Source organism: Tyto alba, unplaced genomic scaffold (assembly GCF_018691265.1).
Source record: "Tyto alba isolate M040663 unplaced genomic scaffold, T.alba_DEE_v4.0 Super-Scaffold_46, whole genome shotgun sequence".
Classification (NCBI taxonomy): domain Eukaryota; kingdom Metazoa; phylum Chordata; class Aves; order Strigiformes; family Tytonidae; genus Tyto; species Tyto alba.
Genome location: NW_024881322.1, coordinates 8,678,997 through 8,914,814, shown reverse-complemented (window position 1 = coordinate 8,914,814; position 235,818 = coordinate 8,678,997). Strand labels below are relative to the sequence as shown.

Below are 235,818 nucleotides of genomic sequence, written 5' to 3'. Positions count from 1 at the left end.
TCACTCTGGCCAGCACAGCACACCTTCTCCCCAGCTGCTGGAGCAGAGGGTCTCCACAATGTGCCCACAGCATCCGTGCCCACGGTCCAGGTGGGGCTGTGCCCACCCCCGCCTATGTGAGCAGCAAGAGAGGGGTGGCTGCAGGGCCCTCCGGCTCCCGGGGCCGGTAATAACAGGGGATGGGAGCACCAGCAGTGAAAATCGGGTCTAGGCTTTGACTCTGAACCCTCCCCAAGTTGGGACATGTCTGGATCTGGGGCTTTGGACCAGGCTGTTCTAGGGACTGGAGTGTCGGAGCGATATTCAGACGTCTCCAGGAGATGCTAGAGTCATTCAGAGGAGGGAATTGGTCCAGGCCCATACAAATAATTAGCACCAATCAGGATGAGCTAGGATCAGCACTGATCCATATGCACCAATGATCAATATTAATGATGCATAGGTTGGAATGTGATCAGATAAAAAAAAAGTGTTCCACAATGACTATGTTTTGTTGAAAACCATTGGGAACATTCTTATTAACATATTATCCAAAAGAGAGGAGGAAACCTTTTTGAAGTTTTCTGTCTGATTGTACAAATTGACTCTGAACATCTGCTATGATGTATTTAGGTAGCATCCAAGCTTCTTGAAAGCATCCTACCACTTTTTTTGCTCATATTCCTTCGTAACTTGCTTTCTTGTATTTACAGAATTCTCAGAGTTAAAACTTATTACATTGAATGGGGGGGGGGGGGGGGGCGGATTTTTGCGCCCTCACTCCTACAGAGCTGTTATGCTCGAGCATATTACAGGCACTAAGAGGCTTTTCAGTCGTTACATCGTACCCCAGATTGTGCACAGCTCTCAGGACTTACTGAGTGACTTGTGTGGCTTTGCCAGCTACTTGCTCTAAGTAGTGCTTACGGTGCTATAAAAGGCTATACTGTGACCCGCTCCAGCACTTTCCAGTCTACACAGGGGTAATTCAGGTCTTCCATTACTATTAGCTTTTCCGTCTTTGAGTATTTCTCAGTCACTGTCGCTGCCCTGGTTTGTTGATGGCTGGTTTTACTGAAATGCTGTTTTCTTTTCATTTAGTCACAGAATTTGAAGCCATAGGCTGTCTATGGTACCACATCTAGAGTTAACCTAATTCTCTAGGATGCAACACTTTGTTTTTAATATTCTACAGAGTCATGCCAGCTCTCCAAAATTTGGTGTTTGGGGTTTGTTCCACCCCACTCCCCACTCTGAGATTAGGCAAACTGAATACCTGTGAAACGAATGGCAAAATAAAAGACTTTAATGATTGAATCTCAAAAGCCTATAAAAGGCAAGATCAAATCCTAGCAATTCCTGTGTGGAGAAGGAATAGCTGATTGATTCCTACAACTGACTTTGTTGTTTACCTCAGCCAGGATGTGGAAAAGTCTCTGAGAACTTTCAGTGGTTGACGAAATTAAGACAGTTTTGCAGAGAGATAAATGGAGTCTTCCCTCTGCTTCAATATAAAATGCTCTAAAATTATTATACTAAGACTTTTTTTTTTCTGATGTACAATAAAATGGGATGCTGCTTGCTTAACATTTTTGAACAGCTTTTTATTGTCACACCTCAGTATTACACCACAGCATAAGTGTGCTTAGTAAATAGGAAAGATTAAGCAATTTTGAAAATAATCTTTAAGCCAAAAGAATGGATTATTTGCAAGAAAAATAGAGAAGACTCGTTTGAGAGGCCACTCCATTGCCACTCCCTTTAAGTTGGTCTAAAAAGCTACACAAATTATTTTACTTAAATAAAGCCTGGAACCAAAGGACCAGAAAACCTAAGAGCATAAAGGGCTCCGGTGAAAGATGAAGAGAATACTCTGCGGTTGCAGTGTGTAACAAAACTGATATTCTCTATGTGCAGACACATGGTGGGGAGAACTGCAATGAGTATCTTGTATCTCCCCACAGTGGCATGATTTTCCTGAGTGGGGAGAAGAGGAAACCTTGTACAACTGCAGAAGGTAAGTGAAACCAGGAGACTATACAATGAGATAGATGAAGGTAGGTACCTCTGAAAAAAGAAAGCAATGAGTCAAAGTTTTTAAAGGCCAGGTAGAAAATAGTGATTTTGATTATTCAAGCCAGAAATTCCTCATTTAGAGACTCTGGCCTTTCCTGCACAGCAGCTGTGAAACAGAATAGATGGAGATGGGTCATTTTGTACACCAGACCATGGACATTCCATGGCAGGCAGAGATGCCATCACAGCCACGATGGACTTTGCGCTCCAAGACCCAGCAGCAGTAGGAGGAGACACTCTGCGGGAATATGTAATTCCTCCTATGCTATGCATTTCCCTATTTTGTCTTCCCTGATAGAAACTGTTGTGTGACAGTATTTGTTGTGCATGATGTTGGTAATTTGCCAAAAATCAACCAATCTAAACATTCCGATGTGTCTAATTGTTTAAGAGATTAGGCACATCTCAAATGGACAGAAAGAAGATCTGCTCAAGTTCGTATTACTTTTTACAGAGAATTTACAGTAGATTTCTCTTTGCTGCATTCAGGCAGCATTGGGAGTAAATTGAAAAACTATTTGGATTTTTGCTCTTTGGAGTTTCCTGTGCTCTAAAGTAATTGGGCATAATCATATTAAAGGCAAAGAAGAAATAACACTATCAGACTGCAGGAAGAAAGAGAATGAGATGTTTCCTGCTCCTAAAAGAACAGCAAGTTAATTGCTTTTCTGTAAAAAAACATGCTCAGCCAAATCCCTGTATGCTGGCTTTGGAAGAGGAAGGTCGGTCTGGTCCCCCGAGCTGGGACCCCCCCAGGCTGCGAGGAGCCCCAGAGCCTGGGCTGTGCCTGCGGAGGGACACCCCTGTTTCTGGGCTCTTGGAGGTCACTGCTGTGTGCGAAGCACCGGGCTCCATACGTGCCTCAGCCAGGATGTAACTATTCCCCTATTACATCTGCACTCACATTTTCACTTTTTTTTTTTTTTTTTTTGTACCCCCTCCAGGTGGGGACAACATCGAGTTTCTAAATCATCAACAACTTGAAATAGCAATGATCTTTTAAGAGCTAAATATACAGTTACTAGGTTTTCTTGACACAAACCTCTAATTCCCGTTCTCCACCTTTCTGAACGAAGTGGCTGCAATTTAGGATTTGAAAATTCAGAGGACACCGCAAGATTTCAGAAGCTGGTTTCCACCTCACCCCCAAACATTTCATTTCAGGATCTGCATCCCAAAGGAGGACCGAGAGGTGCTGCCTGGGAGGCTGGCAGCAGCGTGCTGACACTGCCAATCTCTGCAAGCCTGTGAATCTCGGCTACGCGCCTCGGAGACTCCCGGGTTGTGACTCTGTCCCAGCTGCGCCACGTGGGTCACCTCGGGCCACGGGGCCGCCAGCCCGCTGCCGTCTCCGGTTCCCTGATTTTCTGAGTTCTGGAGTTGGAGGCTGGCAGCTGGAGCTGAAGAGCCTTTCCCTTCCATGGAAAAAAATTTGCCTTTGGTTTTCATCCAGAATCAGAACAAACTCAATTTTGAAATATTAAAAGCATCACTGAATGAGATGGCTGCTCTCTGCTGGGCTCCAGACTGATCCCTGACCTGTCAGTGTCTATCCAGCGTTGGATCAGATCCCCAGACGGCCAGCAAGTGGATTCTTCCTATTAATTTAAGTTTTGGATCAGAGCTTTTGCAAAAATACAGGTTTTACCCACACTAAAGCACTGGAGTTGTAGAAATCACAGAACACTTTTATAATAGTAATGATAAAATATGAGCATGTTGGCTCTCTTCCACAGATAAACAAATTCAAACAGATTTTTTCACAGCTTCATTACCGTTCATAGTCTTAATTCAGCTTGGTCCATTTTACAAAAAGGATACATAGCTATTTATCTGTTTTTGCTGAGAAACTCTTGCAGAAGAATAAGCAATCCTTAAGGAATTATCTTTGAAAAGAAGCAAGCAGATGAAGAAAACACATAGAAGAATGCCATTAAATATGAATATTGTGTTAGTGGAACTGTCAGACACCCTGAAACTTCAAATTTCTTCGCTCTGTTCCCCTCAATATAACGATCAAGAAAATCATATATTTTGCAAGGGCCTGATTCTCCATTCATCCAGTCTGTTGCAGAGCAGGATTGCTTCCTTCTCAGTGACTGGAATTGCAAGCAGCTTTAGCAAAAAAAGAGCCAAGCCCCATGAACTGAAACAGACGCCTGATAAATGTGCACTCCTATAAAATATTGAAGCAGTCAACATAGTCACTTGGAGTACTCCTACTTTTAAAAAGCTGAGCAGATAGCCAACATGTATGGCATCCATCAGGCCCTGGCAAGTAGTTATGCGTATGGATGCCAGTAGGTAGGTAGAATAAATTCACAACTCGCATCATCACCAGATTTTTCCCTTCAAAATCTCCTGCTTCCAATTGCCAAGGCACTGTCTGCCCTTCTCAAAGCGCTGCAGCTGGAAAGGGAAAACAGCTCGGAAACAAAGCCCCGCTGCCAAGAGGGCAAGGTGGCTGCAGGTGAGCCCTGGCCGGCTCCCAGCCTGCCTCGCCCAGCAGACCCCATGCTCATTAACGGGGCAACCGCCGAGAACAAAACACCAGCCATGTGCGTGCCCCGTCCCTCTCCTCCCCCCACGCAAGGTCCCAGGTAATTATGGTGAGTGCTAACGCAGGTGCAGAGCAGGGCAGAGAGGCCGTGCGGACACAGGTCCTAGTTTTGACCACAACTGGCGTCAGCACTTTGCTGTCCAGTTCTACAGTGTCCTGAGCTACAAGCCGGAGCCCCAGCAGGGCCACCACTCTGGTTTGCGCAGTACAGGAAGGCCGCTGGAGGAAAACTGGGTACAAGGTTTCCACAAGCCAACTTCTTGCAGCGTTTTAAACAGCCACCACCGACACGCGTCGCCTTTAACATATATAAATAGGAATTCTTTTCAATGCAGTTTTCATACTGTTGCTTAAAAGCAGTTTTCTTCCCTTTACCCACGTTTAATTGAGCTAAAACCATTTTAACATGCAGTTGGACTACATGATCATTGCAGGTCCCTTTCAGTTGAAAATATTCTAGCCTAGACTAGTCTAGTCTAGTCTAATCGGTTCTTAGTCCATTTTAGACTACAGTGCATAGGTATCACATCATATCTGCTTTGGGAGAGAAATACTTCTCTCCTCCCATTCCTTACCTCCCTGTCTGCTACCTCTGGTGGTCACACACAAGATGTCATTTCCATTATTTCCATTCAAGCCTACACTCATTTAGGAGTTGCTCCCCTGTTACAGTGAAGAGGATGCCTGGAGCCAACAACCCCTCTCTTCCTCTGAGGAGGATGAAGGATAATCCAATGGCTAAGACACAGGCTTGGAGTTCAGGGACGACACTAAGTTTCTTGCTCCTTTGCACATTCCCATTCTGACACTGGGCAAGTAATCTCCTCCCCCATAGGGAAGAGCTTTGTAAAGTGAAGGTGTGGCACAAACTCACACCTTCCTGGCTGCCATTCCCTGTCCACCTGGACTCTGCTGCCTGCATAGTTATCCCCGACTCTGGGCACACAGAGCACTTGGGAGTATCCAGCCAAGCATTCAAGTACAATTTCTGACAGAGCCTCTATAAACAGGGCCCTAATCCTCTGTTTAAAGAAGGGCATGCCCTTGCAACACCACTGTCCCTGAGTGCCAAATCTGAACCGATGAAATCAGCAGTGAGCTAAAACTGTACTGAGCCTCCTCTGCAAAGTAGGGGTAGACAAACCCACGCAACGAGCTGTTCGTTTCACAGCAAACTGAATTTTTGCTACGAATTTCTGTTGGGCAGAATATTTTTTTAAATACAATTCTAAGTAAAGTTTAAAATTAAAGTTCAAAGCACAACAGAAACCAATAATTAATACATTAGAACATGTTTTAAGACTGTATCACCAGGATTTGTTTCCGATCAAATGGTTCTGCAGATGCTAAAGAGAGAAAAGAGGGCGATCTAGAGAAATTAGTCTAATCCATCAACACTAAAAGCTTGGGAAAAGACCAGCACAAACCACAATGTAGGTCAAAAAAATGGAGGAACTCTGTGCCCACAGGGAGGTAGAAGAATAAAAGAAAGTGTGGGAAGAAAGAATTTAAAAAGCCTGCATCCCAGTTCTCTTTTCTATGGAAGAAGTTGTATCTGAAGTAATGAATACACTCCATCTTTTGGCGATGAGCAGCAGAGTGGAAGTGCAGATTTACAACGGAGGTGGAAAGCCGTTAGATGAATTGCAGGACTTTTTATTGCCAATTACAATTTCATGGCAGGGTTATTATTTATTAAATATAGAAGCAGTCAGTTGAATTCTAACTGCTCTGAGGCTTAATTCCACTTATAAAAAGGCTGAAGAAATACAGGGCTAGAGGAAAAATCCTTTGCAGTAGCAGGCGTGCTTCCGAATGCCTGCACATGGACACACACGGACACATACACACACACGCATACGGAGAAATAAAAAAGCCACTGGGTGGAAGAGGAACAAGTTATACCCAATTTCCCCTTAATAAAGCCTAAGGTAGAGTAAAATAAATGTACTACACTGCTACCACTAACAGGCACCTGAAGAACAGTTCGAACAGTGTAACTTCCTCAATTATTGAAACTCAGGTTTTTAGTATCTCCAGAAAAAGATACACTTCACCCACTGCTTTCCCCTCCAAAAGCAGTGTGCGGACAGAAGAAAAAAAAAAAAAACAACCCTGTTAGCAGGTGAACTGTGTCCCAGATCAGAACTGGGGGTGGGAAGGGGGTGGGGGCTCAGATGATAATATTGGCCATAATATGCAATTGTCTCCCAGGTCATTTCCCTAAAGGAGGATGATGTACATTTTCAGGCAGCAAGAGGGATGAGTCAAATTCCAGCAGCTTTATACCAGCACTTACTTTGAATTCACCGGATTGCAGAGCGGAGGAAAGGGAGAGGGACCAGAGAGAACTGAAAAAATACTCACCGAAGAAACTGTCCGCTTCATCAGAGAGCTCGTGTGGATAAAGTCTTTATTCCCTCGTTCATGCTGATACATGTCACTGCATATCGTCATCAGCAGTGTGTTTAATAACATACATTGGCCAGAACAGCAATCTGGGTCTGCTGCACTATGACACAACTTTTTTTAGTGTTAGACAGATAATACAGAAAAAATAGTCTTCTGCAAGCCAGCTCTTCATAGACTAGCATATAGAGGTAAATTACTTAAGCTGGTGTGATTCAAAACTTCATTTCCAAAATACCATAGTCTTTTGCTAATAAATTTTTCAGGCATACTTCACTGGATATTATCTGGAATTCTTTAGAGCATCAAAGGCAGAGCATTATTGCTCTTGATCACATTATGAAGCATATTTTCATCTAAAAAATGGGGAAATGGACTGCTATCATTTCAGTTTCTGAACAAATAAAACCATTTGATTACGGTTCTGATCCAGTGAAGAAAGAGGCATAAAACAGGTCTGCTCCACACGCTGATTTGGAAGCAGAAAGGGCAGTTCAAAGAAACAATGCTGTCACAAAAATAATTGCAACCGACATCGGGTTTTGGATACACTTGATGTAGGTAATTCACATCCCCTAGTGACCAAACATGCAGCAAATTGTAACTAGGCAAATCAACTCAGTCCAGTATTTTTATGTCCCCACATCTTAATAGACATTTGTGGCTTTTAGACCACCAGCATTTCAGTAAGATGTGCACAATGACTTGGATCTCTTATGCTAACGATTCTTTGCTCACCACTGTAAATGTATTACGATACAAATGCTCAGAGAAATGTGAAACAGTTTGCTGTTTTCAGAATGGGTACAACTACCCAACTGATCGCATTACACCTCGGCAGCCTTTGCTAGCTAGCCGGGGACAACTGCTCCAACTGCAGTGAGTTACGGACAGGTGGTGCCAGATCCTCATGGAAATAAATGGGCTCCACTCTCTTCAGCCCACAGGTTGTGCCCAAACACGTGAGCTGATCATCTGGCGTGCTGACTCCGCTTGGGAGTAGGTCATTGATTTCTTCACATTAGTGATTATGGGCTTGTATGTATAAGCAAAGCTGATTTGCTGTTTATACAGACAAAACAACACCTCCATTAGTTAGGCAAGAAATTTCCAATCCTTGTCCAAACATATGTCTGAAACGGCTCACACTGTTCTTGTAATAAAGCTATACAGGATAAAATAATAAGTATCAGCTAGGAAACAGGCATGCAAAAAGCTTCCAGTGCATAACAATGGTGTGGGCAGAATACATAACCTAGCAAATACAATACCTAATTTGTTAAAGTCATTAGAAACCAATCTGAAACCAGTGTGGGAGATAACTGTTGCTCCTGCTGCCCAGAGCCAAGTTTTCAGAACTTTAAAAAGATCAAAATTGTTGAAGGGTATCTTAGTTTTTCTCTTTGGAATAGAAAGAAAATTTGAAGAAAAAAAAAATATTTACGCATCCACATGTGTATCAAATCAGGGAGCAATTAAATGAAGGAAAACCAAAACATCTTTACACTTCAAGCATTCATAGTTTTTGTAGCACAATTTGCTTTAGAAGAAAATAACATTTTCTGTGGTTATGAACATGCAAACTGATTCTAGACTTTATATGAACTGCTACTTGGGGATTAGATGAGGATTTAGTATCTTTCTCAGAAAAAGGATTAATTAAAGTCTCTCTTTGGGAAGGTGATGAGCAAAACAATTTCATATGTATAGAGAGCTCTTTATTTATTTCTCTACAGAAATAAAATGAGCATGATGATTGCTCCTTTCATATCTTTTTTTTTTTTTTTTAAATTAATCATTTTAGAATTTTTTTCACAGGAGTTGCTGATGAGATTTTTAACATGCTTTTGAAATGTCAGAAGAATTTGAATCATGGAAGTCTCCTTTAGAAAACTTTGCTACAAAAAAATCCAATGCTACATCAAAAATATTTTCAGTAGGTTTTTTCTTTTGCCCATCTTTACTTGTTAATTCTAGGAATCTTCTGCTGGATTCTTTACAACTCAAGTGCAATTTAGATTTCTTCATCGTTAATGCACAGCTGTTACTACCAGATCAGATTATCTGCTGAACCTAGAAAGAATTATGACATAAGAACAATGTGATGTTTTTGGACATGGCTGTGATTTCATTTCACCTGTAATAATGTGTGAGATTAACAGTGTCCTATATTTAATACACTCTGAAACAAGATTAGCACCTAACTTAACTCATTTATGTGCCCCTGCGCCTTTACTGTCTCTTCAGCAAACTGAAGACAACAGAAGCTCCTGATATTTGGACTGTAACATTTGTCAAAAAAAAAAAAAAGAAACTTTTATCCGAAAGCAAGTACATTATTGGTGTCTGCTTTAAAGCATGGCTCATGGGTGAACTGGTATCTGCCTTGTTTGACAGTTCAAGTTTTTGTGCTTACTTTTTCAGCAAACACCCTGGAAGGATCATGCAAGGTCAGGTATTCTAGACAGACAGAGCTCATTTTCCGATGCTCAGATTTGGTCCACATATTGACATTCAACTGTGATGACAATGTATTTACCATCAGTCAAAGCCCTGAGCAATTACAAGAAGCATTTCCACCTCTCATTTTCACAGTAGGATTTGTCTTAGCAAAGTACTGTTTACACACTCTATCTAGCTGAATTATATCCCCATTTGTAGGTTAAGTGGAACACTTTTATATGAATTGTTGTGGCTGCTCTGAATGCACAGCTGCAATGTGCAAGTGTCCAATACGTTCCAGTTAACTGAAGGCATACTTGCTATTTAAGGGAATGCAAAAAGTAGGGATAGACACTGATGGGCTGCTGACAGGAGGTGTTTACTAATTTTCACTGATTTCTAGCATTTGGTAACTGTTCTTGTGGCACCCATGCAAGAAAAAAGCAAGAATTTATTTCTGTGTTTACTCGTTGCCCCTCTGTGCAGAGTTTCAGCTGTCTACACTGCTGCTTTTTAAATGACTGACTGAATGAAAAGAATGAAAGAAAATGGGTCTTTTTAATAATAATAGGGAACAAATATGGAAAATCTTATTCCCTTAATCTGCATTTTCCATTCTGAAGATCTTAATAAATGGTTTTCTAAGATGCATTTCCTGCTATCAGTCATCTTGCTATCAACCATCTGTCACCACAGCTAGCAGTAGGCACTACAAATAGCATCTGAACTTTGGTGAAATCTGTTCAGGTAAAATGCCTTTCACCAACTTCTGTTTAATTTACACGAAGATGTGACTCTGAAAATCTACGCTAAGTCACGGAAGAATATGAAATTATATTCGCAGACCTTAGCAGCTGGTGTTTTAGAGAACTCGGATGAAAATCCAACTAACCTGGCCCTGCCTCAGGGTCTGAAAGTCTGGAAATGGTTTTCACCACATTGTGTCAGGAATGACACAAATTAGAGCATCTCATAGGAAACCTGCTGGTGCCTGGCCCCCTCCATTCTCTCTCTCCAAAAAGCAGCAACCCATGACAGTTGCTGGGAGGAATAAAAAAAAAAAAAAAAAAAAAAAAAAAAAAGAATTACAAATCATCCATTATTTGTTTCATTAAAGAAACACCAGAAGACATATCTGAATTCCACCCAGCACTGATATGAATGTCTAAAAGAAAGGTATTTTCCCAAACAAATGACATTTTTTAAAAAAACTAAAAATATCTGGTTTAAACCATCCAGACAAAAAATTCCAAGTCTTAACTTTTTTGGCAAATTTAATTGACCCCAAACTAATTAATTTTACTCCAAACAAGCAATTTTGTGAAAGCTATTTTACATTAATATTTTTTTATTATGCTCGTAAATATTATACTCTTGTAACACCTTCCCTTTTATGAGGAAGCATAAAGCTTTTTTTTAAGCAATCCTTAAACTGTATCCTTTTTTTTATGAAATATCTGTCAAATTTTATACATATATTTTTATTATACATACATATATATATATATATAAGTATATATAAATAATGAGTAGATATTTAAATAGCTCGGGCCAAATGTCAGAGCTTCCTGCATATTCATGACACACAAGAAATGGATATGGGAAAGCAGAGTTAGTTTGCAAAAAAATTATAAAGTCTATGCAATTGATGCATATTGCATACCATAAGAGTAAGAAGTGATGAATGGCAAACTGAGAGTAAGATCTAAAGAAGCCGTCAAGAATGAAGACTAATGAAGAACTTTACGAACTTTCCTGTACAGCTTCTCCCTGTAAAAGCCCGGGACTTCAACTGGAGTTTCACGTCTTGCATCTGGCTCATTTCCTCAATCCCAAAATGCAAGATGTCTAAGGCAAAGGCTTGTCAACTTCTGCTACCCTTTTTGATGAGCATCTCTGCCCCTTGCTCAGGTGGCCGAGATCTCTGTCATGTAGCACAGCACTGATAAGAACAAAAAAAAATAGGCAATATTCCTACTGATAAGTACACCTGAGGAATTGCCAAATAGTTAGCATACCAGGGACCAGCGTCTCTTGGACAGAATGGAGCACAGTATTGGACAGTCTGGTCCACTGATTTAAGCACCACTCAACTTCAAGGAGTATTTGCCTGAACTGTGTAAGGCAATCTTAGCCCATAATTTTATTATAGATCTTTTCCAAGGAGTTCAAGAAAGGATCGATGGCCTGCAGTTTTACAGTCACTGCCATGGTCCTCTAAGAGAAATATGGATTAACTGTCCTGGATTAAATATTTAATGTAATAAAACACTTTTTTAAAGGTATGGAAGTGTGACTTGGTCATGCATTTTAATTATACTTAAAAAAAGTCATGTCAGCATCTGATTTGTTCTGTTCAAATCCTAACATGCTCCAAAGATAAATCTCTTCTGTTTGAAGAAGGTTAAAGTAGTCAAGGGAGCAGATCAAATAATTAGGAACAGGTGAATTTAAAATCACTGTTTCTGGCTGTCAAATAGATTAGAGTTCAAAGATTGAACAGTAAATTATACATACATATTATATATATGTACAATTTCTCATTCCATTTCTGTAATTGGAAAAAAAAAAAAGAAGAATGTATGTTTTATTAATTCATCCCAGACTCTCTAGATACTTAGTCTTAGGTCAGCAATTACATTAAATAAGTCATAGTGAAATCTTTGGGGTACTTGTACAAAATTAACATGAGACTGTACCACATCATAGCATACCCATAGTTTAGTCTAGCTGAGAATGGGTACATATATCAACTTTTATACCTCTTCTAAACTGTTTTTTGGACCTGTGCTAATAAATGATGAGGAGAGGAGGTGGGAGCTCACCAATATAGTGAAATTTCAGCTTTGTTGCTTCAGGTCAGGTAACTGGTTTTTTTAGTTTAAATAAGTGTAGATGAAGCTATAAGATTTCAAGACTTGCAGGATGAAGAAAACTAAATATTCCAAGGGCAAAGTGCTGAAGTTTTAATTTCTCTGACCTTCTATTTTAGCTGAAACTCTTTGCTAAGTTGAACACTACTTGTGAAAGCAAAAAGCCATAAGGCTTTAACACACTGGTCTCTTACTGGTTCTTAGTGGTTTGCCTGCAGTCAAACACAGAGCTTAGCTGCACAGCATCGTTTAGGAGCACCACCCTTCAGCTCAGAAGAGAGGCAGACTATTTTTCCTCCTCCTCTCTGTTCCTGGTAGCAGCCAAGCTGGTAGGTAAGAAGAGCAGGATAATGGAGAGGGGAGCATCCTCCCACCTTCCTCACTTGGGCTTGGCTCCTTTGCTCATGGTGTAAAAGGGCTCATCTCCAGTCCTGGGTGTCCCCTGGCAAGTTCACATTTTGCAGCTGAGAACACAGTCGTGTAGGGTTTGGGGCATACTCTGAGTGGCAGGTGGGTTAAGGCTTTGACCACCAGCTGTGACATAAACATAGCGTCTGGGGTTTTAAATGCTTTTTTTTTTTTTTTACAGCACAGACCATTAAACCACGTTGGACAGTCCCTCCTGAATGCTATAAAGTGGATAAATAATGTGTTCAGCTCTCTGTGGTTTCTGCGCCTTTACTGCTGCCTTTCAAATGGAAGTTAACCTGACAGTTTAACACCAACAAGGAAAATGGAAAAGGTGAGCAACAGTTAGTTTCACAGCATGGAGCACCCCAAAGACCACCCAAGGGAACAGGTGCTAGAGCAGTCACCCTATGAAGTGACTGCAATGCCCGAGCGGCCACGTCCTGATGATGTGCTTACCTCTGTAACGATTCCTCATTAATGAACATGTTGCACTTGATTGATACCGAAAGGGTTTCAGCTGCAGCAGGGCAGACACTTTTGGGACAGGGAACTTGCTTGCAGTTCCAAGCAAACCAAATCCATTCACGGAGGTGAATTGCCAGGCTTGCCCTGGTGTACCCTGTGTATCTGTGCAGTGGGGAAAAGGCAGCACTGTGTGACTTTAAAATGAAGCATCGCATCCCTTGACACCTAAATTCCTTCTGGAGACCAACCCAAACATGATTTTTTTCCCCAGCTTACAGTGATCCCAGCCTGAAGAGACAAAATTTAATTTGTATGCAACTGTTGTCCCATAACTATATGAAACAAAAAATCAATAGCACAGCTGTTCTGTGGCATGCCTTTTTCATAAGGAAAACCAGTGACTTTCCCCGAAGCACACTGCCACAATCAGGTATAAGAAACCTTGAATACAGCAGCTTGCAAGTGGCTGATCATATTCTAGCATTTTGCAGTATTGTGACACTTTTTTTCCCCCAAATAGCTTTTCAAATACCACTTTAACTCCATGCATTCTCTGAAAATAAAGCACACAGTACAGGGCCTAGACTTTAAAAGGCCTATGCATGAGACATCATGCTTGTTTCCAAACTCAGGTGGAAGTCTGAGGACAAAGCCAGCATTTAAAACCCAGCTGAACTCTTATGGGTTGCCATGCAGAGTTAATAGGGGCTCGACAGAGCATCAGTGACAGGAGGAAGGATCCTGAGGAAGAGCTGGTATTCCATGACTTTTGCCACAAGAACCTGTGAAAAAGAGAAATTAAAAGTAACTATGCTGATGTTTAAAAATCAGCAAAAGCATTCATCTAGCCAGACCGCAGCATCCCCAGCAGGAACCCCACATGCTGTCCGCTGGAACAAGCAGAAAATTCCCTACAGGTGCAGGAGGCAGCAGGATGGGTTTCTCAAGGTGATTACAGGTGGCTGACACACCAGTCCTGCCCACACAGTTCCAGCAAGAAGTTGGAGGAAGGACACAACTGACAAATTAGATACAGCTCACCACAGTATTAGTCACACTACTGCAAAGTTCTCCCATATAATTGAATTTTCCACTGTCTCATATCCATGAGCATACCTACACCTTCAACTATTCCCAGCTGCTGCACAGACACATTTCATTATCCTACCTTGAAATGGGGGAAGTTAAAAAGCTGATGGAAACTTTCTCCCTTTCACTCACACAATCCCTATTCTTCTACTTCGTCTTTCCAAACTTTTGTACAAATTGACAATCCAAAGGTCTGAAAGGTCTCTTCTCTGAGCAGCTGTATGTTGAGAGCCAAAAATTCATGAGCTTTTCGTTTCCTAAACTCAATCAGAGACTCTGCAAGCTCTGGTGTAGTTCTGCAGTAACTGTCTGGGATTCAGAAAAAAACAGACTAAGCTTGATGTGTGTGAGATCCACTACTTCAAATAAATCACTGCCTTTTGATAAAAGACAATTCTGCCTCCTACTTTACCAGCAGCTGTTTTTTCAAGTTCTGCCTCTCAGTCAGTAATGATCCTTTTTACAATCCATAACATGTCAATGCCATAAAAGGCAGTGTCTCCTAAATCAGGGGTTTACTGGTAACAACTGCTCTTCTATAGATCCTACTCAGTGCAGTGATAAACCAGCTTTGTCGGTGCAATTATGAATTCACAAGAGGACTTAGGCTTTGCACCTCTATTCTCCACCACTGTGTACAACACCTAGACAGGCAGGCTTCATGTAGAGCCAGAAGAGTTAGGTGCTTAGAGCAAAGATCCTAAAAGTTGACAAGTAGAATGAGGGGACATTTGAGGTAAGAGGAGATGCAGTGTTGCTTAAACCCCAGCTATATTTACAAATTCAGTATTCTCAGCTGCAAGAAACTTAAAATTTACTTAAAAGCCCCTCCTTTAGCTGTAGGTAGGCATTACAGCATTTCCACACAGCAAGACGAGTTCTCCATCCAGAGAAGCTATGTAATACACAGGAGCAAAGCAAGACATGCCCATCATGTCTTCAGTGAAAGGTCCAAACTTTAAAAGTCTGAAGCATTTCCAGCTATAAAGCAGCTGCCCTCTTCAGTGTTTTCAAATAGCTATTGCATCCATTCTTACTCAATAACAACTCCTTCCTTAGCAAAAGAGGAAAAAATAATGTCAGTGAATATAAAATATATGATATGCAATGTGAACAATATTAAGTACCTTATTTAAGCATTAATTTTTAACCTTCATAAACACAGCGACAACATACAATGATATTTTCTGGAGGCAACTGTTCTTTCACACTCACACCACAGCATTATTTATAGCAGCAGTTCACATCTGAACAATAAAGGAGCATGAAAGGTAGTGATGAAAGATTCATTGTAACAAGCAATAAATCAGACAGCACAGAATTGTTGAATGCTAAAGAAAAGGAAGCCACCTGAAAATAACATTGTGTTTTAGCAAAAACCCTTTAAAATGTGCTTAATGCTAAGCACATGTTTGTTTCTTACTGAAGTAGTGAAATTGAAGTTTTTATTCAGAATTAAGTATGTTCTTAACTGCTCTGCTGAGTCAGGATCTAAAGGAAGATGACCTTTATGATGATTTCCATCCACGTCTACAGGACAAGCAATGTTTTCAGGGAAATTGATAAAGCCATCAAACACATAGGCGCATCTCAGTCGATAACAACAAATATCACTGACAGAATAAACTCTATTAGCATTCATTTCAGATTGAATTAGTGGCATTCCTGTAAGCGCTCATTTTTCACCTTCCACTAAAGTGCTTTTGCTCATGAAAAACTGCTTTAGGAGGCTTAAATACATCTAGGAGCTGTTACAGGTAAACCCTTCTTCTTTACCCATCATTTTCATGTAGTACTAGGGCAACAATTCAAGAAACTCAGGAATTAAACACTGAATTAATATTTTTGGTCTCCATCTTTGTAGATTGCCTATAATTTTCATATATGTGGGATTCTTTAATATGTGTATATATATGTGTGTGTGTGCGCGCATATGTATTACCTTAAATAACAATTTAAACATTTATCTAAATCCATATTTTCTAACGTTTTATAATTCCATCAAAAAAGCGCTATTCATCAAGCCATTAGGATTCGGTCTTTCCAATATTTAGCATAATTATTTTGTTCAAATAATTACTTTTTCACTGATTTAAAATAAAAACCTGTTAGAGTAAAAATGATCAAAATCTTAGGGTTATGTGGCCTTTGCAAAGACAAGAAAGAGCTGTTTAATCAGGAGAGGAAATGAGTAAAGAAAGACATGGAACAAGGCTTCAAATCCATCAACATGGGATGGGACAAGACATGATAGACATAAACTGCAGCAAGGATTTTAAAGTGGACATTAGGAACAAAAAATTCTCTAACTGTAAGGCATGGGAAATCTCTGAGACAGTTTGCCTGGGGATGCAATAGAAGCCCATCCCAGGGGCTTTTCTAGTTTGGTTAATGAAACATCCATCAAGAAGGATTTAGGAATAAATCTGCCCTGCCATGAGTGTAGGAGATAGATCTCTTGACATGCCATTCACTGATATTTTTTCTGATTCTAGGATAAGAACTAAATAGGGAGTATTAGGGAAAAGGAGAACGGAGGAGGAATCATTCTAGCTTCTCTATGCCAGACTGAAGAGTCAGATGCCGTGTTGTTCTTGTACAGTCGTGGCTCCCCACAGAACCCCTCTATGATGCATGCATTTTTATCACCTCAGCAGTAGGAATCAGCTGCCTAGATGCCCTAATATCTACAAAACACCCCACAGGGCTGGTACAGACTAAGATACTTCCCACAGATAACTTAACAGACGTCTACAGACACTAGGTGATTTCCACTTATTAAGATAAATGCAAATGCACCTGCTCTCTCTTAGTGGAATTTTGCTCTTTGCTCAAGAGGGACCATAGATTTCATTCCCATTTTCACAGATGTACATGCTAGCAAAGCTAGCTCCTGCTATTGGTCTTTGGTGATGGAAGGTAATGTATCTGACCATGGGAAGCAATCTTTGATACAAACAGAGAGCATCCTCATTCACCAAATTACTTTCAGCCTGAGTCTATAATAACGTGACAGTGTCTTTGCAATGAAAGCCATTTGACTCCTACTCTCTCTTTAAATACTGAGAATCTGAGCAGCTGCAGAGGTCAGCATTGAAGTGTTAGTCATAAAATGAATTTCAAACTCAGTTATGTAATGAATCTGTGCATATAGCCTCCTTTGCACAGAAATAAAGCAGAACTTTATGAATCAAGGGAGAAATGGCCAGAAGGAGAAAACTGTTTTTTAGTCTTTGATGTAAGTTGCTGGTCTTTTTCAGTTTGAAGACCCCATAAAAGTTTTCCAGTGAAGCTGTGTATTGTCTTCAGTGAATTTAAGCCTCTGCTGATGGTTTTGCTTTCCTTAGTACTCCCACTGATCCCTTAGAAGTTGAAAAACACAGGCATATGTGAATTCCCTGAATCCAGTGAAGTTTAAAAGGGAATAAAAATGATGTTCTTCATAAGCCTGCCTGAAAACATTTGTAATTACCTAGCTGTTCTGGTTGCAATTAAGGAAAGTGCATCCTGCTTCATGTAAAGAATCTAAAATGAACAATCTTTTCCCCTAAAAGACATGACACCAAAGGATGTAAGAAGATGAGTATTTCAGAGCAGGAATAGGCTCCAAGTAAGATTTCTGTTGATGGCTTTTCTAATGTCTTCACATTAAATTAATTTCATAAGGTTTTTAGACTATCGCTCCAATATCAACTCAGTGATATTGATATTAACAAGGAATAAAGACCAACTAGTTGCAGTCCTAGCATGTTTCAGTTTTCTGTGAACAAAAAGCTAAAGACCAATAAACACTGGCCAATTTTGCACATCTGCTCTATACTAGTTACTTCTCTAGTTCACTCATTAACAATTCCAACTAGCTCAATTTTAAAATAATTTCAGCAAAGTTTACTTAATTCAGTGTGCGAATCTGTAGGATTTCGGCCACCGATGCCTGGAACCTTGTCTGTAACTCTGGAAATAATCCAACATAGCCTTCAGAAGGGCTTTTGCAACAAACAGAAAAGTCCACAGTTCAAGTATCAGACATTATCTCTCCACCAGTTGGTGCTTTGATCAGTCCATTACACCGAAGCTACAGAAGTGATGTAAAACACAGCCAGGACAGCATGGTAGCTATTTTTACATGCTCTGAACAGCTGCACAAAACAACACACTGCAAAGAGAAGACAATGAGATTTGCTGTATCCCCATCTGGGGCTTTTAATCACCCATTTATTATTTATGCCAAGCTGTAAAAATTATCTGTGCTTGGCAGTCCTAACAGGATTGAAAGTATCTAGGTGAAGGGACACTGGTCTCTGCAGTTGACCTTCCTGCAAGTAGGGCATACCTGATGCATCCTGATTTAAATTTAATAAATAGTGGTTTATGTTCCAGTAGGAAAAACGTTATAATAATTCTCTCCAGCTGTATCTCAGGATACAGTTTATATGTGGTGCCATTTTATTTAAATGTCACAACCTATGTACATATTTGACATTTTTCACCCAGAAACAGCACAGAAATATTAGAGATCCTTATAGAAGTATTTCATTTTCAGAGGGAGTGTTATTGATAGAAAAATTATGATGGGCTACTAATCCTTATTCATTGAATTTTTCTGTTTTGCACTGAAGAGGACGTGCTTTCCTAATCCCTCTTCACTCTTTAGGGATTCACTTCAGATTTACTCAGTTTAGAGCTTTTCCACTCACATATTGGGTTGGAATCTAATTGGAAAAAACCTCCAGGTTCATGTCCAAGTCCTAAATTCTCCATCTTCCAATCTGTGTTTTATGCTACAGCAAATCACCTTCATAACCCCCCACCTTTCCTACTTTGCAAAAAAAAAAAAAAAAAAATGCTATTTTAATCCACACCACCATCTAGGTCTTTTCTGCTTCAGTAAACTGCCTTGTTCTTCTTCTGGATCTTTTAATGGGTAAGGTTTGGGGACTTTTTTTAGCTTTTCCTTATCTATGGGGAATAGATAAGGAGCTCATGGGAGATCTAGAATAAAAACTTGAATTATATTCTAACAACAACAAAATTTAAAGGGCCTGCTGAAATCTATGGAAAATCTCCCACCAAATTCAGTAGGGTGACATTTTCGTCCTACAAAATCCAGGAGTTTTTCTAGTACTCGTTCATATCTGTTAACAGTCACAGATTTTAGACATACATATCCTTCTTCACGTCTCCAGGTACATAGTATTTTAACTTAAAACAGTAACAGGCACTGAACAGAGTAATTTTCCATGCCTGAAACCAAACAAAATCTAAGATTAAAATATTTGGAAGCACCATTTAGTACTAGTTCATGCACTGTTTACAGCAACGACTGTACATGTCATAGCTTCCCTCTTTTACCTCCACCTGGTGCAGTCACATCATGCCTGCACTGATGATACAGGAGTCCCTTCCTCCTTACTTGAACAGCTGTAAAAGGCATCCTTATTGACTGAGCTGCCACTTCACTTCCTTTCTTGTAAGGGTGGTCTCTGGAGCCCCTTAAAGACCTTTATGTACCACTGCATTAGCATCCATTACCCTTATTGTGGGCACATCCCACACTGAAACATCTTGGCATGGATATCAAAGTTCTAACTTCTAACTCTTGCCCTGCCATAATGTCATTATCATACAGTTGGTAGTGGCAAAAGACAGTTTTCCACAAAGCAGTACAAGTAGGTGGGTACAGGTTTTGACTGGGGAAAGACAACTTTGTTAGCAATTTGTTTTCCCCAGAAACCACATCAATTGTATAAGCTGCAGAGATCTTCATCAAAGACTCTTCATTTGATATGAAACCAAATAACACCACTGTTACATCACCAGTATATTGTGTAGTCTTCTGTCAGTGTGCAATTGCTATCACAATAAACAATCACCCAATTACAAAATATCACCTAACAGAAATAAAAAAAATATTTTTATAGCTTTTATTAAGTTGTTTTTATTTTGCAATAGATTTTTGCACATCCCTGACCATTTTCCTCTGCCTGTCTTTGTAGCTAGTGTAAAACTTTTCACACTTACCTTTCTCAAAGAACAAGATGTACTGTAACTCAGCTTCCATTTTCCTTTTTTGTTCTCCTTTCCTTTCTGAAAAGGCAGTGAGAAAGTAAGAAAGAGCCCAATGAAAACAGTGTTGACAGAAAAAGGCACTCTATTTTTAAAATAGCACTGCATTTCTGCCATTAATTTAAGTTACCTAGTCATAATTTTAAAATTTAATCTAAATCTAACATCATGAAGCACCATCTTTTTAGTAGTCTTCCTGATCAGTTCCTTTTAATGAGTTTCTTCAGAAGCTTATAACTGGAAAGCAGTTTTAAGGTAAACCTTTAGAGGAATACCCTCCTACAGCAAAGAAACAAAAAATACCCACATGGATTCTGTTTAATCACATTATCTTTTCAGTATTTTTTCAACCAAAGACTTGTTCCACCAGCTGTGTTGTGTTAAGAACATATTCAAAAAGTATCTTTTACTTTCAGGTTTTTACTGTTACATTAGTTTTGGAGGCATTTTATTTTCCCATTCTTTTCTCTTTCCCACTCTATTCCTGGTTTACTGGTTCACTTAGGGGGAAACCCACATTTTTTTAACTAGTGTTTCACAGCAATTGTCCCGTTTCTATTATTTTATTTACTGACCATCTTCAGAAAGTTAAGCACCCAGAAGTCAACAATTTTTTTTTTGTAAAAAAAAAAAAAATAATAATAAAAAAAGTCTATTTTCTAAGTTAAACTGACATACCCAACTTCCTTTGGGGTAAACCAAGTAAAACTCAGGCTATTCTGAGACTGAGACTTCAGTCCCTCAGCTTGAATCATCAGATTTCTGGTTTCTTAAGTGCTTTTCTCAGTCCTGCTTCTAATGAAAGGCAATGCTTTTTAATGAATGATTAATAGGAATGATATTCAGAAAACTTCAACTGATCAGCTTTGGCATTGTGACTTTGGCTTGGTGTAGCTGTAAAGCTTTAGTTGCTTAAAAGCTGATCTTCTCATGAAATGTTTAAGGTATATGCAGAGCATTCAAGTCACACTGTATTGTCATGCAACTTTAGCTTCATTAATTACAACTGAAACAATGTTTTAATGAACTGTTACATAGTTTTCCCATTTTGTAAACCAAAGGCAAAATAAATGTTCTGTCATTATTCTCTCCTTTTCCATTGCCTCCAAATTCACTGATATAAGCTAATCAGTCAGTAGGTACTTTATTTATATGTTAATGTGATGGCACAAGAGAGAGAAATGTTAACGCTCTGCGCTCCTTGCTACATTTCAATTTCAGTTCTCCTCTTTTAGCTCACAACTCTTACTAAATAGTTTTCAAATGAGGACTGCTTGAGAGAGAAGGTACCCCTTCTCTTCCTCTCATGGAAGCTTTTTGGGTATTTATTTCCTCTGCTCACTCATTTTACATTTCTGACGTGGACACCCTCAGCTGCTGAAACTGTCACTGCTTGAAGTTCCTGAGTTTTTATCTCCTCTTTTGCTCAAGGGGACATGTTTTTAATACAGCTCTGAATGCCACACTGATCCAATCTGAAGTGACAGATGTAACTCATTTGTCCTTTCAAGCAGCACATTCCCATCAATGGCAGAGAGACAGAAGGGCGCACCGTTCCAACAGCCTTCCCAGGGCTGTTTCTAGATACTCTGCTTGGAGACTATTGTGACAGGACTTGTGGCCCATGGGGGACCCACTACGCCAGAGCAGTCCAATCCTGAAGGACTGGACGTTGTGGGAAGGATCCACGCTGGAGCAGTTCTTGAAAAACTGCAGCCTGTGGGAAGGACTCGCGTTGGAGCAGCTCATGAAGGACCGTCTCCTGTATGTGGGACCCCACACCAGAGCAGGGGAAATATGCGAGGAGGAAGGAGAAGCAGAGAGAAGGGTTATCAGCAGACCACAACCCCCATTTCCCAATCCCGTGTGTCATTTGGGGAGTGGGGGGAGGCGGGAGAGTCAGGGGTGAAGATGAACCTGGGAAGAATGGGGTCAGGAGTAAGGGGAAGGTGGTTGTAGTTTATTTCTCATTATCCTCCTCTGTTATTAATTGGCAATAAATCAAATTACTACTCCCCAAGTCAAGTCTGTTTTACCAGTGACAGTGGTTGGTAAGTGATCTTCTTGTCCTTATCTTGCCCATGAGCATTTTCATCGTATTTTCTCCTCCTGTTCTGCTCAGGATGGAGAATAAGTGAGCGGCTTGGTGGGCAACTGGCAGCCAGCCATGGCCAACCCACCACAGGTAGAGAGAGGAGTGGAGAGATCCTGCTTTACCTGGAGAGTCATCTAGAGATGCATGGGGCTCCTTTTCCCCTTTTTTGCTATGAGCAGTCCCTGCCAAAGCTGCAAATGTCCTGGTGGGTCTTTTAAAACTTAGCTTGCTTGACGTTTATTTCTTTAGACAGCAAATTTAAGAAGATGTAATCTAAGCAACTTGGTCGGAAATAAAAATGGGCAAATTCATTGAACAAACCTTTTGAAAAAACTGGTAAAGATCAGCTATTCCTAGTTAGCATTCTTTATTTTTCTTTTTAGTGACTTTCTTTATATATATGTACAAGGGTCCCTTAACACCAAGAGAAATATTTGTCTCTCCACCTGTGATGGAAAGGACAAATTCCTGGAAGGCAGCAAAAGCACATCGAACTCCAGCTCCATCATGACACAATTTGTGTAACGCAGTGCCTAGTGCCCTGCAGAGAGGCATAATAAACCCAGATGTACTAAGCATTTTATGGCCCTGAAAGAGAAGCAAGGGTCCTTCCTGCATTATGACAAGTATTTTTGGAAAAGAAATACAGTTAAAATAACCTTTAATTTTGTGAGAAGCAGATGCATTTAAATTTTACAAGGAATTTGGTAGAGGCCACAGATACGATCTCTGTCTCACACATTGGTCTGCATGATTGAAGGGATGCAGGCTGGACCAGCCGGGAGGTGTGCTGCACTCTTACTTAATGTGTGTTACTGTTGCCAAGCAACATAAATTCAGTGCAATAGTCAAATACTGATATAAGTCAACAGCTCCCCTCCAGCTAGCCATCAATCTTGAAATAAGTTGCTGAGATGCAAACACCTTTTCATCATTTCTCTACAATGGAATATTGCTATATTCCTCCTATTTTCCTCTATTTCTTTCTCCTCAAACCCTACTATGAGCAAAAGAGTGTGACAAAAATGTTTGCTGGTCTGTCACCACTTCTTTAACACTAAGTGTTCTGTCATCTTTTCTTGAACATTAAGTTGACAGCTACTACTCTCAGTCCATTGTTTTGGCATGTTGCTCCCTAATCAGCTGGGAGAACCAGGAGTCAGGCCTTCCAAGAATTTCCTTCCTTCTCTTGCCACAGTCTATCAAACCATTTGTGCTTACATGATCCAGGACTGTGCAAGCTTTGAGTCACTTATCTCAGGTGTTTGGAGGGAAAACATCTCTATACTCCCCAACGTACAATGAAGCTGGAGGGAAGAGGACAGGATGTCCTCCTGGACTGCAGAGCTCTGCAGCCTTCCAACAAAAGGGCCATAAGCAAGATTTAAAAAAAAATAAAAATTGGAAAAATTGGAAAACCAAAACCCTTTCACACACAAGGGATTGGATATGAACGAGCAAAGAACTTACATGTATGAAATCTCAAAATACACAAAGTACCATTGGCTTCAATGAAAATACAAAGACATGTTTATGCACCCTGACAGGGCAAGGGCTTTGTGAAAGTTATGCAGGGTTTGCCAAGTGCTCAGACAGCTTTGTATGGTAGCAAAACATACACTTCAGGCCACGGAAGACACCTTACCTCTACTGAAGCCAATGACGCAAACAGTTTCCACTGGACAGCAATAGATGTCAGGATGTCCTGAGCCAGGATATCCAGAGGCTGGGCTTATAAAACAGGGCTTAACCTCTCAGAAGGGAGGAAAGAGTTCAATCATTATTTATTTAGGTTCATCTCAGGCTTTAGTTCATTCATATTTAATGGATTCAGGCTCAGTCCCCATTCAACCTACCAACAAAGAGAGATGAAACTTAAAATGGAAATATTAGAGGTCTTTTGACTATTTAAAAATTGCATGAATTACAAGATTTCTGCCGCTAAAAATGTATTTGAGAAATTAATTAATTAAGTAGCCTGATACAACTTTTTTTTTTTTTTTTTTTAATTTGCTCAGTTGTTTGACATCTCAGAAAGACTGGTAACACTAGATGCCAGCAACATGTACTTACGTAGCTGGACTAGACAGAAAAAATTTTGCTAGTTGACACAGTTGAGTCATGTTGTTTCAGTGACTGCCCCATGGAGTTAGTGTGGTTTCTTGTTTATTGAGACTTGGTCCATCTGCAATGCATTGGTCAGATTCTTCTTCAGAGCATTCCTCCACCCAGATCTCTGTAGATTTCATGAAATCTTTAAATTGGAAGAAAGAAATTCCAGTTCTTCATCTGTACTTTCAACGTCAGGTATGTTTAGCACTGATTCATTATTTTTGTTTTCTGAGCAAAGGATGTCTCTCTTCATTTATGTGTATGTTAGACAAAACTTTATGCTACCTTTGCCCACATTTGAGAGTAGGACTATTACCTGTGTCCACTGCACACATCTGATGAAATGCCTATGTTCATACAGTGTTTGCTCTTCATCTTTTTTTCAATGACATTTATAAAGATTCAGGAGAATAAACAACCCAATGGTTATAGCTGACCTTTTAATAAAAAATACCATGAGGTTCCCCATAGCACTGTTCACATTGAAGAGTCTTTGTTGTTGTCTTAGCAGAATTCAGTACTATCATCATTCCTTCAGTGGTACCCCATGCTCATTTCTCTTTCAGCATAAGTACTACAGGTCATTTTATGTGGCAGTCAGGTGTTCTATATAGTGGCAGAAATCCAGGTGCTCAAAGAGTTTCTTAAACGTACTTTAATTTCAATGTCATTTGGTAGGACAAACTAAGAGAGCTTTTAGACTACTTTTCTAAAAAAACAAAACCTACGTAATCACATTATCTTTCCAATTCTGCTTAAATTTTGAGTCCACTGGCAACTTGCAGTCACATGTGGCAGAGTGATGAATGTGTCCAAGACATTAAGATCCCACAACTTCACAAACACAGCTGCAGAAAGCACTGGCATCACCACAGAGAACCCGCAAAGGAGAATGCTTCTTTTCTGCTGGAATGATTTTCCATTTTCTTGGGCAACACCAGGCCACCCAATATATACACACAGGCATGCACACACAGATGACACCAAAATGCATGGTACAGCCATCAAAATGCATGAACAACCTATTGCACATGGTTGCTTCTGCCCAGCCAAACGTGGACAAAGACAGAAGGGAACATAGAACACTGTAGCAAATACAGTATGGTATTTCACAAGTATTTCTTTAAGGAGACATACATATCATACCTTAAGAATTATGGGAGGGATCGCACTAATTTTAACTTTGAAAAATAAAGGAAAAACACCCCCCTCTTATTTTAAATGCATAATTTTTAATGGCCACAGAACATTCTGTCCTCCAACAACATATTTATTCCTTCTGCTCTTGAGGTAAAATGCTCAGTCAGTAAAATTTGTCCTCCCTTAATTTTTGTGGATGGTAATGACTGTTGTCACTATTCTTATAGATCTCAAGTCTTAGCAATTTCAGCATTTAGTCAAATTTTAAAGTCCTAACATAACAGGATCAATTATCCTGCAGGATACTGATTTGTAAACACTTAGAGTAAGCAAATCTAGAAGAAGATATAGGAGGTCATTCGTTTCACTTTTTATAGTAGTGACTATGAAATACAAAGAAGTGACCATGAAATAGAAAGCCTGTAGTAGCCCTCTTGGATATGGATTTAACCAAGAACGTGTTGTTGCAGGAATAAGTTACTTAGGATTTGAAAGAAAGACAAGTGCAGCAGATTTATCAGGTTAATGTATTAGAGCAAGCCTTCACACTGGCAGACTGATGCTCTGGTTCCCTCACTTAACCATTGAATTTGTTTCTTTACTTTAGCACTGTCATATCTCAAAAAACTTTACTGGGGAACATTTTTTTCCATTCTCTCCCGGACTGCAGCTCAACTGTAACATACACTGCAAGTATTATTTTATTAATTAAATGGAGGCAGGAGAGATGTCTCCTTACATTTCCACAGAATTGAATTAAGGATAGCAATGTGGGTTTTGAAAAATAACAGTAAGAGGTCTGAGATACTGCACAGTGGTCTCAATCTGTGCATGGTCCTTCCACTTCAAAACCCAGTACTGTACCCTTGCATGGCCAAGGAATTGAACTGAGCTAAAAATGCTCTCCCCTTTGCCCACCAAATTGCAAAGGGTGGCCATGTGCTTCTCTGCATCACCCCCATTCCATTTGTCACTCCTAGAGTAGTTGTATAAAGCACTCTTTACTAGATGTTATTAAAGGAAAAACAAAAAAACAAACAAAACCAACAAAACCTCCACTAAAACTACTTTCAAACATAAAATAGTTTTGAGTTGTTTTTTTTTTTAATGTATCTGTAAGGTTCTTCCCTACACACACAAACACACACACACTATTTCTTTCTGGTTTGGATTTGGTAGATCTGCTGTGGTTTAAACAAAAGTTCCTACCGGTCTTCTGCTTTAACCCCTTGCTGGATAGTAAGTTCAGGAGAATTTGTTAGCAACTTCTAATGCCATGACTCACTAAGCCCTGGATAAAGGGTTGGTCTTTAATTTCAGCAGCCTTACCCAGGTTATCTCAGGTGAGCAGCCACCTCCTCCCCAGGCACGTGGGAGCCCTGCAGGCAGCTTGCTCAGGGCCACATTAAACTGTGGCACTCCAAACTCACACCTTACTACTAAGCCATGCAGCATCCTACCTGCTATGCTGGCAGTTTATATCCAGGTTTGCTGCCTGAACAGCCCTCATTTTCACCTTCCTCAAAGGACAGCCTAGACTCACTCCAGCAGCCTGCTCACTGAGGTGTCTGTAGCTCTACAGCCCAGCAACACCTCAAGGGGACCAGGGGTCCCATGAACACACAGGATGGAAAGAGAGAGAGCACGCCTTGTCTGACCTGCTGAGGACCCCAAAACACTCGCCCTCCTCTGTCCCCTTGTCCTTGGCAAGCCTGCAGGCCCTTTGCTGGTGGGGCAGCTCGCAGAAGCCTCTCCAGGCAATGCACTTGACAGCTCTGCTGTAATATTTCTGCTGGCCCAGAGGCGCCTGGCACAGCCCCACTTGGTCTCAGCTGGATTTTTCTCCAGATGTTCTCTCCTTTCTCTGGCTCCTCCAGCAACCTTCTGGAAATACAATCCCTTAGGGGACTTGTGCCCCCCTGCCTCAGGGAATGTCCTCCAGACACAAGACCACTGCAATATAATACTAATACTGGCAAAGTCCAACACCTGCATTGGCCTTACTGGGACAACCACCACATTCAAACTTACACCTGCTGAGGTCCTGCACTATACTCATCTGAACCAATACTGGCAAAAAGCTTTGTATCTTTTTGTTTGCTTTTTACAAGCCTTACTGTCCATTAATATCTCCACATGATCACTTTACTGAGCGAACTGAATCAAAGGAGTGCTTTCATTAACAAGTTTACTGAGTTGGTTTGTGTTGTGCTTAAATTATTCAATTCTTATCTGTGAGCAATGTAACATGCTAGACTGCATTTCATCTAGTGTCAGAGGTGAAGGCTATTACACTGCTTCAAACAGTTATTTTTTAACTCTTTCCATGGTACTGATCATGGAAAGACTCCTCCAATATAGATTAATACTGCACAACCTTCTCTGCACTGTACATGTGTTTTGAGTTACTCTTCCCTTAAGACACTAAGAGTGCAAGATACTGCAAATATCTTCCAGGGCAAGGAAAGCCATCTTTTACAGTGATCTACACTTATTAAACCCAATGTGTATGAAGTTCTCCTTTTCAATGTGTATGTCTCTTCCAGTGTCTCTTGGTGCTCTGGAGTCCTCGGAGCCATGGAAGCTGCATAACAGAGGCTGTTCCACAAGTGCTTACCCACTAGGTACAATCAGTAGACTAATTATCTGTCTCTCACAGACAAGGGATCCTACATCTTCAGTCCCCTTTAACCACAGTCTTCCCTCAAGACCATCTTCACCTGTAAGACCTTTTCTGGACAACAGCTAGTATGTTTGGTTGATCAAACAGCATCTAGGAAGGTCCTGCTGTAGCTACCCAAGAGAGAAGCCAGATCATAGCTCCTGTATGCATATATTTAATCAAATCTTCAAACACTGCATCCTGTATTTTCCCATTAGTTAAAATGCTTCGTTTCATTAAGCACACTGTTGAGCCTCAGTCATTAACAGCAGCATGTGTTCAACTTAAACCATGTGTCTTCAATTGCTGTATTTGGCCATTTCCAGCCTTCACATCCCCAGTGCACAATATTGCGGGCATCTCACATAGAACTCTTGCTTTTCTGACAGGCTACAAAATCTCGGTCGTTAGTCTGTTATCTGCCTGTTCACCAGTTGCACTCCTGACAGTCATGCTCCATTACCTCATCCGTATTGCTATAATAATTAGCCTTCCTGTTTACAGGCATGTGTAACATTGCTACAGCATGTACATATCTCAAGCAAAATTCCAGGCAAGTAAAAATGGGTGTAATATATCCAAACAATGTACAGACAAGAACATAATTATAATTTGACCTCCATATTGGATAATGCATTTCTATCAGTAAAGAATACAGCACTGCCTTTACTTCATTGGTGTTTGACATTGACATGATCCTAAGGAATAACCCAAATTTATTTACTTATTTATTTATGAAATTATCTGCTTTTACATGAGTTGAATTTTCCCTTTGTTTTCTTTAAGTGTGTTCCAACAGCTCTGTATCAGAACATCAAACTTGAAGGGACATCCTGAAGGGTCATTGTATCCTGTCCCCTCCTCTTGCAGGCACATCATCATACCACTCCTTTCATCCAGCTCTGTCTAAGACATGGGGGTTTTGCCCCCACTACTGTCAGAAAGCCAGTCCAGAACCTCACACTTCTGACAGTTGGAAATCTGATTTGCATGTTAAGTTTATTCATGGATTTTAAATATCCATTTGTTCATGTGCCACTTCACTTGTTGTCACTTCACTTAGATTTGTCATTCTGACTGGGAAGTTAGCACTCTCAAGTATTTCAGACATCATGTTCCACCAAGTTTTTATTTCATTTGCCTAACCAAACCATGCTCTTTATTGTTCTCTATGTGGACATTAGGCTCCCTGTTCTCCTCATCACTCCTCTGTGACTGCTCCTGTCTGACTTTGTCTTTCAAGAGGAAAAACTGGAAGTTTACATAGTTATCCAGAGAAGATCTTACATCATCTCATCCCATGACCCAAGCTACTTCCCTGTCTTTGTTGAAAAGCCATCCCTGAAATTAAAGTCATTATTTCAGTCGCTTTTTTCCCCAGCTAACCTAACCTTTTTGAATCACCATAGGGTGACTGAACCATCAAAATGTACCACATGAGATCCTCGCTTTAAAGATGTCATTAGCAAATCCCTGCTGAATTTACAGTAGGGAAATTATTTCAAGTTCTCAATCCCAAACGGTGGCTTCAGCTTCCTCCCACCTCCCGGATCGTGACACACACAGAACACAACTTCTGTATTCATGCACAAAACTCCAGAAAGCTCAGTACAAAAACATTCATTCACCCTTGCAAACCATTCACCTCCCTCAGCTCTTACACGTTTGAAAGACTGTTCTTCACATCTATTCACCTTCAGCTGGGGAAAAAAAAACCACAGTATAAAAGAGATGAAAGCTTCAGTCAAGAAACGCTGGTGTTTGAACTTGTGCTTACGCTCCACAGGAAAACACAATTAAAGATGATCCATTTGCTTCTGGATCATAGTTCCATAAGACCCCCTTGGCAATTTCATTGCAGAAACAGCACCATTGAAAACATAAGCCATAATTTTCTTCCTCTGACAAATTTCATTAAAGGCAGACTCTCTTCCCCATGTGTCTTAAGAAATTCCTTCAGTTTTCACATGTCCTTAATGATACTTCAATAAAAACAGTAAGTTTGCTTTCAAGTGACCTGTCTGTGTGGGCTGCTAGACTGCAGAAAATTGGCCTTTTTAGAAACTCCAACACACACAATAGGTTTTATCACCAGTTAAATAAACTACTTGAGCCATAAATGGACATTCAGCTTGGGAAAAATATTACCTTTGCCACCACTATGATAAGAAATAAAAGTGAGCCCTCTTCAGAGCTTACAGATTTGTGGAGCAGCTTCCTAAACCACTTACTAGAAATCCAGGACAGACTGGGGAAGATTACAGGTGTGTCTATGTTAGCCTTTTAGTTCAGATCAAGAAGTGAACCTCCCAATTGTCCCCACTTACTTGTTTTGGTTCACATGGCTGAGCAACTCCTGAAGAACACAAACTAGACATCTTTCAAATGAAATTTATCTGTAAGAAGCTTTCCATGACTCCATTTGCTGATGGACGTGGACTCCACAGGACCAGACTAGACTAATCCAAAGTCAATCCCCCTGAAATGTGTGTATCTCGGGTGTCGGGTCTGCAGCGCCAGCTGCTTTGCTCTACAGATCCACTCCTACTGGTCCACTGTACTTACTGATGCAGGCTGACAGCCCAGGTCAACCAAGATGTCTTGCTTCTCAGGCACTTCCTTCTACTGCTTAGTTTAATTGCTGTGAACTTTCAGAAGTTTCAGGACTTGAATTCAGCTATGCCTCAAAACATTTGGATATTTCTTCAAACACATCGGTGCCTCTTAAGGCAGCATAACAGGGCTAAAAAATATCGTATGTATTTACTCACTTGCCAGAAATCTGGTGTTTCTGCTAGAGTAACATAATGCAGACTCTTCTGCAGTTTGAGCAATTCTTCTTCCACACCTGGCTGGAAACTAGTGAGGAAAAGCACTAAAACAAAGCAATAGACTAGAAACAACTAACATCCCTCAATCAGCTAAAACATGACTCTGGCTAGAATGAATCATAATACCCAGTGAAGTTAAGAGATGCATAAGCCTAGTCATGTTCTGCCCCCCAGCTGAAAAATATGTGGCCATGAACGGTTAAGGATCAGCCTGAAGTCCTCAAATAGACACAGTCTTCTCAGCCTCTAAGTCAGCCAATTCACTCATGCACAACTCTAAGCATCCTTTTGGGTTGTGCTGTGTCACTTTTTGGACTGCAAGGCTCAGAGGGATGAATGTATGGTCTGGTGGGTATAACACCATGGCAGGGACACTTTTATCAGAGACCGATGAGCAGCAGTTTCTGGGGTGAAGCAGTACAGCAGCTTAGTAGTGTACAGCAAAAAGCCACAGCTGGGAGCAAGCAGTGCAGCCTGATAATCCTTAGAAGAAAGACTCAGAAAGGCAACGCTATAAGGCACTTTTAATACCACCAATGTGCCAAATCCAAAGCAGAAGTAAGGGCTTATTCATTTAAGCAAGGGAATACAAATATAACCACATATAAGCATCTCACCAGTATTATTTCATTCTGTCCTTTCGCACACATGCAGACAGACTATGGCTACATGCATCTATCCCCTGCCAAGAATGGTCTCCAAGGAGAGATTACCATGTGCTATCATCCTGAAATGCATTAATTTGATCAAGGGAAGTTATTAATAGTGGCCAACTTCTTTAGCAAATTTCAACCTCCTTTACTGCCAATATGTTACCCACAAACATCCATAAATCCCAGACTATTGATGGCTCTGTGAGTCTTGCTAACATCAAAGCTGCTGCCAGGGCCTTGAGGTCCTTTCATGAACAGCCCTTTATGTCCCTGCCTGACCTCTCCTGGGGACATCCCTACCCCTACCTATGGCCCTGGACCCCATTTTACCCCATGCCCCCCAGTGTACAGCAGTGCCAGCCTCCAGCTCCCCACAGCCCTGCCCTGCCTGGCCATGGGACCCGCTGATCCTGTCGCCCACCCATGGGCTGATGTCCCAGCCTGACCCCAGCCCATCCCCAGCCCCATGGAGGTGGCTGATGCCCCAGGCTGAAGCCCCTGTGATGCCCCAGCCCCAGTGAGCAGCTGCCCTGGTAGCACACTGGGACCACCACTGTATCCCGCACTCATCACTCACAGTCAGGGACTCGCTCCAGATGGTTTGCACGGATGACTTCTGCTCCCTCTCAGGGTCCTCCATGAATACCGCTGCTATAAATGCATTTTCTAGTACATCTTTTCAAGATTACTTGCACAGCAGGGCCATGTGTCCCTTTGTGCAGCATGTGATGAACTTTCTTAAAATAGCTGCGCTAAAAATAAATGCATGGATTTACAAAACATTGAAAACACAAAAACGTAACAAGTCAAATTCAAGTCACTGGGTTCAACCAAATATCATCCAGCTGAAAATAAGTATCCAAAAGACTGAAAAAATAAAAATGTCTCCTTCACATCTCAGAAGCCACTATATAAGGACAAGGAAGAGAGGAAAGCTTTCCACAAATGAAATTTGGATGCCAGTCTGAGAAACCTGTAGGAAACTGGATACTTCTGTTTTCCCTGTGTAGCCTGAGCTACCTGGGAACAGTCTAATTCTCCAAGAAGCGCTGCCAAATGTTGAGAATTAGGTCCTTTTAAAATGTCATCCTAAATGCAACCCACATCATTCAAAAAGCACTCATCAGTTCTGAAAATCCTGGGTTTTATCTGTGAATGTATCAACAGTAACACACTGGGGACACAAGCAAAGTTTCCCTCTGGATGGCACAACCATTAATTTAGTGAATTTCTTTATGGATGCCTAATCTTTTTTCAAGTAATAACATAAGAGTGGCCATGAATAGTTCCAGGACTTGGTGAGACACACGTAGAGTCACTGAGTAACACTATTAAAACGGTGGCTTAATAAAGGTTGTCCATTTGTATTTATTTTGCATAAAAGGAAGGACATCTGCCAGGATGCTGCACACAAGCTTTTCCACAAAGTAAAGCTTTCTACAAAATCTGCAGTAGGACACACACCAAAAAAGCATATAGCTTAGGATCAAATTATCAGGTAAGTGGTGAAACAGATGAACACTCTAAAAGACTTTTCGGGACTCAAAGCCCAGCTAGCCTGTATTTAATTCTCTCTCAAAATTTATACTTAGCCAGTACTCTTCCCAGTTCAGCTGACATAATTAGTGTATGTAGTCAGGAAAAAGATTATAGGTAGGTCTTTATGAGAAGACATTTCTAAACTGCTGAGTATCAAAGCAACAGTGGTTGGGTGAAAGAAACAAGGGGATTTTCCCCATGCCAAGTCTGCAACCTCAGCACAAAGGTAGCCGAATGTCCATGGGCAGCTAGGATCTGTTGGAGTCACCACCTTTGATGTGTCACTTGGCTTTCTCCTCCACCCCTGCCCCACCGCCCCCCTTCTTCTCAGGTTGTTCCTAGCAGTATCTCCAAAGGATATTATCCATCAGCCTGTTCTGAAAGTAAGAAAATAAGCTGTCCTTTGAACTGCCAGTATCTGGCAGGATTATAGCAGCTGAAAAGCAGTCTTTAACCAGAAAGAGAAGAAATATTTCATGAAAGTTGTCTCCAAATTAATAATGTCTGCACTAAAAAGCATTCAAGAAAGAGAGAAAGTTAGCTTAAACCAGAACTGTATCCTGGGGAAAGCGTGCCAGTCTCTGCTTTAACAACCCTGTGCAGCTCCTGTGAAGCCATTCCCAACTGGATAAGGACCAGGCACAGGCAACTGTAACAAAATTTCTTTTCCCACATCCCTCCTCATCCCTGTGCAACCGCCAAGCAAACCCACGGGAGTGCGGAGAGACCAGCACAGCACCCACCAGCCTGGCCCCCTCCTGCCCTGGGGATGAGGAGGGAACAGGGTTGTACCAGTGCCCTCTGCCTTTGCCCTCACTTCGGCAGCGAGCAGCGATGCTCTGGTGCTCCGGCGGCGCAGGAGGCGGGAGGCTGCCAAGGCGCAGGGCCAGCCAGCGCTACCCATCCTGCGGGCTCGGGGTGCTGGCAGGGTGTGCAAACCGCTGCCCGGGGAGGAGTACATCAGTCAAGCAAGAATACTGTCCCTATGGCATTCAGTGCACTCACATTCACATCATTTTACAAATAACTCAGGCTTTACAGAAGGTGAAACCACTCACCCAAGGCAGCATACCACAGACTCTACATACCTAAGCTGTGGATCAAATAGTGGAAAGAAACAGTTTCTTAGGGATTACCAATCAGACTCTATCTGTGTTTGATTCATTATTTTTTAAACCCATATGGAGGAGAGCTCTTAAAAATATATATCTCAGTCTTTGTCACAAGCCCCTGTGATGAACATGACAAGAGAGTATTTCCTCCTCCTATACAAAGTGTCATTAACATTGAAGTAAAACCTACAAAGATTTAGTGTGCCAATCACAACACACTCTGTCCAAGAATGGAGTTCTATAAGAGTCTAAAAATTAACTGTGATGTTACTTTAGGCAATAATCATAACTAAGATACTTTATAGAGAGCCATACGATCATCCAGCTTAAGTTCTCTGCATGCAAAGATGAATTACATTTGCAGAAGTTACATGAACAGGGGTATACATGGAGGTATACAACTTCTTTGTTCATATTCTCCATAATCACTCATTCCCCTCTCATAACCAAGTCCATAAACTTAATAAACTGAAAGAAAGAAGGACTGGATTTAGCATTATACAATTTTGCAGTCAAGCAACAATGTACTGCACGTGGGATTCATTTTCATTGGAAGTGGCGGTCATCCCACAATGAAGCTAGATTAAGGAAAATATAAAATGTTATTGCTTCAGGCTTGTCTTCACTGTGGTATTAACACCAGGAACAATCCTGCCATTACTGCTACAGGAACTGCAACTGCTGCTTACACAATGAGATCTCAAATCCCCATTTAAACTCTGCCTTGCAAATCTTTTAGACAGGTAGAGGAAAAGCAAGCTGATAAATTTGCAAGACTAGATGCACAGGCCATGGCTTGTGTTAGACTAATTGATCAGCTGCTAATTCAAGCACTCTGTCTTTCAAATACTCCTTCAAAATGTAGCCCTTCTTTCTCAAGTCAGAGCACCTCAAGTACAGTAAGTGCAGGATCAGGTCCTGAGCACCGCAGTCAGACGAGCCCTGTTCTGCACCTCTCCAAATGTAGGGACTGCAAGCAAAACTCACCTTGAAGGAGATGAATGAACATTAAAAAGGTTACTTGTTCCTACTCCAAGCTCTGGTAAATGTACCCGACTAGAAGACAGATAACCAATTTGTATGTTACTCTTTCTGTTAAAAGACAGCGTTTTTAAGCTAATGAGCAATATCTAAAGACAAATATTTAGGCTTACAGCACCAAAGAAAGAAAAGTCAGTATATGCAAATGCAGGGTTTAAATCTGCTATACTAACTCAAGCCTTTAAATATTAATCTACCTATCTCAGTGTAGGCTTTACTAGTACAATACTCTTCTTCATCCCCAAATTGGTATTTATGAGTCAGGAGGTAACCAAGGGATACCATCCAAAGGAATCTGTTTCAAGGAGGTAGATGCATTGTTGGTTCCTAATCTTGATTACGAGTGATACGCTTCTGCAAGACTGCATTCAGACACGGGAGGAGCAGCTGGCTTGCTCTCCTCTGGGTAGTTTCGTCTGTTCACCTAAAGGTAGGATGAACACTGTAGAAGATTAAAAGTGATACAGATGAATGCAAAGATATTATAAGGGCAAAGGAAAACTTAATGCAGGTGTGATCCACCTAAACCAAACCCTCAGACAGCCAGGAAACAGGGGCAGGAAGCTAAACCTCTGTTTGCAATAGCAAATATTGTGAACCATGTAGAGTAAACACTTGGTGTTGAGAACCTAATTTCCAGACTGCACTGTGCTTGTTTTTATTTTCAGACTATTTCTAGTCTGGCCTCTGGTCTGGATGCCCATTTGTGGCTGAAGTGCTGCACTCCAGCACAGCCTCCACCTTAATTTCCTCTTAAAACAATGCAACTCGTGACCTTTGAGACCACTCCACGGTATGAAGTGAAGCACAGTAAGTGTGAGCAACCAGGAGGTTCACTTCAAACCCACACTCTGATCCAAATGAAAACATTAATCTAAGTGCACCCTCCATGTTTAATTGATGCTACCAACATGCAGCTTTAATCCATGATACACAGTGTGACGAGGAAGAAAGGGTAGAGGAGAGAGAGGATGGAAGAGAGGAATCCACTTAGAAGTCTGGCCAACTTGAAAATCTTTCTGCCAAGAACTGAAGAACTAATCAAACAGGTCGTAACGGTACCATATATCTTTTCTTCCACTGAGCTGTCCAACATTTTTTTCTTGTCATTTATTACACTGACTATTGGTTGTGCTTTATATAGAAAAATCACACCTGATTTCAAACATCTGAAGACTGTCAGGGCATAGCTGTGAGGGAATAAGATTACTTTCAGTAATCACACTGGAGGAAAGGGGCATCTAATTCTCAAACAGAAAGAAGACCTTTTAAAGTACAAGATGACATGGAAACTAGAGCAAAAGGACACAAAATGGCAGCAAGTAAACAGAGTGTGGAAAAAGAGGATATTTATAAGCATTGGGGAATTGGGAATGTGGAACTAGTTTCCAGCAGAACCCAGGAGACAGATTTTCAGGTGAAATTCAATCATTTTTTAGAGGAAATTGCTAGCTGTTGCTGCCTACAATGCTGGACTGCCACCAGAAAGTCCCTCCCAGTTCCATAAGGACCACATCAAATCCCAAAGTCGGTAAAGGCCCCAAGGGACAATTTACCCCCATGCAGGAGGAAGCAAACTTTCTGCTCTCACAGCAGAGGGGTGGTGGGTTTGCATCCTGTCTGGATGAGCATTAAGAATACTTAAAGCAGCACCATTAGACAGAAGGAACGTTCCACATCTCAAAAGTCTACACCCGTCTTTGGCATATATAGATGATCATGGGCTTAACTCTAATTTTGGATATACATCTCTTACTACCGAGTTTATTGCTCCAGCTTGCCAAGCAGCAGATATTACTACTGTCTTTTGGAATGATGCTATTATCCTGTGAACATGCAAATGCCTTTCCTTATAAAGTGTAAACTACCTGTTAAATTTTAGACCAGCTTCCTCATAATGTGAGTACATACCAGCTCTGTAATCTGCACTATCTCACAATCTATTCAAACAAAACTGCCTGAAGATTAACTCATCTCTGGTGTCCTACTTGTTTTCAAATGCGCAGATTCTCAGGTTTTAACTATATGGAAATCTACTAACGACTGCATGTGTATATATATAAAACCAACCTTTTATTAATGATTTGTTGCAGTGTTGCTTTGGGAATGGAAAGTGAAGTGCCCTTGTGCTTGGAATTAAGGAGATGCACCAGACTGTTGTTATGGAAATGTGTTGCACTTCTTGTAAATGCCAATTATATGAAAACAAAAAGCAAAATGAAAAAGTAGAAGATTATTTTCTGCATTATAGTATTTCAAAGGGATATATTGACAGTCCCTGTGAGATAACAGACAAAAAGAGCAAACCAGGAATAGCTAATTGCTACGTTTGGTCTGTAGTAAATGTCATAAAGGAATCAAAACACAAAAGGCATCAACTAAACCATCAAACTAAGAGCTTCTACTCTTGCTACCTTCCTTTTCAAAACTGCTTCATTGTATTATCTTGGTTTAATTCAGCTACTGCATACACACACATACTGTCACACAGACTCTGGATTTCTGTGCTTTCATCAAGACAAAGAACTGTAAAAAATATATTAATATTACTCATATTTTGTTTTGTACTATTTTTCAAGTGCACACTAGGACAGGCTTTGAAGAAGAACGTGAATTTGAAACAAAGTATTGCAATGCTTTGATTTTAAAAGATCCACAGTTATTCTGCTTCCGTTTTTCTTTTTGCTTACAGCTAAAAGTATTCATTGACTTTTGCACAAATTCTTTCTGCCAGACTGAAAGTACAGTTCTTTTAAAATGGAAAGGCTCTTTGTCCCAAAATTTTCACCAAACTCCATACAGATATATCCAGTGCTAAACACACTAACACAACAAACCTTGCCACCCCTTGGGCAGCACATCCTGCACCCATGACAACCTAGCCACTAAGTAATTAGCTACAGTGATAACACTATTTTGGTCCCTCTCCTCCCTATTTTAGGGAAAAGGAGGTTTTTGAGGTCAAAACCTGGTACGTGGCTTCAGGTTCACATCATAACAACAAAAATAATCAAAGAAATCATTACCATCGTGGTTATGATCTCATTAATTACCATTATCAACATGGTGTTGGTAACCACTTGCGTTATTATTCAGCTGTACGTTGATGTTTGTCTCAGTTTTGGATTTCAGTACTTTCTTTTTCTACATCACCTTCTTCCAAAAGAATTAAAACCAAACTAATGCACATCATTTCCTATGTATGCTCATGCTTTAATCTTTCAGTACAGTTTGCTTTTAACTACCTTTCCTCTCCACTTCCATAACTGCTTATCATTTATCATTTGAAAAAACACTTATGCTTTTAAGAAGCTATAGCGTTTACTGGCATCATTATCAGCACAGCTTTTTGTCTAGCATTAAAATTCATATTTACAGCCCAACATTTGTTTTACTGCCTGCAGTAGCGGAAATACCATATGCAAGGGAGCTCCCTGGGGAGAAAAAAGGACGCGTGCCTGTCTCTGTGTGTGTGAGCGTAAAATGAACCATGAATACGGGTGAGCACAGGCAAACTTCTCACAGCCTCCTGTTACGGGGATATCCAGTCCTTTGTACCCGCTTCAGCTGACGATGTGTCTCTTTCCACTGACTACTTAATTCTTGCTCCTGACCCATACACAGCTACACCCATAGACTTGTGGCACAGAGCTCACCACGCAAAGGTGGCTCTTTGCTAGCAGCTTTATGCACTGGGAGATCTCAAAATACCTTCCAAGGGAGGAGATGTTGGACCAGCAAAGAGGGGTAAGGTACCTGCAGTCTCGTACCAGCTCAGGTGCTTGGGCAGAACACTGGTTCTCCTGGTGCCAAGTCCCATGCCCCATGTACTGGGCCACATTACCCAGTGTTACCTTCAGGTCACTGAGAGGAGACTCGTCAAACGTGAGGTCCACTTCTCCCCTGACAGCAGCACGAAAGCTCGGGTGCTCCCCACAGCGGTCTTGGAACGAACTCTGGTGTTTGCTGCTAAATGCTACAACATGCACTTCCCTTCCTCCTTCCTCACACGCAGTTGCATAACTCCAGCCCATATCTGTAACATAATTATTCTTCTGATGAACTAGAAAATCCTAATTTTTTCCACACTGGATACTCAATGGGAATGACTTAAGCCCGCTAAAAGGTCAAAGGCATCAATACAATCTACAGATCATTTTAATGTCAAATCAGTCTTGTAATGCTTAAATAATGAAGTTTCATTTTCAATAGTGACATTGTGGCAGATTTGTAAAGGCCCTCCTGTGCTTTGGGCCTCACATATGTTCCTATCAGGTGTCTTTGAAATAAGGAGGCACAAAAGACTCATTAAAAATAATTGGAGTTGAGCATATAGCTACTTTGGAATAGACTTTCAAGTACCTACCTGTATCTTTAAGCACCTAAATACCTTTAAAATCTGGGCTGAAGTGAACACAAGTCATTCACATTTATTGCCAAGCACCATTTTTATTTTTAATTAAAGTGATGCTATTTCTGTTGATCCCATCGGTCTTTTCAGTGACCAAATGCCAGGAACAGCAAGTTCTAAAATAGTGCTGTGAAGGTGGGCTGGAGCAGCACCAAAAACTCACCTAATGAAACCTTGCCCCAGCCCAATGCCCTCGGGGCATGCTGCAAGCAGCAAAGAAGGTAGAGAGATCAGACCTTCTCCCCCTGCTTCATTATCCTGCCCGCAGCAGCCCTGCAATACTCTGGCACGTCGTCTGAACCCAAAGCCACAGCCCCCTGTCTTATAAACTTCTGGTTGTCTACTTCTAATGTCTGAAGTGGGGCAGATTGCCTGGACTCCACTGATAATCTTATTGTGCCTATGTATCTAAATTATCAGCACTGGCACACACCTTCAGGGTTTTGGATCAAATTACAGAAGGATGATTTGAGAAAGGTAGTTTACTTCCAATTTGCCTGTGCTCAATTACACCTGCATATAGCCTTGACAAAGGAAGAGGAAAATCTTTTTCAAGAGGCAGATTTGCATTTATTTCTAATGAACAAAAAACACCTTGCTGCAACAAGTTTTCAATGGAGTTGCTTGTAACACCTAAGTGTTGGTAACACACCTTGTCCCCAGGGCTATTCTAATTTCTAAAGGCCCAACTTTTAGGTTGACCCAGAAGTATGCAAATAGTGCATAACGCCCATATTACCTCATTTGAAAAGACCCTGAATACAAATTAATTAAGGGAAAGAAATACTAATAGGTTGGTTGATACTAGTAGCCCAATCACACTGTTTAGAAAGAGAGAAAAGCTTTAATCTTTCTTTAAGAAGGAGCTGAGAGCTCAGCTTGCAGATGTCTGCTGCCCATGGCAGCTATTGCTCTGAGAGTGTGCAGTACTCCTTCTGCATGGCAGCTCCAGCTATGCCATTATGACCTACAGGCACTGTATTTTAGGCAGTCCGTCTTGGAAAACATCAACTCACCTTCCTGAGCTGTTGCCAAAAAGTCATCGCTCTCCTCCCCGCACCTGACCAAGAGAATACTACCATTTTTCATAAGCAAAGAGTTCAGCACCGAACAATTCCATGTGGCTCAAATACCTGGCAAATACAAAAACAGCTGCACACAAATGGCCACAATATTCTTACTTCAGAACAGTTACCAGCAATACACTGCTGTGGTGGTTAGATACACATACGCAGGTTAAAGCTTAGCTTTCTCATTGAAGAACTGTAGAGGATAGTCTATCTGGGAAAGGATCAGCCCAGTGAGTCCTGTTTAAAAGCATTAAGTGTCTCCAATATTTGAGCAGCTCTAGCTCTAGCAAGAAGCTTTGAGACTGGACTCTTAAAAAAATCATTTATCTTAGCCTTTGGAAGTGGATTTGCTAACAGGTAGGTTCAGATTTGCTCTCTGAACTTCCCAGTCAACTTAATCTTCTTGCAGTGACATAAATTTAAAACTAACCTAGTATCTATCCCTTCATCTTAGTTTCCTTACCTTTGCTGAGAATATCCTTCCCCTGTTAGGTAATGAATTTTGCAGGCTCAATGTCCTGTAATCAGTAAAGCATATGCCACAGTGTAAGCTGCAATGAAAAACAAAGCATGAATTCACCATATTTAGAAAAACAAATACCTAAAACGAACATATGTTTCCCTTCAGAGACTTAGCAGCTTACTGGACTACCTCTGCATTTACCTTGGCTTTTAAAAATCATCCATCCAAGACATTCCAGTGTACATAGCTCACAGCCTTTAGCGAGTCCAAATTCACACTTCTTGGAGAGATGTATAAACTATCTCCCTTTCACAAGTGGGAGACCAACATGCAGACAGATTAAGTATTCTTGTGCTCCACAACAGAAATGTGCAGCATGTCAGGGAACCAAATGAAAACCTTCACTGTGTCATGCAACTACACTATGGCACAGCTGCACTTCTGTTTGTACTGATCTACTGCTTGTTCGGATCTATGCTTAAAAACTCTTAGTCTCTTCTTTTATCCCACTGGCCTCGAGACTTCTCCTCTTCCACTGCTAACACTCCTGCTTTACACTAGTGCCAGCTATGTCCACAGCTCTCCTGCCATAAGTAAATTATTCCCAAACCAACTTCTCCTATAATTGTTTAGTTTGAAATTTGTGGCTTTGAGCGTGAAAGAAGGGCTTGCATGCCTGACAGTCCTTCCACTTTCTCTTTACCTGTTCATATAAACCTTTCTCAGGGCCTTCATGACTGCAATACAACTGTGTCTGCTACTGGGAGAAAACGTTTGACCTGAAACCAAATGCGGAGATCCAAAAAGTGAACTGCAGAAAGCAAGCTAAGCCTAGAGCTGAATTCTCTGTTTGTTCCTTCACTTCTGAGGGGGCCTGGACCCAAATCTCCACCATGAAAGCACACAGACAGCATACCATTTAGCTGCCAGAGACATGAGGGCTGCATAAGCTCTCTTTCCATGTCAGTTCTGTATTTTAAATCTATCCTTGTTTTCCTGTCTTATAGCCCTGCATCATCATGTGGATGTCTACTGATTTAACTGAAATTCTTAGTGTGTCAGGATGACATTATCTCCAGAGTTCTGTAAAGCAGCCTATCAGATTTACTGTTTTCAACTCTTACATATTGTTGTTTAATACCTTCTCAGCCTTAAACCATCGATCTGCTTTCTTCAGGTATCCCAATCAGGAAATCCAATCCTTACTCTGTATTAAAGTAGCACTTTAACATATCAATAGTACCTTAAAATGGTTTTTATTGTACAGTAAGAAAACTTCTGGAAAAAAAGAAAATTTTACCTAGAGGATTTCTCATCTCTAATAGTCGATGTTTAAAAGTACAAGCTTTGTTGAATTGTATTAGCCCCCCAAAACTGTGGTAATAATTGAATACTAGTACCTCCATTTAGGTAAGGAGAGGGCAAGGCTAAGAGCACTGAGCTGCAGGGATTTTTGTGATGCTGTTGCTGATGAGTTTATACAAACCCCTATTTTGATTGCATTGACGAAAGTAGTGGTGCAAGTTCAAGAGAAACCTGAATGGAAAATCATAAACATTCCTTTGTTCTACCACTCTTTCACGTAATGCTTATTTTTCCACTAATGAGGTAAATTAAGTAGTCTTGTTTCTCTTCCCGTTTCAGCTAGGACAGATCTAGCCTAACAAAGCTTCACTTGAAGGAACCAAACAGGGCTGCATTTCCATTTCCAGAAAATGCTGGCTCCTGAGCAGAACAAACATTCATCCTGCTTAATTCCAGTGTAAGAAATGAAACCTCTAGACTAAGAAAACCAGTCATTCAGCTGGTTTTCAGTAAAAAGAAAGAAAGTTTTATAGAAATTTTTCCTCGCTCTTTTAGGATGTATTGGACAACCCTTGAAATTGCCTTTCTCTGCTTAGCCAAAGGAGAGAGTCTAGATGACAACTCCAACTGGACACCTAGCTTTTAAATGCTAAGCTGAATAAAATCAGTATGTTCCTTGGATTCAGAGCAACCCATTCCTGCCAGGAAAGCAAAAGAAAGGAAAAGCTACTGGGCATATCTCTCAGCTGCAGTGCTGGAAAAAACAGAAGTGAAACTACCTACCTAGAAGGAAGGCCACTTGACAGCTTGGCTACTTTCTTGTTTCATGACAATACTGATAGAGGGAGAGAAAAGAAAAATGCTGTGGTCTGTTAAGCCAGGGAAAGAGCAGATATTTCACTGTTGTCAAAAAGAGGTCATGAGATAGAGAGTGCTGAAATAAAGAGAAGAATCTGATGACAGACAACATGCAAGCAGGGTTCATAAAAAATATACATTTAAAAAACTTTAAGATTAATTCTAAACACTAAATATGCACACATTTATGTTAATTTTTTCCTTTGCATGCAATGATACAGCTGTTCGGCTGAAGCAAATCAACTGCCAAAGGAAACTGGCTGTGAAAACCCTCTCCCAGAAGGTAGGTTTGCATCCAGAAAAAAAGAGCTGATGTCCAGCTGAAGTCGCTGACTAGGGGTCTGCTTCCCTAGTCTGACGCAGCCATGGAGATCCAAGTGCTAAGCCCAGACACTACGGGTGCCACGAGGGCTGTCAGCATCCCTTAACTGCTCTGGCAGCACGGCTCCTTTCCCCCCATTGCGTACAGCAAGAACAACTGCCACCAGAGAAGAGCTCCACCAAAAAAGTGCCGGGTTGACTCGTTTGCTTACCTCCTCCTGTGAGTTTAATCTCACATTTTTGCAAATTAAGCAGAATCCTCTTGATTTCAGCAGGGACCAGATGAACCCCATTCGAGAGAACAGTATCTGAGTGTTAAACATCTGCCTTTCCCAAGTTAGCCTGATAAAATATAAAAGAGCGTATGGGCCATTTATTCAAGTAAAGAGTGTTTCTCTGGTTATAGATGTTGCAGCTGCCTCGAGACTACCTAGAAATTAACTGTTCAGAATTTGGATGACATTAATTAGCCCTCCAGAAAGAAAATGTGTAATCTACTACCATGACCATGAATGGGAGACTTCAAGAAACAGCAATTTACAAAGGGCTGCAGCTGCAAACATAAAAGCATGAGCTTATGTACAACACATGTGTTTCCCTACAACAAACAAACATTTGGGTTTTATATTTTAAGCCTTTGAACCTCATGAAGACACATGAGAAGCGGAGACGTCAAAACACCTTAGCTCAAATTGTTGCAGCTACTTAAATTGATTACAAGCACCTGTTAAATTTGTTCTGAAATTACCTAACAGTACATTGCATACTTAAAAATCACAGCTGAAGATGGGTCATCTTCTTCTCCTGGTATACATGGAGCCACTCAGGGGCACTGAGCTATTTTTAAAAGTCCCTGTGGACTTTCAGAAGAGACTTGTGGCAGGCAGAGACAGGGAAGAGCAGAACAAGAGTTCCCAGGGACCATGACACAGGTGGGCCATGGACAGGCTTGTGGCACAGCTTTGTTTCCTTTTGGGTGTTCAATGTTTCTGAGCTTTTTGGCAGCTGGACGTTTTAGTGAAATTCTCTTTGTACCATAATAAACAAGGCAGGGGTGGGGACCATAACCCTACATATGTTTGGCTACCAGAATTCTGCCTAATGTGATTTGGGTGAGATAATATCAGTAGTACTGCTAAACTCTCATTATTTTTCAAGACTTATCATGATTTTTTTTTAACACAGAGCTCTGGAAAATGGGAACATTTGGAAATGGTAAAATCTAGGAAAGGAGTGCAGTTGTTAGTCTCTGGTTCAGGTAATGATTTGAGGTCCTGGCCTCATTTTCAGACTTCAAATTTTAGCATAATTTTAAAAATTGGCATTTTACTTCATCTGTAATTGTGATTTTCATGTAATACCATGAATCTAGCTGCTAGAAATTTAAAAATAACATCAAGAAATACTGCAAGAAATACCACAAGACTGAAGATTTTAAAAAAGAGACCCAAGTCAGTTCGCCATGGGCTACATCAGTTGGGCTCCTGACGCAGCACTGTACCCAGCACTGCTACTGTATGAGTAGTCTTCCCCACCCTTCAGTCCCCAGTCCTAGCCAAGTGGAGAAGTTCCTTGGCAAGGCTGTGCCAGATGACTCTGCCAGATGAAATTTTCTCTTCAAATGAGATGTCTTTGCTGGATATTAGCAACTTCTTCATGACCAATCCAATGGGAAAGCCTGTTTAATTAAGTTCCTGTGCCAAACTCTGAATTGTTATCTAGTCCAGGAAGGACATTAAGATTGCATTATCATAAGCTGTCACAAAATCCTTTTTGCTGAACTCAGAAACTCCTGGCATTTCTAGATCTTAAATCTAGTTTTACAAAAGAGTTTCAGAACATCTATATTTGAGTTAGACTGTTCAATACACAAAATCCCCACCAGCAGCATTTCAAATAAATGGAATGTAAAAATTAATGAAATCTGGCACCTTTATCTTGTTCATATAGAAGCCAGGCCAAGGAAGGTATTTAAACCAGCATGAATAGAAGTCAGTTTAGGACTGATCCTTCCCATTATGTTATTATTGCACCTATGCAAACTGTTGGGCTTCAGCAGACTTAAATTAGTCTATGACTGATAATGCAAATTCCTTTCCAGAAGCTTCTAATACAAACAGTCTGGCATCTGCTTTCCTATTCTCTACAGGTCTGGGTCACTCCTTGTCAGGGATGGCTACCCTGAATTGCTTCACTGCAAGGATTCAAGGGCCAAGCGATAATGCTGAGCACAGGCAGATATTTAAAACATGTAAAATCCACCCGGGAGCAGAGCGTTTGACTCCTATTAGTTCATTTGCCTCCTCAAACATTGAGGGCTGCATTTCCTTCTTTTCAGAGTTCAAGGCAGAAGTGAATTCAGTAAGAAATCAAGGCATTACATTACCTACCTGCTACAAGCCAGAGCTGTCCCCGGCTGCTCTGACTTGCACCAGAAGCAAGCGCCGCTGGCCAGCCCCAGCAGCAGGGAGCTTGTCAAAGGTGCCGATAGTCGCTTCTGCGTCCCTGCCCATACGTGCAACACGTGTGTGCTGGCGGGTCTCCGTCACACTCCCCTGGGTGATCCCCCAGTGATTCTTGCTCACTCAGATGCTGAAGGTCCTCGTACCACGCTTTCAGTCGAAGGTGATTCAAGAGGAGGGGGCCTCACTCCTGCAACATATTTCCCTGCAAGGGAGCAAAGGCTGTTTGCACTTTCATGCCATCTGGAAAAGGCTTCTGGAGACTGAGCATGACCTTGTACATTAATGATGGTTTGTAAGAACACTGAGCTGTGAAGTGTAAAAAGCACACACACACATGCATTCAAAACCAGGCCTGCGCTTCAGGCTTCAAAAAGATGGAGAGCATTTAATGATTAATGGAGGAAATTTCTAAGATTAAACTGCATTTCTTTAAAGAATTACCAAAAGAAGGAAATAACAGATAGTCAGTAGTGAAATCTTTCCAACTGCTCAACTGGCTTCCAGTATTCTCTCCTTGCATGACACTGTGCGACCCAATATTTGCAAGCACTTCCAAAACCCTGGAGACACAGCCTTTGAGGCAGCAAACCTGGAAATACTAACAAGCACTGTTAACTTCCCACTTTCCCCCTTGTTCCTTCTGCTCAATTTTCTGATTACCGAAACCATATTTGGGGTTTGATGCATTTTGCATGCACAGAAAGTCTCGCTGGAGCTGGAAGCATGTTCGCTTAATTGAATCTGCCTGACAGATGTGATGCAGTGAGATAATGAATACACAGTTGACAGATGTCTATGCTATGTACATACACATATTAGGAACCAGGGACACAGATTTCCTGCTATGGAAAACAGAAAGCACTGCTCATTGGAGTTGAGCTCAGAGTTGCTGCAGATCTGTTTTATCTAAGATAATGACATAGTCTGAGCCTATGGAGAATTTGGGGGGAAGTTCCAGACCACTGGCTGGACAAATTAACACCGTTACTTACTCACCACTGCTGGGAAGAGCCTTTGCTTCCCTCTTTGGCCACGCAGCCCTCCTACCTCCCTTGCACTGGCTCAGGGGCTCACTGCACCACTCCTGGCCAGGGCTCAGCAGGCAGCAGAGCCAGGGCAGCGGCTCCCTACTGCCAAAAGGGAATGATGTTGCATCCCCTTTATCATGCTCCAGCTCATCACCTCCTTTGCCTGCCCATATGGTCCCGCCTCCTCCCCAGCCTCAGCTCTGCCGCTCCTCGGGCCCTTCCAGGAGCAAATTCAGCTCTTTACAACTGTATGGTACATGGAATATGCCAGTCTGGATGCAAACGGCAGCAATCATTCTATCGCGCTCATTCTGTTCCACTGAGCACTGGTGGGGTGTTCTGCAATTAACACCAGAGACAACAGAACAGCACAAAAAGGGACGGACGGGAGGTGTCATTACAGGTGATGGTGGCAATGGGATTTTGACTGGCAAGTATTGCAAATCCAGTGTTCCAATCCCATATATCATTGTGCAAACTCAAATGCCATAGGAACTAGGCTCAGGCAAGAACTGCAGGTGAAGGTAGTATTTTAAACATCACCAACAAGGCTGTAGTGTCCCCACCGATTTCATACATACTTAAAAGCTTTGATGAAAACTACCAGAGGGAATATGATTATCACAGAACCTGGTAATGGCTTCCCCACCCAATTTCTGAACAGTGGTGTTTTGATTCTTGCTGTACAAAAATCATGTTCACAGACTGGCAGTCCACACATCCTTTGGCTGTGTAGCAGCCTGGGACCCTTCACAGGATTCAGAGCCTACGCCAGTTAATTGTGGCAATGTCAAAGGCATGAGAAACCTGGAACTTCTCCTGAAGCACTGATTTTCAATTGAAATTGGAAACTAGTAAGAAATTCAAAGTGGCAAAAAACATTTAGGTCTGCATCTGCAGCAATCAAAGCTGAAGATTATGTGAACAGAGGCTGTGATGCGCTGGTCTCCTCCCCCTATGCTTCATGAAGCAGATCTGACGTGATGCCATCTATGTCTCAGTACTCCCAAGTGCTCACAGAGCCCATCAGTCTCATGAGGACCAGAACGTGCTCGGCACCTTGCAGGACTGGACAGCCTCTGTTTGGGAAGACAGTGAAGAAAACGGGTGGCATGTTGCCTTTCATCCCAGATCAGATGCTTGCCATGTGCCTTGCAGAAGCCACACAGAAAGAAGCATGGGAGATTCTGGGGTTATTTGACACGTGGTTTCAAGTCCCCCAGCGGCGAGGGCAGAGTGGTGATATGCAGCCACAGTACAGCAAACTGGGTCTTCAGGAACTTGAGTCATATAGCCAACTCTATCATGTGTAGGGAGGCAGCTGTGAGTTTCTCAAAAACCAGGCACATCATTCATAAATCCCCCTAAACCAAGCAATAAAATAAAAGAACAAAAGGAAGAGAAGAACACAGCCTCCTTTTTTTTTCAGATGGAAAACTGCAGCAGAAAGGTATTAGACCTGTACCAGACCTTTCTGAGTTCAAAACTAAATCCTTATCTCAGCCTCCTTCACAATGCAATCCTTCCTCACACCTGTCTGGTTTGGAAGCCATGAATCCCAAGGAAAATCAACACTAACCAAAGGAGAGAGCTGTCAGTGGGTGAATGAGAGGTAGAGCAGGAGTCCATGGATTTTACTGCTTTCCCCATCTGGAGCACAAATGGACGTTGCTGTTACATGGCCCCATGAGAGGCAGGTGAGAAATGCAGTCTGTTCTTGATAACCCTGCTTCTCCCTGGTGTCCGTGTCTTTTTGTCCTTTTGCATCTGTGGGGTTAGAGGGAGACATTGCTTTGTGGGTTTATGGTCTTAGAAGATCCCACTCTGTGGAACATTCCTGTGGGACATCACGTTATCTGAAGGACCCACACTATCTAGGCATGGACAAGCGTAGACTTATTTCAGAGATTTACAGTGTTACAAATGTCTGACATGCCAAACAGATTTTGGGGGATGGATATCATATTTAATGATAGCATCACAGAGCAATTTCATGATGTTAACTCTTGTGTCCTTACCATAATGCTGTTTAATGTTCATCTGTCCCCCAAAATCTCAGTTTGGCATGTCAGGCATTTTAACACTGTAAATACAAGGAAGGCAATAATGACAGTAAAATGCACAGGCCCTGACTGTAGTAGTTAATCAACATTTGCATACATAACTTCCATCTAAAATGTTTTTGTATGTGTTCTGAGATTAGCAGAATGAAAGGATATAAACTTGAACGTCATATAATTGTTTTCAAAGCTTGGTAGCATCGGGAATTAACATTCTGCAAAACTGCACGCTATTAACAGTTTTTCAAGTTAAAATTTGATGGTAAAACAACATTCTGTGTTAAAATATAGATACCACAATAAAATATACATGGGCTTTCTCTGTTGCATGTCTAGAAGGGACTTCAATCCCGTTGCCATATTTGCAATATGTAATAGGTTTCTTTTAATTTGCCAAGCATCATTAGCATTCTTTCTATAAGCAAAGGATCTGCATTAAAACAGTTCTAATTAAATGTTTGGTGAATGTGTGCACTGTTAGAATAGTCACTGAGTATTAAAAGCCTTATAATTAGGATTTTACAGATGATAAGCAGACATGCCTTGGGGCTTTCTGGAAAAGTCAAACGATAGCAAAGCATATATAGATGACATTTTCTCTCTCAGAACTGTCCCATTCTGACAAGAACCTGACTCCTAAAAAGGGTTAGCCTAATTCATCTGCTGTTGAATTTGACAGGCAAGAGGCAATCAAGATGCCATCACAGAGAAGAAAACAGGTAAACTGGTAGTAGTCAGCCTTGCAAACAGCGAGATGCCACCCAGAAGTTGCCTGTAGTGGCTAGCAGTAAATAACAAGTGGGCTCGGAGACAGTAATTTCTAAAACCCATCTGGTTTTGCACATGCAGCACTGTAACAGCAGGTACCTTCCAGCTGTATTTCTTGGCAACCATTCAACCTGTCAACTGGAGGCTGTGGACCTCGTGCTAGAAGATCAACTAAAAATGCCAAGCATGCTGTCAACTGCCAAATTTCTGTTGTCAGTTGTGAAAAATCCACTCAACATAACTGTTTTTTATATTTAAAATTTCTATATTTGTTTTTTTTTTTTTAAAAAAAAACACAGTAGCAGTGAGGAAGGAAATATAGTTCAACTGCTACAGCATCCTTCCTTACCCAATGCCTGCCTCTCCAATAGGAACAGACTTTCTACAGTTTAGGGTTTCTTATATTTCAGATGAAATATCCAATTACAGAAATCACAGATCTATGAAAGCAATAATTATCGTTACAGTTTTGCTACTCAGAGTACACGTTTATACGCGCTGATCACCCACTTCATAGATAATAATATAAAACACTCAAGTAGCTGATTGAAGGATACTACTTCTATATGAGCCAGATGCTGCTGGGCTTGCTGCTCCCACAGCCTAGGAGATGCATTGAGGAAGCTGCCTATTTCATCTATGCCAAATGGCCTCATGTATTTGTGGACACACAGGGAAATGATCTTGCTAATCACCCTTAGCATGGTACCCTTTCAGTACCCTGTGTAAGACCTTTGACATGTAACACCATAGGTATGACAGATATCTCATTTTGATGTCCCAGAACCAACAGAGGAAGGAATATATGCATTTTTGGTGATGACATAAGAGTTTAGCTGAGATTATGAATGAGAGGAATAGTCAGAAAAAGGAATTGTATACGAAGATCTCACAATAAGGAGAGCAGTAGGTAGAAATACTCTTGCTGTAAAAATGCTACAGCTCTGATAAGCATTATTTTCTCACCTAAAAAGATGCATTCAATGCATACATCCTTTTTGCCTGGATATTATTACTGTTTCTTTCTGTATCTCAGGTAACTATCATGTTGCACAAAACTAAAGGGAGATGGAAACTATATAGACAAACTTTCACATCATACATTGCTCCAAAGAACATCAGTCAGGCATACTAGTCTAGTCAGGCAAACTAGAAGTTATGACCCCATTAACTGCCAATTAATAATCATCTGCATGATATTTTCATCATGAAGGCACCTACAATCTATTTAATTCTCACAAATACCAGACAAAAATAAAAAAAAAAAAAAAAAAAACAAAAAAAAAAGATTGCTTGAAGAGTAAGGAAATTGCAGGAAGAATAAAAAATTCACTTAAAAGTCAGAAAGAAATCCACATAGAGTTTCTTGTAAGTACCCTCTATTAAATTGATTTCTGGATATGAAAAGTTGGTACATTACAGAGTTTGCCTACTGAAAGTTTAGCAAAATACACAGAAAGTTTTAACAGCTGGAAAGCCAAGAGATGCTTAAAGTGATCAGTATTTCAGAACATTCAGACTTCCTCTTTCAACAAATCTCTTTTAGCTGGTGAATGAAAACCAGAAAAAAAAAGTATATGCTATAATGATTCACAAGGGTACAGGAAGGGCACCTGATTTACATCTCTTGTCTGCAAAAGTACCGAATGAAGCCTTGGCACCAGAGTCAAGAACAAAAATAGTGAAAAAGGTCACAGGCAAAAGCAGCCAAAATCTTCACTTTTCTTCAGAACTTCTATGCGTCAAATCATGTCAAATCATGTGCACAATCTCTATTAACAAAAAAAAAAAAAAAAAAAAAAAATTAACATCTGTTCATCCAGAGAAATGTTAATGCTTAACCCTGTGAAACCAGCTGTCAGTGAATGGCACAACAGACCCCTGCAACTCACTGGTAGCAAAAATATTTCCTGATAAGATATATTTTTTACCCAAATACTGCAATATTTTGAAAGCCACAACACAGCATTTCAATAAGCTGCTTGAGGGGAGGAAGCAATTCCCTAAAGATTGCAGTGCAGGTGTAATACCAGAACAAAGAAATGAGCAAAAGAACACAGACTGGTTTGTGGTTAGAAACAGCATTTCTTGAAGCACTTCTTATGTGTAAGAAAAAACAATGAGTTGTAATGTCATGAAAATTTATGCTATGGTTTTTTCATATTGCTTAATAATAATAATAATTGTTATGAATATTATTACTATTATACAAGATGAAAGTGAATATATATTTGGCTCCAGAATCTTGTCAGAAGAGAAGCTTGTCTCCTCCCAGAAGGTGTGCAAAATCCAGTGAAGCCTGTGGTGTCACACAAGGAAAACTGGCAGAGAGTCAGCTGTTTTCAAATATTATTAGATTAAATGTGCACAGGAGCACCGTCTGGCAATAAGGTCAATTAACACAGAGCAGTCTGCATTTATATTCTTGATCTCTCCTACCCTGAAAAGCAAGGTAGCCTCATCCAAGCTGCCTACTGAGAGCTGGCCTCTGGCCCTTGCTCAGGGAGGGCAAGATTGGGAGAGGCAATTGCTTGGGAGAGCACTACTTGCCACCAATAGCTGTCAAGGACCTTCCTAAGAATTTGAGTACCACAATCTACAGTGCCCAGGACTAATCCCTGTCACTATGCACTGGCAACCATCCTCCTTCCTGTGTAATTAGTGTCTGATTATGAAATAAATCTGCAACTTCTGGGTTAGATGGTATTTATCTTAGAAGAGATGACCAGAAGTTTCAGAAATATTAGTATAGACTCTGCCACAACTTTCACTAAAGGTCTCTTGCTGTTAATTTATGTCTCCAAAAATCATGTTAATGATGCCTTTGAATACAGGATAAAAAAAGTCTTCTGTGGGCATTTTATCAGTGTTTTATAAAAGAGACTTTACCTTATTTTCTCAATAAGATTTGATAATACAGATGAAGTTTCAGCCCCTCTCTTTAAAGCAAGTCTTCCAAATCTACCTTGTTAATAAGGAATCAGCTAAATTGATGGGAAATTCATACCTTGCTATGGAGAGTGCTTCTCCCATGGTTTGATGGCTAAGTTGAACTAACTGTTCAGCTGGTGAAGGGGGCTATCCAACCTGTCAACACCTTTAGAAGTCCCCATCACAATACCATTTACTCCTTCCTAACATAAATCTCAGATGTTAGCAGCTACAACACCCTTAGGTAGTAGATGGCTTTCACACTGAGAACTCTACTTCCGTATCCAGGTCTTATTCTCTGTGATCTCCAACCAATTTCCTACATAGGGAACAAACAGCTGTGCTCCCATACAGCAGGACACAGCGCCTCTTCTATAGGATATTTAACAGATATGTAATGGAAACCCCAACTTCAGCTCACAGGAGAGAGGGGAGTAAGTCTGGGGCATGTCTTCACCTTCTATGAAAGGAATTATGTCACTCCTTTAATTGCCAAAGGCCCATATTAAAATAAATCACCCTCCTATCTACCTGTTAACATCTTTCCTTCTTCAAACATGTCTAACAGAAAACAGGAGATGTAGTACTGTAATCTACTTTTTTCCTCCTTTAAGAGTTATTTCTTTTATTCAAGACACTATTAGAGGAAGATGACAATAATGGATTACTTTAGTGAACACCAACAAGATTTTTATGTTTCCAATCAATACATGGCAGAACACCAGTTTAACTGTACATTGCCTATTAAGTCTCTGGTAAGCCATTTAGTGTTCTGGACAGAGTCCAGAATTCCTCTGCACTTAACATCTAAAACTACACAAATCAAAAATCTTCATTTTCCATCCCCTCTTAGTCTGAGCTCGTTATCAACCTTGTAGGACCAAGCTGTCCCTGCTCCAGTGATAAGCCAGTGCAGTCCTAACAGAACTATAAACTACACACCCTCCACATCTGGCATAAGCTGATCTATCCCCGAGTAATTCCAGCAAACTCCTCCCAGGTAACTGAATTTGGTTTTGCAGCCAAGTTATCCATCATAAACTAAGCGTATGAGCTGGGGGCAGTGTTGTGCAGCACAATTCAATTGTGTTTGTTTCCGCCCTCAGTGCTAATTGTACCATGAGTCCTCGCAAGCGGTGAGCTTGAGCCAGACATGCTGGTGCTATGGACAAACCCCTTTCCAAGTGCAATGCAGAAAGCCAGACAGTCTGCTTCCACTTACTTCTATCTGCATACAAGTTTATATTACTAGCTCACAGAAACACTTGAGCAAGAACTATTATTAGGTATCCTCTAATTAACACTTGCACATGTCAAGAGCAGCCACCAAAACAGAAGTTGCACATGCACAAACTTTGCGTTAGGGAAAAGGTAGGTGTTCTTGTTCAGCTTTAGAAATTGTATGGAGACGTCAAGTTGTGGAACATGTGGCCTGAAAAATCTTATTTGTATATGTAAAAAAGTCAGTGACCTTTTTTCCTTTCAGCATGGTTATTTATACCACCTTTTAGGTGCTTTGCTGGCCTATTTCTCTCCCCCCCAAAAAATAAAACAATAAACATCTAGACCTGGTCAGATACACATCCATTTTATAAGGCACTTCCTTTATCCTGGTAAATGTGCTACAAAGCAGCAGGGTCTGAGCTATAGCCAGTAAACACAGAGGAAAGCTGCATGTCTCCCCTGTGTTATGTATTATTACTCATTGCAAAAGGATCAGGCAGTTAAGAAAGACTGTAGTACACCTAATCCTCATCTTGGTGTTAAATCTATATGAATAAAGAAAAAAAAATTGCAATTACAAATGACATTATAATTTCTTTACGTCTTGAGACTGGGAATTTGAGAATACAAATGCATAATCATTAAAGCCTTTCTGGTATAAAATCCATTCTTCTGCGTAAACATTTTCTTTGTATTAGGGCTGAGAAATTAGACAGGTTTTTTTCTTTCATTGTGCAAGAATACTCTTCCCAGTGTTCCTCAGAACATGTCAGTCACCTGTGAAAGCTGCAGTACTGTGCAAGACCTACAAACCCATCACACAAAACCCTGCCATCACCCTCTTCCTCCACCAGAAACAAGGGAAAACAACCTGAAACTCCTTGAAAAGCAGCATGAATGTGTGCTTGATGAACACGCTCCTTCAGTATACCTGTTCATATCATTCAGGGTTATCTTCTTAGGGACAAAGTCAGACAAGAAATGTTATTCAGAAGCAACATAAATTGGGAGTCTTAAGCCTGAGATTTCTTCTTTCAGTACAAAAAGCAATGGTGATTTGACAGATCTGTAGATTTTTTTAGTGCTCCTCTGGGAAAATTCATTTTTGTCACTTCGTCACCATTATTTAAAGTATTGTTGGATACCAAAGGAAGTAGAGAAAAAGATCTAACGTGTATCTAAGATATATCTGCTGCCCCATCTCATCACCACAGACAGCACAGTTTATGCCTTTCACTACTATCTATGGGGTATTTTACTATGCCTTAAATTCTTATGTAAGACAGCTGATAAATGTCAATTGGAATTTGGCAGAATTTTACTATTGTATTCTATAAACTCAAAACTCCAGTCTCACGGCGTAACAGATGGATATCAGTGGCCTCAAAAGGTGTACTTTAAACATATTAGCTTGTATGAGGTGAGAAGCAGGCCTCTGAGGTTCCCCTACAAAGCAACTGCAGTGTTAGGGAGGACGTATTTTTGTGACAGAGACAAACCTGTTACGCAAGTTTCCAAGCGGAGATGCCACCGTGCGTCTGTGCCACACAGGACCTCTGGCAGGGCAGGAGGCTGCTCTGGCAGGAAGGCTTTGGAAAGTCTTCACAAAGATCCAGCCAATGTAGAGAAGCATTATGAAGGGCTGCAAAGAAATCTGGGTGAGGAAAAAGAGCAGTCACTTGTGGGCCTATGAGGATGAATGGAGAAAATGTTGCACATTGCTGGACTATTCAAGCATTTACCAATACACACAATAATTCAGACTGCATTTTTTCTTCATCAAAATCATTACATTTAGCATGAGTTTTTCAACCCATACCAGCTTCAAATCCATTTTTATACAAAAGCATCCAAAACTTCAAGGAGACCATGACTAACAAATTATCGTTAGAACAGCAAGCCTCTTAAAGAACCAAAAACCTTTAAAGCATTCCTCCAGAAGGAGAAGTGGAAAACAGCAATGAAATCTGCTGGGAAAGAAGCAAGCAACAACAGCAGGAATTTTTACTTTAAGCACAAAGCATCAGCGTTAAACATTTGATAAGTCTCATGGTTTTGTTCTGAAAATAGATGAGAGGGAGTGTATTTGTGCATGACTAGTCCCACAGCAAATAAATTCATGCTTAAAAATATAGCTTATGCACAGATGGCTACAGAACAATTACTACATATTAGTGTTTCTCATTCTGTATTAAAATTCTGACGTACTAGGAACTCCCTTGTCTCCTAGTCTGAAGATTTCTCAGGTTTTATTACAACATTAGTTCAATAATTATGGCATCGTTGTATTGCATTTAACCTTGTTTTATTTTTCCAAATACATAATAATTCTCTTTCTTTTTAACCAGTTTCTTTCATCTAACAAAGTTAGTCTTCTTGTACTGATAAGAAACTAGCGAGTCAGATGCCATCTGGCAATACAACAGCCTGCTTGCTGTCCACACACATCATCCAGACTGAAAAAAAAAAATAAAAATTGAGAATAGCCAGGCTATCTATGTGAAATTTAAATGACAGATATTTCAAGATGCCATACATTAACAGCAGCCTGTGTTTTTGGTATATGTACCGTTCATTCAGCTTGACAAGATATGCTCAGCCTGTAATGAGGACACAGCAGATACACTCCAAAAAGGATTCCACTTCTGAAAGCAGATACAGTAATTCTGACAAAACACAGAGCTGACACTCAGGTTACAGTCCCTTCAGTTCAGACTGGGTTTACAATCAGGGAACAATTACTGACACAAGCAGGTCTGAATCTATAGACTGATTTTCTCTTGCTCCCTTCTAGAGCTGTGTGAAAAGTAACACTTTTAATGCTATTATGTCATTTAGTTCTAGAACGCTTTTTGTGTCAAAATTTAGATTTAGTTGCAAAAACATATGTTCAGTTATGGGATCCTTTTTTAAATTCAGTTTTCGCTTATCAGGACTGTTCTGGGCACACAATCAATTCATGTCACTGACTTTTTTTCCATGTCTTCAAATTATAACCATGCCTAAGTGCTGCTTTCCCCACCTATCATGTTCTCTCCTTTTATGATTAGAAGCCTTTGACAGAAGAATGATGTTACATACATTTACAAAGGCACCTGGGAAACAGCATCCATTTGTACTTTTTTTTGAAAGCTACAGTAATACAGTTTATTCTCCAATACAGCATTATCAAATAGTTCTGGCTTTGTAAAATTGAGTCATTTTAGATCAGATTTGAAAATACAATATCTATTTGGCTCCTTATACTTCCATCTTCCTTCTTCCATTTCTCATGGAAGTTGAGCATTAAACTCACACTTGAGTACCACCTGGTACAGCTGTTGTCTACCCCAACTGGGTATTGCCTTTTCACTGAACCTTTACCTGTGAGCAACCCAGACAGCCTCCTGCCAGGGTATATATTCATATACCAGACTACGACATGTTCCTTGTACATTGAAAAGTGCACAAATGACACCACACTGGCAGAGGAGGCAGATCTACCAGAGTAAAGAGCCACCTTATAGAGAAAACCTCGACAGCCTGCAAGAGCAGGCTGACAAGACCTGCATGAGGTTTAGCAAAGATAAACGTTAAATCCTGCACCTGGGATGCAGTAATTGCACACAGCAGCAGAGGGGATGCCTGGCTGCCCAGGGAGCAGCTTGGGAGCTCCTGATGGATGGCATCCTGAATGCGTTCCAGCAGTGTGCCCTTGCAGCAATGAAAGCAAACCTTGTCATGGGCTGCACCAACAAGACTACAGGCAGCTAATCAAGGGCTGTGATTACGCCAGTCCATTTAGCACTTGTTAGGGCATACCTCTAATACCGGGTCTAGGTTTTGTCTCCCCAGTTCAAGGGAGACACTAAAAAATTGGAGAAGGTTCACTGAAAGGCCACCAAGATGATGACAGGGTTGGAGAACTTAGGTGAAGAAAGTGAAGATGAGCCTAGCAAAGGCTCAGGGGGATCTAATCACACTTTTCCAATACCTGAAATGTAATTACAGAGGAGAGGCATAACTCCCTTCATAAGGATGCACAGTGACAGAAAAGAAGAAATGGGTGCAAACACCTTTATAAAAATTCCATATGGATAAGGAAAAAATTTGCACCATGAGAAAAAGTAAACATTGGAATAGGTTGCCCTAGGGGATCTCCTTTGCTGGAAATATTAAGACTTGACAGGGACCTGAATAACTCAATTCACAGCCCTGCTTTCAACAAAAGGCTGGACCATACAATCTCCAGAGGTCTCTGCCAATCTGGACTTTTATGTATTTCTGCGATGCTGTGCAGATCTGCTGACTGGTTGATGTTCGACCCTGACAGAAGTAAACTTGAGGGATTAAAGTTCTGCAAAGAAACAAGTGTCAAAAGCAAGAAAATGCTGCTCCCATCTCTAACCGGGAAGGCGAAGCTCCTTGGTATGAAGAAATACTTGTTGTTGCTATCTACAGCATTCAGTACCAGTAACTTGTGATACAGGGTTAGAAATGGACCAGTAACTACATAAAAGTTGTCCCATATGTCAGAATAAAACATTTTATGACTTTAAGTACAAAAAAAATGTTAGGATGAGCACTTTCCCTCTTTCACTGCCCATGAAAATCTGTGTCATGTCTACTGCTTTCATGACTTCCACCTTCAAATTTCAGGGGTTTGGGATTATTCCCAAACCAGTGTGGGGTATGGTGTCTGGGGCCCCATCTCCAGCTGTGACAGAATGGCCACCGTGTCTGCTGGGCAGAGCATTGCACGAGTAGCACCACATCCCCTGCACCTTGCCTGCATACCGCCAGAGACAGAAATCCTAAGGGAGAAAGAAAAGCTGGGAAGAAGAAAAGGGAAGTAATTTAAACAGGTTAAAATGATAGGTCCATACTGGTAAATCACTACTTACACAGCTTCCCCTGTCTCCTAGCTGTACGATAGTGGCCAAAAAAAGTATAGAAGTCTGTCCTGTAAAATCATTTATTGCTATTACTCACACTCAGCATTCTACTAATAAAACTGTACTTCAGAGGGTAGGGATTATAAAAAGAGAGAAAAAAGATCAGAAAACACTCAAATTGGCATTATAGCTGTGGGTATGTAAGATTCACACTTCACACAAGTACCAAAAGATGGAGGGAGGGGAAAGAAGTGAAGGAGTGAAATAGAAATTGGTTCACAAAAATAACTCTTCCCAAAGAGGTGTACTATGAGGTTTTTGACTAAGTGAAAAAAGAAGTATTGTGACAGCTCATGTACCTTCTCACCAGCACTGCCCAGATGACTGGTTCCTATTCAGTGCCTGAAGATCCAAACAGATCCTGTTTGGATGCATCACTTCTTCCCCTAACTGCATATAGAGGTTAAGTACCCCACACCGGATTGTCAGTTTTACCATAAGGCTGGATGCACTCATAACCATCATAAATACTCGGGCATTGCAACGCCTAAGTCCCTTCACCAGTCTAGGCACTCTTCAGAAGCTGCCTAGCTTTTTCATCAACAGCATAGTAATATTCAGCTGTTCACTAAAAAAAAAAAAAAAAATCCAAAAGAAAATAAATATTACACCTGAGATATATTTTCTCCCTTCCAACTACAAGTTATTTCAGCCCCTGAGAGAAAAAACCCAAATATCTAACTGCCAACATAATTGTTAATTCTAAATTCAGCTTAAAAAAACTACTTCTGAAGATCAGGAGGACACCACTTTTACACATGAATCTTACCCATGAAGAAAAAAAAAAACCCTTAAATTTCATCCCTAAGTCATTCTTGAGGGCAACTAAAGCTCATTTTATCATTGAAAATGCTCTTCAGTACAGCCTTTCAACAATGCAGTTATGTAAGTCAGAAAGGAAACATCAGCCTTTCTTCAAAACCATTTTATCCAGAGTGTTTCCAGAGCACTGAGAAACCCCCTGATTCCTGATTTAGTACATAATAGGGCTTTCAGGAGAGGCAGGAACCTAAATCTTTTCTTAGTGCCCCAAATTTACATGAATGCTACTAATGCAATTTGTTTAGCATCTTCAGCGTTAAAACATTATCAGTACTCCCTCTAGTGGGTGTCATAAATGAAGCAAATATTCCCTGCCGACTTCGAAGAAAATATCTGATTATTGATAAAGTTACTCTGAAATTAAGCATGTAAGCATTTGCAGCTATCAGAACACAGGGCACTACTGAGCATCTCAGGACTTTTCATCTCCTTACAAGTTGCAGAGGGCAAGCAACAAATCAATACTAGACTTTTCCTGGAACTGGTAGGAGCACGCCAGATTCAAAAAAAACACTTTCTACAAGGAGCAGAACTTGCCGGTGCTGGTTTCCTTTGGATGTGCATCCTGCACCCCTCCAGAGCCCTCCACAAAGCTATCAGTGTACACACACACACACACACACATACTCTCTCTTGCTCTCTCACTCTCCTCCCTGCCTTGGTCCCTCCCCAAAACTGGAGGCTGGGTCAGATGAAGCATGTGCTTTGGCTTACCCTTTGGGTTTATTTTCTATTTTACTGGCGTAACATGAAAACCAAAGAGAAGGATGGAAAATTTAGAAGACTGCCAGTGCCAAAACCTGAAGGTGGGAGATTTTAGGGAAAAAAAAATAAAAAATCGCCTTCTCCCACCCCACCGGGTAAGTAGCAAGCACTATTCTTTGACCAGATTTACTATCCACTGATGAAATTCTGACTAGTTTAACCAACCAAAGTAAATAACAAAACTCTTGCTGAAACCTTTGCTTTCTCATTAAGAGCAAAAGATGAGAAAAATGATGCAAAACCAGAACCACTAATTGGAAGCACATTATTGATTTGTGTGATCATTTTACACACCGAGTCAAAATGTAGCTTCTTTTTCCTCCTCTAACAGGAAGAGAATTAGAAAAGCGCACCATGAACTGAGAGGGGCCTTCTGCATGTAAATCACTACCAGATGAAGCAATGGCAGCAGTTATTTATGAATACATTGCATTGTTCCCATGTTTTGTAAAACTATGGCTTAGACCAGAGTTCTGTTGAAAACATCTTTCCAGCTGACTGAATAGTCTGAAATGTCATCTCTAAAAGATGCTCAGTTTAAAAGGGTTTAATACATGGTTTTAGAACAGGAAGAATTATAGGCTACTTTTTAAAAATAGCTGTATCAAGAACATACTCATGTTTTTCTGCATTTCAGGGCTAGCACAGCATTATTTCATCATAGAAAAGTCACTTAAAACTAAAGCAGCGTGTTCAGGAAGCTTACATGCTTGTGTGATCTTAGTATTTTTAGATCCCTTTCAAAATTTTGAGGAAAAAAAAAAATCTCTAAATATATCGATCAGGAAACAATTTTGTTTTCTCTGGGCTGCTACTAGTCTCTTTTTGTTTACCTTGCACTCATCTGCTCACCTTTAAGGACTCTATTTAATAGTATTGTTTGCACAGCCATAGGCCCATTACAGATAAGACCCTAGGAGGGCACAGGTAATGGAACCTCCCTCATACTGTCTTCTTCTAAAAATGAGATGACAAAACTCCAAATATAGAGATTATCTTCATTCCAGGTGAGCTGCTAACATGGCTGCCTCAGCCACAATTGCAAATATAAATGTAATCTCTTCCAACGATCTCTAAGGAAAAAAACAGCACAGTTTATCTGTCCATATAAAATGGGAGGACACCAAAATTAAAATGTAAACCCAAACAACTGTGCTGTAGAAAGCTGATGAGCCTACACAGCAAACAGTCAGCATACAAGAGGGAGGGGAGATCTAAAATGAATTGTTGAAGAAAAATGCTATGTTTGTTTATATTATATATAAACTGTAGGTTAAATGGCAAAACAGGAGATTAAAGGCTTTAAGAGAGAAACTGAGTAAGTAAACAGAAGAAAAAAAATCATAGGAATGAATTTGAATGTGACTGATTTCTAAAATCAAATCCAAATCCAGTCTTTCACTCTTTAATTATCCTAATTATCTAAGCATTTACCTTTCATTAGTCTTCAGACCATTACTGTAATATCTAGATCTTATTTTTATTACAAGAACTACAATTTGATGCTGAAAGACATGAAAACTATTACCCTTTTGTACTACTGCTTCTCAAATTCTGTTATACAAGTATACCTGCATATGTTGAGCCAGGAACAAGAAAATCGATGGTTTTGAAAACTGGACTTTTTAGTGCTGGTGTGGTCCTCCCTCCCCAGAAGCTACAGGGCCTGCTGCACCTCTCACCTGCCAGGGGAAGGCCTTGCTGCACCCATGTCCGAAACTGGAGAGAAGACTTGGTCTGATCATCCTCATGGAGTTCCAGCGACTGCGCCACCAGAAGAGGGATATATTTAAACTTCCAATCAAGGTGACTAAAAAAGCCCCAGTAATCTAACAACAAAGAAAATGGGATAGACCACTGAGAATCTTTTTCTAACCCGCATTTGTCCAAGCTATGAAAAGGTATTTGCCATTTAGCCTGCACAGTTGAGATGCTAAGTTAGTGAAATGTTGTAAAACACACGTCAGCATGCTAACAAGTCTGAATGTCAAGAATCAAGTAAAAATAGAACTGTTTCACGAGCAAAGTGGTGACATTTATAGCATATCTCATTAATTACAGGCCATGGGGCTCTTTCCTGAAGCTAAGTGTGGGAAATGCTGAGATGAATTTGAGGCCTTCAGTCACAGAAAACAAACTAAACAATCAGAAAGAGCTAAAGAAAAGTGATACAGCCTTAAATATAGCTTTTAACCTTTCCAACTGAACATTCTTTTGGCCTTTAAGACACCTATGCAGTTAAGAGATTTGAGACTGAAAAAAATTAAACCAACAAAACAGAAGCAGGGGACAGCCTCCATCATGTCTTTGAATTATTTTAATTCTTCTTCATGATCCAGGAATTCACAGTGAAGTACAATCAAACTATATGACAACATCCGGAAAAAGATGACCTGGAAAGGCTTCCCATCAAACAAGACAAAAAGGCTGCTGGATATCAACAAATGTGAGACAGTGTGCAGGTATCCAGGTCTCTGAAGCCCACAAGAAACAAATCACAGTCGCTCAGAATTAACTCTGAACCAAAACATGAAGACACCAGTCATTTCCTCATCAGACTCTGAGCAAAACTCTCTGTGAAATCAGTAGGAAATTGTCCTAAATAAAAGGGCTGAGTCGTATCAGGACTGAAAACCTGATTCACTAAAGGAAAGAGTATCATGACCTGCCACTTATATAAAATAGGTACAAAATACCTACGTATACATACACATACACACACACACATATATATACACTTACTTATACTTTTAGTACTGGATGGAGACAATCCAATGTAACCAGCATACATACGTGTATTGTGAAGGAATCAGCCAGTGTAATAACATGCAAAATTAAACCCTGTAAACTGGTATTTCTAAATGCTTTGTGCATTTTGCTGTAAAAACTAGACTACTGTGGGTTAAAAAAAAAAAAAAAGTTTTATGGTTAGGGATTTTTTAAAAAAAAAAGAGAATTCCCTTTATCAAAAAGCCGCATTTAATTTTGAAGAGATCTGCTTTTGGAAAGAGTATGCTGTTACAATGCTTTGCATATATTAATGCAAATCCCAGATGCTAGAGAAAATTAAAAAACCTATTCCCAGAGAGACTAATCTAAAGTGAAAATTTATTCTGCACTAAATTAAATAGGCCATACTGGGCTGATTGCAAATAAAATAAAATGTAATTCTAGTTTGTGAATTTCTTGTAACAGTGATGAGTAGTTTAATATTCAGGTGCTCTAGTATTTCTAGGGAACATTTGTTATGTTTTTCTATGTACTACATATGTACACGCCAACTATACATATTCCAACAGCTTTATATCAAACAGGAACAATTTACAAGGAATGGGTTTTTTTACAATGGTGAGCAGGTCAGCCAAGACTCGAAAGACCAAGCTAACTAACTACAGGAAAGTTTAGCTAGCTACCAGCAAGGAGTTCTTTTAGTTATTCTTCGTGAGCTTAGTTGCCACTTAAGACTGTAGTTTCTGTGATACCACTTTTCTCCATTGGTGGTGGGTCATCGTGCTGCTAAACTAGAGAAAACCAAAGCTAGCTTTGTAGAGGACTTTGCTGCAAGCACCATTACAGCTGAAGGAAACACTGTGTAGCAAGGTGGTAAGAAGTCATTACTGGAACATGGTTTAGAGTAGTCATCCCTAACACTATCATCAGCCCCCTGACACCATCTTTATCCACACCTATTTGGCAAAGTAAGTAAATACATAAAAATCAATGCATACACGGTAACCCTTTAATTCTGGAAGCCATTTTTTTTCTTCTACTTCAGCCATTTTGTTGTTCATAGCAGCCCGCCCCGCTGGAGGTTTTTTGACTGAAAATCAGATCAGTCACACTGAAATGCTGTAACATCCCTCCACCTCTGCGGAAGCACTTATGTAAAAGCCGTGTATCTGTAAACACAACCTTTTATTTTCCCCCTTAAGGACAAGAACATTCAGCAACTCAGATTGTGATATATATTCACAGTGACCCTGAGCTGAAAGAAAATGAACCTGTGCTGTAGCTGTTTGATTTACAACTGCTGGTCAAAACACTCCAAAACTAAAAATGCAAGTATACTGTCTAGAAAGAGGCTCAGTCTTCTCCCCTGTGCAGTGTCCACCCAAACTCCAAATTTCAAACCCTACCAGCAGCAGAAACCCTGAGAGACAACTGGAAAAGCAGACAGCAAGGCTTCTGAATACACGGGGAAATAAAATCTTACCAAGAGAGAAGACTGAGTTTTATCTGACATAATCAGAATTTTTTGAATATTCAGTCCAGCTGAAAATTTGGATAAAGGAAGCTCTATCAATGTCTTGCCAGAGCCTTTTGATAAAAACAGTTGAGCTCCACACGACAGTGGAATCCTAAGCAAGCTGGGAGAAACCACTTGTATTTTCAGACCAGCAGGTGAAGATGAGCCCAGTAATTATTTTGCACGCCCTGACAGAGATTGCAGCAAAGCAAATCGCAATAATCAAGAGAAAAGATGATGCGTTTTAGCTCAACGGACAGGTGGGGAGGAAGGGAAAACGAAGACCATTATCACAGCAGGAAGAAGCAGCTCTGTACGAAGAGAGGGTGGGAACGCAAAGCTTTTTGCTTGGAGATGCCGGCAGACCCAGCTGCCGCTGTTCCTCCGGGTCGATGTTGCTGCTGACCCCGGAGCCCGCAGCCCCCCACACACCCTGCCCACGCCGCCGCCCGCTGAGGCGGAGGGAGGGGAAGCCGCCGCCACCGCCGCCTCGCCGGGGTGACCAGCCGCCCCGCCATGGGCCCCGGCCCCGCGGGAGGGCTCGTTGCCCGGCTCCCCGCGGCGGGAAGATGCCCCGTCCCGCGCCGCGGCCGGCGGGCGCCATGGCGGACGGTTACACCAGCTGTGGGCGCCCCGCTCGCCCCTCGACGAGTCGCTGTGGTGGCTGCGGGGCGCGGCGCCGCCGCCTCTGCCCACCTTTGCCGCGGGCGCTCGGCGGGTTGCGGGAGGCGCAGGCCCGCCTGGCCGCCGGCACGTGCTGCGCGCCATCTTGGTGCTCTACGCCATCTTGGTGCTCTACGCCGTCTTGGTGCTCTACGCCATCTTGGTGCTCTACGCCATCTTGGTGCTCTACGCCATCTACCGCAAGTGCGCCCATTGCCCTCCGGCGCTCCCGCTGAGGCAGGCCCGGGCCTCGCACCTCCGTGGGGTTAACGCCGGGACCCCCTCGCACCCGGCGGGGCAGTCCTGCGTGGCTCGTCCGGGATGGTGGAGGTGCAAACGCCCCAGCTCGCCACAGGCATCCCCCCCGCTGGCAACCCTTGCCTTCAGCACATGGATGAGGAGGGTGCTCCTGGCTTACCGGGCTGCATGTGGCACCCGTCATCCCTTCGGCAGGCCCGCCGCGCGGCGGGTGGCATTCCTTCATCTGCTGGAGGAAGACCGTGACGTGAAATGCTCACCGAGCTGGGAGCTGCCGCTTCTTGGGATGCGGCCATCTGTGCCCCACAGTCCTCAATGAAAACGGACTTCCGTGCTTGATCTACAGCTGGGGATACAAACTTCAGAATAGATTCCCTTAGCTTACTGTCTTCAAAACAAAATCCTTTTACCTACTCATCTCTTCTGAATGGAGACATTTTCCAAAAAACCCCACAAGAGCTCAGCCTTCCCCCCCTGGCTGTTACCACTTGTTGAGAACTAATTGGTTTACGAAGAAATTAAATTGTCTTTCAGTATTCAGAGCAAAATCTCTGATAGTTTACAGCTAATAAAAGCAGTTTGCATAGACACGGTGTTCAAAGTTACCTATCTCAAATATTATTTCTGCTAGGTTTTCTGTCTAATGAGTAGAGGAATCCTTAGAGCCAAATTCACGGAGGAACTGTGTTCTGCAAATGCACTTTTACCCTACTCTAGTCAAACTCTCTGTATGGTTAAATGCATGGGTATGAAAGTCTGTGTGAGTTGTTTACAGCTAATGAAAACAACTTGCAAAGAGTAATTTGCAAAGTTGTTACTTGTCTTCAAAAGAAGCAAAACAATGTTATTTTTTGTTTTAAATGATATAAACAATGTATATCGGTTTTTAGAAACACACTATTGGTGTCTCATGGTCCAACTAAAAATTGTTCTGGTTTATTTCCTGCTAGTGTATGTAATTTATTAAAAGTTATGTAGAGTATGGTTACAAATTCTTACAAAAAATATAGCTGCTATGTAGAGTTACAGTTAAATTTACCCATCCCATTACAGGAGGAAATATAAGGTGTTTCTAGTCGATACTTCACTCTGATAACATAATCATTATTCATTCCACTATGGAGATGAACATTCAGCGTTGTCTTAGTTTTCAGTTATTGCTTGTAATAAACTTCAGAAATCTCTTCTCGTGGATTTACACCAAATTGTGAAAAGCCTTTTGTCCCTTCTTTGAGTGGGGGGCTGATTTTTTTATGCCATCTAGAACTAGACTTTCTAGACTATCTGGAACAGGCTCAAGAGTTAAAATAGCTGAATGTGGCTGCTGGAAAGTACTGCAATACAAGAATGAACAAACTTGCTGTAGAATATATATTTTTTTATGGCTAATAAGTTAATATCGTTAATAAAGAGCTCAGCTTTAAGAATAATCTGAGGTATGTGTTTTGCTTGTCCATGGTGTAGCAGCAGGGTATTGAAAAGCAAATGGACATGTTAAGAGAGTGACTTCGGAGCTGGATCTAAACTTCCCGATTCAGAGCTGCCTGTAGAAGCTGCATGGAGTCAGTCCCACAGCAGTATAAGCTGGATATTTCCATTAAATTCTCATCACACCAGTGCCCAGATATGGCTCACTTGGGCTACTCTAAAGAAAAATTCATATCTGCTTTCCATCCAAATGGAGTGCCGCTCCTTAAACTTGGAAATGTCAGGAGTAGTCAATACTGCTTTACAGAAGTAATACTGGTTTATGCAAATAGGGTATTTGACTAATAACTCTGTTTTTTCCCAAAGCTGGAGGCCTTTTCTTTTTGAAAAGTAATTTTAAAGATTTTTGTTTCTACCCTGTTGATTGCCCTATTGATAGATAATCACAAAGGAAAGGTCTGGAAAAGTTTCTTCATAGTCTTTTCAGAAAGTATTGATGCAAAGCTGTCGTGTCAGCCTCGCAGCGGACACTACCGTAGCGTTGGTCTGAAGCAGAACCGTGAGTGAGCTAGCTAGTCTTTCATCTTCCTCCTCTCAAACTGAGTCACAGCCAGTAAACCCAAAACACAGGGTCACAGCAGTGGGAGTTGGTGAGAGACCATGCGAAAGAAGGTGACAGGTTAGGTCCTGTGAAAGGAAACCCCGTGCTTGGGAGGGTTGCAGGAGACACATGTGGAACATCAGAGCTCTGAAAATATTTTTCTTCTAATGATTCCTGATCATAATGTGCCCCTTGCAGGGAGAAAGATAGTTAGTTTGACAGGTCAGGTGCATTTATGAGATGTAGACAGGGCCCTGCGTGGTTTGCTGGTCAATGATGAATGGACCTGAAAGGCTCTGTCAGCTGATAGGGGCTGGTAGGGTTTCCAGTATTGCACTGGAGCCATGCTAGAAATAGATTATGTGAATTTATGCTACTAAGTATCTAGTCGAAACACCTGCTTTTTTTATTTTAAGTATTGCTCCTTAAGCAGTTAGTCACAACAGAAGCTTTGCTTTTAGCTAAAGCAGAAGCTTTGCTTCTTGGAAATTGGTTGTGTAGGTCACGTTTGGCTGGCTGGAGTAAGGAGTAACTTTTTTCAATACTGTAGTCCTGCTTACACACAAAGACGGCAGAAAGCAGTTTTTTTTAAACACAATTCAGCATGGATAAAATCTTCCAAGAAGTCCTTGAGCACCACAAGCGTTTCTTACCCCTCTTCAGTCTCTCTCTCTCACACTGCCTTCGCTTGCTGTTCATTCACTTTCAGATTCCTGTCACACACAGCCACAATGAAACCAGGTCCCTGACCCCTGTCCTTGCTGCCAGTTTGCAAGGACCCACAGCAGAGTTCCTGCTCAGAGCTTAATCATGCCGCTCCGTGCCTTGAGACCGTGATTTCTGTTGATCCAATTGACACTAAACAAAGATGTGTAACTGCCTTTCTGTTTTCTCTGAATAAGAAGTATGTGGGATAGAGCCGAGCTTGGACATAGATTGAATGGCAACCACCCACAGCCTTACAGGACACCTCACGAACCAGTTAAGTGTTCAAAGTAGTAGATGTAAGAATTTATTTCTGCATTACGTCTCCAAGCCAGCTGGAGCTCACACTTGCTTAACTTGACTGATGTAAGTCGCTTTCTTTCAGTTTGATTGGTGCAGTTCACAGTGGTAAACACCAAAATAAGAAACAGCAGCTCTCAGGCCTTTAAATTATATAGCACAATACCTCCTGCTGCTGGGGACATCCTTATTGTACCCAACTCCAAGTTACCATTTTCATTTTTGAGAAAATAGGGTAAACTTACGAAATCTAGTTAAATTTAGGCAAGCATAATAGAGACCTACCTTCTAAATAACAAAATTCCTTTTATACCTCTTTTCTAGATTTCACCTGCAGCCAAGCAGTTTCCCCTCTCACTGTGTCTGAATGTACCTTTCCCTGGCTAAGGGGAGAAGTTTTAGATGAGAAGTGGTGCTGAAACCTAGCTTGGTTTCATTTTCAATTTTTTATTTTTTTCATTGGAAACTGTGGCACTGAATACACCTCCCTTTAGATGGATGGCAGCTTTGAACTTTCCTAAATGGAATTTCAGAGCACAAGTTCTGATCAGGTACTGGTAGATAACTGCAGTAAATATTGCTTCTTTCAGCTTCATCGGGGATTTGCTCAGTGTTTCTTCTAATGTTATTGTAGTCCTAACCATCCCTTGAAGCAGGTCTGTGGGGGGACAGATCTACATTTCTGTTCAGCTTGCAGTAAGACGTTACTGACTATGGTAGGGACAGCAGTAAGCAGGAGGACTTTGGCTCAAGGTATGACTGACTCCATGCCCAAGAGCACACCCTTTTCAGGACTGAGTAAATCATGCTTTCTTACTGCATCCCATACAAGATGTTTTTTGCAGTATGCTCTGGCATTTGCCCAGTATTCTGCAAAACGGGGTTGATGAAAGAGGAGTAGATGCTATACATTTGGGACAGATTAATATATCAATTAATCTTTTTCCTACAGCTTTAGAATTGTAATGGAGTTGCAACTTAAGCAACGCAGTCTGTTGCCCAAGTTTGTTTTAAAAAAACTTTGAGATTAAGCTTGGCTTTTTCAGTGGCAAGTGAGTTAAAATGAGAGCAGTATCGATTATTGCCTCAGCAGTGCTGTGATCTGCTCACAGCAGCCTGTGGAGAATAGAAATTTAAACAAAGGGAGAAGGTGGGCCAACAACTGCAGGTGGTGGTTAAACAGACACTCAGTTGCACACAGGCTCCCAATGATCTTGGCTGTAATTGCTTGCTCTTCAGAATGTTCTTAGGATCATTAAACAGAGGCTCCTTTAATTGTCTGTTGTTATAATGGTTTCAGAGAGAATTTGGCCATTTCTGTTTGGCTACACCTCAGGTACATTCACATCATTTCCCATTGCTCGTAAACAATCGTGTCGTCGTATGCCAGAGAGATGCATTCTCATTCCCTCTCCAGCTCCCAAGCAAGGAACAAGGGCCTTTTCACACAGCTTGCACATGTAAGGTCCTGGTAGGTCGTCAGCCTCTTTGTTGAATTGGTGGCAGCTTTTCCACTCAGGTCTCAGGGGCTCTGAGTCATTAACGGACCGCTCACCTTTTATCTAAAGCCTGGACTCTGGCTTGGTTTAGTCAGCAAAGTTGATGGTTTGTTTTTTTTTTTGCTATCTGGACTAGTAGGTATGATTCATAACATCTCATGGCACCATGTATTTTCAAAGTTAATCTGATCAGGCCCGTATTTGAAATCACTCTGGTTTTGAATCCTAGTAAATCTACTGCAGATGTGAGACTTCTATATCCATGTCCAACTGGCAGGCCATCATGTGCATCTCCCTGCAGATGTGGTAGAAAAGGATCCAATTCATGTGCTCAAGCTCTTAAAGGACTCTTAACACCGGCAGTAGGCCTGCAGCTGCATTAACTTGACTTAAAGGCTGGCTTGCCTTTAAAACTGCTGCAGGCAAGGATGAGGACTGCATCCCCCACAGCTGCCCATAAAATGTATGGGTTCCCCATCCCATTCCACAGACGGCCAGTTGTCTCAGTTCTAATAGGAAGTCAAGTTCTGACTCTAAATTAGAGAAGTTGGGGCAGCACTGTGGCATGACTGGCTGTTTAGCTGGCGAGCAGAGCATCTGAAAATGCTCCGTTCTTTTACCTCAGTGCAATTCCAGAGATTTTAGGCCAATTGTGTGAGCATGAAAAGCCTTCTCAGTGGGTTTTGCATGGCTGTCACTACAGCTTACAGTCTGCAGGTAAGTACCCTGCAGGGTTAAGAAGAGATCCAAAAAGGCTGGGGTTGATACACCACTGCTGAAGGCTGGTGTAAATGTTTATATTCCCGCTGCTCATACCTTATCAATGTTTGTGCAGGAGGAATTTCCCTCTCTGAGATGTTCAATGTGAGCCGTTTCATCAGTAATGAAAAAACCGCACTTTTATATAAAAAGACATTATGCTTTTTGGAAAAAAATCAGGCCTCAAAAAGAATAAAGCTTAGTTAAAACTTTACTAAGCATGTCAGTAAATTCTCTTTAGCTTTCTGACTCATTGCCCCCTTCATACTATTCCCTTGGCTCACAGTAGCTTATGCTTCTATATAATGACAGCTGCCTTATTAGAGATAAACCCTGAGGTTTTGACACTGCAGTGTGTAAATAGCACCTCGAAGTCACAGCACCTTTCTTATCTCGCTAATAAGATACCAAGAGGGGAAACGATGACGCAAGTTCTGGTTTAGTCCTGAGATAGGTCCCACCCACGCTGGGAAAGGGTTGCCCAGAGCCACAGCGCAGGCTCAGCTGTTGGTGCTAGCAGAAAAAACCCTTGCACTGACAGACACATGAATGGGACTTCAGGAACATCAGACTGAGTCTCATCACGTAATTTTTTTCATATTATTTTGTCCCTGTGGAAAGTAGTACGTGGGACCTTGGATCTTTTGCCTTAGTTAAGTAAACTGCGATGAGGCTGGAGGGAAAGAGCAACAATCAAGAGAGAAGCCATCCTGCTAATGTCTGATTCCTTTCCAAATGTATAGTTCCTCATAGCACACAAGAGGCTGTTTTCAAAGAACTGTTGTTATATCCCCATCCTTTAAACATTGTGCATACTGTGTATATTGAAATAAGTCAGTCCTGATGGTGGCCTTCCATTCATATTACTGTTTTTTCAATTAGAAAAGACCAGGAAGCATGATTAAAATTCAAATTGCTAGGCTTATCTGTTTTCAGACATTGATAATAAAGCATATTTGTTAAGCACCATCTGCTGTACATTCAGAAAATAGCAACCAAAATTGCTATTCTCTTCCAAGCTTTTAAATCAAATTAGAATTATTTAAATTCTGTCTACTGTCAAATACATTGTTTCAGCTCTGGAACAGTAAAACTGCATTTATATGATCCTCCAATTGTATTATCTATCTTTGTACAGCTACATATAGACTACAGACTGGGACGGACACTTGGGGGAGAAACTGCATTACAAAACACCATGTCCTAGAACAGGACAGTGGAAGAAGATGGGGAAAATAATAACAATGTTGAGGCTGATTTCCAGATGTACTAAATAAAACAAGATGAATACAACTGAAGACAAAGCATTGTCTTTCAAGGGCAAATTTAAAGTGTGGTAACCGCAGGACATGATGATAAAAAGAGAAGCTATGCATCAGTAAAAAATCCTAAATGGGGATTATTAGCTTTTCAGTATCGTTTAATTAGCAGAACAATTATTACCAATACTCCCAAACATCACAACTGTATTGCTAGTGAACTGTAAGTGATGAAGAAAAGTACTCCAATTATTAGCCTGAATTAAGTGAATAGCCTGAAAGGCGTAAATAAACCTAGAGATTGTTTAAATGAAAACCAGACTTTTTCTCAGCCTCCATGTAGGGACTTCCTTCTATATTTTTCTTAAAGATTTTTCTCTTTGAGCACTTAGGTGAAAAAAAATAGTGTCAGAAGCTGTTCAGCTCAGAACAGGTTGCACAGGAGCAGAGAGGGAAGGGTCAGGGCTGTGATGTGCAAGCCACCGGCTGCTCAAGTGGACAAGACAGCAGAAGTGGAGGAGCCTGAGCCTCAGAGGTGCTCTGCTTGAGCTCCCTGACCCCCTTCCTTATTGCCCTTGCAGTCCATCTGCCCAGCATGCCTTAAGAGGTTTTCGCATTTTGTACCTCTGCTTCCATCTCGGGGCATTTTTTGCCCGGCTGGATGTACCCAGCAGTGAATGTGAGCCTCGTGGGTTGCACCAGAAGGACCCATAAACCATGTGTGGGAGAGAGCAAGTGGGTGAGGCAGGGACTGCGGGAGGTGGCATTTCGGGGCTCGAGGCTGAATGCCATCCCTAAGTTGTGGATTGTAGCCAAGTCTTTTCCAGGGGTTTCCTCTGTCAAGTTGGACATCTTCAATACTTGTGGTGTTCACCTGTTGGTACTACTTCCTAGACACTTGAGGTCAGAGCACCTTGAGTGCTCTGTAGAGATGCTTATGGGACCTATACTAGTCTACTAGAGCTGCTAGAGGTGCCAGTGGGACCTGTACTCTGCCTCCATGAACAGTATAAGTGCTCTGAAAAAAGGTCAGTGTAAAGCCCTTGTGGCAGGCAGACAAAATGTTGACTGTTTTGGGGCTTCATCTCACCAAGGGCCAAGTGAAGTCTGGCAAGAGAGAAGTGAGGATAAAGTCTGTAACTGCACGCTGCTTCGGAGAAGAATTAGTATTGCAGCATTCTTGGTGAGGAGGCTGCATCCAAAATGGGGTAGGAAAAATAATACAAAATAATTGTGACCACTGAGTGGTTGTTTGGGGTAAAAGTTATGTGTGACCACGTAGGTAGTCACTAGGTGCACTAGTGTGCAGGGCCTGATCACCCAGCCTTTGAACTACAGACCTTGCCATCTCTGCATTGCCCTCACATCTCTGTAAGAGAGCAAAGACTGCTGAGACGAGCCATCCCTCCCCAAAATGAGCATTGAGTGTCTGAATAACTGAGTACTAAAGCAGCCTGTCACCACAGGCTTTACGTCAATATACGTAGTACAGCCCAAGCAAGGAGTCTCACAGCTACAGAGCATGCAGCACCAGTAGTCCAATGAATTTAAAGCAGACAAAGTCCCGAATCTCTTACCTTCTGTGCTCTCCTTCCTTATCTTGGTCCAGGAGGGAGAAATCCACCAAACGAGGTGGTCTTCTCGCTCAGCGCAGAGCAAGGCCTGCTCTCAGCCCTGGCCTTTTGGGTTCGTGATCTGCTCACCATTTCAGAAGTAGGGGAGGCTCCTCTTTGCAAAAAAAAAAAAATACTTGGGAACTGAGCGGCCTGATCTGGAGCCCAACGGACATTAGGAGGAGCCTTGCCCAAACACAGATCAGTGGATTTCTAACAAATTCATTGTTGCTAAAGTTTCTGTGATTTTTGTAAAGCATTATAATTTCTGTTTCACCAGTGGGAAAACTAAGGTGAATAGCAGTGAAGTGACCTGGCCAAGTGACAAGTCACCAGCTGAACAAAGGGTCCCAAAATCCCAGCTCCCAAATCATAGGTAAAAGTAAAGGAAAACAGTTTGCATGGCTCCTCCTTCCCCTCCCAAGAAACATCAGTATTTAACATCAGTTTTTAGGAGAACACACCATCAATCATTGCGTGGGAGATGGTGCTTTTCTGAGTCAGACCTTGAAAATCAGAACAGCAGTTCTCACTGATAACTATGAAATAATCAGGCATCAATATTTATCTGCATAAAGATAATAAATATTAAGTTTATAAGGGAATAAATAATGTCTTTACAAACATACTCATCACAATCCTACGTTTACAAAATTATATTGGTACAGTATTCTTGCAAAAACTGTATAGACACTCAAAGACAAGCCATGTCAAAGTTACTGCACAGTTTTGCAGTTCTGTAAGATACATTAAACTACATAATCATTTTAAATTCAACAATGGTATAAACTGAGACATACTGAAGACAGAAATTTAGGAAAATTTTAAATAGATTTCCTATTTACTTGAATGCACCTCAGGTGAAATCTGTTAAAAATTTAGCATGAGTAAGCAAAGCTATTCTAAACATTAAAATGTAAACATTCTGCAGTGATGCTCTTGACACTACAGATCATTCTCCACAAATTGTGTATAAAATTTTTCAAGTAACCCATCCACACATTAATGGCTTCAAACATCTAATATATGTGATACACACTATTTTTCCTTGCAGCTTCTTGGTCATTTTCAGGGCAACAATTATAATCTATAAGAAATGGGGGAGGCAGGGGAGCAGGAAAAAAAGCATGTCTTGTCTTTTGACATAAATATTATTCTGTGGGTTCCTCTAGAGTTATACTTGATCCACACCAATATGAAGAAAGTCAGGGCTGTATATCGGACATGGTGGAGTTCAAACACCTGCATATTTACACCCCAAACTAGCAAACAAACATTCAGATGCCTAAGACGGAAGAAATAATTTCCTCCAAACTCTACTCATTTATTTCACTCCCTTCAAGACATAGTGAACTTTTAACTGTAGAACTGCATCAGCACATATCCACTTCTGAGTTTTGATTCATATTCTGTAGTACCCAGTCAGGTTTTTTCTCTGGGTTTTGAATCCCACTCAGTGCTACTCATTAAAGAAGTTGAATACTTGCACTAAATATATAAAAAAAAAAACTTTAGTTTCTAAATTATCTTTTCCTCATCAGTTTCTATATTCACTCTTCCTCTTTTATTATTAATACCATTTATAAAAATTATTGTGAAAGCAAGTTAAGTACAACAAATTACATTTTTCCCCCCTTCATTTATTAACTGTGATCTCTCATAGCAAATTATTTATACTCATTTGGGCTGTAGATGCTTTTATTCTAATACAGCATTACCAAAGTTTTCTAATGAACTATAGCTAGAAGCAATTAGAAGTCTAATAATTGAGGGCAGCCACTCTGGGATTGTGGATTACTTCCACAACTATAAAGCCGGGACGGTGCTAGCATGATCTCAAACCAGTCTAAAATTGGAGTTAACTCACTGAAATTGTTCCCTACTTTTATGAGTGCAAAACAAAAAGGTTCAAGTCCAGCATGCCCCTTTCTTTTAACAATAACAAGAAACAAAATAGGGTAGGGAATAACAATGTAATGTAATAAATTACTATGTTGACATCAGAAATCAATAGGAAAAGTTTCTCAAAACTTCTAAAGTCCTAAAACAAAAGGCTTCAGAAAACTTTGACTTCTATGATGCTCTAGCAGTAGATAGCAGCATGATCATAAAATAGATCTATGTATAGAAATCATGAAGAAATATGAAATATCATAAGGTTTAATATTTGATCCTGCCAGATGCTGAACTCTCTGGCCCTGACCCAGCAAACCATTTAAGCATGTGGTTAGAAGTCAGCATGTATGTTGCCCCATTGAAGCAAATTAGGTTATTCAAAGTTTGAGCACACAGTTAAGTGCTTTGACCAATTGGGTCATTAAAGTACCAACCACTTACTGCCAGACTATAAGGCTAAATTACTGCTACGAACAGGTTGTTGCATAGCTGTCCATTATGAGGCTCACATACCGCTCTTTGAAGCATGCTTTGAAGCATTTCATCACCACTGGATAAGAAAAAAATGTGGGTCTGTCTGGGCAGGAAATTCCTACATTCCCATCATTTCACTTTCATGTACAAAACCAAATTATATTGATGCCTAGGTATAAGCATCACTTAGGGAAACACAAAGTGCTATCAATGATAATGGTAATTATACAATGCAACCCCTCTGCCACCACACATACACACTCCATTAGAGCCAACTTCTTCCTGTACGCAGGGCTGGCATTGACTCATAGTTCACCATGAAAAGGGTAAAGTCATGCAAATAGCAAATGATACATTTCATATTTAACATTGCTCAGAGTTTCTGAGATGCTGCTTGATGCTGAGCAATGTTGCTGCCTGGTAAAAGTGGTGTTGTCAGAAAGAAAACTTGCACCCTCCTCATAGTAAATAGAACTTACAATTTTATCTCAAAGCCAGGAACAAGACTAATTGTAAAAGTGCATTTGTAGCCTTTGTTCTGACAGTTGTAGACTGGAAAAATTATGTGTGTACTCTAAAGCGTATATCCTGGAGGAAACCAAGCTGGGTTTGTTGTGCTAGTAGAAGCACAAGAACCACATTCTGCAGATGTTTCCCTCATTTCAGCCCAGGAAATAAGATCCTTTTCCAGAAATTTGGTGACTTCTATGGTGATTTAAGGGCTGTGAGAAAAATAGGAATAGAAGCTCATAACTATTTTAATTATGGATTTCTATACCTACAATATACACCTGTTCTATTCAGATCTCGACATACGATTCTGCTGTGGTTGGTTTGTTTTTTGGGTGGTTGGTGGGGGTTTTTTTGCTCAGGGAGTATGGATATACTTTGCCTTTGTCAGAAAACATCTCCAATTTAGTTCTTACAATTTAGAGGGAAAATATCCACATAGAAAAAAAATCCTATTACTACTTTCTCCTTTCTCCTTTGCCACTTTACTGTTATTCTGACCTTCTACCTCTTTATTTCCTGACATTTTTGTACGATCTTCATTCAAACACAGTTCCATGGCCATCTGAGGGATCAAGAACTACCTCATGTTCATAGGAGAACCTTATTTTATTGTTATAGACTCTGGTGCTCAGCTGTCATGGTGGTTATTGCACTAGAAATACTAATCTGTGCAACAACCTTTACACAGAGAGAGAAGGAATTCTGTAATGGCAGCACAGTTAGGCCCTTGTCCTGAAAAACTTGCAGTTGCAGACTAGAAATGATTCTGTAAGGAAGAAGGAACACCTCTCTTGCCACAGGGCTTTCTGAAATGGTCATGTCAGGGACAGCAGAATGAGCATCTGATCAGCGTTATGTAATGTAAAGTTCCTCTTTGTCAAATACTGAGACCTTGGCATAATGCCTCCTTAGTTGGGACTGTTCCTGAAATACCTGAAACATCTCACCACTTCAGTGCTAAATGCCGTTAACTGCCTCTTTCCAGCATATCCAGCTGCAAATGCATGGGCTGCTATTCTCATATATGTTAGCTCTGATATAACCTTGTCCACTTTTGATGAAGGCAAAAAAAAAAGTACCCCTGTACAGTCACTCAAGATCATCCAGCTATTGCAAATGTCAGGTTCTGTCCCTGGGAAGCCAAGCAGTGTCAAACTGTATTTGAATCCTGTGTTCAAAAAAAGCAGAAAAGCCTCTAATGAGAAGTTACTTCTTTTAGGTTATCTACTGGAAACTACTTATATGATGCAAGGATAAGGTCACATTTGGGCAGGATATTAAGAATCTTTTCATTTTTTGCTCCAAGTGCATACCTTACTCTGTAGAATAAAGGTATTCTTGGAAGATGTGGGAGTACCTAGAGAGTCTTGGGCTCCAACTCAGATTGCTCTACTTGGCTATGGCTTGTCTCCATGGTTTATAAAACTCAATAGATATGACAAAAATAGACACAATTGAAAGTAAATGAGGAGGAAGTAAATGTATTTGACCTCCATGTATGCCAACTAAAAGCTGACTTTGAAGCAATGATGATATGGGAGATATGGGACAACTTGATGCAAAGCAGACCTGAGTCTGATTGGTAAAATACCAGCTGACATTCCCCTGGTGATGTATGGCGTTTTAGAATATTTTCTATCCGTAAACTTAAAAAAGATGCATAAACCTACAGTCTCATCTCCCCAGGGAAGTGCAGAATATTAAATGACTTGCCAGGGAACACAGCAGGTTAATGGTGAAGCTATCAATCCAAGTCTTTCCTTCATTCCATCCACTGGATTACAGAGCTGTTTCTCAGACTTTCCTTTTGGATCATTCTTTGGTTGGAACCTCTGCTCCTTCAAATATATTTCACCTTACAAATTGGCACAAAGTTCTATGCACAGATTGACATAAACATAATCAAGACCAAAACTTACACAACCATCAGTTTTGCATGGTGAATATACCATATGGATTATCAGCCTTATGCTATTATTAAAAACACATTATTGCATACTAAACACAGTTAGCATACTAAAATTGGATTATCAGTGAATATTGTCAAAAATAAATCCCTGGTGATACAGAGGAAGTTTCCAGCTCTATCATCCTAGGGGTAATATTTTATGAGCCCTAGCATCCTAGGGGTAATATTTCATGAGCCAAGACAGCAGAATTAGAAAGAATGCTGCACTAAGGAGGAAGATGGGCTGCAACCCAAACTCTGTGAGGCCAGTGGTAATGTTGTTATTGATGTTATTGGGCTAGCCTTTCAACTTTTGAATACCCTGGAAGAAGAGAAGCAAACAGGAGAGCAGAATGAGACAGCCCCAGCTGGGACTGATCTGGACTGAGTAGCTCAGCTGGGCACAGGATAACTACAGATATAAAGCCTGTGCCAAGTTGAAACTTGGGGGCAATTTCTAGGAGAGCAATACATGTGAACTAGAGCAGATGATAGCCCTCACTGTTGCCTTGAAAACTGCAGAGCTTGGAGGAAAAAGCTCTACAACACCATAAGGGCACAGTCGGACAGCTTAGAGGTAATACCACTTTCTCAGTCTACATCACTAAAGCAAAAAGCAGGGGGCTAGCGTTAATTAGGCAGACGTGAAAAAAGCTAAACCAAGGAATGAGTCCTCATTTTGAAATGACCCGTAGGTCAGATTTTAAACTCAACCATTTTAAGATTTAAAAAGAGAGTTTGTCCTACAGATAGACTGAGACACCTCTTCACCTGGTATCAATTAAGCATTGCTTGAATGCGATCAGTGGACTGAGAGAGCTGGAGGGCTCTCCCCTCACCTTTCACTCACCTTCATCAGTCAGGAGAAGAAAAGGGAAGGACACACCGTTCATGCATGCAATTCACTTTGCCTGGATTTTTATTTTGGAAACACTGAGCAGTAAGTAATGAAAATCTATCGGTAATTAAAATCTGTCCTAAACTAGAGCTAGGCAAGTAACCTTTTTAATGGCTTAGACCCCATATCTCAGCACTGAAAGCTCACAGGCTGAGATGTTCCTCAGTCTAACTGATGCTTTAAATTATTTTAATGACTGCCATTTTATATTTTAACTCCTTGGACCAATTGCAATTGTTCTAAATTTCAGCTTCACCATTCAATTATCACATGAGCCACATAAAACTCTTCTAGTTTCCTGCTCTGATGGGATCTGCACATTTGCAACTCTGCTTCCCAGTGCACTTGTGTATGCGGCTTCGAAACCCTCTCTGCCAGTAAAACCAAATTATTTGATTGTTCTGAGAAAATGAACACAAAGGGGACATAAAAAAATCAAGCTGAGTTTATTTAAGATTTGGATAAATGTCCATGGAATGCTCCTGGCATTATTTGCCCAACTCTTTTTAAAACTGTGGTGGTGCAGCATTTTGGACAGTGTGGTACGTAAGCTAACCAGGCTCACTCAGCATCTTCCTCCAGGATGGGATTGCAGGCAGGTTGTATAACCCAAGTGTGTTGCACCCACTCACTCACTGTAAACTCAGACCCTGCAAAACTTCCCGGAGAGTACAGAATTAAAGGAGAAAATTGTTCAAAGCATTACAATGTGCAATTTCAATACAAGGCATTGTGGAAGTAGCTGTGTGGGAGGATATTACTTCATTATAAAGCTAAATCAGATGCCCAAAGATTTCTGTCATCTCCAGAGGCCATTCCATCAGGCTCTTACAAGAGGTTTTCCAGTGGAAGAAAAATAGCCCCCCCTCTCTTCAGGCTTCAGAAAGTTGTATGGCTTTTTTAACAGTTTCTAATGAAATCCCGTATTATTGCTTCTCCCCTGGGAGACTTCAAAAGTCATGCAAACTTCACAGAGCCCACATGTTCATAAACCTCAAGCAAAAGACCAGTAAGGAAATAAATTGCAGTTCTCCAATTAGTATTTGACATTCTCTACTGGTTTTCTGGTGTGGTGAATTTGTCTTTCTTCTAAACCATGCTGATAAATTAAATGAGTTACTAAACCCGGCATTATTTCATGTTTTAAGGCACACTGAAATCAAACACTCCAATTCACAGTGGGATTTGCTTTCTGCATAATATTTGGGGGGAAATATGAAACAAACCCAACAGTTTCAAACATGTTAAAGGGGCTAATATGTACATCAATATTTTCTTCAAGTTCCTTACCATGTAATCACAGCTACTGCCAAACACAACAACAGAGACGGGGCATTAGGATATGAAATGGGAAGTGGTCAGATTTTCAAAGCGAGCTGCTGGGTGCCAAACACTTTTGAAAATCTGGCCCCTGACTCTTTGGTGCCGTTCCAGAAAGAAATATCTCTATGCTGGCAGCTGGCCAACCAGCTTTGGAAATCGTTTTGCACAGTTATTTCAGTAAAGCATAAAAGCCGATCCCCAGCTTTCTCTGCCTGATTAAGCACTGTCACCAATCACTATGCAGCTCTAAGGTACGCATGAAATACTCCTAGATAAATCCTCCATCTCCAGAGAAATGTGTTTCCTGTACAACTGTAAATCCAGGTTCTGTGTTGAAACTAATCCAGTCTGGCAGTGCTATGGCCCTAGAAAAGTTTCCTTAGAAACGACAAACTTATGCAATGGCAAAGTCATCCAATCTTTTCGTGCCACTATATTATATTAAAAACACCTGGTTTATTTATACAATGACTTACAGATCAGGGTCCTAGAAATAATAATACATAAACTTTATAGCAAAAAATATACATATAATAATTCATCCTTCTATGATATATAGAAATGATGTATATTTGTGTGTGTGGACATATATATAAATATATGGGTTTTACTTACGTTTAGGGCACTTGTGTATAGATATGTGTATCCACACACACACTGTATACATTTATATATCTTTCTAGGTGCCATGTGTGCATACATAAACACACATAAATACACACACAGGAGCATATTTACACTCTGAGGAGACGTGTACTTTGCCGAATCTGCACACAAACAGCTGGAGTCCTTCACTGGCTGTGAGCATCAAAGGGGTCAGCGACCACCCGCACTAGTGTCCGCGGAAAGAGAACTAATGTCATCGCTGTGGGCACAGGACTGGCTTGATGCATCTTCCTTTGTGCAGAACTAGGTTTGCTGGACAATGGCACCCTGCAACGCAGGGCTTGTTGCATGGGCCGATCTCGTTCCAGTTGTCACACGTTTTGACACATCCCGGACCACAGGTATCATACACTGCACCGTGCTTACACTGGGTTGCTGAAAGGCAGTTAGAAGGAACAAAATACACATATTACACAGAGTCTCACGAGGAAAGTTGCATATCTGTTTGCTTGGTTTCTACTGCAAATATCAAAAAGCACATTTTTGTATGACAGTCATCTAGAGGAAAAAATTAGTTGTAAAGCAATTCCACTGTATTAAATGCAACACTACTTTACATCACAAATATAAAGGTAGAAAAATTCCTAATCAAAAATATATCAAGTTCCTAGTAGTCTTGAACTTTTTTAGAGTTTTAACACAGCTGACGGTATATAAAGCTGTGGCAAGGTTTCTGTCTCTAAGCAGATCTATGCTTTATATTTAAGGCTTAATGTTGTTTTTTATTTGTTACAATTCCTTTTGTTAAAGATTCCTGAAACATTTACAAGGACAGTCAGTTATTATCAATCCCACTCCTACAGAAAGAAGAAGAGAAAAGAGAGTCATTCACCATGTCAGACTTTCTGTTCCTAAGATTATACTTTCAATATTGCATATTGCAGCAAATCAAAACAATGTTGTTAATTCAGCAGCACTATTTCTAAAACAACAACAAAAATTCATGATTTCCATGCTTTATGTTATTTTACCAAGGGATCACTGAGAATGAGGATTCTTAATGATTCCAGTTTCTATTCACTGATTTATGTAGTTGATAGCTCAATGCATTTCCAACATAAGAGACCACTGAGGGCTCAGCTAAAAGCACTATACCCCCTTCAGATCAATATTTATACTCTTAACATTTTATATCCTGCTTTTTTAGTATGGAGAATAATACATGGTTCGATAGTGAATACAGGTCTGTTATTCTTTCTAACAGCTGTGCTGATGGCAAAAACAAGTACTGATAAAATAGTTTATAGATGGTAAGGGACTCTCAAACATCCAGAATCATCTCTTGCTATTTACAGAGAGGTGGTTGCATTAAGAAGGTTTATTCCGTTTTGAGAGGGAATGAGGGTCCAGATTTTTTAAAAAACAGTTCTGTTGTGGACAGAAAAATGCTGTTTTGTTGTGAGGATTGGACTTAGAGTGCTATTACAGTACTGTTATTATTCATAAAGAGAAATAGGCAGAAATAAATTGATTAAATATGTATAAGAGTGTATCACAGAGGATGGAAGTCTTAGTGCTAAGGCATCATATATTTAAGGGGTTCCTCTTCACCAGTAACAAAGTGATCTTCAAAACAGCATCAGCTTCTTGCAAATTTTACTTCTTATGCATTTTATGGCATTTATACGTATGTGAAAAGCAGCCCTGAAGAAGGAATTCTGGCAAGAAAGTATACACAGTTCTCAGGACACAGGTATTAATTAGGTAAACAAAAAATTGGAATGATGCGATAGTACAGCAGAAAATGACCCTGGAGTTACAGAGAATCAACAACTGAACATTAGGTAGGTATTAGATAACAGGTAGATATTAGGGGGGAAAAAGGTTTCTAGCTTTAAGCATGAGAAAGCACCAGAGAAAACTGCCTAAAAACTCTGTGAGACATCATTTTAGAATAGGTTGGAAAAAACCTTTTTCAGCAATGTTCAAGATGTTAGGCTTATCCTGCTTGTGGGCATAGATCTTCTGAGAACTTTTTCTGGCTTTACATTTCTGTATAGCTCTGCATGGTAACTTTCACACACACTGAAGAAGGAACAAACAAAAAGAATAGCTAAACTGAAATTTAAATGAAACGGGAAATTCAGAAGGTGAGAAACACTTGCAAGCAATATTGAGGGTACAGTAAAATGTTAGATTCACAACAAACTCTGCATTTACATAGTGTGTTACGAATAGTGATTGAATAAGAGGGGGAACGAAAACGTGCAGAGCTCCCAGGAGCTTTGCAAACAATGTGTTAACCGTCTAGAAAAGTAGACCAAGGTGTTCAAAGATGGATAGCGATTGTCCACACACAATGTGACTTATCTTAAGGGGGGGCTGTTTGCTAGAAGCTTTTATCCCTCCTCTCTGAAAATAAGTTTCCCTTTAAAGGATCTCTAATTGACCAACCACAAAATGAAACGTTAGGCTTCGGTACATGCAGTTTCCATATAGAAAGGTCTGCGAGCTTCCGTTTGTAGGCTGCACAGGTTTCATCCCACAAAACTTTACTGCAGGAATCGCCAGCCCCTTCATACTACCTGAGCTGTTTGGTGCCTCAGCCGGTGGGTTTGAGGAAGGTTGGCCAAGGTCTCCTTTCCACTTCCTCATCTCTGTCCCAGAGCAAATGAGAGCATATTACAGCCTGCCCTCGGCAGCTGTGGCATCTCCGAGTAGTCCCCAGCTCTGTTCTACCACACATGGATGTGGCATGTCAGAATACCTCCTTGTCCTTCAAGTGATGCCATGCAGAAGGTATGATGACCTTATTTTCTGCTGTAGGCAGTCTATAACGGCATTATTAACTTGCTGTCAAGGGAAAGATCAGCAAAGTACAATGGCTGCTGTTTAAGTTCCCTGGATGGCTTTTATTGTTGAGTGCTTCAGTTGTTAACATGTGGTGTGATTGATCCAGAACATTCCACTTCATCAACAGTTTAAAAAATAAAAATAAAGACATTCTGCAGTAGGCTTCCCAGGGACTGCTGAAATGAATCAGTACCATGTAAACATGGAAAACAGAAGTGATGCCTTTGCACCCATCTTTTAAGGCAAATTCCTCTCTTAAAGAACTGAGCTCTGTTAGTAATAACTTCCTTAGCTTACTAGCAAAAAAAAATCAAAAACCCAACCCCAAAGTACAAAAGTTACTAATAATACTGCATTTTGCAATGTTACCAGTCCCAACAGGATTTTTCCACTCTTCTTCTAGAACATGTGTTTGGCATGACAGATGTGAGCTTCCTCAGACCGCTTTCTGAGCTGGCGGGATGACAGCCAGCTCCAGTCCAGAAGCCATATAGTCACATAAATACAGCACTGTGCCTGAGCTAATAAACCCTGCCTAATAAGGCTATACAGTTTTCAGACCAGAGCTGGTTTATTCCAGCCAGTTTGGCAGCTTCACAGAGAAGGCTTGTATCTGTCTGCGCCTGTCTTTGTAGACATGGCCATAATTATTTAGGAGAAATTCTTGTTCCCCAACACAAAAGCCAAAATACCTAACATGGAACTGTTGAAGGCTTCCCTTGGCCAATGATATCTGGTAAATCTGATTCCACATAAATTTCTGAGCTAATATTTGTGCATCAATGAATCATATTGCTTCTTCTGTTGGTGTTGCACAGTTTGGGCTTTCAAGGTGTTTTGTAGGACTTTCAAACTGAATGTCGCTTGTGGTGCTTGCAGTTTACAACATCTCCTTCTACCTTAGTAAAAGGGAATAGATCTGGACATTGACCTTCTAATGATACACTTGTGTTAATCTTTTCAACCTTCATTTTTTAATGACTTTCCACTGGAAAGTCAGAATAGTCTTCTGGTATGTATTCACATGGAATAAAGCGATTAAAGGAAAGCAACATGTAACAGGGAAAAGGAGTGACTTTGGCCAGCAAATTCCACAGCAGAGGGGACCCAGGGGAGAAAAGTAAAATCAGATATATGCTCATCCTCCTGTAGTTCAACCAATCATATAAAAAAGAGGAGAAAAATGTTCAGTTTTGATAAAGCTGTTGAGGCATGTCAGCACATCAGTGCTACCATGTGCACTTTGCACCTTATTATGGTCCATATCTGCTTTTTCTTCTTTCCTGTGTAGCCAGGCCCATGGCAGGGAGTTATTGCCATCTGATATCCTTGACTCTTCTTTCTCTCAGTGCCCTCAGAAATTCAATGTTAAATTACTATGGCCCAAGGCCTTTCACCACTTCAGTTTACTTAATTACACTTTATAAACTGCTTGCTTAGCCATTCTTGAGCTAAAAAAAAAAAAAAAATCTTTATTTTATTTCTTTCTCCTTTTCAAACCTTCTTTCCATTTTTATGCTTTCTTTTCCCTCTCGCATGTACCACTCTCTTATTTCTTCTCTCTCTCATGCTGGCTCTCCTGGTATTTTTTCTTCTCCTTCATACATATTTCTTCCCGTACCCATCCTAACAGGTCTCATTCCCCACTATTTCCCATGGAAACCCACATTCCTTTCCAAACCCTCTCAGTTCCCATGCAGATCTCACCAAACCTTTCCTACCCTAACCATTCTCCTTATTCAATAGCTTCTTCCCTTAGCTGACATTCAACCTTACCAAGCCATCCTCAAAGGATAGCAAACCTGGAGCAGCAGTATTTTGTGGAAGGCTTAGAAGAAGATACACTGCTGCACAGGGCGAGGAGGAAGAGTATGTAGGGAACAGGACATGTAATTCAGCCTCCTGAGCATTCTGTTTGGCTGGCTCTCCAGACAACACAAGCTTTCTAAACATTATAAAAATGAGCTAAGCGTACAGCAGTCAGGGTAGAGGAACTGGCAACCACACAAGATCTGGTTTTATAACACACAAAAGAGTAATTAAAACCTGACTTTACTAATAAGTATACTCCATTTTCATCAGAACACAGCTCTTCCAAGTATCCCACCAGCTATGAAATGTCAAACAGGAAATGAAAGTCACAGAACGCTAAAGTTTTATTACAGATATATTGTTTCATATCCAAGAACTTTTATCCATAATTAGGACACAATAATTGTAACTACAAGTTTTGGGGATAAAAATATTAAGTTAAAGATTAATCTTGCTGCTGGCCACTGGTAACATATGGAGTGCTGTGGACAGTGAAAGCCCTTTAATGCTTAGCGTACTATTCACCGTAGAAGATGGTGCCACTTGTTTGACACTGGATGCTTAAGTAAGCGTTTTGAGGGTACCTGACCATATACAGCTTAGCAATATTTTCTGCTTAACAAGATTCCCCCTTTCTTTCCAGAAGTCTTCACTGAAATTAAAAAAAACGGGTGTATTTAAGCACTTCTTTCATTAGCTTTAATAGAAGTTGTGTGTTTAAATTCCTTCATTATGTTCTCTCAAGGACTGTTTTTGCCTTAGAAACTTCTCTTGGCTTTGGTAAAATGCCAGAAAAAATTGAGAAAAGAAGCCTCAATTAGTTAAGTCGTGATATGCCAACACTTGCATAAACTCCTTAAGGCAGGCACTGGAGTTTTTATTCTTTTTTACAGCATCTGCCACAGTAAGGTCTTAGTCTGAAGTGCTTTCATCAAAAAAAAAAAAAAAAAAAAATGTTAGGATGCTTGTTTCAGGCTCTACATGGATCTGCTACCAGATCAATAGATTAAGACTACATACGTTTTTAGTGCTGTCTGAGACCACATCCTTAAATAGGCCTTCACTTAGTGACACCCTGTTTGGATTGTTCTGTTCCTTTGTAAGAAAAAAAATGAGCCTTTTGGGAACGGTCAATCAAATGTAATTTGCTCTGTCACTCACCCATCCCTGTTATTGTGCCTTCAACAGAAAAGGAAATTGAAGCTGAGAGAGTAGACCCTGAGCTACACACAATCACCAAAATGGACCACAGAGTAATAGCTCTTCGACCAGCATTGGGTATCCTCTCATTTTTTTTCCCAACTACTGTCAATTGCTTTACATAAATCTGAATACATTTCCAGGCAAACCGATACCATTATAGAATGTCCTAAATTAATGACCCCATCATCAGGGGAAATGTTCATCTGCAATACTGCATTTTACTTCAAGTGCCCATGACCACAGGCCACCACTTCTCATGGAAACAATTACTCACAATTACTTGCAATTAATGCAGTCCTAATCACATGGGCAATCTAGTCCAAGTACTGAAATTAATGCAGGTTTGCATTTTAATATTCCCATTAAATACATTCTCTCTTCATCCCTCGTTGAACCTAATGCAATCATATATGCATGTTGTCACTGGAAATATAACTGTGCTTTAACTGGAGGCCCAAGGAGTTTAAACATTATCTGTCATCAACTGTTTACACATCCTGAAAGAAAAAGACAAATACTTCTTCCTGGAAGTACATAGAAGTGAAAAGTTTTGCAGAGAAATAAACACTTCTAATATTTGATGGTTGAAAATCTTTCCTGGTAAGTTCTTTCTCCAAAACTCAGAATGCAACTTCCCTGCTGGTACAATCCCAGTCCTTTCTTGCTGGTTCATTTTTGATCTTTCTCCACCAGTTAAAAGGACAGTGGCCCATGCACAGGCTTACAAAGAAGCAGTCCCAAAACACTTACCTGCACAGTTCTGCTCCGGTACCCACTGGACTTTGAGCCCTTCCCTCTGACAGGCTCGGGCATACGCCAGGAACGACTCGCAGTAGCAGTTTTTATGGACTGGGCACTCGCACATGTCTGTCACACAGGACCTGCAGAACAAAGCCCCAAAACAAATAAGCAAGGAAAGCTTTGGCAGATACCTGTCCAAAGTCTGGAGTTGTTTATTTTCCTGTCACATGGAGTTCAATTCCACAGCACCTTGTGCTAAACAGCAAGAAAGTTAAACACATCTCTGCTGTCACATCCCAAGGGCTCATCTTTTTTGATGTGTTTCTCTGATGCGGAGAAGTGTCAAGAGCACCAGGGAGGGAACCATGCAGAAATAGGGAGGTGAGAAGACCACCTAAAAAATGTCAGGCAGAGAGGACCGAGACCACGGTGGGAGAACGCAAACTGCATTTTTGCAATGATTTTCCGTCAACAGAAGATAAAGACTTCTTTCTTATTCCCTGGAAAGTAATAATTTCATAATTTTACCAATAATAATGGCAGAAGTGTTAAGAGGATGACTTCTGCAGGTAATGAGCACATGCCCTTCTATTCAATGGATGAGAAATGATGTCTCCTCTTGAAGTTACCTCCAGCCTCGCCCTGCCTTGAAGGTCCCAAAATAGCTATATGCCTGTTTTCTCAGCAGCATCACTACTAAATGCCAGACTTTTAAGAGACTCCAAAGGAGCAGGGGTGATGCAGCATAACTGAGCAGTTCTCATGCTAGAAAATCCCCCAGGCACTTGTTAATACCTCCATCTCCTTCCATTGCGTTATATGGAATCACCACAAAACATGGCAGGGAGCAAAGCTGCTAACATGGCCCTAAATGAAACTGCTACTGCATATGTCACCACTATATTTTAAGTTAGCTCATCCAGCATGTGTGCCCATTTGGCACAGACCTAAAATATAACTGGCAAGAGCTGGTGGATTTGCAGTCAGCAGTTTCTGCATATGCAAAATGCTTAGACGCTTCTGCAAACGCAGCAATGCAAATTCAGAAATGCTGAGTATCTGCTGCTTCAAGTGGAATCACTAGAAGGCAGGGACAGGGTATGGGAAAGACATACTCTGCCCTCTGAAAATGTTGCCCTCAGTTCCTCTGCTTTACGCTGAGGGTGCCCTGTGTGTGCACCTTGGGTGTCAGTGGGCAAGAGCCCCTGGCTCCATGCACATTCAGGGACTTCTCCATTCCTGAGAGGACCAGACAACATTCGTGAGAGGCACAAACCCTCTGGAAAGACCAAGGGCTGAAGTGAAAAATGAGTTCTCCATGTTGATTGTTCTTGTTGTGGACCAAAAATTCAATTGTCTGTAGGAAAAGGATGGATATAGACTTAATTTTCCAGGAACTTTCCCCATAAATGAATAGGTAATAATTTGGAAAAGGTGCAAACACCTCAAAGTAATCAGGAGCTCTAGTGCCCATACAATGATTTAGAGTCATTGAGAGCCCATTATGCAAAACTAGAAGAGAAGATTAGTGGTCCTTTGAACACAGACAAGCTTGTTTCTGCATCTCCAACAGTGCTCCTTAAAGAGGAGTATTTCCCCTTGTCAAAGTCACTGGCTATTTCATGACCATTTATACAGTTAAACCTAACAGTTCTGCCTGTCATTTCCATAAGCATTTAATCATTTTACTCACAGTGGACCCCCAACTTGAAATTACATAAGAATTCACTGTAAGAAATAAGCAACATAAGTGCTAATGTAAAAAGGTTACCTGTCTTGCATTTACCGATACATACGTACAGTGGATAAACAAAATTGCTTTGGATCAAATATATAACATGCTTGTATTTACAGACCAGTTGTTTTCATTTGAAATAAGTTCAATATTTAAGGAAAATGTAATTTTATTTCACTTCAGTTCTGCGGTAGGTCCCTTTACATCTTTCCCAGTAACAGATGTTGCTGTATGGGTATCCCAGCTGATAGGCTGCAAGGAACAGATTAGCACAATGTCCTTGGCATTGTTTGATGTTGTCAGCTGATAAAAGACCTTGTATAAGCACAAAGGGTCACCTTTTTACATGACACACTAAATAACTTTACACCGTTTCCTCTGGCCACAACACGTTTGTGATCTTTTGCTACCATCCCTGCAGGAGGCACTGCTCCGTGTACCCCACACCATTTAGGAGGTGTATGTCTCCATTTTACAGTGAAGGAGATGCTTGTTTGCTACTGCAGCAAATTACCACAAAGAGAGTCTGTAATAATCTCCACAGATAAAGCCCATTATCAAGACACCATTTCATCTTTTTGTTTCTGTGCTAGCCTCCTTTATCAAGAATATTTTACTGCTCTCCTCTCAGTTACTATTAGTGCACACAGTGTTTAGGGATGCTTACCAGTGCCAGGCTGGCTACATGTTCACCAACCTCCTATCTTAGAAATTATAAAATCCTAAACCTCAGGTACTTCCTCTGCTTTTTAGAGCATAAATACTTTTTTTTTTTTTTTTTTTTACCATTACTTGAGGGGGATGCCACCTCCTGCACTGAGTAAATGCACCTTAAGCTACCTCAGGTGCTTGCATCAGGTCAGGAAATCTCCAGGCTCACTGTCAAGCACCCAGACTTTTTAACCATTAACATGTTGACGGTAAGGCTAGCATTCACCCTGACAAATCTGGGCATGGTCTGGGGGATTAGGGAGGCCGGGGCACCATTCCCAGTCTTCAGGAGGGCAGCCACACTCTCTGAGGGTGCAGAGACTTTAGCCCCTACATACACATGGGCGACATTATACCATTAACCCTTGGCATTGAAATGGCCTTGGACATGCCGACAGGCTCCAGAGTGAAACACCTCCACTTCGGCTGGGATCAGCACTACTTGCTGCAGTGTTCAGCACGGGTGTCCACTAAAGGTAGCATGCCACATGCCACACAAACAATTCTCTGATTCATTACACATCTAATTGCTTGTGTGATTTTTATTTTCCTGAACTGTTTAATCCTGGTGGCAGCTGCTGGGCTCAAGCCCTAGGCTTGGCTGAGGAGCAATCATCAGATTGAGGTGGTTTTATTAATGAATTACAATTGCCAATTATTTGTAAGGTTTAATTAATTCATTAATTAAGGTTAAATGAAAAATGAGAGTAAAAGAAACTATATCCACAGCTGCCAAGCATAGTCAATCAAAATAAACCCTTTTTTTTCCCTAATGAAATGACTTGCTGGCAAGTTTAATGCATTAACATTAATTGTAGTTAGATGGATTGGCAGTCGGAGGAGAGGGATCTTTTTATACCACTCCTGAAATCAGCAGGGAGCAGGTGCGTGGTTTGTTCGATAGCCACTGTGAGACTCAAAAGGCAGTTCTGGGAAAGGATGTGGAAGCAAAAGATGTCCATCCTCTGGGGGCTGGCTAGTGAGGGGGACATGCTGATGGCCCATGGGCAACTTTGACTTTTGGTCTGTATTTTTTTCAAAATGTGTTTACTTCTTGCATTTAATTACATTTCTCACAGTTACTGTTATTACAGTTGTATTAGAGGGCTACTAGGGGATGCCTCACTAGGTAAATTTAAAAACTGATTATTACGTGATATCCTAATCCTTTCCCCTTGCAAAAATCTTTGGTATGCCCACAGATTTTTTTTTTTTTCTTATCCTTTCCAGTAATTGATACATTTAAAGAATTATTCTCTGCTACCCCAGATCCTGCCTCCTCTTCGTTCCTCTTTTGAGGAAAAGCAATTTGGTGACACTAACTGCATGTTTGCAGGGGCTTATCTGTACTCTGCTCTGACTGGACTGTTCAAACAAATGAAAAATACACTTTTACTAAAACTTTGGAATTATGCCAGTAATGAAGCCATACCGAGAAGTTACCATACTACTCACTGACAGAGACTTTGGGTCTTCCAAAGTATTGTGACTCTTTACCAAGACCAAAACATTTACTTAAATGAAGTAAAAACATATCAGAAGCTTAAACATCAAAACATTACAGTCATAGAAATAATCTCACAGGAAGACTGCAGTGCAAGTTACTTATAAAATGAAGCCATTTTACCAGCTATGCAAATACACACAAGATACTTCAGGCAGCCTTAGCTCTGTCCTCAGTGAAATCATACAGAGATGCAATGATGTTCTGGTCCAAAAGAAAATTACATTTCTTTTAAGGACATATTTATATTTCTAAAAAATATCTGGCTGTGATGTTGCACTTTATCTGGAGTCCCTGCTCCAAATAAGCACCGGAGCACAGCCAACCTCTCAATCCTCAACTGGTACCAAGTGCCTCTCTGTGATTTCTTTTGATGTTCCCTGTGCTGCCTGCAGGGTGTGCATCAGAGATGGTGCTAACTGGGTGTGTATAATCACAAACTGTTGCAAGGGGAAATCCATGAAAGTGAAGGCATCAGGCAGCTGTGGGACACACCCCTGAAGGAGACAAACGCGCACACACACACTCTGCCACCGCATCTTCAAAGTGAGCTGGATGAGTACACTCCTTCAGCAACAGCCCTTTTTCACATTAAACCATGGAAAGTCTCCAGGTCCCACAAAGGCAAAGAACTGAATCCTGTGCTACATGCACTATTAAAAAGAAGAAGAAAAAAAATCACAGCAATGAAGCCTACAGCCATAGTCCATGCCACACAGGATTGAAATTGCAGATGTTCACTTGCTGAACATGAGCAGTTCCTTTTCCTTTGCAGTACACACAAATCTAAAACTAGAACCAGCCATTTTAGGAGGGACTATTTATTCTTGCATTTTTTTTTTTTCCCACAACAGGAATATGGTGCAGTGCATTTTTCAAGCCTTTCAGTACCTTCAAGAAGTGGTTCTATGCAGATGGAAAACACTAACATCTTCCTCTTTCCATCAGTAGCTCTCAACCAACTTCAGAAAAGCAATTAGTGCTTTTGTAAACAATTAGAGATAGTGCATCACTACATTCTTTTTATGTGTGTGAAGAGGTATCAGGCAGTGAAGGGGTTTGTCCTCTTTACCTGGGATAAGCTGTACACTTGCAAACTCCAAAGTCTGAAAGGTCGTCAGCCTAGGGAAGAGGATTAATTTCCAGCCCCACCATCCTGTGAGATAGGCTTCTTGAGATAACTTCTTACTGGGTGTGCCAAATCAGACTTTTAGTGCAAGCTTGACCTAATTTAGCACTGGTTATGAAAATAGCCATACTCTACATGACGGCCAGTTTGGATTCCCATAATCACAATTCAGCAGCAACACTCAGTATTCATTTTTTCCTTATCTAAAATTACACCTCCTTTCTATTCCTTTATAGGAAAAATAAAAGCCAGTGGCTTCTGTCAGTAGTTACACTGTTACAAGAAAGTTTGGGCTGTTTTTCCTACAAAGTTTTGATGAGTTGCCATTATTTATGTCCCCAGCTAGAGAAGTAATTTCCCAAGGTAAGAAGAGAAGATGAGCCCTATTCCGATGTATAATGGAAAGGTTCATGCTGTTGCTATCGCAAGCTCTCTCTTGTCTGTATGTTTAGGTTTAATCTTATTGAAGTACTGAAGCATGGTATAGAGAGATGGAGACTTTTTATGGCTCTGAGGCGTGACATCAGAGGCTTGAGATCATTCTCCTTTTCTCCAAAATTTACTAATATTAATGCAAAAGCAGCAAATAACTCACGAGGAAGGTAATTTTGGAGGTTGCTGAAAATACAGAAGCCCTTACATCTATTGAGTATTCGTTCAAAGCACTTGCCTGGGGAACAGACTGTTTCATCCAAAGGCAGTCATTTTCAAGGATCATTTCTTCCAAGACCAGGTAACTATATCTGCACTCCCTCTGTGCTTTTCCCACACATCATAACAATGGTAACACTGCATTAAATTGGGGATCTGATAAAGGCATCCATAACAAAGTTAAATCATCAGTGCCCTGACCCGTTTTTCCAGTAAGTGGGAAAGTGCCCAGAAAAAGTGGCAGGCAGCATATATGCGCTTTGTACTGAAGACTCCCCCATGGTACAAGAACTCCCACACTGCTGAAATGGCTCCAAAAAAAAAAAAACAAAAAAAAAAAAACGGCAACTAAAAATGTGGGAGCAGAAAAGGAACTCACAGCTCATCTTCGGTGAGCAGTGCAATCTACTGCAGGCATATGCTTTCCATGGGGAAATTTCATTCCTATAAAGACAGCATTGGCCATAATGCTTGAGAATATCACAGTTGTTTTTGGCAGATTGCAGAGGAGGAGTTTGCAGTAGTAGGCATTTGAATCACGCGTTCACATTTCATCCTGATCCCTGATTTTTGTGCAACTTTGAGTCAACCATGGATGGCATTGCCACATGGAGCCAAGCAGAAAGAAATTATAAAATATACAACTCCAGCAAAGGGCAAGAGCTGCATGTGATCTAAGATTTCTAGGGCACAGCAGCCACGTTATGCACACATGGAAGAGTCCTAATTTAACTCTGAGTGCCATTGTTACTGCTCCAGATATAGATTTGGCACTCAGAGATAATTAAACAGACTCACACAAGATATCCACATCCATTCCTGCCTTGCCAAGGCACCCTTCCAAAGCAGTTATTTAGAGGAGTTCAGTCAACTTGGGAAAAGGATGCTTTAAATGCAAGTGGTAACTGTTGTTGGTAATTTCCAACATAGCAAGGACAGACAGCAGTGCAATTTTTATTTCTTTGCGTATCCAGCTCCTTTAAAAAGAGTCAGGAACCATATTTTTCTCACAAAGAGTAAGTAAAAATGGTATTTTCCAGACACTGAATAAATGAAGGTCCATGTAGACCTCTGAAAAAGCATACTGTGCTGCACAATATCACCACAAGCCTATACTACGTACTGCTAAAAGTATTATCCAAAAGCCTTTGGATAAAGCCAAAAAGAGTGTTCTATATGTATTTTTAACCTTTATATAAGAGCATGCTGTGCCAGAATAGCGTTTTATTGCCTTAACCAACATTACCCACAAGAATATGGTAGAATGAACAATGAAACATTCTGGAACATTTTCTAAAACTGCATAAAATTAGAGTTCTCAGGACAGCATTGCCCTGACACCTATTTATAATCTCTCTGAATATGTAGTAGCAGTGGTAAAGACACTTAAAAGGAGAGAAAGAGGAAGAACCAAATAAAGAACAAAACAGCACAGCAACCTTCCCTATGTCTTTCTTCATGATAATTCTCCTACTAATGTGTCAAGGCTTTCTGTATCTTGTGCTTGGATCCTTACAGGCGTCTGTGGCTTTAAATGCTCTTTCTGGTCCTGAGAATGGAAAGGTTGGCTAAAATCCCTCCGTGGGGAAATAGCTGAACCATGACTGAGGAAGACAATGAAGTCCCATGCTGGGCTCCAAGAAGCATCTGGTATGACTCAGAATATTTCCTAGAGCTGAAGGTTATAGTACTGTTGAGCAGCTGACTTGCCACCTTTAGAGAGAGTGGATTTTTGCTCAAGAAACTCTAATGGAATATGGAAATGCCACCCACAGCCCTGGAAGAGCTGACCCCTTGCAATCCCACTCACTTTCAGAAAGCGAGTTTTCACCTCCTCTTCTGTTTCAGTTGTGCTGGGCCACACAGAGTTTAACCTTTAAAGTCCTGGCATTTGAAATAAGTATCTGTATGTGGTTTGATTTTGAGTTCATATGTAGCATATATCTTGAAGTGAAACAGTTACAAACTACTTCTCTTGCATATTACATACAACTTTGTATACAGAATTATTGGAATGGAGAGGACATACAGCATAAGTTTCTTAACCCATTTCAAACAAGTTCCCAATATCACACGGAAATGTACCCATTAAAAAATGCTCTCTTTTACTCACTTACTTGAGCAGTATACATACAATTTGTTCCACCCTCTTTGGTAAGATTACTGCAAAAAGGATTTGGCTGCCTGTATGTGGTATGATCTGTGGTTTGTATATCTGACTGGAAAATACAAGGAGCGTAATAACTCTGCTCTACAACAGTGTTTCCAAACTCATTATAAAGAGGTCATTTGCAATAAAAGGTTTGGACCAACAAAAAGATACAGAGGCAAATTTAGGAGGATCACCTGGAACCCGACACTGAAGGTTCAAAAGCTAGAACCTGGTTTCTGAAGACATTTATTTCTTCAGTTAACCAATACCCAGAGTCATCCACTTGCAAATATCCATCACATAATTAGTACAGATTACAGTAGCGGTATGTCTAATGCTGCCTGATATGGCTTATCATGCATTTATGCAAAGCCTTCTGGTGAAAAAAACTCTAGGACCTTTATGGGTTTATTGTTCAGAAAGTCACCTCCTAAGGGATTTTTTACCAAAACCCCCATCTTTCATAGGCCCAGTGGCCTGAGGTCCATGGCCTATGTGCTCATCACTGATTTCCTATGGCAGAGTGTTTTGGCCAAACTGACCTACTTTGTGTCTCCAGAACACCATCATTTCCTCTCAGAAGACACAACCTATAAAATTTCCTAAGTTTCATAATTTCCTGTTTGGAATTTCTTAAGTCAATAAGATTCCTTATTACAGATCCTGTTCTGACATAATTCAGCAGTATTCAAGCTACTTCAACTTACCACATCAGATGTATGTATCAAGTCTTTCTTATGAGAGGAAAAGAAATGGAGGATGTCTTAGTGGGCCTTCTCAATATCCATACTAGTATTCAACATTTCCATTCACTGCATGCACACACTTAGCTTAGCACTTACACTGCTAATGTGAATTTGCCTTACAACAGAGACACTCCATCGTAATGGAATTTTCAGTGTCCCCTGGCATAGCTACCATGGAAAATCCATCATTGTTTTGAGCTTTTGCATTATGTAATTGACATAAAATTTTATCTTTTTCTCCATGTCTAGACTTGATTTTTCAAGAAGAACCCAACCAGTCTCCAGTTCTTCAGGCACAAGTGGAGACTGAACTGTCATATCTTATCTAGGGAGAGGAAAACCCAGTCATCTCAATTCAATTTCAAAAAGACAGACATATTTTAATATCTAACTTTATACCATTTGAGTGGTACTTTCAATCAACAGTTAAACTTTGTTATGATGTTTCATACAGTGCAAATGAACATGGCATAGACCAAATGAATCTAATATGATTGCATCAACTTTCACTCTAGTAGACAGAGAGACCATTAGTGTATTCTCTATGACAGTCCTCATCTGAGAAAAACCAGAGATTTTTCACGAGCTTATAAACATCCTAGATAGAACCTGAAAAATTACTGAGAGGTTTTGAAGTCATGGCCCTACAGAAACATAAGCCATGTAGATATACAAACAGCATATTGCCATCGTCATGAGATAGACATATAAATTAATACAGGATTTAAATTTTCTAAAAGAAAAATTCAAAACCTATCATCTCCTTCTGTCTAACAACAAAATACACCATGGCCCTGCTATGCTATCTGTCATAAAAATATGTCATATCCAGTAACAAGCACAATGAGAACACTAAGCAGGAAATATTTCCGAAGTGTAAACATAAACTGAAGCTATCTTCAGCTTTTGATGACGATTCACTGTATACATTTCCAAGGAGGTCTTGTGATATAATAATAAACAGGCTGGCTAGTTTAGAAATTCACATTCTTAAACTCTGCAGAGTCCACTCCCTGGCTCAACCCATATAAAATTAACTTCAATCAGGCATATTTTTCCTCTAGGTGGCTGCAGAGCATTTAAAAAGTTGCTGGGTCCAGATGGAATATGAAAGAAAGGGAGCAAAGGAAAGAGCAGATATGAGACTGCTACTTAGAAAACAGCTTTCTTCCTCATCTTGCTCCCTTTACAAACCAAGAGCCAAAATCTCATTTCAGCAAAGTCCGGCTCACTGAGCATACCACCTTCCAGCCTGTCACATGCTCACAGTGCATTTAATCGCAGAGGTCTCCCTGTTTGCTCTTCATCAAAGATAACTGCTAAAAACAGGACTTGCAAGAAGTGTAATAAAAGCCAGCTTACCTGAATTGAAAAATTAAAAAACCCACTCTGATCCTGGTTTTTATGGCTTCCTGTGTGGTCCTGGCCCAGACACATACAAAGACACAGGCACATAAAGCATGACTTAGGCAGGATTCAAACACCCAGATGCAAAACTGTGGTCCTGGCTTGGTTGCCCTGACCCTGGCGAGGCTGACCCGTTCATGCTGGATACTTAGTTCCTGCCTTTGCATTTCCTCAGGCACCTCTGCTTTTGCTCTGCATGTTCTCAAGACCGTGTGGGCATTGGCGGGCATAAGCCTGACTGGCACCCCGACAGTGAGGTCCTCCTGCCCACCGAGGAGAGCTGTCTTAAAACAGCAGCAGTGCTGGCGTGGTCCCATTCAAGATTCAACAGACCAGGCCGGGAGGGTGAGCATAACAGTTTGACTGATACAGGACTCAGCCAGGAGGCAGAGACCTGGTTTCTGGTCTCTGGTCAGTTTGACTTAGCCTGCTACTTCACATGCAGAAAGCTCTGGCTAAGAGATGCTCTGTGTATTACCGCAGTTCTTTAATCTTCCTGAGTGCAAGAACTCAAATGCAAAACACTGTACAGAGCCTGAAAATACAGTGGATGAAATGCTGGCTCTAGTAAAATGGATGGGGATTTTCCTACTGACAACACAGGAGCCAAGACTCAGAACTGTCATCAACCTATTTTATGCAGGTCTGTACTTCCAGGCTTTGAAGAACCCAGACTCTTTCAGGACACAACTAAACATTAAATTCAAGCTTCCTGAATTAAAATGCTATGAATTAAAATTTCCTGTACTAGACATAGTGACTCCAGGACATATCAGCCTGGCCTGGGAGCCATAGGAATCCACATAGACGTTATAAAAGTCAGAATGACCTAATTCTGGGTGAGGTGGGATGAGATGATACAAGCGTACGGAGCCAAGGTTTGTTCTCCTTCATGACAAACTTACCTTTCAGTGTGTTGGTTTGGGCATGGTCATTTACTTGGCAAGATACAAAGACAGCTCTGATGTGAATCAGCAGTCTTTAAAGCTAAATTCTGGCCACGAACATGAGCAAACACTCCCTATCACAGAATGATCATAATCATGGGTTATTTTCCTGCTCATCTGTGGGTAATGCCCAGTGGCAAAGATGCTAAGATAAATTCTGGGCTTCGTCTTGTAAACAAAGTCCTAAACATCTGAATGTGAGACTTTGCTTCTTTTTGTTGGCTAGGCAAAGACTCTACGGAGTCCGATTTTAGCCACCTTGAGGGTGCTGTCTGATGGAGCCACAAAGCCATTCATTCTCTCTCCATCACTTTTCACTCCATAAAATCTTCCCTGGCCTCTCTACAAAAGCAGCGGAGAGATCTCAGAGCTGTACCAGTCTGTTATGAAGCTTGCTGTCAAACTTGGCAATGGTTGGAAGCTACTTTAAACCTTTCTCACCAGCGAAGTTTGCGGGTAGGAATTGTTAGGGTAAGTGTGCCTTTCAGTCTTCGGGAAGAGGGAGGCGGCACAGCCGTGGCAAAGCAGCCCATACAGCATGTCTCCTGAAGAAGCCCAGCTGACAGGAGAGAGAAATCCCAGTGGGCAACATGGAAGGAAAAGCTGTTGCTGGAGGTCACACAGGATTCATGCTTTCCATGGGTCCTCGGTAACCACAGTGTTTACAGTCCATACCTCTGGGAGGCTGCTGATTTCTTCCCTTTGAGGTGAGCGTGTGGCACCCACTCAGTAGTTTTTCTGCTCCCATGGATCTTTCTACAGGTGGGGAGCCCAAGGGCCCATATGAAAGCATAAGCAGATTAGCTCTGTCAAAATAAAGATCCTGTTTTCGTGCCGGTAAGGAAAAAAAAGGAGGGAGCAGGGAAATCATAAAATAGAGCATATGATATATAGAAGGAAAATTGTTTTTTATTAGAATCTTTTCAGAGTTTTCCATTAGACTTTGGTTGCTTGCAGTGCAAGTTTTGGAATGCAACTCCCTCATCCCCTTAGGATGGTCTGTGTTTTATTACGTTAGTAAGGAAGCCCAACTTACTCCTAGCAGAGCTACTGTATGAAACGTTTCAATCTCAAGCCAAAGTGGCAGGAGTAAAAGCCCCTCCTGATTGATTTTCAGCCACTATTCTGGGGCCAGTGATTTAATGCAATTTTTATATTTTGCAAAAGAAATTTTCATTACCAAGCAGTAGTAAATCACAAATGATCACATCATAATGAACAAGATGATATGCATCCAAATGTTACCCATATGATGACTAGATTTCAGCTGAGATGCCTAACCAGAATGAGCAAAGGAATATATCAGAAGAGGGGAGGAGGTATTAGTCATGAATCAGGGGAGATGAATTGAGTAATGAGAGAAGATCTACTTTACCTCCCTTTTTCCTCTCTTCCCTTCCTGCTCCCTCTCCCATTTCAGTGATGCAGGGAACATGAATATTAGAAATAGCTGCACTGAAAGAATAGAAATAACTGCAGTACCAGCAGTCCAGGAGAAAAAAAGATGGGGAACTGGACAAGTGGCAGTATCATAAGTCTGTCCCCGTGGAGCAGGCAATGGTGGGGAAGTAAGGTGGAGTAAATCCTGTTACACATTATCTGTAGTAATTCTTACACTTCAGAGACACTAGGGAGGAAGAATGAAAGCTATGCCTGCCAGGATGAACCCAGAGAAAGGATGAGACACTTCAGTAGGATCACAGGAGTGCAAAGAAACTTGTATATATCTGCATAAGCTGTACCAGTTCTGCATATTAAAAGTAGCCATGGTCTCCAGGGATGCCATTTGGAAGATTTCATGAGCACTGGCAAATTGTTGCATACCTAAAAATCGGGGGAAATGATCAAGTCTTCAAGGTGCAATTCACCTCACAATGTACACCCAGGGTCTAGTCTTCTCAAGGTGTCTCATCTTCAGATCTAACTTTTCTGGGTAAAGACTGAGCTTTCTGCCTTGGTTCATGATAAATTCTGCAGAAAGTGCTACAGAAAGTGATGTGATTTCTCCTCGCTCTCTGAAATCATTTGTCTGGATGCAGTCAGATTTAAGCCTCTGCTTTCTCACAGTCTCTCCCAGAGATATGTGGCCAGGACTCATTCCTCTGAGTTGCAAGACAGTGGCTCTTGAAGATGCTGTTGAGAGAGAGTTGTTCTTCAAAATACTTCAGAAAAAAAACTCTCCAGTATATTGTACCAAATCCTCTGTGTTTTCCATGTGATTCTTGTAAATAAGATCTATGTTAACCAAAACTGGTATCATTCTACTGTGATTTCCTCTTTCTCCATGTGTGTGTGTACAGATTTGTTCCTTTTCTGCTCCTAGGTCAGTAATGCAATAGGCCGTGCATTGCACTTCAGGTTAGACAAAAGTCTTCCTTACTCAGTTGCCCTTGTATTGCATTTGGTATCTTCCCATTTGCTGGAATTACAGCAAAACAAGAGCTACTTAAATTTTAACATTAATTCTCTCATCAAATAGGTTGATGAAATCATATAGCACCTCCATGAAGATTTGTACATGTTAAGTACACTCCACATGGATTCCAGCTGCAGTCAGACCTTATCTCTCTCCACTTGTAAGGAAAGAATAGCACCATACATGCAGAAATTAGAATTTCATCTTATCTTGAAATCTTCTCAGAGAGATTATATTTTTGTGAATGGCAAGCCCAGTCGTTCTTAAGAGATCCCTTTATGTAACAGTAGCAGCAGCCGTGGAAAGAAAGAATCAAGAGGCCATGAAGTTCTTGATTCCATCTGGGCAAAGAGTACAAAGGGAATCATCACGTCTGCATGAAGAGAGTGATGGTGATGGAGTATTAACAGAAAAGGCAGCGTCCCCAGAGTCAAACACTGTGGGAATGAGTAAAAGCCACAGAAGGAAATGGAGGCTAAAGAGAAAGGCCCACAGTAAATATCTGCAGATGCCGTTGTTTGCAATGGGGGCCGAACCAACAGGGACATAGTCACACGCTCATGTAGCACCTACTAGCCTTAAAAAAAAAAAAAAAAAAAAAAAAAGAGAGAGAAAAAAAGCCCAGCCTCACCAGTGGAAGAATATTCTTTTCAAGATCAAAAGTCAAGCAGCAATAAAATCCGTGTCAGAAAACATAGGCAGAGGAGGTTGTGCATGCTCACTCGTGAACATCTGCACTAAGAAGCCACTTAAGTAACCGTGCAACAGCATGGAAGAAACATCTGCAGTGTGTAGACCACCAGCTGTGCAGTAATAATACTTTGAATATCCAGAGTGCCTTTCATCTGAATACTGCAAAGCATTTTCCAAACAAATTAAGCTTCACAACACCACTGTGAGCTTCTTATTTAATGGTAGGATTATTTCATCCTGAATCAAAATGCCGTTGCTGCCAGAATGAAAAGTAACACCTGTTTATCATCTCACAGAAATGTTGTACAATTTTCATGATGGGAAGTGACAAAAAGTCTGTAGTTAAATTAACGTGCAGGAAGACTTGAGGTGGCAGAATTAAATGTTTAGAAATGAAACTCATGAAAACAGAGTATTACCCCCACCACCACCCTTTACTTTTTATGCAAACTGTCACATTAATTTTTATGCCCACATGCTGTTAGTCTTTGGTCTTTATTTCACATGGGGAAGAGAGAACTTCCTCTGGTATATACTCGTAGGGATGTCTACAGATGTGCTCAGAAGTACAGAAAAATACCTTTCTTGGTTGTGTACGCTCAATAAAATGTATTGCTGTGCACTGCAAATAGGTTTCCTTTGTACTCCTTCAGATCTGTTTTTATAAGGCATCCTGATGATTATACTATAGCACTGCCTTCCAAGGCAGCATGCCATCTACTAAGTCCTAAAACAAACTTCTTGCTGTGTGTGCTTTCAACCCCACAGGGTACTCCATGTAAGCAGCATTCTGACCTGACTCTACTGAGGTAGTGAGATCTGACTGTGCATTTCTCAAGAACAAGGAGAAAGACTGGACAACACAGCACTTGAAGACAGGAAATATTACATACACCCCATTATGATTTCCTTTCTCTGCTTCTTAATACACCCACTTTTCAATCCCATTGAAATGTTAGCGGAGGAAGCAGTTTGATGGGGAAGCTGTAGCAGCAAAGCAGGCTGGTTATCAAATGAAGATGCCAGAACAATGTATATGGGACAGACTGTCCTGAACTCTTCAAAGCTAAACAAACACACATCTTTAAAACTTAAACTTCTTGATGGCAGCAATGAAATTCTGCTCTGTGCTTGACACTAGCACCCTAGGACCTCAACCTGTGAGTAAGGCTTTTTGATGTTACGGTTAAATAAAGAGTGGCTAGGACTTGGAAATAACTAATTGTATTTGTAAGAAATTGTTAAGTGTGTTTGGATATTAAGCAAATAGCTCTAGCTTTGGCTGAGGACTATTTTTTAAGCATTTCTACATTCACCATCTCTGAGCTGGTCCCAGCTGGGCATGTGGTGGTTAACCTCAGGCCAGCCAACTTCTTCCTTCTCCCAAAAAGCTTGTTACAGGAGGACATGGCCTGGCTTGAGAAAAGAAGGCTCTTTCACAGTTAAGATTTTCCAGAAACACTTGGTGTTGGTATAACTCGGTCCCTGTTGAAGCCCAGGGTAAAATTCTGTTTGTCTGTAATGCCAGGTAGGGTTGGCCAGCACCAGCTGCTTTTGACGTCTCATCCTACACAACCAGCTCTGAAAAAATTCTCTCATAGTCACATACTGACTTTTCTCCAGAAAGAGCTGTTTCTTTTCTCCATGGATGCAACCAAACACATGTGCCAAGTTGCGCACTATCCCGCCAGGACTGACTACTTCATTTCAAATAAACCATAAAATGGCATGAATTACTTGGGGAGAATAAAATGTTCCCTTTCAGTATGTACGTTCATTAGTTTTTCTCTTGTATGCTGGTTTTGTCTGTTTGTTTCACATAGGATTTGCCTCAGCCATATTTCAAAATAGTGAATAGGAGGATTAAGTCTTAGAAAGAAAAGATCTCACTTTCAGTTCTATCGCACATAGAAGAAGCAGTTCATCTATTTTTTGATATATGATCTTGAGCTGCCCACACAGTCTGACCCATTTAGAAAAACAGTAGTAAAATGCGAGGGACTTTGGAAGGTTTCTGTCCATAGGAGTATCAACATTTGTTACCAACATCTATTTCCATTTTGGTTTTCTGAGATCATAACATTTGAATTGTATTTTGTGATTCAGTTTGGATAAACCTCAGAGCTTGGAGGGTAACAAAGCTGAGACCCAAGCCACACACCAGCTCCAACTCACCAGTTGAAATGATAGCACTGCATTGTTTCCACAAGACAAGGAGAAGAACCGAAATCTCCATTTCCAGATCCGACATCTGTTCCAATTTAGTAACAAACTAACCTCATTCTCCATCCCCCCATATGCATATCCGCACATACGCACAATGGAACACTCAATTTTAAGGACATTTGCTTCTGGATCTGGATCCATGTTGAGCCACTTCTAGTTTCCAGACACAATCATAAATCAGTCCAGTTTCGCTAGAAAGAGCAGAGATTCACAGAGAGCCTCAGGCAAGGATCTCTACCCAACTTTCCTAGCCCCAAATCTGGCTCTGCAGTAATACATTATATTTGTTTTCAGCAGTGGAATACTATTGCATATGATCATAATCTCACCAGTGACAATTTATGAGGTTGTTCCCCCTAACCTTCCTACATCTGGTCCTTCACAGACCTTGTATCCATCTTCAGAAATCACATGAAAATCATGTCTTTTCCCAACTCTGCTTTGAACCCCCACCATTTTAAAAGCACGGTAGCAAGAGAAACAAGAAGAGCTCTGAAGGACAGCAAGGCTGAGCCTCTGCTCTGGGGACACTGGAGCCCATGAGCCTGCCTGACCGTGTGGCTGGACTTAGCCCCTTGCTGCCCAGCTGTGGAGCAGCCTGGCCCAGCAGCACCAAGGAGCTGGGGTCGAAGGATCTTCCAGCTAGGCAGCCAGGCAGTCGGTTTGGGAGGCTTGGCAGGGAGCCATGGCGGTCTCATAGTTAACTAACCTCAGGCCTTAACTCGACTACTTTTGTGGTGATGCCAGACAAAGGAGTCCCCCTGCCCCCTCCTGGCCTTGGCTGCCCCTTCCCGCCTCAGAAAGTGCTCTTCTCCCTTCTCTTTACATTCAGATAGAATCCAAAAGTTGAGGAAATCAGAAATACATTGCTGATGCGCTCCAAAGATTGCAAACTGCAAGGCAGGGAGGGAGCTGGTCACCCATAGACACGTTGCTGCTCTGCACCATGAGGTGTAATAGCCAACCTAACACTTGGTGTTTTTTATGCCAATCAGAAGCTGCAATGATAGCAGGCAGCCTGGAATGCCTGAGATTGGCAGGTAAGCCTCAAAAGCATTTCATTTTCCCATGGTCTGTTTTCATACTTCATTTCACACACAAATACATGGGCAATTTGGAGTCTTGAAAGTGAATGCACAGCACAAGCCAATGCACTGTAAAAAATATTTACAACCCCAAAGCATAACTACATTCATGTGCTAATACAGTAAATGTTTTTAAAGTCAAAGTAGCTTGAAATGCCATTTTTCCCCATATGTTTCCTGCTAAGCTTGTGCAGCTTGTGTGCTTTTTAACTTGCAAAAAATCCTAAATTTTGTATTTACAAAACACTGGCAGGGTGAGAGCCCTGGCATTAAAATATCCTCTTTAACAAGAAATGAAATGAAGCAATGTGTTTCCACAGAGTATTGACAATGATCCTGCTGTATAGGTGGGGAAAGACTCCAGCATCTTTACATAGCTCCTGCTGAGGATACTGCTTTGCTGTTAATTATTTATGTAAATGTCTAATAACAGAGGGAAGTCACCATCTCATTTAATGCAACTTGTGTGCTGCTCAACTGAATGCAAACAGCTTTCAGCCCCAGGCATGATTCAAACCAGAGGCAGTTGTTAAATTATTTGCATTGATGGTCAGATCTCACATCTGTGGGGATGGAAGAGAGAAATGATGCCAAGTCTTAAGTTTGTTCTTTGCAAGTTCAAGGCAATGGGCAGATCCAATCAAGGAACCTCTACCTTCCCCTTAGGGACCCAGTTATGGGGAGGCATGGGAATGGTGACAATTTGGGAAGTGATTTGTCCCACACAGCACACAAGTCATGTTTTCAGCAGGGGGAGAATGGCAGAGCTGGCTTTGACCCCATCTGCCGTCCTCCCCAGTGCTCTGCCTCGCAAGGCGCTTCATCGCTGTCGAGCCTAGGCCTCAGACTGTCTCTGTGTGGCAGGCAGAGCTTCTCTCTCTTTTTTTATTTTCACTTCCAGTGCGTTCCTGAGGATGAACAAAATGTACAGATCACACCCTGTGACCACAGAGTGACATATAAATCATTTTTTCTGGGGTACACACGCTTCCTAGGGCTCCCCCTGATGCTGCCTGGAGCACTGCAGACATGTGCTATCCGGCCTTTCCAAATCCCAGCCCTCTGCAAGGGCAAGCGTAGGGCACAGTCTGCTGCATCTGACTTCCAAAAGCAGTGGGGAATATGCGCAGAGGTGGAAGATGCCCCTGCCTCGTCGCTACTATCATATTACTTGTCTAGTATTTACCAGATTTTCTAGACATACTCTCTCCTGGCCCAGGGTCTTGGCTGTGTCATTTTAGATTAATCAGGCCTGAGCTATCCAGGTCGAAAACAAGGTCATGAGGGGTGACATTCAAAATGGAGAGTTTGCCTTGACAACAGAAGAAACAAGTACTGTCCCATACTATAATCTGAAATAAAACAGCAGCAGTTTCCCAGCAACTTTGTGAAAAATCTGTTAAACTGACTAGACTCCATCAGTCATGATGACAATCCCAGCATGTATTTTCTTTTTCCTGTTTTCTGTGCAATAAAGTGACCCAGAGATGTTTTTCCATTCATGAAACAAATAGGGAAATGTCAGGTTAAAGGATGAAAAGAAGAACTTGGCTAGAAGCAACACTTCTTTACTGTTATAATTATTTATAATTATTGTTAATGTTATTGTATTACCAAATTAAATAGCTCTATTGTTTTACACAGCAGAAGTCACAGGCCCTATGATTCATTGCACGAAGCTGCATAGCACTCTAGGGTAGGCTTAAAGCATACTTCTCTATTAATCCTGAATAGACATGCCAACCCGCACGTACAGCTTCCTGGGGTGGCCTCAAGCAAATCATTTCACCTGCAGTGAGACAGATGAAAACTGTGCCATTAAGGTCTGACCCTGAGCTGATGTAAAGTGGAGGAGAGCTGTAGGAATTGCCATGCCACAGGCTTGTACTGAGAGCACCCCCCGGAGCCAACAACAACCGGCAATACGTGGTCCCAGCTCTCTACGTGTACTGCGCCGCAAAGGGACGGTCTCTGTAAAGACATCCATGTACACAGCAACAGTCAAATTTCTCCATTTAGATATCCCATTTACATTGTCAATCACACTCGTGGTCTTCTTTCCAGGGAACTTCCAACTGCTTCATATTCTGGTTGGAGTGCAAATTCCTACAACATGAAGCAAACACCTCCAGCCCCTGGAGCAGCCCTTTTCCCAGAAACCTACATAGGAAAACCCATGGCACTCTAAAAGACCACATGGCAGAACTGAACCTTTTCATTCTAAATCCACTTTTATTGCTGTTTCCAACCATCATGGGAATCACACAACATGCAAGTCAGAAAATGCAGACACCAGAGATCAGCTAAGAGGCAAATACATTTCATTTGTGAGAAACAAGCACCCAGCTGCTGCCCTCAGCACTGGACTCTCTCCCCAGCTCATAGGGACCCTGAAATCTGGTGCTAACCTCACCGCTCCAGTCATCAAACTGAAAAAGGTGCCAAATCTAACCTCTATAGCCTGCCTCTGCAACTTGTCTTCCATAAAACACACTCCCCAGCAACGCTGCCATAAGCTCAACAGAGAACATTGACATTAGCAAAGCTGTTGGGTTCACTGGAGAACTAAACCCAGCAGAGCTAGCCCCTCCACGAGCACATTTCTGCTCTCTGCCCACTAATTGGGCAGCGAAGGCAAAGTGAAAACGCCAGTGCTGAGCCAATGGATAAGCTGCCAGGAAATTTCAAACTGCTCCAAGCATGACGGCCAACAGAAACCATGATGTAAAGTTCAGAAGAAGGTCACTGCTTCAAAATCTCTTTCTAAACAGAGATTTTGTTATGTTTTTTCTTTTTGCAAGCACGCATCAATAGAGCTAGAGTACCAGAGCGAGACAGAAAAGAAGGGTGGATGTATAAAAAAAGGTGCAAAATAGACTTTAAAGTACTTTTTGCCTGGGTGGTTCAGGCACATGTTTTCAGCCTTTGGTACAAAGTGTGCATCTGCAAAACTCTGCACTGATGGACATGGAAGTGGTTTAAATGGCTGCCCACGATCTGCACAGCTGATAACCCACCTGCACCATAAGGTCAGTGGAGTTGGACAGACTCTACGGTAGCACCTGACAACCATTTAGAGGGTTCTCTCTGAACTTGAAGGCTCTGTCTTGCATCTTCACATCTTAAGACTTTGACTGAGGTTAAGACCTGAGCTGGTTCATATGTGACGTAGGGCAGAGCTGAGACCAAGCCTCATACATCTCATTCACCCAGCTTCAAATCACCAACCAGCTCCTGAAGGTGTCAAAAAATTTTTATGCTTACTAAAAACTCTGGAGATTCAAAATGAAAGCCCTTAGCCACCTGAAGAAAAGGGATTACTTGCTTGCAATGGGACTGGTCTAACTGAGTTACAGATGAGAGTATCACCACACTGCTTGCAGGTTTTCTATTTAATGTCATAATAACACAGTGAAACATTACATTAAAGTGGTACTGCTCTTTTTCATTAGGACTGAATCACCTTTGTACTAAACAAGGGGAAAAAAAACAAAAAAAAAAAAACAAACAAAAAAAAAAAAAAAAACAAAAAAAAACCAAAACAAAACAAAAAAAAAAAACAAAAAAAAAAAAAAAACAAAAAACAAAAACCCCCCAAAAACACCTCTGGGTTTTCTGCCTAAAGCTGTGTGCTCTGCCTTGACTATAAAGTCCTCTAGGAGCTCTGCACAAGCTAAGACAACAGATTTAAGGTATTTTATCTTGCGCAATTTGGATATAGACTTAAGTTTTTCAGAAGTAAAATAGAAACATGACACCAGTTCAGCCCCAAGTGTTTTCCTCTCTCCTCATGTTGTGTTTCATGGCAGCTTTCCATATTTGAAGGCTATCACACATGGAAACCCATCTCTTCTAATGACCCATAATCATTTATGTGACTCTCCAGATCAAGCCAATGTAAGAACTGTGTGGACTCACAGAGATGGAAAGATGGCTCAGAGATGATCCAAACAACAAGCATGGCTACACTGCTGAGAGAGCTGTCAGTCTGGAGGTCACTTCTAATCCCACTGGTTTTAAATACATAATCTGCTAACTGGCTGCTAAAGAGTTCTTGCTGGGCTGTCAAAATATTTGACTATTGTGTAGTCCCCAGTAGGGTCCACTTCTCACAAGATGACCACATGAATCTTCTCTAAAATACAAAGCAAAAACATGCCACTCTTTTCAGAAAAATCAACTCTCAGTGGAAACCCAGGAGGAGAGACCAGCAGATCTTTCCCTCACACCCACCACATGTGCACCTCCAATGTGAAGTCCTCTGATAAAGAATTAAATGACTTGTGGGTAGGAAATGACAAAGGCAAATTAAAATTATACTAAACTCTGTCATGGATTTTACTCTGGTGTTTTCTGCAACAGAAATGTCAGGAGATTAATTTGTTTGCTGTCCACAGATGCAACGATAACCACAATTGCTTCCCAAGGAACATTCAGTACAGAAACACCCCAGGTCCCTCTCTGCCTCCATAGCATTTTTCCACAGCATCTACTGGGGACTGCCACCGTTGAGGACACCAGCACGCCGTCCTGAAAGCACGAGGTGCCCTGCCTGAGCTCAGAGAGCCAGGCCCACTGTTGGTATGGGAGGAGAAAACCCATGCTATTTTCTAGCAAGAGGCCAAGAGAGACATCATGCAACTATGTGCTACAGTGCGCCCTATGCCACTAAAGGCAAAACTCTTGCTGCTCCAACTAAATCAGTATTAAACTCACGACACTATTTCTGACTTAAAAATATTATCAATGAAAGGAGAAGCAGGTTATCAAGATTAGCCATACAGAAGTTGCCACACACTGAACCACATGACTGCATGCATGAAAACTCACACAAGGATTTTCACTGAAGCCTGTCAGCCCATTCACCCAAGCAGCTGCCTGTTGCTGCAGATAAAATGCTTATCACATCACAGCATGGGCCACTGTGTGTTAAGCACATTCAAGTGAGAAGGCGAGTGATTCTTTCAGGCTACTTCCATTTTTGGGACAGGACTTCAACCTCAGTCATTTGTCTGAGCTGTTCCCATTGCACTTCCCTCTTCTGAGTGACTATCAAAGTTCTCAGAATAGCGGGAGGAAGATCTCCTCCTGGGCATTGCAGGAGCTTAGGATGTGTCAGATAAATGCATCAAAGAGGAGATTATTCGTGAATGCTAAAAACCCACTGGAAATATATATGACAGCCCCAAGGCAGTCTGACACTAGCATCCCTCAGCTGGGGCTGTTAGACAAACAGCTCATATTTTACTCAGAGTGAAAAAATCACACACATTATGGTTCTCTGACACTCTTTAATCTTAACACAGCTGCAAGCTTCTTTCAGCAGAGAAACCTTCTGGGTGAATGTGACCTTTGGATAAATCCTTGCATGTTCTCTGTGGTGGTATTTATTGTTACAGTCAGGCTAATGATTCACTTTGTGAACAGCCCTGGGAGGGATATTTTCTCCAGCAGCCCCACAGACCTGTAAACGTGTTCCTCTATCACTGTCACACCTGTACTTGAAAAGGGGAAAACAAAGGGCCAACCAAACAAAGGGTCAACCAACGCAAAAAAAAGGTATTCTTTCACACTTTCATTTGGATTACTGCACAGAAAGATAGCATTCACATTTACAAGATATATAAGGGAACACTAAAAATTCTTAATGTTAAGGCAACTGGCTTCTGGTAGACTCTGTAAGAAGTTATTACTGTTTTCTGGAAACACTAGCTACCAGGACATAATGCATTTTCCTGAGCCGAAAGGACAAGTAAGGTATCACTGTGCTTGCAGAATGTTCCCATTCAAAGCAGGCAGTAGATGCTACAAGAGAGGACAAAACCAATACAAGCCTTGAAAACTAAACCACGTGTCTCTGCCAGCTTTCAGAAATACCATTAATCTTAAGATAGAGCTGGTTTTCTTGCTGTTGACATTCAATATTACAAAAAATGTTTCTGTTCCTATTGCACGTAAGCATATTAATCCTCTCTTGGTCATTCCACACTCAGCTCACAACACAATCCTTGTGCTGAGCCACCAAGAAGCCTGAGTTTGGTCTGACCGTGTAATTTGAAAGGCTCCAAGCTGCCAAGGAGGGGAGGCGTTAAAAACTCCTGGGTAAACTACTTCTCTGGGACTAACTGTTGAGTGGGCTACTTCGTGAAATACAATTCTGTCTAGAGCCCTGAGAGCTGAACTAGCCCCACTCTCACCACTGACAAAATGTGAATCAAAGAGTTGGTTCATGTCAAACTGGAAGGCTTTCTCACATCTGAACGGAAAGCAGACTTAAGAATTTTATTAGTACCTTAAGCTTGAAAATGAAGGATGCTGCCAGCCTCGAGCCAGCATCTGCAAGAGATTAATTTCATAGAGACTGTTAAAAAAATAGCAGTGTTCAGATCTTTAGCAATGTATATAACTCAGGAAACAGTCAGAAGCAGGCAAAAATACATATGCTGTATATGTAGGAGTGATAGTCACGTAATATGTTGGTTTATGACAGCAGGCTCTGATCTCTGACTTTCCTGGCTCAAACTCTCTGCTTTCAGGCACCTGACGTTTATAAATGATAAAACCTCTAACACAAAAGCAAGAGTAGTGCTGACCTGGAATGAGTTCAGCTGCATTTTCTTGTTTCCCAGGAAGGAGCAGTGCATATCACAGAAGTCACCAGATTGTTTGCAGTAATTCTGAGACAGTCAAGGACTGGATAGATACAGGGACGATACCAACCGTGGACTTCAGCAAGCTGTGCTGTTGCAGCCCAAAATGGAAACATAACAGTAGGACACTGCAAGAAGCTCCTCTTGCTGCTGTTCATATTGTACCCACTCAACACACAATGCTCCTTCCTTTACGCTACCAATCCAACATTTTCATGCACTCTACATAATCCCAACAATTGTATGTCAAAGGGGCATATCCACAATTAAAAGGCCCTTTAAAGCAACACTGTAATGCTAATTTCTCTAAAGCAATGGTAACAAACTTTGGAGTCGTTCTGAAATTCAAAGAAAGAAGTCCCTATCCTTGGAAAAGGTTGCTATTGGATGTCTAGACCATACAGCCTTCTGTTTTCAGTAAACATCCAGATTTGGTAGGCCTTAGGGGGAAAATCAAGCTTAGTTTCCCCTCAGACGGTACTGGTTCTCAAGCCAATAAATCTTAATATTGACCACAACATAGAAACCAGTAACTGTTTAATATCTTCTTCTGGGTTTTAATTATAAACACTGAGGAAAATTGTCAACTCCTGACTTCCTACTCATATGGAAAAGCTTTTAAACATTCTAGATAGACTGCTGTCGATCAGGCCCATCACGGTTATGGAACTAAAACATACTCTACCAATGATTCTCTGAGCAAGTACACAGGATCTTTAACCTTGGCACGACTTTGAACTCAGTGCCTGCATCTGCTGCAAGGACGGTGAAGATAATAAATAGCATCTTTTTCTGTCACAAGAGTTATTATTTCCAGTGCCACAGTTAAATTTCCTCTGTCCATATAAAACTGCAACTTCCATTGATGGGGAATGTTGACAAAAGTCCCTGTGGTATTCCATAACTAAAAAGCATTCCTGGCAAAGTAGTTTATAATTTGGAGAGAAATATGAACAGCACTGTGAGACAAAGAGAAATAAAAGAGACAGGTGAAGGAAATTCTGAGGGCTATGAGACAGCACACAGTTTGCATGTAGCTGATAAAGAGAACCACGCAGTGTGAATTCCTCACCTCAGAAACCAGATGGGAATCCTGGCCAGGAATATCACCTGGCTACGCTGTAATGCAGGCTGTGGCTATGGCATAGATTATGTCAAGTCAGGCAGCAGTCTAGTCATCTTGGGAGAAAGCACAGGCTCATGAGAGAACATCCTGCCAGAGAAGTTTGTTCCCTCGCTGCCTCTCTGCCACCGTGTTTTGTGTGATCCCCCCGGGCTGTGCAGGGTGCGTGTTTCACAGGCGCCTGCTAACTGCATTCTTCATCTGCAGGGGGTGGATGGATGGACACCAGTTTGAAATGACTGTCTAGAGATCAAACTAACCAGAGAGACAAACCATCTGGAGATCAGTACAGGTGAGTTAAAGGAGAGCTTGAAGATGTACCGAATATCCCTTACTAATGGGCTGAAATATCTGGGTCCTTTTGTGCTCGTGGGTAGTTCTGAAATCAGATATTCTCTGCTACTGCTTGCAGTGAAGAACTGGCCCTTCTGTAAAGTGAGAAATCATGATGTAAATAGTGGAACTTACATATTTCAGACGCTGACAAAATACAGCCTAATTAATGTATAGAATCTGAGGGCATGTTAACAACCTCAATGCCACTTGTTTGTGGGATATGTGTAGTTTTCTGAATACAGAACAACCTTCAACCTCCCTTGGTGATCATCCTCTGTATCGTCAGCAAATCATTTTTGCCTTTGGAAACAAGGCCAAGAAGTGTATTCCTCATCTGTACCCACAGCAAATCTTTAAATCATTGAAAGTTTATGGCATCTTTTGAGGACATCCAAGACATCTATGATCTATGTCATCCCCTTGCCATGATGAAAAATATCCCTCCAGAGAGTATGGAAATTTTTTTCATGGATGATGGGCTGAGAAATCAGAGCAACAGAGAAGAACCACATAGACAGACAGACAGATAAGCAGAATGAAAAAATGGGCTTTCAAACCTCAGCCAAATCCTTTATAACTGAAAAAAACAGTATGGGGGCTTTCTTGCATATCAACTCCTCCTGCTCCAAAAGCAAGTCTTTTATAGTCCATGCCTCAATCTATTACTGGATTTTGACTTGTTTTAAGGTTCTTACTTGCCAAAGACACATTGCTGCATGGAGTATTAATGAGGTTGTCATCTAACTGGGCCTTACAGGAGCAGAGAAGATTTAGTACCTTCTTAAAAATACTAGCAAAGATTCCTTCTGAAAGTTTGAGAAGAATTTGTGCTTTGACAAGAATCAGACAATACACTTCTTGTGCATGTGAAACTTCTTAAATCCCATCAGAAGGACTTGAGCTTGAGGCCAGGAACCAGGCACTTTCACGTTTTAATCTCAAATCTGCTCTTGGCTTCCTGCACAGCAAAGAACTCTTTCTTCATTTCAACACTGCAACCCTTTAAACCAGGGTGCAGTGAGAATTGAATGTTTACACTGCAATTTGAAAATGTAAAGTGCTAAGAAGGAGCACTTAGGAAATGAACTTTGTAAACTTTTTCCTTGCTGCCATGGTATCACCATCCTCTACAGCCTCTTACTTCATGTACTCATAGACTACATAACCTTAAGCACTCACTCTCTGTAAACTACATACCTCACTTGAGAGCTGATGTACAAAAATCAGCTGTCTGAATACCTTAACACTTACGACAGCTTCCTCTGGACTGATCATAAGAGAAATGACTTGTTATTAATTTTCACATGCTGGATTTATTTTAGCTTTTATGTTTCAGGAATATTATATAAACAGAATGTTAGTTGTAGGAGTACCCAGGAATGCAAGAAAACATATGGCTACAACTCCCCTCGGTATTCCATGCACATTCCCCACCAATTTTAATTTCAACTGGCTTAAGTGGGAGAGTCAGGGAGAGACTTAAATGCTCTCATCCTCTGCATATCATGATGAAGAGGTGAAACCACAGCATCTGCTTTCACATATCCAGAGCCCTCTTTTTGAGTGAAACTATAACCCCACTGCTCCCTTTGAGTGAGGAAGGGACTGTTCATGCTGTATTTTGGATCCAGTCGCATTTTTGTTCTACCCCTGCTCCAGGATGGCACTGCCAATCTCCAGTCTTGAAACCTCACCATGTTATCCTAAGTCTATGCCTGCCCTGACGAGTCCACAGGAGACAGAGATAATTGCAAGAGCAGAGCCACACACATCTGTTTCTAAGTGGTGTCTCAACAATTTAAAGGGTGGGTGAACCTGACACCCATGCATCCAGCCCGTGCCATGTACCTTACCCAAGATTAGGTCTTGTGATGGTAAATATTTGAGATGGATAAATACATATACCTGTGTAAGCACAAATACCTCCACCCATTCTTGCCTTACTTCCCACAAGTTGCTCTTTGCTTTGCTGTTGCAATGCCCGAGTGTACAATAACCCTCGGGTGCCAACATTTGCCTTGGGGTTGGCCACGAGCTTTTGCTGTCATGCCCCAAGCCCCCATCAGCACCGGCCCTGCCGGATGCGGCTGTGGAGGACCCATGTGCTCAGTTAAACGAGGGCTGTGCCTGCCTCTCATCACGCTGCCAGCACCCGGTGCTCGCTCTGCTGGTGCTCTCAGTGCTCCTCTGCCCAGGGACCGAGCAGTCTGCAGGTTGAGCAGCAGCAGCACAGGCCTCCCAAAACGGCTTGTGCTGCGCTTGTTTGCGAGGCTGTGTAAATCACCGGTAGTGCGAGGTGCTGATTCCTTCGTGTGCTGTGAAGACGGAAGCAAAAACACAAGGCTTGAGTCGTTAACAGAAGCTAATTGCTTTACACACTAGCACTTTGCACACTTGAGAGAGCAAGTGTGGGCTATGGGACCTTCACATACCGATCGATACAGCAAGCCCTTATGAGGACGGACATTAGAGGAGCAGATTCGCCTTTACCCCGGATTGCTACTTTATACCACAGACAGTTACTAAAAAGCTGACATAATGCAAAGGTCCCTGGAGATCTCGAAGACTGGGAACACCCCAGATTTTTTGGATGCCCTGTGAGATTTAGGAAACAACAGCAAAACCGAAAGAAAAACCTTCAGCTATTAAAAACACCCATAAGAGAGCTTTCCATTAAATCTAACCCATATATAGTCTCCAGAATGGACCCCTCACATGCAGCAAGTTAGATCTCCAAACACGAGCAAGAGCAAGCTTGATAAGCTGCTCAGAGCTGTCAAAACCTTCCTAAGTCAAACTTTCTACAGAAAAGCTTTTTGTGCTGGTCACTGCTCACGTCCTGCTTTGTCTGGTTATCCTGCCAGAAGCATAAATGAACTCATAAGAATAACAGGAGGATTAGGTTAAGCTTATTTTTAAAACGTTTCCCACAAATTCGTCTCATTTGCCTGCTTATAAACACCCTCGTTCATCTTTGCTGTGTGTCTAATTAGGCAGGATATACTGCAGGTGGCTTAAAATAGGAGCTGAAATATAGTAGCGTTGCAGTTATGCATGCTAAAAGAAAGGTAATTAAAATTTCATGCTATGAGATGTAAACTGATCATCTCAAGGGCCTGAAAGGGATTTCTCCACCATATATGACATGGCACAGTTGGCCAGCTACAGTATGGGTGGGTTTCCTCTTCCTTGCAACACTTATTAGCCTCTGCCCAAGGCAGCATATGAGATCTGATGGGTTGGTTTCTTGAATTATTTATTCATGGAAATAGACATATTACCATCAGCTAAGCATCTCTGGATTTTATTTAAAATCAATACTGCAATAAAGCTTAAAACATAAAAAGCTAAAATTAAATTAAAACAAACTAGCAAAGAAAGCCCTGCTGTGAACATGTCTAGGAGGTTAATTAAAATGAGATCGAACAGAGGTCTTGGATTTTGTAGCAGCTGTAGTTAAAATTCTGCAGTACCTGACAGAGACATAGAGTGGTTTCCTCTGATGATGCTGACAAGTCTTCTGAATAGCATCTCTCCAAAAAATGGGATTTATTTTTGCAGCTAAAAAGAATACTTCAGTGTAGCAAGTATTTTTGCTTTGGCAATGGATCAAGTTGCACCAAATGGCAGGTGGTGTCTTTTAAAACATTTCCACAAGGGAGGATATCACTCTGCTTTTCTACCAGTTCCTCCCCACACCTGCTCTCCTCTTTTTTTTTTTTTTTCAAAATGATGCATTGTATTATATTCCTGAAACATCGGGGTTGTTTTCCAGAATGTGAAAGTGCCCTTTCCAAAAATATTTATTAGTGTATGCATCAGAGATGTGCTTGTATTTTGCCATGATAGTCTGACGGCACAGTCATGCCTACTGTGAAATAGTGGCATTTTAAGACTGCAGCTTTAATAAGGGTATTTGAGATGGGAAACTCCATATTAAAGAAGTTATGCCTAGGGCATGTTTAAAAGCCTACTAGGGAAGCTTTGAAAAATGTGAAGGACAGCAGACCTAGCATTGCAGGCTTTCTCTACAAACTTCTTACAGCCAAAAAGAAAGAACCACAAGTGAACTCAAGTTAGCAAAATACAGAAAGGATCTCTCAGTTCCCTGTGGCTAGACAAATTAGTAGGTCTTCTGCATTGGAAAACCACCCCTTAGATTTCCTCTAGGAAAAAAGTAGCAAGCAGAGAGGATCTGGGAGCCCTGATGTTAATGTGTTTCATTTTGTCTACCCCAGTAAAGAATGGACCCCCTGTCTCTGAACGAGCTGAAGCTTTCTTAAATTGTCTGTGGTACAGCAAATGGTGGGAAGGCTAACCAGAGATTACTAACTGATGCAGGAGATCAGTGTAATAAACCTGCATGGGACAGGAGCAGTCACAGTGATGAAAGCCTGTCACACAAATATAGCAAAATTCCCACTGACTTCAATGAATCAGGGTTTTAACCCATGACTTCAAGGCACTGTAGAAAAACAAACAAAACCACTCTACCAAACCTCTGTTAAAGGTAATCGAGGAACAACAAGTTCTGACAACGCAGTCCATATTGACAAATAAGAAGGGCATTTATGGTACCCTGCTTTTCTGTTAGAAGTATCCCCCTCTCCTCCCTTCCCCATAGTTCCTACTATCCTTCAGGATCATTTTTGTCTCAGTCAAACTGACCTCACATTCTCACATGCAGTCTCACATCTGTCAGACACTGGCAATGAGGAAGACAGTACTTGGTTATGAAACACCTGACTTGAATTTCATTGAGCCAGGTAATAAACGAGAAAGAAATGAAGTTTTACTAGGCAGAAGCAGGTTTTTGTAGTAAGTCTCTATATACCTGCATGCATGATAGTAACAAATTATTTAATGGAAAAGAGAGAAAAGAAGCCTCTTATTGCACTTGTAACCAGTAGGAAATAACATCTCATTCAGTGTAAAAGGTCTACATCAGGTAGGGTTGTGATCATGTAATTAGGTAAGCAAAACAAACACATTCCAGACACGCCATACTTTGAACAAAAGGAAACTTCCCTGCGTTTTAATCAGAGTAGTATGCTGCTTCATCTGTTTTTCCTATAAAAAAATCTTTCCTTGTTTTTAAAAAAAAAAAAAAATCATTAACTTTCCATATAGGGAGGCACAAAGTGGGTCATTGGGGAAGCATGCGCTTCTCAGCTGGAAGCAAGCCATGGACGGTCCCAGGTGAATGGTGTCTGTCCAACACCATGGTCTTGTCAGATTTTGGAGCCCTCTCCACCCTCAGCCCTCCTCCCCCCAACCCCCCCCCTCCAGCCAATTCTCAATACCTCAACAGGAAAGGAGACATCTGTGAATCCTCTGGCACTGCTTCAATGTTTTACAGCTGTAATAACCACTGATACAAAGGGAAGAATGTTTTCTAGCCCCAAATTCCTGAGGTACTTTTCTAAACAGACACAAGTGGATGGGGCTTGGTTATGTGAAAAATACCCCACCGGGGGCAGGGGTGTGGGGAAAGATGAAGAGGAATCATGATCTGCAGATAATTGAGCTCAGCTTGGCTTCAGATTTTTCTTTTCTGACCATTCAACCTATCTGTCCAAATCCAAACTTCTAATCCTTAAATCCAAATAGTATTTTTCTGGCAGCTTGCACTCACTCTTGGCTACATCAGATGAAAAATACTTCAAGGAGGAGGCTTAAAACAGTGGTGATCTATAGACTTATATATATGTGGTATTTTTGCAGTGCTCCTTATCATCAGCAAATAGGTAGCAAAGTTTGATGCTTGCTGCTAGAAATTCCAAAGTGCATCAACACTACAAAGTCCATTTTCTTCCACTTGTTAGCACTGTCAGTCACCAGCAGCATAAGTGACGGTGCCTCTTACATGTCTGTCAGTGAGTTCATCACAGCATTACACAAGATACACAGGCTGATGTTTAGAAGTGGTTTGGGGAATAATTCGATTCGGCATAAAGTAAAGGCAGCAGGCAGCCCAGCCAGATATGTGTGGAGACTGTGTTCCCAAGCACCAGTGCTCTTGTAAGGGTTGGGAACACCGGCTCTCCCAGTGCCTACGCATTTAGGCTTAGTCCTTCATGCATTTCTCCAGTGCAGATCTGCAAAGGATCACCTTGTATAAGTAGAATGCTACAAAGCAGAGTATTTCTGCACAGAAAACCTGAATTATTAAGCATTTAACAATGCAAGCAACTAAAGCTCCAGTGGTAACTTCAAATAGATGGAAGACTCAAAGATACTGAACAGAACAGACTGAAAAGTGGAGCCTCTAGCTCACAGGAAACTTGAGTCTTGGTGCAGATTTGCTTTAAAAAATACAATTATTACTTCAAATATTTTTAAATTCCATTTTAACCAGAAGCTCCCTGGGTCGTACAGCTGCTCAGTGACAATCTGCCCAAGAAGATGAGTAAATTGTTTCATCCTGAGCTCCTCTCTGTTGTGGTTACACTGCTGCTAGTACCCAGACTCAGGGCCAGCTCCGGGCAGGCTGGCTGAGAGGCGCAGGAACAGCCCTACCTTAGCACAAGGGGTAGAAGAATGGGAGCAACAGCCCCTGCTCCGTGCCAGGTCTGCGAGGGGCCCAGCCACGGCTCCATGCCATCAGTCCTTTTCTCAAGACAACACCACTGGCTTGTCTCGAAGCGGGGCACAGCCCAGCTCTGCCCTGGGGCGTGTGGAAGGACGGATGCGGGGCCGGTGCAGGGGCAGGAGCCGGGACAGGAGTCACGCTGGTGAGCAGTCAGAGCTAGAGCTGCCCTTTGGCTACTGCACAGACCAGCCCTGGAGCAGCCCAGCCTCAGCTGGAGCAGCGCAGGCAACTGCACAGCCAGGACCAGAAAAACCTTGCAGGGACAATTTTGCAACACGCACCCTTGGCAGCAAACAGAGGGCTCCAGAGATCCCAGTTCCACCCAGGTTTCACACCTGAAACGGGCTCTTCTGAAGTCATTCTTTAGCCTATATTTCTGTTGCACCATCCTGCTGAGTGAACATGGGGGCATAACCACATGAATTCTACAGCTGTAGGACATCAGTGTTAACAGGGAAAAAAACCTTCAAATCTTCTGCTTCGAAGCCACAAACCCTTGGTCCCATCTTTTAAATAGAACTCATAATTAACTTAGCAATGCTACAGCTCACATGATCTCTGCAGCCATTCATGGCACAACTGTCAAACTTCATAACGGGGAGCTGACGGTCTACATAAAATCACAATTTATACTCTAACTCTAAACAATAATATTTCCTCTAGTTAAGTGGAAATTTTTAGAAAAACTGCAAGACTGCAGCAGTTAACTGCATAAAGTTAATTGGTTAATTGATAGAAACTCATTAGCTGATTAACCAAGAGATAAGATAATGTCAGCACAGTCACAAGGAACATTTAAGACAAGAATTGCACTAAAGTAGATTTGCAGTTCCTGAATGTATTTAATTAACAGATTCAAACAAATGAGGCTATCACTATGTTAATTACTCCTTGCCGTAAAATACTGAATATGATGAAATTCAAGTGTTTGAGAGAAAAACATACCTCTTAGGACAATTAAAAAGGAGGAGAAGAGTAGCTAATTATTTGGTATGCTGTTGTCTGTTGAAAACATATGAATAATAATAACAATAGCAACAATAACAAAAATATATAAAAATAATAGGAAGAGTAATAACAATAAAAAAAGACTTGTCTCAAGAGTTAGGAGCACACATTTAGCAATCTCAAATGGGGAAATCTACCACATGGCAAAAGCAAGACGCTGAATATTTGTCCAAAGTTATGGCAGTATTGAGAGTCTTGAGCAATGTCTAACTAGTCATTTATGGACTCAGCTGCTGTGTAGGTGTATATACTGATATCATGTTGATGTCACGTTCCAAATCTGTTGGTGATGCCGAACTATTATAAAAAAATCTATTAGAAAGCCATGGATGCTACTGAGGGCAGGTGTCACTATGAGTATTAGTCCTGTGCCTTCCTTTATGGCGTGTCCTGCAGCCCACGTTGTCCCTGTATCGAGCAGTGCTGCTGTGCCTCTGTTCGGGGCTGCCGGCTCCCGCACCTCCCAAGGAGGCTCCCAAGAGGCGTCAGCCGTGGCCGAGCAAAGCAGGCGTGGGGACACACTGGGGACCTGTCCCCCACACCATGTTGCTCCCTGGCCTCTCCAGGGCTGGAGTCACCTCCAGGCCCCTGCTCCAGTACAGCCTGAAGATAGATACACAACGAGATCAGCCACGGAGTAGGGCTTGGTGAGCACAGAAAATCCTCTTCTTCTTCCTCAAGCCTCTTAAGCTCCCCAGATTCTCATCTGGGAGCTTAAACAGTACCATAACAATTCTTGATAACATGATAGAGCTTTTTCTGGTAACAGCAGCGTGAGAAAATCAGATGGTATCGCCTATTTTGAGCACTGCTTACACTCAAGAGCAGCCTCACGAGTCTGAGTGCAAGCTTTATTGCATACACGGTCAAAGTATCCCCTCTAAAAACCTGTTACTGGGTAACCTTGGTAACTTTTCCTTTTTTTTGGCAAGGACTAATCCACGATGCTTAGCCATATTAAAATATCAAAATAGACAAGTGTCAATGGTGATGACTGTCACTGCTAACCTCTTCTTCACCCAGACTTTACCAAAATCTCCCGGTAATTCAGAATTGTTTCCCTGCTTAATGAACTTGCCTCCATAAAGTTCAACCCTAAGGGTTATTTTTAGAGTATTATTCATGAGCACTGAACAACTAGCAATGCATTAAACACAAACAAAAAATACCAACCCAAACCTAAACAAAACAAACCACAATTAAAAGCCCATAAAACGTGTTTAGTTACAAAACAAAGAATTAAGAGTGGTATAAAATTAGATGCTAAAATTTTAGTTTGCAGTCTGGACTATTTCAAAATCCTTTCTTGTGTGCTTATAGTGTGCTTTCTTGTACCATGCGCTCTGCAGAGAAACACAAGTCACCAAAGTCACGACATCAAAACCAGGGTTAAGGGCAAGGTGCACAACCATTTTCCCCAAGGTGTCACAGATCTATCAAGGTCAAACTCAGGAGTTAGCTGTTCTTCACCCCACAACCATGCAGCTAGATCTCTACTATTTAAAACATTAACATATCCTTTTCACCTAACAATCATGACATCCTTGCTGTATATGTTTTTTGGATGGCTAACAAAAGGAGAAACTACAGCTGTAAAAAGAATGAGACTTAACATGAATTTGAGACGTCTTCACAGAAGTCTTCTCAGTAACACAGTGTCAGACAAATGTTTGCAATGCATTGTTCACTGCCTTTTTTGGTATTTGGGGAAAACACACCCTAATTTGTAATGCTCCTGCTGCGTTTATTTCTATTTCTGAGAATTCTTATTAACAGCAGGTCACTAGCAGAGCAGCATAATGAAAATGAGGCAACGTTGATCATACGGGCAAGAATGACCAAGAAAGGTTAACTCTTGAGAATGCAGTATTTCAAGTGGAAAAATTCCATAATACGCAATGTTGGAGGACAAAAACTGAGAAGCTATTCAATTAAAAGAGAAGATGATAGAAAAATGAAAGAACCTCACCCTACCATTCTGCTTCTTCACTTCTCTTACTGCTTGGAGCTTGTTCATAGTTAGAAAAGCAGAATTGGAAAAATTTTAGTTAAACCTAACCTGAAACTAGAAAACATTGACTAAATACGCTTTTCTGAAAGACCTCGGTAAAAAGCTGTAAATGTTAATTTAAATTTCTTTTAAAGGTAATTTAAATTTTCTGCAAAAGTACATCATGAGCAATGAGTTCTCTGAAAAAAATTCATGAAAAATGCAGATCTCTTACATACTCATATTTATACTTCTATATACACACAGGCACGCATGCACATATTTGTATATGCAAAGATTTATGTTAGAAAGGTTCCCGAAACTTTCTTGAATGTGTATCCCATAATCATTACCTCCTTATGGGAATTTGCTTGTAGGTCAAATGGCCATGGTAATTGAATACCTACAATTCTTGCTACAACTTTGTCAGTTTTTAACAAGAAGTAGCATTCTACTAAATACCATTATTTAATTATACTTTATACTTTTTCTTTGCTTCCTATATTGGGAGCTGAGCATTCTAACAGCTAGCAACATCTAAATGGAAGCAAACGAACAGCTACTTCTGACAGAATATGATGGTCATTTCAACATAAAGTTTCCTTAGGGAAAAACAGACTTTTCTACAAAAGGATATAATAAAATTAAATACTTGTTTGATTTCATTGTCTTTCCAGGACAAATAGAAGACATCATTTTAAAGGAACAGAAATTCTCTACAGTAATTCTTGTGTGCAAGCATGTAGAGATTTCTTTTCTGGCTGCTGCAGCCAAAATATAAATCATTTTCCGCTGTGGTGTCAGGAAGTGTATTGCACTAAATTAATCACAAGCTACTTTAAAAAAGGGACAAAAAGTCCACTGCAAAATGAAACAAATCTCTCTATGCCTGTTTTTCATTTGCATTGTCATCACTTACCTTTAGAGGACGATGGAAGTGAGATGGGAATGTTGCTGAAATGCATTCAACAGACCTTGTGTGTGTGTGTTAGCATCTCTAGTGCTCTCTTCTGTGCCTCCAGCCATTGGAAAAGATAAAGTATGATAACCTGCACACAATATAATCTTCAATATTTGCTAGGCTCCTAGCACAGGAATACCCTATAGCAAACTAAATGCAGAAGCACACAGACTACAAGCCAAGCTGTGTGTCTTGTTCTTGTGTTTCCCAGTCCCATACGTATTCTGCTGGGGTAGATAAAAGTCTTTCTGTCTCATTATAAAAGAAGAGGAAAGGCAAATCATAAGGGAAATGGAGTAATTTTAGAAAGCTTTTCCTAATAAGCCCACTAGTTCAGCAGATGTGCACAAGTGGGGAAAGCTGGGAGCACAGAGATCAGGCAGCTCCATCCGCCATCATACAACTGTGACTCGTCTTGCTTTTATCTTTTATGTCAGGCAATCAAAAGAAAAGCCAATTTTATTTACTGAGTGAGGGGCAAATAAACTCATGCCAATTAAAGAACAGAAATGATGTCTCTGTGGTTTAGACTGGAAGCATTTGAAAGATAAAAAATCTTAAATAATTCATTCAGACAAGGCTTCTAGATCCTCGTCTGTCTTCCTTTGCTTCCAGGGCAGGATGGGCATGCACTGAAATTTTTGTTAACTCTCTCCTTTCAAACTCTCAACCCACAAACTACACTATCCAAGAGGCACCAGTAATATTCAATATCCCTCTTTCAATAAAGTAATTTTCAAAATGCTTCTGGGAACACACACTTCTCTGGACCACAAGTAATAGCAATTAAAGTCAGCCTCAACTTCACAGTTGACTTTGAAATGAGAAAGAGCTTACCAAAATGTTTTGAACTCTCCTCCTACTCTCTTCTCAGTCTTCAAAAGTACTTTTTCTCTAGGTGATCACAAGCCTGCCTGCCTTTCTCACTGTTGGCTGCTCAGGTCTTTATTAGCTCAAGACCATCTTCTTCTGATTTCTGACTCAAAAAAGCTCATCATAATGTAACTCTAAGTCAGTATCTTAGTAAAAGCAACTCAAAGTATATGCTTAAATGCTACTGAAATTGGGCCAACTGTGTGGTTTTTTTCTCCTCATACATTAACTTACTATCTCCCTCCACAGCAAGCTACACTTACCGGTAAAATGTGGTATAATCCACTGTTGAATGACAGCTCTGAAACTCCCACGATTTGAGTTTCTGGCATTCCCGGTGAGCTCGGAGTTTCACCCTGACCGTCCCATGACAGAGCTCGGGCACAGGTTTTCTCTGTGGGCGGCTGCAGAACTCATTGGACTCCACGCGCCAGGATTCGGCAAAGTCATCCACATCAAACTTAAAATTCCCATCACCCCCAATCAGGTCATCTCGCTTGTGCCCATTGTAATTGCCACACAGACCACAGAGTTTGCCTTTCAGATGAGGCGCAGCCATGACTTCCACAAAACTGTCTCCATCCCATGAGATTTCCAAGCCTAACAAAGAGACGAGACAAAAACAGGCACACAAAAAAAAAAAAAAAAAAAAAAAAAAGAGAAGAGAGAAGAAGAAGAAATTGAGGATAACAAACTGTGCCTTATGTTTGTGAAACAGTGTTCATGGGAACCTAAACAAAGCCATTGGCTTCCTTCTGATAATGTTACATTTCTATATACCTCCCAGTAATTACCTCTGGCAGGTCTAGTGTTTCTTAAATCACAGTCCATTACAATACACTCATGCTTGTCTCTGTTTATTTTTGTTCCTTCTTGCTAATGAATGGGGTTATCCTAAAAAATGAAGCCACAGCAGAACTACTTTCAACATTGAAAGAGGGCTTTTGCAAAATTCTGCAAATTGTATTTGCTAGGGCAAATTTCTAGCTGATTTCGCAGGGGGTCCAGAATTTCAGCCATTGTCACCCACTGCAAAGGTCGTGGGCATACAAAGGTGTCCATACCCCATGAGACTCCACTAGTGACCACCTTATGGAAAACATCCTTGCTTGCAGAGCTGACACTGATCACTCATTTGGGCAAATACAACTGTTCCAATACAAGTACCTTATTTTGTGCGGGTAAAGAGAGTTGAAAAGATGACCACAAAGACATGTCAGATGAGTAAAACTATCATAAGAAGGTATTCTGAACTGGATTCAAGCTGTTCATTCAAAAGGTGTTAACCACCAACCTTGTGAAGTTGTCTTCATAAGTCAGCAACACTGAGAAATGATGATAAACCTCTAACCTTTATCTAGTGGCTGGAATGTAAGTGCTCTGCTACAATCTGTTTTACAGTAAGGTTTTGCGCTTCTGGTACATCAAAATCAAAATTGCTTTCTGTGGGTGAAATCCATTTTAGCTGTCTGCGCCCATCTAAAAGCTAGGTGTCTATCTTAAGCCAGCTGTCTGGGTCCTCTCTTTTATGGAGAGAAAGACAGCTCTAGGTAATAACATGGGTGTCTAATGCAGAGGGAATAAAATACCTTCCAAATGCCTTTCCATTTCCAGTGATACTCTAGAGGGCCCAGAGATATGGTGGAGTTTACACTTCTAATTTTTACCTGGGTGATTGTAAATTAAATTAATTCCACCCTTCAGGGAGTAAATATGTATCATAAGGGACAGCAATTTTGGTATCATAAGGGATAAAAACAACACCAAGAATCACTGCTGCTTAACTTCTACCCAAAAATGTCTCTTCTTTTAATGATTTCTAATGTCTGATGAATGTTACTTCTTCACATCTCTGCAGTAACCCTGCATCTGAAGATCAGAAATCATTTTGCTGATGTGAATTTATTCCCATAAAGTACCTGTGTGCAGCAATTAGTTAAGGATAAATACAGGAACCTGCTTTTAAACAGGATAATCCAGATTTTTACCCTCTTCTCCCTGCCTGGCCAAGAATACCAAACAGCATCACAGTGCAGGACCAGGGCTTCACTCCAGTTTTCTACATTTGCTGTGTGGGCTGGCTTAGCACCACCCTTTCCTCTTGTAAATCAGCGCTTGTCACTATGTGATCCAAATCCTGCCCCATCCTCATGTAAGTAATTAACATACCAGTGACTCACTTCAAAGCTGGAACCCTTCCTTTAGCAACACATCCCATTGTCTCCTATGACAATTCCTACCAGCACCACAGAGAAACAGGGTGAGGCTCAAATGGCAATTATGGCTGTAGAAGGGGTGCTTTGCCATCGGTACATACTGTCCTGGCACTTGCGTGGTTTACATCGTGCCACCAAGAGTTTGGGGAACGATTTACCCAGCAAGGTTGTGCAGATAATTCGGCACCACTGGCCACTACAGTCTATTGCATTGTGTTTTATTATCACTATAGATTAGCAATGATAGCACAAACGTGTCCTGAGCTGACTATGCCTGAAAGCAGTTTCAAATTATCTAATAAACCCAGCATGGATAGGGCCACTGTGTGCTCCTCCAACGGCACTTTACACCCAGCCAACTGAGAAATTGTGCAAGACTACAATTGTTAACGAGGCCAGCACAGTGGCAAGGGGGAAAGCTGCCTTTTAAGCTGCTTCATACATTATCACTGCTGGACAAATTCAAATTCCAGCTGTCTCTGCTTCTGACAACGCTGAACAAAACAAAACACAGCTTGATTTGCAGACGCCAGATTAATACTGCCATGCTGGCATTTAAAAAACCTTGCCATTAACTTACAAACTAAGATTTCCTCAGACTTGAGAATAATATAAACTTTCTCAAATCTTGAAACATCAAGATCCAAATTCTTAGACAGTTTTAAGGTGGTGTTCAACTTCCTCCCCAAACGAGCTCCCTCAGAAGCTGTGGACTTTAAGCAGAGTCACAAAAGGCTAGCTAATGATTCTATCTTAATTTTCCTACAACTGTTTTTCTCAAGCCAAGACTTACTGACTTTCAGTGAAACCACTTACATTCATTACAAAAGGTTAACTCTAAAATTATCCTGAGTATTTGTGTGTCCTTTGTGAGAGTTAAACTACTTGTTACATGATGCTCCATGAACTCTAGGTATGCAGACAAGAGTAAGATAAAATCATGAATTTTCATCTCAGCATATAAAAATGCACATTTTTAAATATAGACTAGAGTCCCACTTTGATTACTGGATTACATTTACGAGACTCACAGTTTAACTACCACAAAAGGGAGCACTTTCCTCTAGCTGGGTATTTCTTAATTGTGCTACATTCTGGTGTAATTGCTCAGACGGAAGAGTAATTTCTAGCTTGGATGAACAGTGTGAAGGTTTCTGTCCATAACAGAGCTTACTCCCTTTTGGAGTAACAAGGAAGGGTATTTACTCGCACAAGTGTGATCGTTTTGTTGGAGCCTCATCGCACTGTGCAGTGTGTGCCTTTTTGTTTGTTCACAAGCAGAAAATTCAGTTGGTTTCTGTAAACCAACAAGAGCTGTGACAGATGGGATTATGCTATGGAGAGATGTTTGAAATGGTCTCCTTGGCAGGCAGAAATTGTTTGGAAGAGTATCTTGGTGCCTATACCCCTCTTTCCTTCCTCCCCTCATAATGGATGAGTTTCCCATTCACTTGGACAAGGATCAGAATCCAAGAGATGTGAAGCCAAAGGATGCAACATCTGTCCCATCTGGGGATGTGCAGAAAAGGAATATTCCTCTGAGTTACTTTTAAGGGTTTTCCAATTTTTCCCTTTCTTTGAAGGATGCTTAACCAACTTGTTACTTGATTTCTTAACTTGGCACACTATGTGCTCTACTGCATTTAAAAAAAATCCTTCTGGATTTATGCAAATCACACACTGAGTTCCCCATGCTGGGAACTCCCATCAATTGTTCTGCATGATTTTTCATGGTAAAGGCATCCTCGAGAACTGGCAGACCACTCTTCCCTAAAGATTTAGTGCCAAAGTGGTACAGAAAACCTCAGCAAAGCAACTTTGTGCAAAAGATCAGCACAGAAACAACAACAAAAAGAAATGCTCCTGCACCAGAGGGACAGATAAGTAATGTGAGCCCTGTGACCCTCTGCTCTCTCATCTTTTTAACATACAAATTTTAGACAAGGACTCAACACCATCCCAACCACACCCATGATGAAGTACCTGCAAGTGCAGGGTGCCAGCATTGCTGCTGCATGGCATCTAGGGCTACAGCTGGGGCGGAATTTATCAACAAAACAGGTTTTCACTGGAAAATGCCAATTCATCAGAACTGAAATGCTTCAGGGAGAAATATCAGATTCAATGAACTTCCAACACAGCACAGGCAAGGCTCCAAGCTGGTTTCCTGCCAGCTCGCCTGGTGGGCTGCCTGGAAGCCTGAATTCTCAGGGTATGCAACTCCAGGACAGCCCTGCCATGCAGATTGCCCTGTAGCCAGGGACCACAAGGCTTCCTGAAGCTTTGGGCTCCCTTGTTTTATCCAAGGCTCAACTCCCAGCTCTGCAAAAGGAAAACCAAAAGCCGTGGGAATGCTGGCTGAGCTATAAGCACCAGACTCCGCATTTCTCAGCCTGATTTCACTTTGAATTTTGCTTCTAGTCCAGTGGTTTTGCTTATTTTTCATTACTTCCTCTCTCCCCCTCTTTTTTCACCCTACACTGGGAAAGCATATATTTTTTGAAAAATCCATGTTTCATTCTGAAACAGAGAATTCTCCATTTATTTTTTCCCCTGGCACTCGGAATTTCCTGTGGAACAAAAGGTTTGTCTTTAAACCAGCTCTACTCAGCACATTCCTCCTCTGTACAGCTTCTCTGCTGCTTGTCCTCTCCCAGGAAAATGGAGCCATGCCGTTCTGCTCCTTTCCAGGCCTTACATGCTGAGGAAAGGAGGACTTGGCCCACCACGCTGTGTTCAGTAAGAGAAACCTGATCCTGCTCTGTTAAGGGGAGGAATTATTTAGGCTATAATTTGCAGTGATTACACACTGTTTGGTATGTTGTCATATGCCATGTTTGCACTCGCTCCGCCAACACATGGACAAGGATGTGTGTAGTCATTTGTTAGGCCTGCACCAGAGACAAACGGAATAGCAGCAGGATTAGCTGTCATTCATCTTCGATTGAAAACCTTTCCTTGGCCTGTGGTTGGCTAATGAAATCCACATCGCCAGAATTCATAGCGTTCAGCTGGCTGCAAAGAGAAACGCTCAAGATGCTTTTAATTAGAAGTTGTGAATAATGGTCAACTTGTGTGAATTTTACAGACAGCCACAAAAATCTGCATTGCCACTTTGAGGAATGAGCCTAGAGCTGGGATCCACATTATGCAGACTTACATTTCCAGGGGCTATATGAACAGGTGTCTAAATTCTCAGCTCAACAGTGGGTGCTAGTGTCCCCCTTGAAAAAAAATGATGCTAGATAATGAGTATGACTATGCATCACGCCTGTGACCATATCACTCCATAAGAAAGATTGGTTTCACTGCTTTCACATGGCATTTAATTGAATTAACAGTAAAAAGTATTCTCACTGAAACAGTACTTCACTGTGTAAGTGAAATCTCTCAGGACTACAGTAGTACCTAACACATGCTAATGAGATAGTTTTAAACTTCCCTTTGGTATTTATCTATGCAAGGATACTATAGTTTCAGAACAGTTTATCAAAACAAATGTAAGTCCTCTAGCTTAGCATTTTAACAATTAATGTATTTTCTAGGACTCAAAAGACCTGAGAGTCTGCTGTCTCCCCTTCCCTGTTTCTATAAGCAAGGTACCGGATTCTCTGAAGTTTCTGATTTCCTGGTGCTCACAGACAAACTCTTACTCAAGCACAAGGCCAGCCCAACAAGATGGCACTGAACAGACGATTAGGCCTTGGTTTTCAGACCAGGCCCTCAATTTTTCTGGGCGGTACCAGTGAAATGTTTCCCTAATTTGACAACTTAAACTAATTCCAGCCGTTAGTAACTATGATTTTGTATAATTGCTGACTCAGACTGTAAGGTATGTTGCTGCAACTGGGGAAAAACCTAAATGTTATTTTTAAGAACTGATCTCCTCTCTGTTCTTATCTATAAGTACCAAACAATGACCTTGCATAAGTCACTCAAGTTACTGGAAGTGAAAATCATGGCACATTCATCTATGCAGGCAGTTAATTGTGAGCTGCAGAATGAAACATAGCTCAGCAAATGTTCTGCAAAGACTCCAAACTCACAGCTGGGATCTCTGTCTGCTCGTGGACTGTAGGGAGTTTAAAAACATTTTGGGTTCCTCAGATTTCTAAAGAATTATAACTACATTTATGACTGCTATCATGCTTTTTTACTGACTGCTGTTTGTGTTGCACTTGAGAAGTTCTTCAGGGAGAAGACACACACACACACACACTTGCCCTACCTGCTTTGGTTGTCACTTTCAGCAAGTAACCATCCAAATCGATCTGAAATTGTGGTGTCTCGCAAGGTAGTGAGATGCGGGTCCCATTCCACTTCACTGTGAGGTGCTGCTGGAGGCTGATAGTGCTTCTGCCCAACACAAGGTCCACTGACTTTGTCCAGGAGAAAGAACGGGTCCGACGGGCATCGTTTTTTACCAGCACCTGAAAGGGCGAGGCAGAGGAGGAGCAGTCTTTCGTCAAAACGTACTGACATGTTCCCTGAAAGTTAAATGTCCGTCCATCAAAAGTGTTGTAGTGAGGGTCTCCAAATACAGTGCAAACTCCGGGCTCTGCAGGTGAGTGAGAAACAAAAGCACCATATCAGGATCAATCGAAGTTTGAAAAAAGCAGTTGATAAGAACTTAGAAGACACCACTCTCATCTAATCTACCTGCCCTACAGGGCAGATTTGGCTGACACCCACTAGGAATATATATTTTTGAAAAAAAGAATCTTCATGGCTTTAGTAGAAGAATTTCCCAAAGCAGGTGGGAACCAAAGTCCAACTGATCCTCAGGGCAGCATAGCAAGGCTAACCTGTAGCTAGAAACCAAAGGCACAATTTCTAACCTATATGTTTGTCCCTCAAACATAATGTACCACCTGAACAGTTTAGACTATTACAATGTTTGTGAAATTTTTAGAATGATTTAATTTCCAAAAACTACAAGCCCCACTCAGGACATCAGAGCAAGCAGAGTCCTGCTCTTGCAGAGCCCACATGTCTCTGGAGATGGGTGATGGGAGCCTTCCCACCCAGCTTCAGCTTTCCAAACATGAAATGCCTAGTCTAAGCAGTTTATCCAGTCTCCCTCTCACTGACAGAGAGAAACAGACATAACTAGAAAGTCTTTCATCTCACCAGTTTTAGACATCTCCTTTAATACATGAGCAATTACTCTCTGGAGGAGCCTGTATCTCTGCTGCCAGCTCTGGGAGCGCAAAAAAGTATCTAAGACTTACAGGCATTCCTCTCAGACAGTTATATTCCCCTGGGATGAGCTCCCACCCTTAAATCATATTGTGGGAGCAAAGTGTAATCCACTAACAGAAGCAGAATCCAAAACATCACATGTATATTTTTGAGGCTAACTTTAATGTCCCCAGTTAGGCAGGGGTGATCCCCTGAAATTAAAAGCCATCAGACCACTTTAGCAGGAACTGGTTCTCTCCATATTTTGCATGAACACACTTATAAATATGGTACATTTATAAACTATGCACTTTTATAGTTTTTTCCCAAATTATTTGTAGAACAAGCATCTTTATTCAGTGTTATAAGCTATCATTTATGTTGTTTATATACAACTGACTTGTAATAGTCACTGCTATCATGCTACCAACTAAAAGTCAGTAGTATGTGACTAACATGCTGTGACTGAGGGCATAGTATCTCTACCAATCATTTGCAACATTAGAAATGGAGGGAGATTTCTTATTGATGCTTACAGACATATGCTGGTCAGAAAATCCGCAGCTCAAAGGCAGAACATTTCCACACTCATGTCAATGATGCTGAATTACCCTGCAGTTACCCAGCAATTGACTGAATTGCCCCACAATCAAAGAGAGCAGCGAATTTATTTGCATTGCAGCCTTCTGGTATAACAATAGGTCCTAACCACATCTCATTGCTGCTGTTCCTGGAAGAAGGAGTCTCAAGGCAGAAATGCACTCTGCTACTGCCAGCTGGATACCCATGGGCTGAGGCTGCTTTTGAAAGATGATGCCTGTTTTAGGGGGAGGGCTTGGTGCAGTAACTAAATTTGACTTAGTAATCAGAGTTGTGAACAGCATCAATCAAAAGAAAAAAAAAAAAACAACAAAACAAAAAAAAAATCCAACAAAGAATGGGAGAGTAGCAAGGAATACAATTTGTTCACTGGAAAAAAAAAAAAAAATATATATATATATATATATCCAACTAACAATGGCTCGCCTGAAAAGGCAGCTAAAAAAAGGCAAATTCAAACCTACAAAAAAGGAGAAATGGATATTACGGAGAAGAGGCAGGGAATTCCTTCGGTGGAGTACAATGCAGCTCTAACTATGCAATACACCTTTCTCAGCAGGGTATTTCAGCCTTGGCAGAGGGCTATGCTAAAGCATCTATAATGCTTCTGGCATTTTTCTGGCTATAGTTAAAGAGCATCCAAGGATACCTACATGAAGACATAGCAAATGGGGCTGAAGGGGACCCCAGGAGCCATTACCGTTTCCTTCTCCAGCTGTAATGCACAACCACCTGTACCTCTGCTATTCCTGACAGACATTTATCTAACCTGCTCTTTAAGAGCAGTAGTAACAGCAACTCCACAGCATCCTCTGGCCACCTGTTGTAGCTCTCAGCTGTCCTTACTGTGAGTAAGGTCTCCCTAAAGTCTGGCTGCAGTCTCCCTCTCCGCATGGTGCGGTGCCATCACAGAGCTGGGACCTGGGAGAGCCATGCTTCACCCCTAACTCGCCGCACGCATGCTGCTTTAGCCAAGCCAGTAACTAGTCTTGGCATCATTATTATGCCTCGTTATTATGTCTGGCAACTAGGGACCAAAAGTTTCGATTTCTCAAGGACATCGTGTCGACAGCTCCATTGGAAGTCAAAATGAACCACGTTTGATCAACAGCTCTGGAAATCAGGCCCAACCGACTTTAAGCAGAGCCTGAAAACCCAGACACTTATCTAAGAGAGTGCCTTTAAAAACGTGCACATCTGTGAGTCTCATCTTCCTCACTGATACCAATGAGGATATCAATAACTGTTTTCCAAAGTCCATAAAAAGATTAATTGATTCTCCATAAATTGGAAGGAACAATATAGTTTTTAATCACCAACGTAATTTTTACCAATGGGAAAAAATCCATAGATTTTATATGGAGACCATTTGACTCTTCCATTACTAAATCATGTTTCTGATTTTCTTATGTCCCCACGTAACTATCTGCATGATGAATACTAAGATACATGTTATTACTTGCTCAGATTCTATTTCATTTTTTCAGGCTTTAATCTTTCTTTAAATTTAATGACAATTTATATGAAAACAAGGGAATTATCAACAAAAAAATCAGCCCAAACTTAAGTGAAGATTTCAGAGGAGGATACTGGGTTTTGTCTGCATTTCTAGAGGCCAAGTACTTGGACATGTTATACATGTTATTAACTAATATATCGGGAAGGGGAGGCTGGTTCTTCACCTAAGCAAGCAGCTAAGAAGCAAGACATGAGAAGAACAAACATAATTTAGAGATGTGCAAGTAAAATTGATAGTACCAATGGGATCCAACAGAAATATTTATTTTTAATTTCTAATGTGTTATGCAGAGTAATGTTGTTTTATGTTATGTTACATCGTGTCACGTCGTATGTCAACTTGATGCAGTGCAGTTAAAAAAAAATGTATTTTGGACTGGATAGCTGAATGTCTGATCCAAATGTCACTGTTTGCTTTAATAACCAAGGAAATGGGGGAGGGAAAATCTACCTAAAACCAGCCTGAATAATTGATTCTCTGATATCACTGTGTAAAACATTCTTGAAAGATTTGCTAAAATTGTGGGTTTAAAAAAAAAAATCCACACCCTGAAGAGTGTGTGCGAAAACTCAGGCATTGCCAGTAAGAAGGACTGGCTGGCCTAGAAATAAACCTTAAATACCGGGTGTAACAAGACTGCAAAAGACAGGCAATGTGAAAGGAGTTCCTGCCATTTTTAGGTTTTGGGTTGTTGTTTATTTCCTTTTGGGAGATTTTCAATCACATCATGTTTTATGGTTTGCTTCTATTTTCTTTCATTTTTTTTCTTCCCCTTTCTGACAAAAGCCATTCTGTTTGGCTGGTTTTGAAATCTATTGGAAGCACTGGTTCTGCAGTTAGGATTGTGTGTGACTTGCTCCTCTGTTGGGACATAATAGATGGAGAGGTGTTGCTGCATCACTAAAGCTACCTTCCCCAACAGTGGAGTAGGAATTTTTCTAGTTTATGCTAACAAAACACAGGGTCATTGGTGAAGATCCTTCCTTTTTTTTTTCCCTATAGCAAATTATTCCCAGCTTATTGCAGATACTTCTTGTCTCTATCAGCTGTCTAGGGTAGAGTTAGAAAATGGCAATTACATACAATACTTCCCCCTAAAACTTTGCCAGCCTCCAACCGTTTTCAGCTTAGGGACTTTCTGATCTATACATTGTTTCACTTAATTTGATAGATTTCCTTTCTGTGAATTTGTCCAGTTGAATCTAAAAATGTTTTTAGCATCAATAACATCCTTGGGCAAAATGTATGAAGAACCACTGCCTCTTGTTTGTTTTGAACCTGACATTCACGATCTTTTATGTCTTCTTTTGCTCATCTACACATGCACATGAAGGCAAATATACCCATTCCCTCTCTGTCCCTGAAAAACACATATTTTTCAAAGGAGAACCCCAGAGCTATGTTCAGGAAGCTGTGATTTTTAAAATGCCTTAGGCACTCAACTCTGATTAAACATTATTGGATGCTGGCTGCAAACACCTCTAAACCTCTTTTGGAAATTCTGCATTTAGGATCCCAAATCAGTATTCAAAACTTCTGGCTTTCATAAAAGCTACTGGGAGCTCGGCAGTTTTCACGTTTTTTTTTTTTTTTAAGCAACTAAATATGGACTGCACACTTTTACATTTGACAATCTTAAACTACATGTGTGATTCATGCAGTTTGCTCAGGTCTCACCTAAGGCTCTGCAGCTTACTTGCAAACTAATAATAATAGTATTTAGGTGCTATAGTGAATACTATAGAATTCCTGGCACTCCTTCCTTGCATTTACAAATCATGTGCTCAGTTCAAATGAAATAGTGACTTTCATTAGAAAAGTTAATGGGGAAGGTAACTGTGGGCAAGGAGCACCATTTCTGAATACACATTTAGCTGTACAAAAAGAGAAGCTGAAAATGCAACAGCAAGCAACAGAACATTTTAGCATTCCCCAAGTTTTAACATACATTCATAAGGGGAAAAAAAAAAAAAGTTTATGAAATCATGACCTGTTTTGGCCAATATGGAGGGATAAAAGTCTGAAAAACAACTCATTTCTAGTAAGTAGTGTGCTGAGTAAAGTTAAGAACCACTTATTGAAATAAGTGGTTGCCAAAAAGTACCTCTCTGTCTTCCACCCAATGCCCCCCAGCCCCCTAGACAGTATTTAGCCTTTCTAGAAAGTCAAGATATATATACTGCTTGGTGGAGGCCAGACAGACAGTCAGCACACACATCCTGACCAGCCGGAGAGCACAAGCATATTGGCTGGGCAATTAGCACACTCGCAGCTCCAGAGCAGCCACGGGATATATTGTCTCTAGCTGGGTTTATTATTTGTTGGGATATAAAGGAAATGGGACACAAATCCATAGGAAACCAGGCTCTGTTAGCTCTGGTGCTCATGGAATAGCTTGTTTTATTTATTCAGGAGATCAGAGCAGTCAATTGAAGTCCAAGATGTCCAGATGTCTGGTCACACTATTCTGGGCTTGTAGCTAGTTAAGAGTGGCCAAGAAAAATATACTTTAAATTATAACTAAAATTGGTTTGGACACTTTCTAAGTAAGGAGAGGGAGGAAAAAATACAAGTTTACCACTTAAGGGTGTTCTGGTTGCACATCTATAATTCAAAAAGATCTCAGCTTTTTAAAAATAAAATGAAACTTTGAATGCAATTAGCCCATATGCTGAATTAAGCCCTAAATCAAACAGAACACATTATTAACTTTTGAAAACTAGCTACAGAACACGCATAATAGAATTTCATTAGCTTTTCTGTAAAAAATGCATAGGCATAGAGTACTTTCCTCATAACTGCTGCATATTGCAGCTTGATATAATACACATTACAAGGTGTGGTGTCAAAAACTCCACAGGAGTCTTTATGGTCTATTTCATAAATAAAATAGCTATTCCAATTTGTCCAAATACATATTTATACAGTAGACCATCATGGCTGAAACGGCTGAGGAGGTAAATCATGAACAGCATTCCAGTATGAATAAACAATTGCAGTCTTTTTGTTGATGTATTTCTCCATGGCAAGGAAATAACATAAGAAACAGGACCAGCAGGGGCCTATGTGGTCCTTTAGTCCCACTCCCTGTGCTCACAGGTACCTACAATGCATAACTCCACCTTTTTTCTTTTCTTTCTGTTTTGGGGTTCGGGCTTGTGTTTGTTTTGTTTTGGTTTTTTTTTTTGAAGACTCAGAACTTTTTTCAGTATTTCTATAAAAACACATATAAAGGATGCAGGAGCAGATAAAGTACCAACCTTTTACTCCTAAGTCCAGGTCCAAATGCCCTTGAGTTTGGCTTAGCTCCCTTGGTCATTTTATCAATTAAAAAAGCTGCAGAATGATTTGTGATGAATGAAATTTTCTGCCCCAAAAGAGGCCTTTACTGCAAAATTAATCATGTGTACTGCTAGACCTAGATGACTGCAGCCCACTTTGAAAAAACTTCATCCACAAAACCTTACAATGGCTTGGGTAAGACTGCATTAGGATTATTGACCAGGATTAAAATATATCTACATGGTTGCAGTAGGAATCTTTCATAATGCATGCTGTAATTTTAGCAAGGCCTATCAATTCTTCTTTGTCAAGGACAAAGATTTAACCTCCACTGCAAATTCTCATCTTTGTCTGGAGTTGAGAGCAGTCTGTTAATGTTATTTGAACTCAGGTTTAGTGTTTTCTTTTTTTAATATGAAAATGACCTTGGTCTAACATAGGATTACTAATTTATGGAATTGACGTCAGTGGTGATTTTTCTAAATCAAACCCAAAAGAGTACATTTCATTACATTTTTACAGCAGCATAAACTAAACTGTTGAATTTTCCACTGGTATGACCACTGTGTTTAATTAGTGATAACTGTACGCCAGCCATGGAGCTTAAACAGCAACATGCCAAAACTAACCATAGTTAACTTCGGCAACAGTAGACAAAAGAGACTCTCCAGCCCTTTAGGAGACGAGGTACTTTTTCTCTCTGCAACAAACTGCTTTGAAAATAATCCTTTGATTATTTTTCATTTTTCAGTTTAAAGTGTATCCTTTAACAACGTGACTGTTTTTGACCCACTTCATAGAAATTGGCTGCATTTAAACTGCACTCAAAGCTCTCCTGTGTACAGTATGTTCTTGTACCTCCTATGTTGTTTTTACTTTGGAAAATTAATATCTGCTGGACCGCCAGAAATGTCTGGTGTGTTAATATGTGGAGAGAGGATCAACATGAGTGGGTGGGTGAGGGAAAGGGCTGTGCATGTACATCTTATCTCATCAGAAACTGGCTGAATTAGCAAAGCTTCTAATTACTATCTGAGATAGTGATCATCACCGAAATCCTTCTGCCTTTTGCTTATCTTATGTCATGATGAGATTTACAGCACTTCTGGCACAAAGGTGGAATTAGTTCCTTGCAAATGGCAATTGTTAAAATGCTAATGCTAAAATAGCTAGTGGTAGCCACCACTGCTGTATGACAGTGGGTATTTAAGCTCTTTGATTACATTACCTGATAAAAGCTGGGAACAGCCTTTTAATCATAAAAGCTTAGAATCAGCTCAGCATCAGCTCTCCTCCAAATACAAGATGTGTCCATAGTGAGACACTACTCCAAAAAAAGGACACCTCTGTTTCATGTGCAACGGAGGACCATGCCACTGGGGAACAGTGCAGCGAGCCTCCTTGCCTCACTCCAGCCTGCAGCCAGTGCAATGCAGACAGGACCCATAAGAAGAGTCTAAGGGAATAAGGTTGTTTATCCTGAAGGCTTTGGGGAAACCTAAGAGCAGTCTGCCAGTACCTAGCAGGAGGTTACTGGGAAGATGAAGCCAGGCTCTTTACAGACCTGCATGGCAGGAGGACAAGCAACAATGGTCTGCTGTTAATTTCACATGTTTTATATCCATGACCATTCCTTTCTTACTTTCCAGGTAACCTGGCTCCTAGAGGAGTTATTTTTACTTTGAAAAAATCTTTTTGCCTCCTTCTCCCATGAAACAACTATCACAAGTCATCATTGTCTGGCAGCACTTCTGAAGGAGTCACTGTACTGTCTTCTTTTTAACCACTTACAGTAGAGGGTCTCCAGTGCTTTGAGGGAGTGGCTGGACCCATTATTTTCCTCTCCCCTCTCATGTTACAAAAGAATACAAGACAGAGGTTAAATGAGACTGAAACATAAGAACAGAGGGAAGATAGAGATCAATAAATTCATAACACTAATGACATGTCATGTTCAAGCAGAGGTCTATGCAAATTTCTTCTCCCTTGAAACTCAGAAAACATGAAATCAATTGCTGATCAGTTGAATCCTCTTTAATTTCTCCCTCTGCTCAGTATTATTTCAAGTGTTTCTGAGGTTGCCATTTGTATTTAATTTCATTTTGATACTGAAGACTTGCAAACTAGATTTATTTTATCACAAGTTCTGTATTTCAAAATAATTGAGCTGCAGAGTGGAAAAACAGGCTTTTAGCATATGGAATATGTGCAATCCAAGAGCACCCAGAACTAAGTTGATCAGCAAAGCCAATTTGACTTTAGACAAAAGAATAGGAAACGCTCTCCTTAAAAACCTGTTCCTTCTTTCAGAAGTCTTCCTATAAATCATAAAACCCCATTTTAGCAGTCTGTCCCTATTTGGTAAAATACTTAAACATGACCTGAAGGAAATACGCAATTGTATCCTGTTAACTTCAGTGAAGCGAGGTCTCCCTGTTGACTTAAATAGGACAAGCTTAAAGATAAGTATTTGTGTAAGTGCTTTGCTGGCTAGCAGAGAACACAAGTGATATCATAAGATGGTTATTCCTGAAGTGAAGAGTAAAGGGATAAGAAGGTGATGGTTGAGCTAAACATCATAGAGACAGAGCGAGAATTTTCTATTGTACTTTCCACTGCTGCCCCAGACTGTGTCTCAGATTTCTGCACACCTTTTTTAACTCTCACAAATCATCTGCAAAGGTGTTGGATTATATGTACACATTGCTGGGCTGCTATTTACAGGTATGAAAGGTACACAGTCCTAAAAGTTACAACTCTATTCACTTGCTTATTTTATTACCTACAAATTTCAAAGGCCAACTATATCCTTCAAAAAGCAGCACCTCAGATTTGACAAAAATAGTGTAATTTGGAAAAAAAGTAAAATAAAATAAAAATAAAATACTCAGCCATTTTATTTTAAATTTACAGATTTATAGGAGGCAAAATCTGTGGCCAGCAATAATCACCTGCCCTTTACCCTTCTAAAAAGAAGGCAGAAAAGCAAACATGGTTCTACTATATTTATTTTCTCTGAAAGAATAAAAAAGAATTTAAAGAATGTGAAGAAAGAACTTACTTTCAGTGCAAATAGGACAGCATCCTTTTCTGTTCAGGATTTTACCCTAATTGGGAGAAAGACAGGCTGATTTAATGAAAGAGTTTTGGAGCAATGACTGTGTTATGTTGTAAGGCTGGATAAGCCTTTGAAAATAGTTCAAGTTGTGTTTGAACTCAGTGCCCTGGTTACAGCTTCAAATATCAGGTGCTAAAAACAGACAGAACTATTCAAAGAGCTTCCTGGCAGTCATAAGAAATGAAATACTAAAAGGGTTCTCTGTTACCGCTTTTCTCTTTAGAGAGAGTGTGAGAGAATTTTGGACTCGTGTGTTCTAAAGCAGACTAGTCATTGGGCTAACAAGATCACTACCTTTTCCCCCACCTCCCAAAATATATACAATACATTTCCTATGCACACCCTTTTAGTTGCCACACAGAGGCAATCTGCTCCACACCCACCCCCACGCTCCCTCCAAATCATTCATTTTTCCTATAAAAATGGAGGGAAGGGAGGGAGGGAGGGAGGGAGGGAGGGAGGGAGGGAGGGAGGGAGGGAGGGAGGGAGGGAGGGAGGGGAGGGAGGGGAGGGAGGGGAGGGAGGGAGGGGAGGGAGGGGAGGGAGGGGAGGGAGGGGAGGGAGGGGAGGGAGGGGAGGGAGGGGAGGGAGGAGGCACTGGTAGAGATCTAGTTTGGCCAGGTTTCTTTCATGGCTAAATCTTGTAGTATCTCTCACCAAATCATATTACCAATCATGGACCAACCTCCTCAATTAAGTAAACAGGCATGTATCAAAGAATGGGCAATATCTAAAAGCAAACGATTTGGTCTAGTCATAGTAATATGGACAAAAGGTTCGAGTCTTTATTTACCACTCTGCCCAGGTCAATTTTATTTATGGTTGTGTCTTATACAAGGCTGGCTAGAAGCAGAAGGCATGCCTCTGTGTACGAACATTCATGCTCTTTTTCAGTCAGCATCGAATTAAAAGATGTTCTATCTGATTTTAATTAAATTCTCTATAGCTAACTGTCAAGCTAGAGGATAAGCCTGGAAAATTTCAGACTGAACAATGTGTTTTTCCAAGCAAAAACTGGTGTAGCTTATAACAGAGCTTATGGTGATACTGGAGCTCACCTGCACTCCCATACATGGAAGGAAGAAGTTTATGGAGATGTGCTGCTCCCCAGCACTGACCCTTTGTTTAAACAGTTTTGAACACAGAGAAAATCCCATCTGTGGGACCACTGCTCCCATTCCCCATCACACAGGTGAGCAAGAAGCAGCCAGCAAGAGCAAGCAAACAGAGCTGTGTTGTTCTGCCCACTCAACAGTGCAGAAAAGCCAATGAAAATGGACAAGAAATAGGTGGCAGGTCTAGGCAGAGAGCGGGGAAAGTGGGCACAGACAGCGAGCCCTCTTGCTGTCTGCCTCGCTTTCTGCCTACAGCTTTGACAATGTGCATGGGGAGAAATGAACTCCAAGTATCAGTATCTGCCAGCAGACTGGAGCGGAGCACGCTCCATCCTGCTCGTGCTTGATGGACCCAGATGGCATGAATGAGAGCTTGGTGATGAGTGCGCTTGGGCTCATCATCCACAGGGCATAGAAATTCAGTGTATGCTTGTCTTTGAATGTGCAACTGCATGTGAGCAGACTTGAGGCACATCTGGACTTGAGAAAAGGGCTGGATCATAGTTTCACTGGCAGTGTAGGCAATGCTTAGATACTTGTGTGACCACCAGGCCCCAGAGCAAAGAGAATAGCTGAGGCCCAGGCTGCAAAAGGGAGACCTACCAAGCACCTGCTAGGACAAAACCCCTTAAAGGATGAACTGTTAAAACTGCACAGAAATACGGAGATTGGCAACACTTGTTTGTATGAATGGAAGACTTGCAGCTGAATGCCACACACTGTAGTGCACAGCCTTACCTCTCCGTTTCAATAAAGAGTTGAAATCATCAGCCGAGGTGGAAGTGGCAAGAATTCAAGTGAAATTGGAATCTCCAAGGCAGCCTGCTGAGGCTGGTTACTTGAGCCACCATGTTGGCCCGAGATCCTGTTTTTGTCTTGTAGAATAAGGAAACCCATTATTGCTAACATGTGCTGCAAGAGTTCGTTAGCATTGAGGGTTCCCTTAGGAGTGGGCTAAGTGATGTGATCCCATTTTTCCCTATGAATATTTATAAGCAGACCACATTTGAGTCTATTTATTTTCTGGGATTTTTCTTCTTTTTTATGAGGTTTTCAATTTTATGCCTGAGGTTTTTATTTTCTATTTTTTTAAGACAAGACTAATTGCGGGGGGAAGGGTTTGTTTGGTTGTGCAATAGCAACAGCTGTTGTTTTTTTGTGCCTCATTTGGCACCAGAGTAAAAACAGCAACTTTTTGTTTGTAATAATAACAGATGTGTATAACATTAAATGCAGTCTGTGCTAGAGATGGGAGAACGTGTTCTGAATAAATTTTCAACTCACTTGAAGTTCACGGGTTCAAAATTTACCCACAGAATCGAACTCTGCAAATGTCTTCACATGCCATGAATTTAGTTCTATTAACTTTTGCACAGCCTTGGAGCTCAGAAAAGTCTGTATGCTGTAAAATTCACCAGGCTCTCCTCTAGCAGTACAAAAAGAGACATGTCCATGACCACTGACCATTACCACAGGCTTACATTGTTAGTAGGGAATGCAAAGGCATCAGGAGGAGAGGCGAGGCAGAAAATGATAAGGATGGGTAATGAGAAAGGAGTTGGCACAAGACAAGAAAGAGGCTGGAACAGGGCTAGGGCAAGTGAACAGCAAATCAGGTAAGAAAAGGTCTGAAGGTTCTCTGAAACTCAGTCCTGCCAAGTGTTGAGATTACTCCCTTTCTATAAAGTATTTAAGCATGTGTTTAAGTTTAAGCACAGATGGAAGGCCTACTAACTTCATCAGGACTGGACACATGCTCAATGGCCTTGCTGGATGGAGGCCAGCATGTACCGCACCTTGCAGGCTGTACCGCGCCTGCAGGTAACAGAGAGAGGGAATGTCCATGTGGAGCCAGCGGTTGGAAAGTAAGAAACAGAAACCACAAGCCACAAGGCTTTCTAGAAGCCCAAAGAGGACCAATTTTACTATAAATATGACAGGAGGGATTGAATTTGTGAGATATATTGCCTCCTCTGCAGATGAAAAGAAGCAAAGAAAGACACTTCCTGTAATTACTGATACAGGATTAAATGCTGCAAAAAGAAAAGAATAAAAGAAACAGAAAAATGTGCCTAGCCCTATGAAGAAAATGAAAGAAATGGCAGAACAGTCTTCAAAAATATGTCAGCCTGCCACCATCATACTGAATAATACAAATGGTTGCATGGTATTGGAAATTTCTGCAGAATTACCACTTTGAAATCCATCCTTTCAAGAAATAATTGGCCAAAAATCTATGTTGATAGATTAAATAATATTCCATCACCAAAAATCTCCACAGCATCATGCAAAGAGAATTATGACTGCATGGTAAAGCATTTAAATCAAGGATTAATATTGTAAGTTCCTTGTGAATCTTCAATCCTTTCACACTCAGTTGTGTGTATCATAACAGTCTTAATGAGATAACTTTATGTGGCCTGACACCCTAAGGGACACTAAACAGCATTTTATTCCATGGCAGTTTCCAACAGTCAGTAGAGACTGCTTACTGCCAGAAATATTGTGAAGAGAGAAAAGAAATGGAGTTCACACCCCTACAGTTTGCAGAGACCGCAGCGTAACTCTGTGCATGATATCCAGAGTTCCAGTATCACAATCACTAATACATCTTTACTTTGAATAATATGGTGTGTTTAATTAATGTTTATAGATTTGTGACAGAATATCTCATCAAAGAGAGTGGAGCACAGCTGAAAAAAATAAAAGATTTAAATCTATTAGCATACATTATTTGCTTTTAAATTACTTGGTACCCACTTGGAATAGGAAAATAAATCTCACTCTACAGTTTACATTCTTTCTCTTACTTGTCCTTCCAATTTAGCTTGGAAGAGCAGAAATGTAATGTGTACCTGTGGAGGAGCGTGGGTTTGCATTCAGCTTGCTGTAGACTCCATTTTAAGGCAGAGGGAAGTCTGACTGGTTAGGTACTGGAGGGAATGGTGCTGCAGGGTAACAAAGCTGGTCTTTTCAGCCCTGAGGAACTGGACCTTCTCTGAAGACTCAACTCAGAGGTCTAGGGAAGTTTAGGACTCCACTTTAACCTTGTAGCAGTGTTGAACAAGATAGTCAGTCAGTTATGCTGCCACAGGACTAGGGATGGTGAATTTTTACCCATCACTATTTAATTTTTCAACTGATCATCTCAATACTCAAATTTATGGGTGAGTACTGCTGAAGTGGTGCATTTCACTTAAGATATATATTAAGCCATATTAGATATTTGATCTCAGAAGTATCTTAAATGTTTGAAATGCATCAGCACAGGGAAAATATTAATGAGATATAGGTTCTTGACCAACAAAGAATTTGAAGACACTGGTAGAGTCCAAGCTTTCACCTCCTGCTTATACTGTGCATGACCTGAAGGGAGCAAACCTGATTTCCATGAGCCACATCAGGTTCCCAGAAAAGCATCTCCATTTGTTCACACTTCCTAAGATGTATGCAATGTCTCATGTGAGGCCCATTAACAGAGCTGCCCTCCTCAGTGAGTGCCAGAGTGACAGGAAAAGGATGTCCCCTCTTCTGAGGATGCAAGCATCACTCTTGCAGCCCACTGTCACAGCAGAACAGGGAGTGCCAAGGTACAGGCTCTCTATTCTACCACCACTTCTGGCTGTCAAAAGTTCACACGTATAAAATTTTACAAACTAGAGTTTGTCATTTAAAATTTTATACCTAGGTGTCTGTGACTCATATTTTCCCCACTGGCTTCCAGGATGGAGAAGGAAACACTGAGAAGGTGTAATGCTAACGACTTGGCTCTCTCTTCTGCAGTTCTGTTCAAAGATCTGCCCCTACATAAGGTGCTACTTAGAGCTCCCTCTTCTGAAAGCTTGAGCCATTAAAGCAAAATAATTTGTCAGTGACAGAAATTCAAGAAACAAAGGTTGACTTTAGCTTGAGGTTTCAAGTAATGCTAATTTTTGAAGCAATTAAGTAAAGTTACAATTACACCACTCTTTGGATTCACTTCAGACTTTCAAAGGCTGCAACCACAGAGAAAGCAGCATGGCTTGATTGAAATAATTTGTTTTGCTTTGTCTAATTTACATTTTTAACCAAGTATTAAGCTTCATATGCACTGAAAAATGCAAGTACAACAACCTCCTGTGGCTTGCCTTAACAGTATACATGCTCTTGAAATATTAACATAGTCATCTCACCACTCTATAAAACTATTAAATGTATGTGAAAGAGATGTTCCAGTTCAGATACTTGGGACAGAGAAAGTTAAAGGGAGGAGAAGAAAGGGAGCAGAGTGTCTTCAGAGCAAGGACAGAGGTGGCAAGCCCATATTCAGGGGAATAATAGCACACTTGGGGAATGCCAGACTAAATTAATATGCCAGAGGATCCCTTCTTTCCAATCTGCATGCCCCACTGCCATGCACACACTTCCAAGAAACACTGGAAAAGATAATGGTGGAGGAAAATAAAAGAGAAGAAAGCTCTGTTCTTTTAAAAAACTCACATGAGGACAGCTGCTGACTGGAATGCACTGTTTCTTGCGACACTCTGTCTTGCCTTTCACACAAGCACAGATGGTGCAGTTCACAGAGGACCACATCTCTCCATCCTGCAGGAGGGAACATGATATAGTATCAGCTGGGGTGGCAACAGGAAGCTATTTCAGCAATGTATCATTGCACAAGAAAGGATGACTTTCCCTGTTGGCACTGTGTCATTGTTTAGTCTAAATTATTTTGAGGTGTCTGTCCATGGCCAGTTGTATTAAAGACAAAGATCAAATTCAGCAGGGCTTTCTTCCCTTCAGCCCTCTAGGTCAGAAATTCATTTTTCCAAGGCTAACCAAATCACATTTGCATTTTTTGTCAGTGTCCTGATTATTTGCATTGTTTGCTCTCCAGTATGTGTCTGAGATGTGATCACACCTACCACAAATTTTCATTTAAGCTCACATAATTAGAAAAACCTGATTCAGTGGGTTGAGTGACGTCTTTAAGTTGTTGCACGTGAAAGTATTTGATTAAGATGTCAGCATATAGTGAATTTATTCCCAGATGCAGCATCATTTTGACTTAGGGCAGGAATGGTCGAATAATGAATTCTAATTTAGATTACTTACAGCACTTTCACAGATATTTGATCTGCTAAACATCTGAAAATGTTTAGAAGAGATACAGTGCTGAACTTCTCAAATGCGGAGCAGGTAAGACAGTTTATGTATGGCTCTTTAAAATATTCGGTGTAGAGCAAAATATGCCTCATGGTCTCATCCCCACTTACCTGGGAAGGACTGCTTGTGGAACTGCTCTGGTTCCTTTTTACGTAGTGTTGCATTTGCCAAGTGTGGTTTCTAAAACATTCTGTCTCACCCACTTACAGTCTTGTGCTAGCCTACTTAGGGCCAAAACGCGCATGTTTCCTGTTTACAGCACTGCTGTGAAGGAAGGGCAAGGACAGACCTGACAGGAATGGGCTGTCCAACCAGACAGCTGTGAACAATTAGGTGCCCACCTCAACATGATGTTCTGACCAAAAGAACAGACTAAATCTGAAATGCCAAGGAACCTAACTTATTCAGTCCAGCATGCTTGGTCAAAACCTGTCTCTCTCCTATCTTTTATTTCCAGGCCATGTTACAATTGACTGGTTTTCCTGATGCAGCACATGTTCCTGTGGGCTTCTAATGACCACTCTCCAAGTATTTGCTAAGGTACCAGAATATATCACAGCAGACTGCATGAAGCTACCCTGATTATTTGTCTCATAGCTGGTTTTGAACAGGAGGGCAAAACCACATCTGCTGTGCCCATTCTACCTGTGTTAGACCATTAACTTCAACAGAACAATGCTGGATTTACCTTTTTGCATGTGAGGCCAGAAATGGGTGTACTGTCTCATTATTTTTTCTTACTTCATATAATACTTAGCAATATAATAAAATCTTCACAAGAAGCAGAATATTTTAGTTGGGTGCCTAAGAAGCAGGCATTTGTTCCTGAAGCACAATAGCACCAGTGTGAAAGTGCCAATCAGATGGAGTATAGTCTCAGCGTACAGTAGGTTCACATGTAATTTCCAGAATAAACACTTCAGCTATGTACACAAAAGATGGAATAAATGGGAAGCAATTCTGGCTGAGCAAACCAAGTATTCACAAAGGATTTAACATTTGATCTGATTCGAGGGTCTCTTAATTCACAGATGGCCCACGAGGTGACAGAATCTTTTTCTGACACAGTGTGAAAAAAGCTGCACCACTTGGAAAAACAAACAGGATCTCAGCAACAGCAACAGTGTTCTGCAGGGAATCCCCTGTGATTTAAAAACATTGGGTGAGAGCACAGTAGGTAACAGTTATTACACCGCTATTCCAATATAAGATGGCAAGGGTGCTGTCCTTAGCAGAGACGTGAAATGTAGTAAATCAATATAAGTAACTTTCAGCCAAGACGAACTTCACAAAGCTCCTGTTGGCTCAGCTATGGAAGGGACGCTTTGGCTCAGCAGATAAAGCCTAAATATCACTCAGAATATCTTCTCCATGACTATCAGTGTTTGTCTGGGAAAGCAGAGCATTACTAGCTCATACTAAAAATGCATTACTTGTCATGAAATAGCAGCTTGAATCTCTGTGTACAGAGCGGGAGACATCATGTCACATCAAGAAGGAACTAATCTTTAACTGCTGCATATGAGCAGAATGTACACAAACTCAGAAAAAAAAATAGCAGATGGCAAATTTTGCAAAGCTTTGCCTTTGAGTCATTCCATCATCAACCAGGATGGTGAGAATTCTGCTAAAAAACAAGCCACAATACTAATTTACATTAAACTCATGCTGGTTTAGCTGTTACAATGGTATCTATTCTTGAGCCACACCTGAAACATTACCTGGAAGATCTTATTGCCAAACTTGCACATTTTCACTTCCTCGGGAGAGATATATGAGATGCACTCCTTGCAGCAGTGGTCTTTGTTTTTATTGCATTCACCAGGAAGTAAGCACCTCTTCTTACATATCACTGTTGAATCCTAGGTAAAAGGAAATCATGAAATCATCACCAAGATGTTTGTACTCCCGTGTGTTCTTACCATAACATTTCTGCTTTCTCAGTCATTGCATCCACCCAAGCTACAGCCCAACTACTTTGAGTAGGTCTGCTCAGAGAAAATAAAAGTTATTTACTGGATTAAAGGAATCTTTCATGGTCTGTGGTCCATGAAAGGCCAGCTTGTGGTTCTGTTAGACTGCAAAATCTTACTTATTTGGTGACAATTTAATTTTTTTTCCTAGGTGCAAAAGTGCAAGTGGTCACAGTCATGTTAGAGGAACAACAGCAACAAAAAAAATACTGCCCTTCAGCAGAGATGTGGTAATTCACCGTTTAGAAACTCCTCTTCCACTGTAATGAAAACTTAAAGAGGATCACATAATCTGAGTAACTTCATTTTGCATCACACAGAATCAGGCATCGTGTCTCAGCTGAGGCAGTAGGTAACTTTTTAAACTTTCCTAGCACAACTGCAAGTGCTCTTCAGATCAGACTCTTGGGGACCACACAAGATGCCAAACAGAATCAGGGCTTACAGTTCCACAGCTCTACAAATTACTGCTAAGCCAGACAACCAGCAGCACACAATACCAAAGCACTGTGGACTTACCTTGCATGTACACATTGTGCAGTTGTCATAAATAAATGAGGACCCATTATCATACACGTTGCTGTGAAAGAGGCAGCTTCCAAATGGGAGGTCAAACACTTTCCTCTGCCCTGAATACAAATAAAGAGTAACAGAAACAGAATGTGGTTGAAAAGATGCCATATTGTCAACAAAAATAGTAGGGCTTATTGTCACCAGACCAAATTCATGTGCAATGTGTCATTTGCTATGTGTTTCCATTTTGGTGTGAAAAAAATACGTACTTTTAACAGTTCACTGTTCTTCTAACACACATTCATCTGTACAAATTCTACCGTGGGAGGGAATATAAATATGATTTATGACATGTTTATATTGGAAAAATATTTCTTCTCCTCATCATAAAGTGCACAGTGTGGCTAAAGGAATAAGTAAGCACTGCAAACTCTCAGGGTAGGTACTCTTAAACTAGTTTAAACTGTGTTTAACTTAATACAGTAACTTATCAAATAAAGCAGCCTTAACTGGTTTTAGCATATCTACCTCAGGGGTTCACAGTAGCCAAACTAAATCAACTCAGTGACACTGATGCAAAAAAAGTATAGGTGTTGTCCAGTCTCATTAAGATAGCATGTTCACACAATATTGCAAGAAATACAGGCATTGGTATCATTTATGAACAGAATGAGGGCAACACAAGATACTTAGTTTCCATAATCCATAAAATGTTTGGTTTCATGAGAGCAAGGCAAGGTTTAGAGCACTATACAGGGAGGGCAGCATCGATATCAAGTCCTTCCTGAAGTCCTGCAATCCTGCAAGCTCTTTTGGTTCTGGAAGTTTCTCTTATTTCTCATCTTCTTTCCTAGTAAGTTATTTTAAACAAGTGACCATTACGATACTTAAACATCAGCTCTTTACACAAACACTGTACTTATCTTCCTGGTTTTGAATACCTTCCCCTGTTTACTTTTGGTGGCACCAACTAATAAATACTTTTATGAGTAGCTTCCAGTCTCCCACCTTATCATTTTTGAGGTCTGATGTTAAATAGACATCAGTTCTGAGGTAGGGAATGGCCACTGTAAGTATATACAAGAAATCACTGAGTATTAGGCCAATACTTTAGCTCTCAAACCACCAGGTCTTGGCACACTGTAATTCCTTCCCTTTTCAATAATTCTTGATAATTGCAGAACAGCTTAAAAGAAAAAGGTTCCATTTTTCTCTGAGATATAAGCAAACAAAAGGATAAGTACACAGTAAAATCCATTGGATTAGCCTTGAGTTTTTCCAAATCTAACATCAAAATAACTATTAAACAAAAGTTAAGAAATAATTGCTATTGTACAGTTAGACACAATTTGAACATTTCTCTTGAAAATTAGCAACCTTGGACTAATCTGTGCTTGCATAACAAGCCCTCCTTTTACTGAATGGGTGTCTTTATGAAAAGGCTTAATTTCTCTTGCAGGACTGACATATGAAATCAGCTGAGGATGCTCAGTAGCCCTGTAAGAAACTATTCTACCTCCATACACCACTTACGGGCAAAGCCGAGCCATAGTCCTGCCTGTAACAACACTTTTACTGCTCTGTGTGGGTCCAGGACTTCAGTTACATAACTTATGTGGACAAGTGAACAGAAGTCTAGTTCTCTCTCATACCCTCTTGCCATGCCTTTCAAACCACCCAGTGCAATTCCGGGTGGCCATCCCAGTTCATATAGTTGGCAAAAAAAAACACTGGCAAAGGAGCTACCACTTTAAAAGATGTGGTGGTGAAGATATTGGCTTAATGGTTGGCTTTGCTGGCTCATAACCACTAGTTAAACTAATAATTCAAGTCCCAGTAGAGTCCACGGCATTCTTCTAAGCTATATACGCTGAGTATTAGGAATTCAATTGCAGGGAGGTCCTCCACATGATACTTTTAAAACTATGCCTCAGCATCCCTGAAAACGTTTCTCTTTCCCAACCGCCACGCAGTGTGCTACATATGCCTTGGCTCTACCTCCACCCTAAAACTTTCAACATGTCCTTGTGAATAGACATTATCTATTCACAGGTATATGACATGCTTTAGAGCAAAGATCACGTAAAATGAAAATCATTATCATTAGTGAACTCATTTACAGACATTTCTAAGAGGGAAAAAAGAATCTGTAGAAAAATCTCCATGAAGCAGTCAAAAAGTAAAGCTGGGTTTTGAATGCCTAGATCAAGGAGGGGAAGGTTCAGCTGGGAAAAGCATGGGGTGGAGAAGACAAGGGGAGTTTACAGAAGGAAAGGAAAAATGTCCTCAGCCAAAATAGAAGCTCAATGTTTGGCCTGTTCCCCTCTCCATTTAATTCCTCTACTGTATTACTCCCTGGTGCTGCCATTAAATGTTCCAGGCAGATATTTATCTATAGCACTTCTCAATTAACAAATAAATAAATAAATACAATTGGGTTTGTTTCAAGCAGTCAAAAACATTAAGTATTATGAGAAGCTGGAACTCTCTATGGCTTGCTGCCACTAAGGCCAGACTTCTCTGTACCCCTAACCTAACCCTGGAAACAGACTTTGGATAATAGCAAAGATATGGTCAAAATGACAAAAAATTTCTGTTGAAGAACTGGGAGTTATCAGCTCTGAAATTTTTTCAAACCTAGCTATAACCTCATAGACCAAATCAAAGCTAATTTACTTGGTAGGATGTAAATGCTTCTTGTTTGTGAAATAGAGGGACATATGATGAGGAATATTAACCTGGGGGATCTGTGGACACTTAAAGTGCAAAATAAGGACTCTCAGTAGTCACCGCCTTCCTTGACATGACTTGGAAGAACTAGCCTTTCTTAGAGGCCTCTGACTTACTCCCTTAAAATGTGTTGGAAAGACATAATTGAAAATATTCCTGGCTGGAACTGTGATTCTACCTTAAGAAGGCAGACTCCTGGGTCCTTGGCCTCCCTGACAACAGCTTCTAAGAATGCAATTCCAGTCCAGTTTCCTCTGACCTGTATTTCCTCAAAAACAAGAATGCAAATGCACACTCAAATAAAAGTATGAGAGAGTAAGGCCTTTTTCTTGCCGCAAACTCCAATGAAACATTTCCTCCCATCTCAGCCTCCTTTGTAAAACTTGCGTAATGAAGGTGGGAAATATGTCTCTATTTGTCTCTCTAAGCAAGCCAACTGGTCTACACTCAGATCTTCTGTGGCTGCTTGCTTAGTACCACCCATCACAACTCTACACACTGACCCTGCTTTAAACCTGCAGATTATAAACTCTACTGAGCAATACTGTATCTTCTACCTCCCAGAATTTACCAATATTGTGAAATACTTGTATAAAAGATACTGTGCAGAAAGATATCATATTAATTACAAAATTCCCATGGAAAAAAAATCACTCACCTAGGCATTTGGGGCAACACTGTCCAGCAGGAATGTGACTGAGGTGCTGGGGACATGAGAGAATGGGGCAGACTTCTTGGATGCACTGTGTCCTGCCACCCTGAAGGAAAATAGGCTCAGTTAGAAAAAAAATAAAGCAAAATGTCAAGTTGATGTGCACACACCCACACAGACCGGTAACAAGTCTTGAAAAGCCTTAGCCAAAGCAGTATTTGCCAAGAGAAATTTCTGCTTGCATCAGGCAAACAAGGAACATGTACAACTGTCCTTCAACACTTTCTATGTTGCTTGCAGAGACCTTGGATTATTCATATTTTTTCTTTCTCTCAAACAATGAATGTAACAGTTGAAGAAACAGTGTCTCTATCTTATTTCTTGATGTGGATATGAGAAAACCAGGGAGAATAAAATCATTATCCCTGAACCTTTCCGGATGTTCAAAAAAGTTATTGAGCAATTTTTTACATTATTCTTCACCTCCTGTGCTGTGCCCTTCTAGGCTTGTCTGGGACAGGGATTAAGTGCTGAAGCAAGATGAGAGCAGGTGTTCTTCCACTATGTCCATGACCTCAGAAACCAAATAAGCCAAAATCACTTAAGAAAGCACATTCTTGTTAGCCTCTGAGTCCAACTATGCAAACCCAGAAGATCTGCTTTCTTCAGAGGACTGAAAAGCAAGAGGGTATATGAAAATTGGAGAATTAATGTGTTAAAAAATGTGTTTTAAAAAAATAAGAAAAAAAAAAAAAAGCAACCTGGACTGGATATATCCTGGTGTATCAATGAATATCAGAAACAGAGAGAGGCAAAATGCACAGCAAAGACAAAAGCACAGAATATATATCTAAGATTAAGTCAGTCAAAGGAGATCTTTGTTCTCATTTCGCTCTGTTGCCTGATTACTTCACTGTGCTTACAGAACACTGTGCTTAGCTATGGACCCTCTACCAACATGTGCTCCATACACTCATGAAGTTGTTAAACTTTAAAAATCAGTCCACCTTTGTCTTAGCAAGAGAAGTCAGCCCTTTTTATCCAACTGTCCTGCCTTATTTATCACTCAGAGCTGCAAGCTCATCCCAGTAATAACCTTTGTGTTCCTGGATGCTGTGATGGAAGACTCATGAACAGTCTCCTCCCACCTACATGCTGGATGCCTCTCAGGGCTCCCTGGGGAAAGATGGAAAAAGCTGTTCATTTTGAAAAGCTCTGTGCCTGAAATGATGGTATGCCATTCCACTCCTAATGGCCTCACTGAATCATGTAAAAGCTTTTACATACAGGCAGACCCACATATACGCTATTATACAGAAAATAACATGCTGACTGTACCCCCATTCTATAATAAGTTTTCAGGCACCTGTCCCATGGGGCTGCCAAAGCATCCTGAATGCACGTGGCTAAGGACTGCTCGTAATTCTTTCACTGCGGCATGCAGGAACACAGAGTTTATTGTAGACCGAAATGACTGCTCTAAATTAAGGGTCAGACCAGAAACTTGACAAAAGTAAATGCATTCTTCACTGATGTTCCTTATGATGCTCAGGGAATAGCTCTGTAAGAAGAGACACAGGTGCAGAATGAAAGAGAAAATACCAAAGAAGGGCTCTCCAAAGCAGTGTTGTCATTCAGCCCAAGGAATAAGGCTAAGGAAAAACAAAGTTCAAACTTCGGTGACAATTCAGCAAATGGAAAAGTAGGGCATGGAGACCTCAATCAGCCTGGTGACAGGCTCAGGGATACATCCATGGAAAATAAAGCAATGCTCCAACACATGGTGAGCACAGGTTCTTTCTTGCAACTTTGCTTCTGTATTTAATACTCACACATCCTATGCCTCTGCGGAACTGCTCTGGAGTCTTGTTTCTCTGACAGACTGAATCAAAGCTCAGGCTGAGCACATTATTGAGACATTGCCTTTGCAGACTGTTATATAGAATTTTTAAAAATACAAAATGCCATGGATAATACTGAGCATTTCTTCATTTCAGCCTTTTGTTCATAGCTCATTTTTAACCTTTTCTACTGGCCCCTCCTCTGTACAAAACTATGTCCAGTTGCATCTCTCTGTTTGCCCCACTGCTACTCCTGCTTCCAGCTGTAATGCTGCTTTTTAACACCAAACTATTTTCTGTTTGCTGCCATCCCAGATAGGCTTTTCCCAGCTTGAGTACCATGCTAGGGTCCAAGTTCAAAAACAGTCTGAAACAAATCAGTCTGTACCATTTAAAATTCTGCTTACCCTACAGAGCTTAGAGAGATAGTTTGTTGGGTGCTATATGGAAATGTCAAAACCTACACAATACTTCCATTTTCTTAAAAGCCTCAGACATCGTAATCCAAAACCCACAAAGCATTCAGAACACCGGTTTTCAAAGCAAAATTAGCTAGTCCTGCCAGTGCTTTAAATTGCATGGAATAGAGCTGCGTAGAAAAAACAGTGCAACAAAAGTTCAACAAAAAAATCAAGGGAAAAAATAACTCAGGAGAGCAAAAAGGTTGGCTCTGGATGGCCTAAGCCAGGGTGGGAACTGCACAGTAAACACTTTGCCTCCTCCACCTCCCAATTACATCTACAGCTTTTAGCTCACATTTCCCTGTTAAGCATAACATCTCCCAGGCAGCCAGAATATTCCAGGTCCAAAGCAACACCTTCCAGTAAAACCAAACCTGAATTGGAAGCCAGAACAGACCAATAAAGTACAAGTGACATCTGCTTCCTGTGAGAAACCCTGTTCAAGAGCTAGGCAAATAAATCCTTGAGCGATAGTTACATGAAGTCTTAATCAGGGGATGCTGCTGCAGTCCACATTCCTCTGGAGGTAACAGATTTTATAAGAAATCCACAGTCTACAATGAAAAGATTCACTTTCCACCTCAGAGACAAACAAAGCCACTGTAGCTCCTGCTGCCACCTTGTATCTGCAAAACAAAGCAAGAGGCTCCCTGACATCGTCTCAGAGGGCGGTATGGACTGAGGTATCAATTCATCTGTCATGGTTTGAGTCTGGTCGGCAGCCAACCACCCCGCAGCCGCTCACCCACGCTCCCCCCCAAGCCTGGGAATGGGGGAGGGAATTGGGGGGGTAAAGAGAGACTCACAGGTTGAGATAGAAACAGTTTAATAACGGTAATAAAATGAAAACGATGACAGCAACAGAAAATATAAACGGGCAATGCACAATGCAATTGCTCACCACCTGCTGACCAATACCCAGCCCGTTCCCAGCTAGCGATCCTGAAATACCAAGATCCCGCAATCGCAATCCTGGAAGTGAGAGAGAGCCCCCCTTCCCAAACACCCCTCCTCTATATAGTGAGCATGACATTACATGATATGGAATATTTCATTGGCCAATTTGGGTCTCCTGCTCTGGCCGTGCTCCCTCCCTGCTTTTTGTGCACTTGTGTATGGGCAGGACATGGGGAGTTGGAGAGTCCTTGAAACCTCAGTAGCAGCTGAAAACATCAGTGTGCTGTCAGCATTCTTCTCATACCAAACCCAATGCTGAATCTAAAACACAGCACTAGTCTAGTTACCAAAAAGGAACATTAACTCTATTCCAGCCCAAACCAGGACATCATCACAGCAGCTTTCTCAAGCCACAGAAGAGAGGGGAAGATGAAATAGCACTTTCTAACTCTCCCATGAAAGGTCCATCTTTGAGAAAGACAGACAATGAGTCTTTCCTAAAATGAAAGCATGGAGCTAGTCTAGCTACCCGTCTATCCCCTTCTGCTAAGCTCCCACCTCAACTATGATACTTCACTGTTCAATAAGGACAGGAAAAACTTGGCAGAGTTGAGATGCACCTATGCAGGCTGCGGCTGACTTTGCTGGAGATACTGGATGAAGGATAGAGTGCAGTTTCTGGGCAGGCTACCCACAAGCCGGGTGCACAGCATGTGTGCAGCCTGTGTGCTAGGACAGATGGAAAGAAAAGTGTCTGCAGAAAAAAACTGACTGTCCAAAAGCTCCCCAAAGGTTGAGGAGCTTGCTGTAATTAATCTCCAAGAGCCTTGGGCTTCATCTACCATGTGGGTGAGAGCAATGACCACCAACAGTAGGGCTGCCCTTGTCATAAGCAGATTTTAAAAGTGCTCATGAAATCTCAGGAGGACAGAGGTTTCCATGCTCCCAATTTGTTTGCTATTGATGCAAGAACATCTAAACTTAATAATATTTTATATACATGTTATTTAATGTTAAAGGTTAAGTACAGTATTATAAAGAATCATGCTTCTTGTGGGCATCTCATTTTCCATTTCACTTTCAGGTTTATCTCTGTGTTTCAGTTAAGCTATAAATCATCTAAAAAAGATTCCTCCCTAGTTTTGCCCTATATTCACCTTGTGCTTGAAAGACTCTGCTAATCCTCCACAGAAGTAAAATCTCCATTGATTTTGCAGAATATTTTGTCTAAGTGCTGGCATTAAGATTCAGTCCACAGTGGATTGTAGGCATTTATTTTTAACTTCCATTCTAGAAGTGTGAAAGGCTTCATTTGCTACCAGTGAGACTATCCTTACAAGGGAAAATAAAAATTATGAAGAAATATCAAAATTACGTTTCTATCAACTTCAGGACATGTATTCCAGACATCCAGAACAAGGTCAGACACACACAGTAGCCTCAGCAGGGGTTGCTGTAAGAACTAAGACAGATGTTCAAGGTTTTCTCCAGCTATGAATAAAGATTTTATGCCACCAGCATGAAAAATACTTTTGAAAGTTCAGCAGGGTCACTACTGAGCAAGTCTGCCCCATGCCAGTGGCAACAGAAGCCACAACTTGCCTGTTTGTCTTCAACCGCTCTAGCATAGTCTGGGTGACTACAGCCACCATGAACCTATTAAGAGACATTATCATTTTTGCGACAGCAATAGCATAAAGGCAATGAATAGAAGTCTGCTGATAAAAAGAGAGACATATAATTTGTGATTCAGATAATAATGAGTATTACTGTTCTGAAAAAAAAAGATTAAGGCATACCAGGACTCCAGTTTCAGTACACCACGTTTGCTTATGTGTATAAGGCTTTGTATGTGAATTGGATAGTGCACTGGCTTGCATACACTTGGTCCCCAGGAGCTCTGTCTGACATATTAACTTCTGCTACCTTCCAAACATGTACTAAATACATAAAACAGGTCAGCAACATGTACTATGCAAACATCTTCAAAACACCCCTGGAATCACGTCCTTGTAAACCCATACCTTGAGTTTACAATCAGATGTACAGTCCCTGATATGTCATGTAAGCAGACTTCGGGCACAAAAGTGAGAGGATACTGTATTTAGAGTATGGTTTTAATTTGGAAATAAAATAGGTGTTCTCTCCCAAATCAGATGAAAGACACTCATTTTCTCATAGGAATGCTAGTGCAGTATGTGGCAGACAGTCCCTGGGAGTAACTTCATCCTGACACAGTATTTCAAGGTCCCTGAAACAGCCATGCGGTGCACAGTGAGAGTTCCCTGGAAGGGTCACGGGAAGGAGAAGGTTTTTAGGAAATGTACAAAGTAGCAAAACAGTTCTCAGCATAAAAGCAAACAGCACATCAATCAGTTCAGCAAACAGACAGACAAACCAGAGCTTCCCACATCCCTGCAGCCTGATCTATTGTCTAGACTAGGATTTTAAAAATGCCTCTTTAGAACATATTGGATAAAATTCAGAATAGGGAGATGGTGAGCTTCAGCTCAAAACAGCAGGTATTTATACTGCATTGTGTGTGCTAGATTTTTTAAACTCTGGGTCTTGATCTCAAACCATATTTTCTATCACTGCTACAGTAAAGCTTTAGAAAGTGGTCCTAGTGACAGTCTGAAGTGGTGTCCTAAGAACTCCATGTGCAACAAATGCTCTAAAGAGCTCACCTTCATTTTAATAACAGATCACACAGATTAGTGTGGACATAAATTATTGTCTTACACATCTTAAAAATTACCTAAAATTTATACAGATTAGAAAAGGTAATCCAAAAGATTTTTATGAATAAATTTCTAGAGAAACCTTGGGGGCAAAGTAAAGGCACAATTCTTAAACCATCATTTCCCACCATATTCTGTCAGTCTGATACAAAGGCATTCCTTGACAAAGCCAAGAGAAGCCTAAAGAACTCCATCAATTGCTAGCCAGTAAGAGTTTGACTCTACCACCTCCGCCTCCACGTGCACCCTTATGATACAAGTAGTTAGGTGTATTCTTTGTGTCATCAACAAGCTCTGTTAATAAGAAAGTTCAATTAGTTGTCTGCAACTACTGTAAATTCATGTCCCTGATCGCCTAGCAAATTGCAAGTGTAGTTGCAAAGTCTCACAGACTTAGAACATCTTGACCTAAAACCAGGAACCAAAAAGCCTTCCTCTTTTGAATCTTAATCTGTGTGTGGTTTCATCCAGCTGCTAAGGAATTAACTAAATTATCCATTAGTTAGTAATTTAGGGTAGGATGAAGCCTCTAAATACTGTCATGCTTTCCATCAACCAAATACCATGTGTACAAAGTGACTTGTGTAAGCGCCAAGCCAATCCAGTCTTGCCTTCTATTCCACTTCTCGAGAGCCACACTTCCTGGGATTGTTTAGATGAAGAAAAGAAATTTTAATTTTTCAGAGGGAAGTGGTGCGCTGTGTGTGTTTGCTGAAATACCACAGCATCCTCCTAGAGAACACACTGTTCTGGGTTAGAGCTCTCCACTTTGAAATCAGACTGCTGGGGAGCTGCTGGTCCTGGTTCCTTCAAGTTTCAAAACACGATTTGCACCGACTCTCCTGTGGGAAGAGGTGGAGGACCGGGGTATTTACTGTCTTCAGTCAAAGAGAACATTCTGGAAAATGAAGTCTTAGGTTGCACAGTAGCTTTCTTTAAGTAAGCACAGGCAGAGACACTGCTCCTAAAATTTCACAGTTGCGGGAACTGCAGAAAGGCTCCTCGGGGAAGGTCACGCAGTGCTCCGCTCTCAGTCGGGGGACTCAGCCCAACCAGCACTTAGTCATATTTCTCCGGTCTAATAGCACTGTGCAGAAGTGTTGCTGGGATTATATTTCATCTGGCTTCACAACCCGGCTGAAATCAAATCACTTGCTGACCCAACTGCCTAGCTACAGAGTCTAGCAGCTGAACAGCCAGAAGCCCTCTCTCCTCCAGGGCTTACACACTGAGCTCTTGGCTCTGTTGAAAGTGATGTTGCAAATAGCCCCTCTTCACTTGGAAGCCTTGAAAGGTTTGATCACAGTGTGTACTTTTCCCCTTTCAGGCTGATTTCCTAAGGAAAGAAGGCTTATGAAGACACAAACCAGGCACACCTGTACCTCGTGAACCCCTGATTAGCTCCAGCCCCAAATGATCAAGGGTCTCCTCTGAAAAAGGTATATAGAGATAAAATAGCAAAAATCAAAAATGCATTACGATCTGAAAGTCATTAAGTTCCTACAAATTTTGGCAAAACCAGACTGCTGCAGAGAGTAGACAGCCCCCACTCTCTTTCCCAGAAGGGACACCAGAAAGCATCCCACGGTGTTAGGCAGCCACTGGCCATCCAGGCAGCATCTCCCAGACCTCCCGCCTTCTGTTTGGTGCTCGTGTCATGGAGGTGCTGGAGGAAAGCTCATATAAGTGCAGTTAAGGCAGATAAAAGAGCAAGGGCCACACATCTCTAGAAACTGAGCTTCGTTACTTCTGCTGCTCCTGGACTATCTCTGTTTCTAGGTTAGCAGGGTCAATGGGACATAAGACAGGTCTGTGTCCCATACCTATTTCACCATTCACATGAGATGACACATTTTTCTTCCTACCTTTCCTGTTTTTCTTTTTTTTTTTTTTTTTTTTCCCCAGTACCTACACATGGATTCATGATACCTGTGTTTCAGACTGGCCTGCAACTACCCTGTGTACTGGATGTTTTCAGCTGGAGCCCACATACTTGTTCTGCTTTGGGAGCTGTTATTTTATTGATCCTTCTCCTGGACAGTTCAACAACTCAGGCTTTTTCCAGAGGTTGATCTGTTTCTCTCAACAAATATTTCCTGCAAGCAGAAATAATGTGTCCCACAAATGACTCTGTCTTTCATTAGGTACTCTTTAACGCCTCTAAAGTTACATGCAGACGGCAGAGCTTTCAACTCTGTAATATAAATGCCTATGCCCTCTTCGGCTAGTTGATAGTGAATTAAAAAAATTCACAGTACTTCTCTACAGCTCAGAGATGTCTGGATTTGCACTGCACCTCAAACACCTCTGGGGGCTGTTTAATTATCCCTGGAACTATTCCTAGAAACAGAGCATCACTTATTTCTCAGATTTTTTTCTTCCCAGTGAGAGTATCTAAAAAGTTATCTTCATTTTCTCAGCCTTACCAACAATGCTCAGTGCTACACAGCAGGTAAGCTCTTGCTTTCACCATGAAGATGATTGGCCATCATCTCAAATCCAGCTTTTCCTCTAGTCTGAATCTTTTCACATCACCTCCATCACTTGCTGCCATTTCATGCACTTACTAATCAAACGGCCTTTGCTGCAGGTCTCATTAAACTGATTGCTGCCACTGCAACTTATGTAGTCCATTATGGGCAGTAGTATCAAAACACTTCAGACTCCTGAAATTAAAACTAGCTCTTTATTAATAGAAAGCTGATTAACAGCAATGCTGCAACCACTGCACGCACCTTCCACACATGGTGTTTCCTATAAACCAGACATCCTTCTGTAGGCTATGCTCCCCCCTCTCTTCCCTGCCAGTTGCTGCACAGGGCACACTCACACAGTGCCACGGCATCTCTCTGAATGCTGCTAGGGAAAACAGGGATAGGGATCTATGGCCATACAGCTCTCTAGCACAACGCCCTTCTGTAACACTGGGGGTTAGAAGACCTACACCTCGTGGAAGAGGTGGATTTTAAGGCGGAATATAGGCAAGGACTGCATCAAAGGTCATACAAATCAGCGAGAGTCTTTCCACTGATTTTCAGTCTGCTTTGGCTGGTAGCATTTTGAACAAAAGTCCCAGAAGCTGCACAGGGAAATGGTGAAAAATAAGCCAAGATAACTGCATAAGCAGGAATGGGCCAGAAGGGCAGCCCCCCACTGCAGAAAGGGGCAGACCTCTCCACCACCTTGGGGGTAAAGAGCAGCAGCTTCGTGGGGACAGCAAAAGGGAAGCAAAGATGCTGGCAAGGAAACAATTCTGGCACGGCACTGCAGGAGAGAGTTCAGCTATTTGTGATTAATTTTGCTGTTACACCAGAGGTCTCCAGTGACTATGGAAGCTTTGCCACGAGCCACATGATTATTTATTTCTCTTCTAAAAGAACTGTTTCTATGAAAAATTACAATAAAACATGTTACGCTGGAAACTATCTATGGCCAGAAAAACTATTAAAAACCACTAACCAGCTTCTTCAGCTTATTCATGTCCCATCCCAGATAATAAGAAAGTTAGGGTTAAATCCAAGGGACTTTCCTAACTTCAGTTATTAGAAGCAGAGCAGTAGCTCTGTAAAGCAAGTCCTGGCTTCTTGCAGCCATGACTTTTCCCCTGAATCAGTTGGAGGCTGCTTTGTTTTCATTGGCATCAAGAACACATGAAGCACAGTCCAGTGGGTGTACAGTTGTGTATACACCACCAGTGCATTTGCATAACGTTTCAAAGTCCTAACCCGATGCTTGCAAAATGATAGTCACTGCCACAATGTGGTTATATAAATAGCACTCGCTTTTCATAAGATAAACTTGCTCAAAGGTTTTCTCTCTTTTTTTTTTTTTTTTTCTGAAGCATGAGCTTTGTGACACTACCTTACAAGCTTTTCTTGCTGTGTCCTACAGTAAAGAGTACTCCTATAAACCCCACACTTTGGCAGCTATCAATGACTACCTTCACCCCCACTTCCAATTCCCACATTACAGCACAGTACTGGCCTCCCTTCTGAGAACAGTTTTTCCTTCTGAACAGTCCGTTTGCAGAGATACACAGTTATTAAATCCCTCCAGTGTCCCCAGTGTGTTTCTTGCACATGCAGAATACTAGTACCATTGTGGTCCTGAGAAAGGTGACAAGTCTGACTCTCACTTCATCATCATTCTTTAAAATACTTGGTCACAACACGAAACTCTACAGATGTATCCACACAGCTTTGCCCTTAGAGCATTAGTTTGAAATAATTCACCTTAAGTTATCTGCAGGACTAAATTGCAAGACTTGAGTGAACTAAATCTCCAAATGCCCAAATTCTGACATCTGGCATTTAGATACAAAATAAAGGCTTTATTTTCAGTGGTGCAGATACTTTCTTGTAGACAATATGAACTTCATTTCATTGAATGGTTTGAAGCTTCATTTTTTGGAGGTGTAAATGTATAAACAAGGTCATGAATAAAACCAACTAAGGTTGTTCTTGGAAGAGGAAAAAAGCACACAATTTAGAAGAAGGTGCCTACACACCTGAATTTGGAAAAGTTGTTACTAGGTCAAAACCTGCCAGAATAGCCCACACCAAGTCACTGTTCCATTCAAAGGCAAAGAGAACAAATCTCCTTCAGTGATTCAGAGCAATGAGGTATTGGAGAGGTTGAGACTTAATCCTTCACTGGCTGTTTCTACAATTTATGGATGCCCTTGCCTGAAGGTTTGATGATAAAGCACACTGATATCTATAGAACATCCATGTAAAATACATCATATTGTAGTAGTAGTAATAAGGACACTACTTCTAACTTTTTACAAGACCTTTATACATGTGCGTACCCTTCTTGAATGTTAGAATGTTATGCTCCACGTATACTGTTGAGGTAACCTCAGGAAGTATAAGATTACATATGCACGGCTTCCTTAAAGCATCCATCAAAGGTTTTCATTAACAGGAGATCCTGTTTGTACTAAGCACTTAGCAAGGAGAGTTAAAAATACATTTTAAAATGTTATGCAGACTTCAGCAAGAGAAAGTGCTAAACTGCAGCTCATTCAGAGGATTTCTTGGAAATAAAAGTTTTAAGAAAACTACCTTTGTGAAACCAGTAGGTTACAAAATTGTTGCTGCAGTGAAACAATCACAGCGGTAGCTTCAGTCTGCCTGAAGTGGTGTAGCATTAGACTCACTGTGGGCCAATGGTACTTATCTGTAGTAACATCTCTAATAACACAGTGCACAATTCCACTGCTTTGTACTACCTAGAGCTGTCCCTCCCCAGAGATATGGCTTGGCTTTACTCCAGGGTAGGGCACACTCCGGCTTCTGATCAAGGGAAAGTAACACATTTTAGCTTAAACACAAGCCTGAGCAAGCAGTGCTGAGGAATCTGCTGCTCTCCAGGAATAGCCTTGGGAAGCACTTTGATTCGGAATCGTTTACAAGTCACAGTTCCTCTACCACTTCCTCCAGGGGTAATGACTTACAGAAGCATCAGCAGCAAATTCTGACATTTCCCAGACCCAGCTGGCAAGACTGATAGGGCAATCACAGTTTCTTCCCTCCTTCCTAGCTTGCAAACCATCTGCACATGCACGGGGAGAGGGTGGATGAAACCCTAAGAAGTTCATTCCACCTTCACAGCCCTGCATGGACCATGATATACACTCAAGCCTGTCCTGTCTTTTCCTCCATTTTTTTCCCAGTAAAGTTCGTATCCAGCTACTGCTGTTAATTTATAGGTGGGATCCTGTTGCTAATTACTGGCTTCTCATTGGCAGCAGTGCATCTGTAAAAGGCTGATGCCCAGATCTATAAAGATCGCGGGTTCCTCAGGGACAGTTTAGGCATCATGTAGAACCTACAGACATGGGTTTAACCATTTAGGCACCTATAGCATGCCAGGGCTGGCTATATTTTGGCCAGGCCAGCCCTTCTGGCACCTGCTGCCATTCTTGCTCTGGATCAGCACCATTAGGACATGCCAACCAGCTTGGCACTTATCTCTGAGCAAAGCCCACTTGACATCCACAAACTGATTAGTCTTATATCTAAATTCTTTGTGAGGCCATATAGATAGGCCATGTTCACAGCACATGGTCAACTTCATTCAAAAAGACCGCCAGAGGAGTTGGAAATGCTTGTATCTACTTTCCAGTAACATCTTGCTAACCAAAGCACTTCAGAATAGAGGCACAGCCTGAGGCACAGGCCCTCCTCCATCATCCTATTGATAAAGCAAGAGCGAGCAGTCAAAACCGAAATGATCCGTATGAAACCATTAGGTTGTCTGGAAAAAAGGATTATGAAGGATTGTGCTTCTAGAGCCTAATGAAGAGGGCACATACTCCAAAGGAAGAAATTTTCACATTCTGGGACTTCTCACACAGGAAGATCTTTTGGCATTTTACATTTCAGAGAATACTTACATCAGATTAAGAATGGCGGTCACACCACATGCAATTGGAAATGCAAATTACAATGCATTCCTATATTTGGCTTACTGACTCATCACCAAAAGCCATTAGTAGCCCCTAAGAGAGATAATAAGCAAGCAAATAAAATGTGGGTTTCATTGCAAGTGGAGGTCTCTCCCTGGCCCTGTTAAGTCTCCTTTGTACCTGTCTAATGATGTAAAATGGTCTTAAAATCAGTGTAAAGTGACTCATTAAAGATTCCCGTAGGAAACAGAATCATACATTTTACGTGTAGGATTTGTTGAACTACTGGAAAGAAGTTAATTAGCAGAGCAAAGACATTTGAAAAAATGTGAATCATTTATATTGTAACCCTCATCCCATAGGCAAAGAACTTTGATAATTTACTTCTCCAAAAGTTCTTGTCTTTTTTCCCTACTCTTCATTTTTTTTAATATGCTCCTGAGATTACAATCCAGAAGTCTCTCCTCAGCAAGTTTTCAGCATTTGCAGTGTTCTCAGCTGCACGCACTTCCAGTTATTAACCTTCCCTCTATTCATGCTGGCCTTGCAGGGAGGTTCTCTGATAATGTGAGAAAGTGTCATTTGAAATTATTTTAAAGCAGAGAACAGCTACACACTCCAACCTATTATTGTAAGTTAACACTAATGGCAGTTATACCTTTCAAAATTATACAATATTTTTTACTATTTAAAAAACAGACCCATCATATAAAACAGCTGCCATGTTTATTTAGATAAGTGCTCCTCCGCTCTTATAAGTGGGGGCTGATGACAGATGTGTTTTTAAGGCAAAAATATTAACTCTAGAAATGTCAGCATCTGCTTCTTTTCAGCCTAGCCTTACAGATTCACACATCATTTTTCATCCACAAGGAGAGTTTCTTTTTTCTTACAGAGAATCTGAAAACACGGATGTAAATTACTGGTCCCGAGGCCTGACAGTTTTATTAGCATGTCACTGGTGCTACACGTGTTAGGTCTGATTAGACATAAAGAGCGGCTGCTTTCCACCGCACGTTCCTCGCGGGACAAGGAAGGCTTGCACTTCCCCAGCAGGAATTTTCCACCTGACTGTTCCATTTCTGTGAATTGGTATTTGCTAAAATTATGAGATGCCATACAAAAGTGCTGTATGTAGTTCCTGGGGTGTCAAGAGAAGAGATTTAAAAAACACAAAGCAAAATTTTCTACTGAATTCAAGGAGTCCAGTCTTCTGGCTCATGCAGCTAGCATGCTATAATTCATTTTCATGTATTTAGTACATTAATTGTTCTTCTTTTAATCATGTACATAGTACTGTTAGTAGATAGTGCAGATGAAGCCCTATACCTTACTCACTACATACATGCAAATACCTCCTACATCTTTACCCTACATCACAGAGGAGCTCTGCAGTACTCACATTGCCTCCCAGAGAAATGCATGCCAAAAGAAAACATCACTCAAGGATAATTATGTACAATCAAACCATGAACAGATGTATGAACAAACAGCAATTAGAAGGTGGCTGCTAACTATCAGCAATTCAAGACAAACCATCTTCCAATTAGTTAGAGCAAATTAGAGCTGTAAGAATGGACCACACTAGCTAAGAAGTCCCTCTGGGCAAAATTCGTGTACAGGCCACTAGCCTGTGCCAGCTCACACCCAGTGACTATCCAAGATATTTCATAGAATCACAGAATGCTTTTGGTTGGAAGACACCTTAAAAATTGTCTAGGTCCAACCCCCCTGCCATGGGCAGGGACACCTTCCACTAGACCAGGTTGCTCAAAGCCCTGTCCAACCTGGCCCTGAACCCTTTGGGCGGGGGACACACACAGCCACAGCTTCTCTGGGCAAACTCTTCCAGTGCCTCACTATCCTCACAGTAAAGAATTTCTTCCTTATATCTTATCCAAATCTGCCTTCTTTCAGTTTAAAACCATTACTCCTTGTCTTATCACTATACCCCCTGATAGAATCCCTCCCCACCTTTCCGGTAGCCCCCTTTAAGTACTGGAAAGCCAGTATAAGGTCTCCCCGGAGCCTTCTCTTCTCCAGGCTGAACAACCCCAACTCTCAGCCTCTCCTCATAGAGGAGCTGCTCCAGCCCCCTGATCACCTTCGTGGCCTCCTCTGGACCCACTCAAGCAGGTCCGTGTCCTTCTTGTACTGGGGGTCGCAGAGCTGGACACAGCACTGCAGGTGGGGTCTCACGAGAGCAGAGCAGAGGGGGTGAATCCCCCCCCTCGACCTGCTGGTCACGCTGCTTTCGATGCAGCCCAGGATACAGCTGGCTTTCTGGGCTGAGCACGCACATTGCTGGCTCATAGTCAGTTTTCCATCCACTACTACTCACAAGTCCCTCTCTGCAGGGCTGCTCTCAATCCACTCATCCCCCAGCTTGTATTTGTGCTTGGGATTGCCCTGACCCATGGGCAGGACCTTGCACTTGGCCTTGTTGAATTTCATGAGGCTTGCAGAGGCCCACTTCTCCAGCCTGCCCAGGTCCCTCTGGGTGGCATCCCTTCCCTCCAGTGTGTTGACCCCCACCACACAGCTTGGTGTTGTCTGCAAACTTGCTGAGGGTGCACTCCATCCCGCTGTTCGTGTCACCAACAAAGATGTTAAACAGCGCCAGTCCCAACGCCGACACCTGAGGAAGGCCACTTGTCACTGCTCTCCACTATTCCCATAGCAATGGCAGAGACGATAAAGGATTTACCACTGGAGACCCATACCTTCCTGGCACAACAGCGAGCAGCCAGGCGCGCTACACATTGGCATGAAAATGCCCATGTTGAATAACCAAAAGCTGTCCTACCCCGAATGGTAGCTGTTCTCCACAGCCAGCTATCTTCGTGTCAGGTTATGCTCAGGTCGTTACCCTAGACATTTTAGCAACAGTAGGACCTCTCCAGCAAGGCTGCACAGAAAGATGCTGACAGATCTCCTTATTTCAACATTTTGAGCTGGCAAGAGATGAGACATCGCTCCTGGCTTGCCTGCAGGCCACACTGACCTCTTAGCATGGCACTGCACCCAGGCAATACGTCCCAGAAAAGGCAGACCACGCGCTGAGAACTTGAAGCTGCCCACATCTATTACAGGTGTTTGTAGGAAGCGCTACTGCTAAAAGACTACACAAAATTTTCCCTGTTTTCCTTGGAGTGGGGCAGTGCAGATCTTCTGTAAGACAAAGTAATATATTTACAGAGGTACAAACAATATGCCATGAGCTTTAAGCCTAAACTAAAAAGCCAAAAGACCAAATCTTGCCCGAGCAGCTTTATGATCTAAATAAGTAACACAAAGTCAGAGAATGGGAAGCAGCTTAATGAAACTGCAACCGTGACTGTCCTGTAAGCTCTGTGATTTCTTTGTTTGCTTACATGCTTTCTACAATTTATCCTGCCTTTGCTCCTTGGCAAAAACATATTTTTACAGATGGGGCTAAAAATAGCAATGGATGATAGAAACAGAGAACCGAAGAAGTTGCCAAGTGAGCCTGCATGAGGTCTCTGCAATTGCGTCCAAGTTAAAGCGATATTAGAGTAGCCATTGCTAAGTAAGGGTTTTCTATTTTTCTCTCTTCTGTGCGTGACAAGCACTTCTGTTATTGGTTATGCTTAATATTCCTGAACTCTTAATTTTTAGGATAAATCAAGCATTAAATGTAAAAGAAAAGTTATTTTGACTGACATTAAGCTGGTATTTTTTCAATAACACCACGAGAATCTGATTGGCAACTCCATTTTGTTTGTAGTTCAAAGACTGTAGAGGGACTTTATTATCAAAATAATTTTATGATTTCTTTAGGAGAAAATGTTTTTTCTCTCATGCATATTCATATTGCAGAAGAAGATGGGTTTGAATTTTTTGCAAGTGTGAGCACAACTGCCTAATCCTGTACACTTTTAGGTCCTGGTTAGGATTTGCAAAACATCATATTTTAAGAAGATTAGACAAAAAATATTATTTTCAACTTTGAGACTTCCATTTCTCACAAGGCTTCTGTAAAAATCATGCAATAAGGTCCAGATGGTAATCTGCAAGCGCAAACTGTCTTCCCCGGCACTAATTAGGACTTACACAAAGGGAAATACAAACCAAATCTTCTTAGAAGTCTACTCTGCTTTTCAAGGAAGGAAAGCTTAGCAGACATTTTCAGTGGTTGAGGATGGCCACCAAATTCTGCGTGCCAGGCGCTCTCCAGGTAGCATTAGCAAAAGAAGTGCCCTAGGAGAGGCAGCACAGGGCTCTTGATTTGGCACAGGTATGATACAGTTTATTCCTTAGATATAAATGAAATAGAAGCAGCAAAATAAGGATGAATAGAAAATCCTACTCAGAGCATCCCTCAAAATACTGCCTACTCTTCCCATGTCATTTTAAAAAGTGCATGTACCAGAAGAGAATTATCTTTCAAGTGAAGACACAGAAGAAAATGCATCACTCTCTAGGTAACAACACTATGATTTGTGTGTGTGAGACCTTCCCCCTCAACTCACTTCAGTTTTAAATGATCTGGAGCAAACAAAATAAATGTAAAGAAAAAGGGATTATTTTGCAGTTTTGCCCTCCTCACAGCTCTCCTCCCAAATGTGAAATACTGGCTTAGAAAGGGCTCCTCTTCAAAGCTAAATGAAATCTTCTCTTTATTATCCTTTCCATCCATAGCCCTCTCAAACTTTCTTAATTAATTTTACTGCTGGTTTCAAAGAGCTTTCCAAGTTGGCTCAAATCCCTTTAGATTGCCTATCAGCATTAGCAACAGAAGATATATTACTACTCTCCCTTTTTCTTTCTCTCTCACTCTTTCTAAGAGGAAGCAAGGAAGGATGATCAGTCACGTTATCACTCTAGTATGAGGCAACTATTGCATCTGAAGCAAACTCTGGACTCCTTGTGTAATTTTTCTACACACTACTAACTTGATAAATGTTATGTTTGGTTTTTCTTCTTCTGTAGCTTTTTTTTCTCCCCTTTTTCTCTGGCAAATCCTAAAGGAATTAGTCTATTCCATAATAATCTCATTAAGTCAAAACAGGTCTGAATTATGTTTTTTTTTTCTTCCTTTTTTCCAGCTTTACTGTAAAGCTCAAGTAAATTTAACTTTGATTTTCAAAAGCACCAGAACTCTTACATAGATACAATGGACTCTGTGTAAGCAAGACCATGGACAGAATATTTCCTAATGCAAGGATTTCTCGAGAAAGATCCAGGAGCTTTCCAGAGTAGTAAGGTACTGTTTTACAGCCAAATTCACACACAACGTGAGGTAATGCCACTCTAGTAAAGGCAATTTGAACACAGTGAAATAGCAGCACCACATACCAAAGCTAAATTTGACAGAAGTGATTTTAATTGCTTCTTTTTTCTGAAGTAATTATTCACTCTTTGTTCCTAGAAAAGTGAAAAGACAGAGAAGGGAAAAAAAAAAAAAAAAACCTGTACACGTCAGACACTCATAAAGAAGGATTCTTCTATTTTGGTGTAAATTCTTTGCAGATTGCACCAAGCATTTGTTCCACTTGCAAATTCATTAAAAGCGAGAGAGAAAAAGCACTTTTTTTTCCCCAGAGTGAAACTTTTTAACAACAAGCAGGGTTTCACAGTGGTATTAGAGTGACATATAATGAAACAGAAATCCAGTATTTGTAGCTATTTTTAAATGCATCAAAACAAGGAAAAAGTTTTGCCTGCTGTATATGCTGAAAGGAATTACTAAAGCCCATCTCCATCAAAGATCAGAACCACCAGGAGCACCACAAAATCAAGTTAACATATTTTTAAAGCAACATTTCACTCATGAAATTTCAAAGGAGAAACAGCAGTTCCTCCTTTTCCTTGTTCCCACCAGTAATGCTCAAAAAGAAATCTGAAATTTCCACTTCTCCATGTTTCTAATCCACCAATACTGTTTAAAAAAGAATTCTTTTATATGGAGCTTTTCATCAGCTGGAAGTGAAATAAATGGAATGGAAAGGATGGAAAACCCCAAGTAAACTCTTCTCTAAATAATGTTTATTTGGACTTGAAATTTAAAAATGAAAAGAGTTGAATTAAGACACGCTGTTGGGAATCTGTTGCGGAACAGCCTGTGTGGCACTTCCTTGTTAGAAATCTCTGGCACCAGTAAAAATTCCTCTCTGGTTCTTCATCCTTGTTGCTTTTCTCTTAGTTGAAAAGAGAATTTCTAATGAACTCTTCTGTCTCTCTGATCCCTCTCGGAAACCCAAAGGCCATAAAGACCACTCACCACCACAAACCTGGAAGGAGAGATTTTGCCTCCCATACACAGTCCTGGGAGCACAGCTCACAGGAACACAGGAGCAACACAAAGCTCACAGAGGGCACGTCTGCTGGTAAAGAACAACCACCCAAGCAGGAACACAAGGCTGTGCTAGCACTGCGGGGACACTTAAAAGCTGAGATTCATCAAGATGACACGACTTCAACACCAGCCACAGTGCCAGGATTCTCTCAGTATCTGCGCCTCACAGTATGTGCACCTCTTCTCTCTTTCCTCCCATCTTTGGGGACTTACGTTTTTCACAGAAATATGTTCTGTCTGTAAATTGTCATTTTTATCTCACGTCACAGATCCAATCTCCTCGCTTGGCTTGTCTTCCCCCCTCCCCACGCAGTTGCACTACACACACTGTGAAGCTGTTCATCCATCAGTGAGTCTGAGCAACCTGCGCCAGCATCATGTCTGGCAGCAGTATCACTGGGAGCTCTCACTGGTGGGCTCCTGGGGAGCTTTCCATGGCAAAAGGATGGCTGGGAACTGAGCCACACGCAGCTCCATGAGCCAGCCCCAGCCGAGTCCTCCCAACGTGATGCCACATCAGACCTCTGTTTTCTTTCACTCAGCTGCCCGTTCCCCATGAGCTGAATTAGGCAAGGTGGCTAGACAGCTTCACGGAGGTGGCTGCAATCCGTAGGTTTCATCAGAAAAATGCTTTCCCTGTACACAGGAGATTTCTGCTGGGAACCTCCAAATGCCGACAGTGGTGAACCAGAACCTGGTAACCTTCTGCCAAGACTTTTCCAGGAGGCAGGTACCCACTCGGTCGAGGGGAGGCTGAGCACAGGCACGTGTCGCTCAGGTGATGAATTCGCAATGTCAGACGTTGCAAGCAAAACTAGCCCCTCCAAGGCCCCATCACTACAGCAAGGTTCTCCACACTCAGCGCTGTGCCAGCTTAGGGTTTCCAAGCCAGTTTTGCTTTGAGTGCTAGAAGTATGGAACATACAAGAACTTGATTTTAATCTTACAGAGGGGTCTAAGAAACAGGGAGCAAGTTAAAGAAGCCCTGAGTGGATTCGTTATCTGAAAAAGGCCTCCAGCAAATCAAAATGGTAAGGACCATAAATATGGTTTAAAACAACATTTACCTCATTCCTGACCAACACAAAGGAAAGGATAAACGTGAATAAAGGTGGCAGTTGTGACTCTAAGACCACCAGCTGATGGTTGCCTTCCAGAACTTAGCGCTGCCAACTGGAGGCTATCCCATACTCAGAGGTTTACCAAGAAGGGTTGCATGAATTTCAGGCAAGGGTGGTCAGGTTATCTCAAGCCACCAATGTCAGCTGACTGAGCTTATGCAGCTGACTTTGCCTGAAGCCTGGTTAGCAAGTGCTTCCTGGCTCCCTTCCACTGGCAGGGCTCAGGAGACAGGAACATATGCAAGATGGGAATATCAAACATCTGGGGACAGTAACATCTTAACCAGCACTGCTGCCAGCAAAATGAACATCTGTCTGTTGCCCAGGTCTCCTTTTGTAAAGCAAAATGCTCTCTCCCACAGACTCATCTGCATACAATAGAAGTATCTGCTCTCTCACTAAGAAAGTACCTTGTCTGTGATTAAATTAGTCTACACTGTAAAATAGCTCATGCAATGGTCTGCGTTGCCACGTCTAGATTGTTTTAGATATCAAAGCTAACTTGAGTATACTGCAGTGTCAAGCATACCTAACTTTTTTATTGCAAGTTTTAGTGTAAATGAGCCAACAGTAAAGCTGAGAGGAAACAGCACTGAGGAGAATATTCTCTATGACTTTTTAGCATGACCGGTACTATATAGATGTTGGATAACAACAGTGTGATTCTGTGATTCCCTCCGATTACTTTCTTTCCTAAAGAACGTGACACATGGTTCAGTTCTTAAAGTTTAAACTTTCTTCCACCTATTAATTAATTACGTTGTCAAGCAGCTCTCCCATACACAGGCAGAGCCATTGTTTATGAACTGCCTGGGGCCCGCTCTGAAGCACTGTTGAGGACTTGGCAAGCCTCTTAGACCCAGCTAACAGTGTCATGTACGCCCCACCTGCACTGACCCATGCATCATGCAGAAGAAAATGCTACAACAGTCAAAGGACATTTGTTGAGACACGGAGAATTCCAGATTTAGGAAATTCAGAGCCCCACAGCAGATCTTAATCCTCATGCCAATCCCACCCAAGAATGCAAGCCGCGTTACAGCGTTGCTACAGTGAGAGCAGTGTCAGGCAGGAGGGAAGCACTTACCACCCAGCGCTTATCAGGAATCTTTCTAGCCTGGAAATATCCTGTTCTCATGCCTCCCAGGCACTACTGGCTTCACCCAGCATGAAATCACCACTAACAGTGCCTGTCTCTCACAGTAGTTTATTTCACTCCAAGGTGCAATCAATTCTTATTTTACTCCAACTCACACATTCCTACTAGTGATGTCTTCAGGCTCTCCTATTCTCATGACATCAACAAGAGGCTGTCTTGCTCTCGCTAGCCAACAAAGTCTTCAAACTGTGTCTGGAGAGGGAATTCCTGCCTGAGAACACAAGAAGCCACTTCTCTCTCTGGCTGCTTCACTACTACTTCTATCAAACCCTGTTCAGCTTCTCAAGCAAATGCACTTCTGCCTGTTCATCTCCTGCCCATTCTGCCTCCCCTCTGGCTCAATACAGCATGGCTCAGGGCATCTCTCAATTCACTTTCCTTCAGATTACACAGAAATTACGTGCTTTCTATCAGCAGAGAAAAATACATTTGTGCTCTGTTTTTTTCCATGCTTCACTAAATACATCTCTGTTATTGCTCCTGACGGTCTGTATTGCAGGAGGAGCAGCAGGAAAAAATGTAACCATTCTTTTACCAAATTCCTCAGTATAATGAGTTGTTCTTCTAATACATTTCCTGTTTTGAGATTTTTCTGTGTTTATGGGGAAGGTAAATAAATCCTGCAACTCACATGAGTGTTCTATTTTTGACAGTTCTCAAGGATATCAGATTAATGGACAACGTTCAGTATCATGAAAATACCATGCAAGAAAAGGGAAAAGCCACGCTCCCTGGGAAAATGCATAGATATTAAGTGTTGCAGCATGAAATGTATTTCGCTGCTATCCTGTTGGCTCTTTGCCTGCCTTCATGTGGGGAGAAAGGATAAGGTGTGAAGCCAGATCAAGCTTCCTCTTCTGTCTCCAACAGGACAAGCCACAACCAAGGAAAGAGCACTGCAAATAAGCCCTGCATACAGATGCTTTTCAAGAAATCAGGACAGGCAGTCCCAGTGGAAGGTGAGCTCATACTTAGGCTTGGCTGGCCATGTGCCCATTTTCTCCAGAGAAGGTGTTACCAGTCCAGGGATATAGCTGTAGCTGAAGTCATATGGACCTTCCCCTTCTTCCTAAAATTCTTCTTCATTAGGGCTATCACTAAAGTAACACAAAACCATTTATCTCATTTTTAACAGTTATAAATAATTTGTTCCACCATCCACAGTTAAACTCCAGAAAATTCAGCTATTATTTTTAATCCTGTACCTCTTGCAACTGGTGTATCTGCTAGGACATGTCCTTCAATGTGAGGCAATGCTCTGCTCACAGGATGCAAAGTCCCAGCATTTGTCATGTTTGTCCAGTTTTCATTTGTAGCTGCTTAACACTGGCCCAACATCTGTATGTCACATTCTCTCCTCAAAACCATAAGTGCTTTTCAAAGCCTGACATACACTAGAGTTTTCTCAGTTATTGCTACTCACTGGAAGACTTTTCTTCCTCTCCTAGTTTTTGGAACATCATCTCTGTAAGTGACCCAAGAAGGTGCTGTGGAGGCAAACACCGCCATGCTCTGGCTGCCCTGCAGTAGTTCACTGGAGACCTGACACTTACTGAGAGCATCCCATAATCACAGTGAGAGGATCCCCCACTGTGCAGTAAATGTGTGCCACATCACTCAGAATCAGCCTTATCAGCAAGAGAAACAAAGGTTAAGGGAGTGTGTTTACTTTAAAGCACAGACCAGCAGTAGTGAAGTAAAGATACAAAAAAGATAACCCAAATGCACGATTAAGCTTTTAGTAAATAACAAATGACCCGACCCTCCTCAGTTGCCCCAATATCTCAGGCACCTTCACTTCTACCAAATTAAGCCAGTCTCCCTCTGCATCCTGAAGAGACTCTGTGACTTTTGCTGCTTGAGACGGTACTGGCCTCCACCTCTCCATCTTCCACTGTGCTCTCTCAGAGGAGCAGGAAGGCCTAGACTAAAACCTGTGTCCCTTCTAACTACATCCAAAGGTAAAATGCCTTCAACCCTCTGACTTCTTGTCACTGCACGATGGGACTCTGCATAACACTGCAGGGATGAAGTCAATCCGGCCTACCCAAGATTTTATAGTTGATATTTCTACTATGCTTTTTAATTAGCATGCCCCTAGGCTCAGCATCTCTTATAGTCACCTGAAGAAATTGTGGTAAAACTTTATATGTTGTATTAGGAGGAATGTTAAACTAACACTGCCTTATAGCCATTGCTGGAGAGAAGCCACTTGCCCAGATGAACCTTTCTTCTGACTCAGTCTGTGGATCCTTTTGTCTAAACAAGCAAACAGGGGATTCAGATACACAAAGAACTTGAACAGGTTAATATAGCAACATGCACAATGGAAAAGCGGCCCTGAGAGTCCTAGTGAACACAAAGACACTGGTTAAGTAGCCCAAGATACTTCTTTTTAAATAGTCAATTGTGAGTGAATCAGTGATGACTCAAAGAAAACAACCCTCTTGCCTCCCTCTGAGAAGTCAAGCACATGACAGCCAGGATTGCCCAAACAGAAACTCAGGCTTCTTCCTAGGATTAGCAAGTCATTCTCTGCTAGAGGGAAAAGGAGAGAAAGGAAAGGGAAAAAGGAATAAAATGTCTAAGTTTTATTCTACATGTCTACTACACCATCCCCAGGCCCTTATCCTCAGAGATGAGGGAAATAAAATGTGAATGGGAATTATTAGGGCATAGCTTGCTTCTTTTACATTATAACAGTACTTCGCACAGGCCCTCCTAATTATTTACATCATGGGGTGGACCCTCCTGCTAGCTAGCCTGAAAGAACAAGGGGAATAGATACCTGCTAGCCCTGATGCCCTTTGAGTCTAAAAGAGGAAGGCCCATGACCTGAGAACCTATATTCTGTTTACCGGGTTGGTTACAAACGTCTCCAGTCCTTTACTTCCTTCCCAGCCTTGCAAAATGCTAAGCGTTAGCAAGTTTAAACTTGCAGCTTAAATTTGTCCCCTACATGCTGACCCACCAGCTCCTAAGTAAAGCACCCTACTCGGTAACCCACTCATCCCATGGGGTTGACAGCTTGCATCACTGCGTGGGCATGCCTTGCACATCAAATTAGCAGAAGAGAAGGTAAGTCAAGAGTGGATAAGCCTGCAGCAAAGTCGCTGCATCCTGTTAACTGCTGCAAGGAGGCAGAGAGGCTGCACTGAGTGCTGCTAGCTGCAGCGGCCGCTGGGGAGTCTGGTGTGTGTGCAAAGACATTTCAGAGCTCTTTACACATTGTGAGCTAATGACTGGTGATTTCATTTATCTTCATTCTGATAATATAACAACTCCAACTTAGCACTTGCAGCTGACTGGACTCCAACTCATACCACCTTTTTAAACATTCCAGCAGAAAAAAATGTATTCTCCTATCATTTTAATAAGGCTGAAATCCAAAAGCAATATACTAATCCCTGTCATTCCAGTACTGCAAATTTTTCTCAATCTATATACGCAAAAGTTTATTTCAGAAACTGCACTGTCACCAGAACTCAAATCCAACAGTTCTACCCTGATGACCTGAGTTTCATTACCAGAGAAATTATTATGGGGAGAGGCAAAAGCAGAGAACAGGAATGCTATTAAAAGGCCTGCCTCAAACAAATTCATACAAACACGTACATGGTCATACCACCAGCTAGGAAGTCAGCTCAAACACAAAAAAAAAAGGTCAAGTATTTTCAGGTTCTAGGGAATTATATTTAAATTGACTTTTCAGTACATGCTGAAACAGAGCTGCTGAAATCTCCGAATATAGCTTTTATTAAATGTCTGCTATTAAGATTAATTGTCCAGTTAGTCATAGTTGGCCATTTCTCTGCTTAGGACTTTCTGAACTTGGGGACACAGCCCAGCAGGCTGCTTGTAGCACTTCACAGCATCTTTCTACCATTAAGCTATGTCCACAGGGGCTAACTTCTCCTTTTTTATCTCTTTGAATTAAATTTCAATTTCTGCAGCCCCGTGTACCACTGGAAACAGGCAAGCAAACACCCCCTGGCCAGGCTAACCCTCTCCCCTCCCCACACAGCCCAGCGCTGCCCTGCCAGTGGCTACACCAGGCCCGGGGGATAATTTGGCGGCTGCTTCCCGTGCACACCCCGGTGTGTCACGTAAGGCCTGCCTAGGGCTGAGGCCAACAAGGCACGGCTGAGGCAACCTTAACAAATCTCGGCAAGAGATACAGCCATTTTAACAACCCATCCTTCGCTGATGACGTTTTAGCTCTCGGACTGCCTTCTCACTTTATGGCTCCAGGTCTTTTGAAAAAAAAAAAAAAAAAAACCAACTGCAATTACGAGCCCACTCCCACACTGGTTTTAAGGTGAACGCTTAAAAAAAGGGGCCGTGACGCCGGTGCCGGGCTCCTTCACCCCCGCCTGCCCCCCCGCCGCCGCCGCCGCCCTCAGGCGCGCTCCCCGCCGCCGCCGCCAGGTGGCGCTGGGCAACAGCGCGGAGCCCCCCGCGCGCCCGGCGGGGCCGCGCGCCCGGCAGCGCCGCCCCGCGGCGGGGCGGGGACGGGCGCGCGCAGGGAGCCGCGGCTCTCCGCACGCGCGCGCGTGAGCGCGCCCACGCGCGGCGGTGCGCACGCAGGCGCGGGCACCCGCGCACACTCAGCTTTTCCCATTTCACTGGGGATGTTCCAGTTAGAAGAAAATAAATAAATGATTAAATTAAAGCGGTCTCTTCGCCCCCCCCTTCCCCATCATGTTACGTTTTTGCAATACGGCAAAACAATCCATTTAGACTAAATTTTCCACTCGGCTTTCAAGCCATTATGCAAGATGTTACTGTAAAGCTGGCCACTATTCACTCTTGAGTATCAAAACAATAAGTTACAAATGCAGGACCCAATCTATCCCCGAGTTAACACCGGTGAAGTGAACCTAATTAAACCAGGAAATCATGGGTCATACAGGGTTACATGAAAAACAGCTTTGTTTTTCAAAATTTAGAGATAGCACATAGCAATCTCCAAAGACAGCAGTCTGCTGTTTTGACAGCACTCCAGCAATAGGTGATAAAATTATGCAGTGGACATAATTACTTTCTCGTTTTTATACCACCCAACCTAGCTCCCGGATTCCATTTTTACGAACAAAGTTATCTCAATTTTATCACAGAAAACCACATTCATTTTAATATTTGTAACCTTTTAAGTTCAGCATTGTTTAATTCAGATAAAAGGAGGAGACATCGAGTCTAAATGAAATCGGGTTTAAAAGGGCTAGAACAAACTTCTTCCCTAGGGCCAAGGTTTCAAAGCCAGTGCTGTTAAGACTTTCTCACTGGAGTACAAGGTAGTGGTATTCACAACTGTCTTATTTGAGGCCACTTAGATTTTTGGAACCAAAAGCCAAAACGAAGAGCACAGTCATCATCATCTACCATGTTTGAAAATTTCCATCCTGTTTCTCTTCACTGCTTTCCTTTCTGCAGTGAAATGTTGAAACTCTGAGCCCTCAAAAAAAAAAAAAAATTCTATCAACAGACTGGAGAGAAACATCTTGATTGTATTTCATAGGGCTGACACGTCCTCATTCTGGTGTTCTGGCTGTTGAAGACAAATTGTCACACTCCTACACATTTTCAACGTATTGATTCTGATTTATTAAACCAGTAATTTTGCAATCTATTATAAAAGACTAGATTTTACCCAAATTATTGTTCAGCACTGGAAAAATGGGGAAATGGAGCTTAATACTTTCAATATTATACACTACTCAGAGATTGTGTGCTCAAATAAATTTTAATTAATAATATTATGTTGCTATTTGTTCTGTAGTTGAACCACAAATATGCTTGTTGGCATTCTAGAGATGAATATTTCAGGCTCTTCTGACTGGGCATGTGTGGTATGTAACATTTTATTTTAGTTTTCCTTCCGTGGGCAAGTGTCATCCCTAGGAGAAAGTCTTCCATCTGATAAAAGTTGATATGAATTTCAAATGAGATTTTAGAAATTATTTTTGTGATACTGACTTAAAGCTCTTACTCCCAGTATGACTGGTTTGCTTTGCCTGCAAGAGCACAAATACTGTCTAAATCCTGTACACCAGAAATTATTCTTTCCTTGCCTTTCCTTTCATCTGCCCACTTCCAGGACACATCTCTTGCATGCTCCCCCACTTTAATAAACAGAAGTATTTAGAAAAAGAGAGAGTTCAAAATGAAGGAGAGATGAAGGAATTTTTGGAGACCTGAAAGCTGCAGAATTTTATCTCTGTACCATCTGGATACCCCTGGGTTTTCATGGGCAAGCTGGCACCTTTCCTTGCTGTAGCAGTTCCAGGGTCCGGGTGAGTCTGAGCCCTGCTTGCTCCCCTTCGAGCACCGTGTGCTTTACACATTGTTTTGCAACCACTACATGATGAAGGAAAAAATTATTCCCTAAGCATGACTTGGCTCCCCTCCGCTAAGCCTTGTCACATCCTGAGAAAGGAACATCCTCTCTGTTTGAAACCCATTGCCCTACATGAAAAATCAGACAGGAATCTGAAATTTATTATAATCAGAATATACCAGGCTACTCACTAAAGTCTGAAGAGCAGTATCAGGGAACAAGCAAGCAAAATCCAAGTCTACTTTGGGAACTTTGCCACCTTCTCTTTCCGTAAGTTTGAAGAAAGTCTGAGATAAAGGATTTCCCAGAGACTGACAACAATGAGAGACAGACGGATAAGATATTTAGAAATAGAAATACCGGCACTCATTATGAAAACTGCAAAAAGTACTTTTGGTCATTAGATGTATTAATAGCATCCTTATTAACCTCTTATGTGACTTAGAGAAACAGTACAAAAACAGTCTCAGCGGAACAGCAGCAAACGTGATACACAGGTTGGTGATATTTCTGTTGATGTACAAGCATATTTCTGTTCCCTCCATCCCCCTCAGCCCTCAAACCAGTCTGTAACTTACTCCTCGTTTTATATAATTGCTTGCTGTTACCTCTGCTGCACTGAATAGTCAGGAAGCGAGAATGTGTCCTCCAAACAACATAAATGCTAAAGCTTCAAGCGATGCCCATTTGAACACAGTGTAAAACCCCACAGCCCATACTTCAGGAGACAGAGCTATTATTGCTGACCATGAGGAATGTAACAATACCACAGGGAAAGAAAATGCCTCCCTGGCTTGGTTACTACCAGGTGTCAACTTTTATGGGCCCTATTCCCATCTAGCTACTTTATAAAATGCTGTGTTAGAATCAGGTTCACAGTCAAGAATACAAAGTCATAGTAGCAGATGCTGCGCAAGTACTATGATAAGAGTTTTAACATGTGCATGTCAACTGCAAAGAGCAGTGGACAGTAGAAGATACAATAAACATCGGGTTTTTCCCTCCCTGCATGGTCCGAGACATGTACATACCCATACTTTCTTAAGTGCAGCACTAATAAACCTAGATGGGGGAGGAATGGTAATTGCAGGAACCTTGGGGAATTAAAAAAACTGACCTCAAAAGACAGAGAGCGGGGCAGTTCAGCTGGTTGCTGAAAGAATAAATAGTGCAACAGCAACTGAGATTGCTAGGAGGAATTGCTATTCAGCTGCATCCAGGAGAAGGAAAGTTATGCTGGAACTAGGAGAGGGGGCAGAGAACAGACTGAGCACTGAAAAGCACTAAATCCTTAGGCTTCTTGGGATTAATTATTTTTCACATACATTGTCTCATTTTAAAATTTTTATTCAGTATGTTGAATATCTGCATGCAAGGCAGAGGATGGTCAAAGGAACAGGACTATCCTTGTCATTATGCTTTCAGAGCTGAGGCCCCCTCTGTTTTTCCCTTTTAAGAAAGATACTATTGGCAAGGGCACATCAGCTTCTATCCCACTCTCAGAATACTCCTGGTGCTGTGTTCTGGAAAAAGAAAAGAAAAAAGGGAAAAGAAACCACACAAAGCATGCAAGCTACTCAAATCCTTCTGGGCTCAAACTCCTCAAACATCAGATCTGAACCTGCTGGAAATCTGGACTTTGCACTTTCAATTGCATTGGCTCTGACACCCAAGTAGGGGTGATAAAGGAATTTCCATTTCAATGATTTTAACACAGAATATTGAGTAATGCCACTAAACTCCGGTTAAAAAAAAAAAAAAAAAAAAAAAACACCAAAAACAAAAAAAAAACCAAACCAAAAAAAAAAAAAAACAAAAACAAAAAAAAAACCCTCCACACATCTGCTTTCTGTAGAAAATCTCAATGCTTCATTACAAAGCTTCTGGCAGAGAGCTGAAAACTTCTTGGGTTTTCAATGAAGCTTGGAATTGTCAAGTTTAATGGTGTTCTAGTCATGTCTGGGACAGAAGTTTAGGTACAGTGGGAGTGCAACTTCCTGGAAGAAAGTTAAGACATCCAGGCAATTTCCATCACTAGAGTTAGAAAGCATTTTTAAGGACTTGCCTTTCATATTCAGGAACCTAGAGGGGAAGCTGGAGGCTTATGTCCCACTGCTGACCCTAACCCCAAGTTGCCTGCAAGGATTTCTGCGTCTTTCATTCAGATTGATGTACCCACAACAGAGTGCCAAAGATGTTATGATAGTTTGGCTCCTAGTCAAATTTTATTTCTGACAGGTTAAAGGTAGAATAAGTAAATCACTGTCATGTCTCAAAGCACTTTTTTTTTCCCTTTTCTGTTTCCCATGTCTATTTTGACAGCCAGAGAATTATTCTGCCTATCCTGCTCTCAGCCTAAGAGGATGAGTTGTATAAAAAAGTTACAGCCTGTCACAATCCTGAAAATAATTTCCTGGGTATCATTTTCCTCCTCTTGACTATCCAATGTGTCTCTCATCATTAAATAAGGCAACAAAAGTAATAAACATGTTCATTAACATTTAAAAAGCTGATAGAATCCAAGGAGCTTCGACTAGCCTTTCTATATGACTGGTTTCTTGTAAGAAAAGTTAATTTATCACATACCCCCGCTGGAGAATAGTTTATCAGGCAGGGTTGGAAACTTGCTCCCTTATCAACACAAAATTCTTCCAGGGCAGAAAACAAAACCAATGCTGTAAGATGCAGTGGAAAGAGCAAGGAGAATTTAGGCAGACTCACAGCAAGTCAAGATGGAATTTGGCAATCACATTAGAGCTCAACAGCAATTCAGACTTAATGATCCCAAGTTTCACTTTATGTCTTCTACGAAAGACATTAAATATGAACAAAGTCAACAGCTACAGCACAATTAACTAAAAAAATACAGTACCCAAAGTGATACAGAGGTCAGACTGGAGAGAGAGGGGGGAAAAACAAAACCTAAAGCCCCATATGTAACAATGTATTGTCTCCAATTTTTTTTTTTTTCCTTGCTTTTGAAAATTGGAGAGAGGAAAACAAGTAGGTGTTACGCAGTTAATTAAGCTCTCTTGTGTAAATTCATTTAGCAGGATTGTGCATACTAAAACATCTTGTCTCAGGACACAGAGACCTGTGTGCAAGTTTAAAATCGTTAACTATTGTTATCCGATAACAACCCCAAACCTGTGACATCCAAGTTTATTTAAACTGAAAGGGCAACAAACATGAAAGCCAGGCACTCCTACTTTTCTCAGCCTTTCCTTCATTGTAACACCGGCCAGAAGGGTCTTGGACTCTCCATAAAAATGTTTGGCAAACAAAGGCCCTGTTAATTGACAAGCTATTGCTTTTACTGCTTCCTACCACAACTTGTGAGAATCTTTTAGACCCAAATCAATTCTGCACACAAGCGTTCCCACGGGATGCCACACGCATTCCCATTTGAAGCCACTTACAAGAAGTGCTACAGCCATCTCACATAAAACCTTTGTCTTCGCTCGGTACTTCTGAAACCACGTGCAACCCTTTCATCCCCTGCTGGCCAGCAGGTTCTCTTTTTGTTTGTTTGTTTGCTTACTTTAACCATGTTCTTTGTTTTCTGCCATCTTACCACTTTGTTTTCCCTCCAGGATAGTTCCTTGCCTTTGCAAGGAGTGAGTTACAGCAGAGATGTTTGCAGTCTTCATTGCAACCCAGTGCCAGTAAAAAATAGTCCCCTCATCAGAGGCTGACTGTTAACAGCTCTGCTTTATTGTTAAAGCTCTGTGTACTTAATTCTTCTTTGTCAATAAGAACAATCAATCTCAGCCTGTTAATTAGGAAAACTTTAACAAGACAGGGGTCAGACAGCTGACAACATAAGCACTGTTCCTTTGCTCCCAAGAACAGCAACCTACATTTGAGGTGTAAGCCTTTATTATCACCATTTAAAAGTGGTCAACCTGCATGATTTTTTTCTTTATATGCTTTAGGAGTGCAAAATCCACCCTGCTCTGTGCATTCATTTTTTTTAATTGATAAGAAGTCCTGGACACTTTTTCTCTGTACTGAAAGAGGTTGCTCATGCAATGCACAGTTAGGGAGGGTGTTGTTAATCAGCATTTACTTAGGCTCTTCAGGTACCCAGGAAGTTTTAAGTCTTTTATGGCTTCTAGTATCGCTTAATTCATTGAAGATCCAAGATGGTATTGTGATAATTAAACTGGAAAAACAGTCTCTGTCTAAACAAGAGCCTTATAAAGGCACAACTCCTTCCTCCAATTCCTCAGTGTTTCCACCTTCCTTTTCCAGCAGGAAAAATTCCCTGCATAAATCTGCCAGATCACACTTTTCTCTTTCTTCACATTCTTCTTGCACACTCTCTTCTCTTGGGGACAGGAATACATGTCCTTATATAAAGCACAACAGGCAGTCATCTTTGGTGGCCATAGATGCCATCTCAGAAGTAATAACAACTGGGTAGTGCTACCTATGTGAAATGATGGAGAAGAAGGAAGAACAGCTGGAGGTAGACCTCTCTGACTACACAGCCAGAGGAGCATGGACCATACTGAAACACGGAAGGTAAATTTGAACTGAATCCTGGAGGGGTGATCAAATCTCTGAGGAGGGAAAGAATATGAGAAAGATGCTGCATGTTCTGGGCCCACTATCCTTAAAGGGTCATCTAGATCTTCAGGAAGCTGCTCAGTACCTCCAAACTGGGCACAGTCTCTCACTGCACAGAAAGACTCCTCTGATCCTCACCAAAATTAAAAGTATGATGAAGGGTTTCTGCAGCCTGAGCTGGGAATACACTTGGATTAGGTGAGCTAGGAAGCTCTGCAGGTAATAGAGATGTAAGACAAAATTCACATATCCACAGAGGGATGAAATGAAACCTTGCCACAGAAAGATGCTTTCTAAAGTCTGAGATTTGAAGTTCTTATGGATACAGATCATTTACACTGAATAATTACACTGAATTATGCCCACTTGCATTCCTATTCCAGAGTTTACTTGTGTTTCAGAAAAACTGTGATTGATTTTATTTTTAAATTTACTGCATGACTTTCATTAACATTATTTTTTAACTTTTTCTCAAAGGCACATATTTTGAGAAATTTTTTGCATTTTTTGAGAGAAATCAAAAGAAAGATTAAAAATGGCCATGTGTGTCAATGAGAGAAAAGAAAAAACCTCACATTGTTTTCTAACCAGTTTTTTTTTTAAAACCTCACATTGTTTTCTAACCAATAATTTTTTTAAATGTCCAAACTGGTTTTGGTTTTGTTTCTTTTTTTTTTAACTTTGGTATTTCCAAAATTAAAGGAATTTAATATTTCAGACATGACACATGTAGCGTACAAACCCCACAGAAGTGGGTAAACTTTTTGAACTCTGAAGAAAGTTAGATAAAATAAATAGCAGGACACTGTCTGTATGTCTATGCTGCATTATTTTTCTTGCTGAAGTTCAGCACCTACCAGGTCCTTGCTCCTCAACCCCTACCTGCACAGCCATACTTCTTCACCTACCTATAAGTTTGGATTTTTATTAGGCTAGTCAGAAAACCAAATTTTCTAGCCTTACAAAAAATCTTCAGACAAACTTATGGGCAGTTCCCAGAGAGACACAGTGAGCACCCCTCCATATCCCATTTCTGAAGGCTTACTGCTCTCCATTTGCATCCACCCATAAGCCAACCACTTCTACTTATGTCACTAACTTTGAGAAAGTGAACACTCCTCCTACCAAAAGCCCAACTCTTTGCTTTTTCACCCCTGACTACAACTCTTTGTCTTCACTTCTTAGCACCCGAAACTGGGACAGACAGTGTCTGCTGGAGTTTGGAGATGAATTAAAGCAGCTGGAGTACATGGAAATTTGGGAAGATCAACATTTGGCACTGCACTGAGAATGGAAAATTGAATTTGAACATAGCTTCTGCTACCAGCCTTCACTGAGGATACATTTAGTTGCGTGTTCCCCCAAGTTTCCCAGTAGACAGGAGTACCTCCCCCATAGTCCGCTGTGGTGGGACCATATTTCAGCAGCTCCCAATATCTGTTAAAGCCAAGCCTTTAAAGCAGTATCAGGGTGCTTTATCACCCAGCTGACTGCAGGGGTGGGATCCATCTCCGCTATCTTCAGCAATCTCAGAGGCCAGGGAGCCGGGTAGGCTCCCCCTGTAGTTAGTGGGGGAAGATAGGCATCTGCAGAGAGTAATCCATCCCACCTCTCTCTCTTTCCATTAACTGAAGAGGAGCCCAGATAAGTAGTTCAGACCAGACACATTACTTCTGAATGGCTGGGGCTAGACAAGATGAATTCCACCCTCAGTGTCCAAAACACTAACATATGTAGTTTCTCATAACTTATCACAGTTGCAGTGCCTGTTACTCATTGATTTAGAAACAGATTTTCTTGGTGTGATTTCCTTTTCTTTGTGCAAAACTTTCATTATGCAGTTTTTGCACCCTAGCACTCAGGAACATAAGTGACAGGACATTTCCTGCACAGACCCACAAGTACACCTGCAGACCAGGAGCTCTGTGCGTCTTGAGTGCCTCTGAGCATGCCAGAGCAGCCGTGTAAAAGCCCCCAGTGATGCAAAGGAGACCGAGCAGAGGCTGCTTTTAAATTCAACTCTTGAAGGGCCCCATGTCCCCTTGCTCTGCTTCCAGCCATTCAGGTTTCACTTGCTTTGAATCGTTTTGGAAGAGCAGCTAAGAGACCAGCTTTGCTTTTGTGAAATGATGCTGCTTGGAGACCAAACACGCATGACCACCCTGCTGACGGTCATCCCCATGACGTGCCTCCCTGCAGGACAGACCGACAGCGCGACCCTTCCCGCTCCTGGCCCTCGGCCACCTCAGCAATGCCATAATCCAGCCTCCAACTGTTTCCCGAGCGGGTCTGCTCCCCATCTCCCCGCGGGGGTGTGGAGGAAGACAGGTCCTGGGCTGCGGCGTCTCCATAGTGCTGCGCGCTCTCAGCATGGTGGTACCTCGTACCGCCGCATGCCTCGCATGCCGAAACGTGCAGTGCCCATGGTCTGGGTAACAGTGGTGTGAGTCAAAAGGGGCTAGTTATGAGTTTGGATACTGCCATTTAAAGATAAGCTTCTCCATGGTTACCACTCTCACGCAAGGTCACTTTCCTGCCAAACCTCCTCTCCTCCCTCCCTGGCTCGCGCTCCTTCCCCCTCCGCTATTTTTTTTTTCCAAACATGCTACATCAAAAGAGAAAATGAAAACATTTAAGATAATAACAGTCTGACTATTTTAATGCAGGCTGTAGGAAAGGAAACATGTAAGCCAAGTGCTCTCACTGTGCAAGCAGAAACACACTCTCAACCTCATAAAAGTAGTATCTGAGAAATAACACTTGATTAAAGCAGCCAGTCCTTCATTTAAGTAGGTGCTTATGGTAGGGAAAATATCCAAGGTTTCTCTAGAACAGGCCGCTGGCCTATCACGAAAAGCAGGAACAGGCCAGACGGATGAATTATTGCGAGACAGCTGGGTTTCAGCCGGGGTGAGAGGAGATCCCTATTATCCCGTCCACCTTTCTTACACAAATGCCTCTCCCCAGAGAAACCGAGTCATTAAAAGCCAGCTCATTCGCTCCTGACAGGCAATATGCATTGAGTGAGAGGTGATACATTTTCATTTTCACCAAGAAATCTTAGTCGCCCCAAGGAGCGGCTCGCTTAGGAGAGCAGTAATGGAATACAGGGCCTTTCATCTCCGCCTCACCGCCGCAAGCGCGGCCTGGCTCAGTAGCAACCCAAAAGTTATTAGCTAATGGGTTGTTTCGGTGATCATGAAATGAGTTTGGTGGGTTTGGTCCGGATTTCAGTAGACAGTAACTAGAACCACAAGTGGTGTTAAACAGACACCATATTAATGAGTTGCACGCATGGTGGGTAAGGACTGAGTGAATCACCCATGCATAGCCATGACATTGCTTTCCCTACCCTTCAAGGCCACAGAGCGCAAGGGAAGCCCTGCAATTGGCCAGCCTCCACCAAGACGGGGATCCCTAACTCCTAAGATCCCCGTTTTGTCCTCATTTGCACAAGCAATGAATGTTAAAAACAACAAAAAACCATCTTCTCAACCATTTCACATCCTTTAGGAGCTCAGTAGAAGCTAGTTGGCACTGCTGATAACACCACAAACTTGAACTATCAAAGAGCATTCCAAAGACTGGGTCCCACAGTCCAGGTCTGCTGATGTGTGCTGACTTTTGAGTGCGTCATTTTGCAATGGTGAAATTTATTTTTTGTAAGTAATTCCTCATTTTAATACCTTTTGTGAGTGTGGGACAACCCTACATCTCTCTAGGATTCTTCCTGTTCAACGCATGCTGCAGTCCCAGCCTGAGTACCCCGAGACAGTGATGGCCTGTGGAGTCCAGAATAATCCACCATTAGAAGAGCTTGCTCCCAAGTAAAATGCAGAATTTACCCTGAAGTGAGTGGCTTGAATCCTTACATCACCCCCACAAAATACCTTGGCAATAATTTGTGCCACGTCCTCTGCCACGTTTCCACAAAATGCTCACTAAATAGTTACAGTCTGAAACCTTAGAAGAAATCTCATTTGGGGTTAGGAGCTACCTTTCATCTGCTAAAGCCTGCACATCACACACAAGCCTGTTCCCATCACATAGCATGACTAGATAGGTATCTTTAAATAAGACATCCACCAACTGCTTAGATAAGAGATTCACTGGGGACCCATTCCCAAAAGGGAATGGATGTGAAAGAGGCAGAAAACCACTATCACAGACCTGAGGATGCCCCCATTATTTGCTTCAAATTTACATTACATAGGAATTAGCAGGGGCCCAAATTCTGAAGGAAATGGGCAGGAGGGTATAAAAAGGCATTGCAGAGAGAGAGAAGGGAGGTCAGGTGTGGCTTACACACAGATGGCATTTCTTTTGCTGTCAGTAAGATTCAGAATTAGAGATGGACATTTTATACAGATGTCATTAACATCCAAAACCGTCATACTGTCTATCTCAGAAGGGATCACTAGGCCTCTTGCTTGAGGCTTTAAATGTCTTACTATCAGTAGCTGATGCATTTCCTTCTCTAAGATATTTGAGAGTGGTAATTGTCAAGGAAAGACCCTCAGGTCTGACCCTGTATTCCTATATTCCTTTATGATGCTCTCCCCTATATTCCTATATTTCTTTATATTGCTCTCCCCAGATATCTCCCACCTCAGATGCTCTTCTCAGCACAGTTGCTTTTGTTTTTTAGGGAACAAAAGAAAGTTGATCAAGGAGATACTGGCACACTAACAATTGGGCAATAGGCAATATCTGCACAGTACTTACAAAAGAGCAAAGCACAGCCTGAAAAGACTCAAGCGTGTCTCCACAGACTTCTCCACTATTCAGACCTGCCTTCCCCTGAGGAACATGACTAAGGAAAGCTGGAGCATAAGGCTACTGCTTTACAGCTGAAGTGAGAGGGCGACCCACTGAGCAGAGAGGGTGCTAGCAATGTTCCTCAGCCTGGGCCAGGGCACATTCTGCAGAGCAGGAGCCCGAGGTGTATATAACTGTGACGTGTGATGGCATATATTCATTATTACAGGATTAAAAGTTTAAAAAAAAAAAAAAAAAAAATGACCTGAGCAACCTAATTCTCCACAGGATCAGTGATGATTTAGTCTAAATTAATTTTGCAGATTACCAGGACTTTTTTTTTTCCCACAAAACAGTCCAAGTTCTCTGCAGCAGCTTCATTAAATGTGTGTGTGTGTGTCTATGTATAAATACCTATTAATTTTTGAATTATATTCTCCTCTCCTCCATTTTATTTTATTTACACATTGCAGGAGAGCTGTGTCTGGTACTGACACAACTCTTGGCATTCTACTGAAATGTAAAGTTCCCTGGCCTTGTGTTTTCTGCTGATAGCCAGAACATCGATTGCAACAAAAGCAGTGATTTGAACTCTGCATTTTACTGGTCTCACGGATCATACCAATGAAGTCAAAGTTATCTGACTCAACCCATACAGCATTATCTTTTAACTTAATGGAAGTGAAAGAGAAGCCTGTGCTCATTACCCAAAGGATGCAATTATTACTTCCTCTCTATACTGTTGGTAGTCAAGGATAAAATCCAGGATATGACCTTTTCATTAAGTGTCAAGCCTAAATCCACCTGGGACAGCCTAAGGAGGCTACCCTCATACTTTCACTCAGTAATTCAGAGCAAAGGCCCTTGCCACATACAGCTGAAAGGAATCCTTGCAAAAGATTTGTTAAGGAAACATCTAATAAATGTTGATCGATAGATGAAATCCAAGCAGCTGTCTGTCTCCTGCATGATCCCATCACAAAAAAAGCATCACGAACTTAACATTTCGAGCCTCTCCCTAATATCCTGCTCTATCTGTGTATAGTGTAAGGTCACAAAAATGATGACAAAGTCAGAATGTGAGTGAAATACTGTATTAGTTCAGTAAAATCTTCAATAGAAGCCTGAACACAAGAAGAATGCATAATAGTGTTGAATTCCTTATATTTTTTTGCTTTGTTATGGCAATAACAACATGCCTTTTGAAGTTCATACAGGGAGATACAATGCCAAAAGGCAAATACTTACAATACAAGAGCATTTGGTACATTTATTTCCTTCAGGCCTAAATTCTTCTCCTTCATTGTAAAGTCTCCCTTCAAATATACAACCTGGAAAACAGCATTTGAATAAGTTTAGCTCAGGATAGCACTGTGTCTTTTCTCTATAATACACTCCACCATAGGAAAATATGAAAAGTATATCATACCATCCTCTCTGATGCAAATCAGAAGCCTTTAAAAAAGATTTGAGAACCCCCAAATATCTTTTAGGGGAAAGAAAGCATCCTTCTACAGCAGATAAATTTGCCTCAGTGAAGTCGAGGCAAAGTTGGGTCTTCCATTAAAAGTGGCTTTGAAACATTTTTCTAAACTGTTTGCTTTTTACTACTCATTCGTACTCCCGCAGTTTACATTAGATATTGGCAGAAATTATAACTAATTGGAATATAATAAACCCATTATATCACAACTGGAGCAGTGCTTACCTACAAAACCTCTGTTAAAATCAAATTAGCCTACAAAACCATGTTAATTTGCTACTGTGCTTCACAAAGGCAACCCATTCTCTTCAAAAAGTGAGTCTCCATTTTAGGATTACTCTTATACTTCCCCTCCTAACAAAATCCCAGTCATCAGCCAGGCAAACACAGCTGACAGACCTTCTGAAAAATGGCGTAAGTACATCTGTGGATATTGCCACAGGCTGTGCAGCCCCTAGTCTGTATGTCCTCTACTAAAAAATATTAAGCATGCTCTTCTTGTGTCTTTTAGTGTATTGCAAGCCACTGACCCACATTTTAGTAACTTGTCAAGAATAAGGGAGGCAATCTCCCAGGTAATGACAGCTATCATTAAAAATACAGTTGCACATGTAAAACAGCATCTTCCCATGAAATCTCACCTGGACACACAGGACAGCACATTCCCATGAGTTTGGAAGGGTTTTTGCAATGAACAACACATTGTACCTCTGACTCAACTATCACTCCTTCCTGAAAAAGAAGCAGATCAGACATGTTCATTGTTAGCACTGTGGTTGCTTTAACAAGCAAAAATCCACAATTACTAGTGGTACAATTAAAGCCTGGCACATGCTGCAGAGAACTGGATTTTAAAACCTCTTTTCTTTCTGTTCCTGCTGCCTGGTATCAGGATTCAGGTTAATCCACAGTCAAAAGATCCACTTGAGTCTCCCTGACTCCAGACACAGGATTTGCCTTAAAATGCATCAGGTAAGAAACCAAGCACCTTCTTAGGAAAAGGAATCCTGCTTTATCAGGAATCCTTAGCCTCAGTAATCTGCCATGCAGCTCTGGTGAAAACAGTCCAGACACAAGGCATTCTCGTCCCTCTCCCCTTGGAGGAAAAAAGTCTTAGAAAGCAGATAAAAGCATCTCATTCTGTAGAGGGGAGACGCTTATCTTTGATGCTTTGCCTGATAAGTATTAGTAAATTAACATTTCCTGTACTACTTCTTCAAGAAGTCAAGAGTCCTGAACAAATCTGGGTGTGAGGATCTGCGCACAAAAAGCTGCTACTTTTTTTTGCCACTTTGCAGTTGGAGGCAAGGGAAACCTGTTTTTTAAATGTGTGGATCTAGGGTAAAAAGGATCACCTACTTTTGCATTTAGACACTGAAACAGTCAATAAAGAATTGCTCATTTCATGTAGCTAGTAGGGATAAGAGTATCTAAATCCAAACTGTATCTTTTCATTAAGTGCATGGATACAGAATACTGCTGCTCCAACTTCATTCTTCTCAATGTACTTGTCTTTAAAAATGTGGGTGGGTTTCACAGAGCAGAAGTATCACAGAAAAAAAAATATCTTGAAACTCTGTTCTCATGCTTGTAGAAGCTTTCCATACTCATTCATCTCTCATCCTTCCAACAGTTGCAATTCTTAGTAGCTGCCTGAACATTATTATTAAAACTGATCAAATTGTCAACAAAAACAGCATAACTATTCACATACAGAAGCTAGAATTCCCTACATAATTACTTGGTTTGTGCCTGAAAATGGACAATCTTTCAAACATTATGGTTGCAGTTAGGCAAAATACCAAAAATACCATTGAGTTAACAGCCCAGGAAAATATTTGGTTGTGGGTTTCTCTTAAGGAACATCTCAGGTAAAACACATGGACACGTATGCACAAAAGTATCCAATTACTAAAATAATATATTGTATCTCACAAAAGGCTTAGCATGCTGAAAAAAAGAGGACTTATTTCAAGGCCAAGACAGCAGGACATGGCACTGCTACATGCCTCTCCTTCAGCAATGTTTGGGTGTCACAGTACTCAAGTCATATAAAAGCTATCCTTCTGAATGTTTGGTTATAGCTGGCCACATCTGAGTGGATTTAAACTACTTTAAATGCAAAGTCCATGCAGTGCTTTGGGTATAAAATAGTTCAGGTTATTTGGATTGGATAAAAAAAAAGGCTCAGGATTTCACAGAAAAAGCTCACACCTCAATTAGCACAACGCTGATGACATCCTTACCTGGCACTGGTATGTAACACAGGGGTTGCTAGGAAGGTGCCATTTCATAGAGCTGTTGTACGTATTTCCTCCAAAACTGCAATCTAGAGGAGGAGATGGAAGCATGTCAGTTCAGCTGAAGGCAATGATCTCATGCAAGGCTGATGATGAGGATCACAGAGCAGCATCCTAAATGAGACCCATCCTTTCCCCTGGGTTAACAGAAGAGGTAGAGCTGAGAGCTGGGACTGACAAGAAGGATCATGTCCTGGGAAGGCCAGCAGCCCCACTGCCCTGGACATCTGCTCCCGATGCACAGCTGGCCAAACTCCTTACTAACTATGACTGTTCAAGGCAAACCAAAATTAGTAACAAGTTACCTAAAAATGGATGTCGGTGTTTATTCTGCAGTCCATTCAGGAGCTGCTCAGCCACTCATGCACTGGAGGGGGGAGATGGAGAAGAGAGAGTAAGAGAAGAGCTGGAAACGTTCATCATCCAGCCTGGCCATGCTATCCTCCTCCATTAACCAAAACCCCTGGGAGAGCTCTTCAGCCAGCACAGCTCAGCATGGATGAACTGACATTGGCAGAGCTACCCTTCCTTTATACCTTTTCACTTTCATGACAGAAGGGACCAACAACCACATTAACTAAAAGCTATCAAGCTCTTCTGTGTGGGTGGTGAATCTCTGAGTGGGGATATTTTGGAGTCTCACAGGGTTTGGCTTTATATGTCTTTGTGTGCTATACGACAACTTTGTTAACAGAAAATAGGTTGGTTTGCCTATGTGCAGGATCAGCACACATTTTTTGTGCAAAATGAAATTTCACTGAACTGTTTGGAAAAAAAAAAAAAAAAAAAAAAAAAACAGAAAAAAAAAAAAACACCCAAACATTAATTTTCACATTTCTTATTACATGTTCCTACTAGTTTCTCTTCCCACTCTTTCGCTGTTTTCTGTTATTTTGCAAAAAAAGAAAAGCAAAAAGGAACACAAAGAAAATAATAAAATAACTCACCAGAAAAGCAAAATTTAAAAAGACATATTAAGTGGAAATAAAATATTTGTTTTAAAAGAGTTGGTTTACTAATGCAAAACTGTTTCAATTAAAAATTAATTATTTGGAGAGCTAAAGTGTTTTTGAAAAAAAAAACTTTAGAAGAAACACATACCCCATTTTCTGCAGGAAAAATGCCCATTTTCCATTTGGTGCTCTAAGGGTTTTTTCCTAGTCTATTTTATTCAAAATGAGCTTGATCAAAGAGCTCGTGAAACCAACAGGAGTCTTGCCAGAGATTTTGAAACACATACATATACATAGAGTCACCAAGCACAAACTACAATCAGTCAAATGATGCCCACGGCACCGTTCTGTTTCCACACCCTATCTCAGCAACTACTCTAAGTCATTCTTTGCTGTGTAGGGTGAGCTGTCCTGAATTGCTTTGGGTTACGTTTTACACCCTTCTGAAAATAAAGGCAAGTTATCAGGCCTACACCAGTAAATCTTTGAGACCACTGTATAAGAAATCTTGAGGGTCACAACTCTGAACTGCTGAGGAACCTAACATCCTCACAAAATCATTTTGAATTAAACACAAAATTTAAAGGAAACCTGATACATAAACATCATTTACAAATGTATTAACTGCTTCCAGTAAAGATCTTAACAACAGAAGACTTGTACTTCAGGATTTGCAGTATTCATAAATATTCCCAGGTCAAATACAGAGCAAATACAGGAGAAATTTGCAGATGCTATGGCTATTTCACTTACCTAAGCTGAAACAGGTATGTTTATGAAAGCGTTGAACAGTAGTCTAAGAGTTGGCTGTGATAAAGTAGTCTTTGACAGACAGTAAAAGGTACAAAATATACATCTGAATCTCACATTTTTTTTTTAAGTAGCAAAGACCCTATGAAGTGATTTTTGAATAATAAAATGTTCAGATTCTCAGCATGTTAAATACAGTACTGTGTGAGCTCTCATACACGCAGGCCAACATGTCAAGTGAGGAGCGTGAAGCCCTGTGCTCCTCTTACACATTTTGAAGTCCTGTTCTGAAAAACACTGAGCTAGTCTTGTAGTACAGTCTCACTGCTCACTGCAAACCCTGATGAATAGCAGAGCCTGTTCAACGTGTTTTAGCATCCTCAAGTTGCAGAAGCCCAGGCCATACTGGTCCCAGTCCGAGCAAGAGTTTACACGTGTGATAGACAGTCAAGATGGGAACAAGCTGTGTTGTTAAATATCTGCGTGCATGTTTTACCAGATGGGTCTGGTATCTTCAGCACTGTGCAGAATCAAGTGCCAGGTTGGAAACTAGCAACTGCAAAATACCTTGCATATTTGCTCACCAATTATGTTCTTTAATTTAAAATGTTCCCTCTGTAAGAAACCTAATGACCCTGGGCTAATCTGCTTGTACAGATGTGCATATTAAACTGAAATTTTCAGTTCAAGGATTAGTCTGGTTGAGAAAGCATGAAGGTGGTGCATCTATGCAGTCACCAGTGCTCTCATTTGAAGTGCATATCCAAGCCATGCTAGAAAATCCCCTGCCCTGCAGCACCAGCCATCGCCCCTGTGGAAAGCAGCAAGGGGGGAGCCGTACTCCACCTACCCGCAAGCCATTTCTGTCACTGATACCCGGTGCTGCCAGTGCTGGGGGACACCACGCCAGAAGTAACCATGCAGGGAGAGCTTGCAGGCAGCAAAAGGGAAATTCAGAAATGGAGAGTGCGATGGAAAAGTCTGCAGAAGCATTAGAGATACTAAGATTGCTCTCGAGCTTTGGCAGAGGCCAGCAGGTTGAATAAGGGAGACAGAGCAGCATCATGCAAGCACCAACGCAGGGCACAGTGGGACCTGGATTCAGCAGATGCTCAGTTGAGGGTAACAGCAGGAAGGAAGGGGAGAGTTACCTATAACATAAGCAGGCTCGGTGAGAGCTGGGGGGAAGGCTGAATGTCAGGTAAACTGAAGAGAGGGCATGAAAGGAAGTGCTTTACAATCTCTGGGTGAGATTTTAACCTGTCTCTGACAAGAAGTGTGCCCTGACACTCTGCCCTTTTAACGCCCCAGAGCTACACCTACCACTCTTCAAAAGAAAAAGAAACAAAGCCCACATACCACCTAGTTTTTCTGAACTTCACTTTCAATGTACAGATATCTCAGCTGACACCTGCAAACATATACCCAGACTTTCCTAGTCCACCTACTCATAGCATGGAAGTTTATGAGCCTCACCTAAATTCAGCTGAGTGAAACCTGCCTCACTCCATATGCCAACTCATTCGAGCCATTCTAGCTCAGCCATGGTTAAAGGTCCACCATATTTGGCTTGGAAAATAGCTGTCACTGAATAGTTCATGTCCAAAGGCATCAGCAAAGTCCCTGATGCCAATTTCTACAGAGTATGGCAGAACATACTTCAACCTCCTAAAAGCTGCTTTAATTCCCTTCGGAAATATTATTACATTAACTTACTGTCTCCATCCACCATTTGGAAGGGAGAGCAGAAGAAAAGAATAAATCAAGAAAGATCAGAGCTTAGCACAATCACTTAAAGGCCATCCACTTAGTTCTGTCTGAATACATATTTAAAACAAAACTTTAAAAGAAAGGACTACAAAGAAGGTTTTTGAAAGGGGAACCCTAAAAGACTGAGAATGTTCTAAGGAGTACAGTATCTAAGTCATCTAAATACAATCTAAGTAACAGATTTGAGATTAATAGGTAAATCTGATGCTGTGACATATACCCCATAAGGAAAACCTTTAGGATTCCACACACAGAAGGAAGCTAAATATCAGTGGTCTATATCAATTTTAATGGAGCTAAAGGTGATTCATATCAGTCAAGGAGTGTGTCCTAATTTTTTAGTCCTTCCTGCTTCTTTCTTTAAGAATAGCCAGTGTTTTATTAATGTAAAATATTAACTTTCAGTTAGTTGTAGGTTTTGTTCCTATTACCTACTTCAACCCAAATAGTTCAGATAAGTCCTGGACAAACATGCGAGCTAAAAGTTGCTTATCTGAATCAAACCAAACCACTGAATACTTTGAAGTCATTCAATTGCTGTATATGCAGTGGAAACTTCTAATTACCTTCTAGAGTCACCTCATAAAAGCAAAATGATCCTCTAGATTTGAGTCATTCCTGCACAAAAAAAAAAAATTACGATAAAATAGTTAAATCACTTCTAATTCACTAATTTAGCTACTTTGTTTCAATGTTGAAAATGCCTTACATGAGCACCCTAGTTTTAAACATAATAAACCAACCTTTGGATGATTTAATTTGAAAGAGAGCAATTTAACTCCAAAACAAGCAACCTCACACAGAATTGGACCAGAATAACCAATGAGGTAAAATTAGAGCAGATTTTGTTATTGGCAAGTGGACAAGTTGACAATCAGGAAGCCATTTGTCTTTCCAAATGCAGTAACATTGTTAAATGACCCCTTTTTTTCTTCCCCAGACATCCTAGCACTGAGCAATATCATGAAGATAGGGAAATTGACTGTAAGAGACAGTTTAGCAGTGCTAAAGCTCAACTAGTGTCCTCAGGACCTCATTAAAAACGAGCCTTTATTACTCAATTTGACATTGCCTAATAAGATTCCAGAAGAGATTTTTGCTTATTTTAGACTAATGAGAATTTTATAGACAAGTCATTTCCTTATTCTCCCAAGAGAAAGTGATAGATTGATGCACAATAGACTGGCTCCCTATCCCTCATTTCTTCAGCATCTTTCTTCTCCTATTAAGTATTTTTCTTGCTTTCCCTCCACTTTCTATTTAAAAATGTAACCTCTCTATTGGCATGGAAAATAAACATTAGGAAAAAGAAAACAGCCAGAAGACATGTTTTATTTAGTGTTTGATAAATTATTCCTCAGGGAGGTATCCAGGCATGCTAACACTAAATACCAGTTCTAGCCAAAATAAAACCAAAAATGCCCCCCCCAAAAAAAACAACCAATAACTTCCACATTCTGCAGTATTTCCCTGGCATGAAATCTCTTGGCCAAAATAAGAGGACAGTGAATCACACACACACCTATTATAAAATATATTTTCATATGTCTTAGTGATGGTAAAGCCATTGACAGCTCCTAGAAAATTAAACTTCCTATTCAGTAACCCTGGTCTTCATTTGTCAACACAAAAGCATGAAAATATATACAAAATCTCCCATGCTTATTAAGTCTAACTCTAAACAGTGAAAATCCAACTTTTTCCTCTGTAACTGAGTACAGTCAAACCTATTTGCAGCCGAGCCATCGCAATTACAATACCCAAGGGATGCGAGGTGCAGGGGCCATATAAAGGGCACACAACGCAGCAGAGTAAAGCGGCCATGGGGGTGAGCTGTGCCAGGACTGCACAGTTCACAGACATGTGATTCAAAGCAGCTCATATTCCCTGAGCAAATAGCAGCAGAGACAAAGACATCAACTCCTCCCAGTGCTGTTTTTGCCCCTGTTGTGGTTTGAGTCTACTCAGCAGCTAAACGCCACACAGCCGCTCACCCACCCTCCCCCCACTTGGGAATGGGGAAGGAATCGGAGGGGCAAAGGGAGACTCGTGGGTTGAGATAAAAACAGTTTAATAACAATAACAGAACAATACGCTGGCAGCAGTACCAGCAGGTAATGTACCATACAGCTGCTCACCACCCGCCGACCGCCTGCTCCCAGCCAGCAATCCCAAACACAGAGCCCCCACAGCCACACTCCCACAAGTGGCAGCCTCTCCCAGCCCTCTCCTGCCTTTATATGGTGAGCATAATGTCACATGACATGGAATATCAGCCAATCGGGGCCCAGCCCTCCAGCTGTGCTCCCCCCACCCCCGCACACGGGTGAGGGCACTGGGACCTGGGGAGCCCCTGGGGTCTCAGGGTGCTGCAGCACTCCTCCAGCTACTAAAACCAACAGGAACTCTAGTCCAGCCCGAACCAGGACAGCCCCCTGCACCCCACTGGAACTGAACTTCACCTTCCCACATATATATACAGGGGGAAAATGGTTGTTCTGCAGGGTCCATAAGAACCTCGTGATCCAAAATGTCATATAGTTAGAGCTGCCACTGAATCTTGAGCTGATAGTCAATGCACTTGCCAAGCCTGGCAGCTGGAGAACTGTGACCTCTCATGGTTACGAGGAGTGTCATGAATGGTGTTGCTTCGTGACACAACTACTTGCCATTTATACCCAATTTCCCCACACCGGCAAAATCATTCATGATCAGTACAGCTTATAGCTTCAAAGTTAAACAGTAAAAGAAATTCTTATTCCAGTATTAAGTGTCCTAAGATGTTTATCATGTTGTTCCAGAGAAATGTTCCACGTGAACGTTGTGTGAAGCCTCCACCCTGGTCTTTGCTGCACTGAACACAATGTCCACACACAAGGTACAAGTGCATGCACATATCACCACTGAGGTCTCATGCTATTTTCTAATACAAGTGTCCTGAACAACATTTCTGTGATATAAAAGTCTGTGTAACTGATGTTTGACTGCAGAAGCATTTATGACAAGATAGTTCATTAAAAGCTTCTTACAAAAATGGAAAATTATATTAACCAAGGTAATAAGAAAATCTGAAATTTGAGGCACTGCTGAACACAATAGTATACACCATATATTCAAGGGATATGAAATGTATGTGCTAAGACCTTTGTAAGAAGAGTTAACTCAAAGGAAGGATGGAGAGTTAGAAAACTTTTCTTAGGCATAAGCAGACATAATCAAAGCTGGCACTGTGATGATACTGGATGATAATGTCCTTAGTGACTACGTGTCACGGCTTCAAAATCCCTGCCTTTACTTGAACCACAAAGCTACAATCCAAATAAACATTGGAACTGTACCACCAGCCTCAAGAAACAAGCCCCTTGGTGCAGAGCTGGAGCACATTACCAAGAGACTGAGAGGCAGTGAGAAAGGCCAAGGGAAAAGTTAAGACTTGATTATGTCCCCAGACCATCTCTTTCCATAACCAGTCTCTGACAGATGCCAGGACTAGATTATTCAGATGAAAGTGAAAAAGATTTTGGTAGAAAAATATATAATTATCTTCCCAGCCCATCCCCCTCCATCCATGTATTAGATTGCACCCCTGTCTCTGAAAGCTTGCCTTAGAGCACATGAGGATGGGCTGCAAATTATAGTGCTTCATCAGAACCCCATGCAAAGGTCCCCCTGGTCACTCTTACAGCAGGGCACTACACTGGTATCAGGTATCTCATACTAGGGGTGTCCACAGGTGGACAAAGTGCCAAATTACGTATGGCTCCTGCAGGGCATGAGTAGAGTAGCCAGAACACTGATAAACTCATGACCTCCCTCTAACTTCCGTTGCAAGCCAGCCCTAATAGTTGAAGTTGGCTGCAATCCTCAACCATAATACTTGATATCCTTTCCAAGAAATGCACAATTAACTACAACAGGTTTGGATATTCAATATTCAGGGGAGCCAGCACTGCTGCTGCCCGGGCTGTGATTCCATTCTCTGGTAGACTCTAGATCAACGGAGCATAGCATGTGAACCTCTAAGATCATTAATTAATTTAAAAAAAAATACAGAACAAAAAAACCCCACAGTAACTATCAAAAGTTAACAAGGGCAGAAAAAGCAAAATTGCACATGGGAAGTAGAGGAAACTTCACAAGAAACCTTATCTATTGTAACAAATACCCACCAATTTTGTCTTTGCACACCCATAGAAGACTCAGATTCTTAGGATAAAAGAGAGTAGAACATGATGCACAATTTCAGAAATGCAAACTTGAGGCAGCCCTGAGCCAGTAATACCACTTCTTCAGAGAGTAAGTAACTTATTATTAGAAATGTAGAGAGCTCTATATCCAAGTGACAGGCCTCCATCCAACTAAATAAGAAAATGCTGCCAAATCTATTTCTATAATCTCAATGATCTCCTACGTTTTCATTAAGCATATTAAATAAAATGAGGGATGAAAAGTGGCCTATTTATCCTATGCTAAAGTAATAAGAGGGCTTAATTTCTTAATATTTTCAAAATTAATAGTATGCTAGAGATATATAGTATGCTTTACAAACTACAGTAAGTGTCTGTCAGAAGAATAATCTCACTGAAAATTTTCACTATTGTACATAGTTATTTGCATTCTCCTTTCAGCAGGGAGCCATAATCGCAGGCCCACATTTCTCTGTTCCAGACCTTGCACAAACACAGAGCAAAAGAGAGCCCTGCCCCACTGACTTTGCTATCCGAGGTCCTTTGGGCCTAAAGTCGAGAACAGCGTTAAAACACATCACTAGTCTGGAGGATTAAAATCTTAAGTAAAGCCAAATCTTTTAATATGTTAGGGATAATATGTTGTTTCCACCGCAGTGAATTTTCTGATTGCAAAAGCTATACTTGCTGCTGTTTCTTACTTTTTTGTTAATTAAGAAAAATGAAAAAAAGTGCTAGAAATTACCTAAGTAGCATATAAATACCCAAGCGGAAGCAAGGTCATTAGCAGGAAAAATTCTCTACCAACAATTCAGTTTCTCCTGTATGCAGAGCTCTAAACAGAGGAGTTCAGCTGGATGCACTGTTGCAGACATACAGTAATTCTTCGTTTCAGACAATTTGTTTGCTATCAGAGATACTGGGCCTACATACCCAGTCCTCATGCACTCCTCGTAATAGAATAAAATATCCTGTCAGCAATGTCATAAATGACTAATGAGTGGTGATTTCCTTCCTACACAAGCCAGTTCTGGAAACATATCCTTTGGTCTTGATATTATCCTCCTGATGTTGTACTCAAATGACAGCAGCCATTCATTCATTCATTCATTCATTCATCCATTCATTCATTCATTCCTTCACAAGGTAAGAAGACGTGAAGCTACCAAAGAAAGCTGGCACAGAGAGCCTGTAAGGCCTGATTAAGCTTTTCTAGGCTTTGGGAATGAAGCCAAGAAAAAAGACATCGGGTTCTGATGTCTTTTCCTTCGTAACATTTTGTTCACATTTAGAAGAAATGCAACCAGTAAAAAAAAAAAAAAAAAACAAAAACAACAAAAAAAAAAACCTGTTTCCCTTTTCCTGCTTGCATTCCCTATGGGCACTCTGGCAGCTTGACAAAATAGTAACTGAGAACAAGTGTTGCAGGGCCAAGTCCCGGCTGCAGCTGAGCTCCGCGCGAGGAGCACTGGGGAGCTGCTGGGACACCAAAGGGAGCAGCCAGGCTGGCATTAGCACCCTCGATTCCCCAAATACTCCCCATGGGACACTCCTTTTGGATTTTGCACAGAACAAAGCAGGAGCTTCAGCAGCATTCAGAGCAGCAGGAGAGCAAGCAGCGTCCCCGAGGGTAGAAGTGGCTCCATGAGCCTCTTCTGTGGCACCAGAACAACCAGGGGACAATGCATTGTGTCAGAACTGCTGTAGTTATACTGGTGCATATTTTGCTTTACCTTTCAGAAAGAGCAGAAAAACTTACTCAGAAACTTCACATTTACTTTGAAAATTAAGCCCTCAAAAGCCTTTTGAAAAAAAAATCCTGAAATATAAAGCTGTTCTTGCATCTTAAGCACATAGGAACTGCCGTCTTAAATCAGACCAAATGTTCTTCTAGCCAAGTGCCTTCTCTCTTATAGCAGCCAATAATGGACACCTGGAGAAAAGTAAAAAATACAGGGCAAGCTCCATAGTTCTACTCTAGTTTCCAGAGGGGCGAGAATAAGCAGCCTACCTGGTATTATTCCCTCAGTAGACACACCATGGACTCAAACAGAGGGCTAACAGGACATTTTGGTCTGTACCTTACTCCTTTCCTAATAAACCCAACATTCAGTTTTCCCTTTGGAGAGCTACTGGGCTTTGAGCTGATCCTGCCACTGAAGTTTCTTTTATAACTCAGAGAAACAGTTGTTATTTGGTAATTGTCAACTCAGAGCCCAGTATTATATTTGTAAAGTTAGGACTGTTTTGTCCTGTGTGCACCCATTTATTCCCATCCACATTAACTTCTTTTTCTATTTTGTCATCTGTTGTTCAGTGTCCTGCAAACCTTCTGCAACTCCTTGCAGGCAGCCTTCTTCCTTTACTACCCTAGAGATCAGGTCATCAGCAGCAAACTTTCTGTCCCTCTTCACCCCTTTTCTAGATCATTTCTGAGCATGTTGACAAGTTGAGATCTTTGCAAGCATTTTTGTTATAAAAATAACTGTTCATTGTTACCACCTATTAATTTTGTAGGTGAGAAGAGTTTCTCTAAAAACTCAGGGCTGCTTAGTTTTCTTTAGTAGTTTTTGGTGGGGGATCTTGCTGGATGCCTATTAGTTGGATCTCTATGTCCATATACTTACTGATGCATTCAAAGGACTCTAGCTTCTTTTAGACATAATTCTTCCCCCTTATATCACAATTATCCATGTGCCTCCTAATTCTATTTTTGAATAGTTTCTACTAATTTTCCCATCAGAGATGTCAGGCATACCAATCTGCAGATGCCAGGCTCAAGCCTATTAATAATGTTCTGTAGGTACTCACTCCAGTTGAGGATAAACAGAAAATCTTACAAGAAGTCTGAATGAAAATAATATGTTAAAATTATATATTAAAATGATATCTGCATCCTCAACTTTGAAACGTTATTTTGCTTTTAGTGTAGAGTCATTTTGTATGCATGCATGCACATATGCATATGTATGTATATAAAATTTTCAGACCACTGAACAACTACACATCCCATTATGGAAATGAAGAATCAACCTCCAGCCTAATCAAACCAGTGCTTAGGAATCATTTGCTATAAATCTGACACTAAACACAATTTGACAAAAAGAAATAAATTACATTTAATTTATGTAAAAACTGCAACTACAAATTCTTACTGTTTCAGTAATGCTTTTTTTTTTTTTTTTTCCAGTTGAATTCCTTTTCTTTTAAGTGTCAGACTTCTAGACAAATCCTTGAATTGGGACTTACCAAACCTATTCCAAAGTTGCAGCACAGAAGCAAATCATGAGCACAGCAGCTAACACACCTCTGCAACCATCCAGGAAAAACACATATCCATCATATGTCTCTTCTGTCTGAGTTTCAGCGTAATCTGTTCTCCTGCATTTGTATTTCTTTTGGGAAGGCAATAAATGCTTGCATTTCCCAACAATTTATCCTACTCTATCTCCTTCTCAAAACCACTCTATTACCACTGGGGAATTAGACTACAGAGAAAAATAAAGAAAAGTAAAGCTGTCTGAATCCCACATTCTCCACCTCATTGATCGTGTCAGCAGTTCTTCAACAAAATTAGTGTTTTAGAGTATATTACTTACTGCATCAATATAAAAAAATACTAGTTTTGAACTTCATCTACTTGCAGGTTTTTCATATGGATAAGCATGGTAGTTACATGCCATGCATGCTTACAGTTTTCATTTATTAATTTTTAAATATTTGATAATTAACTCATTCTAAAGAGCTTGGATGATACAGTTGATCAATAAATAAATGTATAATGTCCAGATTGTTGCCCATTCTGGCTTTAAGAAAAATGTCCATGATATTATTATGTGATTCAGGAAACATTTAGTAAAATTAATAGAAATTGGTTGATTTGTTTCTAGTATGATGAGAATTAAAAATAGTCATGGATAATTACTCTGCTGTCTATTACTCAGAAGCATTACTCCTATTCTGTCCAACCACACAGAAATCTTAAGGGATTCCTATTGACTGGTGACTACTAGCAGATGGATGTTGACCTAAAATAATTCTGACAAAGTTATAACAGGAGATACCTCTCAAAAGACTGACAAAATACCAATGAAGTACAATAAAGATGCATTTCTAAAGGATTGTTGCTGCACAAGAACTAATAATTACAGGACAAACGTGAATTTATGTGTCTCCACCAGCTCTGTAAACATATTTATTTTAATTATGGTTACTGTGCTTTTCTAGCCTCTGGTGACAGCCAAGTCCCAGCTGAGAAACTGCCAACTTTGTCCTATCTCTAGCAACATAAATGTGAACTGATAACATTTTTAAAAGAGAGAAACAACAAGAAGGGAACCACACCTTTGCAACGTTCACAGCAAGCTCCTCTCTGTTTAATGACGAGAGCACAGTCCTTGGAAAGCATCGGACACTTCTCCCTTTTGCATGTCACTTCCTTGTTCTGGGAAGGAAAAAAAAAAAATAAATAGACAAAAGCTATTGCAAGCAAACTAAACCCATGGCTAACATTTCTTGCAATTCTGAAAATAAAACACGAGGCTAGCAATCTGCTCTTAACCCTTCAGGAGAGATACTTGCGATTCAAAACATCCTTCTCCCCTTGAAGAAATGCAGCAGAAAACAGTCTCTGAATTATCCAGGAGCCCAAGTAAATGGTGTTTAAACTCCCCTTAGACAGTAATTAATGACTGCTACCCATCATGCTACAGAAAATGTGCCCCACTTGAAGAAATCCACTTTACTTAAATGAACAACTAGCTACACGATGCCCTTGTTAAAATATCCTCGACTCTTGAGGTGCCGCCCCATGAACCACACAGCTAAGGAATTGATTCTCACAGTGACAAAAGGATAGACAGCTGAGAAAGAGGTGGCAACCTCAGAGAAAACAAAACTCTGCCACTGCTGAAAGTAATTTTTGGCTAGTAGTATTACCCAGCTACCCAGAGTTTCCTTCAAAAGTGGCTACTATATACTATACTAGAAAAGAAACTACCATAATTCATCTTTCTCCCCAAAATGCAGAGAATCGATGAAACACCACAAGCAGGCAGAATCACCATACATTAAAGTGTCATCTTTCTATGGCAAAGAGCCAGCAATGGCCAAGGCCAAAGAGCACACTGACTACATTAAGGAATGTCAATAGAGGATATGTGACAGTGGGCGGGAGAAATATTCCATTTATAGCCTGCCTTGCCACTGTGATGTCAACCCTTCTGGTTATCCCTGCTTTTAATAAGGGCAGAAAACAAATACTTTGGGCGTTTCTTGCAGTAAAATTTTGCTACTTGAAATTCCTGACTGAAAGTAACCCTCTAAATTCACCTCCACCTATAATTAGTAGCTCAGTTCATTAAAAGACACAGGTGGCCATCTACTAGATGCAAACACACACCTCACTCAATCTTATGACTTAATTAGAGACCAAAAAAATCAAAGGGCTAGAAAAATGTAAATCATAAAACTAAAGGAAAATAAGCTGTGCTTTCCAGTCTCTTTCTTTGCTCCCTGTGGCCTTATTCAAGGTGCCTGTGAAGGATAACACGCAGCTTTTATTACACTCCAGCTCTTTGTCTGAAATCAGAGGTTTATTTTCTTCAAAGCCACTGCCTGATCTGATGGGAGCTATAAAGGCACTTCAATCTTATCAGTGTAAATGAGGACTCACTCTCGCCACGCCAGTGTGAAATCAGCAAATGGGAATCAGGCCCTAAAGTGCAGCTGCAGCAACACAAACGACTACTGTAAAAAGCCAGGTCACTGCTAGTCACCGCTATGTGCTGGCTGCTCTGCATCACTCCAGCATTGCAGAGCAACTGTAAATGCAATTTAGCTAGTGAATTAAGCTGAATTTATGGCAGATCTGTAGCTCTGGACTGGCACAAAGCAGCCACGGCACAGCAGTGCAACTGGCTCAACTTCTTTTTAGAGCGCAGGGCGAAATCTTGATTCTCTTTACATGGACATAGTGCCCCCTGACTTTGTGTCCATAAAGCCTGTTGAAGGGCAGCAGAATCAAATTTACCAAATCAACTACAGTCTGTATTTTAAAGTGTTGTGCTAAGATCTGATTCTCTTTAATGAGAGTTTGCTCAAGGAAAGATTTAATAAGCCTAGCAGGCCCATTACCTTTATCTGTGGGAAAATCTTCTGCATGGTGAAAGCGGGTTTGAAGGAAGGGCAAAACCCAGTTTGGAGTATGTTCCTTTGGAGAACATGAGTTACACAGCTGCAGCATGCATCGTGGACCTCTGCAAGATGCACGGTGCCCTACTAGGCCAACCTAGCTGGGCTGGACTCCCTCTTCAAAGGAAGAAATTATTATTGTAGATGACAATGAGAGGGATGAGAAGTAAATCACAGCTCTGCATTTTTTGTTCCCTGGTTCCCCAAGGGACTCCTGGGGCAGATGTCTCATACAGCCCAGCTTCCCCAGCATCTTCTCTCACTCTTCCCTGAGCACCAGCTGCCTCCCTCTGCCCTCAGGTACATCCTGACAAGGTACTTCTTGTTGGTGATGCAAAATGCTCCTAAGGATGACCCCAACCCATGTATTTCAAACAGGAGATACTTGCTAGTTACTGTTTCTAAGTAAAAGCCTCCTGTTTGTCCCACATCACTTAAATCAGAAATCTTTTCTGCCAAGGACGAGTTTGGTACCATTGAGCCAACCCAGGAGGGCAGCCAAATTTGGATCTTACCCTTCATCCCGTATCACCAGCAATGCTGGTGGCTCAACCCCAAACTTGGGACCTGCATTACAGGAGAGGATGGAAGTAACTGGAAAGAGAAAGCAAAACTGAGCCAGGCTATACATCCTAGCAGCTAGAAGGTTTTCCGAGAGGGAAGATTTTGGAGTTCATGTCCTGGTGCCAAGGGCTGTTTTACATTAAGTGGTTGTTCCACATAAAGAACATAGAGGCCCATGGTGCAGGGATGGGAACAGAAGGGTCCTTCCTCCTTGGAGGGTGACTTAAGCAGTTGGCTACAGATTCGCATATCCTTTCTCTATCCCAGTAGAACTTGAACTGCTTGCTGCTCAGTGGTCCAGCTTCAGCAAAAGAGGGGCTTGTTCCTCATGCTCCCATTAAACCACCAGTCCTGATAGTAAGGATGCTTGTGGGTAAAGTGGGAGATGACTCTTCGAATTGTCCCTGGACATGGAAGGCACTGAACCTGGACCACCATCTCAAAGGTGAGTTGTTACAGCATGATGCTAAAAGGTGGGCAGGAGGTGTCACACTCACACCACACACACCTTTTTTTTTTTTTTTTTTTTTTTTTTTTTTTTTTTTTTTTTTTTTTTTCCTAAGGAAAGACCAAGATCAGCTCTGTCCCTTGGAGGAGAAGCTTCATCCTTCTGCCTGCAGGGCCAGGTCTATGTATCCCAGGTAAATAGAGCCAATCTTTGCCAGCACAAGAAGGACAGCTAAGCAATTCAGCAGGGTGGGATTTGCAAAGCTGATATTCTTCCTCTCTAGCTGGTGTTATAGGCAAGCCCCAGATGGCTCCAAAAGTGGCTGTTCCAGGTGCCACCCATCGGGGCTGGGCTGCTCTTCCAGGGTGTGAGGTACAGCATCACTCAGGGCTGCAGCCCACACTGCTCCTTTTGGGGCACTTTGCTGAATAAACATACAGGAGGAGCCACAATTGCACCATACTGCCCTGCCATAGCCTTCACAGCAAAATCCCTCTTGTACTATGAAGAGATGAGCATAGCTCCAGGGAAGCACATCCAAGTGCCTCTTGCTGCTTCTAGGACCAGATTTAATCCCCAAATTCTTTCCAAAAATCCTGTTGTTTTATTTTAATGCTGCATCTTGTGGAAAACTAGGCCAGCAGATGTGGAGGAAAGGGTTAATGTACCATGCTGATCAATCATAGGACAGCAGCAGATAAACCAGGTCTGGTAAATCATTGTTTAGTCTATTGCAGTCAGGCATTATCCAGTGCAGATCTCCTAGGCCCACTGGGTGTAAAAGTACAAAGATAAAACAAAGAGCAATTGTCATCAGGAGCTTTTTTTCTTTTCCTTCACCCTGTCACCCAAAGCACTGCTCTTAATGTCTACTGTCCATCTGCTTGTTTTAATTTTGCTGCCTCTTTCCCTCCCATTTCACAAGGGCGAAGCTGAGGGTGAGAGCAAATGGACTTTAGTAAGAAATCCTTTCCTTCCAAATATGTCCCCTCCTACCCCCAGTAATCATGACATTTCATTACTTGTCCCAGCCATACACTTAAAAACTTGCTAAGTAGCTGCATGCAGGAGAGCTGTATTACCAAACCTCCATCTGTGTTGTCAACAGTGTCTCTGGAGTTGTTGAAAGCTCTCAGATACTTTGATTTTTGCTGTTCTTAAGAGAAAACTTCTTAGACGGCAACATTCAGAAGCCAACAGTTATGGTAGGGTAGGGGATTTCTTTTTCCTTTTTTTTAAAGGACATGCACTCTGGCACTGAGAAGTGCGGAAGAGACACATGGCTCATAAATACATAAACCGTTTGCTAAATCAGAAACCTGGGAGTCAGTCAAATCCATAATAGGATCCCAAGATTCATAATAAATAACTTTTAATTATAGTCCTGCAAAATAGTTATTTTAAACAGATGGTTTATAGATTCACATCTGGGATTTTTATTTTTTTTTTTTTAATTTAGTGCTCAGGCACACACACAGAAAGGGAGAGAACCTCAGTTAAAGTTTTTATTAGTGTTGGAAAAATACGTATTTTTTTAAAAGAGGTCAGGCTGATCCAAAACAATGCTGCCACAGCTAACACAACTCCCCAGTCAGCGCTCAGCTCGGCAAAGGGTGTGTGCTAGAATCTCAGACTCCCTCAGAAAGGATAATTTAGGGAAGTGCGAGAGGATCACCCCAGACTCCTCTCCTGCACTCGCTGAGACAAACTGCTGGAGAATTCATGTTTTAATGTGTTTGGGAAAAGTTCAGAAAGTTTTGCTGGGTGCCCACATTCCTCTCCTCTTCCCATGTCAGTGGGAACGAAAGGTCTCTTTAACATGGCACACAAAGGTGATGTCAAATTCCCATACGGGAGAGATACAGTAACCAGACCTAATACCAGTGTTACTGCTTCATGTTACCTTTACTACAACCTCCTCTCAACACAATTTGTTCACCTTCTACATACACTTCGTATTTTTACAATCCATCAAAGGACTCCACACAAAATAGCCTATTCTGGGGAGAAAGTATATCAAACTAACAGCCTGAAACTCATGTGGTATATTTAAACAGAATGCCAACATGAAAAACAAAACAAAACAAAACAAAAAAACAAAAAACCAAAAAAAAAAAAAAAAAAAAACCAAAAAAAAAACAACGACCACTAAAAAGAAATCTGAATATTTGGCAGAGGTCTTGGAGATGACGTGTGCCAAACCACAGCTTGGAAGCCGCAGCCAACTTTCTACAGGGTTCCCCACTGGGCTCCTGCCGGCTCACAGCAGCCACCAGGAATATGGCCCTTTTCAACCTGGAGTTGGCTTGGAAGAGGAGAAAAAAAAAAAAAAAAAAATATCAGGAGTCTGCTTCATTTCTTCAGGGCTGTACCAAGGAGTGCCTCCACCAGCGGTACCCCGAGCCCACTGTTGTGCTGTCACAGCTGACTGCTGAAGACCTTGCAGATGCAGATTCTCAGGGGGATAGATTTCCATGGTGAGAGTCTAGGGTTTTTCTTCTTCCCCCCCCCCCCCCCCCCCCCGCTATTTATGTATTGAAAATGCTTTTGGAAGGCTCACATTGCATTTCTGATATCCTGAGGTTATTAACTTTTTATATTGAATAGGAAAAATGTTGCTTACACTTTCATTTAACCAAAAAAGATTGTGGAGAGAAAAATATTAAAAGCAACAGAGACAGATTCGGTAGAAATATGAACTACCATTAACAGCTAATCCTGACAGGATTAATTTTTTACCATTATTCATCACAGTCCCACTAGTGACTCTGATAGGACTCCTCACCAAGTGGTTGAGAGTGTCCTTACGTGTCTGCCAGGATCATCCATCTGAACAATAACAATTTTCAAACAATGGCAAAAGTCACCCCCGGGGAATTTGGGATGCAGCTTTCAAATATGCACATATGACCTTAGGAAGAGAAAAAATCCATTTAAAATTAACGAAAGAAGTGCACTCAAGTCACACAGGCAACATCTCCGTGAATGGAGCTGCGCTCGGTCCGCAGAGGCCACGGGAGCAAAGGTTTGGGGCAGCACTGGCCACAGGCTCTGTCCCTCGGGGAGCACCAGGCTCCCAGGCGTGTGCCTGCACCTCCGCTTACGTGCAGACAACCCCCACGTTGGGCCAACCTGAACTCAAGAACAGGCTTGGGCACGTGCGTAACTCTTGGTCTAGACAAATCCTGAGGCGTTTTCTGAAAATACTACCCTTGCTCCTTTGGCACTCCTGCCTGGAACTCGCTGTCTTGGGTCTGACTTACAAACTTCCCTTTAATTGGCGGAGTTAATGCAAGCAAGCAATCCCTGCTAATACTGTGGGGCTGCTGTCTCCCATGAGCATTTCTTTGCCTGAGCAAGAGCTGCACAACCTGGCTTCAGGGAGGAGATACCACTCCCCAAGGAGAGATGTTTGCAGACATTTTGAACCACTGTCAAGGGAGACAAGAAAAAGGTCTCCATTACCCTTGTTCCCCTCCAATTAATTGGTTTGGGGTTTTTTTTGCTTTTTTTTCTTGTAAAAACAAATTTTGTCGTTATAATAACAAAAATGGTTTAGCATACTAAGTAAGTTTTTAAATTCAAGGCGGAAAAAATATTTCCCTATGAAACAATGCCTGTTCTCTGCAAACTGATACAGTTCTCTCTGTTTATCCACACAAACCTACAAACACCAAGGCACATGCTTCACCCCACAGAGAGAAGAGTCTTGTTATTTTAAGCATGTCTTCAATTTCAATGGCACAACTCACAGGAGTGACGCCAAACATATGCTTCTGTACTTTCAGCATTAGGTCCTTGCCCTTGCCCATGGCACAACACGGCTGTGATTTCAGCATGAATTGCATTAGATGCAAATGTCAGTATTTTGCGAGGAACAAAATACACCAGTTCAGTCCACAGACCCTCTCTGTCCTTTTTTGAGCAGAGTACTCGGTAGCCTCCGATTTATCCCCTCATCCCTGTAATCTCTTTAGCTTATCTGCCCTCTCTGAGGGCGAGCAGGGAGGAGGCTGCAGCATTCCCTGCAGTGGTGCTCAGCCAGCATCCACCACCCCTGTCATAATTCAAACTCTCCCCGCTCCCTAGGAAAGATGATTAAAACAAAGGCCCTGCTGAAAGATGACACCGAATTTCACAGCAAACGGGTATTCCCCACTGCTGTGAGGAAGACATGAGTATGTGCAAGTCATTCAGGACACATCACTCACAATCCCTTATAGACTGAACAGATTTTTAAGAATTTTTTTCACTGTGCTTAATGATGTTCATCAGCATGAGGAAAGTGACCTTGGTGGCCTGCTGCAATCCCAACACTCCCTGACAGCAGCTCACTACACTACGATGTGGTGAAAAGAAAGCGCTTTCTTCCTCTTACATTTGTTTGCATTAATGCAAGTGCTAAGGCTGCAGCTGGGATCAGAGTCCCATTACATCCAACATTGTATGAGCACATGCAAGGAGCAAGATGCATCCCTGCTCCAGTGAGCTTATCAACAAAGTAGACACAGCCAGACAAAATGATCATAACTGCAGACTAAGTCAGTGAGAATAAGCAATAAGAGACACGGTCTTCTCAGGTTCCCAACAGTTCACACTGTAGTCTGAAAAACAACCTATTGTAATGCAGGAGCCAGGTTTGAGGGAAGGGGTCTGCACTGGGCTTCTTGAGGGAGACCACATCTTTGCATTTCACCAGATGCATGCATTTAAAATTCACATCTTTTTCCATGAATTTTAAATGTGTTTTTAAAGAAACAAAAACCAAATTAATGGCTTTTCTACTTTGTCAATAAAGAATTCATATATTAATTATCAGTCACCTAGATCCGATGCCAATATCTAAGAAAACAGTAATCGCAGGCAATACCTGTTGATTTGAAGTTCAGGGGTCAAACCTGTACCCATGCTGCTGGAAGAGGTTACAGCTCACTGACCCAACTCTAGGATCTTATGACCCACCCACTGCTGGATGCTCCCAGGCATTCAGATCAGCCAGCAAAACTTTTCGGATGATTACTGCCCAACTCGTTGTGAGCTAAATGAGTGATCTTGAAAGTGTGGTCCTGCCTAGCCTGGTTTACCCTGACTGAAGCTGATGGAGCAGAATTCATTCTCCCAGAGAAGTGATGGGCAGCTGAGGGCCATAAAATCTCCCACTACCTAAGCTTGATGCAGAGGCCACCCATACAGACCTGAAGTCAGCAAATGGGGAACAGCATTGCTACCCTGGCTGTATTAGCTCCTGGAGTACCCTGCTCTTCTGACCCCCCTTAAGGGCCGTACGATCGCTTGGAGAAGGAGAAGCTTGCCCATATTATCCCTCAGCCAAATTGGTCTGAAAACACTCTTAAGTAAATTCTAGCCCAAATCATTATTGAAGATGGCACTGATGAATTATCAAGCTGATTTCGTAGAGGGTAAAGCAGATTGTGCCAAAGGTTTAAAACAAATTATTAAATCATTTGAATTCAACAAATTTTAGGTCAAGCCACGGTGTCATGTTCTGTCCCATCCCAGAAATTAGTCCCATCAAAAGATAACAATACTCTACTTTTATTTCTTAACTACTGCCATCCTGGTCCTATACACTGTGTTCAGCTTATTTTTCCAGCAGATATTGGCAATGAGAGAAATACAAAACCATGAAAACAAACAAAAAAGAAAAAAATAAATCAAAATCTAAGTCCATCAGTTCAAAATTCCTATTTTTGTAATAGAAGATAACTATATCTTCTATTACAGACTGAATATTGACTGATCGTAATTTTTCTTCTACTGCTGTGAATTAAACCTTCACTGGACATTTATTTAAAAGAGATGCATTGACTGCTTGCTTGGGGTTTTTTTATAAGTATCATTTAATCACATTTTGATGGGATAAATCTACGAATATATTATCCAAACAATAGTTACTTGTCACTGCATCTTTATTGCCTTCACTGTCTGAAGTCTGCTTATTCGACCCTTACGCTGGAGACTTAGGCAGTGGCAAATGCTCTAGTTTTGTACTTCAGCCGATTCTAAAAACTTTGAACAAAGCAGCCCTTGAGGCCATGTACTTCTTAAAGAGTTTAAAAAGCCCAATGGGCCTCCTAACTTACTCTGCAACAAGTCATATCCCATGAAGAAACTCACTTCTGTACAACACAAAAACAGGGCTAGATTAAAGAAAAGGGAAGAAAAAAAAGCAAGGTCCCCTGCTGCTCTGTCTGGCCAGAATCATGTCTTTTACTGCCCATATCCTCTAAAGAAACGATGCTCTCATGATATATTACCCTAATACATCACCAAGTGACAGTTTTCTCATGATACTGTATCCTCAAAGATGTGATGCATGCCAGAAGCAGCAACAGGAGATGTCGGCTGGGGGAGGGAATGGGGAGGGATTTTTCTTTTCTTCCAAATTTTTAATCTACACATCGGTTTTTAGTGTTATGTTGTCAGGAGAATCCCTGTCAATCCCAGCTTCATAAACCAGAGGACTCCTAGAAGTTTTGCAGTAGCAGCACAGCTTTTAAACTGGAAAGCACCAAAATAACCCCTCTTCATTTAATTGAAGCAAGTTTTGAAATAGGACCAAAACGCTTGAGGAACAACAACCAAATAAAAATAGTAGCCCAAAAGAAAGCAACAAGAGTCTGTTTTCTATTATAAAATTATTTAGGCAAGAGGCCTCCAGACACCGCTGTTTTAATGAACTTGCAAGAAAACTGAGCGCTGACCCCGCATTTGTTTTCTTACATGATCTTGCCTGTGCTACACAGTGGTAGTAGAAAAAAAGAGGAGGTTATTCACGGCAGTCTGCAGAGAGAAGGGGTAGCCCCCTGCTTGTCAGTCTGTATAGAGAAGAGCAGGAGAAGACAAGGACCAAGAGCATTTCAGGCAGGACTCCTTGAAGGGGTCAAGAACTTTCATGGTCTTTTAATGTTGCCTTCAGCTCACAGGGGCTCAACTCCTCTTTGCTGCAACTGTTCTGCGCTAGTAAAATCTCAGAGGGGCAGCCAGGAATCCTAACTCATAGACAGCTCGTGGCAGCAGTCATCCTCAAGTGGGCTTCATCACTTGGCGCCAGGAAGACAAGGCTCAAGGCCACGGGAGAAGTTAGCCAGAAAAACTTATGCCACTATGATGCTTTATTTGACACATCTCATTTCTATGTGTTTCTACTTCATACCTACTCAAACTTCTGATGGATGCAAAGCTTCCATCAGAGGCGAAGGAGGAAGGTGGAATAACCTCTCTGTTGTTGTGATCAACTGCACTGCCAAATTAAGTTAGACTGTGACTTTCAAAACTTCAGCCAAAGCTGTAGCTACTAGGAGAAAAGGCGTATTTTGACTTGTGAATTAAGCAAAAGCGATATGGAAGTCATTGAGAGGGAAATAGAAGCCAGAGCTGTCAAAGTCATTTTCACAGTCCTTGAGCTGACTTCGACCGTATTTTGTGGCCTGGCCCTCACTGCTTTTGGGTGAGATGTAGCAGCCCTCATTCACAGCAGTGATCACTTAGCCACATGACAATACCATTGCAGTCAATGAAACCACCCACGCGAGTTCAGAGGTTTGAGCCGAGCTCTTCAGCGCAGACACATGCACAATGCCCTATGTACTGGGTAGACCCAGTTAATTAAACAGTTATTTTTAAATGTTGCTCTGGAAAGAAGTTTGCTGTCCAAAATAAGAAACTAATATTGCACAACCACTTTCTGCTTGAAAAATCCAGTGGTTAAAACATGTTTTTGCATAATCATAGCCCTGCAGGGACAGTTCTCACTTCTGAAAAGCAAATTCCCTTCTTTCTGTTTTGCACATGTACAAACAAACAGATTCTGGTATGTCCGAAGCTTGTGAATCTCAACTATAATAATACATTGAATAGAAGCCATACAAGCAGATTTTTCCACCGCGTGTGTTGCCTTCACTCCTTCCTTTTCCCTGCCCCACTTGCACTGCTGGAAGTAAAAAAAATACCTGTTTCTGACAAGTAAATGGAGCTGACATTAGAGTGAAGCTCTAAGGTGAACAGGGTATGTGCAAGCCATTTGTCATCTTGACAAAGTGATTTTCGGTCACCAGTGGGACACTTTAAAGACATCTGAACGGCTGGCCTTGACCACCAGCATTTCTTACGGCTTATAAAGGGACCCATGGGACCAAGAACACAACCTGCTTTTGGAAGTGAGTCCGACAGTGGTACCTCTTGATAGATATAAAGGCAGTGTGATATATCAGGTGCCATTAAGATCTTTGCTAGCAGGTTATATTTACATAAGTATGGAGTGCAGATATCATCTTGTTAACCCAATTAATGAGATTCAAATGTCAGGAAAGAGATTACGCCTGGCTCGAAGTCCACAGTGCTTGCGAGGCAGCCAGAGATGATTTCATTGTGTGGGACAGCACTGTTCTCTTTGAAGAGCAAGAACTCGGGCAGCAACACTACTACCCAGGCAGCTGGGGGAAAACACAGGGCAGACGGAAAGATGGTCTGAAACCCAAAGGTTTCACGCCTTTAGCATAAGAAGGGCTCTTCATGATGAGAGACCCAAGTGCCATGTAAAAATGAGAACCCAGGGCTGAACCGAAGAAAATGAAAAACTATCCACTTGAGGTCTCGGAAACTTAATTTTTTATTAACTGTACTTTCCTCTGCAATTAGAGAAAGCCCTCATTGCCAAGTCACAGTCCACGCTGGGTTGGAAGAGGAACAATGTTTCATCCAGCCTGTCCACACTGCTGCATTTTACATGGGCAATTGAAATGCACTTCTCTAACCTAGAGAAGAGCGGGAAATTTCCTGGCCAAGATGAGATCACTAATCTCTGCATCAATGACTCTTGATATAATTGACAATAAACTGCTTTTCTCCCACAGCCTCCAACTACTAAGCTGTATGACATAAGAGGAGGTGCTCCTGTCACCCAGGTCAGAGCAGTGACCCTTGAATGGCACAGCATGGGGTACTTGGCTCCAGAACAAAAAGAGGGGTTTAGGGTAAGGCCTCGTACTCAGCAGCTCCTGTCAGCTCCCTGCTTAGCATGTCAGCTGTAAGAAATCCCTGTTCTGAGTTGCCCTCTCCGTGGAGGAGACAAGACAGTTAGCATGGGTTGCTTGGGCCAACAGCCCAACCTGAGCGCTACTCAGTGGGTTAACCTAAATACTTTGGTGATAACAGTACCTTATGGCCACAGTGACAAGTTGTCCACAAACACACCATAGTAACATTAAGTCTCCAGAAGATGCTTAAAATCCTTTTAGACCTCTGGTTCCAGAGACATACATAGCTGTCCTGGAGTCACATCACATCCACATCCTCTCAACTAAAGCTCTGTTTCACCAGTAGTTTTTATGCCATCTTGTAAGTAAGAGGTAATGCCCAGCGAACAGCCTGGAGCTGCCTGCTCATCTCTCCAGAATGCTGCCTTCCAGCAAACCTCCCTTTTGTTGTAGGTGATTTGCTTGATTTTTCCTTTTCTGGCTCCCACCTTTCTATGTTACCATATGTGGACCGGTTTAATTATGCCAAGAAATCTGATGATAACAAAGATAATAATTTTATACTAAAATCATTATATTAATGATGGTTTTAGGCACCAAATATGTACCCTTCATGTAACAACAAGTACATAAAACCGCTCAAATTTCTTACTATCATGGCCTAGAGTTATAGATATTTTTAAAATTTTCACTTCAGATTGATTTTTGGGTCAAATAGTTTTTGCTTGAGGATTGGAAACCTTGCCAAGTTAAATCGGACATATACAGACATTTTTCCAGAAGCTACACAGATTGCACACTTCTTCTGTTTCCCTCACCTTTTCATCTCAAACAAGCTCTGGTTCAGTATCAGTGCAAGATGCTGCATCTTAAATGTCCACATCAGCAAGTTTCTCCAGAAATGCTTAATGCATTTAGATCACAGACAAACTATGCCTCAAGCATGTATCTGTTCAAAAGGTTTCTTACACTGCCACACCATCAACATTTTAATGTATAATGATTTTAATTGTCCAGCAGTTTTTATCCAATGCTTTTACAAACAATCCATCCACCAACCTTTGGTTTACAGGCTAAAAAGCTTGCATGCTTAGCATTCTGCCTGCCAACATAATTTTATTCATTTATTTTAATCAAAAGCATTTGCCAGATTAAATCACCAATCCACCTAACCCAGTTAACCAGCCCAGCTCTCCCCAGAACTAAGTATTCGGGTGGGGAGCAAAGGGAAATAGGTAAATATGAAAATAATGAGCTGTGCACTGCCATATACAGAAAAAAAAAAATATTCTCTGTCACAAGCAAATGATCAACAGTCCCCCTGTAGTAGGAGAGCCTGCTGCTCTTATCAGTGGTTTAGGTCCCACAGGCAATCCTCCAGCTAATAGCCTTATCTTAAACCCAGCCACCCTGCCTGGCTCCTTCCTACCACAATGATTTCCAAGCAGCACAACCTGGAGGTGTTTCACTAACTGGCACAACCAGATCATAAACACTATGTAGCCTTAGAGCAGTCATTTATCAGCTCTTCCCCATCTCTCCCAAACCATGCCTCAACTGCATATCACCACCCAGACAGAAAAAAAAGGAGGAGGAGACAACCTCAGGACAATCAAGGTCTGCTATTCTTCAGCCACTAATAAACCATAAGACAAACCAGAGAAACAGATGCAAATGTATGACTCTAGCTGGCCATGAGAATACATTTTGATGGTTCCAAACCTTGGGAAAGATCCAATTCCCATTAAAGCCACTTAATATAATTGAATATAAAGATATCAGGAACATCTTAAAAAAAAAACCAAAACAAAACAAAAACCAAAACCAAACAAAACAAGAAAACAAAACCCAAAACACACAACTTTTAGCCTGTCAGCTGTCAGAAATCTGATTTTCCTGGCCAGGGCTCTATGATACATTGGCTTGTGTCCCCCCAGGTAAGGAGCGCGGAGCTGCTACTTCCATGCCTCAAGCAAGATCTTTAGCTCCAAAAGAGGAGGTGAGCCATACCGTGGCCATCTGGAGAGTGGGGCAGCTGGCCCTGTGGCCAGCAGCGGAGCCTGGAGTTGCGCTGAGCACCTTAGCAGCCCAGGGCTGAGCAATACCTGGTTTTTGGTGGGAAGTCTTCAACTTCCCAAGTCTGGCACAGCTCTGGACATTGAAGCCAACCCAGTGTTTGGCACAGAGAAATTTAAAACTGAAACAGAAATATCTATGTGATTGAGGAATTTGCACTAAATATCTGATTTACAGGAAGTTTTAACACTGCAGGTTGGGGTTTACACATACATAAAGCAGCATCGCTACCGTGCAACCGACTGCAGATGCCCTGTGTGAGCTAGACATGCTCCGGAGCAAAATGCAGCGTAACCATATAAGCATAGCTCTAAGGCAGAGTTAAAGATGAACTGATTCAATCTTTAACACTGAAGCTTTGTGAAGCTTTGTGAAAGGGTTTACTTAAAACAGGGACTCAAAAAAAAACCTGGGGCCTTGATTTGTCAGGGAAAACATCCTTTGCATCATTTTTCTAAATGGCATTTTATCACGTTTCTGTCCTTTGTGCTCACAAGAGCAAATAGATCTTCAACTCTAATGCTATTTCATAGTACTGCCTCTTGCCACAGCACTTTACAGCACAAACATACAATGCTTCCCTCTCTGAAAAATCTAAGATACAATGCAGAAAATGAAACCTCCATCCAGGAGGCTGATGTGTAGAATGGATGAGGAAACATGTAAAGAGGATGCAAATCACAGATGATGCATGGAAGCATGTTATCTTTTCAGTGAAGTGGTGGCACACAGTCCTAGTTTAACAGCCCATTTTAGACCACTGCAGAGAGCAAGTGGATTCCAGACACGGGGCGGGGGGGGTGGGAGGGGAAAGGAGGGTGGGAAGGCATGAAAAAGGTCTAATAAATAAATGGGAGAGGCAGAAAAGAAATATATGAAATCCGGGTCTCAGCACACAAGGTCAGCTCCTGGAGATGACAAGGGATGGGGTCCACACTGTACTTGGACTCAGAGCTCAGCACTTGATTCAGCTGGATGTGAAACACTGCACAGGGCTCAGTCGGACAAACGGTCAGGCTAGGAACTTTTTAGCTGCAGCTTAATGCATAAGATGAAGAGGCCAAGAGGCCTCAGAGGAAGTAATTACAGCAGTTATTAGGTATAATATGAGCACGTACCGGTATGATAGTCATTTTAATAGTAGTATTACAGGTAAAAGCTTTTATACAATACTGTTTTTTCTTCACAATGGCCTTTTATTTGACGGTAAGTTCAATATAAAAAGGCTGCATTTTCATTTGATTTTCTGGTTGTTGCTTAATATTTTTCTTCCCTCAAAAATTTCTGGTAAAACATAATGGGGAAATAAAACCAGATATTTGGTGGGCAAAAAAATATCTATTTTTGTATAGCAGCACAAAGCAGTACAGGAGAAGTACTGACACTGTGAGCCATTCACAAGACCATAATTCTCAAAAAGACCGTTAACAACTCAATGGAAGAAACTTGAAAGCTAATAAAAACTATATACAGGTAACCGTATGCTTTTAAAATGCCATTTTGATATTGGACCAGCTCTTTAATAATGTTTTTCTTATTGGCAATAAAAAAGTGCCTTAACTTAGACTGATCCATTCTGCACTTATTGTAGACGCAGTCAAAAGACATTTGCAACTTACATTACGTTTTTTCCATTTAGTTTATGGCATTTTTGTGCCCTTCATATTTTTCCACATATTATTTATACATTTTAAAGATGTTCTTTTGTATTTGAGTTCTCTGATCCTTTAATTATGCCAAGGAGAATCTCATTTCCATACGTGATGGATTGGATCTTCATCATTGTTGCAGTGACATATCACCAGCTCTCTTCCAGGAGGGTTTTGCCAAGACCTATAATCAGTTCAGCACTGTGTGCATATGTATGTTTGCTCAATGCAGCGGACTCTGTGTTAGAAATGTGCAAGTGGTCTGAGAACGACATGAAATAGCTTCTTCAAGCCTGCAGATTTCCATAAAGGCTTCATCATAAGCTGTCACATACGACTGTGCACCACGTCTCCAAACTCAATGTGACAATAAAGCATAGCGAACTGAAGGCAAACATACCTGCATAGGGATGTGCCACACTCTGAGGCAGCTCTGGGATCTGAAGCAAAGTGCAGAACATGGACTTCAAAAGGTCCACAGATGGCACAGACACAACACCCAGTTATACAATCCGTACTCACTCCTCAGAGGCGAAAATTAAATGAGCTGTTGCACGTGGTACTACTTGGCCAGGGTGGCCATACACGTATATGTGACTGAACTGACCTGAACATTGCCTCAGCACTGTTGTTGGAAACTTAGGGGATCAAGCTAGAGTAACCATCTTCTACCATAGATAGTATGTGCTTCATTCTCAGACAGGCCAAAGTCTTGTCTTACAGGCGTTGCATGAATTATGAACAAATACAATTGAACCTACCTGAATTATCCTTCAGGAGAGCCTATCAACCAAAGCAATCACCTCCACAACAGGTAATTAACCAGCTCTGGGCTCTAGATTTCATTCTCTTCTCACTTGCAAAACCATCTTCATACATATATATATATATATTTTAACATATATACAAAAATATATATATGTAAAAATATATATATATGCACATTGTTCTTTGGTCTCCATGACAAAGCACATATGGGACATCCAGCTGCACCAGACACAGAGTTATGACTGGTTTTTGTTTTCAGGGTTTGTTTCTGGGGTGTGGGGTGTTGTTTTTTTGTTTTTCATTTAAGAGATGGCATATACATCTGTATCTTTTTTAAATTGGATAAAAACTAATAAAGCTTTCGTCATGTCAGAGCATGTTTGTGCTCCAGGAACCCTTCATACACCGATCAAAACAACATTCTCTTTTGGAGTAATATGGGGGTGAAAACTACCAGTACACTACTGTATCATAGGCTTTTTGTGTCTCTGTTATTTTTGCGGGTGAAGAGAAAGCTGATTATATTGTACAGTAATAAAGACCAAGAATATTTAAATTGAAAGAAGATGCAGTCTTAGTAGATTCTGCAGTTGATGTATGTAAACTATTGAAAATAAATTAAATAAAATAGGTATGAAAGAATTGTTTGATGATTTTAATTTTTTTTTTAATATGCACTACTCCACTAAAAGTCATCTGGGCCACATTATACCTTGACGCAACAACAATTGAATCCTGATGTACTAAAACACTGCCATCTTCACTGAACATGTGTCAAACACTTGCTCTCAGGCTAGCTATGTGCATTCAACTTGTGTACTGTGCCACAGAAATCAGCTATGCTATAGGTAAAGAACCCAGCAAATCTAGTAGCTTTCTTGCTTTAGTCTGCAATGAGTGGATGGGTTTTTTGGGGGAGGGTGCACGGAGGACCAAGGGTTGAGGTTATTTCCTCTGGTTTTTGGTTTGCTTGCACTTGGTTTTCACTACTCTGTCGGTTCAAGCCAGGTAGAACGCTAGGTCTTATAAAGACGAATTTAACAAAATTTTTTATGAGAAAAGGTCAAATTCTACATTGCGCATTTGGATTTAAAAGCGGAAATTTAAACTACAGAATGATGTTTCATGCTGAATAAAACTTACGCCAAGCAAAGCTCTGATTTCTAGTTTCCTGAGCTCCTGTCTCCAAACTTTTCTCAGGTTTCCAACACTTGGTTACACTTTCTGGCTCACATTTATTTCCTTCTGTTCTGGATTTAGGTGATAAAAGGTTGAGACATATGATTACCACTCCTCAGGTGCAGTTGGCAAGATTGAGGCGCAGGCATGAGGGAAGGGGGGAGGAAAAAAGGTGGGGGAAATGGGACTGGTTTAGATGTGGTTTGTCAAGATCACTACTGGCTTTTATCAGCTGTTTCTTGACACACTTACTTTGTTCTAAAGTATTTTGGAAAAAATAAAAAAATAATAAAAGACCTTTTCTCCCCACGAAGAACACACCGAAAATAAAACCCTTCATTCTCTCAAAAAAATAAAAAAATCTCTTGCAGTGCGAAGGCCACTGTTAGCTGAGGTATACTTATCTATTTCCTCGCAGTTCCTGGCTTCTCATCTGTCCCTTTCAGCTGGCATTTTTGGTACGTTTGTTTTAAAACTACATATGCCAATGGCCAATGGATAAGTTATTCTTGGATCTCTGCTTGCTTCTGGCAAGGTGTTCGGGGCCCATGCAGATGATGATGAATGAGCATGAGATGACATAGCTCTCCTCACCACCACTGGCACCACCACCTGTCATTGTTGTCACTGCTGAGCTCATCTCACCTTCAAAAAACTCAGCACTCAGAAGTTTAATTCAGGCTAAGTTAATTCTGTGGTGGTTTTACGTTCTTGTCCTATAATTGTGCACAGGTTCTCATTTCACCTATTTCCGATGGACTGTAGCATTTTTATGTCTTTTCCACACGTATGTTGAAGTATATATTTCTTGAAAGCAAATGCCATAATATCAGGTGTGAGCCTACTTCTATTTTGAGTTTTAGATACCTTCTAGCCAAAAAGCTGTACCAACAAAAACTCTGCTGCACTTGATCATTTACCGTACTTGTACCAGAGTTGAACTTAAATATTCCATGCCTATTTTACATGCCAACATCCATATAAAAGAAATCTAATCAAAAGTTACCCCAATATTCTCTTAATAGCATTTTCCCCCTAACGTTCTGAAATCCTCAATATACAAAAGTCCAAAACTTACCAAAATGTGGTAAGCTTTCACATGTATGAAGTTTTGTTTCTACTAACAGAAATTTACTCATGCCTCCACTACCCTCAGCCATGTCATACATGACACGTTCGGGTTCCTCAAACTGCACAAGGTGTGTGAAATGCTCCTATGGATTGAAATAAACTAATTTTTCCACAGATGTGGAATATTTTTAGAAGAGAATTCTTGCATTAGGTAGTGTAGTTAAAATTGCTTGAAGTCTTAAAGCATTTAATAACTGGAATAAAAGAATCAATTTCTCAAACTAAATCAATATAATTTCATTATGCATACCACCAAGATTATATATTTTTACCTATAATCATCATTGCCAATTCAGACAAGTTCTTTAAAACCCAAACTTTTTTTCAGTCACCTTCATAACTGAGAGTTTCACTACTCTGATTTTCAGAAGCCAGCAGGATATGAGATTTTCTTACTCTTGACCACTAAGTATAAAATAATTTCACAATCATATGTTCTCTAACATATTTTCTTTTTGTACTGTCAAGGGCCACATCACTATCAGAAACAATAGTTTCCCTTTTCTTGACAACAATATTTTTTTCTTCAGAGTTGGTTGACTTCGTCCTTGATACTGTCACATCCAGCATTTCCTTTCAGTTGCTCACCTTCCACTGATACAGAGCTTGCTGCAGCTTAGAGCATATTCCGTCCGTTAATCAGAAAAGTCTTTCACTATAAACATGGTTGCAATGGGATCCTCAGCCACGGCACTTTGCAAGTAGGCCATCCGGCACTTTTTACATGACCTAGCTTCAAGAAAAAACAATTTTCCAGTGCAACTTCTCTGTCTCTGTTTTACCCATTAGCTCCAAGTACTAAGGAGGCCAGCTGGTGTGTTTAACACCAAACAAGGTGAATGCACGAGAAAGCAGGTACTTTCTATTGCCTTCAGCCTGCTTTGTGCCATTCCAGTATCTCAAACCCTACGGAGATCCGGGTGGCACAGCAGCTTTCTGGAGACAGCGCATCTCCTCAGAGATGTGGAACCACAGATATTTAGAGTGGAGGTGGGCAGAAGACCAAAGCACACTAGCTCTAACAGCATTTTGCAGATAGTAACAGCAAGTCATAAATCGCAGCTCTCAAAACCTCTGGATCACGATGTCAGCTTTAATTTGCCTTTGCCCATCCATGACTCGGAACAAGCTCAGAAGATCAGACACACTGAAAACCTGGCATCTGTGCAGCCTGCCCATTGTCAGAAAGACAAAAAAAAAAAAAGAAAATGAGTGGGTTCATACTGTGACTATACCACCCACATCCACTTGTAAAGTGAAAGTGAATGAAGTGACAAGGGATGGCTTTGTAGTCAAACCGTTAGACCAGGAGTTAGGAGACCTGAGCTTTCATCACAGTCCTTCAAGAAATTCCTTGTGGATAAACCACAGTCTTTCTTTGACTTTGATGTTTTTCTCTAAAAAAGAATAAAAATTGCCACTTCTTGCAGTCAGCTGTAATTAATGACCAGTTCTCTGGAGATCAAATTCATCCATGTTTATTAAGTGCTTAGAGATGATTAGTTGGACAGCAATATACCATTGCTAAAGTGTTGCAATTGTAAAAGCTCACATTGAAACTATTGTCTCACAGATGTTAAAAATGACCTTTTTTATGGACATTATTAAGACCATAAAGTAGAGACGTATAAATTACAAATTTGGGAACTCTAGATTTTTGCCATAGTGGCTTGTTCAGCTGGTCGTTCTTGGATACAGAGCTCAGTGTACATTTACACAAACTCTTGGTCTTACCTGTTTCCTTATATCAAGGGCAAGCATTGGTGCTGTTCCGTGCACTCCACCACATTTCATTTTGACAAGTAGGGAAGTCCAAAACAGAGTTATGTTGTGGCAGCCGCAGTGCATTTTTATTAGAAAAGCATTACTGATACTTCAGAAGTGACTGACTTAGTAGGTACTATATACAAAATCTCCAGCACATGTCCCCCAGTCTGAATTCCCGTATCACCACAATTTCTCTTTCCACATGTTACAGCAGATGCTCAAGAATGAACTCGTCTTGCTTGGTAGCTAGACTTGGCTGTGTCTAGGAGATCCCCTCCAGTGTCCCTGTTGTATTCAAGACTCAGGGGTTCGTGTTACCAATAACTCTAAAACAAGAGCTAGAAGCTTTATTAAAGCAGCACCCCCAGAAGCCAGTCTCTGCTCTACCTGCCTTGTTCCTGTTCACATTCCTATCATGAAAATCAGTCTGCCCTGTCTCCGCTAATCAATGAGAAAAGACAACTTTTGGGTTGGTTCTTCCTACCAAGACTTCTCAGGGATGTGTAAGGAATTGCATTTGCAATCTGCTCTCTGCAGTCTTTGTTGCACTACTGCAATTTACTCAACCTATGAGTTTCCAGTTTTTACTACATTTGTTCTTAGAGTACTACCTGCTGCTTTGCCCTCCCGGCTGATTTAGCCTGTCAAGAGAAAGCTGGAGATCACTTTGCTTATGCTGCCTCCCCTCTTCCCCCTTGCTGGGATGCATCCCCATGCTCCGCAGGACACAACCTGCAGAGTCAGTTCTGTCAAACATGATGATTTGGTTCCCACATTTCAGTTCTGTCTCCTCTCATTTGTGAGGTGGGGAAAGTCCTGGAAGGGAGTTACTTAGATATTCCTCTTCTTCCCAGAGCTGTTCAGATTTCCGTAACTTGTGCAGTTATTTATGGCAGCTTGCAGTCATGGAAATGTATCACTGCTAGAGGAGACCTGCCATAGTCCAATCCAATATTTCAGTTACTCGTTTTACTGGTGTTTTTAACACAAGTGCCCTCTGTTGAATTTTCTGTCCTCTCCTGGAGAGCAATTGCTTCCTTCCTGGAACAGCTGATTAAGCTCTCTTTTTAGTTGCTCACTGGATATGAACATCCATCAGGTTTGCCCTTGAAGAGTATGATCAGTCTTCCAGAGAAAGTTCCTCACTGAATCGCTATTAAACAATCAATATTTCTAGTTGGATGTAAGGAAACCTGGTTCTCTCTTCCCTCCTGGTCACAAATCACCACATCGTTTCTTTTGTTTCTGCTCTCCCCAGACCTCTCAAAATTGATCTTTTCCCTTGTGTCAGGCCTGAACAAAGATTTCAGCAATGGGCCATCCAATAAGTCATTGCTTGGGATAGTGCACAGCGTTAAAGTCAGTATCTCCAGACCGGTTTCCTTCTCCTCTACCAGATCTCCCAGCTTCCAACTCAAGAAACAGAGATCACATTTATCCTTTGGCAGAAATAAAACAGCGTATCCAGTGCGGGTAACTGCAGTAACTCACGAGGCACCTGTGCTCTTAATAAAACATAGTGTCCCCCTTGCATAGAAGGGAGCCAAATGCCCTCAGTTGCCATTTCACTACAGTAAGCCCTACAAACCACAGAGATTTAGAGTTCTTGCATCCAATGTTTTTTGCAGTTCTTCATGTTCATGCACTAAAAGGGTGCTCATTGATTTAATAAAGCCAAGGTCTAGAGAGATCTATAAATACAAGTATTTTACCCTGATGCATTATTGCCCTGGTGCCCAAGACTGAACTTCTGCTCCTTCACAGATAAATTGCTTCCTCGCTGGTTAACACCAGCTTCCATTAGCAAGAGTGGTGGCAGACATATTTGGGAAGGTGATCCATGATAAAACACAGCTTTGTCTCTTTTTTTGTTTTCCCTTTGATTTCTTTACTCACCACATCCCATGCTCCTCCTTTCCTCATCCCCCTCTACTCAGAAGAATCAATAACTTATTCTTTATCACTATTAGCTAAAAAGTTATCACTAAGTCTCACTTAAAATCTATTAAGCTCAGAGCAGCGATATACATCGACCTCAAGGGGCTCAAGATCAGGGTCCCACAGTTGCCAATATTGCCTTCTAAAAGGCAGTCTGAAACAATTCTTTACGTCTTTTATAGGCTTATAATACTGCTGGCTAATGCTAATAATATTAATAGCAGTAATAGAAGGGGGGGAGGGGTTGTCTTGATATTTCAGTCCTAAAGTAGAGCACATGCTGTACATGCAGCTACTCTGTAACTTCCAAAATGTAAACCGTAGTGCTTTCCGGTCTATACTTTTCTTTGCATTCAACAGCAAATTAAGGTTTATGGCTTACTTTTAAATACATTGTAGGAAGTTTTATTTAGAACAACTGCTTTTCAGTATCTCCTAAGCCTTGGCTTGTTCAGCTGAATTGCTCCCAAAAATGCTTAACAGCAAAGCAGCGTTACAAGGAAAGGGAATGTTTTTCCCCAAAATGTGTATCAGCTAGTGACATTATTAACCACTGAATTCCCAGCACGGCAGGCAGTGTCATCCTTGGAACAAAACACTCTGATGAAAGCATCGCTCGTGCTTTCACTGTTGTCTTATTACGACAGCGTGTACAGTCGCGTTGCAGCCCTCACCTTGCACCCTGGCGCAGCTCCTCAGCCGCTGGCGTGCGAGGCTGCGCTCGTGGGAGCCCGAAGCAGCGGGCGGCACTTCCAAACCTTCCACTCTCTGTGCCGAGCTACACGCACAGGCTTTTGTGTGCACCCCTGGCTTTGTGGAAACAGTTCTCCCTCCAAATTCACATGGTAAATGCCGTTTCACAATGTCATATTAAAGTCGTGTACAACTTTGTGCCCGAGAGTTTTAAAGTCAAAGAAATGATTGCCAGATCATGGATTGGATTACTTTCCATTAGCTCAGCTCTGAGATAACCTTGTGTTACATAAAGGCAACAGAGGCACCCAAGATTTGATTATGTGAAATATTCCCCTCTCTGTGCAGTTACTTTTAGCGCAGGCCTGAATGTTCTTACTATCTGAAATCCAAACTTACCAGGCAAACACACATTATACAAGGGTTGTCTGTGATAAATGGTATCTGCAGAATTTCCCCTTCATTTTCACATTTTGCAATGGATCCTGAAATAGAAATAGAAATTTTAAAATACTGACATATTTCAATTCCCCCAGCTGGTTTTGGAAACTGTCCTCATTGCACCCACATTTAACCCCTGCTTCATTCCTAGCCTTTGATTTTAGATCTTGCCTTAATTTTCCCACTTTAAGCAGACAAGGATGTTCAGCGTTTCTCTAAGATTCCAAAGGGAACTGGGAAATGACTGGCCTTTTATTGTAGCACAAACCTAGACTTTCTTTGTGCCCCAGTTATAGCAAAGAAGGACGCTTTTTCTCTTCTCGGATGACGTGTGGAGAATAATGAGTACTCCATGCAAAGCGGGATACTTCTATAACGACAGATCCAGAGCTCACTGAAATCAGCAGAAAGCTGTCCATTAAACTCCAAGGACTTGGACCAGGAGTACAGCACGAGCCCTAAACCAAGCATCCTTTTAACACACGACAGCCAATTGGCAAATGAGTCAAAATTAAGAGGCTGACTGTCAAATGGAATCAAATTAGAAATCCCTTTATGGCCCTCGCGCTGATTAGCCGGTATTGTGTCATGTTGGAATCACTTCTCAAAACCTAATGGCCCCTTGCTTGCACTAGAAATCGGTTCAGCGTTTCCCTCCATGCCCCAGATGTCAGGAAAATATCACCCTCGAGGGAAAGTGGGAAAAGAACACGAGAAGGGAAAAAAAAAATAAAATAAAATACAAAAAAAAAAAAGTGGGGGACGGTGGAGGGGAGAGGGGGGAGCACGGTTTCTGTGCTCACCTGCCCCAAACCACGCGGTTACACCTCCAGCCGCCCGCCCTCCACGCGCTCCCGTGGAACGCCACGCAGCCCCGACGGCGGGTCCCGGCGGCAGGTGGGCACCACGCAGCCTGCGCCCCCCCCCCCCCCCCCCGCCACCGCTCCGCACCCCCCCTTACCTGTGAGCAGGGAGGAGGCCAGCGCCCCGGGGAGGCACAGAGAGCTCAGGAGGACGGCGGCGGCCGGGACGAGGAAGCGCGGAGCCGCCGGCCAGCCCCCGCCGAGCCGGGGCATCGTCCCGGGGGCGCCGCCGGCTGCGGGGCAGCGGCCGGGACGCGCCGTCGGGTGGTGGAGCCCGGCCGCCCCAGCACCGACCCCCGGCAGCAGCGGGGTGGGGGGTGAGGGGGGTGGGGAGCGGGATGGGAGACAGCGGCCCGCCGGGGAGTCCCACCCCACGGCGGCACCGAGGGGAGGGGACTGTGGGTGCGGGGAAAGCGGCTGTCAGCGCCTGCCCCTCGGCCCCGCACCCCCTCTTTCCATCGCCCCCCTCCCCTGCCCGCATCCCTTCTTATACCTTCCTCTCCCCATAGTCCCTCCTCCGGCACCCCCCGGCCCCCATGCCTCCCTCCCCCCACCACCCCCCCCCGCCGGCGCACAGACAGGCTGCCAGCCCCAGACCCCGTTTCCCTGCCGGGAGATGCCCGGCCACTCCCTCCCCCGGCCCCGCCGAGCACCGCCCGGGCCGGCCGCGGCGTCGGGGGGCTGCGCCCGCGGCCGCTCGGCGGGTGGTGCGGGGGGGGGAAAAAGAGAGACGACCGAGAAGGAAAGAAGAAGAGGAGGACGAGGTAAAAAGAGGAGTAGGAGGGGAGGAAACGTGGATCCTCGGACAGGTCCGGCGCGGCGCAAACGCCGGTACCGGGGGCGGAGAGCGGCGGCTGCCTCCGGCGGGCTCGGCCCCGGCTCCGCCGCCCCACTGGTGTCAGCGCTTGCGGGCGGGTTTTGCCGGCCGTCAGCGAGCCGGGAGCGGGAAGGAGGGAAGAGCGGGAAGGAGCGGGGCGTGGGGGGGGACACACACACACAGGCTGCCCGCGGGGAACGCCGCGGCGGGGGCTCCGCTCCCCGGCCGCCCCCCCCCCCCCTCTCGCGGCAGCCGCAGCGCGAACTCCCGCAGCCGGTAGCCGGGCGCTTCCCGGGGCCGCTGCCCCCTCCACCCCCCTCGAAGGGGCTTTTTTTTTTCTCCGGCTCTCCCCGCCCAGCCGCGGGGCTGCCTCTCCCCGTCGGGGCAGCCCGGGGGTTTGGGCTCCCCCCCCCCCCGAGGGGCTGGGGTGACAGCTACCGGGGCCGCGATCCCCACGCCCTCCCCGAGGCTGACCTGCCGTGCGGGTCCCCTGGTCGGTCGCTCCCCGTGCAGCCGGTGCGGCTCCTCCTCGGCGCTGCCCGTCTGCAGGTCCACGCTTCGCTATCCCGGGTATAATCCACACAGGCAAGAGGAGCTGCGGACATGACCGAAACCGAGATTTTGCGCACACGTACGGTCTGGACGGGATGGCACTTGTGGCGTGTGGCAGGAGGTTTTTCTGTGATTGAGCCTCCCCAGCCTGTTTTACAAATCGTTTCCCTTCAAACCGTGATGTTTCATTTGGGGAAATAAACTCACTGAAATAAACTAGTCTGACGACGAGCTGAAAAACGTTTTGAGATTTATACACGTTCTTCTTTTCTTTCTTTGAAGTGGGGAGGGTTGGATGTGAGCTGCTATTTCAAAAAGGTTTCCAGCAGTGGCAAATCAGGTGCATGGCAGGCTGGTATGTACAGGACTACTTTAAATACATTTCACTTTCCATTAAGATGCAAGACAATTAGATTTGCTTGTTCATTTTAAGAACAAAACCCAAAATCTAAGACCTCTGAAAGCCTGCATCTTTGTTCTAAAAAGTAAGGAATGTACACCTCACTTCCAACACAATTTGTCACCTACTTTTAGGGTAGGAAGCAAAAGTCCTAGAATAGCTAAAATTGCACCTATGATAGGGACTATAGAAAACTGATACTGGTAAACCTGTAGACATGACTAGCAAAATCCCTCTCTATGAGAAAAGAAAGCCTGCTTTTTTCTTATCTCTCAACCTCAATCTGTACAGGTTGAAGCTGCACAGGCATATGTGATAATTTAGATGCCATTAAGAGGGGTTTATATTCCCTAAAAATACAAGTAGAATACAAAATTTGCTCTACATTGTGCAGAATACATAACAAACTCAGTACAGAAATACAATGCACGTAACCTGGATATATATTTTTTTTTTTCCCTGGGAAATGTCATCTTCACAATTCCCTGCATTTTAAACATAGATGAGCCTGTAGAGCTACATATTACTACACACTACTCCAGAAGAGATTTTCACATGTCCGAATGTTTTTTCCATTGGAAAGATGTACTGAATCTTTTGGCAAACTAGCTTTTTCTTGCTTCTCTATCTGTAGTCAGTGGCTATGTTTCCCTTTTCTGATTCCAATGTAGCCACAGCCCTTCTAGAGCAACTGCCATAGGAAAAAAAAAAAAAAAAAAGTCTAACCTAATAATTTCTTGTGTCAACTACCACAGGAGAGTACTTATATCATTGTGTGCATCGAACCTTCTCTTCGTGATGGTCTAAAATTCATTAAATATTAACATCACCCGGTGTGAGAAACATACCAATCACAATGAAGGCATCAAATAACAATTCAGGCATCCAAATAATAGCAGGGAACTTGCTAAAATACTCTGAAAATACAGAAAGTTTCATCTCCTTTATGAAATGAAGACAAGAGGCGACAGCAACTGAAATTCATGCTCAATCCCTGCCATAACTCACTCAGTTAACAAGAATACATAATGAAACCATACCTAAGGGAGGGCAGTTACAAGCAATATACACAGATTTGTCACACAGTTCTACTTTTCCTGTGGAAAAAAAAAGGTGTCTTCACCACTAAATCACCTTCAACACACTGATTAGGCCTAAAACTTACCTCTGAAACACCACCTGCGGCATGAAAATATTGTCTGTGGGGTGAGCTCACTGGTTCCGTGCCTCTTCTGTAGTAGTACCAGTGCTGGGGGGGAGGAATTTGCTCATCATCATTGCTTGAAACACCTGCTGGGACTCGAAGCCCCCCAGAACCATGCCTCCAGCACACTCCACAGGCCGTTAGCTGCCCGGTGGAAGAGCCTGCCCAGGGCTGGGGCTGCCTCCGAGTCTCCCGCTGCCCCAGTTCCCTCTCTCTCATCGGGGGAGAGGGGAGATGCTCGTCGTTAGCAGCGACCTCTGCTTCCTCGTGATATTGACAACGGTGACATGTCATAGAGGAAGATCAGTGTCTCATTTAAATCTCTTGTGAAGTGAAACCCAGCCTGGGAGGGAAATACACCACCTTCACCCTCCCACCTTAGTTTCACCCATTCAGTGCTGCATGTACGGTATTTGTCTCCATTTTTTACCTCTTCCTTACCCGGTCTCCCAAGATCCACCTTATCAGAGGTCAGCATCCTTTCTGGCTGTAATGCCGCACCAAGTACAGTTTCAAGCGTTTTTCCCCTTTTGCATCCCTGTTTGAAAAGGTACTTATTTCTCCAAGCAACATTCAAAGCTGTGGCAATTTTAGCAAAAGCAGAGGGTCACACTGAATACTGTGTCTTGGTATAAGATATGCACAGAGACTTTGTAATATGCTGGCAGTTAAAACAGAAGTCACGTCACCAAAAACCCCTTACCTCTTTTGCATTATGTGGCATCAGTTGTTATTGAAAGGATACGTTCATCAGTTCCGTTTATTGGTCAGCCTGGGCTCATGCAGCTCGACAGAGCAGTAGCTGTTCACAAATACCACTTCGTATGTAATTCAGCTCCTTCTCCAGTGATGCCTTCCCAGTGGTCAGCCATAAAACAATGTCAGCCATTACCCAGTCATGGTAGAGGTTCAACTGAGCACCCACCTAAAAAGAAAAAAAAAAAAGCTCTATGGTTAACAATAGTAACAGTGAAGAAGATACTTTGCAGTAGTTGGAGGCGCTGGTCTGATATGCTTCAACCCCGCAAATTCTTGCGGAGAGACCTGTAATTGGGGAAAATATTTTATTATCGTGCATCAGCACATGGCAATTGGGAAGCTCTGTGGTAACTCACAGGATAGTGATGGAGACATCACACTTTCACACAGGAGAGCGGATGGGAGTTACTCCACTGTTCATCCTTCAGTGCCTGAGCAGGTCTTCACTGCTGCAGCCTCTCAAACGCTTGTACATGTTTATTCATTGCTGTGATTAACTGTGTTTTAAAGTTATGAGTATCTATCAGTGTGAACAACCAATATTTCTTGCATGGACACTTTTCCTTCAGGAGATAATGTTAATAAACCTTGAGACTGGCCCAAGTATGTCAAAGAGGTGCTCCTGAGAAAGCTCCCCTACTGCAAAATATTCAGAAAACTAAATGGATGTAAATAAAGTCTGAAGACCACACTAAGAGGTTTTAAAACTGTAACAGGATTAAAAATGGCATATGGTCAAAGTCCTTAAATAAAAAGAAAGTACAAGAAAGTATCTAAAAGTTACAGTGGGACTTACTTGAATAAATGTTTATAAATTTTATCAAACAACTCATCATTTTGACAGTTTTCCATAAACCCCTGGAACATGCAAAGCGTTTAATTTATTTGTGGCAAGATAAAGATAATGAGTAACATTTTAAAAGTTTATTAATATAGAATGTCCTGGCACAGTCAAACTTGCATATTTCTATTGTTTAAATTGTATTTTCTAAGAACTCAAAAAAGTTAGCCTTACAAAAGGGAGTTTCTCATTGCAAAAGTCTTCAAAATTATCCTCATCATCTACATTCATGTAAATGCAAACCAAATGAACGGAGCATAAGCTAAACTGGATATAAATGCCACCAGTACCTCAAACTGAAAAATACTTGTATGCAGTACAAGAAAATATCCCTCCAATATAGAGACAATGGACTGCTGAAGAAGTCCATATCAAATATGTTAAAACAACAAAAAAAGTAAATTATAACAGAAATGTCAAAGCTGCCTTAGCTATGGGATTTCCAGCAGAAGCCATTCAAGAGGCCACAGGCCAAGCAAACAGAACGAAGTGGCACATGCTCGTATTCCTTTTTGTTACTTCGCTGCTGTAAATAGTTTGTCTTCCAGAGATAATAAAAATTATTTTGTGTGAGTTATGTGTTTTTGTGTTAGGTTTACCCCTGAACATCTGCTGTGTCTGATAAAGGATAAGAGCTAATGAAATCACATGAGGAATGACATACATGAGGTACTTCTTTGTTTTCAATTTGTGAGACAAACCAAAACCTGCATTTTACTCGGCTGCTATACCAGCTATTAAATGCAACAAACAAGGAGTACTCGAGAAACATTTTATAAAATGGAAGACTGATGACTGCAGATGAGGACAGACCCCCTCTGTGCTAGAGAGAGCCACTCTGCGTGCACAGAAATTCTTGATCCCACTCCCTGCCCCCCTCCAAAAAAAAAAAGACAAGACATGCTGGTTTTGACGGATT

The 235,818-nt window shown here is 41.5% G+C and overlaps 1 protein-coding gene across 6 annotated transcripts; it reads right to left on the bottom strand.

Moving 5' to 3' along the window:
* Positions 1 to 80,467: 80,467 nt before the first annotated feature.
* BMPER (BMP binding endothelial regulator) lies at positions 80,468 to 233,583 on the bottom strand. 6 transcript variants are annotated; one of them, XM_032988841.2, is made up of 16 exons: positions 233,261 to 233,583; positions 231,618 to 231,738; positions 229,422 to 229,507; positions 205,963 to 206,062; positions 193,905 to 193,987; positions 192,300 to 192,390; positions 191,424 to 191,506; positions 153,564 to 153,663; positions 150,182 to 150,291; positions 149,411 to 149,551; positions 147,024 to 147,128; positions 141,373 to 141,418; positions 131,958 to 132,287; positions 125,777 to 126,113; positions 88,588 to 88,718; positions 80,468 to 82,404 (listed from the first exon to the last, which is right to left on the bottom strand). In XM_032988841.2, exons 1-16 carry the CDS (start codon positions 233,516 to 233,518, stop codon positions 82,223 to 82,225), a joined length of 2,304 nt encoding a protein of 767 aa, XP_032844732.1. In that variant the 5' UTR covers positions 233,519 to 233,583; the 3' UTR covers positions 80,468 to 82,222. The 6 variants fall into 6 exon arrangements, with proteins under 6 accessions (XP_032844732.1, XP_032844733.1, XP_042662371.1 ...); XM_032988842.2 differs by lacking the exon at positions 141,373 to 141,418 and having other exon boundaries at positions 131,958 to 132,159; XM_042806437.1 differs by lacking the exons at positions 231,618 to 231,738; positions 233,261 to 233,583 and adding an exon at positions 230,425 to 230,817.
* Positions 233,584 to 235,818: the final 2,235 nt, after the last annotated feature.

Excerpts from the sequence above, each read along its gene's own strand:
- BMPER (XM_032988841.2), bottom strand. The coding sequence starts at position 233,518 with ATGAGAGAGAGGGAACTGGGGCAGCGGGAGACTCGGAGGCAGCCCCAG. Across the intron at positions 150,292-153,563 it reads GTGTTGCCCCAAATGCCTAG|GGCAGAGGAAAGTGTTTGAC; the intron begins GTGAGTGATTTT and ends ATTTGTATTCAG. Across the intron at positions 149,552-150,181 it reads GCACAATGTGTACATGCAAG|GATTCAACAGTGATATGTAA; the intron begins GTAAGTCCACAG and ends CCTTTTACCTAG.